General features: G+C 41.1%; 2 protein-coding genes across 7 annotated transcripts; one reads left to right on the top strand and one right to left on the bottom strand.

Annotated features, from left to right (window-relative positions):
- Positions 1–147,942: 147,942 nt before the first annotated feature.
- RAPGEF6 (Rap guanine nucleotide exchange factor 6) lies at positions 147,943–286,696 on the bottom strand. Of its 6 annotated transcripts, XM_079968085.1 has the most exons (31): positions 284,697–286,696; positions 261,031–261,101; positions 260,504–260,560; positions 258,775–258,858; positions 247,758–247,827; positions 241,702–241,845; positions 208,715–208,846; positions 202,175–202,355; positions 201,044–201,180; positions 199,741–199,899; positions 198,891–199,043; positions 198,363–198,527; positions 197,072–197,179; positions 196,264–196,467; positions 195,626–195,734; positions 192,432–192,675; positions 189,464–189,621; positions 187,991–188,005; positions 184,754–184,994; positions 182,771–183,154; positions 181,996–182,207; positions 179,690–179,813; positions 178,899–178,922; positions 173,378–173,598; positions 169,963–170,154; positions 169,021–169,155; positions 167,671–167,784; positions 162,823–163,051; positions 160,761–161,272; positions 154,005–154,316; positions 147,943–151,860 (listed from the first exon to the last, which is right to left on the bottom strand). In XM_079968085.1, exons 1-31 carry the CDS (start codon positions 284,763–284,765, stop codon positions 151,835–151,837), a joined length of 4,986 nt encoding a protein of 1,661 aa, XP_079824211.1. In that variant the 5' UTR covers positions 284,766–286,696; the 3' UTR covers positions 147,943–151,834. The 6 variants fall into 6 exon arrangements, with proteins under 6 accessions (XP_079824211.1, XP_079824215.1, XP_079824212.1 ...); XM_079968089.1 differs by lacking the exon at positions 154,005–154,316; XM_079968086.1 differs by lacking the exon at positions 187,991–188,005 and having other exon boundaries at positions 284,697–286,695.
- On the top strand, positions 170,742–171,243 carry LOC307211510 (small nuclear ribonucleoprotein F). Its single transcript, XM_079968176.1, has one exon. It carries the CDS (start codon positions 170,840–170,842, stop codon positions 171,098–171,100), a length of 261 nt encoding a protein of 86 aa, XP_079824302.1. The 5' UTR covers positions 170,742–170,839; the 3' UTR covers positions 171,101–171,243.
- Positions 286,697–288,358: the final 1,662 nt, after the last annotated feature.

The following is a 288,358-nucleotide window of genomic DNA, read 5'->3' as shown; positions in this document are numbered from 1 at the left end:
AGTATTTTAAAAATGTATGTGCCTAATGTCTTAATTACAGCATTTTTTGGACCATGTAAATCATGCCTATAGTAGCCTCATTAACCTCAGCTCTGGTCATTTAGAGCTCCTCTTCCTCTGTGCTGCTTTCTCTAATATGCATACAAGCAAGCTTGAGGGAAACAGTCAAAGGACAGGCTGGTAGAAGCAGATGGTTCAGTATTCACTGTCTCCCATACGGTGGTAAAGCCATTCAAGAGGAAATAATGCATTGAGTCAATGTGTTCAGGCTGAAATGAATGATGTCAAAAAATATCGGTGTAAAGCATAGTCAATTTTCATTCCAGTCGTAGAGATCAGAGTTTGGTTTTATACACACACACACACACACACACACACAAACATAAACATACACGTGTGCAAACTTTGCACACTGCCCCTGCCCCAAATGTCCTTGGCCACTTTGAGTAGGAAGGTCCAAAGGTGGATTCTACCTTCCACGTGATAAGGAATCCTGATAATGGAGGTTGTGGGAAGGTTTCTAAGTGCATTCAGCTATGGACTTGTGTACATATGTTGTTCTCATTGCATAATTAAGGGAGCAGATGGATCCTGGAATAAGTATCATGATACTCCTGGAAGGCAGGTTGAAGATAATGACTGGAAGATATTAGCTATTGCATACTTATCCTTTAAAAAAAAGAAAAGTTCAGATAGGACAATAAGAAGCTCAGGTATCAATACTCTGTGTTGCCAGTTGAAAGTAGAAGGGTTAGAGGAAACCTTTACCAGATTCTGTAGTGAGTCACTGCCAACCACTTGAGAAGTAGGTCTTACTCAGGAATCAGAATTGCTGGCAGGATCTATTCGATTCTGTAAGAAGTCAGATTTCCTTATGTTTAGTAGCCCAAGTCATACACTTTCCTACATTTCACATATATTTTAAATGAGTGGGAACATATCTCCTTTTGGGAGTACCTGGGTCAAGATAAATTTTTAAAAGGTGATACATTCAACCTTTTCCTTTTCTACCAGTCCAAGAAGTCAGACATTCATTCTTGTATTGTCTGTTCCATTTGTGACAATGACATTGGTGAACATGCAGAAGACATATCTGCCATTTCAAAAGTGATTCAGCCTTTTGCCAGCATTAGCCACAACTCAACTACTAAGATGAGATACTTTCTCATTCATTATTAATTTAAGCAGGTTATTGCAATTAGCAGTAATTCTCATGAGTAACTGCATTAAAAGGGAAACTACTCATAATCTAATGGGGCCCTGGACAGCATATAAAACTAATTTTCTGGAGGAAATGGAATGTCAATTCATATCCACCAGTTCTGGAGCCAACATTTCTGATGGTCACATGCTTTGGAAAGATGACAACATTGAAGCCACTGAATCATCCTCCAGTTTATGCCCAGAAGTGGACCAGAGGAAGAAGTTTCTCCCTCCCGCAAAGCCCCGCCCCAAGAAGCTAGCTGGCACAGTTGATTGGCTCCCTGAGTAAGGCCTGAGCACAGCTGGGTGGCACACAGCTCAGCAAGCCACCACCACAACAGGCACAAAAAGAGTGACTCAATAAATGGGGACCCAGAACATATATGAAAAGTATATTTTGTCTGCATGACAACACATTGCATCCAGTCATTCAATAAAATACACTAAAAGGCTTGTTTGTTTGCTTGTTTTTACACCCACACTATGGCCAGGAGTTTGTGTAGATGATACAACAGCAGAGGATATTGTTGAATTGCCAACAGTGAAATTATGAATGTAAGGACGGTTTGGTAGCCTCCTAACCATTGGATAGCAGAAGCAATAGCAAATCTCCTGATGACGCCACTTTCCATCAACCAAACAAATCCCTGGATCATCCCTGACTATGAACTATAGCACAATCACACTATCAGACTATATTGAACATACTGTTAAGAAACCCAAAGTGCTCTGCAACTCTCATGTTTAGGAAGACACAAAAAAAAGTCATATTTGTTTAAATTAAAACCCTGGTTATTTTGCAGTCTACCAATTGCCCTAGGAGGGCAGAAAGAATGAGTGCTTAATTGGCATTTAGAAAACCAACTGTACATGCTATGGCAATGCACCAAAACAGGTAGAAGATATGAGCCATGTGACAGTGAGTGGATTTTCCCACGACTCTCTGAAGATTTGCCCCCACCCTGTGTACCATCCCTCTTGAATTTTGGTTTTAACAAATTAAATTAAATTTATTTCTTAAATTAATTCTGGAATGGGGTGTGCATACTCTGTGCCACTGATATATTGTGTTTTATCGATATGTAAATGTACTCCTCCGGGACGCAGGTGGCGCTGTGGGTTAAAGCCTCAGCGCCTAGGACTTGCCGATCGAAAGGTCGGCGGTTCGAATCCCTGCGGCGGGGTGCGCTCCCGCTGCTCGGTCCCAGCGCCTGCCAACCTAGCAGTTCGAAAGCACCTCCGGGTGCAAGTAGATAAATAGGGACCGCTTACCAGCGGGAAGGTAAACGGCGTTTCCGTGTGCGGCTCTGGCTCGCCAGAGCAGCGATGTCACGCTGGCCACGTGACCCGGAAGTGTCTCCGGACAGCGCTGGCCCCTGGCCTCTTGAGTGAGATGGGCGCACAACCCCAGAGTCTGTCAAGACTGGCCCGTATGGGCAGGGGTACCTTTACCTTTACCTAAATGTACTCCTGTTCATTGGTAAAACACAACCCCCTAAATAGTCTTGATACAACTATAATAGATGCATCAAGATTCCCTTTTCTGGTGCTTTATCTGTGCACATGTGCAAGTTGGTAATGCAGAGAGAGAGTTAGAGACATTGATGTGCACACTTAAACTGTGTGTTTAAACTATGGAACTCACTCTTATAAGATATAGTGATGACCACCAACTTGAATGACTTTAAAGGAGGATCCATAAAGGGTAATGTAATGGTTCTAGGGGTTGCTCGTGCGTAAGTCGTCGCCACACCTGGCTGAGTTACCTGGGTGAACCCTATTCTGTCCGGACAGCCACTCACCTGTGGCTGTCTCAGTCGCTGGCAGAATCCGTCAGTGGGCGTTTCTTGAACTTCTTCCAGCAAAGAAGCTCTTTGATGCCTAGTCTCCGCCTACTCTCCCTGCGCAGAAGCCTTCTGCGCAGGGAGGGTGTGGGCAGCGGAGGACCCGTGCTCTTCCCGCTGGTCTCCGGCGAGGAGTCATGGAGCCACCTCGCCGATTCCCCCATCTGCCCACCTTCTCCACTGGTGCTACGCTGATTTCCTTCCCCAAAAGATGGGCTGCTTCTCTCCCTCCTGGGACGCTCTCCGTAATCCCTCTGGAGCCCTCCCTCTCCCTCTGGCTCCGATGGCAGTTCCCTGACAGGTAAGGATACCAGTAATCCACAGACCAATTTAACAGGGCCCATAAACAGCGTAAGAGGTAAGGAATGTAATAGATTGAAATAAGAACACAATATATTATTATAACAATAGTACATAGAAACACATGTGAAATAGGACAGGCACTGAGTGTGTGGGATGATGTGCATGGGGATATTGGGGTGAGTCTTGCATGCACACCCCTGTCTCTCATCCAGCAATGTAACATTTATGTGTTAGTCAGTTTGCCTGAAAACACCTTGAGTGTTGTACTGGGTATGAATTCAGATAATTATAAATGATTGATGGCTGAGATTTGGATATGGAACTCAGGTTTTGTAAATTTTAAAGCTCGCTATTGTACAGCAGAGAGGTTTCCCCCTTCTCCATACCTCTTATCTTTGTAGCCCAATCGTATCTGGCTGGCATTTTCTCTCATGGTGTGAAACCTATTGAACGATAATGACACAGTATAAATAGAATATTTTCCTTTAAAATCATATCCAAAGATGGGGAGGGGAAGCTTTTGTTCAACAACACACATTGTGTCCAATATGTTACCTTCAGCTACATCCAGTGGAAGCTTATTTTTCTCTGCTTTTCTACACGTCTGCCAAGACAAGTTTCTCTCGACACTGTTCTTCAGGAATCTTCATTGCCAGGCACTCGGGCAAATGTAATACATCAGCTCAAACACAACTACATCTGTGGGAGGCAGCACACCAGGAGCAGGTATGCATGCACCATTTATCCTCAGCTACTGTGAAGAAAAAACAGGAAGGGAGAAATACATTATTTTAGTTGATTTGTCAAGTGTGATCCCCCTCCAGCTTCTTTACCTTTCAGATCCTTTCTGGTGGGTTTTCTCTGGACCAATCATAGGTATACCCAACTCCCTGCCTGTGGAGCTCAGAAGGAAGAAAAGCGATTGCTTTGCAGGAAAAGGGGATCATTTGTTCTTTTGTTTGCTGTGGGAAAATAGGATGACTGAACTGCTGACCCTTTGATATCGGGACTGTGAGCAGAATTGGTTTTGTCATCTGACATTTGGGTGCCTGAACTTGGTTCATTTGAAAGGTGACAGAGTGACAGCTAGCAACTGTAAAAGAAAATGTATTGTCAAAATGGTTGCCCAAAACTTATGAATAGTGGTCAAACAGTCAATAGAAACTGCCTCTGTCTATTTAATTCATAGGGCTGTTACACACAGTTAAATCTATTGATTTCAGTGGACTTGAACGCATTTCACTGTGTTGGATCATGGAAACCTACTAAGGAGTAAAAACAAATCGTCACTCCAGAGTTTTGTTTGCATGCAAAGGACTCAGGTTCAGTTCCCAAGAATCTCCAGGTAGGGTTGGGTAATATCCCTGTCTGAATCTTTCTGGCCTCTCCAGACATCCTTTTTTATTGCACATTTATGGTGATTTGTGCTCATGATGCCATCGGGGCAATTATACACAGTCCTGCTTTCATTACTATTTGCAAATGTTTTGGGATGGTTATGGCTATGGTTTTTGTCCCTCCTGGGCAGCAATAATGTGGCAGCACTGGGGAAACATCACATAACTACAATAAAACAGAATAAATCTACCACCAATGAACTATTATTGTGTCAAGTACATATTGCAGAATATACCTTCAGTAAAACAGCAGTCTGAGGGCAGCAGGAGAGCAGGATAGAGAACCACCCAGTTCTGGTGATGGTGAGCTGCATACTAGGCAATTTCCACTATTTCTAGTGTGGGCAATTCTAGTTAATACTTCGTCAGTATTAACTGACAAAGACTTGTTCCTGGGTAGGACTTTGTATACTTGTGTATAAAGCATCCTTTCTCAACCTGGTGCCTTCCTGATGTTTTGGACTACAACTCCAGTCATCCCTTGCCTTTGGCCATGCTTGCTGTGGTTGTAGCGAGTTGTAGTTGAGGAAGTCTGATCTAAGGAACCAGGGATACACTGTTTTAAAACTGTGCCCCTCCAGCTGTTGCTGGACTACAACTCTCAACATGCTGGACCATACTAGCTGGGGCTGATAGAAGTCTGTATGCTACAACATCTGGAGAGCCACAGGTTTCCCATCCCCTGTTTTTAATGCCTGCTGGATTTTATGAACGCATATTGGTTTATCGATCCCTTCTGCTTTATGTTGTTGCTGTCACTTTTTGTAGCATAGCATGTCATTTCAACCTTCCAACAGTTTGACTTCATCCCCAAAGACTCACTCCTCCATTGTCTCCCAAGACAGATGGATGCCAAAAGGTAATTAAGCGATACATAAATATCTTAAAGAAATTTAAAAAATTCAAGGAAGAATGAAGGACATCTTCATAAAGCACATCATCTCAAGCTTTGTTTTGAATGAGTGAGTGGATAAACCAAGAGAAGGCACAAATTATTCAAATCTGCTTAATACATAGATTATGTCAGATCATATCTTCCAAAATGAATCGTATCAGGTCATATCTCTCATATATATTAGCCCATCTAACAGATGACTGTGACAAGATGTACTGTAACTATATATACACCAAGAATGCATTTTTATAATTATGTTGTCCAGATGATTGACTCAGCACTCCTTATGAAGAGGAATTGATTGTTAATCCACTCTGGAAATTGTAGCTCTGTGGGGGGCGGGGGGGGGATCTCCTAACAACTCTCAGTGCCCTTAACAAATTACAGCTCCTGGAATTCTTTAGGGGAAGCCATGACTTTTTAAACTGGTATCTATGGTGTGAATGTGGTCATAGAAACACAGCTCAGATACATTCCAGCATGGTCTGTCCACTGGTATGGGCCACAAGCAACAGAACAGCAATGAATACTATAAGTAAAAAAATGGAGATGTGTGGAAGCTAATGTAACAAATGTGTACACTGAAAAAATCTGAATGGCCTACTTGTGATATACAGTTCTGATCTGGAAGCACTCCTATTTACCTAGAAGTAAATCCCATGGAACTCAATGGAGTTTATATCTGAGCAGACATGTATAGCATTACACTATAAATAACTACCATTCTACTGCAAGTGCTTTTAGTATTCATTCGTTATTAAGTGTCAGAAGGTGATAAATACAAATGAAAACAACCACACTGCTGCAAATTCACCTGTGATATAACTCTATATGTGTTTATTTTTCACTTCTACAATACTGCTTCACCCCCTTTCCCGCCCCCATGGCTAAGCATTAGGCTGGTCCATGTCTTGATGGATTCAGTAACCAGAATTCCATTTTTGAATCAGTCAGGTGTTACACAAAAAAGGTGTCCCCATGAGTACAATGAGATTGAAAACCTTGACCTTTGGTTCCACTTTAGTAGAGCAAGTCACACTACATTGACTTGATGTATGAGCACAGATGAAGGAGCTAGGAAAAATAAGGAAATTTTAGTAGATATAAATAGGATTTACAACACTCTCATCTTTAGCAACCTGGATTTCTTTAGCTCATTGGTAATCCAGATAAATAAGGTGTTTAGATTAATCCAAAAATGTTCTTTTCTTTTACCTTGCTTAATTTATCATCATGCTCTCTACTCCTCCTCGGAAAAGGAGCCTTTTAAATGAAGTCATTGGAATCTATGGATTAAACCATTAAGCAGTTACCACTGTGAAGAACATATGGGGGGGGGGAGCCTCTGCAGCTGTACTTTAGAAGCCAAATTCAAGCAGTATTTTTTAATAGATGCACACAACGCACTATTTGTAGCAGCATTAAAAACCAAAATGGATTATTAAACAGCATTTTTGCATCTAGCACATGCATATCACTATAGATCACTGACTATAAATTAATTCTTCAGAGGAAAATTTAACCATTCAGAGTAACAGAATATGGTCTAATTAGTATGTAAATCCCTTAACAGCTTGGGACCAGTTTACCTATGGTATCTCCTTACCCCACATGTTCGCATTGAACCACTTCGATTGGTGGAATTGACACTACTGCAGGTGCCACATAATACCCGTTCTGCATTTGTAAGGACTCGGTTGTTTAGTGTGGCAGCCCTTACACTTTGGAACTCCCTGCCTTTGGATATTAACCAGGCACCTTCAGTGCCTGCTAAAAACATTTCTGTTCCAACAAGCCTCACCAGATCCTTAGGAAGTTGAGGCAATCTTAATTTGTTTTAGTATTTTAACTTTTGCTTGCTTTAAACTATGATTGTAATTTTATAATAGATTTTATTGTTTTATCTTCTTGTAAACTGCTTTGAGGTAAGGAATAAATCTTTGGGCACCTTGGTCCAAACGTGTATTCACACAAAATAATCAACTGTAAAGGAGATCAGCATTGCAGGTTCCCTTTCTCAGGCCTACTTATATGGCAGCAATGAATCACTACCAAAACAACTATTACTATTTTTATTTTTAATTTAAGACCCCTCTTTTGATAGAATCCTTTTATGTTAGTGGCCTTGATTGCCCCTTGAGGAAACCTCAGTTTTGGTGCCAATTTTTCCATCTGTTGGCTGGGTAAGAAACATTCAGCAGGAAATTTGTGCTGCAATTTGATTTCTGCCTGTGACCCACACTCCTTTTTCAAGATTCTACCTATAAAATGCTGCAAATTCCCTTTCCAAATGTCATTTGCAACCTGCTACATGCTGACTTGGGAACTCAAAGGTCTACGTGGGAAATAATAAGCACTAGCATAAGCAAATAGTTATTACAACTCAGCCCAGAACAAGCTTAAACAAATTATTTATCAGCACTGCAATTCACTCTAAGGTTGATGATTGCAATGTAAAGAAATTCAAGGAATTTTTCTATCTCTTCAGCTCTTTAGAGTCAAAGCTAACATGCAATTCCTCTCATGGAGGTATGATTTCATCCAGGGCCACCAACAGGAATTTACCTTTGGAGCTATGTGACCAAATTTCAAGTCCCTTAAGTCTTGAATACCTCTTGAGCCTGAACTGGACTTGGATCTGGCTGACTCTTAATGCATTGTGATGTATAATGTGTCTAGTTATTCCCCACCCATGTCATATCCAGCAGAGCTAAAGAATTGGTCTACAGAGAGCCTAGGGATGAGGAAGAACTTCAGTTCTGGTAACATTTAAAGGCAAACTGCGTCTCCACACTTTCTGAAACAACATGGGAATCAAAATGCAGATAGCATTGAAGATTCAACTTCTCTGAATTTTGCAATGCAGATCCCCAGTCAAGTAATGGGAACAAAAATGCATGTACAAGGATAAGATGTGCCTTGAAATACGTATATAGGTGAAAATAACACCCCCAAAATTATATTCAGCGAAACTGTTTTGTGAAACTGTGCATGTTAGACAAAACTTCACACTAAAGTTCTGATGAAGTTTCATGAGACCTTTTTTTAAAAAAAGAAATCCCTAAACTGATGTGGAAATGTGGAGAACTCAACTTAAAATTGGAAAACTGAAAAACTGAGAAAAATGGTGGCTCATCACAGACTACCCATTTCAGTACAGTCAGTGTTTGCAAAAGGCTTCTGCACATGGCTTTAGGATACCAGCAGCTGGTGCATGTATTGTACTTGGTATGGAGGACATGTGGGATGTGGGTGGCACATGGGACATGGGTGGCACTGTGGGTTAAACCACAGAGCCTAAGACTTGCCGATCAGAAGGTTGGTGTGCTCCCATTGCTCGGTCCCTGCTCCTGCCAACCTAGCAGTTCGAAAGCACATCAAAGTGCAAGTAGATAAATAGGTACTGCTCTAGCAGGAAACTAAACGGCATTTCTGTGCGCTGCTCTGGTTTGCCAGAAGCGGCTTAGTCATGCTGGCCACATGACCCGGAAGCTGTACACCAGCTCCCTCGGCCAATAAAGCGAGATGAGCGCCGCAACCCCAGAGTCGGTCACTCCCAAAAATATTGACTTGTTTCAAAATAATTATATACCGGTGTGGAATGGAATAACAAAAGACCTGGAAGTGTGGGGAAGGATGAAGTTATCTTTCTGGGGTAGAATTTCAACAATCAAGATGAGTGTGCTTCCAAAGATGTTATTTTTATTTCAGACTGTCCCAGTTATTAAGGGGGTAGTGATCTTTAAAGAGGGGCAAAGAACAATTTCAAGATATATCTGGCAGGGCAGGAAGCCGAGAATTCAATTTAAGTTATTAACAGATGTGAAAGAAAGAGGAGGCTTCGCTCTGCCAGACTTGAAATTATATTATGAAGCATCATGTCTTTGTTGGCTGAAAGAGTGGATAAAATTAGAAAACATAGAATTGTTAGATTTGGAAGGATTTGATAACAGATTTGGATGGCACGCATATTTATGGTGTGAGAAGAAGAAAAATCATAAAGGTTTTGAGAACCACATCTTCCGGAGATCTTTAATTGAAATATGGGATAGGTATAAAAACCTATTAGAACCAAGAGTCCCACACTGGTTATCTCCGTTAGAGGTTATGAGTGTAAAGAAAATCAATATGAGAGGTAGTTGGATTACATATGGTGAGTTGATAGTGAAAGAAGGAGGAAAATGGAAAATGAAACCTTATGAACAAGTAAAAAAGTATGTATATGATTGGTTGCATTATTTTCAAGTAAATGAAATGTTTAAAAAGGATCTTAGAGAGAATGGATATGTTGAAAAAGATTCAAAATTTCAAATAGAAATAATAAATAATGATTGTAAAATTTTATCAAAAATGTATAAAATGTTGTTGGGATGGCATACGAAGGACGAGGAAGTAAAGTCGGTTATGATACAATGGGCTAGAGATTTTGGATATAATATAAAACTAGATGATTGGGTAAAAGTATGGAAGGAAAATATAAAATTTACAGCATGTACTGCGTTAAAGGAAAATGTTATGAAAATGATATATAGATGGTATAATAATAATATCTTTATTGTAATTGCCCCCTCTCAGGGACAACGAAATTTACTATGAGGAGCAACCAGCCGCTGCGTCTACACGCGCCGCCATCTTTGTAAAACACAGTATATTACAGTATAAAACACGGTATATTACACCGGTCAAATTAGCAAAAATGTATAAAATCTGTAATAAGTGTTGGAAATGTAAAGAAAAAGAAGGGACATTCTACCATATGTGGTGGGAATGTAAGAAGGTGAAGGGTTTCTGGGAGATGATATATAATGAACTGAAAAAGATGTTGAAATATACATTTGTAAAGAAACCAGAAGCTCCTCTGTTAGGAATAGTAGGAAATGAAATAAATAGAAAGGACTGTAAACTTTTCCAATATGCAGTTACAGCAGCGAGAATATTAACAAAGATGGAAACAGGAGGAAGTACCGACCCTGGAAGAATGGAGAACGAAAATGATGGACTATGCAGAACTGGACAAATTAACTGGGAAGATTAGATATCAACGAGACCATAAGTTCATCAAGGACTGGGGAAAATTTGTAGAGTATCTGAAAAATATATGTGATGAACAGACAACGTTCGTGGGATTTCAAGAAGCTCTGTGAAATGTTGAGGAGTATTGTAAAAAAGAAAAATAAGATTGGGAAGGTATATAAAAAGGCAGTATTAAATTTAGGAAATGCGTAACTAAAATTTAACTACGAAGGATTGGCAGATAAGCTGAAGGAAGTCCATAATATATAATTTGTGATAAACCTTTGGTATGGTATCATATGTGTCAGAGCTGCCTCTAGGTCCCAGCTCACAGAGGACCAACGCTAGGCTGTAGTAATGTACAAAAGTCTTTATTGAAGTTCAGTTTCCATTTCAAAGCCACAGCGTGCAGCCCTACATCTTAAACCCTAGATCGGCGAAGTCCCGTCTGAGTCTCCTCCCCTATGACACCAGTTTAAGATCCTAGCCCTGCTCCACCTTTTACGCTGCTCTCTCCTCCTCTGGGTCCTCCTGCCCGCTGGGGCATTGCCCTTTCTGGACTCTTCTGACGCTGAGTCGCTTAGCTCCTCCCCCTCCCTCCGGCGGGCTTTAGGACCCGGTTCCCAATCCTCATTCTCTGCTGTCCCGCGCTCCTGTACATTTGAACTTGCCTCTCGCGCCAACCCAGTGACCTTTCTCCTAACCGTTACACTACTTCGGTCACTGCTTCCCTCTTCCGTGACACTGGCCGGATCTGACCTCTCCTCCGTTGTCCGACTTTCTGATGGAGGCGTGGTCAGCCCTGCCTTATCTTCTCTCCCTGGTGGGGAATGCACTGGCCCCGATCCTTGGGACTCTTCCCCCCCACTCTGCTCTGGTGGGGAAGCTGGTCCTGATTTCCAGCTACTGCTCTGGGAGTCTCTGCTGCCCCCTTGCTCCTGGGGCGTTCCCCTTGGGAACCCCCTACCCCTGGCCACTGGCGCCCCCTTCTGTGAATCTTCCGATTCGCTGGAGAGGCTCATGGAATCCCTCGGTCCACTGTCCTCTTCTCCTACGCTCCCCTCGGATTCTTCCCCTTCGCTCTCCATCTCCTCTCTTCCCTGTGCCTCTGCTCCTGAGCCCCTGACAATATGTATATTGTATTGAAAACTAATAAAAACTTTTATAAAAAAAAAAGAGTCGGTCACAACTGGACCTAATGGTCAGGGGTCCCTTTACTTTACTTTACCTTACTATGGAGGACATATCAACAAGAAAAGATTGACAAGGAATGGGGGGCAGGCAGAAATGCAGGCCCTTTGGAAAATCCTCTTTAGTGCTTGTGCTAAAAAACAGGGCTGGGTTAGTCTCCATTCTTGCACCATTGTACAGCCTATGAGAGCTGTCTGATTAACTAGGATCACCCAGGGCCAGAAACAAATGCTATGGATTGTTACAGAGAGCAGGAAAAAAGAGGCAAAGGTGGGGTCGGGGTTCAGAAAATGCACCCCAACTTCTCCTTTCATCTCAAAATCTACATGAAGTCTCTGCATTAGCCCACAGAGGTTAAATTTTCTAAGCAATAATAAAAGCAACAAGCAAAAACAAGGGGGAAATAGCAAGAGTTCTACCCTGCCTCAACGCTGTATGATGCTCATAAAAATCATTATCTGCATGAATGCTGATGGCAGTTAAATTGCATTTGCTGCTTAATTTATATATTGTTTTCCAATGCAAAGTTAAGTAATAGCTGATGAGGGTTTTTTTTTATATAAAGCAATGCAATAACAACTTAGTTCTTTCTAAACAACAATTTTGTAGTGTTTTTACCAAAAACATTTTTTTGGGGTGGGGTTGCATAGCATCTGGCCCTTGGTGGTGGTGGGACAAGTCGGTGTGCATATACATACAATACCAAGCAGTGCTGGTCGGGGTGTGTGGAGTCAGCAGGATTATATAAGCCTCTTCCGCCTCTAGACACATCTCTTTCTCTGCCATCTCAGCACCAGTTTCATCTGGTTTCTGTGAACCAGATTTGCACGGGAATGGGTTTCTTTCACCAGTTCTACACTCTTTACCTCTGGTAAAGACTGGGCGACATGTGCTGGTGGGAATAGGATAATCAGGTCCACTGGCCTGGTCACAGCAGCAGGTTTATAGGGGAAATAACAGAAACAAAACTTTGGGGGAAGTTCAAAACCATTAGTGGTGTATTAACCAAGCACACATAGATGGACACGAGGTTGAAAATGCCCTAAACGAAAAAGGCAATTTGAAAGTACTGTTACTTTCATTTAAGGAATGCTTACATGGTATTAAAAGAAGAAATTGATGTACAACATTCTCCTTTGTTCATGTTACTTTTTAAATGGAGAAAAGCGTATGCTCTTTTGTAAACAAAGAAGCAGGAAGTCCACTTCTCAAAATGCACATTGTTAAATTGTTTTGCTCTGAATAAGTATATATTAGTTGTGGGTAAGCTGCATATTAGATCAGAGATTATAATGAATTCCTCAAGCATCCCTTTGTGGGCCCAGCTCAACAACACATCTCTTTTGTGAATGTGCTCCACTGCTGCAGCAAGTGCACTAAATGAAATCCACGAATGGGCACAAATTCTTAAGGAAATCAGAATCATCATGAGTTGTTCACCAGTCCTAGACCAGTCCCAGACCCCAAATGGTGTCATCTTTCTATTTTATCAGAATTAATGTTCACCTCCCTTTAAAACCTTTGGTAATTTTCCTTTTAGTTGCAGCTAGACTTGTTGTGACACAAGGATGGAAGTCTGTTTCTGCTGTTCATGTGAACTGCTGGGAGAAGAAATCTTTGTTCTTAGCTATTTCAGAAAAATTAACCCATCATCTTAAGCTTTTGAAGGGGACTGCCAAAACAATGGACTTTGCTGCCACTTGGAGGACTTTTGTGAAGCACATGAACAAACATGTGAAGCCACTTATCCCAATGAAGGATGACTTCATTTGGCAATACCTATGATATTATTTTGTTTGACTAATTGGTCTGAATCATGCCCTGTTTCATCAACCGTGGTTAACATAACAATATTTCTCCTTTTCATGTATTGCCTTATGCCTCCCTCTCTGCTTTGTACTTGGTTTTATATGCGGCCATTCCAGTGTCTGTTGCCATTTTGTTTTTCTTTATCCTGCTTAGTGTTATGTTGTATTATGATTTATAATGTTGTTGTCCATTTTAAATCTTAATTGTAAAGGGTATTAAATAAAATTATTGCCTATGGTCAAAAAGGCTGGCTTTTTAACACAAAATTCTGGCAACTAACAGAAAGTTCTGTTTTTGTTTTTGTTTTCAAATGTCTAGATGGTTTTGTTTTGTTTCCTGTTAAGGAAGCTTTAGGTTAACAAAGCTAGTGGCAAAAGCAACAGTGTTTGGTTTGGATGTGCAAGGCAAGTCACCCTGGGCAAATGTTTATCTGCTTCACAAGGTTGCTAGGATAAAAGGAGACATGAATTTAGCGTTTCTGAACCCAATAAAAAAGTGCCACGGGAAATTACAAGAACTATTATCATTAAAGATTAGCTGGAGTTGTTGAGCAAAATACTCCTCTCGGAATGTATTTTAAAAGAGACCAGTGCAGCAGTTTGTAGAGAGCTAGGATAGGACTGAGGAGGCAAAGTCTCAAATCATCATCTAGAGCCTCTCCTCTTCCCCGAGGGGAGGTGTTGTGAGCAGGAATCGCTTCCTGCGCTCGCAGGGAGCGTGGCCAGGCCCCTGCGTCACTGGAGTCCTGTGCCCACATCATGCACCCTAGCCAGCCAATCCGGCGTGGATTAGCTGTTTAAAAACGGCCACGGGCACATGAGTGCTGCCTTCTTGTACTGTGATGGCCACTGGGGAAAATTGGGTAAATTTCTCAGCCTGACATACCTTCCAGGATTGTTGTGAGGATGTATTGAGGGAAGGAGAACAAAACTACCTTGACCTCCCTGGAAGAACGGTGAGACAACAATGTGATGGATAAATAGGTGGACTAAGCAATATTATGTTGCTTAACTACAAGAGTTTATTGGGCTCTATTCTCAGCAATGTGCCACTCTCATGCTAGGGTTGATTACCTATATTAGCAGTGTAGTACCCACTGAAAAGCTACTTGGCTTTGATGGGGCTATGTGCCAGATTTATAAACAATGAACTCAATGTTTTGGCAGGCTTTAACACTCCTGTGCTAGAGGTGCATTTACACCAGGGTGCTGCTGCAAGCACAGGGCATTTCATGTGACAAAAGAGAGCTGTAATGTTCTGTTGTGGTTGAGAGTCACCCTCTGAGACTGCTAAATACAGTCATACTTCTTGTTACGTTCAGTTCAGGTTACGTCTTTTAAGGTTGCGTCCCGCAGCAACCCGGAAGTACCGGAAAGGGTTACTTCCGGGTTTCGCCACTCGCACATGCGCAGATGCTCAAAATGATGTCATGCACATGCACAGAAGCGGCAAATCGCAACCCATGCACTCACAGACGCATAGACACGGGTTGCATTCTGCTCATATTGCGAACGGGGCTCCGGAACGGATCCCGTTCACAACCAGAGGTACCACTGTAACAAAGAATGCTTTACTTTGTTTCCAACATCTTATATCACTCTGTTATCACCAGCGCCAACTAGTGACATAAACTGTAACAACACATGCTTTGAAACTACCAAATCTCATACATTACAAGAATCATAGAATTGTAGAGTTGGAATTCTGAGGGTCATCTGGTCCAACCCCTGCAATGCAGGAATCTGAACTAAAGCATCCATGACAGATGGCCATCTAGCTTCTGCTTAAAAACCTCCAAAGAAGGAGAGCCCACAGTCTCCCAAGGGAGACCGTTCCACTGTCATACAACCCTTACTGTCAGAAAGTTCTTCCTGACATTTAGTCAGAATCTCCTTTCTTGTAACTTGAAATCATTGGTTTGAGTCCTACCCTCCAGAGCAGGAGAAAACAAGCTTTTTTCCCTCTTCCATATGACAGCCCTTTAGGTATTTGAAAGTGGCTTTCCTATCTCCTCTTTTCCAGGATAAACATACCTAATTCTCTCAACCTTTCCTCATAAGACTTGGTTTCCAGACCCGTGATCATCTTAGTTGCCCCTCCTCTGCACACACTCCAGCTTGTCAATATCCTTCTTAAATTGTGGTGCCCAGAACTGGACATAATACTCCAGGTATGTAGGCAGAATAGAGTAGCACTAGGAATTCTCTTCTATTGATGCAGCCTAGAATAGCATTAGCTTTTTTTGCTGCTGCATCACACTATTGACTCATGCTATGTTTGTGGTCTATTAAGACCCCTACATCCTTATCACATGACTCCTGTCTTACATTTGTACAGCTGGTTCTTCTTGCCGAAGTATGGAACTTTACATTTGTCCCTATTGAAATTAATTTAGTTAGTTTGGACCCAGTTCGCCAATCTGTTAAGGTAATCTTGAATCCCAATTCAGCCTTTTGCTGCATTAGCTACCCCTCCCCTCTTTGGTGTCACCTTTATGCACTGTGAGCCCTGTGGTTCACCTTTACAAATGTTACACAAAGTGCCACCTGCATAGTAGTGTTTTGATACACTATCACAGGGGTGGCCAACTCTCAAGAGACTGCGATCTACTTTCAGAATTAAAAACTGGCAGGCAGTGATCTACCCCTGTTTGGGAGGGGGGAGGGGGGTCAGCTCAAAGTTGTTGACCTTTTTTTAGGGATGGGGAAATAATGTTCTGTTTTGGGGGAGGTTAAAGGCAAGGGACAAAGAGGTGAAGATCTCTATGGATGAAAACAGCAGCACAGAGACAGTTCTGTCTTCCCTTCCAGAGATCAAACAGGAATGGAGGGTGGGGTGAGGGGGTGGGGCAGGAATCAGTTTTAGCAACGCTAAGGAAAGGGAGCCAGAGATCGACCGCGATCTACCAAAATCTCGCGGGGATGTACTAGTAGATTGCAATTGATCTTTTGGACATCCCTGCTATCACATTTGAATCAGGCCTGGGATTGGAATCCCCTTGGGAAGAGGTATCTATTTCCACTTTCCTCTTTATCCTATTTCAGGATAAAACTAATAAAACTAAAACCTTTGAACCTTGGGGATGCAGCTTGCTTTAGAGCTAACTAAATCAAATGAGTGAATCAGGAGGGCATTTCTGAGGGCACAGAAGCTCCTTTCATTGCTTTCTAAATGCCCTGCCTATGTTCCTGTCCCAACTTTTATTCCCTCGCCACCAGTAACTGTCGCATACTCTATTATTCTAAAAATAATGCAGTATAAATGTGAGACTAATCTTTTACCATAAAAGTGACAGAGAATATGATGAAGCTCTTACCCAGGCAATTTCACCTTAATTTCAAATAAAAACGAGACTTCCAGTTTGCCAGTAATTCAAACACTTTAAAAAATCCCATAGTCTGCCAACTTCACAGGCTCCAAAACCACCAGTTAAGAAACTGAGCTGATATACTTCTCTGTGTATCAAGGGCAGCACAGTCTCAGTCATGCATTCAGCAATTCTAGAGTGTTTGCCTAAATAAGGCCATCCACACTTTCTTATTCTACTTTATGTAGAAACGATATAAAATGACATGCAAAGTGATGTATATGCAGTATATTTTAGCCTTAATCTATACAGAGAATTGGGACGCGGGTGGCGCTGCGGGTTAAACCACAGAGCCTAGGACTTGCCGATCAGAAGGTCGGTGGTTCGAATCCCCGCTACCGGGTGAGCTCCCATTGCTTGGTCCCTCCTCCTGCCAACCTAGCAGTTCAAAAGCACGTCAAAGTGCAAGTAGGTAAATAGGTACCGCTCTGGTGGGAAGCTAAACGGCATTTCCGTGCGCTGCTCTGGTTCGCCAGAAGCGGCTTAGTCATGCTGGCCACATGACCCGGAAACTGTGCACCGGCTCCCTCAGCCAATAAAGTGAGATGAGCGCCACAACCCCAGAGTCGGCCACGACTGGACCTAATGGTCAGGGGTCCCTTTACCTTTCCCTTTTCACAGAGAATTATGCACGTGATGAGTATACAAAGCAATAATTAAATTACTTATTAGCTAGAAGAATTATTCTGACCTCAACCCATGTTAGAATGTTAGCTAAAATCATATCCAAGTCACACTTGCATGTAAAACAATCTGCAACTTTATTAGTAACTTGAATGCATCTCGAATGGCCAACAACTTGTAAAGTCTAATGACCGAAGAGCTGTAGAAGAAGGATCAATGGGTGGTTGAAACTGACTGGGATAAAAGGGCTGGTACGGATGAGAGGGAAAGATGGAAGGTCAGGCCCTCCAGGCTACAACTCAGAGAGGAGAGAACAAGGGGGATGCTTTTTGCTTCTGAGGACAAGGATTAGATATTCAGAAGAAGATTAGCTATTCTACATAGGAACAACCAGTCAATGCATGATAATAGATATTGAGGCTTGATTGGTCACTAACAGATCTACCAAGGGAGAATTAAGCCAGTTCTAAGTCTAGAGACTGGGACACGGGTGGCGCTGTGGGTAAAAGTCTCAGTGCCTAGGACTTGCCGATCGAAAGGTTGGTGGTTCAAATCCCTGCAGCGGGGTGCGCTCCCGTTGCTCGGTCCCAGCGCCTGCCAACCTAGCAGTTCGAAAGCACCCCCGGGTGCAAGTAGATAAATAGGGACCGCTTACTGGCGGGAAGGTAAACGGCGTTTCCGTGTGCTGCGCTGGCTCGCCAGGTGCAGCTGTGTCACGCTGGCCACATGACCCGGAAGTGTCTCCGGACAGCGCTGGCCCCCGGCCTCTTAAGTGAGATGGGCGCACAACCCTAGAGTCGGACACGACTGGCCCGTACGGGCAAGGGTAACTTTACCTTTAAGTTTAGAGACTAAGGAGCAATATAGCATATAACAAACTTCCCCGCTGGGGCATAACAAGTAGAGGGATGGATTTTAAAATCTAAGGGCTCATGTATATATTGTTAAAATAAATAATTTAATTTAATTTATGTCCTAATTTTTAAAACACACACATTTATTTAAATATTCAAAACTGTAACTTATTCTCTGCCACCCTAAACTCAAATATATCTGCAGATACTTTATTGCAATATACATTTCAACATTAGATTGCAAAGTAATAAACCACAAGACATCACCCCAAAGCCTGGATTTAGAGTTCTAGACCACTGAAATTGCAGCCCTGACCTCAACCTTGTCCTTAGTTCAGGTCTTCCTTTTTTGTCCCCTTCCAGAATACCACTATCAAGAGTTTCTGTTTATTTTTATTTATTTAGGTATATTGTGTCTGGATTTTGCTACCAGTATTTCTTTGTGTAAAAATGCTAGCGACTTATGGCACCTCAGCATCGTGAGAAACAGTCACTTCTAAAACAAAGGCTCAGATACAATGCATCTGGTTTATGGCCTGGAATTTCAAAACAAAACAAAGCAATGGTTGTTGTTGTTGAGACAGAATAACTGTAGCTGGTCATCTTTTCTACAAAAGAAAGCTTTTTGATTGCATTTAGTTGACTCATTGGATGTATAGAATCTAACACCTCTGGCTTTCATCACACTTAGGACAACTTCCAACACTTCTTATGTTCATCTTCACAAACTCCAAAAGAAATTGATTGGCACCAATCACATGCTGGTAGCACCAACAGGCTCCTGTGAAATCCTGCAGCAGCAATCTGTGTCATTATAGCACTCAAGCAGTCTTCATGCTGCACATCCAATAACGCTCTTTAACCCCCTGGTACACAGCTGACCTTCTGGCGTGAACTAAAGACTTTGCTAGGATTACTGTGGCCTCAGAGGTCTGTAATTTAATTAAGGCCATTCTTAATGTGACTTTAACCAAGCACAACATATCTAATTTACTTTTGAAAGAGGAAAGGAAAGGGAAAAGATCAGAAAACAAATTTTTTTGCACCTGGAGCTTTTTTTAAAAAAAAAAGCCATTCATGTAAAAACTGATTTGTCCATCATTGCTTTTGTGTTTGTTTGTTTGTGTGTGTGTGTGTGTGTGCGCGCGCGCCTGTATGCATGCATGCACATGCATTAGGTAGCATACATGCTGATGGAAGGAAATACCAAAAGAACTCTGTGGAAAACATTGATTTCTTATGTTTTTAAATGATTTGCATTTTTGTTAACAAGGTCTGGTGACCACACTATAATAAAATGTGTTGTGGGTTTGATGATTTGTAGTTAAAGAGATAGAGCTGTAAGTAAAGGTAAAAGGACCCCTGACCATTAGGTCAAGCCGTGGCCGACTCTGGGTTGTGGCACTCATCTCGCTTTACTGGCCGAGGGAGCCAGCGTACAGCTTCTGGGTCATGTGGCCAGCATGACTAAGCCTCTTCTAGCGAACCAGAGCAGTGCATGGAAATGCCGTTTACCTTCCCGCCAGAGCAGTACCTATTTATCTCCTTGCACTTTGAAGTGTTTTTGAATTGCTAGGTTGGCAGGAGCAGGAACCGAGCAACGGGAGCTCACCCCATAGCGGGGATTCAAACCACCGACCTTCTGATTGGCAAGTCCTAGGCTCTGTGGTTTAACCCACAGCGCCACCCACGTCCCTGGAGCTGTAAGTAGAAAACCCTTTTTTCTTTTCTTTTAGGTATGTTAAGACCTATAATAAATTAAGTCGTTTATGTATAATTGTTGTAAACTGCTTTGATATTATCTTTGGAATACATTGTTTATAAACAAACAAACAAACAAAACAAAACTTGGACTAATAGGTGCCGTTTTGTCCTTCCATAGGGAAAACCTCATTTTTCACTGGCAATTCCAATAGAAAGATCTCTGGCATGAGCATTTGGATTTACATAGATCTTTGCTTTCCACAAAGCTTCCCTGAGGTACAAAGCATTCCAAAGTAAATTGCTTGTTACGTTACGGAATGACTGGACTGATTGAAAAGTACACTCAGAATGCAGTGGGAAGAGAATAGAAGCTATACGCAAGCAGTAGAAGCAGAGAGTTGCTATAGGAAGCCTACCTAACACCCGCTTCTGGTAACATGGTCAGCCTGCTCAGAAGAGCAGATGGGACCTTCTATGGGCACCACTTCCTTGGAAGCAGCTGTGCTCTTAAATGGCAGGGCAAACAAACATAGTCAGTGGTACAGATCCATGACATCTCCATTCCTGTAGGGAGCTGAGCTGAGTGGGAATAAGTTCCCATATCTAGCACCTTGTAAAACAACAACAACAACAACCCCACCCAATTTAGCACTAGGCTGCATTCCACCAAATGTGTTTATAACATTACGAACTGCTTTGTCATTAACTGGTCACCTCTTGGGTACCGTGGGATGAGAGCATCTAATTCTGGGCTGGGCTGTGTTAGATGTCTCTTTAGTACATGTGGAGATATTCTCTGAGCAATGTTTTAAGCATTGCACATGGCGGCTAGTAGGGGAAGAAGGTGGTCATGGCAGCTAAGCAGGCACTAGAGCAAATTTCTAGCTATTGCTGTGAGATCTCCCAATTTTATTTCTTAATCTGGATTTATTTCTTAATCTGGATTTAAACGTGAGCATTCAAGATAGGGCAGGATACACATTCCAATTAAAAAAAAAAGGTAATTAATCAGCACATGAAAAGCCCTTCCTAATGGAATCATGGCTTTTAAAAAAGAGAAGCCATCCATTATATAATCCTCCTTCTTTCAGGCACTGTTTGCCATGTCAGTAATTCTGGATCCAGCCTCTGGGATCAGTGTATTTAAAATTCAGCCAGCCTTCTAATTTTAAAACGCTGTGTGTATCACCAACAACTTGACAAGAACCCTGCTTTTAACATCTGTTCCTACCAGCAAATGAGAGTGTTTCTCCCCCTTATTTAAGGAACTGAAAATAAATATAAAGCAATTACAAACCACTCACTCACAATGAATAATAGGTTTTTTCTTGTCAGCAAAATGATGTTCTGAAACAGAACCAGAGAAAGGGGAGGAGGAAGAGGAAATCTGGAATTTTCTAAATGTGTGACAGTTAAAAAAAGGCTGTAGCAAAAACAACTGGGACTAGAATAGGGCCCTTTCCACCAGCAAAGTCAGGTGTACTTGGGCCTATCACTATTCACTAATGGAAACATGTGCTATCTAAAGATTACAAACAGATGGGAATTGAATTAATGCCCTGCTTTGGTATTTTGCTAGACATTTGTTCCATTTGTTCCTCTTGAAAAATATGCTAATTTGGTTATCATGAAAACCAGGGGTTGCTGAAATGACTAAGGTGCACATTGTGCAGGCAGGCTGCCAGGCAAGCAATAAGCACACCTCATTGCATAGATCTTAGCTCTAAGCTCCGTCTTGGTTTCTTACACAGATGATATTTTGCATGACTCCACAGCACTGTCTATCTACTTCTGTTTCTCAGCTGCAAGTGTGTGTGATTTTAAAGGGACAGTGTTTGCATCTTCATATAATATTGTGAGTACCAGGTTACCTTCTTCTCCTTGTGATGGACAGACCATTGGGTCTTCATCATGGAGATCCTTAGCTAATCATGGCGGGGGGCGGGGACTGCTAATTGGGAGAGAGTGAGACAGTAAAGGAAATTTGGCAATTTAACTGGCAGAGAGGGCCTGGCTATAAAAATAGCTAGGTGTGCTTAGGGGGTTTGTCAGGCAGCATGAACCTATTTAATTTCCTCGAGTGGAGGAAAAGAACCTAGACATCAGCTAGAGGTGCTAGCTGAAGAGTCAAAGTATTTGAAGACGCAACAAAGCGAACTGGACTCCTTGGCTGGCTTTGAATAAACATTCACAAACTTTTTATTAATAATAATCAGCTAGATAGTTTGAGGATCTATACAACTTTGTAACATGCAGAAATCAGCATTCTCAGAGAAATCAAAGAATGGAACTGAGTGAAGTCGGAGGTTGGGGTGGGTGGGCTTTGTGTAGGAGGGTGGGGAAGGGAGGGAAAATGGGGGGAATAAGGATGACATGTTTCTGGATAATATGTTTTGTTTTAATTTTGAATAAAAAAAATAAAAAACAAAACAAAGTGGAGTGCCACATTGGTCTATCCAGCACAGTAATGTCTACATTGACTGCACAGCTCTCCAGGGGTTCAGTCAGGTGACATTCCCAGCCCTGTCTGGGAACCTAGAACCTTCTGCATGCAAAGTAGATGCTTGACCACTGAGCTACAGTCATAAGGATGCCATATATAGACCTCCATGCACTCATTATCTCCTCTTTTGAATGTCTGCGGAGGACTCGCCTTCACTTGAAATAAAGTCATTTGTCATTGAACTTGTTTGTGATTTGGTTGCAATCCATATAAAATCAGGTGTGCTTTTCTGTTCCTGTTTCAAGTCCCCTCAAAAAAGTGTCAACGGAAGTAGCAAAATGACTGACTGATGCACCCAATTCTTCTCCTGTTAAGATTTAGCCATAAACATCACCTAGCAATTACCATATGCCACTGTTTGACATGTAAGCTGGTTTTATTTTGTGTGCTTATTCTCTCCTGAAACACTCATTGCAGAGGATCTGAGAATGTGTTATACATAACCCAGGGAGAATGGTGGGCATTCATCTCAGCAGAAGTATTGTTTTCGCAAGCTTCTTACTCTGTCAGGACTGGCACCGATTTAAGTGAGCAGCATTGCATGATGCTTTCTGGTTTTGCAATGGCATAATGTGCACTGTGTCTAATATAACTCTAAACAAAAGTGCTTTCATTTATCAGTTGATGATTATATTTAAACTTGGCACATTGGGATGTGGTATGGGGTGGAAGCGGAAATTATGGTCCATCAAATCTTCCTACGCTGAATACACTAGGATATTTTAGCAGGCTCTATTTTTCTTTGCATTTTTGGGAAATGACAATTTAACCATTAGAAACCACCTCTTTAAATGCATACAAAAGTGTTTTCAATAGTCATCCTCTCTGGAGTGTTACAATTTTTCCGCTCATTCTTTCACTTATGATTCATTTTGATTCTTGACAACCTCTGATAATGTGACCCTAACAAAGTCATTCAACCTTATGCACCAAACTACCTGCAAATGGAAAGAGAAAAAAATGTCCCTGAATTGCCCTGTGTTAATATTTGGTGGCTACAATATATTGAAAGACAAAATAGGCTCACTGACATACCTCTTGAACTGAGCATCATGCAGAAACTAACATGACAATAGTCTGATCACAGGACATAACACTGGTATCAACAAGGAGTCAACCTCTATATGGGGAATTTTGAGGCTCAACATCTCTTTTCCTCAGTCAGTTCATTTCTACTATAGCTGCTTTTTTGATGGTGCTACTGCACTGACGTTTTAAAATCATTATTATTATTATATGGCAAGGAGCTACAGATTCATTAAAGTATTGGGTTTTTTTACATAGATTAACTCCATATATTTGTATGCATAGATAATCAAATAATAATATCATTTCTGAACAAATGTATTTAGAAATCACATATATGCACACCTATTTAATTTATTGTTGTCATAAAGGACAGAATTCAACTCTCAAGCAATTTTCAGACATGTTTGTTCTGATATATAGGATTATAAATTAGAGGTGTCGTGGCTACAAAAGCATTTTCTTGCTAGAGGGTATCCAAAGGATTCTATAGTCTCAACTCATTTTATAGAATCAGCAAAAATGAAGGTTCAGCATTAGGACAGCAACATTCTCCTTCAAGGGGGGAAACTGCACACAGTAGCCATACCTGTCTTTGGACTTTTCATCATGTCAGCTAGTCCTTGCAGAGGACCACATACAGAAAGTATATAGATATTATTATTATTATTATTATTATTATTATTATTATTTATTTGTACCCCGCCCATCTGGCTGGGTTTCCCCAGCCACTCTGGGCGGCTTCCATAGAAACCAAAAATACACTAAAATATCACAGATTAAAAACTTCCCTGAACAGGGCTGCCTTAAGATGTCTTCTGAATGTCAGGTAGTTATTTATCGCTTTGATATCTGATGGGAGGGCGTTCCACAGAGCGGGCGCCACTACCGAGAAGGCCCTCTGCCTGGTTCCCTGTAGCTTTGCTTCTCGCAATGAGGGAACCGCCAGAAGGCCCTCGGCGCTGGACCTCAGTGTCCGGGCAGAACGATGGGGTGGAAACGCTCCTTCAGGTATACTGGGCTGAGGCCGTTTAGGGCATTAAAGGTCAACACCAGCACTTTGAATTGTGCTCAGAAACGTACTGGGAGCCAATGTAGGTCTTTCAAGACCGGTGTTATGTGGTCTCGGCGGCCGCCCCCAGTCACCAGTCTAGCTGCCGCATTCCGGATTAGTTGTAGTTTCCGAGTCACCTTCAAAGGTAGCCCCACGTAGAGCGCATTGCAGTAGTCTAAGCAGGAGATAACTAAAGCATGCACCACTCTGGCGAGACAGTCCGCAGGCAGGTAGGGTCTCAGCCTGCGTACCAGGTGGAGTTGGTAGACAGCTGCCCTGGATACAGAATTGACCTGCGACTCCATGGACAGCTGTGAGTCCAAAATGACTCCCAGGCTGCGCACCTGGTCCTTCAGGGTCACCGTTACCCTATTCAGGACCAGGGTGTCCTCCACACCAGCCCGCCCCCTGTCCCCCAAATACAGTACTTCTGTCTTGTCAGGATTCAACTTCAATCCATTAGCCGCCATCCATCCTCCAACCGCCTCCAGGCACTCACACAGGACCTTCACCGCCTTCACTGGTTCTGATTTGAAAGAGAGGTAGAGCTGGGTATCATCTGCATATTGATGGACACCCAGTCCAAACCCCCTGATGATCTCTCCCAGCGGCTTCATATAGATGTTAAAAAGCATGGGGGAGGAGACGGAACCCTGAGGCATCCCACAAGTGAGGGCCCAGGGGTCTGAACACTCATCCCCCACCACCACTTTCTTAACACGGCCCAGGAGGAAGGAGCGGAACCACTGTATAACAGTGCCCCCAGCTCCCAGCCCCTCTAGACGGTCCAGAAGGATGTTATGGTCGATTGTATCAAAGGCTGCTGTCCCTAGCTCGCCAGAGATCATCAACCAGCGCGACCAAGGCAGTTTCAGTCCCATAATGAGGCCTGAATCCCGATTGGAAGGGATCCAAATGGTCCGCATCCTCCAGGCGTGCCTGGAGTTGTTCAGCAACCATGCGCTCAATCACCTTGCCCAAGAATGGAAGATTTGAGACTGGGCGATAGTTGGCCATACTGGCCGGGTCTAAAGATGGTTTTTTAAGAAGCGGTTTAATGACCGCCTCTTTCAGCGGATCTGGGAATGTTCCCTCACAGAGGCAAGAATTCACCACCCCGCAGAGCCCATCGCCCAGCCCTTCCCGGCTTGCTTTTATTAGCCAGGATGGGCAAGGATCAAGGAGACAGGTGGTTGGTTTCATGCGTCCAAGCAGCCTGTCCACATCCTCGGGGGTAAGGGATTGAAATTGATTCCATGCAACTTGACCAGACAGAGCTCTAGCACTCTCCCGCCCCCAACCCTGCTCCCACGGTGGTATCTAGCTCCTTCCGAATATGAGTGATTTTATCTGCAAAAAACTTTGCAAAATCGTTGCAGGAGATCTTGGGGTCTTTACAAGGCCCCAGTGGTAAAGGTAGTTCCGTTAAATTGTGAACCACCTGAAAGAGTCTCCTGCTACTATTTTCTGCAGATGCAATAGAGGCGGTGAAGAAAGTCTTCTTCGCAGTCGCTATCGCCACTTGGTAGGCTCGACGTTGAGCTCTAACCTGTGTCCGGCCAGATTCGGAGTGAGTTTTCTGCCACCGATGCTCTAGCCACCTCAACAATTGTTTCACTGCCCTCAGCTCCAAAGAAAACCACGGGGCTGTCCAGGCTCCATGCAATCGGAGAGGGCGCTTCGGAGCCAGACAGTCGATAGCCCTGGTTAACTCCGCATTCCAGCGGGCCACCAGGGAATCAGCTGAAAGGCCATCAACATGGGATAAAACATCCCCTACCACTCTCTGGAAACCATTTGGATCCATTAAGTGGCGGGGGCGGACCATCCGAATTGGTCCCACCTCCCTGCAGAGGTGAAGGGTCACGGAGAAGTCCAGTTGCACCAGGAAGTGATATGAGGCAAAACCTTTTAATATTGTGTAATGGATGGTGTAAATCAGTGGCGTAGCATGGGGGGTGCAGGGGGGGCCGGCCGCACTGGGCACAACCCGGGAGGGTTAGGGTTAGGGGGCGCAAATCCACAGGTTAGGGGGCGCCTTGCCCCGGGTGCTGACAACCCACGCTACGCCACTGGTGTAAATGGACTAAAATATCAGACAGGAACATTAGAAGAACCCATCTGCCCATCTAGTCCAGCACTCTGTTCTCACAGTGGACAACCAGATGCCCTTGGGAAGCCCCACAACAGGACATGAGTGCATTAACACTTTCCCCACCTGTGATTCCTGTGGTATTCAGAGACATAATGCCTCCAGCAATCAAGGTAGAACATAAACATCGGGGTTAATAGCCACTGATAGATTGACCGTCCATGAATTTGTCTTTTCCACAGTTTAATTATGCAGTGTGTGAAGAAGTACATTCTAGTGACGGACCAGAATGATTCCTATATTCATTCTTGACCTCACTGTCTACATTGATCGAGTCTTCCTTCTCACATGAACATCACCCTTGTGAGCACTGAATTTAAGACTGGAGAATTGAAGTTAAGATTGGGAAAATGAGAAACAGAGAAGAACCAAGACTGACAGATCAGCCCATCATACTAATGTGGATATTATTTTTCCTATTATCAAAGTTTTAAATAGATCTTGTTCTCCTTTTTCTATGGCAGTTTAAACAATTGCTTCCCCTTCCTATACTGTAGATTTTAATTTTTTTAAAAAAGTATTATATATGTAATTTCTTATTTGTAGTGCACTTGAATAAATGTTCTTCGAAATACGCTGAGCCAATAGCAGCTTTTTTGCATGCACTCTTGAGATTTCACCTCCTCCTGCACTCTTTCTCTTATTGGTACCTTTCCTTCCTTCATTTATTTGTTTTGCCACATTGAATTGTCACATGCATGCCACTGCTTGTATTAATACTGCTATCTGACACCATTAAGTCTTTTGCTGTGCTTAACTGTTAAACCATCATGGTTACTCTTCTGGAAGTTGCAAAAACTAGGCAAACAGTATTGGGAGAACTGTGATTTGCTGTGATTCTCTGTGGAGACACATATAGTCCTATAACAGATGTAGAATTCTGCAAACTCTCTGCTTTCATTAAGAACAAAAACAAATTTCTAGTCCTTCTGGCTTTGAAGAGATGCTTGTAAATCAATACGTGTTGAAATCTCAGAAGCCAGAAAGGTGGGAGGGCATTCTATTTATGCAAAATATTAAAAGGAATTGAGCCACTGATTATGCAAAATTAGAGAAATCATGCACTTCTGCTCATTTTGCAAAAAATATGTGGGTCATGTCATTCAGGTTTGTAAGTGCAAAATTCAGTTTGCTGGAAGAGATTGTTCTTTAGTGCAAAGTTTAGTTACCAGTGTGAAGTGATACTATCTCCTCACAAATTTCTTGGGTCTGTTGCTTTCTGTGTGGAGCTTGGCTTGGCTCACTTGCTTGAATCAATCAGTACAGTATTTGATCTTCAGATACTTATATGTTGTGCACCTATGGGCACAGGGTGAGTCATATGACATGAGCAGATCTGTAGCAAGTCACCAAAATGGGGTGGGGAAACCTATGACACTTAAAGTGGTATAACAGTGTGTTAAATGCATGGTGCAAATTTGGCCATATCTGTGGCTAAGCCACACCTGTGGCTAATAATAATAATAATAATAATAATAATAATAATAATAATTTATTATTTATATCCCGCCCATCTGGCTGGGCCTTCCCAGCCACTCTGGGCGGCTTCCATAAAAACCAAAAATACAGTAAAATCACACGTTAAAAACTTCCCTGAACAGGGCTGCCTTAAGATGTCTTCTGAATGTCAGGTAGTTGTTTATCGCTTTGACATCTGCTGGAAGGGCGTTCCACAGGGTGGGCGCCACTACCGAGAAGGCCCTCTGCCTGGTTCCCTGTAGCTTTGCTTCTCGCAATGAGGGAACCGCCAGAAGGCCCTCGGCGCTGGACCTCAGCGTCCGGGCAGAATGATGGGGGTGGAGACGCTCCTTCAGGTATACTGGACCGAGGCCGTTTAGGGCTTTAAAGGTCAGCACCAACACTTTGAATTGTGCTCGGAAACATACTGGGAGCCAATGTAGGTCTTTCAAGACCGGTGTTATATGGTCTCGGCGGCCGCTCCCAGTCACCAGTCTAGCTGCCGCATTCTGGATTAGTTGTAGTTTCCGAGTCACCTTCAAAGGTAGCCCCACGTAGAGTGCATTGCAGTAGTCCAAGTAGTGAAATTGCATTCCTCCCTCGCTCCTGCCCCCCGCCGCCATGGTAGTTGGTAGCTTTCATGCATATTTTGGATTATATGAACACTCCATCTGCCCAGGCCGTGCTTACAAGCTATCTGGTGTCAAGGGCCTGCCATGTGAGTAATTTGCAAGATCATCCCCACTGAAAAAGGGAGCAGGAAAGGTGTATATATAGCCATGAATACTGCCTGAACACATGTTGTATGGTAGGAAAGGTGCAAACATATAACTACACAGAGAAGGAAGCTCGTACCAATAAGTACGGTACATACGTAAGCTGGCAATTGGTCAATATTCCATCTCAATTATTTAGTGGCATCTGTTGAACTTGAGCGATCAGGCACTATTTTTATTAGGTTTGCCTCATTCACAAGGCAATTTCATATTAGAAAATATCCTGTAGGCTACTAGACTGAACAAAAGAGATGCCACCAGGCATCGCTCTCTGATATTAATAAGATGCACTTTTATAGTCACTCAGTGCTGCCAGATGCATTTTCAACACTTCTGGGCAAACCCAAAAACAGTGGCGGAAAGGTCTGTTGGGACGAAAAGCAGGAGGGCTACCTATTTGAAGCACACTTGCAAATCCTCCCGAAAAGCTTGATTTCCATGAAAACCAACTGTGATTCACACTGCCAAAGCTTTTTTACAAATGGGAAAGCTTTGTCTGAAAGTTAGCTCAGGCTTCTGGTGTCTAACATTATTGACATCAGGTATGTTGCAGTACTTCCCCCCCCCCCCTTTTTTAACAGAAGTAGATTTTTATGTGCATCAGATAAAGAAAAGCCATATAGGAATAGATAGAAAGAAGCCATACAATTGGATCTCTTGGGCTACACATGCACAAAAAGATAGCTTAGAAAACAAGCCATTCCAAAGAGGGGTATTTCCTCTCATTCAAGCCTCTCTGACAGGAGTTTAGAGGTGCTGTTCAAAGAAACCGACTACATAAAACACAAGTTTTCTTAAAGCCTGTTTTAAAAAAAACCCCACTGTGAACATGGGGTTCATCTTCCTAACTGTAAAATGTAATACATTTTGCATTTACTGTAAGTAACTTTTATTCCGTCTAGAATTTTGGCTGTTAGTAATGAAAGAAGCCTAGTGGATGTGAAATCTTTTCTTATTCATATAGAGTAATTGTTATTCTGGGACTGTTCACCAATGGGGCTGTGCAGTTCTCGCTTGTGGCTGCTTGACTGTGTAAAATATATTCATTCTCCTCCTCTCCCAGGGAATGGTTTGCCTCTCCTCCCCCTCTCACACACCGTAGGAAGGGGGTGGAAGGAATGAGTGTTTTTGAAGCGAAATAGATGCTTCTGCAATGAGGGCATATTTTGTCGCTAGGCAGCATAAAAACAGGAAACCCAACAGTTGTGCCATAATTCCATTGAAATCAATGGGACTTTAGTAATGTCTAACTTTCTCTGCATTCAAGCCTCTGATTCCAAACCCAGATATATCACCTCCTCCATGAATGTAATAAATTCACCCAAAGGTTTCTTTTAAATGTAGCGTAGTATATGAGAGTGCTTATTTATGACCATGTTTAGGGAGCTGCATCTAAAAACCCAACTGCATGGGCAAGGCTGATTGCACTGGACTGTGCCCTAGCACTGATGCCTTCAGAAGGACCCATGTAAAAGATAAAGGGCCCCCTGACAGTTAAGTCCAGTCACGAACGACTCTGGGGTTGTGGTGCTCATCTCGCTTTACAGGCCAAGGGAGCTGCCGTTTGTCCACAGACAGTTTTTCCGGGTCATGTGGCCAGCATGACTAAGCCGCTTCTGGCGCAACAGAACACTGACACCAGAGCAGCGCACAGAAATGCCGTTTACCTTCCCACCAGAGTGGTACCTATTAATCTACTAGCACTTTTGGTGTGCTTTCGAACTGCTAGGTTGGCAGGAGCAGGGACTGAGCAACGGGAGCTCACCCCATCGTGGGGATTTGACCCGCCGACCCTTTGATCGGCAAGCCCAAGGCTCAGTAGATCACAGCACCACCCGCATCCCTTAAAAGGAATATGAACTCATATGAAGAATCACTACAAATTCTTTCCATTCTTTGAAGCTTTAAAAGACTGCAATGAATCACACACATACATGCCCAAGGTGTTTTTATCTGGAAGCTGCCTAGAGTCCCATCAGGGGAGAAGGTGAAGTATAGATAAATATAGTAATAAAAATCAGAATAATAGATTTCATAGGGTTCCAGTCAACAATGTCCCTGATATTATTGAAGAACTGACATCAATTATCACCCTGTGAGCTTCAGGACATGGCGGTGGACTCATGTGCCTCAAGGTACCCACCAAAACAGAACCATCCAGACACTACAGTACTGCTTGGAAGTCTCACAAATCATCTGAAAGGCCACCCCACTTTTGGGATGGGATGCAAGTCTGCACATATTGGTGTAAGAACGTATTGCAAACGAAACTTAGTGATGCCAGTGAACTTTCAGAGCACTGATTAGCTCAAGCATGTGGCATTAGTGGCCTCATTTGGCTAAAGAGATCCATACATGGAAGTAGCTTTTTGTGTGCATACCTCTTGCATAATCAAAGATTGTGGCTCTAAATCTAATAATGCACATCAGAATGTGTCTTGTATTGGAGATTCAAATGCAGATGAGGCCATTTTGAAGAATCATTTTGAGAATTTTAGTGTGGGGCTAAAAACTCACTCATCTTCGTGGGGGAAATTTGGGTTTACAGGGTCCACAGAATGTTTATTTTCAGAAACCCCAGACTGACTTGGGAGATAGACTAAGCTATCCACAATTCATTTCAGTTTGTTCCAGAATCAGCCCAAGGCGAGCATGGGCAAGCTTGGCGATATCTACAATTAATACTGTGAGTCTTAATAAGTTGCTATTTTCAAATGGTCTTAGTTAATATGGTGCTTTGTATATAATTTACCAAGTGCTGTTATTCCCTCAAAAGCTTCACTTCTTGAGATTATTCATGCAATAATTTCAAGATTGAAATTCAGCCATATCCTACACTCCCTGAGTTTTTCCTCTCCGCAGTGCAATGTTGTGGGTTACCTTGTTTACTGAACCCTGCCTGGATCTGTGGTTGGTTGTTTTGCCACACACACATGAGCACACAAAGCAGGTCACTGCAAAACTGCCCAAAGCACATTTATCATTGGTATAGTGACCTGCTTTCTGTGGTGGTGGCTAAGCAAACAGAAAACGGATTTTCTGCAGATACACCATTCATCACAAACACAGTCACCCACCACTTCCACACAATGGTTTCTGTGAATTGCCCCCTTTGCTGTATGGGAATTTAAAGTCCAATACACCAGTGTGGAAAATAAGATCACTTTGGAGAAAGGAAAATAATACTGAAATGCTGTGCACACGCCATGCAGTGAGGAAATGGAGTGGGTCCCTGCTGCTGCTGCCGACGCCAAAGCCCTCTCTCCCCTAGTTTGTATGTAAACATTGTTATTCTGAAATATGTTCAGACCCTGAATTGGGACAAGAGGATAGGAAAGTGCTGTGAAGCGCAAACTGATGGTCTTGTCATCTCATTCATGGTACAAGTATGTTTTAATTATTTTGGATCCTTGGAGAAATTATCAGACTCAGCTGGAAATAAACAATTTGTACATTGGCCCAGCCAAGGCTCAATATTTTGTCCCATATTTAATATTATTGCAAATCATCATAAGGCCTTTCTCCCTCAACTACTCTCCCACTGGAGGGCGGGGGCAAAATTCACTTCTAATTGTCAGGTATAAATCAAGACTCTTAATTAGCCCTGTTAATAGTGTCCTTTCCCCATTCCAATCCTGCATAGACCCACAGAATTATGTACTGCCACTTCAACTGCAGCCCACAGGGACTTGAAACTATTCATGCAAGTCCATACCCAGGCAGGGGACGGAGGAGAGAGAAGGAACTTTGCATTAAAGATTTCCCCACCCCAGCCTGCAAATTCTTATTGTTCTATGTCCAAGAAACTCTATACCAGGAACTATCAGCAATTGAGGGTATGTTCTTTCATATGTGGTGGACCTGTAAAAGGGTAAAAGAGCACTGGGAAATACCGTATTTTTTGCACCATAACACTCACTTTTTTCCTCCTAGAAAGTAAGGGGAAATGTCTGTGCGTGTTATGGAGGGAATGCCTATGGGTGGCATGCCTACGGATTTTCCTCCTCTAAAAACTACGTGCATGTTATGGTCGGGTGCGTGTTATAGAGCAAAAAATACGGTAATTCATAATGAATTGAAATAAATGTTTAAAAGTACTTTTCAAAAAAACAAACAAACCAGAGTCCTTTTTGTTGGGGATGATTCCCAGGCGTCAAAAAAAGTTATCTATGTATGCCACTACTGCGCCCCGTATTTTGTTAGCCCCAAAATGGAAAATGAGCGAGGTCCCAACTAAAGAAGAATGGCAACTTAAACTGATGGAATATGCGCAGCTTGCGGACCTAACATATAGAATAAGAGAACAAGAAGAACATATGTTTAAAGAAGATTGGAAAATATTTACTGAATATATGGGGGGGGGATTGTGTACACCTGAAAACATTGGCAGCATTAAGATAAATTCAACAGTGTAAATAAGTTTTGATGGATGTAATAATGGAATACTAATTGGTTTAGTTTATGTAAAATGTGCAGGGATTTTACATGCAAAATGAACCGTGGAAAGAGAAGAAGGGGAGTCATTGGTATTTTAAGGTTGTCTAAATGAATATTCAAGGGACGCAGGTGGCGCTGTGGGTTAAAGCCTCAGCGCCTAGGACATGCCGATCGAAAGGTCGCGGTTCGAATCCCTGCGGCAGGGTGCGCTCCCGCTGCTCGGTCCCAGCGCCTGCCAACCTAGCAGTTCGAAAGCACCTCCGGGTGCAAGTAGGGACCGCTTACCAGCGGGAAGGTAAACGGCGTTTCCGTGTGCGGCTCTGGCTCGCCAGAGCAGTGATGTCACGCTGGCCACGTGACCCGGAAGTGTCTCCGGACAGCGCTGGCCCCTGGCCTCTTAAGTGAGATGGGCGCACAACCCCAGAGTCTGTCAAGACTGGCCCGTACGGGCAGGGGTACCTTTACCTTTACTTTAAATGAATATTCAGGATGCAGGTGGCGCTGTGGGTTAAACCACAGAGCCTAGGACTTGCCGATCAGAAGGTCGGCGGTTCAAATCCCCGCTACCGGGTGAGCTCCCGTTGCTCGGTCCCTGCTCCTGCCAACCTAGCAGTTCGAAAGCACGTCAAAGTGCAAGTAGATAAATAGGTACCACTCCTGTGGGAAGGTAAACGGCGTTTCCGTGCACTGCTCTGGTTCACCAGAAGTGGTTTAGTCATGCTGGCCACATGACCCGGAAGCTGTACGCCGGCTCCCTCGGCCAATAAAGCGAGATGAGCGCTGCAACCCAGAGTCGGCCATGACTGGACCTAATGGTCAGGGGTCCCTTTACCCTTTACCTTTAAATGAATATTCAGAAATGTAAAGCAGAAAATTTAATAAAAATTATATAACTATATCTATCTATCTATCTATCTATCTATCTATCTATCTATCTATCTATCTATGAACTACCAACTCTTTAGATATTGTCTTTGGATCTGCAGACCCATCTGGAGAGCATTTATCCACACTGCTTGAGTTTACATGAGTTGGCATTTTATTAGCAACTTTTAAAACATTGCAATTTGATGTTTAAAGTGGTATGTATCCATATGATACATCTGCACACTACCAAGGCAGCCATCATGATTTAAAAAATTTTAAATGCAAAAGCAAACAAATGGTATATTGCCATCACACCCAGGCACCCAAGAATTCTCCCCTCTTTCTATATATATATATTGCACCAATGAGGCCTCCTCACTGCTCAGTTACCTGATCTATTCGAAATCTTATATCTGTTCGCAATTCCTTGTATATGTATGCATATATATTGATTTGTAGATATGATGTGGAGTATTTACTGCCCCCCCCAAAAAAAATTATTGTGGATGCCTATGCAAGTAACCCCAGAGAGGCTGTCCCAATATTTCTCTCAGGCCACCCAGTTGATTGTATCCTTTGCAGTTAATGGCACAAGCTGGGTTTCTTTAGTATTTCATAGACACTAAAATTTGAATGGGAAATTATGCAGGAATGATAAAGAGAAAGCAAGATCCCTCACTTACCTTGTTATTTGCATATTTTTTTTTTCCTGTAATGGCAAAGTAACTTATGAAACATTGTCATAGGTTCCTCCTGGTCTCAACAGCTTCAGTAATTCAACAGTAGGGATGGGAGAGAAATTCAGTTTAGTTCACATTTTAAGGAAACTACCTAATTTGCACTTTCTGAAACAATACATGAACTGAAATGCAATCATCCTTTGAAATCCAGACATTTCTATTTTTTTCTATATACTTCTCTAGCCAAGTAACATTGACCCTGATGAAAAGGATCCTGGTGATTATTGTCAAGTATTACACCTCTCCCCCATCCCACTAGTGTAGGTTGTTTTTCCCAAAGTCTTTTTCTAATTAATACCTGCTCCAGAGATGATCATTATGAAAAAATATGGCTTTTCATCATGTTGCCTTGTAACCAAAACACAATTATCATGCACATTAAATACATGTTCTCATGAAATTCAGCCTTATGACCAAAAAACCCCCCCACCAAAAGCTCATTTAAATGAGCAGCGTGATTAAACAAAACCTTCATCACAACTTAGAGTGTGAATTTTCTAAAGCAGAAACTCCACTCATTAGTTTCAACATGAAAGGATGGCATCTCCTGCTTGATAACACGCAAGGGGGGTGGGGAATGATTCGCTCAAGTCTATAGATAGATGAGTTTAAAATCACAAAGAGTAAATCTTTTGTGCTTGGCTAGACAGAAACATTTTGATCAATAAGGTTGTGTCCTTGTTGATTATGTGCATCACTCATCCAGCTACATAATCTATCCTAGCCCCACTCCACTCATGTAGGAAGACAACTGGAAGGGAACAAAATGCAAATAGAAAGTCTACTCCCTTGCTAGATGCATCTCCACCTTCCATTTCACCCATTTAAACTAAGGAGTAATTCAAATGCTTACAAGCTTTAGTCGTTCTCTCTCTCTCTCTCTCTCTCTCTCCTATGTCTGAACTACCTCAGGTCTAAGACTTGCTATCTCTCTCTCTCTCTCTCTCTCTCTCTCTCTCTCTCTCTCTCCTATGTCTGAACTACCTCAGGTCTAAGACTTGCTCTTAATGAATACCTCATGTAATAAATAACTTAAGAAGTCAAAAATCTGTGTTGGATCGGGAACAGTTTTACAATAAAATTGTTTTATATAGGTTTATATTATCGGTGTTTTGATTCTTAAATTGCTTCTATGTTTTTTATAGGAAGGAAGCAATTCATGAATGGAATAAAATAAAATGTTATTATTTATCATATTCATTTTACCATTTATATACAATACATTATGTAATAATAACAATAGTTTATGATAGTCACAACCTGTTATCAAAATGTACTGGCCTGGGCAGTGGGGGGGAAGTTTGAAAACTTGACTTCTCTCAAAGATAGTAGATTTTGTGATGGAGTACAGCACCCCATTTGAAAACTAAAGCAGGTCAGTCATGTTAGCTGCCACTTTAGACATTTGAATTAGTGTTTTCTCCTCTATCTCTCCCTCCCTCTCTCTGTCTAGCTCTAGCTCTATCGCTATCTCTGTAAGTAATAAAAATAAAAGCCGGCAATGAATATTCAACCAAGTCAATATATCACAACATAGAAGGAATGTTGCTCTTGTGAGATAAATTCAGAATTTGATTGTGAAACATTGTGGGGTGGGGAATACTAATTGTATTTTGATGTTTGTTCATGTTCAGATCAACCAGGAGGAGCAGGCAGTTCCACACATACATGCCTGCCCTGCAGACCTCCCCTTTACTGACAAGCCCCTGACTCACAGATAGCCTGGGGAACAAGCCAACAAGCAATGCAGGGGCAGAGTCTTACGCTCTCCCATGTGATCTCCCCATGTGACCTGCTATTGGTTTCTCAGCACTGCCCACATAACTGATTATGCAAATGGCAGTGCACATGCTTCCGAGCTGTCCTACAGAAGAGCAGTAGCTGGGATTGGCACACAGGTGATCAACAAGTACTTGTGATAGCTGCCATGTGTTCTAGCCAGCTCTCTTGATATTGGAGCCATAGCTTTTAGTTGCTTTCCCTAAAATTTTTTCCCTTCCTTTCAAAAAAGAGGGGTGTATAAAAACTTCCTTTTAAAGGGATGGAGAATCAGGACAATCAAACCTACTGCCTTTTGTTGCTTCCTGCTATTGGTCCATTAGGGGTAGTGCAAGTTGCTGAAAGATGGATAGCATACAGTGAAAGTTTGAAGGGCATTTCTAAATCTAAATGCAAAGTGGTCATGTAAGGCAGAGAGGACATTCAGTGAGTTAAGAGGCACCACAGAGACTGCAGAAACTGAGGTTTGTCCATCCCGTTTTTACAGCAGACTTTTGCCAAGAAAATACATTATCCTTCTGTTTGCCTGCAGCATTGTATGATCCTAGCATTATTTCTTTCTAGCACACACACACCCCCTTTTGAAATAAGGCATGCAAGACATCCTGTGTTCGTCCCAACCATGGGAATGCCGTGTCCTTATCTGAACTCAAGGATAACTATTAGCTTCAGAGACCCTGTGATACTATCCTGTTTTGCCTCCATTCTCACTTCAATTAAAAGTTTCAAGGTTCTAATACACTTGGAGCCAGGCTTCAAACTCCTTAAATCAAGCAAGCAGAGCAAAATGCTGGAGGAAAAAAAACAGTTCTGTTCATCTTAAGGTTGCTGTGGGTTGTGACTTCCTAAATCCATTCCAATTTATGTAACTTATCTCTGGAGAGCATTGCTGCAGACTCCATGGCAGTACAGTGGTACCTCGTGTTAAGAACTTAATTCGTTCTGGAGGTCCATTCTTAACCTGAAACTGTTCTTAACCTGAGGTAGCACTTTAGCTAATGGGGCCTCCCACAGCCGCCGCACCACCGCCACGCGATTTCTGTTCTCCTCCTGAAGCAAAGTTATTAACCCGAGGTACTGTTTCTGGGTTAGCGGAGTCTGTAACCTGAAGCATCTGTAACCTGAAGCGTCTATAACTCAAGGTACCACTGTAGTGGCTGGAATTGTCAGACAAGGTTGTGGAGCTGTCCTCCCTGCACCACCATTCCTACTACAGCTTACCTGGTGAACACTGGATCAATGCAGGGGCAGGGCTTGTATCATGTCCTAATATGACTTTTGAGTCCCCATGCACAGTGTGAATATATTTAGGATGAGGTCTAACATTCTACAAGTGGATTCTTTTCCCTTCCTCGCTTTTGATCTGCTAGTGGATGAGCACAATTAGGTATCACTGTTAGATTTTATCTTGATAAATTCCATGCAGTCTAAGAAGAAAAAAGGTATACTAATCATGTTCTACAAATAACTTTTCTAAGGTCCCATCCAGATCCCTATTTATTATATCTCTCTTTTGGTGTTTCCATTTCCCCACACGCCGGGGTGGGGGAGCAGTAGCTAGGCACACAGTAATTAATTAACAAAATTATGCAGCGATGCATACAAATTACCAGAGGGCAAGATTACTCCCTCAAGACACCTAAGTATTAGACAGAGCTGTGTGATCAAAAGCAGTAAGCCACTGGGAACTTCATCCAAGACAATTATCCTATTTGTAAAAGATAACAATTTTGGTGACTCTGATCTGCTTTCCAGAAAAGTGAAGCAAAATAAACTGCATTCATTTGTGAAGCCTGGAGATCACAGAAATGTCAAGGATCACAAGATGTTCACAAGAACTTTATATTTCAAACACCCACCCTCAAGTAGGATTAAACGTTCTCTCCAGATGTTTGTGCAGCCCTTTTCGAGGGGGGGATCACACACCTTTCTTAGACTATCTATTCATTGGTATCCATTGCTACAGATAGTACATATGAAGCTTCCTTATAATCTGTTAAGACAACTGCTTTAACTAACTGACTGGCTGCAGCTCTCAAAAGCTTCAGACAGACATCTTTCCCAGCTAGAGTTGTAAGAAATTGAACCTAGGACTATTTGCATGTAAAATCACTGAGCTACATCCCTTCTGCCTTCCCTTAAAATTAGCTTTAGAAGTCCCCTTTATCCTGAAATGTATATCAAAAGGACACAAGTTGAAGATCTAGATCAGGCTTCCTCAACCTCGGCCCTCCAGATGTTTTTGGCCTACAGCTCCCATGATCCCTAGCTAGCAGGACCAGTGGTAAGGGATGATGGGAATTGTAGTCTCAAAACATCTGAAGTGCCGAGTTTGAGGAAGCCTGATCTAGAGTAAGGTAGCATCAGGAACACCACATTGCCATGCCAGAGAACTTGATAGGAGGGGGAAAGACCAGGTCAGGCCAAGATTTAAGCAGAGTGTGGCAGCCTAAGGTGCTGGAGGCAGGGCAGTGGAAATTTGTCAATAAGATCCTGAGCCAAAATCTAGTTCTTTAACTGCCACCAAAATCTCATCAATGTCAACAGCAGTCATATCTCCCCAACTCTTGCTGGAGGTGCTTAAGAAGTTGCTGCTCACTTCCTGGTTTTTCCTGCATTCCCTTGTCAGGCTTGACAGGAGGATATACTTGTACTGGGCCCCAGGTCAATAGGACACCCAGACTCTTAGCTTTCATTATTGTTTTTCTCAAAAAAAGGTACGGTAAGTCAGTCTAACATTGATAAGGAAAGTTAGAAAGCTAAATGTGGAGATGCTGTTCTGAGGCTTTGGTAGGCAGCAATGTTGCCGAGGACACTCAACCACTGTTGCTAAGCAATCAGAGAAAGGAATATGAAGCATTACCTATATCTTTCCTGCTGAAGAGTTTCACTATTTTGCAATAAAACCAGCTTACAGTGAGACGCTCCTGATCAGATACAGGACCAAAGTGAAAAATGTTGAAATTAATGAGGAATAGAGGAGAGGAGAGAAATGAATATTAAATGCATTAATGGGGCTCATCACTACAAGGACTCAGGTAAGGGGCTTTCCAGAGCTGCAGAAAAATCAGGAGAAGCTCGTTATTGTCCCCATTATGTTATTTCCTCCCCAAGTGTTCTGCATTTATAGCATAAAACACATTTAAATGGTTAAATGCCCAGAATTACTTAAACTGGAGTCTGGAGTCAGTTTCCTGCTTTTGATACTGTTGTGGCTGGCATTCATCAGGCAAGGCAACTCTTGGCCCAGTTTCTTCCACTACATGGAAGCCTGAGGAAGCCATGATGTCCCAAAGTGGTGGCATGTATCTGTGCCATGTTAATGGGGCAACCTTCACAAAAGCAAATGCAGATGGTTCAGAAATGCATGAAAGGCATTTCATACTTGTTTCCAGACTCTTTGGAAACAATTACAAAAATTAACTCCTGAACATTTCATGAATGTTACATCCTTTCCCATACATTGTGGGTGCATTTTCCTCAGCTGCTGGATATTGTGTGGTTTCAGTCTGACACATGTCATGCATGTCTTTCTTCAGTGGCTGAATTATTCCAACTTGAGAGGTAGGATGGAGGTAGTGATTTCTTTTGTTGAAAGTCAAACACCATTGTCAGCTGGCAAGCAGGCAAGCAGTCATACGAAAGCAAAAGTTCTAGTTACAGGTAGGTAGCAGTGTTGGTCTGCCATAGTCAAAACAAAATTTAAAAATTTCTTCCAGTAGCACCTTAGAGACCAACTAAGTTTGTTATTGGTATGAGCTTTCGTGTAGGTATCTGAAGAAGTGTGCATGCACATGAAAGCTCATACCAATAACAAACTTAGTTGGTCTCTAAGGTGCAACTGGAAGAAAGCAAAAGTAATAGTGTGCGTAAGCTTGCAAATCCCACTACTACTACTTATTTATTTAGGGCTTCTCCTCTGTCCTTGCAATGCCTGTACTTCACTCGGGGCAGATTATAGCAATTTAAGATGACAATGTCATAAAATAACATTAAATAAACAAGAAAAGCAGAGTCCACAAATAAAATATGGCCTTGATAGCAGATACAGAGCAGGCAAAAAGACTGCCAAAATAAAAAATGTATTTAGTGATTGATAAAAGACAAGTGAGGGGGGGGTCTTCTGTTTTTCATGGGGTAAGTTGTTCCACGATATTGGTGCAGCCACTAAGAATGCCCTGTTTGGTTGCCTGGGAAACAAACTGCCTTTCCCCCACCCCAATTCCCAAGCAGCCGTAAGAAAATACACATACACAAAACAATATAGTATAGAACAAACTAGAACAGAGAGAGAGAGAACATTTTGAAGTGGACCCCGGGTTCCTTGTAATTTCCAAGCAAATTTTAAGACAAACAATAGGATCATATATTCCTGGCTGATTATGCTAGATTCAGGCTCCCAATTCAGTTTGCGTTTACAGATGAATTTATCTAATTTGCACTTTCTGAAACAATATGCATACTGAATCACAGCTATCCTTCAAGATTTGCCTTTATCTAAATTTGGCAGTGTTGTTCTCCAGCCAAGTAATGTATACAAAATTGCATATTCTAGGGTAAAGTGTGCATACATATATTAGGGGGGATTGCTTTGCAAAAATGTGTATATATTAGGCAACATTGCATGCAGATGTGTATATCAGGAAAAATGTGTGGAAAAACACTGATAAATTTTCATGAACTGACCTGGACTCTGCAATCATCACCCAAGGCCCTTCTTTGTGTGCCTCCTCCATGAGAGGCCTGGAGGGTGGCAACAAAAGAACAGGCTTTTTCTGTGGTGGCTCCCCAATTGTGGAATGCTCTCCCCAGGGAGGCTTGCCTGACATCTTCATTACATATCTTTAGGTGCCCGGCAAAAAACATTCCTCTTCTCCAAGGCCTTTGGCTAAGTAATCAATCTATAATCTTTTAAACTGGGAGGGTATTACTTTTGTTTGTTACTAAGGTATGTTTTCTTGTGTTTTTATATTGTAAAGAGCCCTGTGATCCTCAGATGAAGGGTGGTAAAGAAACAACAACAAGCTGACATGGAGATGCAGAGAATAAAACGTAAGACAAGAAAAAAATATAACCTGAGAGAAATTAAAATTGACTTACCCATCCCTATATAAGTGTGTGTGTCTATATTACTGTGACTCAGAAGCACGGCTTTACATTTATCTAAGATAAGAGTCTGCGTATTCCATGTCTTTGCTCCTTTAGTGTTCTGACAGTGTTTTATCCAACCTCCTTTTTATGAAATGATTCAGTTCCCTCTGCTCTTAGTACTACATTCACTTACCATTAATTTTGCACAGCTTATACCTTTAGCCCTAATTCTGACCTTTAGCTCAGCAGAAATATGTCTTTTAGCTTTATAGTTTCCAGAGGCCTGATAAATTCCTGTTAAATTGAAAGGCTGTAGTTTGAAGTAAGAATGTCACAACAGGTTACTGAACCAGCTACTCTCCTTTTAGTACAACTCCTGAGAAGAGCGGCTTTGTCAGTTCTATTTTAGCTTGTCTGAATCAATAAAATAAAAAGGCCAATACATACACATCAGAGAAACACTTCCCCTTCTAATTACATGGAAATACAGCATCAAAGTGATGCTAGAAGACATGGGACTTTCATTCTGGCTTGCGGAATATGCTGAGACTAGAAGGACAGCAGAAATTGGGCAGCTTACAATGTATCAATTATAAAAATAGAAGTGGATCAAAGAGTCACCCATTCCATCCCCTGACCCAAGGGAAGAATTTCTACAGCATTATCCCACTTCCACAGAACAAATTAAAGCCAAAGAAATCACCCTACATATAACAGTTTGTTGAAAATTCCACCAGTTCAAAGCCGCTTACAAATAAGGAACAAGCATAAAATCAACAATGATTCAACCATTAAGACACAATTTATCAATCTAAAAGCAGCAGCACCAGCAATCAATATGTTAAGCAGCTGCAACGGTTTAAATGGGAAGTTTCCAATTGCTAGTGCAACACAAACAAATATAACTTAACCTTGGGGTCACAAATGTGGTGCCCATCACACAGTGGCTCCCTTGAGGACTTTCCCTGGACTGGTGGAGGTGGGTCCTCATTGGGCAGAAGTCAGGGAAGTCAGGTCTCCATCACTCTCCCTGCTGAGATCTACAAAGGCAAGACTGAAACTAAGGAGGATAAGGAAGCTGACTGTCAGTGGCCTCCCCTGGACTGGTTGTAAATGAGGAGGCAGAGAGGTGGCGTCAGGCCGAGGAAGTTCAAGTTCAGAGGAAAGCTGGCTTAAATGGGTACATCTTCAGGAGCTGGCAGGATGTCAGTGCCACTGACACATCTCTGATTTTAGCAATGAGGGTATTCCACAACACTGGTGCCCTCAGTGAAGAATCCCACCTCTGTGTTACCACAAACTGATCATCATCAGGTCCTAGCAAAATGAAGTAGGTTCCATTTGCTGATCTTAACACAGGGCAGTGGAGGGGGGAGATTTCCAGGTAACCTAGTCCAGAGTTGTTTATGACTTTATATGGAATACAGCAAATGGGAGGGCAGGCTGGGAGAGCTCTTTTCCACTTCTTCTTTCACTTCTATGTGCATTTCACAGCTCAAATCAGCTCCTGAGAAGTTGAACACAAACCAGAACAACCAAGCGGATAGAAAAGGAAAGTGGCGAATAAGAGGAAAAGCAGGGAAAGCTTGGAGATAAGGATGGGGGGAAATGGAGCAGCCATGGAGAAGAAGGTGCTTAGAGAAAGAGAAAGAGAGAAGACTGACACTGCTGCCCCACAGCATTTACTACCTGATACTCTCTCTCTAATGGCCTCAGTCTGCATGGTCAGTGAAATTCAGCTCCATTCTCCTCTGTATCCTACTCACATTTTCTGATGTGCATTTTAATATCTTAATCACTGTGTTGTTTAACTTTTGACATGCTTTTCACCACTCGACAGCTTCAAAAAAAATGCAGAGAGCACAACCAACCCTTGTATATGGTGTTTATTGAACTGACTAAGGCCTTCGACACTGTAAATCGTAAAATCAGATGCCCAGATAAATTTGTGAACATCATTCGGCTTCTCCAGGATAATATGACAGCAACAGTCGCAGATAACAATGGCTCTCAAAGTCAACCATTCACAGTGGGATCAGGTGTTAAACAGGGTTATGTTATTGCCCCAACTCTATTTATTATTTTCATTACCATGATCCTACATTTTATCGAAGGGAAACTCCCCACCAAAGTAGAAATCATATATCAAACAGATGGAAAGCTCTTTAATCTGAGTAGGTGGAAAGCAAAGAGTACAGTTACCATAACTTCCATCGCAGAGCTTCAGTATGCTGATGACAACGCAGTGTGTGCACACTCAGAAGATGACCTCCAAACCATCCTAAATATCTTCGCAGAAGCTTACGAAAAGCTTGGCGTATTGCTCAACATCCAAAAAACTAAAGTGCTGCACCAACAAGCACAAAACAACCCCTCTGCAGTGCCACAAATCCAACTCAATGGTGTAACATTGGAAAGTGTTGGTCACTTCTCCTACCTGGGCAGTTATCTTTCCACAAGGGCCGACATTGATGCCAAAATCCAGCATCGCCTGAGTTCTGGAAGTGCAGCTTTCTCCCAATTGAAGTGCAGAGTGTTTGAGGACTGGGACATTTGCAGGGAAACTCAAATGCTTTTTTACAAAGCTATTCTCCTACCAACCTTATTGTATGCTTGTGAAACATGGACCACTAATAAACGCCATCTCCAACTCCAGCAGCGGTGTCTCCAAAAAAATTTACACATCACTTGGGAAGACAGGTGAACTAATGCCAGTGTACTGGAAGAAGCAGTGTCAAAGCAATTTTTCTTCAACATCAACTTCATTGGACTGGTCATGTTGTTCGGATGCCTGATTATCACCTTCCAAAGCAACTACTCTATTCTGAATTTAAAAATGGAAAGCGTAATGCTGGTGGTCAACAAAAGAGGTTTAAAGACTCTCTCAAGGCACATCTTTAAAAATGTAGTGTATAAGCATAGACAATTGGGAAAACACTGGGCTGCGAGCGCTCCAATTGGAGAACAGCCTTTACCAAAGGTGTTATGGACTTTGAAGACGCTCAAACTCAGGACGAAAGGGAGAAACGTGCTAAGAGGAAGGCACATTCAGCAAACCCTCACTGTGATCAACTCCCACCCAAAAACCTATGTCCCCACTGTGGAAGGACGTGTAGATCCAGAATTGGCCTCGACAGTCACTTACAGACTCACTGTTAAGACTGTATCATGGAAGACAATCTTACTCAGCTACGAGTGATCACCAAAAAAGGAGAAGTATTTAACTTGCTATGCATGATATCTGTGCTTGTTGTGAAAGTGTGTCCCATGTGCCCCAAAACACAATTCTGTCCCCTGCCCATTGTGCTTCTAATGAAAAGCAAGAAAGCATCCTGCCCAGGTATCTTTCAGTCTTCCTACACTTTCAACAAATCACTTCAGAAGGGAAAGAAACAAAGATCAATATTAACAATAACACAGCCATGAATCACCATGTGCACAAACCATTGTGGTGAAGAACTCCACAGAGGGGAGTCATAAAACTGGGCTTTTCAGTCATGCTATTGCCGAGAGAGAGAGAGAGAGAGAGAGAGGAGAAAGGAAGGAATCAGGTTTGATAAAAAGTCCAATTAAATTGACACCTTGTCTGATCTTCTGAACACAAAATGCATTCAGCCCCTAAACCAATAACCTAAGATAATGTTGTCAGACAGATGGCAGCTGCTTCTACATATTTATTGTTTATGGACGCAAATTGGTGAAATGGAAACATATTTCAAAGGATACGACATTGGGATAATATTGTTTGAAGAAAAACACGTTCTCAGAGCATTTTCATCTACAAAGTCTGCTGAAAGGCTGCAGCAAGCATGATAGCCTGAGTGTATGTGGCTCAGTATAGGCCTTTCAAGTTCTGCCATCACACTATAGCTCCTAAGGCAGGGGATAGGGAACATCTGGCTCCACAGGCATTGCTGGAATCCAATTCCCACCAGCCAATGAAGGATGGCCAATCTTCAAGGATGACAAGAGTTAGTCCAGTAACACATGAAGGACTGCAGGTTTCTGCCCATGGGCCAGCTTGCATCCTACCCAGCCTGTGACCTGAGAGAATGTTTCCCATTCAAATTGTCCCTGAAAGAGCACTATATGTGGTTGCTTCTACCACCATTATTTTGACCTTCACAGAGCCCTCTCTGACACAGAAGTGAAGGGGGAAGCTGACAGCAAAGAAGGGAAAGAGAGTTCCAAAGGGGAGATGCCACCACACTAGAGGCCCAAGTCCTACATTGTGTGGAACGGATAAGATTGCATCTGCAGGAGGGCCTCACCTGCAGAGTGCAGTAATCAGCTGGGTATATAAGGAGTCATACGATATTTCATGTATCCTGGTCCCGGGCTGCATAGGGTTTTATGCAACAAAAGCAGCACCTTGAACTTAGCCCAGCAGCTGATTGTAGCCAGTGCAATTCCTTCAACAAGACGGGAACACATTTTGCGATATCCTGCCCTATTTTGTGCATACAAAGTATACTTCTCCTAAAGACAGAATGCAAATTATTTTAATATGCAGGCAAGCGGAAACATGAGGTGCCCTGATACAGCTTGTGTTAATATTCATATATCTTATGAACAAAGCTGTAGTGACCATGGTTTGAGGAAATGATTGTAGTCCAAATAAGCAAAACATGCAGATTCCTTAATTGAAAGTGTTCGTTCTTTGGGGTCAGAAGCCTTTATAAACCTAGCATCTGTTACTTTCTCTAGAATTGGAAATCAAGATCTAACACTGATGCCATTGCTGCCAGTTAACCATGTGCATTAGTGAAAGAAAGAAAGAAAGAAAGAAAGAAAGAAAGAAAGAAAGAAAGAAAGGACAACATCTCATGATACTCTATAGTTCAGTCATTTGCAATCTAGCCTTACAAGCAAACTTCATTGAACTAGTGTGGACCTCTCACCTTCACTGGAATGGTCAATACCAGTCATTGATTAATGTTTGTCAATAAAAAAGGAAAAGGAAAAAGAAGGTTCTTAGTCCCAGTGAAGGTTCACCTTCACTGGAATGGTCAGTAAAAAAAGGAAAAAGGAAAAGAAGGATCTTTTAATGTATGGAAACTGCAAACTGTATGAAAACTGCAGTCTAGAATGTAGTTTTCATCTCTGTTCTTCCCCCTGAACTTGGTATTGGTATGCACTACTATTTAGTATTCTGTTTGGAGCGACAGGCTTGCCTTCAATCCTCTCAGTTTGATGCAAACAAGCCCCACGTATTTTGGCTTCTACGTCTTGGAGAAATGTGACCCTTTAGGCTTTGCTGGAGCAGAAAAGCATAACAGCCAATGGTTGCCATTTAGGAATGCACAGATTTAACTTCATCCCTCTACAGAAGGAGCTCATCTCACACAAGTGCTCATTTCCTATCCTTATGGGAAGCAATTAGGTTTGTGTAGCAAAGTGATTTTCTTAATAGAAAATAAAAAAAAACCTCACAAAATTCTCCAGCACTACACCTGAAAAAAGAAGAAGTAGTAGTATAGCTGTTTCAAGGGCCAAATTCATTAGGTAGACGTAGTGAGGTGAGGTGAGAATATTTTTCAGAATAAGAATATTCTTGAGAATGAGAATATTCTTGAGAATATTCTCTGCTAGAAAATTCTCCAGAGAATATTCTCCACAAACTGTACACGCTAATGTAAGAACCAGTTTTACAACCCACATTTTAAAAATCTAGTAAATAATAAGTCAAGCTGTGATATTGCCAGTGTAAGTAATGAATAATATTTTTTTGTATCCAGTTACATTACTGGGCATTGTGTCATTCATCATTGGCAGTTCTGAAATGTGAGCTACAGGAAACATTTATTTTATTTTTTGTTTTTTGTTTTAAAAATGCTATTCATTTAATTTTATGAACATTTGAATTCATATGTATTTCAACTATATGTAATAGCCTTTTTTTCTATTTTGCTGTGGCCTTATTCTTAGCAATTCTACACCTTTGGCCATACAGTGTGATTTATTTATTTTTTACAAAAAGTAGCTTTAATGCTTTATAAAGTACCTAGGCCTAAACAATTATGTGTAACAGCATGGGAGGTGGCCTTAATTTAAACAGGTGATGTTTCTATATTTTTATTTAGTTCCAGTAACTGGTTTTTGCAGTGCCATCCAATGGTACAAGGATGACTGACATACTGAAATACATTATCATATAATGATAATACAGGTATATTTAATGTTAATGGCTTCTTTTTTATATGTATCCATATAGTTTTGTTTATCAAGCTGCGTTTTAGTCACCAAAACAGTTATTAAGTGTTAGAGCTATTAGAAGTACAACATAGCCTATTACTGAATTTACTTGTATCAAACCTTAACATGCCAATTGTGTTTTTTGACTTGTCCTATAACAGGTACATATTCTAATGGAAGAATAAAAGATGATTTAACTACTGAGTTTCCTTATACCAAACCTTAACATGACAATTACTGGTGTCATCACCTTTTAACTTTAAAATGGTTTAACTTTAACTATAAAACATGTTTTCAAGTTTGGTGCAAAAAATCAAAGAATATGAATTCACTGCATTGCCCCATTTAATTAAAGTATCTGTACAGTTTTTGGTTGCCACCTGAACAAGTTTACCCATGAATAAACATGTATATTAACTAATTATATCATTTTCAGTGCATTAAAATTATATCATTTTCAATGCATTAGAATGAATATTCTCCTATTTTAAATGAAAATTCTTTAATATTCTCATTAATTGAGAATATTCTCCAAAAGATTATTCTCGAGAATTTAACATCACTAGGTAGACGAATGTACAAATGCAGTTTGATGATTCTGGGGAATTATTGCTATTCCTAACATGGTTGCTATTCCACCTAACATGGATGAATAGAAGTGGGGGGAGACAACCCATAAATATTGCAATGAAATGATGCATACTGTACACTGTTAATGTCCCAGTTTAGATTCATTTGTGAATTTTTTTTTATATTTATTTGAAAATATCCAAGATTATGGGTGGAATTCAAAGCAGTGCTAAGTCTCTTGCTCCTTCAGTGCTTCTCCTGGTGTAGCAGAATGTTCTCCCATCTCCTCATGCACCACCTATGTCTCTGGAACAGATTTGGAAAGGGCAAGGCGGGAGAGGAGGGAAAGTCTCATTGCACAAGAAGAAGTCATTGCACTGACCAGATGCAATAGCAGAACACCACCTGGCTTAACCAAATAATTCCTTGCTTCTGACATAAATTTGAAATGGCCAAAAAGGGACTTGAACCCTGGGCCAGTCACTGCCTCTCAGCTTAACTTACCTTGCAGGATTGATGTGGGGATTAAATAAGGTAGAGAACCATGGATAATAATAATAATAATAATAATAATAATAATAATAATAATAATTTATTTATACCCTGCCCATCTGGCTGAGTTTTAAAAACAATACAGCATTAAAAATTAAAAACTTCCCTAAACAGGGCTGCCTTCAGATGTCTTTTAAAAAGAAGATAGCTGCTTATTTCCTTCACATCTGAAGGGAGGGCGTTCCACAGGGCGGGTGCCACTACAGAGAAGGCGCTCTGCCTGGTTCCCTGTAACTTCACTTCTCACAATGAGGGAACCACCAAAAGGCCTTCGGTGCTGGATCTCAGTGTCCGGGCTGAATGATAGGGGTGGAGATGCTCCTTCAGGTATACAGGACCGAGGCCGCTTAGGGCTTTAAAGGTCAGCACCAACACTTTGAATTGTGCTCGGAAACGTACTGGGAGCCAATGCAGATCTCTCAGGACCGGTGTTATGTGGTCCTGGCAGCCTCTCCCAGTCACCAGTCTAGTTGCCGCATTCTGGATTAATTGCAGTTTCCGGGTCACCTTCAAAGGTAGCCCCACGTAGAGCGCATTGCAGTAGTCTAAGCGGGAGATAACCAGAGCATGCACCACTCTGGCAAGACAGTCTGCGGGCAGGTAGGGTCTCAACCTGCGTACCAGATGGAGCTGGTAGACAGCCACCTTGGACACAGAATTAACCTAAGATGCTGCCCTGTGCTCCATGGAGGAAAAGGTGGGAGGTCCATGCACTAAATAATTCTTTTCTTGTGCTTTACAGGTCACAGCTCCACCCATTGCACACCACTCCCTTTATGCCTAGCGAGCAGTGGCTATCTTGAAAGAATGCAATCAACAGACACAAGAAAAAGACAAGCAGATTTTAACCTTGTTTGAGGAAAAGCATGTGTGGCCCTATTATAATCTGCACACCTTGAAACACATGTCCATACATCATATGTTGACTTGGCAACAAAGTTTCAGCAGAGACATAATGAAGTTTGCCACTACAACCCCTTCTTCTTGCAGTCTATTCTATTTTTATTAGGAGGGGCAGGACTTTTGTTGGGGGGGCAGAACCGATGTAATTGGTTAGTTAGTTATTTCTATTGTTTTACTTGATTTGGGGGGAGCTGCCCCCTGCCCCCCGCTTGGCTACGCCCATGAGCCTTTTCAACATTTTTCTTTTCTTCCCTCAAAGAACCACAAACAACTGGATGTCACATGTTTCATGTAAGCATCTGCACCAATTTTCAAAAGCCTCTTACTGAGCCTGGCTTCTTTATCCAGGGTATCTCTGTGTTTGTGCTTGTTCTCTTTGAAAGCAAATTTACTGCTGAGCTGAAGAGACTGAGAGCCATCAAGCTTAAGCAACACTTTCTATTTGTCAATGTCTTATCCTCTTACCTTTTGTCAGTAGCCAGTAACCCTCTCAGCTTTAGCAGTGATCATTACACTGGAGTGTAAAGATAACAAATATCCATCTATTAAATGTTTGACAGAATAAGAAGTTTTTATATACCTAGGAGAGGAACATGTTTCCAGCATTAAGGGTGAGGAAAATGCTGATTACAGGATTTTTTTTTCATATACTGGGAAGCACAATCGTTTAGTCCTTGATTTAAATGTCATCTGCTTCCAGAAGTCAATCCAAAGCATGAATGTGAGTCTATTAGCAAGGAGGGAACAGATAATCTCCACTGTAAATTCAGGCATCGAGACCATTTTTACCACAAACCTGCACCTCATGAGCTACCTAGGGAAGCATAGAAGTGGCACATTCTCCCCATGTGTGGATGGGTGGTACAGGTGATACATCATCTAGTGGTTTCAGGCCAACTGTATCAAGAAAAAGGTCACTTGTATATCCACCTAGACATTGCTAGCCCCAGTTCATTGCCAGTTCTGCCTGTTTGACAACAGTGCTTGCAAATCTTACAGAAAAAGCCAAGAGAATTATTCATCTCATAGGGGTTGTTCTGGCTCCAGTGACCTGCGGGTGTCTAAACTCCAATATATTCCCTCTGTAGTGCATGTAAATCATGTACTGGGTCATAATAAGCGTACTTGAATATTTTACCAAATATGCCTCTCTACTTCTTTGTGACTGGAAGGCAGTGCTGTTCCTTGTGCTAAGGCAGCCCATCCTCTGAGACTAAGGACAGATGCATCATCCCGTTCTCCTTCTTTGTCCATTCTGCATGCACTCAAGTCTGTTCCATCCCATGTTTTGTAAAAAAAAAAAAAAAAAAAAAATTAAGTACAGAAAATTTGCATTTAAATTCTGCATATTTTATATGCATTCTTCTCCTAAAATTTGCATTTTGTATGCTTTTCAAAGCATTCTGCTCTAAAATATACATATATTTGTAATGATTAATTTTATTTAGTAATACTTATATCCCATTTTATATCTTTTTTAAAAAATCAAAAGAGGTGTACAATATAAAATTATATTTTAAAAAGGCAATCAAGCACCATGAAACCATGAAACAATTATAAATATATCATCCATTCTGGCAGCTGTGTATGCAGGCAACATTACTGGTGTGGTTTTTTTTTATGTAAAATGCTCTTCCTTGTTAAAATTATATTGCTGCATTGCAAAATTTACTGAAGTGCATAATCTGATTGATTTACATAGATGGGAATGCAACTAAGTTGAGGGCCAGCACATTAGGTCTGTTTGCTTTAAAAGTGGAAGGAAATATATTTTTTTTCTGCATCCCTATCTGATGCAGCTGTTGAAAAGCTGGCTAGAGATGACTAAGAGAACAATCCAAAAGCCTTGTGCTGAACTGAATGGAGACATCCCTCTGCTCAGCCCTGCCAGTCTCTCACTGGCTACTAACTGCAGAGTAATGCCAGCATCCCTCAACTGGTGTGGAGCTCCTCCTTCCTCCCCACTAATGTGCAGACAGAAGTACTGCTGGTAGATAACGAGTGGAATGCCCTCAAGCGGCCATTAAGCTGGGGGGGGCAGGGTTAGGATTGCCAAAATCTCAAACAAGCACCACACAGAGAGCTAAGAGAAACACCATCCCGCCATACCCTCCAAGTGTCCCTATTTTCCAGGGACAGTCCCGGAATTACAGAAGCTGTTCCAGTTTTCGATTTGATCCCAGAATGTCCCAGTTTTGCCTTCCCTCCACACCTTAGAGAACAATAAAAAATGGTGGGTGGGTGCAAAAACAGAGTCCTGTTTATCCTGAAAATAAAATACACTGGTACCTCGGGTTATAGACGCTTCAGGTTACAGACGTTTCAGGTTACAGACTCCACTAACCCAGAAATAGTACCTTGGGTTAAGAACTTTGCTTCAGGATTAGAACAGAAATTGAGCGGCAGCGGGAGGCCCCATTAGCTAAAGTGGTGTTTCAGGTTAAGAACAGTTTCAGGTTAAGAACAGACCTCCAGAACGAATTTCCCAATAATCAAGGGGACAAAGATCTTCAGAGATTGGCAAAGAACGATCTCAAAATATATCTGGCAGGGCAAAAAGCCACGAATACAATTTAAACTACTAACTGATGCGAAAGAAAGAGGTGGCTTCGCCCTGCCGGACCTGAAACTTTATTATGAAGCATCTTGTCTCTGGTGGATAAAGGATTGGATAACACTATTTATGGGCAGGAAAGAAGAAAGCTCATAAAAGTTTTGCCAACCACATTTTCAGAGGTGCCCTTATAGAAATATGGGACAGGTACCAAAATATTTTGGAACCAAATGTACCACATTGGTTATCCCCACTAGAGGTCATGAGTGTTAAAAAGATAAACATGAGAGAGGATTGGATGACTTATGGAGATATTGTAATTAAAGAAGGGGGGAAATGGAAACTGAAGCCATATGAACAAGTTAAAAAATATGTATATGATTGGTTGCACTACTTCCAAACAAATGATATGTTTAAGAAGGATTGTAAAGAGAGGAAATATATTGAAGGAGAGTCTAGATTTCAGAAGGAAATAATTAATAATGACTATAAGGTATTGTCAAAAATGTACAAAATGTTACTGGAATGGCAAACAAAGGACGAAGAAGTTAAGTCAGTTATGATACACTGGGCCAGGGATTTTGGTTATAATATACAGTTAGCAGACTGGGAGAAGGTGTGGAAGGAAAATATGAAATTCACTGCATGCATGACGATAAAGGAAAATATTATGAAAATGGTATACAGATGGTATATCACTCCCATAAAATTAGCAAAAATGTATAAGACATGTAACAAATGTTGGAAGTGTAAAGAGAGGGAAGGGACATTTTACCATATGTGGTGGGAGTGTAAGAAAGTAAAAGGCTTCTGGGAAATGATATATAATGAGTTGAAAAGGATGTTTAAATACACGTTTGTGAAGAAACCAGAAGCTTTCTTGTTAGGAATTACAGGAAGAGAAATTAATAGAAGTGATTATAAACTTTTTCAATATGCAGTGACTGCGGCAAGAATTTTAATGGCTCAAAAATGGAAACAAGAAGAATTACCAACATTGGAAGAATGGAGACGGAAATTGATGGACTTTGCTGAACTAGACAAACTGACAGGAAAAATTAGATACCAGAAAGATCACAAGTTCACACAGGACTGGAGAAAGTTTACGATTTATCTGGAAAATATTTGTGATGAACAGACAACGCTAGTTGGATTTAAAGAGGCTTTGTGATGAGAAAGGGTATTGTGGGAGGGATAAGAGTTGTAAAGATTAATTAACTGGCAATACAACTATAAAGGAAATGTGAAATAAATATAAAATTATGAGGATTGTGGAGGGAGCGGGGGGAAGTCCAAAAGAATTTGGCATTATGGTTGATGTGAATGTGTTATTTAAATCTGTAAAAGAAAATTTTTCTAAAAAATTAATAAATAAATAAAAAAAAAGAACAGACCTCCAGAACGAATTAAGTTCTTAACCTGAGGTACCACTGTACCTACACCAAGCATGCCTCAGTGTCCAGGCTTCTCCAGCCTTTGGTTACTGTTGGCAGAAACCATCCCTCCTGGTTACTGTGGACAGCAAGAGAGTAGGCCACTGGGGCCACCTGCTCTCTTTTGCTGGCATCCTTTGCTTGCATTCTAAAGGGCACCTATGTCAGCTGGGTCAACCTACCTTTCCCTCCCACCACCATTGACCATGTCAATTTCCAATGAGGCTGGGCAAAGACCCAATAAACAGCCCAGTAGCTGACCAGATGGAGGAAGCCTTCGCTCTAGTCAACTCCAAGCCCTGCTCCCTCCACAGCTAACTAGTAATAGGTCATTCAGCCAAAGAGAGAAACACAGGGTCTGCTATGTGGTAGGCAGGTGGCTCAACTGCCAGACCCCTTCCCAACATCTCCCTCTCATCTCACAAGCCCAAGCAGCTTCATGCAAAACAGGGAGCCTAGCCTGAAAGCAGAAAGTCAAGTGCAACAATCTGACTACACACACAAAAATGCCATCCTCAGGACTTATAAAGCAAGACCCCATCATATTTCAGTGCCTAAACATTACGCAGCAATTAGGGCATCTAAAGGTTTTGAAGACTGTCTGTCCCTCCCAATTGCATTATAACAAGTACCTTTCTTGCATCTGGTATAAATCCAGCATGACCCTTATTAGTCCCAAGAGAACTTTTTCTTATTATGGAAAACATTCTGCATAACCCTTTGCCTTTGAATGTAAGATATGTTGCAACATCTATTTTAAGTACATTTGGTGAGAAGGGAGTTTTCAGCAAACAATGAAATGGAGTCACGTAAATGGTGTTATTAGTGCTGCAACACTCGGTCGCTACATGCTGGCCCATCCAAACCAGAGTTTACCACATTGGAGGAGTTTGTTTTTCCATGCAGGCTTGTTCCTAAAATTTGTCAGTATGGTAAACCTGAGTTGGAGAGGGATCATTTTATGCTGAGTGCATGTTTGGGTAGGGGACAAGAGTCAGTGATATATTAGTGGTATAATTAGAGATGGGAATGAGAGCAAAATACAGAAAGCAGCAGTTTCTCAAAGTCCATTAATCAACTAGATGCACCCACCTAGTCACATTCTAGAGTAGTTTGTAACATAAGAAAGTTTGCTTATTAGGCAGGTTCTCTCAGGTTTTCTCACAAGTCCCTCACCAACATCAAAAACAACAACATCAGGACAGTCAGTCAGTTATGGCTACCCTGAACTTTAGGGCATTGTCAAGGAATGCAACACAATTCTTCTGGTTTATTCAACACTAGGACGCATCATTTCCTACAGATAACTGACAGAACAAAACAAACAAACAAACAAACAAACAAACAAACAAACAAACAAAGGCTTAGATTCTCTTCATTTTATTGCCTTTATATTCCACCTTTCTTCCATGACAGAACCCAAGGTAGTATGATCAGAGTTCCTAAGTGGTCCACTCACCCCAGTCCAGGCACTGATCTGACCCAGACCTGCTTAGTTTCAGCAAAGTTGCTACATCATGCGCCTTCCACAACACACAATTTTAGCAATGCGGTCATTTCACTAGAAGAGATTTTGAAGTGTCAGTGTAACAGAATGCTACATCAGAGCCTGATATGTCAGAAGCTGTGCATTTGCACATTGCCACCTAATGCCTAGATGTCCAAACATGTAATTTACCAATAACCAGAACTAGACTATAAGCACCCACCCTTACAAAATATCTAGGGGGTTGCTTGTAGTTTTAGGTTTCTGGACTTCAGTAGAGATAAGTAAGAGTGCATTGTTGATGCTGCTAAATTTACATACCACTAACTGTCAAAATCAGCTTCCGAACAGTTAACAAAATATAAAAATCAATTACACAGCATTGTTAAACATGCAATAAAAATACACCATGAAAATACACCATGCTTAAAATGCACAGTAAAACAATCCCATTAAAATAACACAACGGGTAAAAGAGGAGATCCAGCTCAAGAAATCAAGAGAATGCCTATGGATATAGGCATGTCTTCAAAAGCTGTGGAACATCAGTATAGAAGGGGTCTCTGGTACATCAGCAAGGATGGAATTTCACAGCAGCAGAGCCACCAGCGACTATATGCTGACTACATGGTATGGAGCTATTTACAGAAAGCAACGTCCTACTGGACTTAGGTAACAAGCTGAGAGGCATTTATTTTGACCACACATTAAGTTATATTAAATCCATTCAACCTCTCTGATCTCACAAATGAACCAGATGTCACCCTGAGCATATGATTAATAGGGGGAATGCCAAAGCTTGATGGTAGAAAATATGCTTTGCATGCAGAAGGTCCCAGGTTCATCCATGTAAGGTTGGGAATATCTCCTTTCTTAGACACTGTAAAGTTGCCACTAGTCAGGGGAGGCAGTATTATGTTCCAGTGTCATATTCCATTGAATTGACTAGATATGAAAATTGCTCTTAATTGCCTTGCAACCATGTCAAGTTGCAGTATGGGTGGGTATAAATAAAATTATCTTTGGGCTTCTGTGGTTCTTGTGCAAGATGAACATTTTGGAGTGGAGACACCCTAAACCATACGTTAATTCACTCCTCCCTTTGGTAGCTTATGTTCAAATACAATATTAAAAATATATATCAAACGTATTTGCTTGCCAGCACAAAAGCTTTAAATCAAAGAGAATGCAGTTCACATTGTAACATTTCCTCATCCATTATATACAGCAGATGGTCCTCAGAGGCTCAGGGGGGTTTGCATGTGTGCATGCGTTTTAAGATAAAGAGCCTGGCTACTTCCATATAATAACTTTCTTTAATGGCTTGTTTTCTCTAAAAAGCAAATATAACATTTGGATAATGAATGCTACAGATTCCAAACTCAGCAAAACTGGAACAAAATGAATACCACAGCATTCTCCCTTTTATTTTAAAAAAGGTATTTTGAGAAATATTTTCTAACATAAAACTAATTGCAAATATAGAGAATCACATCAGTGCTCAATTTTAATAGTATGCACCCCAATACAGGAGCTTCATTTCACACAAATAAGCTTTAGTCTTCCCCCTCTGCTGTACTACCTTTTCTGATATATTTGCACAATGCGCTTCCATCCCCGCTGTTGAATAATAGGTGCAAGTAGAAAGATATAAAGTCTGTCTACCATGCAGCTTCAGTGTATATTATCTCAGCCAAACACAAGAAGGCCCCTGTTCCCTGATCTAGAGACATTTCATTTTGTGTTTGTACCTCATTTTTCCTCCAAAAAAAAAAGGACGTCTAAAGGGACCAACAAGAATATACCAATGCAGTATTCAAAAGCAACAAACCAAACAGGCCTGAAACTTACACTGAGTGTCCAGAGGTGCGGGTGCGGGCTTTGGATCTGGCAGAATCAACACCTCTCCTGATTTACCCCGACACATTCCCAGAATGCCTCTGTTGTAGGTTTGAACCATCATCAGAATGCTGATGGCATTGGTATGATGGTGGCAGAGCTTTCTGCCAGAGCTTTCTGCCACCATGCTGAGGAGGCACCTGAAGGCAGACCTTCCTCTCTTCCTGCAGAACAGGAGGTTCCCTGTATCCTATGAGCCCAGGGAATATAAGATTCTAGCCTAATCCAAATTTTATTATTTTTCTTTATTTATGGGGGTGTATATATGTTGATGTGTTGGGTGTACGTGCCACGGAAGCTCAGTCAAGCAGTTAAGTTCACCACAGAAGACATTCATTTAGCAGAATTATATTCACTAGGCTAACACCAACATATACCACAATACATACACTTCATTTTTAAAAGCTAACTGATGCAGAACTGTGGAGAATTGATGATGAGACCAGAGACACTGCAAGGAACCGAAAATGACAGATTTGACCACTGCTAGTCCTAGCTCAGGGCTTGCACATCTCTTCCCACCCAAGACTAGGAAACTGGGGCTAACTGGGGAACAATACAGCTCCCTCATGAAACATGTTGGGAGTAGAAGAGGAATGCACCAGAACAGCAAATGTTGAAGGGTCACTCGTTTATGGTTTCTTATATTATTGCTTTCGTCTTCTCATTCACTAGTCTTTATCTCCACAGAGAAAAGCATTTTGTTTATTTGTATGCAGTGTCTCAACACCCTCTCTTCCTCCTAAGAGACCTGCTGAACTACTAATTCTAATCGCACTGACTTATTTCTGTATCATCCTCTTCTATGACTCAGACTTCCCCTCCTGTCAGTCTGTCTGGCTCCTTTGCAAATGGGCTCCATGAGTGGCGGTTTCCCTGCCAAGTGCTCCTCGACTGCTGCATTTCAAATCTATACAAGTCAAGGCTACAGAGTGACTGAATTAAACATGCTTTGTTTGGGAAGGGATAGCTTTGGGATTTTGTTCATCTCACGGCTGTAAAGAGGAACCAGAGAAGCTTTTTAAAAAAGTGATTGCTTCATTGGTAAGTGTAATGGTTCTAGGGGTTGCTCGTGCGTAAACCGGTGCAACGCCTGGCTGGGTTGCCTGAGTGAACCTTTTCTGTCCGGACAGCCACTTGCCCGTGGCTGTCTCAATCGCTGGCAGAATCCGTCAGTGGGCGTTTCTTGAACTTCTTCCAGCAAAGAAGCTCTTTGACGCCTAGTCTCCTCCTACTCTCCCTGCGCAGAAGCCTTCTGCGCAAGGAGGGTGTAGGCAGCGGAGGACCCTTACTCTCACCGCTGGTCCCTGGCAAGGAGTCATGGGACCACCTCGCCGATTCCCCCATCTGCCCCCCTTCTCCACTGGTGCTACGCTGATTCTCTTCCCCAGAAGATGGGCTGCCTCTCCCCATCCCGGGACACTCTCTGGAATCCCTCCGGAGCCCGCTCTCTCCCTCCGGCCCTGATGGCAGTTCCCTGACAGTAAGCATTCTGATTCCTGCTTCTCTGACCTTTTTCTTTCCCAGCACTTAGTCTGAGATTCCAAAAGGACCATTGGCTTCTCAACAAAACGATGATTTTATTTGATTTTATTTGCCTAGATGCCTTAGAGCAAATTCAGAGCAGCATGAGAAATTTTGCACTCTGAATCTCTATCTTTTACCTTACATTGGGGATGGCATCAGGGCTCAGCATTGCTGGGTGCCTACCTATCTTCACTCAACAGGGGTGCTACACCAACTCCTGGAACCTTGTTTCTCTTGCTTCTCTTCCTTGCTACCATGGCCCTGTTGACTGGCCACTCTGAGCATGCAAGCAGTGAGAAGAGCAATGAGAAGTAGCCTCATAGGAAGCTGCCTTATACTGAGTCACACTGTTGGTCCATCTAGCTCAGTATTTACATTATCTGGTGGTGGCTCTCCAAAAATTTCAGACAGTGTTCTCTCCTAGTCCTACATAGAGATGCTGAGGATTGAACTTGGGAACTTTCACAGATGACCTGCCACTGAGCTACAGCTTTTCTCCTCTCCCTTCCTTGTCTGGTTCCACTGGGAGATGATGATGCAAATTAGGCCCAGAGGCAGAGGGCAAGTGAATTACCAGGAGGTAGACCCATTTAGAGAAAGGTGCCCCCTCAAGGGACATCTTGCTCAAGCCCCCTCCTCAAAGCTGAAATCAGCACTGATTTGCTTAGAAGTACATATATGGGCAAAAGCTCCATAATATTGAGCTTCATCACCCTAAGATATAGCTTCTGGCACTAATCCTGAGAAAAATATTTGCCCTGAAGTCCCAAAGTGACAGGTTAGTCATTACTAACTTACAGTTTTAATGGGCCTCAAAGAGCTCTTGACTTTAGCAGGATTGGTGTACAGTCATACCTCGGGTTAAATATGCTTCAGGTTGAACACTTTCAGGTTACACCCCGTGGTGACCCAGAAGTAACAGAACGCATTACTTCTGGGTTTTGCTGCTCGTGCATGCACAGACAGTCAAAATGACGTCATGCGCATGCACAGAAGCGGCGAATCGCGACCCGCGCAGGTGCAGGTTACGTTCGCTTCAGGATGTGAACGGGGATCTGGAACAGATCCCATTCATATCCAGAGGTACCACAGTACTTATACCAAAGCGTACATCAAAAACGCTTCTTCCTTTCCCCTACCCTGACTTCCAGCAGAAGGAAACTAAAATGTTAAGTGTTTCTATTCATGGTGCAAAGGCATCAAAGCCGATTTCAAATGGCAGGATGTATTAAACAGTAGACGATTGCAGACCAATATTACCGTACTGCCTTAGAATCCAAAATTCATAGACCCTTATCGGTGGGTATGGGTGGCATTCCCAGGAATGCTGTGGGTGTGCCTGTTGTTTCCCTGGTGGATTTGAATTTTCTTGTTATGTGCCATTCCCTTCCCTTCCTGGGCTGAGCATACACCAGATTTGCTGGCACACAACCAGTAGATCTCCAGGCCCAGCAAAATGAAAATATAGGATTGCTTATCTAGATATATAAGCAAATGCCAACTGGAGTAACTGCATGGATTTTAGCTGACTTAGATACAGAGACTTCCCATATTGTCTTCAAGTCCTTAACTCCCTGCAACCCCTGCTCAAATTATCAATGCCTTTTACTACCTCCAGTTGCTATTCAGAGTTAAGAATACTGAAAGATACTGCTAGGTGCTTATTCTTCTCAGGCTACATTGTGGAAAGTCTGATAAATATAAAATGAAGGCTTCTTCCCCACCCACACCCACCTTTCCCCGATGCCCACAGAGTTGCTCCTGAGCAAAACGCCTTAGCTCTGCTGCCACTCCAGTGTTACACAGCTTCCCTTTGGCTCTAAATGCCTGTTATGAGTGGGTAAATATCCATTTTAGCAGCAGATCTTGGAGCACCATTATTCTCTTCCTGTCTGTCTCATTGATTTTAGTCAGACTGGCTGCACCATTATTGTTTGCTCACCTTGTACTATTATAAAATTGGGATCTTATTGTTTCCCTGCCCTTTTCAAATGCAGCCTTATTCTTTTCCCATAGGTGATAATGCGCTAAGAGCAGCAAATTGATCCAACTTGATAATGCATTGTCCCCCATGAATTTTTATAGCAAAGCAGGTTATAAAGGCTCGATGAGCCAGAGTTCAAACCTTTGCAAAGCTGGCTCAGTGAGTCTAACAAATCTGCTAGGAACAACAAGCTATTATTTAAAACAGTGACGTTTGTCAGAACTTTGATGAACTGAAGAACAATAAAAATCATTCCATCTGCCATCAGCATCAGTCAGACCTATAATTTAGCTAGCTATGCTTTTTAAGGGTTTATTTTATCTGTGTTGTAATAATGATGGTTCTGCATATAGCTGGAGTTTTTAACTGGTTTGTGGATTTTATCGTTTTATTTGTATGCAGCTTGAAGAGTTCGTTGATCAAGCAGATTATGATCTTCTAAATAATGAAACAATTACAGGGGGAAAGCCCAATGTAAACTAGTGTCTAGTTCCCCTATCCAGGTCTCAGTGGTACAAACCACATCGGTTAAAATACACCCAATAGATGGATGTGCAAGCTTAGTTTTATGAACTATGGAATGTAAGAGAATTCAAGTAGTTTAACAGTTGCAGAGTTATCTGGCAGCCAAGTATCTATGTTTACAACAAGTTCCCTTTTACCATGCATGTTCATCAATATTAGATCAGCCCCATTACATTCAGTGGAACAACTTACAAGTACATTTGTTAGTCTTACAAGACTGGCAAGGAGAAAGGTATCATATAGATATGCATTTATTTAGTGAGAAATGTGTTATATACCTCTGATGTTAAGTTTTTTCCTGTTACATTCAACGTTGAGGTGCCCAGCATGCTACAAATAATCCAAAGATTTTATATAAAAATATTTGGGTATTTGTACAATACTCAGCAACTTGTCTGTTTTTCTGTTAGAATATCAGTAGGCGGTAGCATATTGATGGTATAATGTCACTGTGAACAAACAGGACTTCAAAAAGATATACTGAATGTATTTCTCCTTAAGGGAAATGTAAGACAATCATCCATTTCCACAACACTTTTCAGTAAGTACAGCTTCACTTTGGGGACATAGTCTTGATCATATCGAAGCATTCTACCCCATGCTGTTCGCTGACAGGTATGTGTATGCTTATGAATTCATCTTAAATTCTGGCATTGTAAAACAGACAGCGAATGTTAGCATAGCAACATCCATCTAATGAAAACTTCCTTTACATACTGTAGAACTGCAGATTTGTAGAGAAGGGGGGGGGGACATTTGGAACTAATGAACAAGCACAGCTGCTGGTTACATGGAAAAAGCTATTAGTCAAGAATCCATAATGTTTCCTTGCTAAAAGGATACATGAACTAAGAGTGCTGTAACTGAATGAACCTCTACTCATCATACAGCTGCGGAGAGGGAAAGAAGAGATGCAATGGTGATGCACAGCTCTGCAAAGAAAAAACTTATTCCTTTGCTCCAAAATGAAATCCATTATTGCTTCCTCACTGCAGGTCAGCTGCTTTGAGTGGCACTGCTGCATGACTGTTCACTGACAGCCACTGCATAGCATGAGGAACAGTGCAAGGGATTTGGCAAACAAGGAGGTGGAAGAGAGAGGGGAAACAGGGAATTTTCTATCACATCTTGGCCATGGGAGGATTCAGCTAAGTTGTTGCATGCACAAAATGAGGTCTGCTCGTGCAACAGGATTTCCTTCTCTCCTCCCATGCACCCTAAATCTTCTCTGGAGGATTGGGAGAACCACCATAACAGGTTTAGAGTGCGCACTGGGGGAGAGGGCCAAAAGTCTTGTTGCATGAGGAGACCTCACTCCATCCACTTAATGCTGAATTCCACCCCATGTATTTGGATTTGTATAATTTGTGTTATGAAGATAGTAACACGAGCCTACTGCAGAGGGATGTTGTAAACATCACTGAGGTAATGTCCAAAAAGTTTGGAGCACCCAAAATGTGTTTCATATAGAATTCCAACATTTGCTATTGTTTTTAGGATCTGTATTATTTTGCTTCAACTTTTCTGAGACCTATTTGAACTGTGTTGGTTATACAAATGGCAAAGCATTTTTTAAAAAATCTATAACCAAGGGAAAAAATCTTTGGCTATGGATGGTATGATTAGATAGACAGGGCCAATCAATCTCACCATACATTTTACATGCTCAACCCTTGATGAACATGTAATTTTTTTTCCTGTTATGACCAAATATTCCTTTCTATCAAATGCATAAGTTGATATAAGACTACAGTAGGTGTTGGTGAGGCATAAGGTTACAGGAACTGTGAGCAACCAAACAAGCTGTGATCAGAGCTTATAATTATAAACCATGACAACAAACACAAAGATGCTCATCGCTCCGTAATTACTTATTGTTTGAAGAAATTCTGTCCTTATAGAAGTCTAAGGAAGCCAGGCACATTAATCAAAGTATTTCTTTTAATATAAGTGATTTTCTTATTCATTCGCAAAATTTAATAAATAAAATACCTATTTATTTATCCTACTGTGCTCTGAAGTCCTGTCAGATAAGAAGCCATTGCACCAGTCATCCTGCTTGGAAAGAGAGGCAAGGGGAAGAATCCAAGCCTGGTGCACACAGCTCTCTCAAAACAACAGATCAGCAGTGTCACTGGTTGCCAGGTGGAGCTGTATTGGAACAGTATTCTTCAGCTGAACAAGGCAGAAGAAACATACAGGCAGTATCCAAACCCATATGAAAATCCCCATTCAAATCCAGATACACCGATTTCTACATGCTTACCCTCTCTGACTAAAGTCACATTCACACCACACATTTAAAGGACTATTATGCTACTCTGAACAGTCATGGGAGCTTTAGCTTGTTAAAGATGCTGAGAGTTGTTATTAGAAGTCCCCTATTTCCCTCACAGAGCTACAATTTCCAGAGTGGTTTAACAAACAAGTCCTCATCACAGGGAACTCTGGGAAATGATTTTTAAATAAACAGTGCAATTTATAAGTGACACTATTCCCAGAAGATCTATCTTACAGCCAGAACAAACGAAATTGCTGTCATAATGTAGTTAACAGCAATGTTTTTTAAATCCCATTACAAAATCACTGTGATCTTCTGGGAAGTCTACCATGATGAACTCAACGCAGCAAACTACGTCGCCTTTGTTCTGTAGTCTCTTATCCATACACCTCTGTCTACTTAGTCCCCACAGAATCAGCAGTTGTTATAATCTAATCCCCTGACTCAAGTATCTTTACATACACTGTGGGCAAGATGCTAAAATAAATGAATGCCCGAATTAGCACACTGGACTACTCTCCACCTGTTAATGATTTTAACTGCCAAGACTCACTTGAAGTCAGAAATTGATATATTTTCAGTTCAGGAAATATCTGAACGCTGTGCCAACTATAATTAAGATCTTTGTTAACTGTACACTCTTAGCTTCTTCTTTTAAAAAAAATTAATCATATTAATTGAGTTTTCAAATGCAAAGTAAACATACCATCAAATGCACAGAAAGCAATATTGACATGAAATACTTTAGCATACTTTCTTCTCTCTCTCTCTTTTGTTTTTTTTTGTTTGTTTGTTTGTTTGTTTGTTTGTTTTTTTTTTTTGCTCCAACAGATGAAAATTGTTCCTTCTCTCCTGCATATTCACTTTGTTGCATGACCTGCCTACAGTCTCAAAATGCGTCCTGCCACAACAATCCATAGGTCTCTGGAGGATTCCAACTGCTCTGTTCTCTGTTACAAGCGTAATAAAGTTATACCAAGTCTCTTCAAATTCTTCAGTGTTTGCTTATCCTTTAGGCCTTTTCTACTTCCACTGACAGCTTCTCCAAAAGTGTTATGTTCCAGACTTCCTGTCTCCATAACTCTAATGAAAGAATGAAAGATTTCCTCACCTTCACTGCTACCATAAAAAACACATTTGATCCTGTGCTATACTCTCCCCTTATATAAATGCCTTAATTTTAAAATATACATTAGATATTGAAAACCGAAAGGATCCCAGCCACCTCACCTCCCATCAGTATGTGCTTTTTTGGATTTCAAAATGCTTTGTGGTTCCATAAGCAAGATTCCTCTTCAACAGAAGCAGTAAACTCTGAGAGAGGTATATATCCAATTAACAATCAATTCTTAGGTTAACATGTTGCTTCAAGGGCTTTCTTTTTCAAGGGAAAATTGCAGCTTTTAATGACCATGTGCATAACAGATGCATTATTTGGAAATAGGGATATGGTATGATATTTTAACACTGAGTTTGGGCTTGTTTTGTAATCCTGAAGAAAATCCTGTACTATAGGTTAATATTGCCCCACAGTGAAGAATGAGTAAAAGAGCTGAGAGAGAGAGAGAGAGAGAGAGAGAGAGAGAGAGAATCTCACTTTTAAGTACCTTTTGAGTATTATTAGAGTTTGAGAAGGGAGTGGTAGTTTCACATCTGGAGTGCCACGGATTCCAAATCCCAGTGATAAACCATACTTTTTTGTTATGTGCAAACCATTCCACTAAATCACAAGCAATAAGCTTCCCATGTGCAGGAAGAGAAGTCATGTTTTAATTCAAACTGTATTATAGAAATTCTAAGTTGGCTCTCACCTAGAGACATCCTGAGGTATAATTAGAGGGTGTGATATTCTACATTATTTCCAAAAAGATGAAACATAAATTATATGTGTGTTTCATAAATCCTAGGCTAAGAGGACTATTAGACTCAAATCCCTAAGCAGCAATAGTTAATTGAATAGGCACCATAGGCTTATGACTAATTAAGCTGAAACTTTCCAGTTCACCATTCAAATGACACATTTTGCTTGAAAACACAATTTCTCAGATAACTTTTGGTTCTTAATGAAGGTAAAGTAGTCAGTAAGGGAATACCTTTCAACTGATTTTTGTATGTTAATTTTCTCAGAAGTACCTTGTTTAAATGATCTGTTCTTGCAAGATGATGGGATGATTTTGAAGGCTACTTGTCTGTGCTGCTATGCAGGTCTACTGCAGAAATCTGTGTGTGTGTGTTGTATCTTGGACAATAACAAATTGGAAGCTAGTTTAATTATATAATGTCCTGCTTTATCTTGTGGGTTCAGAGCAGTTTACAGCAGTTTTTCAAATCTGTCTCCAAGGGGCTCATGATTTAAAGAAATAAGGATTGTGCTAGAGGGGGCAAAGATTAATTATTTTAGTTAGGCACTTAACACTTGGTGGTGGTTTTTTCCAGTACATCTCTCTAAATACCTGTTACTGTGGAACATGGAGGGGCAAGGCTGTCAATGGCTTCTAGTCATGCTGGCTATATTCTGCCTCCACTGTTGCAGGCAGTTAACCTCTGAACCCCAGCTGCTAGGAATCAAGTGGGAAGAGGGCTGTTGGGATCAGACCCTGCTTGCTGGCTTCCCATAGGCATCTGCTTGGCCACTGTCAGAACAGGATGTTGGACTAGATGGGCCATTGGACTGATCCAGCAAGCTCTTCCTTTGTTCTTACTTGGTTGGCCACTTTGAAAACAGGATGGTAAACTAGATAGGCCCTTGGGCTGATGCAGCAGGATTCTGCTCAAGTTATTCATCATGTGATCTGAAGTAGTTCAGAAGGCTTCTAAGAAAGCCTGCATGGAGGATCTGGGGGCATGGCTTTCAGTAATATTTTTTCCCTAGCAGAAATTCCTGCTTTTTTTCCCATTCTCCAAGAAGGATGCATACATTTGTGCTACCTAGATCATCCCTTATGTAATCTAGCCAAACAGGAAATGAAAACAGTATTCACATTCAATATGAAAGAGAGATGATAGGAGAGAATCTTCAGCAATACAAATGAAAGAGCAGAAGTCCCTTCCTGTAATCTGACAGGTGTTAAGTTTGAGCTGCTTTTCAATGGGCAGCCAGTGGTTCAAAAGCCTGTCAGATTACTGCAAATCCCTTTCCAGACATACCATATAAGGTGATTAAAAGACGTTGGAAAAGACCTGAACATTATATCGCACTTTTATAATCCCGTGGCTTTACAATGTGGCCCAAAATTCAAAATTCAGTCCAACGTTCCTACATTATGCTGCTCCTGTGTGTGTTCAGCAGTTTTGTATGCATGCTGATTTGTACAGCTCAACTAATGTGTAAACAGACTGGACACTCATTGAAAGTTATATGTGAATAACTGTGCAAGTGTATAGCTCAATTATTTATGTACAGTACAGAGATTACACACTCATTGAATGTAACATGCAAGGCACCCCTATTTATTTCAGTGCTCAAGTATGCTTATGTCTGTGTTGAATGGCAGTGCTGTTGCTCATGAGGTTAAATTGGTGTGAGTGTAACTACAGTAAACAGCCAAAAATATAAACTAATAGTGCAATCCAATGTATGTCTGCTCTGAAGTAAATTCTATTGAATTTGATGAGATGTATTTTGAAGTAAGTGTAGCTAGGGTTGCTGCTTAAATCAAACATCTGAAATATATGTAAATCAATGGCTTTTTCACTGTGCTGCAGATCAGGGTTTATAGCCAACCATTTGGGAATGTACACTTGTATACCTGCAGACTTTGCCTTCACTTCCAATAGTAGATGTAGAAAACAGTTTCCTTTGATTGTAACTTGCACTTCTTGTATTTTAATCATACTAGTGAAAGAGCTTCACCTTTATTTTGCTTTCATTGAAGCACTATTTAAAATTAAAAACAAAAAGTTAATGACAATTGAAGAAGGCTGGGATCCACAAAGCTGAGTGGCTGCACAGGGACAAAAATACTGTCATTTAAGCAAATAGGTTGGGGCTTCAATTCTGTGCATACATACTGAGACGTAATTTCCCATTTATCTAGTAGAATTTACTTCCAAGTAACTGTGTACAGGTTTATAGGTCAAAATGCCTTAAAATTAATTGAATGTTTTGTGCAGTTTCCCCTAAACCTAAAAAAAAATGCCAAAAAAACCCTTAACTACCGGTAGTCAGTATTTGATTTTGATTTGCTATCACTATTTTTCTTGATAACTTCAATCCTGAGAATAATAACCATGTTGTCACCATTGGAGGTCACAATAATCTTTCATTCCTTGTGATATAGAAAATGTAACAGAAGCTATTTTGTGTGTGTATGTGTTTTCACTTTCAGAATGGTTGCTTTTTTGTCTAGAAACTGTGCTTGCCAGGAGGTTTGGAAGGCCACGGGAGGGATAACAGGTAAGTGTGGAAAATCTAGTTTGCTATGGGGAAAAGAACAATAGAACAAAACTATACTCCACTTTCCATCCATCCAGCAGAAAGGCCCTCCTCATCTTCTGTGCAATCAAGCACTGCAGTTGTTTATAGGGATGAATGGGACTCTGGTGTTATAAGGATGTTTCTTGATTTTAGTTAATTGATGTTAGAAATTTAATTCTATGTCATTGGTTTTATTTATATTATGGTGATGATTTAATTATAGTCTATACTGCTCTAAGCTTCCAAAGGGTGGAATAGCCTTTCTGATTGAAATCAATGTTACTTCTGAGTACACATGATAGATTTTCACTGTGGGAGCCCAGATTTATTACCTGAGGTAAATGTGCAGCTGGAAACCAAGGGGGTACAGCTACTGGGGGTTAGACCAGAAAAACATCTCATTGGGAAAAACTTACATGTCCTCTCTTCCAATGCCATGGATCTATCTGCTCAAAATGTCTCTGATGGAGGTGACGAAACTGGCAAAACCATAACAGGCTTTATTTATAGAATGTTTTACCCAGGGAAGTACACCTGGCACCATCAGTTTTTGCTTTTCAGTATCAAGCTAAAACATTTCTGTTACCCAGGACTTTTATTGGGAGGGTAGTGACTTACATTTTCTGGCCTTTTAGTTCTCATCTTTTGCGGGGGGCGGGGGGTTATAAACATTCCTTGGTGAGCACGTTTAAGTATTGTGTTGTATGGTTGTTTTATAAGGAGTCTTTATGTCTTATGCCATAAGTCACTTTGGGGCACTCTTGTGTGTATCACAAGCAACAAATAAATATAATAAATTTAAATATAACTTCTGCTGTTAAATATAACCACTGGAGAATGGTGTTTCTTCAGTATGCCTTAGGGAACAAAGAAACTTGTGACCTTTCCATAGTTGCCATATCTCATTAAACAATCAACAGAGGTGACAGGGCTGTTGGAATTTTGCACAGCTGTTCTTAAACATAGAATGAGTAGATTAGATTAGATTAGATTAGATTAGATTAGATTAGCTAAATTCTGTTTGTGTTGATGTATAGATATTAAATAATTTTTCACTATCCTACCTGCATTCCCATAGCAGTGTTGCAAGGGCATTTGATAGGGTTGAGTGGCTACAGAGTTTATGATCAGAATAATCTGTCAATTCACAAAAGAGAATGCATTCATTATCAAGGTTAATTGGGTTCCTAATTACTACCAGTTCAGACATCTGTGATCAGTTAATTCTTTTTTTCCTGAAAGACTGGACATAAGGTGGGCAGGAAGGAGCGTGTCCCTAGCTTGAATTAAAGAGAGCAGGGAGTAAAATTTTCACTGAATCCTTTTGTTTGTTTTGCAGTGATCATAGTGATTATATATATATATATATATATATATATATATATATATAATCACTATCTACCTCACCGTAATGTGAGCTTTCCATATAAATTAGACCTGAGAGCTGAAATGAAAGCCCTGTTGAGATGCTCTTGGAAAGCAATGCATTAATTTCAGTGTAAAACTATACCGATAGCAATGCTTGACTTACTCTTATAGTTGTTATATTTTAATGCAAAATGAGGAAGGGAGGAGGTAGTAAAATCCCCACAGGACAGATCTGGGCTGCAGTTCTATACATACTTATCTGGACGTAAGCCCCAGGCATGCATAAGATTGTGCTGTTTCTCTGATTCACTGTACATTTTCAGTCCAAACCTGTGCAGAATTAAGTGCACCTAAACCCATTGCTCTCATGAATTTAAGTGAGCCTGACTGTGTACTCTGTTGCATTAGGTGACATCCAGTGTTAGTCATTTTCAGAGTAGAGGGTCTGTTCTGAGTATTACTTAGTTGGATAACTTATCAGGAGCATATGATTTCCTGAAACTCCTTGTAGAGTTGATAACAAGCCCATGTTTGCCTTCGCATAATGTGCAAAATGGCCTAACATCTTAAATGTGGGATTTATTTAAGGCAAAGGTAAAGAAATGATACAGAATTTGCACCACCAGTATGGTATTGCAAACAACATGTTTGTAGGAGACAAAAATAAATGCTGGAGCTATTACAGGGCCTAATAATGTCATCTGCAACATCCAGAATTAATTCACCAGCACATCTTCCAAGGTGATACAGGACTTAATCTTCCAACAGTGTCATTCTGCATTCTACATAGGATAAACATGCTCACCTCTACACCAAAGAATGTTTTCAGAAATGGCATATATATATATATATATATATATATGTAAAGGTAAAGGTACCCCTGCCTGTACGGGCCAGTCTTGACAGACTCTGGGGTTGTGCGCCCATCTCACTTAAGAGGCCAGGGGCCAGCGCTGTCCGGAGACACTTCCGGGTCACGTGGCCAGCGTGACATTGCTGCTCTGGCGAGCCAGAGCCGCACACGGAAACGCCGTTTACCTTCCCGCTGGTAAGCGGTCCCTATTTATCTACTTGCACCCGGGGGTGCTTTCGAACTGCTAGGTTGGCAGGCGCTGGGACCGAGCAGCGGGAGCGCACCCCGCCATGGGGATTCGAACCGCCAACCTTTCAATCGGCAAGCCCTAGGCACTGAGGCTTTTACCCACAGCGCCACCCGGGTCCCATATATATATATATATATATATATATATATATATACCCAGTGGGGGAATATTTCAGCCTCTGAGGACACTCTGTAATTTACCTTAAGGTGGCCATGCTGGAACAAAGGCATTTCAAAGCAACTCTGCAATTATAAACTGCTGGTGTCCAATGGCACAACTGAGCTAAGACAGTATCACACTATCAATGTATTGACTGCTTTTATCAACAATTGTTAATCAGGCAAATATCCCTGTCACTATAATTTTTGCATTTCATTTCTCTCTGACCTCATTGTTTACAAACTCCTCACCCCAAATGATGTGCATGGGTGATACAGGATAATCATTCATGAAGTAGATGGTAGTTCACAAATGCTTTTACCACAATAATTGTGTTAGTCTTTCAGGTGCCACAAGATTCTTTGTTGTTTCCACTGCAACAAACTAACAGGTCTGTCTTTCTGAGAATAATAGAATTAATTACTTTTCTGCACCACACTGCCAAGTATGTGAATCCCCACAAAGAAAGGTTACTAAATATGGAAGTGCACTCTAAGTAGAATGTTCAGTCTTCATTTGGTTAATGAGGAATGAATTTTGGCCTTAATCTGTTTTTCCAGAGTATCACAGACTAATTTGATGAGATTTCTGTAAATGTAGTGCAAACTGAAATTAAAGCCTGTGCATGCTTACTCAGAAACAAGTTCTCTTGAGTTCAGTGGGGATTACTCCCAGGTTAATGTGCATATGATTGCAAGTTCATTTATGCTAGTTTTAGACATGATTAGCAATAGCTAGCCAACATAAAAGAATGATATGCTAATTCAGAATAACTAAACTCTTTAAAAAGTCATATTAACATTTATACTGTGTGCAATCCACTTATGGACAGCACAGAAAGCAAGAATGTCAATAAAAGTTTTCAAAAATTTAGTATAACCTAATAAGTTAAACGTTGGTATCATGTTAAAAGATTGCACTTAGTGACAGAGGGAAATTACAGAACCATTTAATAAAACTATTTTCAATGTTGGGTTATATAAATGGAATTCATAAATCTATTTTGGAAGAAAAACTGACTGGGGGAAAAACACTTCAACAGCTGTTGCTTAAATAAATCTACTATATATTTTGAAAAGTGGCTTGTTTGTCTGTTTGTTCTCTATACATTTGGACGCCTCTTGAGATATCATCACCAAATTTGGCATGGGGATTTCAGAGGTGGGAATGGGAACCTATGTCAATGTTTGGGTGCCAGGCACCATTTTGAATCAAGGAGACAGACAAAAAAATCAGCCCAACCAAGATTATGTACCTAGGTTATTGAATACCAGCTTTATTGTGATATTTTTTTAAAAGTCCCAAAGATGCACTCACTCCCTATATAGGAGACACATTTTAACACAGCTGTCAATGAGGACACTACTTCCATTTTAGGGTAGGCATTGAAATATGGGACACATATGGGTACACAATGCTGAAATGTAATTTCAAAGTCTAAATTATGGAAGACAGCTGCTGGATAGATACTAATGTCATAAAGAACAGATTTATCATTTTATAAATGCCTGCTTCACTGTGTCCATTGCCAAGTCTCACAATACTATCTGAAAGCCTCAAATCAAATTGCTTGGACATCCTATGGAAGCATCTCTTTTAAAGGTGCTGATTTGACTTCTCTGAAGTGGCTTTTTACTCTGGCCCTGCCTTGCATACAAAAGATTCCAGGATAGGCCAAGGGAGCTAAATCTGAGTGTAGAACAACTTCCTTCTGCTTATATTCTTATACAGGGTGAGTCTTTTAAAAGAGGCCCCATGGAACATGTGTACTCTGTATCCACGGGACCTCTTTTAAAGGACTCACCCTGTAGTTATGGCTCTCGATGAGAGGTGGGGAATCTTTTTCAGTCCAAGAGCCACATTCTAAGCTCCAGTGATGGATGTGGCCAGAGGCAAAATGACAGTGTGTGTGTGTGTGTGTGTGTGTGTGTGTGTGTGTGTCAAGCCTTTGTACATTCAAGTTCCACTAGAGTCAAAAGATTCTACACGCATACATACACATTCAGCTCTCCATCCAGTCAAGAAGGAAGCATTATCTCAACTCAGGGACAAATTCTGACCAGACAAAAAAACACTCAAGAAGAATGTGGCCTGAAGTTAGCCTGGGAAGAGTCCCAAGAATCAGGGATGGGACACAGAGAGCTGTGTTTACCTGCCAGACCTAAAATTCCCTGCTCCTGCTCTAGTTCTGTATATTTAGGAATTCACATTCCATTTCTGCAAGTTGGGGAATTGCACAGACCTCCCACATCTGCAAATGTTAACTTCAGTAAGTAATTTCTGGTTCAACATATGTGGCATATAAATAAGAAAGCCTAGGAACCCCTAGTAATGTCCAGAAAACTTCTACAGGATTTTGGATGGTAGTGTGATGCCTGTCTTTCCCTTTTTCTTTTGCTAGGATGGAAGTAAAACACCCTACTATGAAAGTGAACGTGCGGATATCATTAGGTGTATAAGTCTATATTTTAAAATGGTAAACGTTGCAAATTAACTGAGATACCTAGGACCCTTTGACTTAATTACTAACATTTCCATATGAGTTTAATCGAATTGGGTGCCTAAAACATTCTGAGTATCTAACTTTCTTTGGCACTTTCAAGAACCCAAAGGCTAATGAAACCCACATTCTGGCTGTTAGTATTTTAGTCATCATGAATAAAAGTGAGGCCAATAGGGTTAATTTAAATCTAGCTACATGGTAGTATGCTGATAAAGCAAGCCTTTTATTTGAGACCTATAAGCTGCCAAACTATTTACCTACCCAAAGTCTATAGCCTGGGGGAAAATACTGTACATGGCTCCCAAGGATGGAAGAAGAACACAAGAGGATTCGGCAACAAAGATTTATTTCATGTAAAATGTAAGAGGATATAATGGAAGTTTCACAATGCCCCTTTCATAGCATCCTAGTACACATTAGCTAGACTTTCTCTGCTTCAAGTTTCCTTTGACTATTGGTTATAACCTGCGAAATGTGGCTTTTTTATGATTAGAGCACTGTCATTTATAGGCCCAACTAAGGCTATTCATTTGGCCAAAAAAAAAAATTGTCAGGCAGAAGAGAATAATTTAGTTTCAGGAACAGTTCAGTCTTGTACATTTATGGAATTTATAAATTACTCCTGTGCAGTCAGCCAATCCAAATGTAGAATTATGTAGCCCTGATCTCTTACTTTCATCGTATGCCTTACATCCCAGAAAATTAAAAGTTTTAAAAGAAAGTACCCAGTCTGCAAAGTCTTTCAACAGAAGGTACTAGTAGGGGATTTCTCTTTGAGTCAAAAGATTTAATTCTTGAAGCCAAAATGGCAAAACATTCTATCACCCACACACAGAGACCCCACTTATCTTCAAGAGGAAACATTCTGTTTCCAGGTTTGAAATAAAAAGACGAATGCATGCCTTGAGATGGCTGTTAATGTTATATGCATGTTTGACAGTTTCAAATACAAGTATCAAAAAATAGGAATGATGATTCAGCCACTTGGGTTTAATGATTTATTGAGTTTTAGTCCAATCCTTAGAGAGCTGTCTGTGCGTATGCCTGTGTGTATCAGTACAACAAAAAATATATCCGACACATTTCCAAAACGAAAATTAAAGATGGCCAGATTGATCATAAAACTGGTTTGTGAGCAATAATTCATTTCAAGAATTAATCAACTATCGAATTCCCAAGGGAGATGAGTCCCCAGATGTAATTTTCCTTTCAGCAGTCAGGAGAGGGAGCTAGACAATATGCAGGCAGACATGGGGCTACCACTAATTTCTTCCACCTTTTTCTGGTAGCATCTACTCACGGACCCAGTTCACATGTAACACAATAACAAACCATGGCTTAGCATGGTTCAGGCTCCCAGAGAGATTGCTGCTGCTTTGCTCCTGCATGAGTCCTGCTACTGTTGTTGGGAGCTAAGCAAGGATAAGCTAAGCCTTACTTCCTTGTAGGCCCCCAGTGCTTTTATAGCTCCAGCATGTCTCTCATATTCAGAGCAACCTGGTGAGCCCCTCTCTGTTTCAAGGTGAAGAATCTTCTCATCAGTAGGCACATGTTTAAGTTCATTTATTGATACTCCTGTCAATAAGGCCACAACTGGAGTAGGCAGCCCCATATTTTATAATCTCTTGGTGGGGCAAAGTGCCATGATGGTAGTTCCCCAAGAAGAAAATTCCACAATGGGGATGCCGTCCCTAAAAAGGTCCTGTCCCAAGTCACTGCACTGCAAGCAGAATAATCAGCAGGCCCTCCCTGGCCAGTCTCAGACTATGAACTGGTTAGTACTGGGGTGTGCACTTTCTTAAGTGTTTAAGTCTTAAACCATTAGGGCAGGAATGGGTAGTCTCCAGCCTGCAGGTCAAATGCCTTTTCATGACACCCAAAGCCAGCTGCCTGAGGCAGTCACTTCATTCTACCCACTTAGCATGCCTGCTGCCTTGCAATTTGATTAATAGACACTAGTGTACATCTGGACGTTAGCTTTTTGTATTCATCACAGGAGTTTCATTTTTCATCAACTACCAACAGGAAGCTTGTTGTGTCCACAGAGTCATTCTTATCTATACTTTATAGAGAAAAGAAATCTCTGCATAGCTTTATTTTAAAGTGTCTCCACTATATCATTTTGTGTGCTTGTTATGATGAATTTTTCATTTATTTCATTTTGAAATATATACAGTGCTGCCAATGATAGCATGCCACGAAACTGGATGATTACATCTCAAGAGGGTGTTTAAAATTTCCCCTGCATATGTACGGTTTAATTCACTGATGGTAAAATACTGTTTAAGACAAAGGCAAAGGGGAAATGGATTAATAATTCTGGTATATCCATTATAGCACATTTTCTACTTGGAGAAGAGAAGGGGGTGGGACTCCCACAAAAGGTAGAGACTTAGATGGAAAAGGCAGATTTTGACCTAGTGAAATAGGGGTGGCTATTTAAGGAAAGTGATTTCATTACAGTTGCTATAGCAATCAGAGCTATTTGGCAAAAACTAATGAAAAGATTATGAAAGAATTAAGAAAAGGCCGAAAGAGGTCAAAGGCGCCATAGGAATTGAAAGCTTATGCATTTCTGAGCAGAATCTATCCGAAAGCACCCCATTTCCCCTGGAATATACTATATATATTCTGTCATCCACTCTGTTGCAATTGCAAAAAGATTATTAACCTCTCAAGTTATACTACAGTAGCAATCCTAAAATCACTTGCTAGGGAAGAAGCCCCGGTGAACTCAGTGGGGCATCCTTTTGAGCACTTTAAGCTGATCAACCCATTTTATTGTTGGCTGGCATTCTTCTGTCTCAGGAGACAATGGAGGAGTATGCCTTTGGCAGTGCAAACTGTTGGAAGGTTGCAATGCCTGCTGTGGAGAGACAGGTCTTGTTGCAGCTGGGGCAGATAAAGGCAACCGGTTCTGCTGCTGATCATGGTGTTTCTTCTCTCTGTGCTCCTCCCAGTGGTCATTCCTCCTCTGGTCGCTGCTATAGCTGCAGAAGTCGATTTTCAGCCTCTGTTCCTCCCCAACTGAATTGCTCCACCACTACCCCTGCTTCTCACTACCGCCCCACGTAAGCTTATAGTTGGTAGAAAGGGATTACCTTAGCCCCTTCTCCTTTCTTTTTTTACTGCACAGCTGTTCTGACTAGGAAGTTCAAAAGTTCAGTCAAAGAACTGACACTAAAGATTTGATGTTCCTCTGGAGACTAAAGCAGGAAATGAAACCAAATAAATGAGGGGAAATGTAGACATAAAATAAACTCTCTTGCCCTTATGAACAGCCAATATTTGGGAGGGGGAGTAAACCTAAAAACACAAATATCAGTAAAGCTGGCCGATAGGGTGGTGTTAAAGTGCTGGGAAAAGCGAGGAGGCTACACCACAGTGCAAACAAAGATCAGAAAGCTCTGGCTCTGTGTTTCTTTAAGGCTCAGGTGGAGAACTAGTGCACCCCCCCCCCATATGTTGCTGGACTACAGCTCCTATCATTCTGGGCCATTACTCATGTGGGCTGAGGCTGATGGGAGTTGAAGTCCAACAATATCTGGAAGCTGAACACTTACAGTGGTGCCCCGCAAGACGAATGCCTCGCAAGACAGAAAACTCGCTAGGCGAAAGAGTTTTCCGTTTTGGAGGTGCTTCGCAAAATGAATTTCCTATGGGCCTGCTTCGCAAGACGAAAATGTCTTGCGAGTTCCTGCGGGGTTTTTTTTCCTTCCCCTCCCCCTTTTTCTATGCCGATAAGCCGCTTATCCGCTTATCCGCTAAGCCGCTAAAAGCCGCTAAAAGCCTCTAAACCGCTAATAGTGCTAATCCGCTTTGCCGTCAATGGGCTTGCTTTGCAAGACAAAAAAACCGCTAAACGAAGAGAATCACGGAACGGATTCTTTTCGTCTTGCGAGGCACCACTGTAGATGCATTTTCAAATTCATTATAATTTAATTCTGCTCTTATTTGTGCATTTATTGTAAAAATGTGCTTCATTTATAAAAATGACCCCAATTGCAGTGGTTCTGGGCAAGGGAAGGTACAGGGGAGGGGGAGGGGGAGGGGCAAGCCAGGTAAGAGCCACACTAAACAGGCAATCAGTGATTGTGCCATGTGCCAACCCCTCCTCTTCTAAGTCATGTAACTTCATAGCTTCAGTGCAAACTGAAATCTGTTTTAAAAGGATTATGGTAGGGTGGGCAGCCATAGTCTTGCAAATATCCGGAGGTATATCATTGTAGAATGCCTTGAGTAATAAATGAGGTGGAGTGATTTAAGTTCTACAACTGTCTAACTAATACAGTGGTACCTTGGTTTACGAACCTAATCCGTTCTGGAAGTCCGTTCTTAAACCAAAGCATTCTTAACCAAGGCATGCTTTCCTATAGCAGTGGGGGATTCAATTTACAAATGGAACACACTCAACAGGAAGTGAAACATGTTCTTATTCCAAGGCAAAGTTCACAAACCAAAACACCTACTTCCGGGTTTGCAGCGTTCTTAATCCAAGTTGTTCATAAACTAAGCTGTTCTTAAACCAAGGTACCACTGTAAAACAAATTTCAATGGTTAGCTAGTTAGTTTATGTTACCTAATATATGTAATTGTTTAACAATGATTTGAAACCATTGAACTTTTGGACCTTTCTTATTATTTATAGTGTTCTGTGGCATTTGGAATGGTTTTATGTGTTTTATAATTCTATATTACATTGTTGTAACCTGCCCTTACAGCGAGGGTTAATAAATAAATCTATAAACAGAACAATATAAATAATGAGAAAGAGCCAAAAGTTCAGTGGTTTACATTGTTAAACAGTTGCAGATATTAAGTAACATCGAGTTCTTATTGTATTCAATAAAAGTGATTCAGCTTATTATGAATCTCTTTTGTCATCGTATTTCTTTGGAACGGATATACTGTGTTAACTGAGCCACTGAAGAAAACGCTGACATTTTTTCTATCCATTCTTTTCTAGATGATATCACTGATAGTCTCCAGGGGTGTGTTTTTGTTGTTGTTGTTGTTTGCAAACAAAATTCTGACCTGATCAAATAATTTGAGTTCTGATCTCCTGACTACATCTTAATTTCCAGATTCCTGAGACAGCCATGTTGGGCCTCTCCCTAGCCAAGCTATCAAATACTCTGAGCATCTTTAAAGATAAAAAGTGGGGAAATTGTCATTAGCAAGCTGAATGGCCTACTATATTATACTGAAGAATAACTCAGACATGAAACTTCTATTGAAATGACCAGGAGCAGGCACCCTCCTCAATGACTCACCCAGATATAATTAATTCCCTTGATGAAGAATTGCTGTGAACTTAGTTACAGTCAAGAAGGATTTGAAAATGAAAAAAGGCAAAAAGTTCAAAGAAGCTATTTTATGCATCTGAGCAGTCAGAAGAATCAAACGAGATTCAGTTACAGGGATAGTAAGCAAAAGGCAAGGAGGGTGCTAAATGCTTTGCAGCTTTGAAGATGGACTTGCCATTACAAATTCACATTCTGATCCTACTTTAAAAGATAATGTCATTCAAGTATAAATTGTGACCAGTGGCATGATGATCATTGAAAGAGCTGGCCCAGTACTAAGTGAAGGCATCCCTTTTACTGATTCCCTCAAAGTGAGTTGCATGTAATCTAACAATATTGCCCATTGGCCAGATAGATTCTCTTGTTGGTCACATGTACCTTAGCAAGATTTTTATGGCAAACTGAGCCAAAGCATGACATTTTCATTCTCCTTCACTTGATGTGATGAAACAGAGAGAGGGGACTTTAAAACTTGATGGACATGTCCAAAGATGCATACAGCCAGGTGAAAAAATGCCCATAGAAAACATTTTGAGAATTAACATTAAATATTATTGCTCATCTGTAGCATTTACATTATTTGATATATTTGATATATTATTTCTTTTTTAAAATAATCAATTAATGGAGAAGGAAAAAGCTTACATAATTATGAAGAAGAGAAGAAGAATTTGGATTTGATATCACGCCTTTCACTCCCCTTCAGGAGTCTCAAAGCGGCTAACATTCTCCTTTCCCTTCCTCCCCCACAACAAACACTCTGTGAGGTGAGTGGGGCTGAGAGACTTCAAAGAAGTGTGACTGGCCCAAGGTCACCCAGCAGCTGCATGTGGAGGAGCGGAGACTCGAACCCGGGTCCCCAGGTTGCGAGACTACCTGTTATGTACTGAAGTTCTCACCCTGGGCGCCAGCAGGGGGATACTGTAGATAGTTTTCACTCAGGTCCACGTCAGTTATTTTAGGCGGGAAACCCTGGGTTGTTGTTGCTACAATGTTGACAGCCGGCTGCCTATAAAAGCAGGCCGGCTGAGCTGTTTGCTGTTCAGTTCTGTCCAGCTTACAAATAAAGAGCTGCTCTGGAGAAATCGCTGTGTCGTCTGTTATGTTCGCCCACAACTTAACACTGGCGACGAGGATGGGATCGATGGACATCAGAGCACAGCCAGATGCAGCCACCTCTGAGCAGAGCTGAATCACTGAGCGAAATCACTGAACAGAACCAATTCAGAGCTGACTGTTCTGGCTAGAGCACGGTGTTCCATCCATCGCCCTTCACGCCGGCATCGGAATCATGGCTTCACTTGTGCCTCTACCGCCGTTTGCGCCAGCCTCTGAATCATGGGACTCCTACCTCGCTCGGTTCGACTGCTACCTCCAAGCCAACGAGCTGACGCAAGTATCTGTGGGCCTGAGGTGTTTGAGATGGCCTGAGCATTGGTTGCGCCTGAAGCAGTCCAGGCAACACTGTGGGACACGATCCAAGAGAAGCTCCGCAACCACTACGCACCAAAGCCGTCCAAGATTGCTGCCCGCCATGCGTTCTATCACTGGAACCAGGCAGAGGGGAGTCAATCAACAACTACACCACCGCCCTGCGACAGGCTGCAATGCACTGTGAGTTCCAAGACTTAGACGATGCCCTGATGGATCGAATCGTCTGCGGGGTCCGGGACATCCATCTGCAACGGCCTCTCCTCGCCATGCCAGACCTCACGCTACAGAAAGCCATTGAGGAGGCTGTGGGCTCAGAAGCTGCTGAACGCTCCACCCAGGAGATCCGCAAGTTCAGCAGCCCGCGTCTTGCTAGGAAGCCAGTTCCAGTGCATCATGAAGAGGCCAGCAGTGATGAGGCATCCTCCAGTGAAGACGATGACGTGCACCAGACAAAGCGGGAGCGCAGGAAGTTCCAACAGAAGTCCAAGGGCCAACCGGAATGTGCCGGCTGCGGAGGGAACCATTCCCGTGCCAAGTGTCGATTCAGAGACGCCATCTGTAGGAAGTGTTCCAGAAGGGGCCACATCGCTAAGGTCTGCCGATCGGCTCCGTCTGACACCCCCCCCTTCACTGACTCGCAAGTCCAAGTCTTCACTCCAGTCTGCCAAGGAAAGCTGTTTCGCTCTCGCCAACTGCCACTGCCCGTCTGGAACCACGATTGGCCAAACCGACTCACCTACGTGACGCAAGCTGAACGCCACGGTGCTCATTGAAGGAGCTCCATGTGACATGGAGATCGACACCGGGTCTGCCCTGTCCATCGTGTCTTGGAGCACCATCAAAAGACTGGTACCCAGAGTGTCCAAAAGGCAACTCGACTCTCACCGCGTATACCTGAGAGACTACCAGGGAAACGACATTCCCGTGGTAGGCATTGGCCGGTTCCGGACCACCTTCAAGGATTTTTCGGGCCTGCTCCGGTTGGTGGTGGTCGAAGGTCAGCGGCCAAGCCTCCTAGGGCTAGACTGGTTTGATGCCCTCAGCCTGAAAGTCACCAGCATCAACTGCATCTCTAATGCAGAGACTGAGGGTCCGGTCAAAGACTTTGCCGAGGTTTTTGACGGCACTTTGGGGCAATATACAGGTATGCCCATCTCCTTTAGCCTTGATCCACAAGTCGCCCCCATCAAGCTAAAGCCACGCCGGGTTCCCTTTGCTCTCAAGGCTAAGGTGGACGAACAACTGGACAAGCTGATCGCCCAAGGAGTTTTGGAGCCGGTTGACCACGCCAAACCCCCATCGTCACGCCTGTCAAGCCAGATGGGTCAGTGAGAATCTGCGCTGACTATAAGTGCACGATCAACAAGGCACTTCAGCAGCACACTTATCCAGTTCCTGTTGTCCAACACCTGCTGCATTCCCTGGGTGAGGGTAAGGTCTTCGCTAAGCTGGACCTTGCCCAAGCCTATCAACAACTGCCCGTCGATAATGCCACTGCTGAAGCCCAGACGATCATCACCCACCGAGGGGCATTCCGTTGCCGCCGGTTGCAGTTCGGGGTGAGTGTGGCTCCTGGCATCTTCCAAAGCCTTATGGAGCGTCTCCTGCAAGGGCTTCTGGGTGTGGTACCATATTTTGATGATGTCTTGGTGTCCGCAGACTCACACCAGCAGCTGTTCGAGTGCCTCCGTGCCGTGCTGACCAGGTTCCAAGAGGCCGGGCTCAAGGTAAAGAGGGAGAAGTGCCAGATCACCGTTCCACAGGTAGAGTTCCTGGGCTATCTTATCAACGCCTCCAGCCTTCACCCGACCACATCCAAGATCCGCGCTATCCAGCAGGCCCCCATCCCAAAGAACAAGACGGAGTTGCAGGCGTTCCTGGGGCTGCTGAACTTTTATAACATGTTCCTGCCCCACAAAGCCACGGTGGCTGAGCCTCTTCGCCGACTCCTCAGCACAAAAACGCCTTGGTCCTGGGGTCATCGGGAGACGGCGGCCTTCAACGCGGTCAAGGCTCTCCTTTCATCGGACCGTGTGCTGGTACAGTACAGTGAATCCAGGCCGCTGGTCCTTGCCTGCGACGCCTCACCTTTTGGCATCGGCGCTGTCCTTAGTCACCATTTTCCAGACGGAAGAGAAGCACCGCTCGCCTACTTTTCCAGGACGCTATCTCCGACGGAACGGAATTACAGCCAGCTCGACAAGGAGGCACTGGCACTTGTGGCTGGAGTGAAGAGGTTCCATGAATACCTCTATGGCAGGACTTTTGACCTCATCACTGACCACAAGCCGCTCCTGGGCCTCCTCGCCGGTGATCGTCCAACTCCACCGGTCCTCTCGCCACGCATGCTGCGATGGACTGTTTTCCTGGCTGCCTACCACTACCGGCTCGTCCATCGCCCGGGGAAATTGATGGGCCATGCCGACGCCCTCAGCCGTTGCCCTCTTCCAGCGTTTGTGGAAGACCCGGCTCCAGCTTCATTGCTCCTCCTGATTGAGGATCTTCCAGCAGCGCCTGTATCGGCTGCCACTGTGGCCTCCGCATCTGCCCAGGATCGCACCATCAGCCGGGTGCTCAACTGGGTGTGAAGGGGGTGGCCACAAGGGCCTTTTGCATCGGAGTTCCAGCCCTTCGCAACCAGACAACATGAACTCTCGGCTCATCGCTGCTGTCTGCTGTGGGGAGACCGCGTCGTGATTCCCCAGTGACTCCGTCAGCGTGTCCTGGAGGCTCTGCACGTTGGCCACCCGGGAATTGTCAAAATGAAGGCGTTGGCTCAGTGTTACGTCTGGTGGCCTAACATGGACGATGCCATCACTGCCTGGGTGTCCGTCTGTCAAGCGTGCCAAGAGTCGAGGCCTGCACCACCGACAGCTAAGGGACACACCTGGGAGACGCCAAAGACACCCTGGTCGAGGTGCACATCAATCTGGCTGGCCCCTTTCACGGCCGGACCTTTATGGTAGTGGTGGACGCCTATTCCAAATGGCTGGAGGTGGCCCTGATGCCCTCCACCACTCCCGAGGCCGTCATCCGGGTGCTGCGAGGCCTGTTTGCGACGCATGGGTGTCCTGATGTCCTTGTCTCTGACAACGGACCGCAGTTCACGTCAGGCACTTTTGAGTGGTATCTTTTGGGACTGGGCATCCGCCATGCCCTAACAGCACCCTTTCATCCATCCAGCAACGGGCAAGCGGAGAGAATGGTGCACTCGGCAAAAGAGGCACTGGCGCGCCTGGACCGGGGAGACTGGCACGAGCGGGTCGCCAAATACTTGTTCATGCAACACATCACCCCTCATGCGGCCACAGGGCGGAGTCCTGCTGAACTGCTTATGGGCCGCCACCTCAGGTCACCGCTCGACCGGCTGCACCCGGACTTTGCCGTGGGTGAACCCCCAGGCTGTGCCAATGAAACCTATTTATCTATTTGCACTTTGACATGCTTTCGAACTGCTAGGTTGGCAGGAGCTGGGACCGAGCAATGAGAGCTCACCCCGTCGCGGGGATTCAAACCGCCGACCTTCCAATCAGCAAGCCCTAGGCTCAGTGGTTTAGACCACAGCACCACCCACGTCCCATAAACTATGCTTTAGCATCATGCAAATGAACCTTCTGTGTTGTAATTTTGGCAAGGTGATCACAATATTCCAAGTTTCAAACATACCTTTGTACACGACTGGCTCCAGATTTTGACAACAAACTCAGGCCTCCAATTTTCTAGTGGGGGAAAAACAGGAAATATAAGTAATAATTAACTGCCAGCTCTGGGGATCATACAGATCTAAGAAGTGAGGGAGTGTGGTACGAGGGCATTATTTTCTGTAGTAAGTACACTAATTTCATGTCATCTGTGATCAAAGAGAAGTGCCACAAAGCCTTGCAAACAATGTTAATGTTGGGATGAGTGTGCATACCACAATAGAGACTCTGTCATTCATATGACTTTCAATTCAGTATAAAATTGTCATTTGTCTGTTTTAGCTCTAAGATTCTTAAAATTAAACAAAGGTTTCATCTCTGGTGTATGTGTATGTTAAAAGGTAAGTGTTTAAAATGAGATAATGAGAGCTAGAAGCATTTTGTATAAATTAAAGGTGGGTAGAATCTTTTTAAAAAATAATAGAAGTAGAGGCTTTGTTTAAACTGCTGCAGGCTTTTAGCATCTGCTACAATGCCTACCCTGCTTAATGGTTGCTTAATGGTTCACCAGAAAAAACAGGCAGATTAAGGCTGGGTAAAGAAGGGGAAGTCAAGTCACAGCACGTAAAGTGAGATCAAGAAATGTATGGCCAAAGGGTATTTTACACAGAAGGCAGACCAAACAGGATCTTGGATAGCTCCATTTGAGCGCTGCTGATTAAGCCACTTCCGGGCCTGCCCAGGAGGTGGGGTTGCGGGCGTCACGCCCACCCCACGTGAGCGGGGGCTGGCGCCAGCCCCCGCGAGAGCAGGGGAATCCTCGTCGGGCCGGCCCCCCCAGCCAGCCAATCAGCTGGTCGGCTGGGGGGCGTGGCTTCCACTATTTAGGGCCAGCGCGGAGGGGGCTCGCCCTCTTTTCGGCGAGGAAAGCCGTGGATCGGGCGGTGGTGCGTAGAGTGGCAGCCCTGGGGGGAAAGGTCATACGACACCCGGGCATTCGTTTCAATTGTGAGGCCCTCTACCGGTTTGATGGCGTGCATCTGTCTGATGCCGGAAACGATAGATGGCTGGAGGACATAGCTAAGGGGATAAGGGATTGGTTTCAGGCATGAGAGGATTGGCGGCGAGCATTTGCTCGTGTGGCGGTAGGCATTGGTAAGAAGGGGTTAAGACGATGTGTGGGGGTGGAGGAACGCCATCACCTCCCCCCAGCGAGCGAAGGGTGGTCCGTTAAAGGACCCCGGGGGGCGTGGCCCTGTCCGAAGCCTATGGAGGTGTGGGCCAAAGGCACGCCCCAGAGCGGTGACCCGGGGGAGCTCCTAGTCGACGTGCCTCGCGGGAGTCTCCCCCGATATAAGGTTAACCCTTCCCCGTGTCTCCAGCAAATGGGCTGGAGCCGGATAGCCGTTAGGACCAATGCCTATGCCAATGCCTCTCATTCCTGAATTCAATAAAGTTGTGGCCTAATTCGCCCAATTAACCTTACATACGGTGTCTTGTGTCTTTATTTATCCTGGTGGGGGCGGGAACTCGCCACGCAAAGCCACTTCCGGGCCTGCCCAGGAGGTGGGGTTGCGGGCGTCACGCCCACCCCACGTGAGCGGGGGCTGGCGCCAGCCCCCGCGAGAGCAGGGGAATCCTCGTCGGGCCGGCCCCCCCAGCCAGCCAATCAGCTGGTCGGCTGGGGGGCGTGGCTTCCACTATTTAGGGCCAGCGCGGAGGGGGCTCGCCCTCTTTTCGCTGGCTCGCCCCCACGTTTTTCCCACCCTCCCTCCCTTTATTCGGTTTTAGGCTCAGGCAGGTCTTGACATTGCTATGGACTTCGGTCTGTCGCCGCAAGGGGCATGGTAGGAATTTTTCCCAATTGGCAACTTCGGGCCTTTTGGTTTTTCGCCTACCTCGTAGCAACTCGTCACAACTTCTCGGCATTGGCGGTAGGCATTGGTAAGAAGGGGTTAAGACGATGTGTGGGGGTGGAGGAACGCCATCACCTCCCCCCAGCGAGCGAAGGGTGGTCCGTTAAAGGACCCCGGGGGGCGTGGCCCTGTCCGAAGCCTATGGAGGTGTGGGCCAAAGGCACGCCCCAGAGCGGTGACCCGGGGGAGCTCCTAGTCGACGTGCCTCGCGGGAGTCTCCCCCGATATAAGGTTAACCCTTCCCCGTGTCTCCAGCAAATGGGCTGGAGCCGGATAGCCGTTAGGACCAATGCCTATGCCAATGCCTCTCATTCCTGAATTCAATAAAGTTGTGGCCTAATTCGCCCAATTAACCTTACATACGGTGTCTTGTGTCTTTATTTATCCTGGTGGGGGCGGGAACTCGCCACGCAAAAGTGCTATCCTACCAAGAAAGCTGTTTGCCAGAAGGAAACTGAAACCAATTTAAGCCCTATGTACGCTAACAAGACCTGCAGTGTGATAACCACAGTAGTGGGTTGTTAAAAGGTTGTGCCTTTGTCCTCTACCAAAGAATGCCCTGAATAAACTACTGGTGGTTCTCGCCTTTGAGAAAAAGATCTGATCCTTATCTTCATCAGAGTTGTCTCCATGGTCTCAAGGATCTGAGACCATGATAAGGCCAGTGAAATCTTAGCGAAATTGTGAAAAGTGATCATTCCTACGCTCTTCACACACACTGAACTCATTCATAGGAGGGTTTTTGGTTGTAGTTTTCTTTGCAGTGGTTGCTGCTACACAAGGGAAACTGACAAAAAGACACCCCATCATGACTTCTTGTGTGAGGAGAAACAGATGCCTGCTTTTGAAGATGGGGTGTAAATAAATCTAAAAAGAGAAAAATGAAATATGGTAATAAAGGATAGGTTCTAATTTAATTCACCCTGATGTGCTGGAGAAGAATATCATTCCATTATCAATTAAAATCTCTTTCCTGGAGACCCAGTTAATGAGAAGACTCTCTGTCTTTAATGCTGCCAAAAAAAGATAAGTTTGCATTGATTGAATAGACTAGAGTTTCCTATTATGAATTCTTTTTTTCTCCCTTGAAAGGGTTCTCCCATTTGTCTTCCTTTCTATGCTAATAATAAAAGATATTAATGTTTATCTGGGGCAATAAACAGAGCCTTGTTAGTGTGTGATGCCAGGATCATCATGTAAGCCCAAGTGTTCATAGTAAGAAATCTTTTAAAGGCTGGCATGGAAAAATACAACTCTCTTAAGTGCTGTACTTCTTCACAATGAGGGGGAAAGTGATGCATAGTTGTCTTCAGATTGTTTTCCCCAAAACGGAACAGCTCTGCATTTCTCTGAGTGTTTGAGGGGATGCTGATCACCTTGTGTAAATCATTATGTGGCTGCATGAAAGGATGTGGGGAGGGGAGAGATTCTTTATATACTTTCCCCCTTGAAGTATCCTCTGTGCAGCAGAGCCACAACTTGAACTGTGTTTTCTGCACCCAGGATCATTAATTTTTTTACTTCTCTAGCTGCCAGCTCAATTAATGTATCAATCGGTATGGATTTCTCAGTGTAAGATCCGAATTCAGGAAAAGGAGGAGCTGTCTCATGCAAGACATAGTTGCTTTCTCGGCAATCTGACCTTGGAACATTTCTGTCCTTTGCTTCTAAATTCACAACAATTACCGTATTTTTCACTCTATAAGACGCACCAGGCCACAAGACGCACATAGTTTTGGGAGGAGGAAAACAAGAAATATTCTGAATCTCAGAAGCCAGAACAGCAAGAGGGATCGCTGCACAGTGAAAGCTGCGCTGTTCTGGCTTCTGGGATAGCTGTGCAGCCTGCATTCGCTCCATAAGACACACACACATTTCCCCTTACTTTTTATGAGGGAAAAAGTGAGTCTTATAGAGCAAAAAATACGGTAGTTCTTCTGGTGGAGTAAGATTCTGTATCGTTGACTCTCCTGCTTTTGCTTCATGCTGACAGAATTTATAGCATCAAGCTACACCTTAACTCTTCATCCAGCCAATTTTTTTTAAGTCCCTCTTTTATTCAGTTGTGTATTTTCATACTTTTCCTCAAGGGGGGGAGGGGAGATAAGCTACCTTTTTGCTTCAAGATAGTAAATAAGGAGTGTGTATAGTATGGCTTCTTGTTTCTGAAGGTTCTCCATTATTCATTTGTGATAAGGGATCTCCCTCTAGCTCAATTCAGAACTGGCTCAGGATTTACAAGACTTTTGTTGTGTGTTCAGAAAAGCCTTGTCTGCTTTCTGATAGTTCTCTCCAGGTTTGCATCATTGGTTGATGGTGCTACACATGTGCCCTGGGACTGCAGTCTGGTTTTCTCCTGTCTGACACCTACCTACCAGTTCTAGATCTATTGTAATATCAACCATAGCCACCCTGCCTTGCTACTAAGTCACACTTGTTAGTATAGTCTGGGCACATAGTTCATTCCCTTGACAAGAGTTTCATCAAAAGGATTCGTGTTGAATAACTTCAGTTCATACATCCACAATGTGATTGGCTTTGGCTGTCTGATCCACTCAACATTGCTAGTTCATACACAGATCTAAGTAACATTCCAAGCCAGAGAAGAACTTAGGTGGCGGTGGCAGTAGCGAGTGTTTGTTTTATAATGCAGCCAAGTATTATGAGGCTGTACAAGTTCATATATTGAACCAGGTGATTACAAATATTGGTGCCATTTGTTCTATCATTGGTGCTATTATTAACTGTATTATTCACTGGAAATGTCAGACAATATAGGAGGGGGTCTCTTCTAATGGAAGAGACTTCTTACTATTGCTATAAAAAAACAGGAGGTTGAAATAACATCTACCTATCCCTCAAACAAGGGTTGCACATGGCCTCTTCCAGCATGCTACTAGAAAACAGAAGAGAAAGAAGATGGCCTGCAGGCAGGCACAAGCCCTGGAATCAAAGGATTATCACCTTGGCTCAAGCAAAACAAGCACTTAATCTAGGGAATCTCTGGGCAACTATGGTGAGGTTTTCATTGTCTCCTGAGGGCTTCTGACGGTGTATTGCTGGCCTCTATGGAGTCCCCTCATGCATCAAACTCCATTGAACACATGGTCAAGAAGACTCCAAAGTTATTCCACACCCAAAGAATTCATTGTAGGTTCCCCAAAAGCTGGGTTTTATAAATTAATGAATTCCTCATGGGGGCCCAAGTGTCACTCCTCAACTTTCATCCCTTTGAGAATTTGCATAGCTTGTATTAGCTGTGGCAGCAAAAGGTACTGCCTTTGATTTCACAGATGCTGTAGCAATACGACTTCTGAAGGTGAGGAAGGACTTGGGCCTGTTCCAACTCAGACTTTTTTCTGCTTAGGAATTAATTGACTTTCTGTGACCAATAGGTCCATAGGATGCTGCATAAAAGGGTGACTGTCCGCCAGCGCTTGATAGGCTAGTCTTGAGTTAAGGTCAATTATTCCTACTTGTGAAACATTATGATAAGGGACCGGGAACATCAATATGCTTCTGCTGGTACGAATAATACATATTTGTTTAGTGAGAGGAGAGGAAGGGCATGAGAATGAAAGTCCACATTTAGGGAAATTCATTATAATAACAAATCAGGGAGTTTATTTATCCACATCCTCTTAAAAGAGAAGGATGCAGTCAATCATATTGATTATATTACCCAACTGAGAGGAAGAAATAACCCTGAATACAGAAACCTAATCACTACATTGTAATTTACTAAACAAAACTAATACCAAAAGAATTGTTTCTTCTGGTATATTTTATAGCAAGCGTCAACATTAAAGTGACTACAATTGCAATTCATATCAACAAATAAATAACTGGAAGCTAGCTGGAGCTTGCATAGCACAGAAGGATTATAAAAGTTTTCCTTTTCTCCTGAAGAAATACTGTAGTCAGTGTATTGGAACCTGCCTTATATTTAATCAGACCATCGGTTCTTAAAGCTCAGTCCTCAGTACTCACTACTACATTGAGTGGCAGCAGCTATGATTTCAGATAGTTGCTCCCTTGTGTAAAAGTAGTATTATAGCAGCTCACTACGTGTGTGTGTAAATGCATTTTTGCTCCAATTAAAAGATGGTGATAAAAATGCCATCCGCCATGAGAGTTATAGTGGATGTGTATCTTCAAATGCCACTCAGGTGAACTTCTCCATCCACAGCAGGTATGCCACACACCAGCTGACATGGATGGAACATAGAAGGATGTACACACAGAAAAAGTGCAATATTCTTGCTAGTGTGGAAAGTCTATTGCAATTCTACTTGTAGTTTACAAGAGAGGAGCAATGATTGGGGAGCACTAAGATCAGCCTCTCTGGAAGCAACCAAAGATAAAAGTGTTATGGCCAAAATTGGTATCAGAATGCAAGGCTGACAGCTTCAGCTTTATGTGCCCTCAGCTCCAGCTTCCATTACAACATCAAGGCTAACAGAAGGAAACAAGTAAAGGTAAAAATGTTTTGTGAAAGGAATACAGGCTTTAATGACAGATGTGTGAGCTGTGAAACATCACCCACAAAGGACAAATGAAGTTCAGGGAGTGCAATAAAAGATAAGATGAGTAAAAGTGGAAACTGTAAATAAGGCCAGCAAAAACATTAAGATAAATAATAAGCAGAATTTCTCATAAATAAAGAACAAGAAATCATGTGAAATGATGGAAGCTTCTAAAGAGACGACAATGAGAGGAATAATATATAGATGGGGAAAGGGAATAAGAAACATTTATCAGACCTTCCTGTTTGTTTCCCTTGATGATAATTGTATTTATCCTATGCCCATGGCCCATAACCTTGGAGTCCTATTTGATTCTAAGCTCTCCCGTAGGAATCATATTTATCAGGCAGTAAAATTGTCACAGAATCATTTAGGACTCGCTCCAGACTGTGACCTGTGCGTTCCTACCAAAGGCTGAAATTGTTGTGCTGCTGGCTTTTGCAATGTCTTCTGCAGGTTATTGTAACCAATTGTTTGCTAACTTCTTGGATATTAACTTGCCTGTCAAACTCAGCTGCCACAAATGCTTACTAAATGGTATATCCTCCAAGCAATGAAAAAGAGCGTTATGATAAATAATTTTCACAGTCTTTTCATACTATGCTGATCGAGGGTGCCCAGAGTTCAGCAAAATTCTTTCTTTTCCCTCCCTTCATCCCAAGCACTGCTAAGCTAGATGTGTACAATGAATTAGAAATGTGAGTATGCTTCTTAAAAACCTGAGATCAAGGTGACATTACCAGAGATGGACTGTAATTATGCAGGCAAGAAAGCAGACTTTTTCATTGCTCCTAGTTTAGAAATATTTTGTTACCTGATTTCAGAAATCAGAAAATCTGTGTTTTATTTTTTGTTGTACTCTCTCTCTCTCTCTCTCTCTCTCTCTCTCTCTCTCTCTCTCACACACACACACACACACACACACACACTTTGCAGTAGCCACCTAGAAAGGAAGAAATCATGCAATAGAAGATACAAAGATAATATTTGCAACTGAGGTTGCAGTCCTGTATGCACTTATCAGGGAGCAAATTCCATTGAAGTCAATAAGAGTTATGTTCCTAAGTAGACAAATAGAAGATTGCACTGTTAGATCCATATTCATTTATTCCTGTTTAACCTTGGTAGTTTAAATTTTTAAAGGAGTAAAATGTTTGCTGAACTGGGGTGCTTAACACACAGGAGGACTTGCAGCCATAGAGCCACATAAGACCACCCCTCTCAGCCTAATTTCAATAGCCCTTTCAAAATGTAGCAATCAGTTTTGACCCCTGGTGAAAGTGATTCAATGGCCTGCTAAGCTGGGAAGGGGGCAGAGAGAGAAAAGGGGTGATTCTGCCCACTTGTCTTCCAATGTACCAGCATGTGGCTTCCCATAAGCTACCTCTGAGGAAATGCAGGCCTTGACAGACACAATCTGTTTGCCACTACAAAATAAGCCCTTTTATTTTCTTTTGTTGACAGAAGTAAGAAACTGTGAAAGGCAGGATTTCTGAACAAACTAATATCACAATTTCTGCTTTGCTCAGCAAGTTCACCCTGCCAACTTTGTTCCTTTAGATAAATAGCTATCTCCAGACCAGGCTGGCATCAATTTGTGCATCAGCTACATCTGGCAATGTCTCTCCTGCAAATGATAAAAAAAGCTGATGTGGAGATATTAAAATGTTTAATTCAAGCAGCTGGGAATTTGCTATGTATCCCAAGCAGTTGCCCTTCTGCTGTATTGACATTCATGAGAACCTATTATTTTCATCATTGAAATTGTTGTCAAATGCAGGCAAAGTAATTCTATGAGGTGTCTGAAGAATTATTATTTTTGCCACTGACCCAGTTAAGGTATAATACTAAGCCAAATCGTGGGGTTTACTATACATGGGTTTCCAGAGAGGAGATTGTGCCTATTTTGCTTCTACTCCAGTCCTGCTGCCACACAGAGTTGAGCTACGTCAAACATGCTAAACCAACAACAAAAAGACCAAAGGAAGGTCAAAACTGACATGATATTGTCTCCCAGAGCCCACATGCATTTGCTTTAAGCCATGGTCTATTTTAGTGTTACATGTAAACTGAGCCTTTCAGGTGCCTCCCCCCCTTAATTCCTTGCAATTTACTGTTTCCACAGAGATTGACCTTTCCATTCTTTGATAGGATAAAACTATTGCTATGAGTTTGGGGTGTTAATATGCTAGACCCCTCTAATCCCTGGATCCAGCAAGTGTTAAAAGCTAATTGAGCCTTCTAATACCTGGAATAGCCAAAATAACTTCTTGGTGAGGTGATGGGGAATTAAGGGGCTCAGTGTGAGATGGCAAATGGGGGGGGCACCCCTAACAGGCAGAGCCAGACTTTCAGTAATGTTTCAGAGTGATGTGACCCAGAAGTAAAGCAGCAAGCTGGAGAGAGCCAGAGCAATGTTTGAGAGCAATGTTTGATTTCTGCAGCTATGGGAGAAACAAGACCCTTTTGAGGTGTTAATGCTGTGAACCCCTCCATCACAGGCTCAGGTTGTGTAAATAAACCATAAATCATAAAGACACCAAAATCTCCGCTGTGCCTCATTCCAAAAGAAAACATGAAACCTGGATAAACGCCTGGAACACCGGGAATTTCGCACCGCTCAGAGATTGGGGTGGTGTGCAACACTGTTATAATTCTGTCAAATATAATTGTAGACTTTAAATAGTTAGCAGACTCCAAAAGAAGTCTCTTTTCTATAGAAGTGCTAATTTTTCAGCAATTGAGAAATACTGTCACATAGATGTTTCAAACTTGCATGGCCTAAAGGAGCTATAAACATTCACTAACAAATACCTGCAGATAGAATGGTGATTACCCTAAATAGTCTTAGTTGTTGGAGGGAAGCCTTAATCTGGAAATTTGTCAGAGTGGACACAAAGTCTACTATTTTTGGTGTTCATCAATCACTCCAGCAGGCAGGGAAAGAAACTTTATCAAAACTAAACAAATGAAGGGCATGGTGTAATGGGCTCAGGTGGCACCGTGTCACGGGACACCCGGCATTGAAGTATCCATTTGTCAGCAAAGTCCGACATGCCAGAACCCAAACTCACCTTTTGTTTGAAGAGCTCTTGAAAGGAGGTCATGGCCCGGAAAAGGCTTGGGCTCCCTGTGGTGCCAAGTTCACTTTTGCTGTCCTAATTGAATTTTTGTGCTGAAAATAAATTTCCTTCATAAGAACAAGAAAAGGAGAGAACAAATCCTGGCTGCCTTCCATGTAGCTATAGCCATTTCAACATCATCCAGAGATTTAGAGATCCTAAAATGAATTATAAATGGGCCAATTTTGTTCTGCTTAATGGAGGACTATGTGCAATGCAGACTGGGGGATTTCTCTTGTGCTAGTTGGGACAATAGCCTTAAAACACTGCATGTTTTATAACAGAGACATAGTTGGAATAGTTCAAGATGACTTTTGCAGGTGGCCAACACTGTAAAAAGTCTGCCGGGTCCCTTCTCATTTATACTAAGCAGGACAAAGCAAAGCATTTCCACGGAAGTCTGTGGAGCACAAAATTAAAACCTGCATGGATGGGGAAATGATAAAACTAATACATAAAACATTACCATGTTCAGATCCCAGGTAATACTGAGTAATGGCAGATGTTACATTTTTAGAGTACTGGTGATGGCTTGTAAAAGGATTCTTTTTTAAAAAATCACTGCTTCATTAGTGTAATAGATCGGTGGAATGCTTCACTGTTTGGTCAATTCTTGGTAGCAACTGTCTTTATTACTCTGTAACTTTTAAGGCTGCAATCCTATACATACTAACCTGGGAGTAAGCTCCAGTGAAAGCAATGGGGGCCTTAATTTGGAACAGACAAGTATTGGATTACACTGTACATTGCACCAAACTGCAATGTAATTCCTGATAATAATGTACTGTTTCAAAAATCAAATTAAGCAAGAAATAAACAATTATTGTGAAAGTCTGCCTCCTTACTGACAGACCCTCTCAAGTGCTAAGATCGGCAGGGGGGCCATCATGGTAGCTTCTACACCTGCAGAGGCTCAGGGGGCTGGAGACCTAGAAGAGGGCATTCCCTATGGCAGCTCCAAGCTGTGGAACCCCCTCATCACAGACATGTGTCTGGCACTCTCATTATACAGCTTCTGGAGAATGCTGAAGACATACCTTTAACCCAGCTTTTGACACCTGAGGTGTATATTTTTAGGACCCACCTTGTTTTTATGATTGTAAGTTGTTTTAAACTGTTTCTAATGTTGTGTCCCTGTGACCTTAGGGTGAAGGGTGGGAATTAATTAATTCAGAATGCTTTGATGCTATAGAATGCTACCCTTCAATTAAATATTTTCAGGATGGTTTACAACAAAATTACCCCCAAAAAATGGAATAAACCATGAAACAACAATGAAAGAAAGCATTATAAAGGTACAACAGAAATAAAAAGCATATCTGTGATTAGTAGACTAGGAAAATAAAAAAGAATTTGCCCAGCATCAGGAGTGAAAATACAATCATATCTGAGGTAAAAACACACACCACATAATGGTGAATGTTCCAGTACGTTTTAACACAATCGTTCAGGGGAGATTCCTACAGGAATTTTGTTGTGACTTTCATATTTTTACCATATGTTTTTACCATATATTTAGGTTGTTGGAAGTATCCTGATGTAGTGAGATTTACTGTATTTTTCCATGTATAAGACTAGGTTTTTTTCCTAAAAAAATAATGTCCAAAATTTTTTGGGGGGGGTGTCTTATCCACGGATAGATCTCTCCCCATTTTCTTAAATCATAATCTCAAAAATAGGGGGTGTCTTATAGACAGAAAAATACAGTAATTTTTTCCACTAAGTTTTCAATATTTTCAAAAAATAAATATCCTTAGGATTGGCTGGCAAGCAAGCAAACAAGCACAAAAAACCCACTGTATTCCATGGGGATTACTCTCTAAGTTTAGGATTGCAGCTGCAGACAGCCTATTCCTCCTCAGACCCTGAGTGACTTATTCTATGCCCTGGGTTTTCTGAACAACAACCAAAAAAAAAAAAGCCTGAAAAAGACTGCCAAGCAAGTTCACAGGCCCCAAAAGGCTAATCTGATGGTAAGAATGCTAAGCTCAAATGCCCAAAGAATGCAAGGCCTCCTAAATTTGATCTGCCACATTAAAGCTTTCTGGACACACACATAATAAATCCACTGATGGGAAATGAGCTATATTTTACTATGTAAGCTTTACAGCCTTTTAAAAAGTGGAGGGGGGCAGATTCCACACACTTCTGCTCATGTTGCCTCCAGAGTGATTTCACCTCCACCTTGGTCTCCACAGCATATGGTCTGTTGCTGCTATTCCATTTCCAGTCCCTGTGAGAGCCATTTGAAACAGTGTGAAATAGCATGGTACATTTGAGTTTATGGCGTATTAAAGGACTACACTGAAAGGTAGCCCTGGCAATGAGGTGAGTTTTTTTATTGCCCCATTGCACTTTCCCCTGAACTGCCTTAAGTCAGGTCAGGTATTGGTCATTTCCAGTAACTTCTCTAAGGTCAAAAATGTATGTATTAATGGAGATACTTAAGAAACATTTACAGCAGCCAGACCTTTCTATGGCTTCGCATGGATCTCCTATGACAGGCTACTGTCAGAGTCATGCTGAGCAGAACAGTAATTTGAGTCTTGGGGAAATGAATGGCATTTATAGTTATGTAGCCTTCTGAAGGAAGGAATCTGGGAGCAGGGAAGGACAAAGGCGTAGAGAGCTGAAGCAGCTGGCATGCCATGGTCCAATGCTGTATGAACTATCTTCGAATCAATCACGATTTACAGGTGAAATGTACTGAAATTAGGAATCAGGTGGGTAGCCATGTTGGTCTGACACAGTCGAAATATATAAAAAAATAAAAAAATTGTCCAGTAGCACCTTAGAGAGAAACTAAGTTTGTTCTTGGTATAAGCTTCCATGTGCATGCACAGTTCTGTGTATCTGAAGAAGTATGCATGCACACGAAAGCTTTACCAAGAACAACCTTAGTTGGTCTCTAAGGTGCTACTGGACATTTTTTATATATATTAGAAATTAGGAATGGCTGTAAAGTCTCTGAGATCAGCCTTGAAAACTAGTTTTGGGCTCTCATCAAAGTTCACCTTAAAGGAAGGGCAAGATTTGAAAGCCCTAGCATTATTCTCCATCTTGGATTAAAATCTGAACCAGAGAAGAACTCCTGGCTTCTCCCCACAGTTCCCTGCCAGTCTCTAAAAGTCCTCCAATCCATATCCCATCTCACAAAACACCTCCTTCCCTTTGCTTACACTTCAAGTGAAAGAAGCATCCTAACAAGAGAATTAGCAATCTGCCAGGGCACATAATTAATGTTTGGTCTATTTAACAAAATTCATATCCTGACTCCCAAGGAAAGATATGCTTCCCCCTGAAATTCAGCCCCTCCTGGTGGGCTCCAATTTTGACTATGTTTTAAATATCTGGGTGTGCCTTTTTTCTGCCCTTGGGTTCCAAACAACGCCTTCAGCCCAGTTGGAAGGAAAGCATAAAAGCATTCCTTTTGATCGCAACCATGTTTTTGTGGCACTAGGGAGGTATGAAGGCTTGGCTCTCGAACTGTTGCTGGACCACGATTCCTATTATTCTTGACCATTGGTCATACTGACTTGGTTTGATGGAACTTTGAGTCCAACAACATGTGGAGAGCCATTCATGCAACAGCCATTTAGAAACTCAGCATATTCCTATGGCCTCTCAGTACTAGAAACCAACCAACTCATTCAGTGTATTTTTCGCTTCTGCAGTGTTACAAACAAAAAAATTAAATGGTCTCTAAGATATGGGGCTGTGGTAAAAGATGAAGAAGCTGCTGAAGAATCCCTTGGAATTAGCAAAAAACTAATCATCCTTCTGCAAGTCCACCACTTCACTTTAAGGGCTTAACTTTATGAGTAGCTGGAAATTCTGGGTCATGTTATAGCCACACAGCAAATGAGAAAAAGCCACAAACAACCCTTTCCTCCATGTTAATTCAGCAGATATACCGCCCACAGTTCTTCTCCAACCACAAGCATAACAAAAGTACTGTCTCAGCAGTAAGGTGGTGATTACATATTTTTATGAGGCTTGATGGCACATTAATTGATTTTATTGCAAATTATTGCATTTGCATAATGATGTGAAACAGAATTAAGATCATCATGCAGAAAGTTATAAAAGTTGGTGTTCAGGAAGGGAAAGGTCTGATTCAAAAGAAATCAAATTCAAAAGGTCCATTTTCTTGCTCACATTTTCCACTTGTTTTTCAGCCAGAATGTTTTCTTGCATCGTTCTCGGAGGAAGTTGATAGCAAATAATCCAAACATAGCATATATATGTACTGATGAATGACACCCATTAGCTAAGAATAGCTTTGGACTCTGAAACCTCTGATCTGCTTATTTGGATGAAGTGGCTGAAAAGTTCCCTTCCCCCACATTGAACTGTGATTGGCAATAAGATGATGTTGACAGCAAAAGGTATAACAACATTACTATGTGATAAATGATTTACTTGAAAAAATGCCACTGCCTTGATTCGCTCCACACTTGTGTATGCATACAGTAAAATAAGTGTGCAGACTTATTTTGAAAGATGTAATAGCCTTTTGCAGTTTTGACTGCATTTTCTGTTAACTCCACAGAAATATATTTTCTTAACCACAGGGAGTGGTTGGAGCAGAAGACTGCGACAACACCCCTGCTGGTAACCAATTCCTTATGCACAAACCTGCGGTGCATTCCTCTTGTTCCCTAAGGAATTGATGCATGAAACACAATGTGGGTACAACTGGAAGAAGAAAGACAACTATATTGACACTAGCAAAAGTAGTCTATTAGCTCCTTGTCATGTCCTGAAACAGTTCCCTCCTCGCAAACAAAATTTGAGTTTACGTACTTCTAACAATGAATCTTCAAACAGCTCCCTCAAGAACGAAGAGTATTGCTGGTGTGCTTTTCAAACTCTTTAAGGAAAATCCTATTAACCTGATTCTGCAAATCTGATCAGTGAATTAAGACTTAAGCAAGGTTTCCTCTGAAGGTACCTGGCAGGCAGAAGAGTCCGTGTGACTTAATGTAAATCTGGCCCTACACATTCAAATTCCTGCTCAGCCATAAAGCTTACTAGGTGTTCTTCAGCTCAGCTAACCAATCTTAACAGGGTTGTTGTGAGAATAAAGGCTGGCAGAACTATGTCGCTGAGCAATCTAGAAGAGGAGACCATTGCACTACCGTAGATTCTGGCGTATAAGACGACTTTTTAACCCCGGAAAAGAGGTTAAAAAGTCGGGGGCCGTCTTATACGCCGGGTATGGGCGGCACAGCACAGAGCTTGCCCACTGCTGCTGTGGCGGTGGGTCCGAAGCAGCAGCAGCCAGCGTCGGGTGCCGCGCCACGCTGTGCCGGGAGAAAGCCACCCGGCGCGGAGCCCGCCCACTGCTGCTTCAGAAGCAGCAGCGGGCGGCGGGCTCCGCTCTGCGCCAGGTGGTTTTCTCCAGGCGCAGAGCTGCCCAGCATATTAGGTGACTGGGCTTATAAGACGAACCCCCAAATTGCAGCTGCCAGTTTTGGGGGTCGTCTAATATGCCCAGTCACCTAATACACTGGAATCTACGGTATTTGTTTTAGAAGCAACTTGTTGAATCACAGAATCATAGAACTGTTACAACTGGAAGGAACCCCAAGGGCGATCGAATCCAGCAGCCTGCAATGCAGAAATCAAAACTAAGGCACTCACAACCATCCAGCCTCTGCTTAAAAACCTACAATGAAGGAGAGTCTACCAGACCTTCTGAGGGAGTAGGGAAAAGGGAATTCCAAACAGCAATAGGGCAATGCATTCATAATTCTGAGCAATTACTGCCCGCCCGCCCGCCCTCTCTCTCTCTCTCTCTCTCTCTCTCTCTCTCTCACACACACACACACACACACACACACACACACACTTTTATAGGCACTTCCACTCAAAAGGCAAGTTTTTGGGCCAGTATGAAATAGTACACAGGTGGAGGGCAGATGTTGGGTAATACATGTGTGTGTGTTTTAAAACTTCCAGTAGCAATTAATTTAAACCTGGAGCAAAGTGCTGTTACAGAGAGGGGCATCTATATGCACTAGAGAGAAATCTGATTAAGAAAATCAGTGGGTGCTGTTTTAGGAACAGTGTTGATGGCATGCTAAAGACTGCAAATGGAAGACTACTTCACACAGCTTTATATGCAACCAGTCATTTGTGCTTCCTGTCGCAACTGTGCCCCTGACATCCCATACTGAGAAGAGCGCCTCACCATGTTTTCACACCCAGAGAGACCCTTCCGTGAAGGTCAAGGTGATCAGTGCCTACCAGCCACAACGGCTCTGTTGTGCCTCAGCTGTCAGAGGGATAATGCCTCTGAATACCAGTTGCTGGGAGTCCCAAGTGGGCTGGCCCACAAGCACACTCAGGTGCTGCATTGCAGGGGCTTGGTCTAGATGACCCCTTCCAACTCTACAATGCTATGATTCTATGATCTGGTTGATCACTATGAGAACAGGATGCTAGGCATGATAGGCCTTTGGCCTGGTGTAACAAGGCTTTCCTTATGTTCTCTTTTTCTGGGCCTAGCTGCACTGCTTCACCAACAACCCTCACAGATATGCACCTCACTGATCTAGCCACTCACCACTTCTTCCCACCCCACACAGAACACTGGCTGTGGAACAACCACCCATCTTCTTGTGCCAACCTTATCTTCTCTTGTAGCAGCAGGCAATCAATTGCCGTGTCCCCATCACTCATCTGCAGTGGGAACAGCAGCATCCATTTCTGCTCACTTATAAAGGACTGGATTATAGAATGGCTAACCAAGCTATGGGGATTGTGCCAGGAGCCAGAGAGGGCTGGATGAAGGCTGGTTTAGGGCACTGGCTCTGCAGTGCCAAGCCAGCCAGCCAGCCAGCCAGCTGCTCCTGGTTCATATTCAAGTTGTTTTTCCTCTTGGTCGTTCCCTGTTCTTTTGAGAGCTGACAAAAAAATCCAGCTTTTTTTTCCAAGAAGGAGCAAAATGGTAATGCAATATTTGCAGGTGCAAATCACCTTAGCAATAAGTATAGATTTAACATGTGCAGCGATGTATCAGGCAATTGAGTCCTCTCCACTCCAGTACATCTGCACTATTACCTTTCTCCTCAGCACCATTTAGCAGTGTATTACATGTTTTTAAATTTCTACTAAAAAGCCTTTCGTCTTTTTTAAAAAAATATTTTAGTATATTTTGTATATTGCCTTGGGATATATGTAGATAGCAATTGTAGCCTCCAACCTATATTCCAAGGTGATGTAGAAAACGTAACAAAAATAGCTTAAGAACTAATTATACAACAGTACACACTTACACACACACACACAACCTCAGAAGATGAGTTTCAAAAAAAGGCAAAAAGCAAAAGGGACACCCATGGCAGAGACCTGCTCATGTAGCTGAGAAAGCTTATCAGAACAAAAAGATATTCAAAACAAAACTGCTACCAGAAAGTGCAGATAGTGAGTGCCTGTTGTATCTCAACAGGGATGCTGTTTCACAGAACAGGGGCAACCACACCGAAAGCCCTGCTCCAAGTTACTGCAGAGCAGGCTCCTAAGATCTTTGGAACTATCTGGAGTGACTCTCCTGCAGACTGGAGTTATCTTCAGGTTATATAAGGGATAGGACAATCTCTAAAGTAACCTAGTCCTGAACTGTTTAGAGTCTTATATGTTAGTACCAACACACTGAAATTGGCCAGGTAGCAGATTGGCAGCCAGTGCAAATCCTATAAGCAATACAACATTATTGAATGCAGACTGTGCAAAGGAAAGGAGAAGCAGATTTGTGTGGTCTCAACCACCCACCCACCATCATTTAATGCTCTTGTGGGACTGTCACTACTTTGCCACTACAGCAGTGCTCTTGCAGGGCTTTCTAGTGGTTTTCCAGCCTTTTGCTACAGTAAATAAATATTATTAAAAGCTTTAAATATTATTGAAAGCAGAAAACTGTTGAAAGTTCAACAGTTTCCTACTCTTAAACTTCATATAAAAGTACTCATATAACATATATAACAGTCCATCTCAAGGCAGTTTACAAATTAAAATGATAAAACAGTGGTAAAACAGAAAGCTCAAAATAATAAATATGAGATGCCACTGATAAATAACGTTTGGAATAGTATTTGTGCCACTGCTCTTTGAGGCCACCACTTCTGGAAGGACCCTTCATTCCCTGAGACAGTATTCTTCAGTCTTGAGATGGACAGGGACAATGGGAGCCGTATTCTGACACCAGGCTGAAGAAGACTGCCTTGGCGGTCCATTGTGAGGAGGAAGACCCTGGAGAGCTCACACTGCCATTGCTGATGTGGAAGAAAACAAGAGGAGGCAGAAGGTTGGTGTATACAGGTGATACGTGGAGTGGCAGCAGCTCTGCCTCAGCAGAATGGCTTGTGCCAGCCCTGTACATTGTGCCCACTAATGGGTACAGAACATAGTGGGAGGTGTGCACACAAAAGCATTCTACCCACCAAAATCAGTCATAGCTTACTGTGGAAGAGCAATGACTGAGTAGAGTAAGAAGCCAGTGATCTGTAACTATCCTCGTTAAGCCATGTTCTGGGCTTCATTGTAGTTGGAACAACGTTGATGCTACAGCAGGCATAGGCAAACTCAGCCTTCCAGATGTTTTGGGACTACAACTCCCATCATCCGTAGCTAACAGGACCATTGGTCAGGGATGATGAGAACTGTAGTCCCAAAACATCTGGAGGGCCAAGGAGTTTGCCTATGCCTGTGCTACAGTGTTAATGCCTTGGGACTTCCAACTCAGGCTTTTTTGGCGTTGAATGACCTGAGAGTGCTCTTGTGCTCAGGTCCTGCTTGCAGGTTTCCCACAGACATCTGGATGCCCACTGTGAGAACAGGATGCTGGACTAGATGTGTCCTTGGCCTGATCCAACGGCTTTATTTATGTTCTTATGATTTTGTACACGCCTCCCGATCCCACATAGTAAGAAACATCATTGTATCCCCTGCTTAGTTCCGACACTGCTGCTACTGATTCTGCCATGTAGCCACTTCTGGGGGGAACTCTTTCAGGTTTTGGTAGAAGGGAACTTACATTGCTCATGGGTGTATTAAACATTAAACTGTAAAATGCAGCTTATTTTAAGAGCATTTGTTATGGCTACTTTTATATCTCAAAATAGCCAGACAGACAGAGATAATCCCAAGGAATTATTGCATGACAAGCAGCATGCTGGGGAAATGACTCTTCTCCTCTTCTCCTTCTCTCCTGTGATGCCCCTGTCCTCTCTTATTTTGTTTGGGATTTCACTTCACCTGTAATAATTCGAGATCCTAGTGTAGGAGTGGAGAAGCTTTTTCAGATCAAGGGCCACATTTCCTTCTAGAAAGCCTTCTAGGGGCCATATGCCAGTGGGTGGGTGAAGCTAAGGCAAAAGTGGACAGAGCAATTAAAATTTACCCTTGTACAATAGGCTAGTTTCTACCCCCATCTCCCTCTCCACCCTCCACCCAGGCAAGGAAAGAAGCATTATCAGAGTTCAAGGACCCTTCCAGCCAGGTGAAAACATTCAAGGAGGGTGTGAAGCACTTCCAGTAAGGAACATGGTCTGGGGAGAGGAAATGAAGGCCAGATTCCCAAGGGTCAGGAAGCCTGGAGGACAACAGTCGGCCTCTCCATCCAGAGGACTAATCTACACTGGTGAGTTGTAACATTAGAAATGTGTTATAAAAATGTGACACCAAGAGGGCACTGTACAGCAATCTATCGCCAAAGGGAAATTACATTGGGAGCTATGTTTTAATAGTGTTTTACAGATCAGTATAGATCTAGCTCCAGTTCTAGTGACTTCCTTTCTTTGTAAGGAGGGCCAAAGGGGGAATTTCAGCGAGTGAGGTTTTCATGACAAGCTATCCCAACTGTTAAATGTGCAAGATCCCCGTCTCCTTTTGCACTTGCCTTCCCTGCTTCTTTGTGGCAGTGTGTATTGTCAGTTTATCCCCACCACCACCTTGGCATTCCTGCCTGAAGGCTTTTGTGCTGCTTGAAAGCCTACTGGCTTGACCCATTAACATAAAAATTGTGTCATCTGAACCATTCTGGGTCCTATGTGTACAGCTTGGTTATTATCTTGGCACCTGCAATTTATTTAGAGAGTGAACCCTAGCAGAACAATCAGCATCCTTAAATAATGTAAAACATTAATGGAGCATGATAATTTTAGGAGTGAATCATTACAGATTTCTGCTCCTCAAGAACTCATTATCAGCGCAGCTGATTAACATAAGAGCACTACATCCTTATTCTACAGGTCCCAGGTATTAATAATGATATATATTTGTTTAAAAAATAACCTTAAAGTACATTTGTAGAAACTATTGGTGTAATTTTAGTGAGAGAAATTGGTTACCCCCTTCAAAACACTTCCTCAAGAGTACATTCCATTGAAGTTAATGAGATCTGTTTAGGACTCGAGCTTTATTATGCAGTGCCTAATATAAATGGTTTCACATTTCCTACCACAGGAAAAAAAACACAAAGAACAGATTAGAACCTCAGCTAGTAAATAGGCATGCCATCATTAAGGCAGATTTCTATCTAAATATCAGTGTTTAAGCTGGAGAATAAGTAAATAATGAAAATGGGAACTCATCCAATTTTATTCTAAGTGAAACAAGAAAAGCCTATTCTCACTGAGAAGAAATATGAGACATGTAATAGCATTAATATTTTACACTGTATTTTCCTCACAGAAATTGTGGCAATGATGCACTCTCAAGCCCCTGGGTCTTTGCTGCTGGAGAGGGTTAAAATATGTTGGTGATGACCCTCTGCTGACAGGTGTGTATCTCTGTATCTCTCTCTCTCTCTCTCTCTCTCTCTCTCTCTCTGTGTGTGTGTGTGTGTGTGTGTGTGTGTGTGTCCCCACTTCTCTGGATCTTCTTCTTCTCCCCCACACCCACCTACGCAGAAGACCACTGCCGGCAGTCCTGTCATCAGCTGTGGAATGCTAAAAAATATTGTGTTTTGAGGCAGGGCACTAGTGGCTTTCAGTTCAAAGCCCCTGAAGATCCTAGAACCAGCACAGTTCAAAAAGGAGGAAATCATCCCAATCTTCTGCCCTGGCCAGCACAAGCCACCATGGTTCTGGATGCAACAGTTGCTCTCCAACCAGGGGTTAGGGTGGCCTGGCCCCTGTTCATCTTCTACTGAGAGAGGTGTTATGGATATAATATTGTTGACCCAAGGCAACAGCAGAGAACAATATCTAAGACTGATACTGGATCTCTTCAAAGAAACTTGGCCACAATAAGACCTCTTCGGGTATTAGTAATGTCTAACCATGAAGACATGTTTGCCACCACCACCCCTCCACATTATAATATCAATAGAAATGTGTTGCCTCAATTCTGCCCGATTACTACCACGAAGCAACTGCAGCACCAAACAGAGGGGAAAACAATTCTCCAAATTCAGCTGAGTCTTCCTACAGATCAGGAGGCCAAACGCAGTAGACAAAGCCCTAAAGGCAGACAGAGCCAGCAACTTACCCACTGCATCCCATGGGTTATGTACTTGAAATATACTCAGAGTCGAGAGTGGATTCCATGCTCTTTATTCAGCTCATAGTGAGGAGAAATGAAAGTTCCCCCAAAATATCTGCTTTATATACATTATTTACATTATGGGCCACACGTGATTGGCCAATTCCGGGGCTCTCCTGTAGGCCAATCAGGTTGCGGATTCACTTCCACCTGGAACTGTATTGGGTGGCTCCTGCAGACCAATCATACTGCTGCATTGTTCTAGAACCAATCAGACTGCTGCATTCTGAATCCTATTGTTCTAGGACCAATCAGACTGCTGCATTTTGGATCCTATTCAACTCAGTACATAACAGTACTGCAATGATTAAATTCTAAAGTGAGCTACATTGTACAAGAGGGCAACCAAGATGACCAAGGATCTGGAAACCAAGCACTATGAGGAAAGGTTTGGGGATCTGGGTCTGTTTAGCCTGGCAAATAGGAGACTGAGAGGAAGTATTATACACCTTCATATATCTTAAGGGCTGTCACCTGGAAGATGCAGCAAGCTTGTTGCCTCATGCTCTGGAGGGTAGAACTTGAACCAATGGATTCAAGTTACCAGAAAGGAGAATCCGACAAAACAGAAGGAAGAACTTTCTGACAACAAGAGCAGCTCAACAATGGAAGAGACTGCCTTCGGGAGGCTGTGGACTCTCCTTCCTTGTAGGAGTTTAGGCAGAGTTTGGATGATCATCTGTAATGAATGCCTTAGCTGAGATTCCTGATTTCAGGGGTTGGACTAGATAACCCTCGGGGTCCCTTCCAACTCTAAAACTTTATGATTCTATGTTTTTGAGAGCCGATCCCTAGATTTTTTTTTTCAAAGACTGTTTCCAGAGTCTAGAGAAAGGATAGAAAGAAGAAGACAGGAAGCTTGTGGCAGATAAACAAACCCTTAAACCCATACAATAAGTCAATGGTTTGTCTATTGTACACAAACACACTGAGTCTATGGCTTACTGTAAATCCCCATTATTATTATTCTTTTTCTTTGGTGATTACCCATAGTTGAGTAAGATTGTCTTCCATGATTACGGTCTTAGAGGTGTGTCTGTAAGTGACTGTGGAGGCCAGTTCTGGATCCATACATCCTTCCACAGTGGGGACATAGTTTTCCGGGTGGGAGCTGATCATGGTGAGGGTTTGCCAAACATGCCTTCCTCTTAGCACATTTCTCCCTTATTTGGAAGCTGAAAGAAGGGTTGCATAGCATCCATGCAAATATGTGCCCTGCTGTATGCTGTGATTTCACCTAGATGTAGGCTTATAGACAGCTGGTTTGGCAAAAAAGATTTTCACACAGTAGTGTTTCCTTTGTGCTCCTTTTCTGAAGTTTCCCGCAGTCATGGTTTGGCACAAAAATGACAGTTTGCACGCAGTTGCCAGGAGCTACACTGCCGGCATAGAAATCACTAAGCCCTGTGCTGTTGTCTCTGCGACCCATCAAAACAATAACTGAGCAAAAATAATTTCAGCTGCTAAGTATTCAGAGATTAGAAATCAAAAGACAGTCTTTGCATGACAAAGGGGAGCGCTGGAGTCAGAACGCCGCGCTATTGTACAACCCAAAGTTTGATTTGCCTTGACACTCTGAAGAGCAAAGGATAATTGTCATGCAGTTTTAATGCCAAAGTTACAAATAAGCTGCTATAACGATTTGCTGCTTTATTGAAAAGAAGATCTGGTATAATCTCTTGGAAAAGCACAGCAAGATGATTACTGATAGAGCTGGTCTTTAAGAAGAGATCACCCCATTGCTACAGAAATGTGACTACACATCTCAGGTAACAAGGCGCTTTCTATGGAGAAGGTAGTCAAAGATTTAAGCTAAGGCATGCAGAGCGTCTCTTGTCTCTTTGTGAGGGTGGAGAGGCTTAGAGTAAGGGGAGAAATCAGGTGTCACTGAAAGTCACAACATTATACCACATTGTTTGGAGCAACATATAAGAAAAGGGCTTTCACGGAGCCGGAAATTTCGCACGGGAAAGCTTTAAAGAATAAACAGCAGCTGTTTGCCATTATATAGTCCTCTCCTCCAAATTCTGCATGCTAAGCCAGCAGTCACTGCAGGTGACTCGTCTTAAAGCTGCAGATACATGCAGCAGCAGAGTCACTGTGGTCTGACCTCAATCTGTAGCTATTAAAGAGGTCAGCGATCAGTGCTAAATCTCTTCCTTTTTCCATGGCCACCTTACACAGAAACGTATAGACACCCACTAACAACAGAACTATTCAGGAAATTACTCAGGAGTTGTCCTGTTTATTAACTCACTCTGTCAAAACTTACAAATCCAAAATGGATAAATATGAGCATGGCTGGGGAAGCAGCAAGGTCTGCAAAGGTTTGTTTTTGTTTTTGTTTTTGTTTTTAAAAAAACTTAAGAAATTTTTTTGGAGACAAACCGTCCCCAAAAATAGCCACATAAACATGTTCAGGGGACATGGAATGCTGTCTGTCTATCTGGCTGTTGGGGTGGAATGATGGGTGGAATGCAGTATCCTAGAAAAAGGCATGGGACCTGGCTGGAACCATGAACAGAAGAACTCCACATGGCAACATTTTGCCACAGGTCCCACTAGTGGGAACTATGATCCAAGGGTGCTTTTTTAATTTTATTTTGACCAAGGGTGCTAGTCAACTAAGGTTTACTCAGAGTAGACCCACTGAACTTAATGGCCATGGTTAAGTTATGACCTTCCCTTTCAACAAAATAAAAAAATTCCTTCCAGTAGCACCTTAAAGACCAACTAAGTTAGTACTTGGTATGAGCTTTCGTGTGCATGCACACTTCTTCAGATACACTGAAACAGAAGTCACCAGACCCTTCTATATAGTGAGAAGGTGGGGAGGGGTATTACTCAGAAGGGTGGTGGGATTGGGTGATTGGCAGATAGCTGTGATGAGCCTGTTGACGACTCTTAACGACTGCAATAGGTCTTACAGGGGCCAGTAATGGTGTTGTCCGGGTGTATGTGGCAGCAAAGTTGGCATCTGGGTTTATTGCAGGCTCTGGTGCCAGTGTCCGTGTTAACTCTGGTTGTAGTATTATTGTGGGTTAGGAGTTGTTTAAGATTGGGTGGCTGTCTGTAGGCAATGAAAGGTCTTCCTCCCAGAGCTTGAGAAAGAGAACTGTCATTGTCCAGGAGAGGTTGTAGATCTCTGATGATGCGTTGTACTGTTTTAACTTGGGAGCTGTATGTGATGACTAGAGGTGTTCTGTTATTTTCTTTTTTGGGTCTGTCTTGCAGCAAGTTCTCTCTGGGTATCAGTCTGGCTCTCTTGATATGTTGTCTAACTTCATCTGCTGGGTATTTTAGTTCTAAAAAGGTTTGCTGTAGATCTCTTAGGTGAGAGTCTCTGTCTGTAGAATTGGAGCAGATGCGGCTGTAACGTAGTGCCTGGCTATATACAATGGACTGTTTGGTATGTTTGGGATGGTAGCTAGAGGCATGTAGATATGTTTGTCGGTCAGTTGGTTTACGGTATAAGGTGGTGTCTATGCGCCCATCCTGTATTTTTATAGTAGTGTCCAAAAAATGTATTTCTTGCATAGATTGATTCATTGTTAGGTTGATTGTGGGGTGAAAATCATTGAATTTCTGGTGGAAGGTGTCCAGGGTCTGTTGACCGTGTGTCCAGATGATAAAAATATCGTCAATGTATTGCAGGTACAAGAGAGGCTTGAGTGGGTAGGAGTTTAGGAAACGTTGTTCTAAATCTGCCATGAAGATGTTGGCATACTGTGGGGCCATGCGGGTGCCCATTGCTGTGCCACTGATCTGAAGGAACAGGTCATCACCGAATTTGAAGTTGTTGTGGGTAAGGACAAATTGGCAGAGTTTGGTAGCAAAGTCCGCTGTGGTTTTATCTGAAATGGTGGTTTTATCTGAAATGGTGTCCCTTTCAACAGTTCTACTCAAAGCAAAACTTTACCAAATACCAAGTCTGTCCTTTCTTCTGTACAAAATTGTGCATCTATGCTACATTTATGGCACCTTCATAGAATATGTTTAACAGAGATTTGTTTACTGCTGAATGGGAACAATCCAACCAAAATAAAGCATTTTCAAACCTCAGTGATGTACTTTCCAGCTGAAATCAATCTGTTCAGAAATTATGGTGCTTCCAAGGTGGCAATTATAGAGCTAGGACTAATGAGAGGAGATGCCTGGGGAGAGGGGTTGTGGTCTGGATATAGTCCAAGGGGCTGAGCAGAGAAGCTTGAGAAGCTACATTATGCCCCTTTCCAGCCTGAGTTTCTCCATCCTCACATTAAAAATCCTCACTTCAGGACACTACAAAAGTTGACAGCTATACAACAGCAGAGTTTTACCACAAAGCTTTCCAGATCATTGCTGGCATATTAATTTCTTCAAATCAGTGCTAACTTCGTTCCCCTTCCCACACCATTCTCCTGCCCAAGAATGCAGGTTTTTTTGTAATTTGATAGAAAGTGTTTACAAGCTGGGAAATAAATCAAGATCTTTCCATGAGCATGAAATACCTACTGCAGACAGCTTCTTAAACACTACCGTTGCGATACGTGGAAGCAAAACCATGAGATTTGTAATGACTGCAGCAATGCAGTTTTGAATCTTGGGTAATGGCTTCTTGATTGCACAGCACAGAGCTGACAAGAGCCTACAACAGCCCATTTAAGGCACACACTCACAAAGACATCCTATACGTACCAGCAACAAATGTGCAAACAGCATTATCCTAAGATGAAAACAAAACAGAGCAGTAAACAGTTCGCCCATGGCAATCAAATGCTCCTTCCATTGTACATAACGGGAGAGGAAATGATGCTTCATTTCCAAGTTTAATGCTTTTTCAGTGTGGCCATTGATCTTGCTCGTTCACAGAATAGGAGATGCAGCCTGCAAGTGGCGCTCAATTACACACCAAAGAGCAGATCGTTCCAATGGGTTCCCGCGTTCTGCAACAGAACTGCAAGTCCAGAAATATAATATAACATTATCAGCTATTTATACAGTACTGTCCTATGAGAAAGTCCCATTTTAATGCAACAGGAGTAAGGCTGCAGTCACAATGAAGCAATCCCCACTGAACTCAGCAGGACTTCCTTCTCCATTAACTTCTATAGGAATGCACTGTAAGTTTGGATTAAATAAACATACACACACACACACACACACACACACACACACACACACACTTTTCTGAGCAAGTGCTACTGAGCTAAATGGGGCTTGCTCCTTTTTAACCATTTTTTTAAAATTACCTTTTTAAACCAATGTTATTTTTTTATAAAAAAAAGAAATCTTCAGAGTACAACACAGAGATACAACCTTTAACTCTCCCTACACATATCACTCTGTGTTAACATTGCACCTCTTGCAGCCACGATGACTCAGGAGACTAGAATGCCTTTCAGATAGTTTGTGCTGGGTTGCAGCTTGTTGTGCATTTTAGACGGGGCCCAATAAATGAGACCACCTTAGGTATTTGAATCCTCTTAACTGCAGAAATTATATGCTGTCACATTCTTAATAGTCTTTCTGGGGGAAATGATGTTGTGAGCCTGAGATATTAAGCTCTTTTCAAAGTTGGCTTATGCCTGTGGGCCACATTCTTGTGCGCCTCCTCCATGAGAGGTTCAGAGGGTGGCAACATGAGAACAGGCCTTTTCTGCAGTGGCCCCCCGTTTGTGGAATGCTCTCCCAATGAAGATTTGGCTGGCGCCCTCATTATGCACCTTTAGGCATATGCACCTTTCCAGGAGAAAACGTCCCTTTTCAACCAGGCCTTTGGCTGATTTACACCCTTTTAAATGTGTTTGTGGGAGGTGGTGGTGAAGGGAAATTATTGGTTAGTCATTTTTAGTCTTTATTATTGTGCTGAATGGGGCTTAGTCCCAGACAGTTGTGGACAGGGTTTCACCCTTAAAATGCAATCCTATCTCCACCCACCTGGGAGCAAACCTCACTGAGCTCAATGAGTCTCACACCTGAGAAGGTATGTATGGGATTGTGCTGTCGAGCCTGTTATTAAAGTTTTATACACTTGTCTGCACTTTTCAGACTGACATTTTTACTCCTTAGAGCATCACACAGTAAGTTCTAAGTCAATATATGATCATAAATTACTCTTTCCCCATTATTCCTAGGTCACTAATGCAAGCTGACTGAGAATAATCTGAAGTAAAGCCTATGGTGCAGCATTGCATAACATGACTACTTCAACTATCTTACTGTTCTCAATAGTGATCTATTTCATTTTTCTCCTTAAAAAAAGGTAAAGGTACCCCTGCCCGTAATTTGAAGCACACATGCATCGCCATAGTTATGGATGTACTGACATCCCTGTATGTGATGATGGCAGAAACTCTTGCCCCACGGAAACTGCAGTCTAAATCTCACCATTGCGGCAGACAAGGAAGAATAAGGAGCAAAAGGGGTGGGGAGACAGGCAAAAAGGGAATTTATATATGAACAAATGCCCTTTGTATGGACATAGTTTCAGTAGGGTAAAGACAGAGGTTGCAATCCTGGGCACATTTACATGGGAGTAAGTATATCATTCAAATATTTCCTTTGCCTCCTCAGTGCATCTGACACCCACACATGCACATAGCTCAGTTAGCTAGAACATGGTGCTGATAATACCAAGGTCACAGATTTGATCTCTATATGGGACAACTGCATATTCCTGCATTGCAGGGGGGTTGAACTATATGATCCCCAGAGTCGCTTCCAACTCCATGAGATTTCTACATTGATCATAATGTCTGCCTAGGTACAAATGAAGTGGCAGGGTGTCAGCATCTATGTGATCAGTGCTCTCACTGGTGCATTTGCAGTGTTGTGACCTCACCACCACCTTCCCCTCTCCCACCCAGGAAGCTGCAGCAATGCCAGTGGAAGGAGGTCAGGAGAAGGCAAGTGCATCATTCCGCCGACAGTTACTGGACATATGTATGTCCATCTGAACACATGTAGTGTGGGGTTGCATGATGTATTCGATCCCATGTCGCAATGTACAGACTGTATGGTTCTGGCTCACGCACATGGGTCTCTGTGCGGAAGGTGTGATCAATGGACTGGTGCCAGGTGGATTATCTCCCCTCCCCTATCCAGGTGTTGATCATCAGAACATCTGCATGTCCATTATTTCATGTTCATAGGAATTTCACCACTCTCCGTATCTGAAACTTCATTCTTTCGGGAATTCAACAGAGGGGGGAAATCTTACCAAAATAAATAAGTCATTTATATGCAGGATTGCATAAACCCTCTCCACTTTCTCTCAATAGAAGTTTTCTTCCCCAGACACAGATGTCTTTATGTAACAGAACAGCAAATCACCACTAAAACCAATACACGGAGTAAAAGCCTTATCAAGTGATAGACAGATGATAGATTAGATAGATAGATAGATGATAGATAGATGATAGATGATAGATAGATAGATAGATAGATAGATAGATAGATAGATAGATATAGATAGATAGATGATAGATGATAGTAGCTAGCTAGCTAGATGATAGATAAGATAGATAGATGATAGATAGATAGATGATAGATAGATAGATGATAGATAGATAGATAGATGATAGATAGATAGATGATAGATAGATGATAGATAGATAGATGATAGATAGATAGATGATAGATAGATAGATGATAGATAGATGATAGATAGATAGATGATAGATAGATAGATGATAGATAGATAGATGATAGATAGATGATAGATAGATGATAGATAGATAGATGATAGATAGATAGATGATAGATAGATGATAGATAGATAGATAGATAGATAGATAGATAGATAGATATAGATATAGATAGATAGATGATAGATGATAGTAGCTAGCTAGCTAGATGATAGATAAGATAGATAGATGATAGATAGATAGATGATAGATAGATAGATGATAGATAGAGAGAGAGAGAGAGAGAGAGAGAGAATCTCATTTGATAAGAAACTATGGGACAGTCTAATCCAGGCTATTCCCATGTATTGTTGCTCAAGCAAACCCCTCTGAGTTCTCACTTCATCACAAATGAAAATGGCAAAAGTGTAAGATCAGCAGATCTATGGGAACTGGTTTCCCCACCTTCTGATTCAAGAACACTGGGTGCAAACGTTTCCTCACTTGGTTCTCACGTTGTCCCATCTGTGTCTTACAGTAGCCTGGTGGCTTGTGGCAGCTCCTGCTGGTGCCCTTCAGACACTGGGCTTCCTTGAGCTCAACTGAACCTCCCAACAATCTCTAGCTTCCTTGCAACAAGCTCTATTGTGATATTAGTGTTTGTTTATTTAAAAGATTTATAGCCTATTGTTCATAGATACCAGGACAGGATAAAACATAAAATAAATTACAAGGACCAAATCAATTAAACAAATGAATACATCAAAATTCAGACAGTCAGCTAAAAACAGTTGGGGAGAGTGCTGTGCCATGAACGTCTCCTGCTTTGTTTCTTTCCTCAACCGTTCTCCATCGATTTATAAGAAAATAGCTTATGTTCAAAAATTTTGGACTGAGGGAGTAAATGCCAGTGAAATTCTGGATACAGAGTGTTTGCTGTTTCTTGCCTGACTTTCAAGGTGGCCAAGGTGTGTTTGCTTGGATCTCTGCTTTCATTCTACAAATGATCCTTCCCATGGTCTACACTCTGCAGGATACCTGGCTGTCTGCATTTCCAAACAAAAAACAAAACCACCACACAACACCCTCATCTGGACTTTTATGTAAACATTGAAAGGTGAAGAGACTGCCTACTGGGTGCACTGTTCATTGGTTGGGGTTTTTTTCAGTGAAGTCAAAGAAATCAATGTGGAAAGACTGCAAAAGGAAGCACTTCCACTGAAAATAAAATCAGTGACCACACTCATCTCAGGCACTCACTCACTGGGCAGCTTCATGAGCTTCAGTTTCCTCTCAAGAGGAGGCAACTTGAGGTAACTCCATCCATGGAGCTTTTTCAGATCTGGAAGCACAAACTTCTGAGGACACTGCAGAGCACAGGAGAAATAATCAATGGAAATTGCAGTTCTTTCAGGGTTATACGGCCTTCCCCAATCTGATGCCATCCAGACGTTTTGAACTGCAGCTCATGCCAACCCTAGCCAGCATATCCAGTGATAAAGGATGAGAGGAACTGTAGCTGAAAATATCCTGAAGGCACCAGGTTGGGGAAGTCTGCTGCAATATAATATCTCCTGTCTATTCTGGTTATAGCAATATAGTAATAAAAGTGTGGGACGCAGGTGGCGCTGTGGGTTAAATCACAGAGCCTAGGACTTCCTGATCAAAACGTTGGTGGTTCGAATCCCCACAACGGGGTGAGCTCTTGTTGCTTTGTCCCAGCTCCTGCCAACCTAGCAGTTTGAAAGCACGTCAATGTGCAAGTAGATAAATAGGTACCACTCCAGCAGAAAGGTAAACGGCGTTTCCGTGCGCTGCTCTGGTTCGCCATGCTGGCCACATGACCCGGAAGCTGTCTGTGGACAAACGCCGGCTCCCTCGGCCAATAAAGCGAGATGAGTGCCGCAACCCCAAGGAGAAGCTTGTTTTTAGAGAAATGTTATGTGGCCTCTTAGACTTTACATAGCCTAAGGCCTCAGCATGCTTTTATCTGACCCTGCCTAACAACCTACAGTATCCTGAAGTAAAATGTGGGTGGGTGTTTGGAACCCTAAACAAAGGAAGGTAAACTGCAACATTTTGTTGCAGCTTCTATCAACTATCAGGGATGATTATAATGTTGACAGATCTAGAGGCAAAAACCTAGGCTATATGAAATGTGTTGAATGTTGAATTTGGTCATACCCTCCACTTCCCATCCAATTGTATATATAGTAACCCTGTGTAATGTTTTGCTTTTTAGTGAAACTTGAAGGCCGCCTGCTGCTGCTGTAGCCAATTAGGTCTCCATGCTACGTACTGGATTCCTTCCTTGTGTACATATTACAGGCTCATCCTTGTTTGCACATTTTATTAACTATTATATATAGCTCCATCCAGGAACATAGCGATTTGCAGAATAATAGAAGCAGAAACATGCAGGTCGTTTCCCCAAAGGAACTGGTCATCTAAATTCTGACAGCATCCCAGGAACAAGTTGCTGTGGGACATGTTTTTTTCCAGGACAGCTGACATCCATACTAAGGACTAAGGCTCCTTGACAAAATAACATTTGTCAGGGCTCCTGCGAAGGGAAGAAGTGCACCAGCCCGTATTATGATCTGAATTCAAGAAGGGCATTTGGGATAAAGGATGCTCAGCTTGCAACACATGTGAGCACTGCAGGCTGGAGAGGTTTGCATCCCAAGGCAAATGAGCACCAACTTTGGCAATTAGCTTTTATCCTAGCAGAGGAAGGTAGGCATGGCTAAAAATTTAAACTTGCACCAACCCCAGTATTTCTCTAGCTATATATATTCTCAGCCTGTACCAGTCCACTCAAAACGCAGGTGGAAATTCTAAGACAGCTTTCAGAACATTATTTCTGACACTTAATATTTCCATTTTATTTTTTTGCTCAGGGTGTGCATGTCACTGTCGGCAGGCATAAGCCAAGCACTGGCTGGCAGCAGGGAACTCCAGTGTCCTAATCAGAGGACTGACATAGAGGAGTCGTAAAGAATTCTGAAGGCGGAAACAACAAATGCTAAATGTGATTAGTTTTCTACTTCTGTAGCCTACATCCTCTGCTGAGGCAGATTTCAACATGCTTAATTTTCATTAATAAAATCAATATGTGCGCATACTTCTAAGTGATGCACGAGGTACCACTACAAATTAGGACTTTAAAAAAGTCACCCGTTATCTGCAATACTGTCAACAAAAATACATGCTTTGGAAGTTCGGTGTGCAGCTCTTGGCTTTAAATAAAGACAGAAGGATGGAAACCCGGTGGGAGATAGATAGATAGATAGATAGATAGATAGATAGATAGATAGATAGATATGTATATATATAAATTCAGAGTAGAACCTTTGATATAAATGAACCAAAGTTAGGGCTCATCCAGACTTCCTTTTCTGCCATGTTTTTAGCATGTTTCAAGCTGAAGTCAGCCCACCAGCCAGCGGATGTAATAAACCAATGATGTCTTCTACATACCTAAGCCTGCAAAAAGTAGGGGATTGTAAGGCACCTAGCAGGTCATAATATACCGTATGTCTAGTGTGCTGCATTAGGGTTGGCCTGTCACATATTGCACAGGCTTGGGTTTACAAGTTAGAATTATCACACATACTGTGCATAATTGAAGCCATACACCATGATCCACAGTGCTCTTGCCTTTTAACTGGACATATGGGTAGATGTACAATTTTAATTTTTGGTTGAAGCTATTGTCAAACTGGGCTGGCTACTCTGATGTAATTCTCCAGGCACTCCGAAATTTATTTACAGTTCCTGGTGGGCATGAGCCATGCATCTGGGTCATGAGGGACCATCGACAGTGACTCCCCCAAAGACTTCAGTGGACAGGCAGGGGTATAAGGGACTAGGCAGTCCTTGGCTCAAATTCTCACAAGACAAGAACATTGAATCTGGTCTGGTAGCCTTGCCCAGCTCTCTACCTCAGCACAGAATTTGAAGGCTGGTCTCCCTCCATCTAGCTTCGGAATCTGATCCATCACTTGGATCTTCTTCCAGTCGGTTTCACCCTTCAGGCACTAAGCAATGGAAATGAAGGTAGGATACCCGCAAGCAAAGCTTGCTAGGTAAAAGCGAAGCACTTAAAAAGACAGCAGCTCCTCTGTCAGCTAATCAAAATAAGGCTTGTAAAACCTGAGCTGCTGAGATCAACAGAGACTGCTGTACAAAGCCTGAAGAAGGCTGGGATTTGATCTTAAATTATAGCAGTACCAAAGCCTCATATTGCTTCTGTGTTTGACACATTACAAGGGCAGATGCCGAGATATCCAGGCTGGATTGATTACGGGTCAGGTAGTGGGTGAAGACTTTATGGTAAAATCCTTTCGCTGCCTTTTTCAAAGGCTGGCAGATACTTTCGCTGCTGTTTGTATTAAGCCACTTTAAAGTACGCCATGTCTCAGACTGCATTATCACATAGCAGGGAAATGTAACACACCTGCACACGTGTTTCCTGAAATAAGTGTTGGGTCAGAGATTTGCAAATGCCAAGTACAGTGAACATAGGGCCTCTACATCTGCCGATCTGGCCTCAGTGAAACAACATTTTAATCAAATCCTCACTACACCAATGGCCATCAGCTTGGAAGGCTTCAAAAGAGGACTGGGTTAATTCAAGGAGGATAATGCTATCAATAGCTACTTGCCATGATGGCTATATGCTCCACCTCCATGTTCAGAGGCAGGAGTGCTTCTGAATAACCAATTCCTGGAAGCCACAATAGGGAAGAGAATTCTTATGCTTGGGTCCAGGTTGCCATTTCCCCATGGGCATCTGCAGTGCTATTTTTCTAGAAAAAGAGATTCCAGAAGTCACCATGAACCATCATTCTCTTAGAATGGCAATGGCGCCCACCTGAAAGGTGCCAGAACTGAGTTCTGGCGATTTCTGGCTGAAAAACAGACTGGGCATCTGGTTGGCACTGTGAGAGCAGGATGCTATACTAGATGGGCCTTTGGCCTGCTTGTCTTATATTTTTATTTCTTCTTTGGAAGGAGGCTTGACTGTTGCTTAGTACTGTCAAGGGAAGCTCCCTAAGAAATAGTATAGAAAGTTGCCAGGTTAAAAAGGAAAAAAAAAGGAAAAGGAAAACTTCCATTATCACCTTTAATTAAGCAATAAATTCACCAGGGGGAATAGATCACTTGGCTTGCCTTAAATAAAAATACTGTAGGTTTAAATTTTCATTTCTTAAGAACGCCACAGGCAGTTACACTCACAGACATTATATTGAGACTGAATTATTGCCATCCACTATCCTATTGAGCTCCCCGGAGAAAGAATGTGTTACATCTCCTAAAGACCAGCCTGGTTATTACTGAGGAACTCTGGAATATCACAGCAGCTGGTTTCAAGAAAGCTACACAGGTTTGCTAGTTTTCGGCCACTCCAGCAAGCGGCTGACCTGCATTAGCAACCACTGACACTGACACACGAATGTCAGAACATTCCACTGTTTTGAATATGTGGACCTTCTAATGAGCTATGGGCAAGGTGAAATGCAGCTGCATCAAGACTGATCACAATGAATGGGAATAAGACCCTCAGCTATTTTCAAGTGGTTCAGAGGGGGTGTGGAGTTTGACAACCACTGATCTGGTGGTAATTCTCAGAACAGAGAGACATTTCTTGAAAAAAGAAGGAGGGGAGAAGACAATGGGAATATAGCTTTGTATATGAAGGGGGGATGATTTATTCTATTAATAATAACTTTAATATCTATATGAATGTATCTGAACTTTGCTTTATAAAGCGGATTGCAGATGCGCTCTAGGCAGCCTGAAGCCTGTCAACTAAATGTACTCAAACCACCAGCCATTAATTAGTGAGGACTGTTTCTTTTGTGTGCTATTTTTCAAGAAAGTGATGTTGCGTGTGTAGGTCCCCAGGCCACCCCTCAAATAACTTCACACATAACACGTGATTTTAGTTTTGGTTTTTGGGCACTATTTTGGCCACAACTTTATTAAAATACAAAATCAGTGAGTGGTTGTTTAGACATTGGTTATGACTATCTGTCCCCCCGCCTGGGACAGAACTGACATCCCGAGGTCCGATCGGTAGCCAGTAGAAGAGAAAGTCAAACTGGGGGTCATTTGAGCTAAGCGTCGGACCCACGCCGCTCACCCCAGCAGCTCCCCGAAAGCTTGCCTGCCCGGTCCTATAACAAGGATTCCCATAACAGGGATTGGGCGGCCCTGGTCCCATAACAGGGATTGGACGAAATCATGGCAAGCCCCAGGATTCCTTTAACGGAATTCCCTTCAGCGCAATAGGAGGGGCAGGCACCGCCTGAACCCCTCCACCACCAGCATATTATAACCAATGCCTAACCGCAACCTTACAAGTTGTGACGAATTGCTGAGTAGTAGGCAAAAACCAAATGGCACAGCCAATCACCAAATGGCAAAATTCCTACTAGGCCCCTGCTCCAAGGCAGACGACCCCATGACAGGCAAAGCAAGGTCAACCGGAAAGAGGGCGGGCGGGCGGGTGATCTGATGCACTCTGCAAAGAGAAAGAGAAACCAGAGTGCACCAATATTTAAAGACTATGGTCCCTCCCACCCAATTTGCAACATACAATTTGCCCCAGCAACCCGGTTACCCAATCATGATGCCAGGCAACAATTATTAACCTGCCTGGCAACAAGAAGCCTGGCCTGGTGGCCCACACCGCAACACGTGCTCTCATTTATTGGAGAACACGCTTTGTTATTTTGTAGCTATATATACTTTCTTTTCTTAGTCAAAAGGGGTACAAGCAGCAGAAGTCATTTGGTCTTTGCTAATAATGGAGTTTACTTTATGAAAAGCCTTGAGAAAACAACAAATTGAGAGATGCTCAATAGTCAACATAAAAGAAGATTGTGAGGGGGGGGGCTCATGCTGAGAGAGGAATAGAAACACAGTGCCATCTTTTGGCCTAACAAGAGGATTTTAAGCTGCGCATAGCTGGATAGGAACAATTAATTGCTTTCTCTCTTGCTGCAAACAAACGGCTGTGGAACTAAGGCAGTTTTGCACATCTTCAGTTGTACGCAATGTGGTGGTTGCTACACACCCCACCCCTCAAAAAAACCTGAAGGTATCTTAACATATGCCAACACTATAATATGCTTTCATGTATAGCAGCTCTGAAAAGTTGTCAGAGACCAGTCCAAAGGGCAAAACTAGCAGCTATTGCATTTTAGTGGAGAGGGGATACAAAGCCACTTTTAGTATTACCCACCAAAACTAGATTTATGAGTCTTCAAAGGAGCACCTGTTTTGGACCTCTTTCACTACTTCTTTAGAGCTCTGAGAAAGGGAAGAAGCTTCCTTCCACCAGCGGACAAGACCTCAGCAGGCACAGAAGATATGTGGTGGCTGTAGCACTGGACCTGTTGTGTTTATTTATTTCTTTGCTTTAATGTTTCAAGGCCGCCTATCATGGATCGCATGGATCACCCAAATGCAAACCAAACAACAACGGCACAATCATCCCAGTCCACGTGCTGCATTTAAACTGCAAGAAGTGGTGTGGGATGAACCCACAGCACAGCATTTCCATGTTGCTGCTGTAATGCCCAAAGGGCACCATATTGTTGCCTTATCCCCCATGATTTCAGAGAAGTAAAAGATGAAAGGGGCAGGAGGAGGAGCCACTGTTTGCGCACACTGACCTGTCCAACCTGCTCAGCCACCGCAGTGGAATTCCTACACCAGTAGTCTCTCACTTGCTGTAACAGAAGCTGATATTCCCTGACCGGAACTACAACAGATGAGAAGCTGCTGCATTGGAAAGAAGGCTGCCCCAAATGCAAGTAGGTACTAGAACCATGGAATCCAGCATCTGCGCATCCCCTAGGGTGGGGATGAGGAATTGTATGCCCAAGCCAGTTTATGCTGCAGATCCAATCCAAGAGTTGGGAATGCATGCAGACAGGGTGTGTTGAAAAGCTAACATCCAATGGTTCCACTCAGTGCAATTTTTTCGAGGAAAAGTGGTGATGGAACTCACTATGAACACTTCCCTTGTTCTCTTATAATGGCAATGGGGCCCACCTCAGAGGGGCTGGAACTGAGCTCCAGTGAGTTCCAGTTGGGGGGGGGGAGCCCTGGCTCCTCTGTTTCTGAAAGGAAAAAGGGGTCCAAATTGAATCCCTGGCAATCCATTTGGCTATTCCTTAAACTATTAAGAGGATAGCTAAAAAATAAGTTCCATTTAATGCAAATATTAAAAGGGGAAAGGTTGTCCAAAATGTCAACAATGGGCAATCATATGGCCACCCAAAGGAGACTAGAGAATATATTTTAAAAACATGCAAACAAGTGTAGCAGATGCTTTGCCTAAGGAAAAACGTAAGCTTGGGAGGAGAATTTTTGAGTGGAAACACAGTGGGAGAGTGTTGATTTTGTTTTTCTCGTATTGAGGCATCTAATCATAGCCTGCATTTTTATTAAGGCTTGATCAGGGCCTGTATTTTAAAATGAGCTTAAAGATTTTCAAATGTTCATGCCAGGCAGAAGACCAGCTGCCTAAGAACCTTGGCAAAATGTTTATTCTCCTGGACAAGGGGGCCCCCTGATTTATAGCAGAAAACAATTCTCAAAGTCAAAGGGAATTACAGGCTGACAGCCAAGGTTACACTGACCCTACATATTACAGAACATAAAAAAGCAGAGAAAAACATAATTAAGAGTGGGTAAATAGTAAAATAAAACCATGTGCCTCCCATTAAACTTGAGCCATATTTTCCTAAGGTTGAAAGGTCAAGAGCAGTGAAAAAGGCAACTGGCTTAGCTGGAGAAGAGAGGTTTTCTTTCTATCTTATTTTGAGGCTGGAAACTGTTCTTCCTTTTTTTACTTTGAAAAGGTTTATTCTTCTAAAAAGCTATCTATGTTATGTATTAAATATATTGGCTTAAATGTAATTATGCAAAGGAATTAGAAGCTAAGAAATGTTAAATCCTTATGCTAGATTCTTATTTCATATAGTTGGAAGAGATCACAGGGGCCATCAGCCACCAGCCCAGCCCCCCTGCCAAGCAGGAAACATCATTAGAGCACACATATGGTTATCTGTTTAAAGACCTTCAAGAGAAGGAGATCTTTCAATGATGATGTGAACACAAGATCCTTGACATCTGTTTAAGATAAAAATTTGAGATTAAACCATTTGTTTTGGAGGGCAATAGGGCGAGGTGAGCTGGTAATTAAGGTTCCTTGTTGAGACACATGTAAGATATATTACTACTTATTTGTCATTTATAGATAGAAGAATATATATCTTTTTGTTTCCCATAAAAGGACAAGAGGAAATGGGTGTATCTTTTGTGATTGGTTCTAGCAAACAGCCAATAGGAATTTCAACCAGGCTGATTGGACAGAGGCAGCCACAGGAGGAGCAAGGGGGCTGGATTAAGGAAATATAAGTGCTGGCCATAACGGCAGGAGGCCAGGCCAGAGCTTGGTAACCATATACCACTGTGCCTCATATTTATTTGTCTGTCAAATAAATTATTATTTTAATTTCTCTATTGCTGCGTTGAATATTTCATTCCAGCTAAGCGTTAACCACAAGCAGGGTGCTACAGTATGTTGCTTCTCTGCTCCACATTGCAGCTCAAACCTCATGTCTAGAGGACTAAATGTGTTTGGAATTGGGGGCAGGGAGGGACGCATCTTGCAGAATGGGATTAGGAGCAAAGAAGCAGCTGCAAGAAGAAGAGTTAAGCAACCCCTTGCTGCTTTTCTGCTTCAATTCCCCCTTGCAAAGCTGCATTTACTTAAACCAACAGGCTTTTGTTGTGCATGTTCCTGGACAACCTTCTTGCATGTAGACTCTGGGGCTCAGCACACATCTTTACAGTGCAATCCTATATGCAGAGGTAAGACCCATTGAATGCAATGAGGCTTACTCCCAGAGTCCAGAACTGCAGCCTAAGGCACCAAGCGCTTCTTATGTATAAAGGCAGGCATTCATTTTCTCTTATCTCAGAAAGTCTAAGCATTTTTCAACAAGGTAAAAATGAAACTAGAAAAAAACATTACTGCCTTGTCAGCGAAAAGCTTGTGGTTTTATTTCTTTTTTATTATTATTTAGGCCAAGTCCCTCACTTCTTTAATATTAAGATCAATAAGGTGTCATCCTTCCACTTTAAATGCATTCCTGTGTCTATGCTTTATACTCCTATGTGTTTTGGATCAATTCTTGCTTTGTCATTTCGCTTCACCTTTTCTTTCTTTTTTTAACCTTGCTGTGCTGCTGAAGAAAACAGAATGAACATCCTAAATAAATCCTTGTGTTGAAATTAGTGTGAAAGCGTCAGCGAACACAAAACTGAATGAAACTATCTTGGCTAGAATGTTCCATTAAGAATTCACAGGTAGATCATATGTTAAATGCAGTAGGAAAGATCATAAACTAAAGTTGCCTTCATTTTAACAAAGGTCAGACTAGAGAGAAAGGCGACCAGAAGTGCCAGCAAATCCACATTGAAAGGACTGCAAAGTGGAGCTGTATCCTTCTTAGGGCTACTGTTGCAGGAGGGCTCTGCCTCTGAGGAGTCTTGGTCTAGCACCATGACAATATCCGACTATCAACCCACTCCATGCAGACTTTGTTCCCCAAAAAGAAACTGCCAAAAGTCAGGGCCCATTCATAATATCACCAAGACTGCAGTGATCCCCTGAAATTGTTGTATTAGCAGACCATGTATTTGGCTAAAGCACATTTAAAGAACATTCTGCATTTTGCAGAAACATGCACCAAATTGAGAGGTACATTGAACTGAGTGATATGTTTCTTTTCTACAGCAAACCATCCCCAAAGCAGCTCACAATAAACATCAAAATTCAGAAAAATATTGAAAAAGAATGCATTACAAATCGACAAATTCAAATAAGGCAAAGTCAATAAACACACCGTAGCGTAAAGTCAATTATAAAGAAAAGATACAATCACACTTAACCAATACAAAGCAATTATAAAAGCATGATCAAAGTTAACAGTAAAAAAAAAATTTAAAAAATTAAATAGATACACAAGCTGTCGTTGCTAGAGCTGGTCTTCCTGCACTCCAAGGAGCTATTGAAGCCCAGTGTAAATTGGGTTTGGATCCTGGACCTGAGTTTTCTGTCATCTGGTAACAGCCATTACAGCAGGCTGCCTGACTGGGAGAGTTCGGTAGCAACACCATTCCATCAGCTCTGCTGAAAGACCAACTCTAACGGGCTGCTCCCATCTCTCAATTGCTTCCACATCAGCTGATAATTATAAGATTCCCTACTTTTCTTCAAAACTGGTGACCAACTCTGCTTCCCTACCAATCCCTTTTGCCTTTTGTGTCACATCTTTTAACCTATAAATCTTGGCAGGGGTTTTGGGAGCCTCTTCAGCAGAAGAGCAGGTTTAAAGTGCTCTAAAGAAACAGACAGGCAGACAGATAGACAAACTTCTCACTAGGCTGGATGGTTCAGAGCTGGATCTATCAACCATAACACAAACTGTCCTTTCCCAGAGTCCTTTGCACAGAACAAGAGTGTTGCGATTATTAATACTGCACAGTTTGAAGTGACTGGAAGCATTAAGAAATGACTTCTTTTGGAAGATATCATTGTCCAGGCCCATAAAAGTATCATTCAAACTTTTACTGGCAGAACTCTTCAACACAGAATAATCAAAGATACAACCTAAATGTCCATACAATGTATTGTGCTGTCCAGCACAGGCTCAGCATCTTAGAAAATATGAAATAATCCAAGCAGACCTATAAGCAAAGGTCTCTTTCTCTCTAACAGCCTGCATTCCCACTTCCACTGGCCTTAGGCTATTTACTGTCCCTTCAGGAGAGCTTCATTTACATCTTTACTCCTTGGAATTTGGGAGGGAAAGACTCAAAGGCAACTCCCTTGAAAATGGAGATCTGCAACCCAAAACCACTCATCACATGATCTAAGGTTACAACACTCAGGTGTTAGCTACCACAGAATAACAATCAGTTATTTAGTCATCAACTTAGCAAGAGCCCAAGAGTGTTCTCCTTTAGAAAACAACACTGGAAAAACCCCAATAACAGCAACCCTTCAGCAATACACATTTAGCCATTTTCCATTTTAAACCTTCATTAATACACATACATTTTTCATTTCTGTGTGAATTAAATCAGTTATACTTTACACAGAGCACTTGCAGGAAGCAAGGGTGTCTTTCTTTGTGGTAGAGATTCTGGAATGGTGAAAGAATCACAAGATAGACTTGAGCTACCTTCCCTAGCCTCCCCTGCAAAGCAATAATGACAAAATGCTGTTTAGTAGGCTCATAAGCCTCTAGACCCCAACCCATGTCCTGCTCCACTGATGTGTGTCTGTTGACAGCCCAGAAATCTGCTAACATGCCCATGCCTCTTTCACATCCCTACTAGGACTATTGCCATTCGTTTCAGCTGGCTATTCACAGTTTCTTTCTAGCTCATCAGAGAATGCAGGCAGTGACTTTTAATGATTGCCTTGCAGAACCTTTCCAAAAAGCTTAAAGCTTGGTTCCAAAAAGCATGATGAGTTGTTTATCACCTAGAACAAATCATAGGTGATAGAGCATCCCAGACAATTAAGAAGCTGAATTATTGACTTTAGATTTGACATCGGGAAGTCTATTAACTGCTCCTTTAGGCAATATGTATTTGACATTGCACTGGCACATTAAATCTCAGCAAAGCATCTGACCGGATGACAAAGTACAAAGGAACAGTCCCTGCAACGCTGCAGATATACCCTCCAGCTACAGGAATGAGACAAAGCCGCTTCTTGATTAGTCAGCACAGACAGCTTTACTAAAGGATGCAGGTACTCTCCCTAGGAAAAGAAAGGGTGTGGTATGTTGCAGACGGAAAATGCACAAAGGGAATGAAGTTTCATTTGAGTATGGTGCAAAGCATGGCTGCATTCCCTTTTTTACAACACAGTATTGTCCCTCCAGTATTTTGGTGGGGATGGATTTGCCCCTCCCGCACTCTGGGGCAGAATGAGGGCACAGATGGCATCAGGTGTCCCTGTACAAGGGTGCCCAGAAGAGGAAGCAGACATGGAGATATCTAATGCTAGCTCTGCCCATCCATAGCTGCTTCTTACCCTGTAGGCTACAGTGAAAGATTACACCAGGCTCCCTAAGGGGCTGAGTACAATTCTTTTGCTGGACTCAGTTCTTTTTTTGCATATTGCATGCTGTTTGCCATGTCACGGGTATTTTTTCATTCATTCATTTATTTAAAACCATTTCTAAGTCACTCAATATTTTAAAATCTCCAAGAGATATACAAAAATAAGATTAATAAAACACTATAATAAAAACAGTAAAACAGCATTACAGAAAATAGAGAAATAAGCAGGAACAGTACCTGGCACATGCATTCTTGTATAAATGGGTGGTATTCAGTGCTAATCCTCCTTAGAGTAGACCCATTGAAGTTAATAGACATAACTTAGGTTCTGATCTGGCAAAAACCCCTTCACTCACCTGCCAAAGGGCAGGACCTTCGCATGCATCAGGACATATGTGGGGCTCATCTGCGTGGCCTCTCAGGTCCCCTTGTGTGTGTGTTTTGTAAAATACATTGGCAGGGGCATCTGAACCTCCCTGATGGAATTCTGATCAAAAGCTGCTTAAACATGAATTCTGTAAAATTGTGTTTTTTATTCAATGAATAAGTCAAGTGATGAAGACTTCATGTATATTATAAATATTTATAATATACATATTCTATTATGTATTTTAAATACATTTAAAAGAAAGGAGAAGGCTTGATTGGTATGGAGAAATGTACTGCAGGATTTTCTGTTTTAGAACACTGAGAACACCATGGAACAATAACAAGTTTGGGACAAGTATTTGAAGCAGGGGGATAAAAACTGCAAACTCCCTCTTGCCACAAGAGTGGTTCTACGAAGAACATGTGCAGGCTGCTGCCTCTTACTTTTCCCGCTGCTTCTCCAATGTATCTTTTTTTTAAGGGGGATAGGAGGGGTGATGTGGGGTCAGTGGAGACTTGCACAAAGGGGAAATTGACTGATTGAGTATTCAAGTCAAACATGCAAGCCGCCCGACTGGTTTTTGGATTGAGCAAGTGGCTGCTCACCCATTCCTCGCATGAAAGACATACAGAATTTCAAATAACTCTCACGCTTTTTTGTCACACAGCCCACTGGCCATGCAGTCAGTGGAAGTGGTCACATACCTAGATGTGAATACATAGGCATCGCGTACACAAATGGGAACACTGACAGCTATATCGGTTCGTGCTCAGGGCCCCTTTGCAGTTCTACCAAACATGCAGCTGATGGGGATGTGGTTACCTGCAAGCGTGACCTACATATTTCCTAAATGGATGAGATGGGTGTTTGAAGACATCATAGCATCCTGTACTGAGGCAGCTAAGATCCTATCCTATGCACAATGAGCTAAAAAGTTGTTTTGTCCTTCTCTTCCTTGAGTATAACGTTCCTCTGGCACTAGAGTGAAGGAGCCACTCTGAAAACCTGAACAACATGATACTCTGAATCACCTCTTGCTGGCCACAGCTCTGAGTTCCTTAGAATGTGTGTGGGATACAAATTAATCAATCAATCATAATGAAAAACCCTTTCAAAACCAGGAAACTATGGCTGCCCCTTTCAGAACAAGCCAGGATCTTAAACCAACTTCAAACCAGACTAACAAACAAAACGTGAAAGTCTATTTGCATTCAGCATTAAGACTGTGCTCACCAAGCTCAAAGCACAAACTTGAAGGTCTAACTGTCAGAACAGCCTTGTGTCACTGCTGAATTATTCTGCAACAACCTGCAGAGATACATTTTTCTCTTTCCAAAGCAAGACCTTCTCCAGAATGTTTATCAGCAATCCAACTGGCATATGCTTGCATCTGTGTGCCAACTTGGCACACAATCTTGATGAGCACACACAGCAGGAGAAATGGTGTGTGCAAATAGCAAAGTGAATGGCTGTTGAGCAGCAGTCTGCATATGGAGGGATGGTATCCATGGTAGTTGTCTCAACTGCTCAGTCATGCTCTTGGTTTAATAGTGGACTACAAAGCTGTATGGCAGGGTGGTCTATATTGCTTGCTAAAAAGAACAAGCAGCCCCAAACCAAAAGCAACTACCGTAGGCTTGCCAACTTTGCTATTCAAAGGATGGTGTGTGTGTGTGTGTGTGTGTGTGTGTGTGTGTGTGTGTGGTGTGTAGTAGTGGCAGTAAGGGGCACTCATAAACTTTCCAAAAGGAAGCCAAACTTACTCGATTTTACTTTTACTCAACTCTTATTTCTGCTGTCATTTGTCTTTTGTAAAGGTAAAAAGGTAAAGGACCCCTGGATGGTTAAGTAAACTATGGGGAGCAGCGCTCATCTCGCTTCAGGCTGAGGGAGCTGGCATTTGTCCACAGACAGCTTTCTGGGTCATGTGGCCAGCATGACTAAACTGCTTCTGGCACAATGGAACACCATGACGGAAGCCAGAGCACATGGAAACACCATTTACCTTCCCGCCATAGCAGTACCTATTTATCTACTTGCACTGTAACTTCCATGCATTACTTGAGTCTAAGCTGTGAGAACAATCAAAATATGAGTGCCATGAACCCCTGGCCTACCTGTTAGCAAGACAACATGTCGAGTCCCCAGTCCAGGGTTAATCCATGTGTCCAAACTGAAGCAATCCTGTAAAGATCCTGCAGCTTCCATGAGGAGATCACTCAACATGGGCAGTTGAGCAGCATCTCATCTCTGCTGCCCTTGTGTACTCTTCATGCTGATTGCAGCACCTGGGCTTGATAAAGCATCTAACCCTCACCTGTTGCAAGTCTACTCCAGCTAAGGAATCAGAGCTAGTTAGCCCCACCTGGCCAGCTAGGGAGCTGTGTTGTGGTTCCTTGCTTGCCTCAGCCTCCTAAAGTTCCCCTCCCACTGGTCCCTATGTCTATATGTTTAAGTTTCAGGCAACTTTAAACAGTAATGGCTTCCCCCCAAGAATCCTAGGAATGGTAGCTTGTTAAGAGTGCTGAGAGCTGTTATGAGACTCCTTGCCCTTAACAGAGCTACAACTCTCAGAGTTGCTTACCAATTGAGCCATCTTCCCAGGGAAGTCTGGGAATTGTAGTCTCCTAGCAGCTCTCAGTCCCTGGAAAAGACCCTGATGTTGGGAAAGATTGAGGGCACAAGGAGAAGGGGACGGCAGGGACGAGATGGTTGGACAGTGTTCTCGAAGCTACCAGCATGAGTTTGACCAAACTGCTGGAGGCAGTGAAAGACAGGAGTGCCTGACGTGCTCTGGTCCATGGGGTCACGAAGAGTCGGACACGACTAAACAACTAAACAACAACAAGCAGCTCTCAGCACCCTTAACAAACTAGAGTCCCAAGGATTCTTGGGGGAAAGCCGTGACTACTTAAAGTGGTATGATATTGTTTTAAATGTATTGTGCTGATGGGACCTGTATCCCATTTTTTCAAACAAACCAGCTAAGAACACAGAAAAAGCATCCAAATTCAACACAAAAGGGAGAGTCCATCCATCAGACATTTAAAAAGAGATGAGAATATCAGTTCACAACTCACCAGTTCGTAATTTAAAGACGGATTTTTAATTTTTTAAAAAAGCTATTTAAAGACAAACCAGTATCATAATAGCAAAACAACACAAACATCAACTACAAGTGTAACAACCCCTGAAAATAATATTCTCAACCAGAAATCTGGCAAAAGGAGTGTGTCCTTTTCACTAGGGCTGTTCAAATTAAGGGAGTGGTAGAAATACCCCCCCCCCAAAAAAAAAACAACCCATGACCCTCCTCAGTGACATGGCAACTGACCTCCCCGTGACTTTGTGCCCACACTACCAAGGAAGAGGTCCAAGAGATATACTGGTTGAATTCTACAATTCTGGTGCAAAAGCCTCAGAAATGTGTATTGGGCATAGTAGCTATCCTTCCTGTTCATTATCTACAGCTATTTCAAGGCAGGGGAAGCTCCTTTTTCTTTCATTGTAGAAGATACCTGCTTCCCTTGAGCATCAATTATCATTTCTGCATCATGGGAAAGCACATTATTAAGCTGAGTGGCAATTCCAGAATGCTGTTTCCTAGGTCTGGGGAGTATTTTTAATTTAAAGACAGAAGATGGTACCATGGTTAATCATTTGAATTGGCTAATTTCTAACTGACCAGCTTTTCCAGCTACATAATACACAGGGAGATTCAAAAACAAAAAAGCCAGTTGTCAGATTTAATCACTGTAGTTGGTCCCCAAGTTATGATGGGGCAGGGGGAGAGCAGGGCCCCAAACCCATGGCTCCATCATGATGTCTTTTTCACAGTAGCCCAGAAAGAGCAGCAACATTATCCCTTGTCTACAATCTAAAAGAATTACTGTATTTTTTGCTCTATAAGACTCACTTTTTCCCTCCTAAAAAGTAAGGGGAAATGTGTGCGCGTCTTATGGAGCGAATGCAGGCTGCGCAGCTATCCCAGAAGCCAGAACAGCAAGAGGGATTGCTGCTTTCACTGCGCAGCGATCCCTCTTGCTGTTCTGGCTTCTGAGATTCAGAATATATTTTTTCTTGTTTTCCTCCTCCAAAAACTAGGTGCGTCTTGTGGTCTGGTGCGTTTTATAGAGCGAAAAATACGGTACTTGTCAAGGCATTTTTTTACATAGCCAACTGCAGTGAAATATTCTGCTTTGGGAGGGAGGGGTGAAAGTGGGGAAATACAAGCCCTCCTACTTCCACTTTCTCAGCTTCTGGCTTTGCCATTGTCTACAGCACAGCCGATTTATGCTTATATGCACAGATTCTCCTAACTTTGCACCATGCCACTGTTGTAATTTTGCCTTTTTGCCAGTTAGACCAAAGGTATCCAGCAATGGGGGGGGGGGGAGAGAATGATGACCAGAAATCAAGGACAAAGGAGAGAAGCCAAAATGATACCTTCCATCCCTTTCATCCCCTCTCCCTGCCATGTTGCCGGTTAATTGTTTGTGCCCTCTTCTGTTTTTTTGTTTTTAAAGAAGTTCCTTCAATAACATGCATCCTTGTTTAGAAGCTACGTCTTCCAATTACATGTAATTATGTTTTGCGGCTGCTGTAAATTGTTTGGGACGCGTAACTACATTTAATTAGTTTCTTCCACTGACAGTACCAAAGGTGAAGGACAAAAGTGCTGTTGAATAAACACTGGGAGTAGGGGGGGGGAGGCATTGAAGGAAGCAGGGAAGGAGATGAGGGACACAGAAGAGCAGCAGGGAATGTGGAAGAAGGAACATGGTGCCTGGAAGCTTCCAGGTGTCTTTGGACTTCAATTCCCATCAGCCCCAGTTGGCATGGTCAGTACTCAGTCCTCCATTGAGCGAGTAAATTGATTGGGTGCATTTTTCACCTCACCCTAAGGCTCTCAGTCCTGGGAGGTCAGTTAAGCTGATAGACATTTATTTGCCCAAGGTCACTCAGGAGCCTCTATGGCTGAAAGGGATTTGGACCCAACCATCAGGGTCTCTGTGTGGCTGCTCCAGATGGTCAGCCACTGTTGTAGCCTCTGCCTAGACCTTTTGGTATCACAAGACCTGGATTGACCCTATATAATCAGGCATTCCATAGAATTGTAGAATCCTAGAACTGTAGAATTGGAAAGGACCCTGAGAGTCATCTTGCATGTGACAACCCTTTAGATATTTGAAGGTGGCTATCCTCTCTCCTTTCAGTCTCCTCTTTTCTAGGCTAAACCTACCCAACTCCCTCAGCTATTCCTCATACGTTTTGGCTTCCAGCCTTATGCTTTACATTCCCCCTTCTTCCCCACCCCCAGCTCTGCCAATGTACAAATGTAGATTTCATTCTGCCTTGGATATCATATTACAAACATGCCTCCGCTGTCTTGATGTGAATGCCTTTGTACAGTTTCCAAGCTTGCCACATGGCACCATTGCTCAACACAAGCATTGCTTTCTAATAAACGAGCTTGAATATATAATAAACTTGATGACGCCTAACTGATAAGTCAATTATCTCACACACTCGACAACGATCCAAAGACAGATGCTTGAGTATGTAAAAGTATGTCCTGTAGTTGCAAACTGCAGATACAATTACAGCCTTCACTTTTACTGCTGCTCATAAATGTTAAATGCAACTCAGTCTACGTTTGAAATTCATTTATTCTCATTTATTCTCGTATCGCTGAAGCCCAAACGGACTTATGAAGTTGTCATCCTGGTAATTACTCCCCTGATGAATATACAGATATGAACAGAAACATTTGTTAAACTTGATTAACATTCCTCTTAGACCAAGGTGGGTGGCAGCAGGAGTGGGGGGGGGGGGGGAGACCTATATCACAGACTAGGGCAACCAAGGAAACAGAAAATATCTGCATCTGCAGTCTGAGGAAAAATTAGGGGGGGAAAGAGGCATAAATAAATATGCTATCAGCAATTAGTCTCAAAATGTGAAGCAAATATCCCTCAGGAAGGAATGGCCAATTGTCGGAAGCACAAAGTACTTTCCTCAAACTGTCTGAAAGTTTGGGGGGGCACCCCAATTCTACCTAATAACAGATGCTGCTATATCTTCTTCTCATCATTAATGGTTATTTCACAGGTTGTGACAATTCTGCCCAGAAGGCATTTGCTCTACAGAAATTAGCATGCAACCTACATGAGTGCTGGCATGTGTAACCATATGTGTATGTATGTATGTACAGGTACTGTTTGTATGTCTGTATACATGTATGACAAAATACAAGCATGACCAAAAAAAAATGCCTCTGCAGTTGCCTAACAAGACAACAGTTTGCTTGGCAAGAGAGGAATGCAGAGCTGTGAATCATTGGAAAGAAATATACTTACATAAAGAGGTGCTTTAACAGAAAGACGTGAGAACTGTAGCCTGGGTAGATTCTTGCAAATGGATCCTTACATAGTAGTTGTGGGCAGGGCCAGCACAAGTTATTTTGACACCTGAGGCAAACCACAAAGGAAACCCGTCACTAAGGAAGAAAGGGTGAGTGAAGATCAGGAATGAGGGAGAAATAAAGATCTACAATGGGAATGAAAGTAGAAAGAGACCAGGGACTCAGCTATACATCTGCAAATAAAATGTTTTAAGCGTGTTGTAAAGTGCATTATACAAATGTGACACTAGATGGTGATGTGAGCTATGGCAAATTCAATATATTTTTCAAAACGTTTTTTAAAAAGCATTTTCACAACTTTTTTTTTAATATGTGTCTAGATTCTACCCAGTAGTGCTTCCTAGTCATGGAGGATGCTGCTGCTGAGGAGGTGGCAGATTCAGCCTCCAAGGAACGTGCCACAGCTGTCACTGTCACCATGGCAACAGCAGAGGACGATGCCTTCCTAGTAGGCCGGATCTGCTGATCCTGTGGATCCTGCCACCTGAGGCAGTTGCCTCACATTGCCTCATGCATGGGCCAACTCTGGTTGTGGGATTGCTCCTCAATGTCTCAGGGCTCATACATTCACCAGGCCTCAGCAATGCCTACAAAAGTAGGGTGCACAGTTTTGTGGCGAATGTGGTTATAGGAGCATCTCCACCCCCATCGTTCAGCCCGGACACTGAGATCCAGCGCCGAGGGCCTTCTGGCAGTTCCCTCATTGCGAGAAATGAGGTTACAGGGAACCAGACAGAGGGCCTTCTCGGTAGTGGCGCCCGCCCTGTGGAACACCCTCCCTTCAGATGTGAAGGAAATAAGCAGCTATCCTATCTTCAAAAGACATCTGAAGGCAGCTCTGTTCAGGGAAGTTTTTAATATTTAATGTTGCATTGTTTTTAACACTTGATTGGAAGCTGCCCAGAGTGGCTGGGGAAACTCAGCCAGATGGGCGGGGTATAAATAATAAATTATTATTATTATTATTATTATTATTATTATTATTATTATTATAGCTACAAGTCTGATGATATAAAGACACGTTCAACCAAATGATAGAATTGTTGGAAACTTGAGTTCTGTCCATTTCCTCAACCAGCTTGGTTTGTACCTCAGAACAGAAAAGGGGGGTGCATGATGGTGGTTATACTTTTTGGAAAAGACAAGACAATAAGTCCATTCAGAAGGTTGGGTGCTCCCTGACCCACATTTACAAGACCTTATTAACAATGTGAACTGACTCGGTAACATGGAAAACAACCACAAACTACCCATATTCCCTCATTATTTGGGGTACTCACAGGGCTTATGCACACCTCTAACAAACACCTATTGATGAAACTATACTCTACATTTTTTTGGGGGGGGGGAATAAATACCAAAATATAACAGCAGTGTGCAAAACAAAAATACTGTAACACTTTAAAAAAAATCAATGTCTGTTTCAGCAATCACTTTTTTCAAACCACACAACCCAAGGTTGTCAGTTTATTCGTGAATGTGTTCTATACCGCAGAATTAACAAAAGAATTACCTCCACCTGCTTGCAGTTAAAGCATTAACCACACTTCAAGGTATGTCAGTGCTCTCCACTTCACACTAATGCACATTTGACAGGAAAGCAAAAGAAGGCAAAGGAGCTCCTTTAATCCAGGGTATTGTATGATACATCAAGCCTTTGGGCAGGCGGTGGGAGGCAGGGATAATTTTCAAAATTAATCTTGCCCAAGGCTCTTAGAAACCTTAATTCAGACTTTGATCCTCCTTAGATTGTATACAATTTCAGTTGAAGAAAATAAAAATGCCCACATTTGATGTTGGGATTGTTGGAAGGGATGTGTGATGGGAAGAATGACATCCACAGGCAGCCATTTTCTCCTCTCCCAACCTGCTCTGAAGCCTGATAAAAGCTGGTACTGATGCTGCTGCCTTGAAAACAATGCTGGCTGAGAGAGGATGGGTTAAGAGCTGGCTGAGAGAGGTTGTGTGTAAGAGAGATTTGAAGGTTGACAGCATAGTTATTTTACAGTACTGTTGCTTTAGTCGACCCTGGCCTGGTTTGCACATCATGCTAAGCCATGGTTTGTTTAGCTTAACATGATTCATTTTATCCTACAAACCCCCGCTCAGTAGCGTAAGCTGGGATGGATAGGAAAGCACCACGGTTAAAAGAACATTATACAACAATATTCCTGTTAACCTTATTACATTGTAGTGGCTGTTTATATGTGAATACTTGAAAAACATTATATATGCACAAACTGTAGTGTGGATGGGTGTTTTTAAAGTGAGCATTCACATAGATAAACCTGGCAAATTTAAACAAAATCCAACTGTTTATGGTAAAGCAATGCAATCCTAGGAGGGAAATCAATTGACACAATACCACCCATAGGAAAAGACTGTTGCCTGCAAGTTGTGGTATAAAGTTAATTAGCAGCTCCTGTACAAACACCTGATTTACTACTAAAAAAAATTAAAATTAATTTTAAAGAACCACCCCCACTTAGGCTAGGTGCATGTTTGGGGTGTTCATTGGTGCCTTGTAAAACTCTGCTCTTTCTTTTTCTTAACCCAAAGTTGCAGGGTAGGGTTATGGAATGGAGACTTAAGTCTTGAAACAAAACCAATGACTTTTTGCAACAGAGCGGTTCAACGAAGGAGCTTCATGACTCCAGAGAACATTCTGTGTTCGTTTAATGGGAAAGTGTGGGAAGCTCGTACCTCTTGTCTGCTGCAGAGATCGGCTGAAGAGCTCTGAGGAGATATCCCTGACCCATTTCTGCAGGTTGCTAATGGCAAGAAAGCTGCAAAGGGGGTTGGGAAATTTGGCAGGCAACATAAGTGTGTGGGGGGGGGGAACAAACCACAATTTTTAACAAAACAAGCCACAATTTGTTTCATCATCCTTGGAACAGCCCATCTTTTGTTTACAGTTTGTAAAACAAACCATGACTTACACAAACCATGGTTTAGGGTGACATGCAGACAAAGGCACTATGATTGTTTTTTGTAATGATTTTTATTGTGTTCCATTCTGAATTGTATTGCTGATCATTGCATGTAAAACATTGGGCAGAATCTTGTGGGAAAGCAGGAAAGCAATATAATAATAAACGAATGATAGACTCACCCTTGGAAGTGTGATTATGAATTGGACTGCTTCTTACCCCCACCACCAGTTTGATTTCTTGGAAGCAATACACGTTGCACAATCCCCGCTTGATAAATTGCACAAAAGAATGGACACCTAGAAAGGGAATTTGTAATGAGTGACCCACTGGAGATTTCTTAATATCCCATCCTCTTTGCCAAGTAATAGACTCCTCCAGCTGCCAACATCTGCTAAATTTATTTTGTGGCTTAAAAGGAGGATGATCTCCCATCACGGATTTACTTCTGGAGAGGTAATTCTCAACTTTTCTGGGATCACATAAAGCCGTAATATTCTTCCAGTGCATAAGTGGTTGCTAATTCTTCCTACTAAACAGAAAGAAAGAAAGAAAGAAAGAAAGAAAGAAAGAAAGAAAGAAAGAAAGAAAATTGATTGAAGCTCACTTCCCTGTTGAAAACTAGAAAATATTTTGGTTGACTGCTTCCAGTGAATGAAACTCAAGCTTAGGCTAACAGCCCATTTGTACTGTTGATGTTTGTCAGGAACTCGGGGCGGGGGGGGGGGGCGGGGGGGGGTTGTGCAAGATAAAACAGCAGCCATGCAATTAACAAAGTACCCTTTGCTCAAAACAGCCAAGGAAAAGCAATCAATTCCAAGTTTAGAACCAGATGGGGAAAATAGCTCCAGGAGAAAGGCCTGAATGGCTCCAGAATTACTACTGGGAAGATGATTTTTTTTTTTACTTTTGCAACACATTGGGAACAGAAACTGCAAGAAGAAAGAATACACAGCCGAGAACAATCACTAGAAGGAGAGCTTTTCTGCAGCTTTTGGACAAATCCCAGACCTGGTTCAGGTCTGGTTCAGGTTTTGCCCAGAGCGAGTTGAGGCAGCCCTGGATTATTCTGGGTTGGGTCTACCTGGAGCAATCTGGAGCTGCTGAACAGGAAATGCACAGGAAATCATATGTTTCATCAGTTGTAGTTGTGGGGAGAAGGAGATGCAGGCAGAGACTCTCACCTGTATGGAAATGGGCCCTGAACCAGATCTGTGGAGCCATGCACAGCCCTAAACAGATGAACAGCCTTGCAGTTTGGCACTCTTTGGAGGCAAGCAGCAAATACTCCTGGGCAAGCACTCAAGTGACAAGCTGCCCCTGAATGATGCATCTGTTAAGGACACGGCATGGGTTCAATTTCCCAGCATTTTGGAGCTTGAGTGGACACAAAAAGCCCTTAATATAATGTATTAAACTGAAAGTTTGTGTGTGTTAATTGAATAAATATCAATAGACAACTTTGAAGCCTTTGTTCTTACCATTCTTTATATTTGGACAGAACAAGCGTCTCCTGAGAACGCCTTTAAATAAAAGACTAAACTGGTCATCCTATGCTCCAGTGGTAAAGCTATGCACCGTGCTACCACTACACAGTGCATAATACAGCACAGAAACCGAGAACAGGACATCCTTTCTCTCTGCTCTCAATTGTTTAATAAACATTAGACTTTTAATACTAGATACGTGGATGCATAGCCACATACACCTAGTGGCTGCTCAGTGACCATGTGTGCACCACACATACACAGTGACTCATTTGTAGCCTCGTTTGGTCTAGTGGGCGCCCAGCCTAAGTGTCTGGCTCTTCATTCACGATGTGTGCCAGCTCAAGGGCCTTGCTGTCTGTGCTAGCCACTGACATGGGCCATGGAGGCCGCACACGTCACTCCATGTGCCCTCCCCTCCATGTCAAAGGTATACTGTCCCCTTTAATGCTAGGAGAGATGGACAGGTGGATTTGTGATGCATCTGTGCACTCTACCTTTCTCTAGCATAGAAGATGTACCAGCAGAGGGCAATGCGGCAGGCTGCCTTGCGAGTAATTTGCTTGCAAAACTGTACGACAGGACTCCAGCCACCTGCAAATCCAGCTGGTTTGGTAACCCTCCAGTTCTTCTCAAGTTTCAGTGAATAATTATACACTGTTGTCAAGCTTTTGGGACTTCAGCTGATCAGAACATTAGATTTTTAGAAGCGAAGGGAGATGAGACTACATCACCCTTTATATGAATGAGTAGATTTTAATGTCCATGTGTTTGTGGGAAACATTCCATGCATCTGATCCTAAGATGCCATAGATTTGTTTTGTTTTGTTTTGTTTAATAATAAAAAAATCACCATTAAATATATTCGGCACTCCTGTTAGCCTGAAAGATTGTGACTGGCCCAAAATGACACTTATTGAGCTGCAAAGCTGAACAGGGTTTTGGAGCCACCTTTCCCCATCCACTGCACTGCAACAACCACCTTAAGGAGTATTGTACATAGTACAAGTGCACAACTATGCAGGGATGGTGTCTGAAGTCTGTCACAAGTCTCAACCTTAACATTTATCCTGATGTGCATTTTGATCCCAGGACTAACCCTTGGCATCTTTAGGTGAGGCTTGGAGAGAGCCCCTACCAGGAACTCTGGGGAGCTGGTGCCAGCTGGTATGAACAAGACTGGCTCAGTATGAGGCAGCCTCCTGTGTTGTGGCCGCAATTGCAGCATCCTCCATCCCTGTGCGAAGGCAATAGCTATATGGATTCCTCACTCCCCACCCAACCCAGGCACCCCCATACAGTGGTACCTCAGGTTAAGAACTTAATTCGTTCTGGAGGTCTGTTCTTAACCTGAAACTGTTCTTGACCTGAAGCACCACTTAAGCTGATGGGGCCTCCTGCTGCCGCCGCGCCGCCACAGCCCGATTTCTGTTCTTATCCTGAAGCAAAGTTCTTAACCTGAAGCACTATTTCTGGGTTAGCGGAGTGTGTAACCCGAAGCGTATGTAATCCGAAGTACCACTGTACATCTGGCAACATTCAATCAACTGAAATCATTGTTTTCTTTTGATAAAAACAACTGAGGAACAAGTATTTTAGGCAACAATTAGCCACCACACTACTAAAGAATCTGCTCCATCAAGAAAATTAAGCGAAACCTGGTTTAGCTGCCATTGCATTAAAAAATGTCAATTTTAAAATTTGACATGAATAACTTATTTTCTTGGTGCAGTTTCCTTCACTTGAAGCTCCACAAATGCAACTCAGATACCAAGTGCAGGACGAGTAGTTAGCTGCATCTCAAGAAAATGAAAATAAAATAGAGTGGTTTGTTACAAGACTTCAGATCTTGCCTCGCACATTCATGTATGAAAAACCCATTTTCACAAAGAAGAAAAGTCCTCTCCTTAGGACAAACAAGCAAACAAACAAAATCCCCACAGGTATCTATTACATAAAACACACATCCTCCATGTAACTGAATTCTTTTCCTAGCCCCTTCTCCACTCTAAGGGGTAACCTAAAGCTATGCATCGCGATAAATAAATTACTGGCTGACAGCAAATTGAACGAGTTCCCCAAAGGTGTAAGGAAAATAGGCCATAGCAGGGGAGGGGGAGACTGCTTCGTGCGAAATGCATAATGGAGTGTGTTGACTTTCTGTTCTGCTTGACCGTGTGATTCTGTCATGGCGACCATGATGGATTGCGTGTGAGCTGTTCGCTCCCTATGGTATATGGTGAAAACCACCTGAGGGCAGAACTTGTATCGGAGACAAATATTTCCCCAAATTCTAGTGAAAAAGTCAAAGTAAATTTAGGAGACTGATGGTAGTAGAGAAGTAAAATGACCGACACACGACCATGTCAAAAAATGCCAATGTTACTACCCCTATCTACCGCGCTCCGTCCTACTTAACATCGCTTATGGCCGCGTCTCACCGATATGCCTTCATTAGAGCTAGGTTCAATGTCTTTCCAACAAATGTGCTGAGACATAGATTCACTAAGGGCCAAGTCCCTTCAATGTGTGCTTGTGAAATGAAAACATCGGAATCTCTACATCATGTTATGTTTATCTGCCCTTTGTACAGTTCAGCCCGTGCTAGTATACTAAACCCCATAATCCAGCCTATGGCTGACAAACCAGTAGACCTACAGCTTGCCTGGGTTCTTCAAGATGTGGATCCTTATATTACCCTACAGGTTGCTAAATTCCTAACAGCCGTCCTCTCATACAAGAGACGGAATGGAATGTTGGCTGATTATTGATAGTTGTAAGGGTTTTCTGTGGTGACAGCAGATGTTGATTTTGGTGTGGTGCCAGAATCTTAGTCTTAATCTTGAGCTTTTCTTGTGAATGGCTAATGTTTGTCCTTGTGAGCTGTGAACTGTGTTGTATTGCTTGTGGCTTGTACGAGTCCGCTGTTTTATTTGATTTGTTTTGTTGTGTTGTGTTGTGTTTCATGATGGGCGTAAAGCCGAATAAACATTTTGAAATGCCAATGTTACTACAGAACTCTGTCTTGCTATCAAAGGAAACTTCTGCAACCTCATTAAGTTCTACACAGGTGTCACTGGAGAAAGCTTCCGCCATGTTCTCTTCATACTGGACCCCTCTCTCCCAGGGCCAAGCTTCTGTTTGATGCTCCGACGGGTCCAAGAGCCCCTATGCCACCTTCCCAATCTCTTGCAGCTTTGGGAAAGAGGTGGGGGGCTCCAGCATCCTGTCAGAGGCCTGAGGCCTCCTTCCAAAAGCCCAGAAAGCTTCTCCCCAGCTTAGAGAGGGAGGCACAATGCTTATGCACACGACATCAGGACATCAGGACATGTCCTCACCACCCCTGCAATTGGTTTCGCAAGCTGGCACCTCTGGCCCCAACTGTTCCCCTATGAAAAATTTCATCACACACCACTGCTACCAACAACACCTGCCTTTGCTTCTGCTTCCATTTGGCAAAGCATTTTGCGTGGTCCCCATGCCCACCTCCCGGAGAATGTCTACAAAGAGAAATGTATGGATTTGGTTGATCTGGTAGGAGTATCCATTTTTCCCCATTTACAAAAGTGAGAACATTTTTTTTATTTTTTTAAAGGGGGGTAAATCTAAACAACGGGAGGGCTTTAAAATGTTATGGCTGTGATTTAATAGCATAAATAACTGTTGCCTGCAACCTGAGTTTAATAAGCCAGTGCTTCAGGGGCAAGTGCATAGCAATAAAATGGAAATAATGAGATTTGTGAAAAAAAGACAATATGTATAATGAGAATTCGTCAGTGAGGGGGATAGCTTGGGAAGGTAAATTGTCCCATTTTGTCGCATTTATATGAAGCTTTTAAAGAAGGCAAGAAGGGGAGAACCTTTGGGGTTTCAAGCACAGTGTGCCAACATTTTGAAGCCATTTTTTTACTACGGTATTTCACTTTAAAAATATGTTTTATCCCAATTATCCACTCAAAGCAACATTGGTTAAATAAGCTAGGGCTCTTCAAACTTTTAAAAAACAACAACAATGGAAGAAGATGCTAGTACCAAAACAACTCATTAAGCAGAAATCTCTTCTAATGAAATTGTTCCTTGTTAATTTGATTTTGTTCAATAAAATGCTCATTAATGCACACCTTCCAGTGGAATATAAATGGACCTGCTGATCGCACGCAGTGCAACACACACATGTTTAAATCAGTTTTCTTGGCAGAATAACCAGAAGTCCTTTCCCATTCATGTATTTTTCTACTTAAGGCAGCTATATATATAAGCATGGTTCACAACCAATAAAAAAGATGTGTATTTTTTACTTGGATGTCTCTACCCAAGCAGACAAAAGAAGTGGGTTCAGTGGGCTGCCACACACTGCAAAAGCATTGGTTCAGAATAACTTCCCAAATGATAGTACCTCATTATATGTGTCTAGCAGGGTGTTTTATCTTTTTTTATAATTGCTTTTCACTGGCTATAAGCTGCCTGGATAGCCTTTTGTCTCATAAATAAATATATTTCAGCAGGTGAATTCAGTTAGCAGGCATGAGAGACAGGGTCTTTACTTTGGTGGCCCCAGAAGTCCCTCCCCACAGAGTTGCATATGGTCGAACAGGGTCATTGTTTAAGCTGGCCTTAAACGTGTCTCATTTGGACATTTTCTGTTAATGGTTATTCTCTCTGAATTGGTTATTTTAGTACAGATGGTTTGGTTGGATGGGGTGTAATTTATATTGACGTTTGTAAACTAGGTTACCTGGCCCAAGTTTTTTAAATATTGTTTAAACTGCTGTTGTTGTTATGTTATATCTGTATATATGTTATATCTCGTGTGTGTGTGTGTGTGTGTGTGTGTGTGTGTGTGTGTTTAGGGGTACTCTCATTTTGACTCAAGACAAAAGCCTTTTTATAGTTAAAATCAGGGAAAATAAATACAGTAAATGGACCCAAAGATTAATGAAATTTTTAGGCGTATGCGTCCCCCTGCATTCCCCCATTAAAAAATCACTATATAAATATACTCTTTAATGGTGCTGTGATCCACTCTGGGTGGGTATGCCTAAAACAGTAGCATACAAATGATTTTATTTATTTGTGGGGCTTGCCTGGTGTTTTTACAGGAGTAAAATGCATCCTTTTATTTTAAATGCATCTCTGGGTCAATTTTTTCCCCAAAAATATAGTCCGCCCCCCCCCCCAAGGTCTGATGGACAGTGGACCAGCTCCCTGCTAAAAAATTTTGCTGACCCCTGTTCTAAACTAAGCCAAAGCCCCAATTGTTTTTCACGGAGGAGTTACTCCAGCCCCTTGATCATCTCAATTGCCCCTTTCTCCACCGCTCCACTCCAGAGAATGTATTTTGTTCTCAGGCTGAGAATTCAGGGCATATAAACACACAGACTTTCATGTAAGACAACATCTCTGCTTTCAAAGGGAGGGGGCGAGGAAGCACTATGAGGCCAAACAAGATGAAAAGAGAATTTACGCCCCGCTTTGGTTGATTAGACTTTTTAGATCAAGAGAAGTTCAGCGAATTAGTTCACCATTAGCCAAAATCAGGACATGAAAGATGCTGCCTGAGCCATTAGTTGACAAAGTAATCCCAATGAGCCATTAAATTGTTCCTTCCCTGTGAACTGTAGAGAGGAAAAACTGTTATACAACGCTTGAGGTTATTGACTAAATGGCAGCTACTTTAGCAACAGTCCATCTGCATATTGAATCGGTTGGAAAGAGAATGATTTAGGAAACTCTGAGCAGCTGCCCAATCTGGCTCTGTTGAAGAACTAAAAGTGCAGATCTTAGGCCTCGTATTAGGCCTGTCCACCACTGAAAGCTGGGCCGGATTCAACATAGTTGTACCATCTTATTAGCGCATAGGACATCCACAGGCACAATGACACTTCCTCTCTCTCTTCTCCATGAGAGTCCCCACAGATATGCTCTGTAGGGGTGGGGCAACTGCCAGAACCAATTTAGGGAGAGGGGCATGAGATGGGAATGAGAGAAGACGACCTTGCGCTAATGGAACACTGCACCAACATACAAGCTAATATTTAATGCTTTGGTTTTCAGCGAAAGGAGCCCAAAGTGGTTCCAGAACAATCCTAAATTAGGAGGATGCCAATGTTTCACCTCAGAGCTGCTGCTTCCATGCAAATTCCCCTCTGGGTCTAGTCACATAAGTGCCACCTGCTAACTATGTATTAACAAAATTTCACAGCACAAGGGCAGTTGAAGGAGAGATAACACATCCTGAATCAGTATTGGGCAAATGCAGATGTCCCGTCACTGCAGCTCTAAATACATGAAAACAAAAAGCAAAGGGGTGTGTGTGCTTTCTGATACTTCTGAACAAGTTCCGCCAAAAGTTCCCCCTCTTTTCTTTGAGCCCTACAAGACACGAAAGTACTTAGTGGAAGATTCTCTCTTAACATGGGATCAGCAAATCACAATATAGAGAAATGTACATAGATGTTAGTACTTTAACATAAGAAGAGTTTGGATTTGATATCCCGCTTTATCACTACCCAAAGGAGTCTCAAAGCGGCTAACACTCTCCTTTCCCTTCCTCCCCCACAACAAACACTCTGTGAGGTGAGTGAGTGAGGCTGAGAGACTTCGGAGAAGTGAGACTAGCCCAAGGTCACCCAGCAGCTGCATGTGGAGGAGCGGAGACGCGAACCTGGTTCAACAGATTACAAGTCTACCGCTCTTAACCACTACACCATGCTGGCTCTCATAAGTAGAGTTCTGAGGGGTCAGGACAAGAACCTACCTAGTCTAACAACCTCCTTCCCACAGCGGCCAAATAAATGCCTCTGGGAAGCCCAGAGCAGGACATGAGGACAATGGTCCATTCCCTGGGCTGAAAGGACTATGCTTTTGGTTTGCCAAATACAGTGCACATTTCAGCATCAAATTACACCTCCAGGACATTTTTCTTTGGCCAGTGCAAACTCACACTGTGAGAGCAAGACACATTATCCCAAAGGTTCAATCGCAACATTTGGGCTCAAGCGGCTACTAGCTTGGCACCATCTTAGGCAGCTATCTGATAACAAATCCCCTAGGTACATGGCAAGATACTTTAGAACTCCAGGTGCTGGAGACAAACTGGGAATGGCTGTAGCATTTGCGCTCTGCTTGCGAGAATCCCAAAGTATATGGCTGGGGGGTCTGCAGCCCTCTAGATGGTGATAAGAGTTAGACTCCAACTCCCATCAGCCCCAACCAGAATGGTCAGTGGTGATGGGAGTTATAGTCCAGCAACATCTGCAGGGCCTTGAGTTCTCTACCTCAGGCTCAGACATAGAATTAATCCAGGGCATCTGGGACAGAAATGGCAGCTGCTATGGAGGTAATTTTAATGAAATGCCAGCTGCCCACTGATCACTAAAAGCAGCTCTTCCACTGCCAGGAATAAGTTCCCTCGCCACGCCCTGAACCCTGTCAAAATTTCCACCCGCTAATAGAGTGGCAAAATGTGGGGCCATTTTAAAAGGTAAAGGTAAAGGTAAAGGTACCCCTGCCCGTACAGGCCAGTCTTGACAGACTCTGGGGTTGTGCGCCCATCTCACTTAAGAGGCCAGGGGCCAGCGCTGTCCGGAGACACTTCCGGGTCACATGGCCAGCGTGACATCGCTGCTCTGGCCAGAGCCAGAGCCAGAGCCAGAGCCGCACACAGAAACGCCGTTTACCTTCCCGCTGGTAAGCGGTCCCTATTTATCTACTTGCACCCGGAGGTGCTTTCGAACTGCTAGGTTGGCAGGCGCTGGGACCGAGCAGCGGGAGCGCACCCCGCCGCAGGGATTCGAACCGCCGACCTTTCGATCGGCAAGCCCTAGGCACTGAGGCTTTAACCCACAGCGCCACCTGCGTCCCGTGGGGCCATTTTAGCTCAGGCCTATTCCGTGTTTTGTTATGTACAACAGATGCTCCAAATTCTCGCCTATTGAATCAGGGGCTAAGGCTAAGAATCTTGTCAGATGCAGAAGGCTGCAGTGTATCCTTGTAGCTAGTTCAGGAATAAGGTTATGTTTTGACAAGTACTTGTCTAAAACGTATTGACCGTTCATGCTACTGCCATTCTTGCTACAGCCTTGATTAGTAAGTAGAGAAAACGACATACCATGCTGCCCTCTGGTGGCGTATAAATATTGCAGCAGCAAATAATTTTGTATCTTAGTTTTTATAAATTGGCACACATTGCGTGCTCTTTGTTATCGGGTTTAACCACAGAAGGTTGTAGTAAATGTTTTCTAGTCCAAATCTTCCATTTCAACATGCCAAATCTGGAAACTTCAGGTTACAAACAAAACGATAGAAATATTTTATAAAAATAATAATAATAATAAATTAATGAGTCAACAAGCACCCAAAACAACAATAGATTGAAGTAAATATTGCACAGATAAGTGACTACTTGTGGTTAAAGTAATTGCTTCAGGCTGATGGTGCTGAATGGTCAAAATATCCTTGTTTGCTAATATTAAAGTAGGCCCCTTTAAAGAAGGCTGTGATTCAACACACTTACCTGACTACGCTCTACTAAATGCAGTGGGACTTCAGTGCCAGCAAAGATGCACAGGGTTGCTCTCTATAATCACAATTTGACACAGGTGCTCCAGTTTAAAACTCACTGCTCTGGTCCAAACCAACAGGGTGGAAGGGGAAAAGATATTAGTGCTGTTCTGTGAACTCCTGCCCAAGCACTACCCAGAATACTTCTCCTACTGCTTCATGATATTGGGGTGGGGGGGGGGTTGTGATACAGTTTGAGAAACATGCCAGAAAAGAAAAGCTGTAGAATACAAGCTCAAATGGACTACGAAAAGGTTTTGAATAAGGAGCTTGTGAAAAGCCTTCTCTAGATCCAGGGTCACTTTTCTCATGTGGCACACCTCTGCTAGGGAAAGAAAAAGATAGCCCTTCTGTACATAGTGTTTTCCGCTACCTTTGCACCCAAGTTATTGCTTGCAATGAAGTTAAATATGCCCAAGACCATGTGGACTAGAGGAAGCAATTGCACATATTAAGGGTAGGGAACCCATGGCCCTCCAGATGTTGACAGACTCCAAATCCCATCAGCCCCAGCCAGTTTGGCCAATGGTCAAGTTGGAACTGTACTGCAGCAACATCTGAAAGTTCTCCACCCACTGTATTAAGTGCATAAAAAGAGAGATTTCCTCTATAAACACCCCAGCATTGATAATCAGTATCAGAGGTAGGCTGGACATGGTTTCGTGAGTGAGTGGATAAGTCCTGGGGTGGGAGCGAATATGAGGATAGAATGAAACCATTCACAATAATCCATATTAAGTAAGTCGTTTATTGATTCCAACAACATTAGTAGATTGGATATTAAACAGTACTTTTAAACATTCTCTTAACCAAAAATATAACAAATATTTACAATCACTCGGTAAAAATACAAAAAAAGCATACAGAGGCACTGTCTTTCTAAAAGACATAAGTGTAAGAGGTATCAAAAAATAGAAGACAAACATTGCTTGTTACAGAATACTTTACAATCACTGACTTGTGCAGTTTTACAATTGCTATCAGAATACCATTACAACTGTGCAGTTTTTGCCCATATGCTCACATATGCAAAAAGTCATTAATACCAAGCTAAACTGCATTCCATGTATATATATATAAAAATTAAAAGACAAGACAATGACAAAAAAGAGAGATGAACCAGAGCCAAATTTGTTTCCTACTCGATTTTTAAACTGTTGGCATTTAAAAAGCTTTCGTCAACAAGGGATCACCCCTATTTTCCCGATCAGGTTTGAAGGCAAGTAATATCCTCTTTAAAATTACATTTAATGTAATGCCAATTATATGGGACTTATAACTGTGCTGTTGCTGATAAGTGAATGGCTGAATGGGCCAGGTTTCTTTTTGTCCTGGTTTTACCTCCTCAGAGAAGCTAATAAAGAGGAGCAGCTCACCTCTTACTTCAAATCACAGTAGGATCAGGCCCTAAGAAGTGATTTCAAAAGCCTAAGTAAACAGCACCTCTACTAGTGTCTGTGCAAAGTCCTCTCATCTTTAGCATAGAAAGAATGACTCTTCAGGTGAGAACACAATGTTTTAGTTTACCTTAGGTTGACACTGTGTCTCAGGGTAAGCAGAGTGCATATAAACACATGGGCACCTTCAAAATTACAAAATTGGAAAACATCAGTACATCTAGTACACTTTTTCTACCCCAATATTATGCACATTTCCACAATGCAGTTCATCAACATTATAAGCCCAGCATCAAATAGCACTCAACGGGCAAGCTTAAAATGATGTACAGTTCACTGGTCTACTTACACGTGAGGAGGACTTTCCCCCTCCTTCTTACCCATGTCACAACATGGAGGCAAAAGTTGACATTGGTTCCATGTTTCAGATTTTCAAACTTTCCTGCTTTAAAGGACATATCCTGTTTGGTTTGAGACACGTTTCCTCACAATATATTGTAAAATAATAATAATAATAATAATAAAGGTTATGTGCAGAGAAGAGGCAGCCATTTCAAACACATGATCTTAGAAATTATATAGCAAGGGACAAAAGCACAGAACATGCCAACAATGTACTCATAAACATTAAGAATTAAAGTCATGTAAACAGCATAGAATAGGATTAAGAAAAGTTTTCATGTGAACTGGTTAAAAAAAGGTGATTCTGTCTCTTTGTATCCACCCATTTTGGCTAGTGTCCCTGATCAATGTGACCAGCTGATTAAAAGGGGGGCAGGAAGCAAACAAACAAATGAAGATCAGAGCAAGGACAGACTGAGGCAATTCACACTGTGCAAATCGGAAGCAGTCAAAAGAGTTCATTTACCCAGAGCATATTTACACTATATGGGCTCTATAGGACAACATGATTAACAAGATGTGCAGTGGCATGAACACCAATGTACTTTAAAAAAAAAAAAAGAGTATTACTGATGCTGTAGATACGGAAAAACCAAATTTAAGAGGGTGATTGTTATCAAATGGCTGGTTCGATGATCTTCAGACAAGGTGAGCAGACCTTGAGATTTGTCAATAATGTAAATGAAAGGAGTATCAGGATTATCAAATGGAGAAGGATTACCCTCAAGCAAGAAGGCCTTAATCCTTTAGTTTTGTTCCTGCAAGCTAAAACAGTATTTAAGGATACTGAGAAATTATATTATTGGCCCCAAAACATCAGTATTCCCTATTACGTTTGCAGTTATGTTAGCACTTATGCACCACTTGATACTTAAGATGAAAACAGAAGCTAAGGCTTGAGGTTTGCAAACTTTTTAATGGCAAGTATAGTTGCATCCTTAGCACTTTATGCATGTTATGCAGAGCTAGAGGCATTGAGGTTCTTCACTGCGGTCAGCTGTCTGAACAGGAAACCAGAAGTGTTAAACAGAATAGCAGCTTGCTCATTCTAGGGGGTGAAACTCGCCGTAGAAACTTCACCGTGGGTGGGATCCAGACTAAGTTAATCATGCCTAAGAGGACTTAAGCAGGCTTGGGGAAAGCTATGGTCCTCCCAAGGTCACTAGAATGCAACTCCTATGACCACAAGCCATGCTGGCTGAGGTTGGTGGGAACTGCAGTTCATTATCAGGAGAGCTATAAGGCTCCCCACCGCAGGACTAAGGAATGACTTAATCTGGATCCAACGCCGTTATCTAGCTGCGCAGGTGCTTATTCCCCACCTCTGCTATGGCACTCATGGATTGTGGCCTATGTACACTTTCCACCAAGACTATATCTTAAACAAGTCTCACTCAACAGATGAAGTTGCAATAATGTGGAATTCCTAGTGGGGTTTGTGCTAGAAAATGTCACTGTGGGTTGGTCTGTGCCTGCGTCAACATTGCCGTATATGCAGAAATCACGGCTGCCAACTTGAGTCAGGTTTTGATATTATTTCATTAAGGCCCATACAAGTTGATCGCTCCCATTAAGGCCCTGGAGGCAAAGAAAAGAGAGCAGACTGATTGCGCAGCTACTTTTCTCAGATACTTAAGGCTAGAGTATTAACATGTGATTAGCCAACTAAATGATGAATCAGAGAGCCTCTCCATCTCCTTCTATTATTTTCTGGTTTGTAATTCCATGTTACAAGGCATCAACGGAATACCTCAGCGGGCTGCCAGAAATGGCATAGGTTTATCCAAACACCCTCCGGTTCACTAGAACTGCCCTAAGTCAATATGGATCATGCATATAGAAGGCTTAGGGAGTTACATTTTGTTTTTTGGTACATGTGTTTGGATTCTGCATCTGCCTCAGACTCAAAAGAAAACGTGAAAGCTCAGTACAACTTGAACAGTAAAAAAATAAGTTACTCTGAGGCACCTTTAAAATTGACAAACATCTTCCTTCTAGCTAAGATTGTAAACATTTAAGGTACTAGGATTTACAGGTAAACCTGAAATATACATCCATTTATAATGTTTGACTGGGTAATTGCTAGAGGAAGAAAATAAATGCAGGGAACTCCAGTTCTTCTCCATGTACTCTGGTTGGCTAAGTAAAGCAAAGCTGCAACCTCAGCTTAGCCTAACTGTAAACAGTGACTTACTTTGTTCCTTAGCTTGTGTGTGTGTTCTACATATGCATGTACTTAGATAGATAGATATATCTTTCCACACACTCACACACACACACACACATGCAGACTATATTTAATACGGCCAGATGTCCGCATGTTTTGGAGGATGGTGCCTTGATAACAATTCCAAAGATTTGGTCACAGACAACACTGCCCCTCTCCTAACTTGGGTCATCAGAGCACCTCCAAAGCACAACAATAGAACTACTTTCAGGGTCCGTAAAAGGATGGGATGATGTGCCTGCAGTTGCCCTGGGTTTCAGAAGTGCTTCAAAGTCACTGAGCATCTTTGTAGCCCTGCACCGAAGCCTTGGACAAAGGGAAGGGCTTGATCCTGCAGTCACAGTAGGTTTCTGAGACACTTGAGAGAAAGTTAAAGAGTCCGGCTGCTTCCAAGTGCCTCCATATCCCAGAGCAACTGAAGGCACGAGTCCCCAGCTGTTTCTCATTCTAAACTAACCACAAATGTGCTCAGCATTGGAGATTAGTGAGCAGTATTTATGGGCTCCCATGGATGGTAATAAATTACACGCTACACTTTACAGGTTCGCTCTAAGAGTGGGTTATCTCATTTGTAAAGACCCTATACCTCAAGTATTCAAAAGGGTTTTGGGGGGGTGAGGATGTAGAATATGGAATAATCTGGACGCTGAAACACACTAAATTTAGTCCTGGCCACAAAGACAGAAAGATAAGCATACAGTAGTCTGCAGTGCAAATATTCAAAGTTATTGATGGCCACACATTTTGTGATGAGTTTTTGTTCCCGAAGACTGAAATTCTAAACACCTTCCCTCTTTTGTGTTTTTCTCTAAGACATTGTGGTTGCAAGGAAGCTGACAGTTCAAGTGCAGAGCTTAACCGGAGGCAAGCCTCACTGGGGTTTAGCCTCAAAGTCGTTTCCAGATATGAAGGCTCAGCCAGGATCATATGAGTTCAGTCTAGTGGAGAGTGTGTCACAGCAGCTACAGACCAAGTAACTGCATCCAGTTTTCAACTCTGGAACTGGGGGGGGGGGGAATGCTTCCAGGTAAATCTGAGGCCTGAGAATCAAGCACAGCATTGTGCATATATAGCTTTGTTTTTTTTAAAGAGAAGAACAAAAACCTAACGTTCCGTTCCAATTTCCAAGGTTCTCCTTGTAAGTTTTGAACACCTCAAGCTGAGCATCACTTGACGGGCACTTCTCCGGTGCAAACTGGATACAGCTCAAAAGTTCAGGACCTCGCAGCTTCTTCCATTTGTTGGCAAGGGAACTTGCACTGGACGGGTTCACGGGAGATTGCGCTGTAAATACAACGTAACACACACAGCATGATTCAATTCGACGGAAGGGCAAGAAATGGAATGCGGGAAAGAAAAGAACTGCAGGTACTTCCTTGTTCATTGGATAGCTGACGGCGGTCACATGTACTTCACCGGTTTTAAAATACAGGACCAACAGATGGCAGTGTTCCACTACACTATGCACATTAAAGCACACTCAATACACATGTCAGGGCTTGGCATCTTACAAGAGAGGTTTATGTGGCAATGTGTGTAAACCTCTAGCTGCACTCATGACATCCAGTTCCTCAGAAATCCACGGTGTTTTGCTAGCATAAAACATGTCATTAACACCAAGATAATTTGTTACCTTATTTTCTTTGTAAAAGCATTCACATTAGCCAACCAGAGCATTCTAATACACATATAAACAAACAAACAAACCAAAGCCTTATTATAAACTCCAAATTAATAAATTACTCTTCAGATTGCTGCAGATGTATCCTTGGTTTCTCTGAAGTGTTGCAGTTCCGTAAGCATGTAAAATAACATTCTTCAATTGAGAGCCGTAATGGTCACAAAGAAAATATCTGAGCAAAGTCTACCAAAAGCGTCTACAGATTTCCTGCAGAAGAATGTTTCCAAGTTGGCCCCACTTCGTTAAAAGGGAGGTCCTTCTGGATTCTGCTTTCTGCAATTCAGGGTCAGTATTCCTTAGAAATTGTTGTCTGTCTCTCTCAAGATATAAATAGTTTTCTTAGGCTATGAAGCTGATTGCAGTGAAGCAAAAGAAGTTCAAAATTAGGATCCAGATTAGGTCCGTCATATTATTCAGAAGACAAGCAAATGCAACATTTGAAGTCAATAGCAGCAAGCTGTCAGCTACAGCTAACAATATTGTACAATTCCTTCTTCCAATGTTACTGTGACTTGGGGCAATTTTCACAGGAAGCGCAAAGGCTAGACTGCTGAAACTTGTTCATCTTCTGTGAAGCAAGAGAAACACAGTAAACCATCTGTTCCATAAACATGCAACACATTTAGTCAATACACTGACCACACCCACTCTGAACGTGAAAGCTGCTCCCCACCGGGTTTCCCCGACTCAAAATCAAATGAGTGGCATGCATTTTCAAAGCATTCAAAATCCTCCCTTGCAGCCATCCTTAATGCTTTTGATCATGTGAACAAAAATGAAAAGAAACATGCTGTCAGCTTAAGCAAAATATTACATGTCCTTTCTGTCATGCAGTGATTTCTTTTTCTTTTTCTAAAAGGATTTGGGAAGCTGCGTATGCTAGACCTATGGAAACATCACTGCTTATCAGCCTTCTTCCCCACAGTAGCTTCCTTTACAATATGCTCTTCAGATAAGCTACAAGGCACACATGCTACTGCTTGAGCACACACTCAAAACTCTGCTTTGTGTGTGTGCTCAAGCAACGGAATGTGTGCATGGGATACTTTCAATCATAATACAAATTCAAAAGACGTCTGGAGACTAGGCACTTCATATGGGGGAAACAATGACCAATATGGGGAGTTTCAACATAAAGTTAAAAATCCCATTGTGTATGCCCAAGTCATGGGTAGATCTAACATAGGTATTTTGATCTCAGCCATAGTTTGGAAGGAGTCAGTTGACTGGGACTCATTTAATGAGGCACAGCATGGTGCAGTGATGACTGGATCCAAATTTCCCATCAGTCACTGACGCACACTCACTCTGAGCCTCATCTGGCTCACCTGGATAGGGAAAGAACTATACGGGCGGGATAAAATTATAATACAAAAATAAAATAATGGATTATTTTGAATTTGAAGCCAGGGAATGCATCCTAATGTGCTATTTTTAGAGCGCTTTAGTATCTGAGAGATCAGGAACATGATCCTACATTGCTATGTATATACACATACATTTCCTTCCTTTCACCCACCATCATTCCCCTTCTTCTGAAACACAGCACTGTGTGTATAGCACAACTAAGAGCTTTCTCAACTCAAGGGAGTATGTCAGACCAAATTTGTGCCAAATTTCTAATTTTGTAAAAGCACACTCAAAGAGGAATTTCAATTCATGCATTCAATTAAAAATGGGGGAGGGGATTGTGCCAAACAACCAAGAGTGGTGGGCAACAGAAAGTGGACAACAAATGGAATAAATTGCAAAATCAAAGTTGCCTGTTTTCATTAGGTAAAGTGGGGGGGGAGGGGAAGCAAGCAAAACCTTCACTTTAGACCCCTTTTAAATCTTCATGATTTGGGGAATTAAGCCCTTTAGGAGATGATTGTTGAGGTGTAAAAAGGTTGGGAAAGGGGTCAAGTGCAAAGTACCAGCGTGGTCCAATTAGTGGGTCCCTCTGGGCTCGATTGTGCCCACTAAGCAATTTCGTGAGGTTTGCAACTCTTGCTTGTAAATAATTGAAACTACAATTTAAAGTCTCAGCTGTTTTCAGTCTGATAGCATCCCCTTCAAAAACGTAAGGGTGGAAACTAATGGTCATTTAATGTGCAGCCACGACTTTAAACTGCACTTCGTTGCAGCTCCAGCTGCCTGGGCAGCCAGTAATATCTTGATTCAGGATATCTGTGACACTGAGCCTTATAGCCCCACAGAGCTGTACAGGAGGAAATGGCCAGCTTACTACATGACAGGAGCTTACAGATGGCCACCATGTGGCAGGGGCCCATCTGTTTCCCCCCCTAACCAAGACAGAAGTTGCCTGTATGCACTAGCAGTTTCGTAGACCTAGTTTGGTTTATTTCATTCCGAAACATCTTTCTGTTACGTACCAAAAAAAAATATTATAGGCTCTTTGGGAGAGTTTCATCTGCCTTTCAGGGACAAGAACTGTGGACCACTCTGTGCACCTGGCTTTATACTTGCATTTGTTGGGCACATGCTGGTTAATCATGAACACAGTGATTAATGTGCTGGATTTTTTAAAAGGTCGTTCATTTCACAGTATGCACTTGTAAAGCGTGTGCAATTGATTTAGAAGCGGAGGGGGGAAATCACTGAAGCACACTCAAGGTGATCCTTGTGAGGTCAGACAATTCGTGCATTGGCCACACTTACAAATCACACACCAATTTACTAAATAGCTGTCAAATTAGATCTTCAACATACCATCCTCTTCACTATTTGCGTCAGTCATATCTGCTAGCTTAGGATGGGACGGCTGTCGGCCATGCAACTGAGGCATCTTCTTTGGAAAACAAGCCACTGGTTCGCTACTCAGAGGAGTGGAGGAGAGCCTAGAGAGCTTGCTATGCAGCATCTTTGACCTCTGCACCGCCACACTATAGTCTGGAGGTTTTAGGTGTGGGTGGTGAGGTGATCCTTCCTTTAAGTCCGCTAAGGAAATCCCCATATATCCTGGCGGGGTGGGCGGTGGCTCCCTATACCTATTGTCTTCCTTAGGTGAGGTGACACAGTACACTGGCACAAGAAATAAGCAATGGAAATGTTAATGGAGAAAACAAATGAGAAGGGGAAAAGCATTTCTTTTTAAAAAAAACAGTGAAATGTTACAATGGCTAAACTGAAAACTGATAACAAAAAAATAAATGAAAGAATTGCTTGTTATAAAAGGCCACCGGCAGGATTTTAAACATTACGTACTGAAAAAGTCACAGTATAGAGAGGCAAGATTGCTAGATTCAAGCAGCTGAAGCGGTCCTTAAAGGCTCCCTGATCTCAACAGTTGGCAAACAGGCAGACAGCAATAGGCACTGTTATAAACCTGCACTTCAATTAATACATTTTATCTTGTAGCCTCCACAAACTCAAGTGAGAAAATCAAAAATCCCTAAAATGGGGTGGAGGGGGCGGGGCATTTTGAAAACAGAAAGAAAAAAGAAAAAACCAAGTCCAAAGAATTTTAGCAGGACCAGCAAAGCATTCATATACAGTGATATGTGAAAATAGAGGTTTTGATAAGATGTTTGCACGACATAAGTCTGTTTAGTTGCTTCTGGAAGTTATCTCTAACAGCCATGTGATTAATTTGCCTTCTTTGACCATAGCCATGCCGTATACAATGTCCCCAGCTTTCCAAATCTACTTTGCTAGAACATCTTTTGACAGCAGTTGGACCAACTCTCTAGCTAAAACATGTAAAATTAATTTGGAAGACTCTCACGTTCCTGATTTTTTCCCCAGCTACATCCTTGGAAATGTTCCTCTAAAATAATGACAAGGTGCCATCCACCAAACCCTTTGCATTGGGGCTATTCTTTAAAAATGCCCTAACCCATGGGTAGCAAACTAAGGCCCGGGAGCAGGAGCCAGCCCAATCGCCTTCTAAATCTGGCCCCCGGATGGTCTGGGAATCAGCGTGTTTTCACATGAGTAGAATGTGTCCTTTTATTGAAAATGCATCTCTGGGTTATTTGTGGGGCATAGGAATTTGTTATTTTTTTCTTCTTCTTCAAAATATAGTCCAGCCCCCCACAAGGTCTGGGGGACAGTGGACCGGCCCCCTGCTGAAAAAGTTTGCTGACCCCTGTGTGACCTTACACCTATGCTATTCATGAGCTCTGGTGCCATTCTTAATTCTATTTATATTAGGTGGAATAATTTATTTCAGTTGTGAAAATCTGGTTTGGAGACAATGGGCAGTATCCAACAAGCTTCTTCTATCGGTACTAGGATTTTTCCTTATACAACAAAACTTACCCTCTCTAATAGTCCCACACCCTCCCCAAATCCGCTCTGGAGAGTTGGAGAAAAACCCAGAACAGATTTAGAGGGCACATGGGGAGAGGAAAGTGGGGAGGGAGGGAGATCTGTTGCAAAAGCAAAATTCCTTGTGCTGATGGAACAAGTTAGTTGGATACTGCCCAATCCTATTTCAGAAAGGTTTATATTACACTCCTAACAATTAAGATAAGAGTATAACCTCTTTATTTAAGCATCACATTCCTAAATGCATTCTTTGTAATAATAGGATCCATTAACAGGGCAGAGGTAGCAGCTATATTGGCTTCAGGAAACAAAAGTTGCCTTGATTCTTGGCCCAATAGCTATTGGTGTAGAAGTATACAAGTGTTCTAAAGACACATAATTATTTACGGTACTTATAAAAATGTAACTAATTATGAACTGTGCAGAATATTTAAATATGCAGATCTTTTAGTAAAGAACCAAAAAAAAAAAAAACCCCCAATCTTTCGACACCTCAAATTCATGGTCCACTACTGGATTACAGACAGGGTATTTATTTTATTTTTTGTAATCCTAGGCTAGTTGATTACAACAATCTGAAATCTGCGGTATCTCGGTTTTCCAATGTCTCAGAAGCCGAATATTTCAGAAGCCGAATGCCAGAAACCTGGAAGGAAATGCTTCCGTTTTCAAATGCGTCTTGGAAGTCGAACGGCTTCCGCTGAGGTTTTTTTTCCAATTTTCTCCATTGCAATTGCAGCCAGCCCTTGGTGCCTCAGTTTTCAAACATTTCGGGAGTTGAACGGTCTTCCGGAATGGATTATGTTCAAAAACCGAGGTACCACTGTACTAGACAAAGCACTTTACACACACACACACACACACACACACACACACGTAACTTATCTGTAATACAAACATTCTTGACATTTCCAAACCTGAGAATTTACTTCATTTTTCCTATGTGAGTGAAATTTCCTGATTTATAATTTTCAAAACCTTTTATATTCTGGCACCCACAGATATATAAGAGAATCCTACAGCATTAATTTCAATTAATGTATATGTCACACTGCCAGCATTTTTGGCTATAAATGTAATTAAAATATCTACAATTCACCTTGACACTTGCCTTTGCTAGAATTATGTAAGTTTAGTTTGTGAAGCTTTTGTCTCTTGTCTTAAGACTACCCCATTCTCATCTTCAAATATGACTTTTCTTAATCCTAAAGTAGGTAACCAAGGTAGTCTAAGCCAGACAAATGGTGTTAACACTGGAATGCCAATGTTATCCAAATAAAGTTTCTTCTTCTTCTTCTTCGTATTATTATTATTATTATTATTATTATTATTATTATTTTCATTTCTATACCTCTTTATATTTTTAAGAGGGACTCTGCCAGTTAAGAAGCTGCATGTATCAATTCCACACACTCTTAAGCTGCAATTTTACGTGTTACATTCATTCAGTAATACCACTGGAAGGCCCTTTCTACAATTCAACACTAACAGCTCTTACATAGATTTCCTAAGGTATATTCCAATAGTTTACCACTGTTAGATCACTCTAAATGGTTAGCTTACTACTCTCCATCGACAGATTGGTACAGAGCTGTAGTCCTACCACTTGCTAGTGTGAAACCTTGAAGTAGTGGCAATGTAAGCACTGGAAAGGAACAAAAAAGGGCAGCTGAAGCCATGCATTTCCAGTCTCATCTGACACTTCTAAACTATGCCAAATTTCAACATTAAGTTTATTTACAGTGCCAAGGAACACAACTTGCAACCGGTTTTTCCCCCTCCAAGTTTCTATTCCAAAACAGCTGGCTTCTATAAATCAAGTGCAAAAGTGAAAACTAGATTATATACTGATAAACTAATATCATTTACAGACAATTGTTGTGATGCCCTTTTAGTTGCTAACAAATAAATGGCAAAATCAAACAAGGAGCAGGCTTTGGGGATATCCTTTGATAAAAGATAAAGATGGTCTAAGCTGAATAGCTCAGTCGGTAGAGCATGAGACTCTTAATCTCAGGGTTTTGAGTTGGAGCCTCATGTTGGGCAAGAAATTCCTGTATTGCAGGGGTTGGACTAGATGATCCCCAGGATCCCTTCCAGCCCTACAATTCTGTGATTCTGCAGTGTTTGCATGTCAGGTCTGTGGAAAAGCAGACAGCTGGCAAAATGCCAAGACTGATCAAGGTGGCAAGAACAGACAGGAACAATGAGAGGACGTTTCTCAGAGTAGAGAATGCTGGGCTTACATAGACTGGGTGTGTAACCCCTGCCCCACCCAAACATTCATTCGGCAATGTTGGTTTTGCCTTAGAGCTAGGCAGAGGATGAAATGTAATGCAAGCCCAAATTTTTTTTGGGGGGGTGATCTGAGGAGACGCAATTACCCTCTGATGAAAAAGCTATGCCCTTAGGACAAGGTTTATTAATTAGATTTCACTGGCATTTAACTTCCTGACAATTCCTCTTTGCAAAACTGTTTATTCCTGCTTTGATCTTGTTAGTTTTCCTTTAATTTTGAACTGTGGAAATCCTGTTTACACTGGCACTAATAAGAATGTGAATTAAAACTGTAATGGCATGGGGCAAAAGGACAAAATGGGCCAGCTACTAGAGAGGTGGTTCTCAGTTTGAAAATTGTGAATTCCCTTTCTTTGGTCTACAGACGTGCCATTTTCTTTCCTTCTCCTCTTTCTGCTTGCGCCATGTCACAAACCTTTCACAGATAGTCTCATTCCCTTTGTTTCCAATGTTCAGAGGTGAGTGTGGAGCCCTATGTAAGCCAAAATAGGACCATGCACACACAAGAAGAAGGGGCTAGCACAGGGGTCAGCAAACTTTTTCAGCAGGGGGCTGGTCCACTGTCCTTCAGACCTTGTGTGGGGCTGGACTATATTTTCGGGGTGGGGGGGAGAATGAATTCCTATGCCCCACAAATAACCCAGAGATGCATTTTAAATAAAAGCACATTCTACTCATGTAAAAACACACGGATTCCTGGACCGTCCGCAGGCCAGATTTAGAAGACGATTGGGCCAGATCCAGCCCCTGGGCCTTAGTTTGCCTACCCATGTGTTAGCAGGCATATGGGGAAGGTAATTTTCACAATTCCACCTGTTTAAGGAAGTTTTTAATGACTGATGTTTTAATGTATTTTTAATCTTTTGTTGGAAGCTGCCCAGAGTGGTTGGGAAAGCCCAGCCAAATGGACAGGGTAGAAATAATAAATTATTATTATTATTATTATTATTATTATTATTATTATTATTATTATTATTATTCCCCAGTGCCCTAAGATAATATACTCCAAGTGATTAGGAGACCCTCTGGAGGTGTCACTGGGATCTGTATAGGTAAAGAGGAACTGGCAAAAATTTCTTTCCTTCCTTCCTTCCTTGCTTCCACCAGCAGAAGCCTCTGTTGGATTGGAGTACCTCACATTGACAGAAGAGCAACCTAGGGTCCAAGCCAGGATGTCCCCACTTTATCCCCAAATATCACAAACAGCTGATCAGTGCACAGTGGTTGCACAAAAATAAAAACTGCAACAATACCCTCAAACCCACTACAACAACTTCCCTTGCAGGGCTTTCAAATATTATTTAAAAAACAGTCAGCTAAGGATTCCAAAAAGCATATTCCAGACATGCAGCCAACACCACGCCAAAATATCCAATGTCATAAAACACAACTTTCTTCCCGTATGGTCCTGTATTTCAGACCTGACTGAGGACAATAGTAGGAAGGTACTGGTAGCTGTACGTGAATGTGCACTGCTACCAGCAGCTGAGCATGTAAGGCAATCTATTGGGTGGAAGAGGATGCATATCTCACCCTCTTTCACAAGATGCCTGAGTGGACACTGATGTGGGTGTGAGATATGACGTAACATGGTACAGCTGAGGATGAGTTAAAGGGAGGAAAGAGGTAGTATAGCATCTAGGAGCAGAGATCACTGCACATTGGAAAGGGCAGGCAAGAGAGAGAAGTCCCCTGAGATAATGTATCCATATCCTTTTCTTCAATGCTGGAAGCAGCTTTCATATCTAAGACAATGTGGGATATATATATTTTTCAATAAAAGAATCACCACGATTTATGTATTCTCTTAACTGGTTTACAATCTGTGTACAATTACCGTATTTTTCACCCCATAGGGCGCACCTAGGTGTTTTTTTTTTTGGGGGGGGGAATAAAGAAAAAAAAATCCCCCCCTAGGTGCGGGGCTGGGGCAGGGGAAGCCCGAGCTTCCTCCGACCCCAGCCCCCAGAACAGGTTGCTATCCGCAAGCTGTGGGAGAGCTGCACAACTTTGCGCAGCTCTCCCACAGCTAGCGGAGAGCTTCCCGAAGCCCGAAGCCTGGGGCGTGCTGAGCTCAGCGCGCCCCAGGCGTCAGGATGCAGGCAGCTCTCCCACAGCTTGCGGAAAGCTTCCTGAAGCCTGGAGAGCGAGAGGGGTTGGTGCGCACCGACCCCTCTCGCTCTCCAGGCTTCAGCGGAAGCCTGCATTCGCCCCATAGGACGCACACACATTTCCCCTTCATTTTTGGAGGGGAAACAGTGTGTCCTATAGGGCGAAAAATACAGTATATTTTTATGCCATATTTCCCGACTTCACTAATACGACCTGATATGTCATTTTGGTATGAAATCTATTTGGTTTTGGCACAAAATACTTCCTGGGATACTCAGCATTTGGAGGATGGCCAAGCTGATGGCAATGCAAAATGACACCTGGGGAATATTTTCTTTCTGCCTTAAGGGAAAGGGGAGCAGGTAGGCAGGGCTGAATGGCTGGAAAAAGTATCGCAACTTGGACAATTTCTGCACCAACTTGGTCATCTCCCGTGTAATGCATGAGAGGGCTCAAGAAAGGAAAGCCCAAATTCTTAGTGGAAAACTGCAAAAAGAAATCTCAGGAAGGTTTTTTTGGAAAAGGTCACAGGGAAAATTTCCTCTGCTTGTTGCATAAGCCTGCTCCCCTCCCTGTAAGGCAATAAAAAGTTTGCTGTTCTGTTACTTTAAATCCCACCCCTACTCCCAAGGAGGTCTGGAAACACTTTGGGCCGTGGATTTATTTGATTGAAAACATGTGTACAAACTGGATTTTAACATGCAATCTGCTGATGTCATTTCTTAACAGCTTAATAACATAATACAGTGCAGCTGTGGGAGCTTCCACAGCCTTTGGGCGGCTTACCTATGAGGCCTCTCTCAGTACTGGAAGTGACAGTTTTGTATGTTGTATCGCCACCTGCTTTGGAGTCCAAAACTTCAGCTTGCTCTACTGCTAAGCTGTCAAGTCCTCGCCGCTTCACTGTCCCACAGTTTGCTTCATATGCATCTGACAGAGAACTCGATGAAGCCCAGCTCTGCCGGGATTGGTCAAAGTCCATGCCCGTTTTGGATTGCCTGCTGCTGTTTGAGTGGGCGTGGGGCTGCAAGTGAATCTCTTCAGGGCAGCTACTTGATGGTTCTACTTCAGCAATGGCCCTTTCTAAGTGAGCGTGGCGGTAAGAGTTTAAGAGGTCCCAGCCTTTCTGGTTCTGGATATTTTGGAAGTTATCATGAGAACTACTGGAGCAGGAGGTCCAGCTCCCACGACCACTATCTGCTGCTTCTATCGTGATGTGTTCGTGGGAAATCTCCTCCGTGCTCATGGAAGATGGGACAGGCAGGCCTCGGATCACGGGAGGCCTGGACAGTGGCCAACTGAAATCGAAGACCACAGCATTATAAAGGCAGCATGCAAGCAATTCAATGGCAACAAATGGTGACAATATCCAGGGTTGAAGACAGTCTGTAAAATGCTTGCTCACCTCTTTGCATCTGAGCACGTTGAGCAGAACTCTTGGAAATTTTCAAGGTATGAAATTAAGTTTAGAGTCCAGTTGGTTCAAAATATGACTGCTTTTGCCTTAACCATTGGTTGTGTCTATACAGTTGTACCTTGGATGTCAAATGCCTTGGCTCCCGAATGATCAAAACCCGGAAGTGAGTGTTCCGGTTTTCGAACTATTTCGGAAGCCCAAATGTCCAGCGTGGCTTTCAAGACAATCAGAAGCCGTGCCTTGGTTTTCAAATGGTTCCGGGAGTCAAACCTACTCTCGGAACACATTCTGTTCGAGAACCAAGGTACTACTGTACTGAAGACTTACCTATGTCTTATTATATCTAATACAATGCTATGGTAGGGTTATCCAATGTGGTGCCTTACAAATATTGTTGGACTCCCAACTCTCAACAGCCCCAGCCAATATAGGTACTGGGCAAGGATGATGGGAACTATAGTCTAATAACATTTGTAGGGCACCACATTGTCTACAACTGCATTACAATGTCTTTCCATTAGCCAACAGGCTCTGCCAACCGCAAATGTTGATTTCTATGGGTGGTAGTCAACTAATTGAAATTAACGTACCTAAGTTAGTCATGATCATTAATATTAGTGTGTCTACTATGAGGAAAGTTAGTTAAATACAACCCTATGATCTCCCTTCTTTCTTTCAACATCTTATATTTTCAATCTTTATGCAATTTCTTTTAACCTATGCTGACGTGGCAAATCATGTACTGAGACCAAGTGCTATTGCATTTCAAGAAACAGTTATTAAATGAATCAGTGATTAACTGAATATTGATTAGTGAACAGCAACATTAATTGAATCTACATGGGAAGATTTTATTTTTTTTCACAAAAGAAATAAATGTTGGTAAAAGTTCTACAGACCCTGGAGGCCTTAGTTATCATTGGTATTGTCCAGCCTTGCACTGACAGAATCCATCTTCTCTTCTGAGAGCGGCAACCAGGTTTCTGACCATTATGCCTTAGGCATAAGCCTGGAAGCACATTTCCCCTTGCTTAGCAGAGCTGTTAAAGCACTGTCACGAAACACCATGGTCACGCTGTACATTTGAACACGAACACATTTTAAATGGCAAATCTTTTCAGGGCTTTCCAGGATAACATCTTTGAACATTCAGTGCCTGGTGCTATACCAGAGGCAATTTATTTAAATCCTGCAGCTTTAATGCATTTTCTAGGATGTACATTAATACACCAATTTAAAGGCCTACCAATATAGGGAAAATCATAGCCTGTTTAAAATTCTAACTTTCCCGAGCAGGGAGCATACTTTGCTCTTTCTAAAAGTGGTTTTCAGCAGGCTAATAGCACCTGTAAGCATGATTACAGCATAGGCAGTAAATGGCTTGAACAGAAAATCCTTTTGCTACTCTCTCACATGTCAATCACTTCTTACCCAGGGCAAGGTTGGCTGTATTCAGAGGACGGATGAGGGTGCTCCTTCCTTTCAACTGTTCCTACTGAATCCACAACTACGACAGCCTGAGCCAGACATCTTTCATCCTGAAGGGCTGCAGACATGGAGTCAGCAGAGCAGTTGCTCACAATGCTGGACCGTGAAGAGATCTCGCTGTGGCTGGAATCTGAAAAATTCTCCGATTTTGCAGATGGTATCAGGGCATAGCCTAAGGAGGACATGGGAAGAAAGGATTCAACTTTTTTAAAGAGTTCAGACAGCTAATTTATGACACTGCTATGGTACCGTATTTTAAAGACAAGGATGCTTTCCACCACTTCTCTCTCCTCCCTTGTATGGCTTTTTAATTGTTCATTTTACGTTACTGAGCTGCCTTTTCATTCAAAAGAAGAGAATAAAAAATCAACTGTAGAGTGGAGCAACGCTTCACTAATTACTTTGAACATTTGTCACAAGGATACAATTCGCATGCTTTCCTTCAAATGGCTATAATATACAATGAAAACAGAGCAAAAAAACCAACAACACATGGGATTTGCAGATAAGGCTTCTTTGAAAGCTAAACATAAACCAGAATGTATTTTGTATAGTTAGGTTTTTACCTCTCTCTTCAGTACACTGTATTTTATTTTATCGCTATGGCTAGTAGCTGATGCAAATAAAGATTCCTCTGATTCTGAAGCTATACATAGGAAAAGTAATTTGCCAGTCAATAGCGATCAAGAATCTGCAACAATTTCACCCAAGATACACCCGCAAACAGTTTAAAGTAATTTTATGTTCATTTGCACTAACATTTCCCACCGCCATTAATGAAATCTAAGCTGTTCATAAATCTAGATTGAAACAGGCTATAGATACTGTGTTGACGGTTTGGCTTTAATTTACTTCAGTTAGGTTACGTAGGAAAAGTATTCATTAGAATAACAGTTCCAATTTTTGTTCTACCTGTTGTTCTGAAAAAATTGATACAGGTAACTAACAGAATTGTGAAGTTGGAAGATACACCAAAGGGCCATCTAGTCCCCTGGAATGCAGGAAGCACAGCTAAACCACCCCTGACCGATGGCCATCCAACCTCTGATTAAAAACCTTCAATGAAGGAGAGTCCACCACCTTCTAAGGGAGCCTATTCTACCATCAAACAGCTCTTACTACCAGGAAGCTCTTCCTGACGTTTAGTCAGACTCTCCTTCCTTGCAACTTGAATCCATCAGTTGAGGCTGTCCCCTCCAGAGCAGCAGAAAACAAGCTGGCCCCATCTTCCATGTGACAGGTATTTGAAAGTGGCCATCATATGGTACAGCTTGATTTTTCTCTGCAGCTGCTTAACGTTTGTGATTTCAACTTTACACAGTTGGAGGCCAGCTGGTTAAAATCACACAAATTATAAGCATGGAAGGCAGAGAGCTTAAAAGCTCTCTTTGCGCAGAGCTTTCCCAGTGTGGAAAGAACTGCTTTTCTAGGACTGCAGTTGAGAGTAAGCTGGCTAGGATCGCTAAAACCTCATTCACCCCAGGCAACTGTGGCAAATCCTTAGAAGGTGAACGTGCTGGTAATTTTCTTATCTGGCAATCTGAACAAAAAAAGTACCTGGGTTTGCTGGGTTGAGAGGCAATAAAAAACCCCAGAAGCAATGGGTTCACAAATTAATTCTAAAGCCTGTGGTTTGTTGCCTCTCCAGTGAAGTAAGGGCAGAAGCAGAGGATATCAGGTACAACTGAGCAGCATCCCATTAGCACACTGTTTATTCACTTTAGGCCATAGTTTGCTTTAAACTGTGGTTTAACTTTGGTGGAGAACCGGTCAAATATGAGCTTCAAGTAGAATTTTTATACCAATATTATTGCTAAGCCTTACTGGGCTGCACTGTCCAGTCCCGTATGTTCAGTTTAATGAGCATTACATTTCAAATGGATTTTTTAAAGATAAGATTCAGATTTAACGTAATACGAGATAACACGAGCTTCAGTACAAAGATGTCTGCAAATGTAACATAAAGGCTGGCAACATTAACCCTGCCACGTGGGAATCCCTTGCAGATGACCACAGTGCCTGGAGACAAGCTGTCAAGAATTCATAGCTGTGACCAGAGGAGAAATGACCAGTGGGAGGAGCGTAGAGAGAAAAAACACCATGGTGGATCTGCAGCAGCCTTTATCTGCTCCAGCTGCAGCAAAACATGTCTTTTCTGCATCTGTCTCTATAGGCACAGCAGGAGCTACAACTGTCCAACAACTTGACCTCAACCCCAAAGGTGCAGTCCTCCATTGTCTCCCGAGACAGATGGATGCCAGCAAAACAAAAACCGATACACATTTCATGCTTGTGAACTTCCTAGGCTGTGTAATATCATGCTGATGTTCAACTCTTACTGAAACCGTAAGCCCTGGTCCACAACTTAAGCGCTATGGCACTCAGTAAGTATATCAAAAATAGTGACAAGTCAAAACCTTTATCTTAACACTGCAAAAAAGAACTTTAAGGGCATCTATCTATCTATCTATCTATCTATCTATCTATCACATTTCGTTTGCTAACTGTAGTAAGTACTGGCAGCTCTGAAAATGCCTCCATTAAGTAAACCAGGAGACTTCCAGAGTGAAGCTGTAGAATCTGATGGGCCAATCAGACATGCAATTTTCCATTTGTCAGCTAAAAAAACAAGCAAACAAACTTGTCTGCAGGCGACTCTAGACAAAACCACCATCACTTATTCAATGGTTCAGAACACATGGTTACATGGTTTCTCACTGCTCCCAATCCTTGACAGGTCTTTTCTTTTTTTTAAGTATGTTCCTGCAATGCCTTAGCACTTTTCATGTTTCTATTTTTCTCCCTTATCTTCATCGGATATGGGCTTTTAAAGTAATTTACTGGTAAAAAGAAAGTAGGAAATTGGTCTCAATATATTGCTTATGATCCAGGAAAAATAAGCGCCGAGCTTCTCTTGCTGTAGGTGGTCATATATAGAACACCCAAATTTAAAAACTAGCTTGCTGTCTTGCTTATTTGAAAGGGAAATTCTCAGAATAATATGTATGTTATCTGTGCCCTTTTTAAATTGGGGGAAGAGAGTTTGAGTAACAGTTTGGGGGTCCATTATAAGCTGCTACTAAGAGAAAGAAACATTCCTTGTGTATGTGCATATAGGCTATGCATATGCCTCTGTGATACATGGCCAAGATTTATTAATGCATTTATTTTGAAAGGAGACACTCTTTGAACTGCTCCCCATGGAAAAAAACTGTGATTACCTCTATGAATTTATACAAAACACATGGAAATAATCCCAATTAATAAGCAAGCTGGCATTTTGGGATATAATATCCAGAAACTTTGAGGTATGCACAAATTTATAAATATTTTCATTAGCAGGAAGTAACCATGTGTGATATTTTATGAGATGATATATCTAATAGCTTAAATGTAAACACATACATTTTGCCTAAAAAATAACAATTCAAAATGCATCTACTCACAACATGTTAGGGAAAATCTGTGAAACATGTTAAGTATATAGTAAAAGCAGAAACCTCTTTATCATGAAAGCAGTTGGGAAGTTAAGTTAAAACCTTTGATTACATAAAACACTCACACCTGTATTTTTTTTTTTAAGTAAAATGAAACTGTAAATCCCAAAAGGGTACAAATTACACATAACTGAATAGTAGTGCACACTGATGTGATATGAATGATAATTGTAGATTGTGGCTACACAGTTCAAAGGCTATCCCTACAAAAGGACAAATACTGAGAACTGTTGTATATTTCAAACAGGCTGAGGTTTCTCCAAAAGAAAAATGAAAAAGGTACATACAAGCTTATGCACACTTTCTTGAAATAAGTGCCATGGTCCTTATGTATAGGTCAAGCTACAAGGGCTGATTCCTATATGCAAATCATGTGTGAAGCAATTACTCCACTACGGTTCTGTTTATCTCATCCACACCACTATATGAACTGTATGAATAGTAGGAAGTGCACACAGAGCTGCTTCACACAATTTGCTTGCCATGTATGTAACTGCGTATCATGCAGCAGCCCAACTGGAAATTGCATGTCGCCATGTATGTGGCAGGGGTCTAGAAAGCAAGATAATAAAGCATATTTTAAAAAGTATTTTGCTCCAGAAAGCATGACCCGTTAGTCACTTGCTGTATTCTCATCCTCTGTACAAAGCCTGCAGAACAAGGCTTAATCCGCTATTAAGCTGAGATACAAGTCTATTTCTAGTCATTTCTCAACCATCACCAACAGAAGAGGTTGGGTGGTCTTCTAAGAAGCTCCTAAAGGGAGTGTGGTCCTTTCAGCTTTAATACTGAAAATGTACAAGTAAAAATGAATTTCTTGCTAATATCGGCTTCCATGTCTGAAAAAACTCAAAATGGTGTCACACATACTTAACATATCTGAATAAATATTTACAGTATAAATACAGATTTAAGCCTGACACAGGCAGAATGGCATGTCACATAGTCTTCCTTCTCTTGTGCCTCAGCTGTGGACATAACCACATTAGAGAGCTACTGTTTCCATGGCTACTGGCTGTATGCAACACATTACTGTCTATGTCCTTTTGTTTCTCAGCTCTATTCCTTTCCTCCTGCATGCACTTTGCATCCATGTCACGGGCGACAGCTGATCTTTCCCTGGAGATACTCCTTTCCCTGAATCTTGCAAAGGGAGAGACCATTCTTTTCCTGGGCTTATACTGAAGCTCTGCCTTGTCTCTGGCATCCTCACTTTGCCTCTTTTCAGCACTGACTGATATTTCTGCTGTCCTGCTAGTCATCTGCTGGATTTTCTTTTGCAAATAAGCCCCACCTATTCCGTAGCTGCGCTGTCCACTGTTCTTGTTGCTTGCTTCGCTTGCAAGAGATGAGGACGAGCCAGAGAGGTTGATCTGGCTGCAGTGATCGGACCTCTGGGGATTACCAGCTACAAAGAAAGGAACACGCAAAGTAAATAATACACTGGCAGTAAAAGAAACACTCTTCTTGTTTTTTAATCTACGTAATGTTACACTTGGATGCAGCACAAAAGGAAACGTAAGCTGCAGTTAAGTAAAGAGGGGGAAATGATGTGCCTGTTTAATTAGTTAGAGAACAAGTAATCTAATTTTAGCTCTGCAATGAGATGTTAACAAATACAAAACGGGGCAGAGGCCACTTTTATCAAAACAAGGTTGTTCTTAAAGAAAACAACAACCCCTGAATGCGTATCCAACAACTGAAATCAAAGGAGACAAAGCAATCCTCATGGAGTCACATGGAAGTTAATGAAAGTCGCATGCTTATGTAGAAGAATTCTAGCAGGAGTAACTTTTGGCAATCCAACAAGAATAGTCAACTATCCAAAAATAAAAATAAAAAATGACACACATGGTTCTTTGAATTACTGTATATGAACCAGCCTGGACCCTGCAACCCGGACCTGGGCCTTGTGATCATCATCTGAGGCCCCTCTTTGTTTGCCCCCTCCACAAGAGGTGTGGAGGGTGGTGACACTGAGAATGGGCCTTTTCTGTGGTGGCTCCCTGCTTGTGGAATGCTCTTCCCAGGGAGGCTCACCTGGCGCCTTTGTTACATATCTTTAGGCATCAGGCAGAAATATTCCTCTTCCTACAGGCCTTTGGCGAATCACTCTATGGCCTTTTAAATAGTATATTAAATCAACACACATAAAAACACATCGTCCTACTTATAGCGGTTACATATCTCCCCCATACCCCGTCAGAGCTTTTCCTGATCCATAAGATCAGACCTTTATGTGCGTGATCCCCTGAATTTTTGTTTTAATTATTTTATACACTTTTACATGTTTTCATACAGCTGTTCTACTTGTTTTAGGTTGCATTTATAATTACATTATTTTTATATTTTATACCAATTAAGAGATTTGTAAAATATTAAGTGGTTTATAAATGCCTTTCAATAAATAAAATATAATAATATCCAATGTTAAAAACTTTCCTGAAAGGTTTCAGGCACAATGGTCTTTTCCATGAACACATGAAGTTTCTTTTCTTTTCCCCAGTGAATATGTTATGCCTTTTGTGAACACCCAAAGTCCATCTTTTGAGTTTACTGAGGAAAGGAAAGACAGATCCTGAGAAGAAAACTAAAATATAGTTAAGCTGAGACATATTAAGACTAAACTTGTGTCTACTCCTACCTTTGCGTGGGGAGTCCTGAGGAGAAGCAGGAGGACTGGAATGCAAAGAAGATGCCATAGATATACTGTCTTCTGCTTGTTTTTTACTGTTTGTTTCCTCAGACAAACTCATTGACTTCTGAGGAGAACCTGCACCTATGAGAGCAATCACAAAACAAGACAAATGCTTATACACACAATTCAAACTGAAGGTTCCTACAAAAGCATCTTTTATGGTCCAAAGGCAACTGAACTATGACCAAAATTATTCCTGGACTCCTTTGTGAAGGTTACTTTGTTGGAAGACAACTTTTAAAAGCCAGCAATGTTCAGCAGGCCCTCAAGTTATGTTGGGAGATGTTCATATATATATATAAAACACACTGACTCATACTGTCCCCAAACCTCAAAACAGAATTTTGAATCACCCCTTTCTTGTTTACATGAATTTGATAGAAGTTGCAAGACATTTAGCAGAAACAATTCACATTCTCAGTGTCCCTTTCCATGAAATGTAGGAGATTTGGAAACATTTGGTATGGCTTAATTTGTCTTTATGGAAAATTTGACTTCTCAAATCTCTATACAAATGTTATTTAATATATTTGCATTTTTCAAGAAGTAATATTCTCAAAGGAATATACAAACTACTTATCAACCATACAATAAAATACATTTTAAAACCATAAAAATATATCTTAACAATATTTCAAAACATTATCAAAATCAGGCTAAAATTAAGGATTTTGTTTGGAAAATTTAAACATAACCAATCTGCTGCTGAAACTGTGGGGTTTTATAATCTTGTATAGTGAAATATATACTAGGATATGACTATATCAAAATGGAAATGAAACTGACGTGCTGTAAGTATAGCTTAACATTAGCCTTGCAAAACCTTCTATCTGCCCATTTTATATAGTAATTTGATTTAAGAAGTGAATCCTGTAGATAAATACTCACTAAAAGTCACATGGTCCTTTGTTGGTGCTTTTTTCCTAATGGGGTACAAGTTAACAGCTGGAACCTGAAGGACTTGACTCATTCTGTTTTGCTGATGTAGATGAACTTTTGTAGTTTGGCCAACAGATCTCAGTGGCATGGGAGACATTTCTACAGCTTTTCCACCTCGTCTTTCACTTAGATTTTTCGTCACTGACATGGTGAAAAAGAGAAGTCATTTTTTCCCCTATAATCTGTTGCAATATTAATAAAAACCACAATTAAAATGGAATGTGTATTGAAACACTAGATGGCAAGCTGGTATTTTTGTATCCATAGTGTTATCTGTAAGGATTCTTATCCACTTGTTCTTTAGAAAGGTACTCCCAGTGTTCCACTAGGTGGCACACTTAACTCATGGAATAAACTATACTACTTCAATTTATCTGAAGATGCTCATCTATGTTGTAGCCTCATCTGCTGCTACTCCTGCACCCAGCACAAAAATGGTGCAACACATTACAGCTCTGACCTGTTTTGCAAGGTGAAATCATGCAGGATTTGTGACAATTCCCCCCCCCCCAAAAAAAGCCCTTTAAAAATGGAGAGAATCTGCTTTATGAATCAGCACTAAATGTTTTTGGTAGCTAAGTGTTATGCATTTCCACTGTGTTATGCATTTCCAGAGGGCAGATTTTCTAAACAGCTAAAATAACTGTTTATATATGAAACCCTGTTCCTGATTTCATAAAGAAAGTAAGCTTCTGTTTCAATGAGGGAAACATGCTTCCGTTAAGTTCAATGAAATATGTGCATTTGGAGAGCTTTGGCGGGCACACGTGCTGCCTGCGAGTAATTTTTTTGTTGCTGCAGCCACCCTTAGGTTGGTCTGGTTGCTATGAGTCTGCCTCTCAATCCAAAGCCCTTCCTAAACGGGCTGACTGGGAAGCCAGTGATGGTGAAGTTGAAGTGGGGGATGGAATACAAAGGCTACCTCGTCTCCGTCGATGGCTACATGAACATGCAGCTTGCAAATACAGAAGAATATATTGATGGTGCATTATCTGGACACCTTGGTGAAGTTCTGATAAGGTGCAATAATGTCCTTTATATAAGGGGTGTGGAAGAAGAAGAAGAAGATGGAGAAATGAGAGAATAACTATTTTGGGGGGAAAGTTGTTGTTGTTTTTTGACTGTGCTAAGAAATTTAGTTGTCCGGTTTTGTTTGCTTGCTTTTTTTGTCAAGTTTTGTCAAGTAACATTTTTTATGGCCAAACAATAAACATTGTCACTGAAGAAAAATTTTAAAAAAAGAAAGAAATATGTGCATTTGGTACTCTCCGACAGGATATACAGCTGAAAACCTCTATTGGGAAATAACTTCATGGTGCTTGCCTTTTACCCTCTGTGCACAATTAAATCACCTCTGAAGTTAAAAAGCAAAGAGCGCATTCAAACTTTATCTTTACATTTCTGTTAATTTACTGTTGGAGAGGATACAACATTTTGAGATGAAGCACAGAAGCATTTGTATACCTATATCTCAGACTACCCATCCAAAAATTCAGAGCACTCCAGATCAGAAAACTCTCAACAGCCAAGAAGGCAAAATCCTGGCACTAAGAAACTTTAATTCAGTAAGCTAAATCCCAGCAAAAATTAGGAAGTAGAGAGAAAGGGTTGGGAGCAAACGTTGGCAGGACCCACTTGCTCTCCCAAGGATACTGTCCACAACTCTGCTGCACTTTTAGCTCTCTCAAATCTGGTAAATCCCTGGCACACCTGTGAGAAGTCACAATAGCTCCTGGCCCAGTACTGCATGTTTTGTAGTATGCACCTCTCTGATTGGGAGCTGCTGTGAATACTCGAGCCACTTGCAGCACTACTGGTCATTGATGCATGGCAGTTCATGAAATCTTCAGGGATATATCTGGGGCTGGCTAGGGTTCAGCTTATTGGGTTTTGTGCATGTTGTGGATGAAGAAGGGAGGAAGAACATCAGCACAAATAAGTTTAGTTACAGTGATGATGAAGATTACTACAAAATACTGAAACTTTCAGGACTGCTTACAGTTAAAAAAATAAAACAATTGAACAACTAATAATTGAAAAAGCAGCAGAGTCTAGGAAGATAAGCAACATAGGAATGGAACTAAAAGTACTAGAAAAAACAAGGTCTTGTGATGTTAGAAAATGTACTAGGAGAATTCCATAAACAGTGTGCCATCACTGAAAAAGGACTTTCCTGGTTACCACCCAACAAACTGCCAAAGGCAGCTGTAATTTTTACAACCACTGGGCCAGACAGAACAGTTTGTCATCCCTCTTACTGACAATTTGGGGCCAAGGCTGATGAAGAGAAACTTGCCCAAGGTCACGTAGGGAACTTTTCCAAACTGGGAAGCCTAGCGAAAAGGAAGTGGCGAGGGAATGTCAGAAGAGTCAAATATCTCCAGAAAACTTGGAGGTTATTAAAAACCACATTAATAGAAGCTTAGGTATATTTACTGCAGATTACAAAAGGTGCCAGCAAATTTCATGAGAACATTAGTGTGGTTAATGAGCATGATCAGGTGCAAGAAGGCTCCTTTCAGAAAACAAAAGTCTTCCCAAATGGTAAGAACAAAAAGGCACACAAACACCCAGACACAAAAATAATGCAAACAGGCTGAGGATTGTTTACAACAGTCTTCCCCAACCTGGTGCCCTCCAGATGTTGACTATTAATTATGATTGCTTGCCAAAATTTAGATAACCTTAATAGTGCATTATATTTTGGAGTCTGTCTTAAGACGTTCGTTATTTCCTGAATAGCATAGGTCAGAGGTCTGTTTATAAACTCTTCCTCTGCAACAACCTCTGTTAATAGTCAAGGCATTCAAAAAGTGTCAGACCATCATGGTATGTCATTCTCCTCTCTACTATTTTCTCATTTCCCAATGAAATAAGTTCTTTACTTATGTCTTTCTAACTATTTGTCTGTGATAATATTTTATCCTTTCATTTTCTTATCGCTTACACTAGGCTTACCAATGCCATTTCTTAATTCTGTAAAGTGCTAACTTGGCAAAAAAAAAAAAAATACTGCAACATAGTATGGGATTTTTTGGCAGGCTAGTGATAGGTGCATAGATTAACAACTGAAGGTCAATGGTAAGACCTATAATTTCAAATTTGTGCAAACTCAGTCAAAACTCAAATTGACAAGATGCCAAATATTCATCAAGGGTTTTGAGGTTGTTGTGCTTTTGCAGTATCTGCTTTTAAATATATATTTAGCCTGCATTAAAACTATGCTTAAGAGAAAGCCCATAGAAATGCACATAATTATGTAACCATAGAAAATTAAGTCTAAAGAATGACACAAACATTCTTCCTAACTAACACCACAGGCTGTTCAAGCTCAATTGCCTTCCTAAAAGTTTGCTTTACTTACAAGTGCTATACGCAGGTTCACACTGAAGTGACATTATCTGGAACTTTTCTTCATCCGTTTCCACATTCAGATTGGAGAGGTATTGTTTGACTTTCCTGGCCATCTGAGCGTCCTCATACAATTTTTTTGCATTTAGAAGGGAGCTGCGCCGGGCACGCTTTTTGTGTGCGCCTCCTTGAACGTCCAACATGTTTGAGTTTGTGCTGCCCTGACTTAGTGATCTGCAAGAGAAGACATCAGGTAGTTAAGCTGAAGCCGCTTTAGTAGTGAGGAACCAAAGCAACAGACACCAAAGCACAAATACTCTTCCATCAAAAGCGCATGCTGATGTCAAGTTTTAAAAAAGGAGATGAATAGTGTTAACACAACATTTGTTCTAAAGCGATTTGCAAGACTACTGAGTTAATATGTCCAGAAGAGAATTATAAAACAAAAAGTGTGCAATGATCAGGAGCCAGGAAAATTTCTACGAAAGCTCCTCCTAACAGATGTAACTAAGGCTCTTCAGACTTACACCAAAAGCCCCAATACTGTGTTTGGGACAGAAGATAAATTTCTTAACAGTTCTGAATTCGGTGTTAATGCAATTTGGTCTCAGAAGATTAGAGCATGAGCAAAATGATGGTTGAAATAGCCCTTTCTTCTCTTTCTGAGCTGTTCAAAAGCTTGCAAAATTGGAGGGGAAATGTTTGCAGTAAAACAAAAATCATAATTCCATTGTATTAATAACTTCTGGTAGCAGTACTTTGCATAGGGGTAGGTGAGCTTCATTATTTTTACCATATTCCAAAAACTGGAATATCATCTAGTATTTATCAGAAAACAGCAATGTGTTCTCTGATAAACAAGGTGAGTCTGCCAAGAGAGATTAATGTAAGACTTTGCTGGGAGCTGCTATAATTTACTATTCTGCTTCTGAAATGGGAGCAACGACGACGGCTGTGATCAAGAGATTTGTGTGTGGAAGACCCAGGCACACTGTTAGATGTTTTTCTTTATGTTTTTATTCCAGCAGTCACTCTCTGAATAGCAAACTGCATTTTGAAGCACAGCAGTTCAGTGGGGGGGAAACTGCTGGACAGGATGTGGAAACAATGTCACCCAGCTGCATGCATAAGGTGGACTCTTTGAATAGTGATCAGCGCTTGGGAGAATTGGAACCTGGGATTCTAAAGATGATTATCTCCCGTGAAGACATGTAGTCTTCAACAACAACAACTATTACAAAATCCTTCTCATCACACCTGTAACAAAATTACTACCTTTGGACAGAAACAAGCTTTACTCTCATTGAACAAAGTGCCTTAATAGTTAAATGGAAAATAAGAATGATTGTCTTTAAAAGTGTGCGCCTTTCAAACTTGAAATTTTCTCCTGTTTTATTGTGAGACAGAAATGATAATTTGTTTGTGGCCATTTAAACAATTCTACGCATTATGCACTTAAACTGTGAGAGCTCTGATTCCTTCCATAATCTGTCCCTGAGCCATCTAACAAGCAGTCACAATGATCTGGAGAACTAGACAAATACCTTCCAATTCAGTACAGAGAGCTATTGCTGCTGGGTAAGAGGCAAGTAAGAAGGGAGCTGCTGTTATTTTTTAATTATTGTCATGAAAGTGTCTGAATTTTAAAAATTATGTGTCGATAAAAGCAGCATGTTCTGTAATATCAAATAGGAAGTAATTAGAAAGAAAGTAAAGACATATTTTCAAGCTGACACAGATATAAAAACTCCATATTCATGAGACCCAGAGATCTTCTGAGGAAGATACGCAGATCTGACGTTCTTTGGCTTTACTGTTGAGTCAGTAAAGCAAAAACCAGGAGAACAAAATGGAAAATGAGAGAACTTAAGTGAGTGTTTGGGTAAATTTCCAGAGATCCCTATACTGAATAATAGAAAAGGAGAAAGATTTAAGGCCTCTGTCTCACACCGCAACAGGAACAGGAAGGGGAAAGGAAGTGATGGAAGATTTCTAGTAAACAAAGCAGGGAGAAGCTGTGAAGAGAATAAGGAAATGGATGTGAGGGAAAGAACTTGTGAAATTTCTGGTTTTATCTTGGGAAAGCTTCTGACAAGTATAATCTAGTATATCAAGTAAGAAGGAACCTGTTTTTCCAATGAAAGCTACTAAAAATTCCATGTATATTCAGGCTTCTTCCCTGTCAGGGATTTTGCAGTTTTAATAACTTTGAGAGTATGTTTCAATTTCAAGGATGATCTAATTCCAGTATATGTCTCAAAAAGTACTTTGAACTGCAGGCTAATTGTATATATTTATTCTGACCGAATGGTATTTGGTACAAAAGTACTGCTATAGCAAAACAAAGTGGACCACCTATTTTTTATGAAACAAATTTTAAACTGTTAAACAAATTAGCTCAATATTTCAACAGGGGACACAGCCAAACAGAAAATGCTTTGAAATACATAAGCTTAACAACAGAAGCAGCAAGATTTCAAACAGCAATAAACATTAGAATATGAGTTCTGAGAAGTAGAAATGATATTGAAAGAACAAGGGACACACTGAGTCAAATAATACATATAAAGGAACAACAGGTTTAGATAACACATATTCACAACAGAATGAAGACTGATCACTGATTTGTTGACATCAGAGCAGCAACAGGCTCAGAATGTTGTACAGATTTAACATGGGAAAGTTTCGTAACTATAAACATTCACAAACCACAAGATGGAAATACAAGTTATGTAACCTGGTGACTTTGGTTTGTTATACACCATGCTTTTGGTGTTTTTTTAATCTTACTAACTTAAACATTTAAGTATCCTTTTTATTAAAGCATCATATTAACTCATGTTCCTTTAATTTTCCCAAGTAAAAGTTTAAATGCAAGCTATACAAGAAGGAAATGTATTTTTGTTCTTTACTGTCATCTGAATATGGAAAATCAAGAAGAGTGTTGGCTAAACTTTGGCCCACCAGCTACTGCTGCAGAACTACAACTCCCATGATCCCTGACTATAGACAGTATTGGCTACGGCTGATGGGAGCTGAAGTCCAACAATATCTGGAGGGTCAGAGGTTTCCCACCACTGATCTAGAAGAAACATCTATTCTTTGCCCTTCCCCCATTATTAACAATTGAAATCTCAATCTTGTCCATTCCAGAAATCAAAACTGAATTTTTGGAATGTTATAAAAGGGTGAAATAATCTATTAAGGGAAATAATTTCAAGTTCTTCTCTGCAGATTCCATATCTCAGGAATATGATCTCATTTAGTTACTGTTAAGTTTCCCCCTGTTTAGTAATAAGACAATGCAAAATTACTACCAAGACAGCATAGAAAACCATACACACATAATCACTCTGATCCAGTGCTATGGTCTGGGCACAGAAGTGCCAATATACCCATATATAGCTTAACTACTTGGAATGACTTCATATTCATTTAAACAGAAGCAGTCATTAAATGTGTGATACTCTGTGTGAATAGATTGATCCTCTGGATTTAAATTAACATGGACCCCATGAAACCCCAATATCAAAATGCATGCAAAACTTTGGACTGGAGCAATTAGGTCTAACTGCCCAATAGCATGAGCCTATGCATGTGTGCACACCTAAGTAGCTTATACATGTTGGCTGAAATTTTAGGCTGCATTATAGTGATCATCTTGGTCCCTTGCATACATTCAAGGAATGACTAGCACTTCTAATAAAATATGAAAAGAAAAGACACTGTAATTCTGAAGCAGGGGCTTTTAAATTTTGCCTTAATAAGGAGACAATGATTCAAGGTTCTCCATCCAGAATTGGAGCCATGTGTTGCCAAGATGCAAGAGAACACTATTGTGTTAAGGTAGCAAACAGGCCATAATATACTCTATATTATTTATTTTATTCCAACAATTTGAAAACCACTTAATCACAGTCATCTCTAAGTGGTGTACAGGAGACCCAATACAGTAAGACTAAAAATGAGTTAAAACTATAAAATCAGAATTCAATTAAAAAGTATGCTTGGATTTTTTAAACAGTCTTTTGTGGGTGCCAGAAGTTCAATAGGTAGGTAGTGGACTTGTCTGACCTCAACTAGCAGAGGGTTTTATGAAATTGGGCCCACAGTACTGAATGCATACTTCTTGGGGATCTGAGCCACGCAGTTTGAGCCACGGGAAACCAGTAACAGTGACTCCCACAAAGACCTCCAGCAGACATGGAAGGGGTCCAGCAGACCCTGAGGCTTCCCAGTCTCAAATTGCTAAGGGCCTTGTACATTAATACAAGAACCTTGAACGTGGCCTGGTGGCATCATTATCAGTCTAGCCACAGTATCCTAGAACAGCTGGAACCTCTGGACCAAACCCAAGGGTAGCCCCACATAGAAAGCATTGCAGTAATCAAGATTTGAGATTGCCAAAGAATGAATTTGGGGTCCAATTGGACACAGTAAACATGTGGGAATATAGCAAGTAAGCCGTGTTACTTATTGAAAAGACAGAAACAAACTGAAGCTCTTCTGTTTAACCAAATCCATGCAGACAAGAAGTAGAAAGGAGAGACCATTAAGTGGATTACTCATCACAAGGATTTGGTGTTTGTAAGATTGTTCTATCAAAATGGGGATTTGGTTGCTGTGTTCTAGTCATATGAATTTAGAACAGGACTTCCGGAAGACTTGTTGGAATTCCTGTGGGTGTCAGCAGGTCCTCTTCTGCAGTTGTGATGGCTGGACTGGTTGGCAATTCAGCCTACATTGGGGTGGTTAAACTGTGGCCCTCCAGATATTAACAGACAACAGCTACCATGACCCCTAACCTTTGGTCATACCGGTTGGAGCTGATAGAAGTTGGAGTCCAGCAATATCTGGAGGAACTCAAGTTAGCCACTCCTTTCTGACACAGAGGTCTCTAGTGCCAATGAGCACTGAGTAATAACAGGATACACAACTTCTAGAGAGATTGTTTCCAGAGTTTTGGGGACTGAGCCCTCTGACAAAAGACTCTTCGCTGGAGATCCATTCCTAGTATGCAGACTGCATGGATGCCTCTAGGTGCTGATGACAGAACTCTGTGGCTTCCAGGATCCTTCATACAAGTGGCTATCAAGCTGTTTCCCCTTCTTTTACAGCCCAAGGTAGTGACATTTTCAAGCAAATAGCTGGATTTTCTAAGTAAATCTATGATTTAGAACCATGGAATGCCTTCATGGTAGAGGCAGGGGAAGTTGGACATCCTTTAATAGACGTTTAATGTCAAAATTTTAAAGTTATGTTAACCTCAAGTGAAAAGGATAAGCTCACTATGACTTTGTTTTGTAAGAACAATAGAATAGCCCTCCCCACCCATGAGTGCATTCAGGTTTGTTAAGAATCCATGTTATCGTCGTGGGCCTGTTTTTCCTTAATTTTGGGAATAGTTAGAAACAACTGTTGCAGAGTTAATAAAATGCATGCTATTGTTCAGATGCATGCATTAATGAGGATGCAGCATGTTAAAATTGGCATAACTTTTTTTGAGTCTTAGTTGCATTAATCTCTACACTTACCCCAAACTCCTCCACCTCTTCTTCCTGTAAGCAAGAGCCATATACAATGAAGCATGTATTTAAAAAGAAAAGCAAAGGGGGAAAATCACAGTTGAGAGTCAGAAAGGAAGAGGATGTAGACAGGAAAAGAGAGAAATGAAAATTTCAATTAAGTAAAACAATTATCAAAACAGTGACACACATTTTTCAGTGGAATAGAGACAGAATTTGTTACTATGTGCAGTGAATACACAAGCACAGAGAACCAAAGGGTTGGGAGTTTAAAAGACCATGGATTTTGAAGGAAACCTCCACTTAGGTTGGCATGTGCTGTTTTTCACACATCACTCACTGCCTTTCGAACCTACAACCTGATCTCAAGGACACTACAAATTAATGATCTATTGTATCCTGGCACTGATCATATTACAACTGAATTTTTAATAAGAAGTTCCATTTTACTGGGTTACATTTTCAATGCCAATGATTACTCTGAATTGCCTAACCTCTTTGACTTAAGATATTCCTGTGTTTTTCCTATTATGATACTTTATCCTGGGTGAGATGGAAAGAGCCCTAAGCTATAAACTTCATATATTGAAATACGCCAAATGTTATTTAAAAACTTTTGTAAACCTTCACTTAAGCATTGCAATCAGCATTAATCTACATTTGTTTCATATTCACTTTCCCATGATAAATGTTAACAAACAATGAAATTAAACAAAAAACAAACATGTGAACATACACATATTGTTTCCTCCACACAAGAACACCTCCCTTCACCCAAATTTCCATTTTAAACGCCATACCTTTGTCTGAACATTACTGCAGGATCCATATTAGCAGAAGTCATTCTGATGACTTGACGAATCTCTTTGGCAATCATTCTGAGCTTCTCGAAATTTACCAAGCCATCCACCCTTGAATCATTTCCTATACAATTAAAATATGTGCAAGAAAACCTTAAGAGGGTTCACAACACTTCAGAGACTGACATGTTATTTCTCTCATATATCACAAGCCACCATCAGATGTCAAAGGTCTCAAATTCAAGTGTCGTTAAAACCACAAGAAGATGTAAGGTAGAGTATGGATGCCAGTCAAAATGCTAACTTTACCCTCACTCAGTTGTTTTTATAGTGGCAGCTGTCAGCAGAAAGAAAATGTTACAATTGGACTGTGTTCGCTTTGATTTTCCAATGATAAAAGGGTCGGGAAACTGATAGCAACAAGGTTATTGCCCTTTAAAAATTGGTTCTACCTCTTAATTTAGGGTGGAAAGAATTCATCTTCAACAGTTTTCAGTTCTTTCAGACACAGGAGCCAATGCTAAGCCAAATATGGGTATATACTGTTAATTTTTTACTGTTAATTTTCATTTTTCTCAGCTTTTTTGAGAGTTAGGGTGGCAGATGTAGGGAGGCAGGGCCCCTATACTGCAATAGCTATATAAAGTGGGGATATAAAGTGGGGATTTTGACATGTGTAGCTTGTTGATCGGGGTGATGTTGTACCTGCTGAATTTCCTTATTCACTGCAGCGATTAATAGTCAAACATCTGATGTTATAATGACATCAGGTGACTGTCAAGGTTAATATGTGGGTGAGGGAGGGGTCCAGTTTGCTAATGTATTTCCCACACAGAATGTGCTGGTGAAGCAGGATGTGACGGAAAAGTTTGTTTTGCTGGACAGTTTGGTAGGTTGGGATAGAGGTTGGGAGAATAGGGTGGGAGAGAGGGAGTGACAGGAGAGAAAGTTGGTTCTGGGTAGAAACATCCACTCTAAGGAATATATCAAAAGCTAGAGAAAGGAGTCTCTGAGCTTAGTGTGAAGGACAGTGTATGGTGTCCTGTAAGAGTAATTAGGCCAGGGATTAACTGGGAGGCTGAGGCTGAGCCAGAAGAAGTAGAAGCCGTGAGAATACAGTCTACTTAGAACTCATTCCAGTCAGGAGGGGAGAGATTCTTCTATAAAAAGGGAATATTCCCAAACCAGTTAAGAGGAATGTGGTGATCCTTTGGGTCTGTTACTTGGAGTACCTCAGGAGTAGGGTTGTCAAAGGGGTGTGTAAATGACAGAAAACACCACCTTGTTTAAGAACCAAAGTATTAAGCGGCAACAGCTGTGCAACAACTGAGAAAGAACTGAGTGAAACAGCATTATAATCTGAAGTATCTTATGTTTTACCCATTTTGTGACATAAACTTCCTTTGTTAAATAAAAGCTCTCTTGTTTATTTGATCAAATCCTGCCTGACACTCCAAATTATTAATTTTTTCCTCACACAAGTCCCCCACAAGATAATCTGGGATAGTTTGTAGGAATTGGTGGAATTGGTGTTCTGTGAGGTGGGTGCATTATATTTAAGTGAGGGCACGCCCGACGGCACCAGGGGGGAAAGTGCCATTGCGCCATCGCAAAGGACACAGCAGGACTGAACTTGCTGCTCAGCAGCTGACATCACTGAGTGATGTCAGCTGTTTGACACATGGGCATGGTTTAAGCAAAAGGGCATTATGGGCAAGTATTGACCCACAAACTGAAGGTTTCCCACCCCTGAATTCAATCAAACGCATCTACCCACCACCATTCTCTGTATTTACTTTGCTACCATCTGGTTTTAAATTGTCATGACCAAGAACCTGACATCTCTCACATTAATAACATGCTGTCAATCGGTGATATGTTCACTTGGCCAAGGTTTCAGTGACTCCTAGAGGACAGATTCTGTTGCATGCTTGCTACTAGAAATAATCAGCATTAGAAGCCAATAAAAAATAAGGAATTGCGGGCATTGTGTCTCATGAGGCTCTATAATAATAAACCTATCTAGACTCTGAGATCATCAAGATCATCATCTGAGGCCCTTCTTCATTTGCCTCCTCCAAGAGAAGTCCAGGGGTGGCAACATGAGAATGGGACTTTTCTGCAGTGGTTCCGCATTTGTGAAATGCTCTCCCTCTGCTTACAGTTTTCTATGTGCACCATAGTATATTTAATCTTAGCCCTAATCATGTCCTCTTTGGCAGCAAACCTCAGATCCCTTGGCGCAAACCAATGAAGTATTAATATGCAATTTAATAAGCTGGCTCATTACTTCTCTGTGGCATTACCTTCATGCATAAATGTAATATCCTTCTTGACAACAGGAAAAAGTGGAATAATTGGAGGCTGCATGCTCTGACTGCTAAGGATGTTGCGATACTTTGCCATGTTTCTAGATGGATCAAAAAGGTCTTGAAGATCTCGTAGGTGCTTTTCATACTTGCTTGGTAACTTTTCCCATGTACCCCTAAGTCGGGCTACTGGTGCCAGATTAAGACCACTGCAAGAAATAACTCTCACATTACCAGTTATCAAATAAAAACAAATTCATACACCCTATTCAAAAGAGGATGCTCCTGACCCACATTAATATCCCAGGCTATAGAAGGGACCCTCCTCCAAACCATAAACAAAAATATGGTGATACAAGTGAAATAGTGTGGATAAAAGAATGCTTTCTGAAGTGAAGGTTTCCATGAGGTTGGGTACAAAGTATGCTAGATTGCCCACATGAAAAATTAGTTGCCTGGTTATCTGGAACCTGGTTAATAAATTTTATTAATAATATTATATTCCTGCCATTAAAGATGTTATTGTACATTTAACTAAAATGCATGAAGAGTCCATGTCTATAAACAACACATTTCCACCTAATAACCCCAAAGAGTCATAAGTACATTCTTTTTCAGTAAACTTCTATCAGTATGTTACCTATTAAGTTACCAAGCACATCCCAGATCTGCCAATAACTATTCAAGTTCTGATATTAAGGCTATGATCAGGCACTTCATTTTAATTCTAGTTTTCTACTTCTCTGCTATCTATCAAAAGAGAATAACCTACCTTATAACAGCAAACATAGAGTTGAAATTCTTGCACTCTCGACAATGGAGAGCAATTTTTATGAAATGTTTTACGATCTTCATCCTTTTAAGCTGGTTTGGCTCTGATAAAATTTCTGTGGCAACCCAAAATGTCTCTTGATTCATAACATCCTCAAACTGCTTTAGATTAGCATTCCCCGTTTTAGATTCAAGTTTATATAGTTCATCAATATATTCAGTAGGTTCAATGTTCCGAAATAACTCAAAGTCTCTCATTGATAGCTGGGTAGCTACCTCAATGGTGCTCAGCTGTAAAAGGGAAATCTGGCTCTCTCTAAGCAATTCTTGAGCATCTTCATCTGAGCATAGAGTCTCAGTTTCCATATTATTTTTCAAGTAATACCTAAAAAGCATTGTTAGAGAAACAAACATTAAATGTCTTTTAATACAAATTCAGAAAAGGAGCAACATAGCTAAACATAGCTTCCCTGCAGTAGCAGAGGGCCTTCTTGCACCTCCCTGCGGCAACAGAGTGTGCCACCCTACCTCCCCGCCGTGGTGGAGGGTGTGCCACGCTTCCCCGCAGCAGCAGAGGGCCTTGACAAGGCTCCCCGCGGTGGTGGAGGGCCTTAAAATATAAGGAATTCAGTAGGGCTTGCTTGTGAGTAGAAACGCATTCACTTGCACTGCTTACCAAAAAACACCCTCCCCATCGTTCCCACATAGTACCCAAACTCCCATTTCAGCATAAAGATAGCCAGCTAAATCTTCTCCCCTCCATTACCCCCCCCCCACAAACACATACACAGAGAGAAGGACCCCCAAAAGCCCTCATCCTAGCAATGGTTCCCTTTTTATCAAAGTGAAGGAGGGAGGGCAAGCAAGCAAAAAGATAGTCTCCTTGAAATAATAATAAAAAACCTTCCTTTTTAATATAGATGAAAGCTATTTAGGGGAAACCAACAAACATAAACACCACCAGAAAATAAAATTAAAAATAAAAACTCTTTCCCCCATTTTTTCCCTGGCAGGGGTGAGTGTGAGGGAAGAAATAAGTGCTTTCTATTTCTTTGTTTGTGTTCTTTGTTTACTTTGCCGCTGGATCTTTGATTTTCTAGCTGTGTGAGGTTCATCCTGAATTGTTAGTAGGCTCTGCATAAGTAGCTGAACTGGTAAGAAGACAATAAGCCTTCACACAAACCAGCAAACTCTTTCAGTTTCACCAATATATTTCCACTTAAAGAGTTTGCTGGTTTGTGTGAGGGCTTATTGTCATTTCTTATTGGTTAGGAGGGAGGAGGGAGAGAACAAACAAAGGAGACAAGCTGCCTGCAATTTATCTGAAAACTATCTGTCGGGACGTGGGTGGCACTGTGGGTTAAACCACAGAGCCTAGGACTTGCCGATCAGAAGGTCGGCGGTTCGAATCCCCGTAATGGGGTGAGCTCCTCCCAACCTAGCAGTTCGAAAGCACTTCAAAGTGCAAGTAGATAAATAGGTACCACTCTGGCAGGAAGGTAAACGGCATTTCCATGCGCTGCTCTGGTTCGCCAGAAGCGGCTTAGTCATGCTGGCCACATTACCTGGAAATTGTACACCGGCTCCCTCGGCCAATAAAGCGAGATGAGCACCGCAACCCCAGAGTCGGTCATGACTGGACCTAATGGTCAGGGGTCCCTTTACCTTTTATCTGTAAAGTATTGGTTCAGCTGGGCTACCCCCTGGGAAGCTGTTAAGTTCCATCTTTTGTTCACCGGTATATTGCCTTGTTGAAACACTTATCACAATGTTATTTCAATACCAGTATTCAACAATATGGAGATTTATCACACAGCCTTAGCAGGGATTAAAACCCTGGTCTCTCAACACTAATCCAACCACTATACTCCACAGGCTCTTCTAACATTAGTGTTATGCTCATTGGAAGAGATTCCTCTTTTTATTTTATTTTTCTACCATTTTCTTACTTCTGTGCTTTACTTAAAGATGCAAGCATACCTACCTTCCATTCAGCTGAATCCGATCGGCTAACTTTGAGAACTGATCAGGAAGCCTTCTCTGTTTGATAACTCCTTCGGGACTCACAGAAACCTCACAGAGAGAATAGGTCTCTGAGCCTCCTGTCAAATTGAATTCGTGGACTGCATGGCTTACGACTTCTTTTGCTGTAGTGTCTTTGCTTATGATAATGTAACAGCTCTGTTGATCGGCTTTGAAAACTCTTATAACCTGATCTGGAATGTCTAGATTAAAAAAATTAGAAGTATACAGTTATTCCCTTAAAATGATGTTAAGTTTTTTTTAAATTATATAGCTTTGTTTTCTGTCACAATAAATAGCTGTTTCATGTAAGCATATGTGTACTATTGTTTGCTCAGCAAAAGCAATGAAAATTTACATTGCATGTATGTTATCTTTAAAATATATATATTATTTCTTTCTATAGCCACAAATTTATTTTTAAGGTTTTGATTCTCCCTGTGCCCACTGACCAAATAGGTAGCTCTTTGTTCTGGACCTTCAGCGTTACATAATGCTAACGTAATTTAGAAAATAACTGCACTTGACGATTGATGTGGATTATGACAAGTAGTAAGTGTATCATAAATCAATGAGGCTCTAAGCTTCAAGTTTAGTTTATTGATTCATTTTTCTTATAGACAATTTACTCTTTGTGAAGCTGAATTGGTTTGGAAAATTCAGCTGATAGAGTACAGAGTGCTATATAATTTAAATGACCATGTGCTTCTTTTCTTCATGTTGCCCTGTATCACCAAAGTCAATTAACAAACTTATAAAATGGGCTTTTCAGAAGAGAGCCAGATGTGACTCAATGTCAGACAGATCTGATTTTGACATGCAGATAAAACATGGCTCGTGGTGCAGGTGGTGGTAGAGAACCACGTGTAGAATCCCTGTTCTTGGAAAAACAAAACTAGCATAGCAAGAGAAGACAAGGACAACTCTCCTCTCTTTCCAAGGGCAAAAAAGTTTTATTTTTATTTTTTATTATTACATAGGACAAGCGGTTGTCAACCTGGTACCCTTCAAATGTTTTAGACTACAACTCCTATCAACTGGGGATGATAGGAGTTGTAGTCCACAAAATCTGGAGGACAACAGGCTGGCAAAGGTTGGCATAGGGCAACATTGAAATCTGCTATCTTCCACCTGCAATCTGAAATGGTACAGTATGAGAAAGACTCAACCACATGTTTTGGCTGCATGTCTGAATCAGACAGTTACACAAGTAATTAGTTCCCAACAGCTGGCATTCAAATTTGCTATAAAATCACAAGCCCTATAAATTCATCCTCTTTCTCTCTCTTGTTTGAAGTGTTCAACAAAAGCAGTATTTCTGAATCATTCTAATGATTTGAACTCAGTAGTATTTACATCCTTTTAATATCTATATGAAGCCGTTGGGAGAGATCATCAGGGGGTTTGGGCTGGGTGTTCATCAGTATGCAGATGACACCCAGCTCTACCTCTCCTTTAAATCAGAACCAGTGAAGGCAGTGAAGGTCCTGTGTGAGTGTCTGGAGGCTGTTGGAGGATGGATGGCGGCTAACAGATTGAGGCTGAATCCTGACAAGACAGAAGTACTGTTTTTGGGGGACAGGGGGCGGGCAGGTGTGGGGGATTCCCTGGTCCTGAATGGGGTAACTGTGCCCCTGAAGGACCAGGCACGCAGCCTGGGAGTCATTTTGGACTCACAGCTGTCCATGGAGGCACAGGTTAATTCTGTGTCCAAGGCAGCTGTCTACCAGCTCCACCTGGTACGCAGGCTAAGACCCTACCTGCCCGCGGACTGTCTTGCCAGAGTGGTGCATGCTCTAGTTATCTCCCGCTTGGACTACTGCAACACGCTCTACGTGGGGCTACCTTTGAAGGTGACCCAGAAACTGCAATTAATCCAGAATGCGGCAGCTAGACTGGTGACTGGGAGTGGCCGCCGGGACCACATAACACCGGTTCTGAGAGATCTGCATTGGCTCCCAGTACGTTTCCGAGCACAATTCAAAGTGTTGGTGCTGACCTTTAAAGCCCTAAACGGCCTCGGTCCTGTATACCTGAAGGAGCATCTCCACCCCCATCGTTCAGCCCGGACACTGAGATCCAGCGCCGAGGGCCTTCTGGCGGTTCCCTCATTGCGAGAAGTAAGGTTACAGGGAACCAGGCAGAGGGCCTTCTCAGTAGTGGCGCCTGCCCTGTGGAACGCCCTCCCAGCAGATGTCAAAGCAATAAACAACTATTTTACTTTTAAAAGACAACTGAAGGCAGCCCTCTTTAGGGAAGTTTTTAATGTCTGATGCTGTACTGTTTTTAATATTCAGTTGGAAGCCGCCCAGAGTGGCTGGGGAAACCCGGCCAGATGGGCAGGGTATAAATAATAAATTATTATTATTATTATTATTACATCCAAGAAGGCATGTATAGGATTGTGCTATAATTGTACTTTCACCACCCTAAAACTACCTTACTATAAGATAGCAAGTCCTGTAACCTTTTGCAACTGCCCCCCCTCCAAAACAACAAAACAAAACAAAAAACACCAAGGCTGAAAAACAGGAGTATAACTGCTACACCTTCTTCATTCCAAAGATACCTTAAGAAGGTGAAATTTTGAGTCTCCTAGGTCCTAGTCCAGCAATCTTACCACTAAGTCACAATGGCTCTAATGGAGTTATTTCTATCAAGCCTAACAGCAAAGATAGCATGGACAGGCATGGAGAACTTTTTTCAAAAAATCTGCAACAGTCACCCTTCCTCCACACAATTTTTGCACCTCCATGTAGGCCACGTACTTCATGTACTTTTGGTACTCCACTGAATTAATCTCTGTCCTGCATAGATGCATTTCTCAAAACGTGACTGTCATGACAAGGTAGGTATTTTATAGGAAAGTGCCATTATATTTATGAGAAACTTTAGGAACAAAAGTCAGCCACCTCTAACCCTCAAAGGAGCAATAATTTAGAGTATGTTGCAAGCTAATACTTGCACAGCGATCAAAGAATTATTACATAGTCTGACTCACACATATGTTGAAAGATTAGACACTGAAAGATTATAGACACTGAAACAAAACAGGTTCAGCTATACTTCTGAAAAATGGCTTCACCACTTTGACTGCTTAGAAAAATGTTACTATTTAAAGTAGAATTTCAAAAATACATTTTTAAGAAAACAAAGCACATTATAAAATCATCAGGTTGCCAGTGACTGGAATACTTACAGTAAAAACCAACCGCTGCAGGATAAAAAGAAGGGGGGAAAGTCAGGATCCAGACTTTACACTGACATCATTAGTCACACACTGTATATGTGTGGATATGAAAACAAGTTACTTTGATTTTCCTCTTATTACCAATAATCTGATTCCTTGTTACATCTGAGAAATATTAGCTAATCACAGCTAACATAATTGAAAAGAAATCTCTTCAAGTGTAAACAGAAGTTGCTACATAAACTGTTACATAAACATAAAGTTATGCCACAATGTGTTGTCAGAGTGCATAATTAAGCTAAAAATGTGATCTGGGTATAAAAACAAAGAAGAGTTTTTCTTGTTTTGTTTCTAAGAGGCCTAGGTGTGATTTAGATTACTGCAGTGAAAAAATGTGACGGTAGAAGAAGCACACTAAATTTTGTAAAGAGATTGACACAGTAAGGAACAAAGAGGTGTTTAGGTCAGCAATGATCATGGGTCAATAGCGTCTGGATATGCACACTGCCAATTAATTAACTTTGATAGGTGGAATCCAGTTGATATTTCTCCACAGATGGAAAGTACTATTGGTACCTATCTGAAGAGCGGTTTCCCACTGGCACTACAAGGTCATCAGGCTGAGCAACATCTCCCCCTGGTAGTTGAAGGCAGGACAAAACTTTTGGGAAGCACACAGCTCCCGTAATCCAGTTTGTAGACTTGCTTAGTTGTAAGCAAAAAATTACAAAAGGTAAATTTGGTGGCTTCCTCAATAGCACCTCATTTGTGTCAGAAAAGGTACCTCTGGGATGATATACTTGCTGGCAGAATAAAAGGTTTGGGGGCGTAGTCTTCCATTTTCTTAAAACACTTCAAACGGTATATGGTTAAAAATGTAGTAGCTATGAAAGCATGATGATAAATGCATTAACTTGCCCCATTAGAAACAAATCTGTACTGTGTAAAGCACTAATGAGCACAGGAAGCCTCTGTGAATATAGAAACCTATTGTTTTCTTCTTTGTTCTTTTCATTTATTCTTTTAACATTGCTTGACACGTATCTAGAATAATCTGGCAAATCCAAACTGTATAGATGTGTCAGGTGGCATAGCAGGGCTGTGTGGTGGAGCCATCGTCCCGACAGTGGCATTGTTGCTGCTGCTGCTTACAGGAACAGTGTAGAGGAGGGGAAGGGTAGTGATGAGGTTGGGGCTACATAGGTGTTTAGATGGGAATGCTGGATTTTCTGCACCCACAGAACCCTCCCTGCTGCCCCGCCCTTACTGCTGTTCCGCCCCAACCCATACTGGTAAGCAGCATCAGCAACACAGCTTTCAGAAGGCTGGCTCCAAAATACTAACCCAACAGCTCCTGAGGTGTGCATCAGAGTCACAAATTCTGGCAACTGCATTTAACTTGCCTCCATAAGTAGCCAACCACGTATTGGATTGTCAATGATGATTTACAAAAACATGGTGGGAAACTGAGGGTCTTTTTACCTGAAGGGTTAGAAAAATCCAACATGCTGGTTGTAGGCTGCAAGAGATCAGGACTGCTGGACGAGAGTGTGCCAGGAATAGGCATAATTGCCAAACTGTGTCTGCATTGCCTTGTCCCCACAATGCTGTCGTCCTGTGACTGGCTTACACTACCATCACTGCAAGGAAGTTTTAGAAGGTGTCAGTGTTTAAATGAAACAAAAGCATAGTTATTCTACACAAATGAAGCAAAACAAGGTATAATTTTCACTAACAATGGAAGCATGAGATCTTAAATAATAACCTGCTCTTCTTGTTGTTTACAGGCTGCTGCGTCTCTAAGGCTCAAGGTAAAACTGAACGGCTTACCGAAACCTCCTTTCAGAGTATGCACTGCACATCCATAGATTGAAGAGTGCAAGGCTGCTAATGCAGAAGGTTCTGTATCTTGGAAGCTGTTACAGCACTTGTACTAGTGCTCCTTTTAGCCTAACACTTCTCTTTCTCTGCAGCATCTGATTATCTGATGCATATTACCCCATGAAGGTCAAGAAGATGGCTATACTGTTGGTTTGTGTTTCTCCTATGCAGACTGATGAGCTTCAGGGCCTTGGTCTGTCCTTTACTAGTCTCCTGTTTGGCTTCCTCAGGAAGTGAATAATATCTGAAGTCCTCTCATCTCACAAGGAACTCCTTGTAAAAGGGGAGGGTGCCTTTTGGCCCACTGTGTTTTATTTGGCTCATTTCCATAATAAGGAAATTCACTGACGGAGGACAGATTCTCTCGTAAGTTCTTCACTGCTTCACAAGGCTCTGGAGAATCAATAGGCTTCAGAGTGAATGTCAGAATTCTGCAAGATGGCACCCATTCCACCAGCTCTGCTGAGAGACTGGCTTACTTTAGTCTTCCTCAGTGATGGACTGAATGGGGAACAATAAACTGAGGCTGAATTCTGATAAGATGGAAGTGCTGTGAGTGGGTGGTTCCCGTGTCTTTGAATAAGATGCAAGGCCTGTTCTGAGAGGGACTGCACTCTCAAAACAGATTCGTAACCTGGGAATACTCCTGGACTTGTTAGAGATCTCACTAGAGTCTCAAGTTGTTTCTTTGGTTAGGATTGCTTATGCTGAGCTTAGGCTGATTTACCAGCTATGACCATCCTTGGACTGATATAGTTGTCCATGATCTGGTGGTCTGCCTTCTGTATTACTATAATGTGATATATATGGGGCTATCCTTGAAGATGGTTCAGAGGCTGCAACTAGTACAGAATGAAATTGCTAAGCTGGTAAGTGGGGCAGCCTGATGGAACCATAGGTCTTGAGTCCTGAAGCTGCTGGCTGCCAGTGAGCTACTGGGCCTAATTCAATGTATAAGTATTGGCATACAAAACCCTAAGTGGATTAGAACCCAAGTTTCTAAAAGAGCATCTTCCCCTATATCACCCACCTCAGACTGTACCATCAGCAGGTGAGACTTTGTTGGTGCTGCCATTGGGGACTGCTCAGTTAGCACTGACCCATGGCAAGGCCTCCGCAGTGGTTTTCCCCCATTTGCAGAATGCCCTCTCTGATGAGGTGCATCTGTCCCCCTCATTATTAGTTTCACTATTTTTAAGTTTTATCTTTAGTTTTTGTAAATTAAAAAACAATGAACCATAATAACAATACGGTAACAGTAGCAACGTAAGAGCAGTGAGTACAAAAGTAAAAGATAAACTGTGTTCAGCACAGGTTAGTCCCAGTAATCATATTCTGAAAGGTCCAGTTTCAGCTAAGATGTTTTTAATGATATTGTAAGTAATGTGTTTGGTGACCTGGGCTCCTTTGGGAGGAAGAATGTGACATATATTGACTAAATTAATTAAATAAATAAAAACTGAAAGACCTTAACAAAAGTCAATATGGCTCTGCATAAGGGGAAGTATATGCATATTCCAATACGTGTGACTACACAGAGGCACAAGAGAGAAAACTATCTCATAATTAAACTTCACAATAATACAACTGTGGTTTTAGACTTACTTTTTTTGGTTCAAAAAGGTGCCAAAACCAAGGTCAATACATGAGATGTGCTACCAGGTAATAAAAGTATGTTTCCAGTAGGGACAAGTGAGTCTTTCATCCTATTTCTGCCTGTGTTTTTTTATTATAATTCTGTCAGTCACAATCCATTAATAGAGCAATGGAAAATAACTGAGGTCAAGAAACACCAAGCCACAGAGAGTAACTATTCACAGACTGATGTGCAAAAAGCTATAGAGAATGACTGCTGTTAGAAAAACTGTAGGTCTTAGTACTGTCTATAACTGATGGAGCTTTCTCTAGAAGCTCTATCTGACCCTCTAGTAATAGACTACTTCTTTTGAAACAGAGAATGCTTATTTAACTTGGTTTACAAAATGTTCCAGATACTAACAAAAAATAACAAGGAATAATGCAAGTAATAAAATTTAGATAGTTGGAAATTTTCCTAGACAAGAAAGACAAAAGGGATGTCGATGAAGGGATGCACAATCTAGGCAGCTCTGCGCGACCCTTCGGAGGCCGGCGCGGCTTGGCGCCGGGCTCCGGAGGGTCGCGCAGAGCTGCGTGGACCCCGGGAGGGCAGGCAGCTCTGCGCGACCCTCCGGAGGCCGACGCGGCTTCGCGCCGGGCTCCGGAGGGTTGCGCAGAGCTTCCTGAAGCCTGGAGAGCGAGAGCCTCTCGCTCCCCAGGCTTCAGCGAAAGCCTGTATTCGCCCCATAGGACGCACCCACATTTCCCCTTCATTTTTGGAGGGGAAAAAGTGCGTCCTATAGGGCGAAAAATACGGTACCACTTGCCTTCCCTAGTGCACCGAAGTAAAAGAGAGGGATTGTCACAGCCTGCAGCTTTAAAGGAGGGAAACTGCATTTCCACCAACAGAGAGCTGATATAGTCTTTTCTTGTCTAGTTATAGAAAAGGTTGTAGAAAAATCCTAGTTTATGAGAAAGTATTTTATCATACCTGAACAATTTCGGAGGTAAGATGCTGAATCGCGTCTTGTCTAAAATTTTCTTTATTCTGTTTCTTCCACCAGACACAGTGTTTGCTTTTATTTTCTTGTTTCCTTTTTCGCGTGGAAACATCTGTTCCACATCTCCAGGAATATCTGGGATGGAATAGCGATTATTTTTCTTTTCTGCAATTTTTGGAATATGAGGAACTCCATTCTTCTCCTGCCCTATCCTGCTAAGCAGCTCTTTGAACACTGTAGAAAAGAAAGTCAAAATGTTACACATTCATTCATCCAGTATTATTATTATTTATTATTATTAGGATTATGCTAAATCCTAAAAAGGAACATTTAAAAATGTGTTCCATTTTATCATAATTTTGCTTTTAAGGATCCAAATCTGCAGCAAATGGCCAAAATCCTAAAGCATATATATTTCCTTGAGAGAACACAGCTTAAGATGCACAAAAATGAAAGCGAATATTAGGATTCAAAACTCTAGAAGCTTTGGTGTGGGTCAAAGTCAGTTTTTTTTTTAAAAAAAGTTGTTTTATTGAAAACATAAATTTTCAATAGAGAAATATTATTTTAGTAGAAAAATGAAGTGGAGAAAAGGTGGAGAAAAGTCAAAAGAAAAGAAAAATGTGTTTGAAACTGTGGTACAATACATCATATGGTTATATAAGTAGTATGGTTATTCTAACAAGGATAAAATTATTAACAGGTTTTATAATTTCTATAAATGCATTCCTGATATCATCATATTTCTCCATACACAATCTACATCTAAAAGCTTTTAGACGTAGATGGGTCAATGTCAGTTTGAGGTATGTATGATGTGTAACAAATCAATGAATAGCCATCTCTAAGCTGAACCACCTGGGAGCCAGTCTGCATGTGGTGCCATGCTAAAATCTAGGCCAATCTGAAGAAGAGCAAATATCCCCCGGTAAACCTGGTTTGTAATTCTGTTGACCACTAAGGCAGCCTATCATATTTAGACAGAATCTGACCTTAGCTCCTCTGCTCTTCGCCCTTCCTTGTCTATTCCCCCGACTTAAGTAGCAAGGTTTGTTGCTGGTTTGGGTTGCTTCAACATAGTTTTCACAATGAATTCTCATACATGATAACTTCATTTTATCCTAAAAGACTATTCAATACAGTCCTAATCCAATATCTTTCTTCAAATATATTACTTATAACTAGTAATCAAATACTGGCCAGGATCCAAAGAGGTTTGAGAAAAAAGCAAAGACTGAACTTTCCATTCTGATTTGCGGTCTTTTGCACCTCACAGAATGCGGCTCTAGAATATCCTCAACCTTCAGGGATGATGTTTCAAAGAGTGTGCGAGAATGTGATGCAAAAGATCCCTTGGATCCCAGCCATTATTTCCTAAAAATTATTTTAGCATGAATACCAGAGTAAGAGCACACTACAGTAATATGAAAGATGTGGCTTAACTTATCTAAGAGGCTCCCTCTATTGTGCATCTGAGGTTGCAGAGTTAAGACTACATTTGCCATATAATTTATAGTTCAAATGCTTTTTCCCTGCTGCGAATGCTACAAGCAATTAAGTGTTGATCGTTCACGTTTTTGCTTTTTGGACAGCTCAAGCTATGTAAAATCAAGTTGTGCTATATGACATAGGTGTAGATTTGAATAAGAGATTAAAATATAGCAGTAGGGTCTGGGTGGTGCTTTGGATCATACAGAATATGGGGGAAAGAGTTAAACACAAATCCATTAAATCAGCAAATAAAACTCCTGCCAAGGACTTCAACAGACATTCATGAATTTTCATGAGCAACAAACAAGCGAAGCACCTTGAAGCTGTTACATCTGACAAAAGAAACTTGGAATCCATCAATAGAGGGATCTGTCTATCTACATAGCTGCACAATTGAAAAAATAAACTTAGACCAATTCATTTTGTAAAAACATCTCATATATCTCGTCTCACTATTGTTTCTACTCATTCAGGGGGTGTCAATATTTCACTGATTAGTCCTTCCCAGAGCAATTTCCAGCACCATATCCCATGCTACTGCGAAGGATACCCTGACTTACAGGAGTAGGTTTTCCAAATGCTGCAACAGAGGGGGCAGGAAGGACACAATGATCACGTCAACTATATTTCGCTATTACAATTTTTTCCCTTAAAGGTGGCTTGCACGTGACACATTTTGACTTCTATGTTGATATCAAACATATGAAAAGCATACAGTGGTACCTCGGGTACATATGCTTCAGGTTACAGACTCCGCTAACCCAGAAATAGTACCTCTGGTTAAGAACTTTACCTCAGGATGAGAATAGAAATTGCATGCTGGTGGCACGGCGGCAGCAGGAGGCTCCATTAGCTAAAGTGGTGCTTCAGGTTAAGAACAGTTTCAGGTTAAGAATGGACCTCCGGAATGAATTAAGTTCTTAACCCGAGGTACCACTGTACTTGGATAAAGATTGTGACAAAATAGAAGGGGAGAGAAGGGAGAATCAGGTCCAAAAGAAGCAGAAGTAATAGTTACCACTTTAGAGAGAAAATCAAACACCCTTAGGAAATTTTCTGTTGGACTAAAATGTGAAGCTTTACTGTATGGCCTGTCACCTCTAGATGTAGGTCATCACTTTTCAAGTGCCACAGTAGACAAAATTCAGGATTTTTTATAGACCTTTAAGATAAGGACAGTGTCCTAAAACTATAACTAGTCCTGTGCACCAAGAGTGATTTGAGCATACAGTAAACCTGCAATTTATGCAAGAGTTACGTTGTGGGGGTAACATAAAGGCAATATTGAGTACAGCCAAAGCACATTAGTTTCAAGGGCAAATGGGGCTGCTAAAGCTGTTTTTCACAGAGCCCTGCCCCCCTTTCCCTTTCCTTCCCCTCTCCTCTCCTTTTTTTGTCACACGCCTAATGCTGAATGCATACAAGTTAAATGCATGTAAATGGCAGGCTTACTGCATTTCTTAACCAGCACCTTCCTCCACCATCCCTTTGGTGTATAAAGGAAATTTAAAACTGGGTGGGTGGGAGCTTCAAAAGCAGCTTGGGAATGTAATGGGTGTCTATGCATGCAGTTCTTAAATTTTAAAGGAAATTACTTTCAAAAACCTCATGAACTTACTAAAACCTTCAAAGTAGTTCTTTGGCCAATATCTCTAAGCGATATCATTTATATGGCTTATACAACGGTACTCACCAAAAATATTTGTTTTTACAGTGATGGAAAGATGAGTATTGTTTCTCAAGATTTCAGTGGCTTTTGCAAATGTAATATTCTCAAAGTTTTGCCCATTTACTTCCATTACCTTTAAAATAATGCAGAAAAAGAGAATTTTGTTATAAAGAAAGATGGAGTATTACCAACACGGAATCTTAATCCACTTTTTTTGAAATTCAGCTCATTTCTAAAAATATGTTTTGAAACCAGCCTTATTTAATGCCTCACAAGTTTCAAAAGCAGCATTTTTACAAAACATCACGGCAGAAAGAATTGCTCCCCTGTTTAGACTGTTTACATATGTTTGTCTTTCACTTTCAATTGTAACATTTTCCTTTTGACTACCATAACCAATCCTGAGAATAATTTGGTTTTTCACAATATAAATTTCTCATCACGTTATGGAGGCAAAACTATTAATTTAGAAAACAGGTCAAACCATCATTAAACAAACCAAGGAACATGAGAGGGATGTGGTATGAAAAGTGTAGTTTTAGCCAAGATCTCTAAACCAGCCCATCACAACAAATATCTGAAATCAATTTCTTTGGTTGAATATACTTCACTTAACCAAAGCAGATATATGATTGTAAATAAGACACCGGGTTTTACTTTACCTGATCACCACGTTTAAGCCCAGCTTCTGCTGCTTTGCTTCCTGGTTCTACTGTCTCCACAAAAATACCAAAACATTTTTCACTTCCTCCAAGGAGGCTGAAGAAAAGTGGGGAGTCTCTAGAAGGCTTCTGCAATGTGATTTGTCTCCATTTTGCCTTGGCTGCACAGGCAATGTTTAGTAATCTGAGGTGCCCTTTCATTTTCTGTAAATTGTAAAACACATGAATATCTCCCATCTAGAATTAGGTGACACCAAATCATGTAATGGTAAAATTACACAGAACTACCTCACCACCTAATCACATCAACCCATTATTTGCCATAACTGTGACATGAAACAGCATTATCTGTATTATCTCTATAATAAAAAGCCCTTTGAAAGAAGTATGCAGTACTCAGTTAAAACCTTCTACAAATGGTTGCAGCATTCGAGGAACTTCAGTAATAGCTGCAAGGTAGATATAAGAATTAAGATATATTAAGAAAAAGTTAAATTATGATAAAAGTGTGTATTGGCAAGAAGTAATAGGAAACTGAAATAAGGAACAGATGGGAGGTCGGGTCTTTAGTGTTAAGACCAATTTATTTTTTATTGTTTGTTAAGAAAATTTGGTGTTTATTGTTATTCCTGTGTGTAATTCGGTATTTGTGTTTACTCTTTTTTCTTTTCTTGCTGTATCAATAAAAATCTAATAAATAAATAATTAAAACTTTAAAGAAAACCTTCTACAAATGTTTTTGCTATAGTAAGAGCTGCTTTTAAAAATGCATGATGCAGCACAAAACTCAATTTATTTAGGTTCCTACCGCATTTTCCAAGTTTTTTTCAAATTCTTCCAAAAAACGTGTCATGGCTGGATCTCCCTCAAAATCATTAAAATGGTTGTTCACCCACAATAGTACAACTCGGGTAACCTAAGAACAAGTACATATGTGAAGTTAATACAAGTTTTATTTGTAAGAGGAAATTAGGTTGCTATTCTTAATATAGTTTTGGCACTAACAACCAGTCAAGTAGCTTTTGTACCAACTATATACCTTTCCACTCTATGAGCCAATTTGTCTATGCTTTTATACATTTTTAAAAAAAATAAAATGACGATCTTTTTTACCATAGAGAACAGGCCTACAACTCAGCACCTGGAGTACTATCTCTCTTCCATGGTTTTCTTATGAATCAGTATTTCAAAGTTGCTACCCTTGCAAAATATTTGTCATTTGCAACGGCTGCTTCTATGAGACTTACACTAATAAAGGTAGAATTTCCATCTTCATTTTTTTGACAGAGGAGCCAATTGGGCTATAAAATTACTGCACAACTGGCAGTCTGTCAGATACCTTGTCAGTTTAAAACAAAAATGTTTTTCAAAGATATCTATCCAAGTTCTCTAACCACATAAAATGTTACTTCCTGTTCTGAGGGCAATGCCTTTATATGTGTAAACATATAATGGTATACAACTTCTGAGGTCCTACTAATTATGACTAATTCTTTTTTAGCGATAATTACTTTACTTGGGATATCTCTTAGCTGAAAATTAAAACAGTGACTGGTTCATGGGTGTGAATTGAAATACCTAGGCATAAAGATGAAGCAAGAATAAAAGTTCAAAATACAGCGGAAATATCTGAATCATAAATGAGTTTATTTCTCGCATGTTTTCCCCATCCCCCAGCTCTGGTATATGATGGCAGAGACTTTTATTAGGCAACAGCATGAAGAAAGTGGATAGAGAAGTTTTTCTCCCTCTGCCATAACACCTGAACCTGAATGTTGAAAGATTCAGGGTATTGAACATAGTTAAAATATGGAACTCACCCCCACGGGGGTGAGGCAGTAATAACCACCAACTTGGGGGCTTTAAAGAGGACTGGACAAATTCAAGGAGGAGGAGACTATCAATGGATACTAGCCGTAAGGGCTATGCTCTGCATCTGAACGCCAGTTGTGTGGGCTTCACACAAGCATCCAGTTGGCCACTGTAAGAACTTGATGCTGGCCTGGATAGGCCACTGACCTGATACAGCAGGCTCTTCTTATTACTAGTACAAGAAAATTACCAATCAGGGTTTGGTTATCTCTCATCTAGAAACTAACCTTGTCCCTGAGACTGTCTACTTGAAACCATTCCAACAGTTTATCCCCAACTTCCAGGGGGCTTGCCAAAAATGTTCTGTATGTTAAGAGAAAGTCTTCAATGTATGTTGGATCCACAATAGAATGTTCTTCTATTAAATGTGTAATCAGGCGTTCAGGTGTTGCCTTAAAAACAAGAGATGACAGTTGATAAAATAATTCCACAAAAACAACATACCATTTTGTAATATCACCACCAAGCCATATTCATAAATCCTATTCCTAACTTTCATCCTAGACACATATTTATTTTCATAATACTTCCTGAATACCAATACAGCATTACAACTCGGATCTATGTCTGTAAAGACTATATTGTTGAGTGATGTCTAATTGCCCAGAGGCATATTATTTCCATTATTTCTAATATATAGCCATTTGACTGCATAACAAGAGAACTTCTATGAAGATGTGAAACTAGATCACTTTGTTATGAAACTGAAATAATATAATAAAACAACTTCTTTGTAAGGTTATGTTTTTGATCACCTTAATGACAATGTGTCCTTTCCTGGTTCCACTGCGGTCCAGCTCTCTGTGCTCTTTCACCATAACAATTTCTCCTTCTTCTTCAACCTTGTGTGTATTTTTTTCAACATGGTTCAGAATTCTCCAATAATCCTGCTGGGCTATACATACAAACTATGCAAAATAACAGAGGGGTATAAATACACAAGCAAACCATTTTGTTTTTTTTAAATCCATCAGTCAAGCCTAGACACATATAACATAATTATGGCAAAATGTAATTAGAAATCAATCTGTTTCCATCTTGTTCAACCTCATAATTTATTTATTTTTGTAATACCTTCAGAGATTACTACAACTGATACATATAGATAAGAAGTCTAGAACTTGAATTCAAAAAGTAAAATTGTCCTGAGCCCATTTCAGCAGACTTTGATATATACCGTATTTTTTGCTCTATAAGACTCACTTTTTCCCTCCTAAAAAGTAAGGGGAAATGTGTGTGCGTCTTATGGAGCGAATGCAGGTTGTGCAGCTATCCCAGAAGCCAGAACAGCAAGAGAGATTGCTGCTTTCACTGTGCAGCGATCCCTCTTGCCGTTCTGGCTTCTGAGATTCAGAATATTTTGCTTCTTGTTTTCTTCCTCCAAAAACTAGGTGCATCTTGTGGTCTGGTGCGTCTTATAGAGCGAAAAATACGGTAAGTAGGGAAAGCGGTGGTTCCTGTTTGCTGAATAACCTATGCTATGAGCAAGAAAGCTGTAAGTGGTTACCATTAGCCAAAATTGCACTATTTTATTTCTGGAATGATTAATTAAATAGAATTTTTAATGAGAAAATGGAAGAATGTTTTACTATGAAGTTATCTTACCTGGCAGTCATCTACTTTGGTCCGAACTACACCATTCATATATTGCTTTTCCAGAGAGGGAGTAATTCCAAAACTATTTCCCATACAGAGACTTTCCGTTTTCCCATCTCGATGGCTGATTTCCACAGTGCCATTTAAAATAACATACCAAGAATCAAGCTAGAAAGAAAACCCAATAAAATTATCAGTTATCTTACGCATCCAACTGTATCAACAATAAGCTAAACAGAAGGCTCATTGGATGCTTAGTATGCCTCTGCAACAGCAATATAACTATTGGGGTAACAATAGGTAAAGGTAAAGGTACCCCTGCCCGTACGGGCCAGTCTTGACAGACTCTGGGGTTGTGCGCCCATCTCACTAAGAGGCCAGGGGCCAGCGCTGTCCGGAGACACTTCCGGGTCACGTGGCCAGCGTGACATCGCTGCTCTAGCCAGAGCCAGAGCCGCACATGGAAACGCCGTTTACCTTCCCGCCGGTAAGCGGTCCCTATTTATCTACTTGCACCCGGAGGTGCTTTCGAACTGCTAGGTTGGCAGGCGCTGGGACCGAGCAGCGGGAGCGCACCCCGCCGCAGGGATTCGAACCGCCGACCTTTCGATCGGCAAGTCCTAGGCGCTGAGGCTTTAACCTTTAGCGCCACCTGTGTCCCCTGGGGTAACAATAAAAATGATTAATTTAGTAGTAATGTTAACAACCGGTACCCATCTTCCATGACCAGATCAGGAAGAAACACAGAGATGAATGAGATATTCAGACAGAAATTAGGATTGTCATTCTAATGTAAGATTCAGGATGTGGTATTGTTGCTTGAGTTCAAAACATTCATCAGGTGCATTTGAGAAACTATGGCTTGGTTCGCATGGCGCATCTTAGTTATAAACTCATGGCTAGTGAGAAGAGAACTTAACCATGAGCCCAGATCCAAATCATTGTGATCCATGAATAAAAAAGACCAGGGAGGAATAAAACAGCCGCAATCACCTCTCTGGGAGCCCATGTTTGCACAGTTTCACTAAGCCATAGTTTGCGTTGCCGTGATGTACAAACCAGGCCTATATCTAAGGGATAGAAACATGGTTTGACATTTGAAATAAGCTAGCAGTAGGTGATAAAAAACCCCTGTGAAATGTTTTTGGAGCTTTTGATAATATGCAATGACACTGGGGAGTTATGCACTGCTACGTATGCTGTAAAACTGAAAACATTTCACCCTTATCTGCATGGTAAAAAATATATATACTTATAGGTGTTTGATGATCACATAGCAACATGATCATAGTATACATTATTCAATACTTACTTCTTGCCCATCATTAAGAATGATGGCTCCTGCTTGTTCTACAACTTCAAATATCATCACTGAGCAGAGTTCTCTCCTTACAGACATAGTCATGTTTGCAAATGCTGGAAGCTGGTGCATGAATTCCAGTAATTGTTCTATAAGAAAAAAAATAAGTATATGTTAGAAACAAAGCAAGGCAACATTTAGTTAAGCTTCACTATCATGCAGGTTGGTATTATTTAATATATCAAAAATGGATTTCAATCTGTATTTGTGTCACTCATCAATTTTAGTTAGTTAATAAGAGCGGTTACAATGAGTTGAAATCAAAGAGGACTTTCAGCATGCAAAGGCATCTTCTACTCCAAAATGGGACTTTTGAATGAGAAAAAGTGAAACTTATTATGAAAGCAGAAACATGAGAACTGCTATAAAGCTATTTTAGCATTATGCAAACTCTTGTGAAAGACTTTGCAAAACTATGCCAGCAATTATTGTTCTATTATTCATAGTTATTTGTATCCAACCCCATGTTTATAGTACACAAGGAGGAAAGTGAGTAAGAAATAGCAGTCCAGTGTTAGAATGGCCCAATCTGGACACTTGGAAGTGCAGCAAGAAGCTTGGGTCCTATATGCATAGGAATTGATAACATTTAGTGGGTGGTTGCTTCGCCTGCCCATACATTCACACACAATCTATATATTTTATGCAATATATGAAGTTAGCTATAGATAAAGATATAGGGAATGTGTGTAAATAGATAGGTGAGACCTGCAACAAAATGTTGCAATGTGAACTGCTTCAGTTCAGAGTTTTAGCCAGACACGCTCTCTTCAAGGATTCTCAGTTCCATTCTCTCCCTCTCCAAATGTCAACCAAAATGGCTGGGGCTCTTTTGTGCGAGGGGGTCATTCTTTTGCTTTGTTTTTAAATATACTTCTGCAAACCTTAGGGTTCTCCCAAGCCTGCTAGTATCTCTCTCATATGTGTCAATGGTGCTACTTTGGCTACATAAGGATTGGCACTCTGTGTGTGTCTGTAAAATACGCTACTATATCAGTTTGTCATTAACTTTCAAATTACTAGATTATTAGGGATAATCTGTTGAAACTATGTAGAAGTACTTTCTTTCTTTTTACGTCTCACCAATGTCATCATCTGTTTTGTCAGCAGGTTCCTTTTCAAGGCATTCCCGTACAACATCTCTCCCCAGCAGTGGATCTGAAGTTCTGTCAATGTCTTCATCTTCTTCTTCATCGTCTTCAGAATCAACTGGTGCTTCTGGGAGACCAGTTAGATCTACATCTCCCATCTCACTTTCGGTAGCCTGTACATAAAATCAATGCAAGTTCTTTAAGCTGCTAAAAATTAAGCCCATAAATTTTGACACAAATCTACTTAGTTCTGGTAACATCAACTACCGGCCAACTGAACAGCTTAGAAGAGCTCTGTGAATAGCCTCCAGCTGCCCTGTGGGCAAACAAGTTATACTCGTCACTAATGGACCGTTGTGATTTTTTTTTTTGGGGGGGGGGGAGTGGGATTGGGGATAATCAGTAGAGCATGGCTAGAATATTCACTTGCATAGGTATTTGTGAAATCCAGATGTTAAATTCCATCAATAACAAACACAGAAATTAACAGATTTTCAGGACCATAAAGCTGGTGCTGTCTGCAGCTGAAAGTAAGTCAGAACCCTATAACCAATTTAACATAAACAATAATATTATATCCTAAAGGGAAAAATTGTTAAGATGGCTAAAAGAGTGATTGTACATTTAAACAGAATGGTTTAAGCATTTATTATCTGCAACTAGGCCATGTCATATGATGCAGGTAGATTTAAACTCAAGCTAGGCAAGGTCAGCTAACCTCAGCAGATCCAGCTTGTTCTCTGAAAGGTTCAGAGTTTCTTTGAATATGTGGGGAACATAAAACTCAGCCCTTCAAGAGACTCTCAACAGTCTATCAAAGCAGCAGCTCATTTGATTCCTATATGGCTAACATATATAGAAAACTCCTGGCAAGTAAGGTCAAGTGGCAGTTTAAAAATAGAAAGATTTAGCATTTGTACAATCTAGCACTTTGTACAATGCAGCAGCATTTCCTTTTACAAAAGGTTTTGTCAAGCAGAATCACCGTTTATAGCTTGTATTTTTAAAATAATAATAATATTGTAATAAAGGTACAATTCAACTTATGGAACACTAAATCAGAAACCGTAAAAGCAACCAAAAGTTGAAAAGTAAATTCAGATAACATTAAAGATCATCTGAATAAGGTCTCTGTCAGCCCACTAGCCCCTCTTCAAAACTTGGCATCTCTTCTTACTTTGGAAAAGCCTCTATTTTCCCTCTGGAACTATTGCAAGATGCTCTTGCAAATAGCCTCAAGAAAAGGACATCCTTCTGATGGCACCACACCAGAAGAAGAAGAGTGGATTGGTAGGGTAAGAAGAGGGCTTTTTCCAACTCCATGGAGACACACACACAGTGAGAGCTCTGCTGAATATGAACTTGCATTTTTGGTGTTTCTCAGTGTCTGTTTCTGCATCTGTCAGAATGTATAGTGTGTGTGAGGGTCTGTATGTATGTTCTGGAGAGTATGTATGTATGTTTACACAGCAAAACATGTGTTAGCCACTTTGACCACAGCCATCACCAATATGAAGCCCTCAGGAGTTTGGCCAATTTTCAGCATGCTCATCAGCTCGGGGGGGGGGAGGAGAGCTACTCAAGGTCTAGATGAACAAACCATGTGGGTTGAGTGGGGGAAAGGGTTTAGTTCACTGCTAAGCATGGCCTTCGTAAAGGACAGTCAACATTTCTGGGAGAAGGAACTCAACTCATGATTTCTGTATATCTAGATCAGTTGTAGCAAACTTCTGGCCCATGGGCCTAATTAGTTAAAGCTGCATTCAATATATCTGCAGAGATAGCTCTGTCAGCACAAATATTTCTGCTTGCTCTTCCCCCTACCTGGTGTTTCCCTGCATCACCCCTCTCCTCTGCATGATGTTCTTAAGGGCTCTCCTGATTCTCCAAAGCAGATTTGGGGGTGGTGCAGGGAAACACCGGGTAGGGGGAAGAGAGGGAGGAAGTTGTGTTATGCTAGTGATAATTTCTTATATTGGCTTCTAGCAGACCCACAATGAATAAGACCCACAGAATTTATTTTAATTACTTAGGTAGTTTATTAACCTCTTGATCAAAGAGGTCTTCTCCAATTTGGCCCCGTTAGGCTCCCCCCATTTGGCCCACTTGGCTGCTTATTCCAAACCATGCCCACCAGTCCATCATATGACATCAGGAACAAGACAGGTAAAGACATCATTTCAAACTGTGCTGAATTCAAGCCACAACGGCAAAGGAATATTACCCTGCCACACCACTTTCAGGAGTGATATAACAGAATACCCTTGGGAGCTCCTGTTTGCTCTCATGTGTATCTGACCACTTTCAAACGCTGCTGACTGAGCACACTGAACTTCAAATTTCAAGTAATTTGAAGTAATCTGATGTTATATGTTCTCTGGTGATTGACAGGTGCCCTCCGCCCACCTGTCAAAGTGGTCTACAGCAGGTTGGCTACTTCTGGATTCAACTGTACAGCTGGATCTAATTCCCCATCCCTGATCTATATATTAAAGGAATAGTCTCTTCTTCAGAGAAAGAAGAAACATTCAGATAATATAAATGGATATTCAGGGATCCAGTCTTAGAGCATCAGTAGCATTGGAGCAAAGAAGATGGAGGCAACTAAGAGATCACTTGGAGTCCCAAGTACAATATTTATTTTAATATCTGTGGGAAAAGATACACAAAGGAATCTATTTACACCTATTTACACCACATCCTCTTTCAGTGTTCCACGAAACTTACATATTTTGGTCTAGTAATTTCATGATAGATAATTTTGATGCCGAATAAATGATCAAAGGATCAGAGTCTCAGATTCACACAAAGCAGTAGCTGCAGTGATCAGCATGGACAGAACAAATACTGTATTTGTCCCATTAGCAATGATGACATCCAGTTGCAGATCAATTTTGTTAACATATGGTTATAGGGCAAGTGCCCTAAGCAATTTAAAGAGGGCAAATAAATATGGAAACAAAGTGCTTACTACATGACAACAGAAAGAGATAAGTTACATGATTATCAACCTATACAGCAGATGGAAAGCAATAAAAACATTCCAGTTCTGCTGTTGTAAATATGAAATAGAAGGAAGACACATTGATTATGAGCTAAGAAAGTAAGAACGTTTTCTGAAACAGTACTGATATTTATTTAAAATGTTTGCTGCGAGGATTATGATGTCAAATTAACATTTGTAAAAGATCTCAACCCTACACATAATTTATTGTGTATGTAAAAACATTCACTCTGTGCCACATTCAGTTCAAGTAAGCAATGCATAGGTCAGTTTTTCCACATCTGAAAGTAAATCATAGACCCAAGAGATGTTACACCTTGGACTTTAAAACTGAGGTCCTGGATCTATTCAAAAGAGAGATATGTGGTTACATTCACGGACTTCTTTTCACAGTCAGCCTTAATAGCAGCTCGTGTAAGGTGACAGAACCCTTACTTTAACAGCTGATCCCCCAACCACACAGATTACATAAAGTGTCAACTTCAATACATACATTATCAAGGATATCAGATAAAAGTTATAATAATCGATGTGAATGTATGCATCCTGCATATGTAGACTTTGGAATGTTAGCACACAATCTTTAGAGACTATAGATGGACTTCTTGATATTCTGTAAGGTAAAGGTAAAGGTACCCCTGCCCATACGGGCCAGTCTTGACAGACTCTGGGGTTGTGCGCCCATCTCACTTAAGAGGCCAGGGGCCAGCGCTGTCCGGAGACACTTCCGGGTCACGTGGCCAGCGTGACATCGCTGCTCTGGCCAGAGCCCGAGCCAGAGCCGCACACGGAAACGCCATTTACCTTCCCGCTGGTAAGCGGTCCCTATTTATCTACTAGCACCCGGATATTCTGTAACACTCTGTTAATTGATTTTATGCACCTTTGGATGGAATAAGCCTCATTTAACATTACTTTTTAAAACTCAGTCTTATCATTGTGCAATCTACAGTAGAAGTAGTAGATGACAAAACAATTAAAGCATATCAATTATGCCAAGGTCATCCACTGTCACTTAATGTACTTTAGGGAACATTAATTATTAACCTATAGTGGATCAATGATGAATATAACCTCCAAGATGTATTTAGATACAGACTAAACAGAAGTGAAATAATTAAGTTGCTTTTTATAGAATCCAGCATATATCAAAGAAGTTGTGTGACTTACTCCACAATATTAATTTGGAAGAAGGGTGGAGCTAAATGTTAAATGCACATGTGCATAACAAGAACCAAACAGGAACAAGTGATTAGGAGCAAGAAGTAGCAAGGAGGAATAACATATCTTTCCTACATCTATTGCTTTCCCTACCCACCACTTTTCCTTAAACCTTGGCTAGATTGTGTTCAGACTAATAGAGAAATTACCCTGTAATTTATGAAAGACTCGTGATCTGCTGGATATTGTCTTAGCACCTAGTTCTATGCTTGTTTAAATCTAACCAATTATAGTAGACTTGCTGCTAGATAAGTATGCATAGGACTTCAGCCTTAATCAAGCCTCTTAACTTTGACAACTACTTTATTATATAAAAATAAAAATAATACAGCACATCCAAAAGGCCTCAGGGGAAACACAAATGGTAGGCAATTTGTTGCTCATCAGCTGGCCTTGTGAAAACTCTGGTTGGAAACTCTGGCCATTTTCTATCCACCACTACATGAATGTGGCTTGAAACATGGGACTGGAAATATTCCAGGGCATATCCCAAGCTATTCCATGACTTAGAAATGCATGAATTTGACATGTTTAACCCAGCTGTGCATTTTAAAGCTCACATACATAGACTCTTCTACAGTCTTTCCCACCATGAATGTCTAGAAGCTGATAGTCCGGGCAGGAAATTATTCTGGGCTTACTGAATGGCCGTAAGGTATAGATGTCTGGCTTTCTATATATTTGGAGCCACACATAGTTCACTTTTAAGCAGTTGTCTGAATCCACAGAGAGAATTAAGCAGGAACAGATATAGGAAAATATCTGCCTTACACAGAGTAAAACCGCTAGTCTATCTGGCTCAGCACTGTCTGCACTGACCGGCAGCACCTTTCCAGGGTTTAAAACAGGGATGTTTTCCAGATGAACTTGGAGATGCGGCAGGTTGAATCTGGGGCTTTTGTCATACAAAGCAATTGCTCTACCACTGAAATATGGCTCTCCTACTATATATTGTTGTCTGATTCTTGAATTCAAATAATCTTCCCTGTAGTCATAGCAATTTTGATCCAAATCTTTCACATTTTTTTTGTACTACAAGCTCTTTAGTGAGACACAAGTTTCATTATAAGGCAGTCTTAAGTTGCGTGTCAAGACCCCAAGGCCTCCCCCCTAAGTTGAATAAAATACACATGGGTTCAAATAGCCAAAAGCCACCACCACCCTCGGCCAACTGAAAGAAGAAGAAAAGGAAGCTGAAGAGTTTAGTAGGGTTCATGTCATTTGTTCCCCTAGCAATGCAGAAGCCTGAAGCTCTGTATAAAAAACTCTCAATAACGCAATGATACAAAGTGTGCCTACATCAAACTAGAAACACATACTGAAGTCTATTTATATTGTTTAAGCACTGTTTCCTTCCTATAGCACGAAGAGCTCTATATGCACATTTAATGAGACTAGTGTAAAATATAAAGGGTTGTATCCAACAAAGTTAGTGTAGAAGAATTGAACCTAGATCATTTAAGTTAGCCATTTTAATTTATTCCAGTGAGTCTACTCTGAATAGGCCTAATGTTGGAAGCAACCCAGCTTTTACCCAATCTATTATTGTCAATCAATTCACAATTAATTAATTAATTAAGCCAAACTCACTCTAATCTGCCATTTGCTTAAGTTGACTTCAACACACACATATCATTAAGAGCACTGCCCTTCTTTTCAGTTGCTGCTGAGCCTAGTGGCTGGGGGCTCAGGACACCAAAACACTTCTGATTGTATCCTAAATCTCAGTTGATACACTGCTTCTTTAGGCATCATGGGGGGGAAACCTCCACTGGTTACAATAGCCAGGTATCACCTGAATAACTACATATTATCACAAACACTGGTTTTATTATTATTTCAGTAAGATTTTAACTTGAAACAAATTACATCATTATCTTCCAAATCAAAACTTAATATTCCTTTGGTCTTACTGAACCCAACATATTACAGTGGTACCTCGGGTTACATACGCTTCAGGTTACATATGCTTCAGGTTACAGACTCCGCTAACCAAGAAATAGTATCTCGGGTTAAGAACTTTGCTTCAGGATGAGAACAGAAATTGTGCTCCGGCGGCACGGCAGCAGCAGGAGGCCCCATTAGCTAAAGTGGTGCTTCAGGTTAAGAAAAGTTTCAGGTCAAGTACAGACCTCGGAACGAATTAAGTACTTAACTTGAGGTACCACTGTATTTTGTTCATTGTGCTGTCAAATTTTAAAAGTATATGATAGCAATCTTATGCTTCTGCTAGCATACAGGGATTCAACCATTTAAGTCCTCCCTCTTTTTATGAAAACAGAATGTTAAAACAAATTTTGGACTTACTTGGTAGATGTCAGATAAACTGCTACTCCCAGAATCACTAGCAATGCTGCAACCAGACTGACTTGAGGGGACATGTGTCACCTGTGGATGTTGACCATCTGTGAGATGCATCTTGGTCAGGTCTGCAGGAAGCTGGAAGCAAAGTGTAATGTAAGGGAAGTTAAATAGGCTTTCAATTTCAAGCAATTCATGCTGTGTTTAACTTGATATAATTTAATGCTGACTGAGAAAATGCAATATACATTGGTTTTATTTTTTATTTGGTTGAAATATTGTCAGTTACCAACTACATATTAAGCCTTGTTGAGTTTAGGAAAACAACTTACAGTGAAAACTTGTGCATGTAAAAATTGCATTGGCTGCCAATTTGCTAAGTTCAAGGTGTTGGTTCAGGTGTACAAAGTCCTACACCTCTTGGGACCACAAAAGCTAAAAGAGCATCCTGCCCTCTACATACCCAATTGGTCACTGCTTTCTACAGATAAGGGTTTCCTGCACATCAAGAGATCTGTTCCATAAGATATAGAGATCTGTTCTTCAGTGTGGTGGCACCTAACCTTTGAAACTCATTCCTGTTATACGTCAAACAGGCACAGTCTCAATTGCCTTTTTTGGTGCCAATTAAAGACCTTCCTTTTTAAAACAAGCCTTTCAAAAGGAGATCAATATCCTAGGCTATACCTGTATTGAATAGGTAATGAATTTTACATATGAAATTGCTTAATTGTTTTTATATAATGGAATTGTTTTCATTGGCTATGTTTTTACTGTGAAATTGCTTTAAGATGTTTTATGGGAAAGTGTTTCATAAATTGGATCAAATAATAATAAATGCTTTGTATGCAAGTGGTTCCACATTCTAACCTAAGCACCTCCATTTTCCAGTGCTGGGAAACAATAATACTTCAGTAGCCTCTGCTGCCACATGCTTCTTTGCAAATACATTCTGCAAACATCTGTTACTATCATATTATGCAACAATTATTAGTACAGTGTGTTTGGCATAATACAAAAGTGTTAACACAATAAATATAAGGGAGGAACGACTACCTGAAATGATTATCTGTAATTTAATTACAATAATAAAATATTTAGTTCAGAAGCAGAATGACAACTATTAAGACGTCATGTTCATTTGAGCCTGTGCTCCAAATGTTGTAATACTGTTCCTAAAAATAGGAAGAAGAGACTCTTCAGTGGAAAGACTTAAAGCACACCTTGAGTTAACTCAATTTTAGCACATTTCAAAACAACCTGCTTAAAACTGTATTTCTTTTTTAAAAGAGAAAATCATAACTGTGAACAGAAGCAATGTGCTCAGATTGAGAATCTGCAAGAAGTATTTTTCTGAACACCTGCTAAAGAACAGCAGATGCGAAATAGTGAACATGTTCCAAGGACGTTAGGAAGTTTCCAGATTTGAATAGTAGTTTCAAAAGCCAGCTAACAGATTGGCCCGAATGTCAGGCTGCTTATATTAAAGAAAGAAAGCAAAGGGGGGGGGGAATAAATCCCCTGGCTGAGAATTAATTGGCTTTCTGTCAGCACATTAGATGAGATCCTGGCATATACTTGCATGACCTCTTTATGTAATCACAAAGGCAGCTCTGAAGCAAGACAACCTACATTTACTAAGTCCTAGGTATTCTGTTTGGTGTGTGTATGTGGAGGGGGAATACTAAATTCAGTAGCACCTGCATGTCTGCCATTCTAGAACATTGAAGGTGAGCAGACATAAATGCCCATTAGCCAACATCATCACATAGAGGACTTATTTTTAAATAAATATATCCATGACATATCTGCATGTATTTTATCTTATATTCTGCCTGTAAGATTTCCATAACAAGTTACAAAATAAAACATTAAATCAAATATCACGTCAACAATTATGCAGTGGCCATTAACCGAGATGCAAAAAAACTTAAGTTATTAAGGGGGGAGACACAAACTTTTAATCCAGTCCATGAATTCATGGCCAATTATTTTGGGGAGGGGGTTTCACGGTTAGGGCACCACCCAGAGAAAGCATTGTCCTAGATAGCCACGCCCTTTATCTTTGAAGGCAGTGATGTTCAAAGCAGAGGCTCCAAAGATCCTAACTGTTTGGAGGTTCATTGGAAGCAGACGGTACCAATATCCCAGACCATTTAGGGCAGCAGTGAGAAACCTGTGGTCTTCCAGATACTGTTGGACTACAACTCCTATCATCCCTGACCACTGTCCACGCTGGCTGGGACTGATGAGAGTTGGGAGTTCAGCAATGTTTGGAGGGCTGGTTTCTCATCCCTGATTTAGGGATTTAATTATGTACATAAAGGTAAAGGTAAAGGTAGCCCTGTCCGTATGGCCAGTTGTGTCAGACTCTAGGGTTGTGCGCCCATCTCACTTAAGAGGCCGGGGGCCAGCGCTGTCCAGAGACACTTCCGGGTCACGTGGCCAGGGTGACGAAGCTGCTCTGGCGAGCCAGCACCAGCGCAGCACACGGAAACGCCGTTTACCTTCCCGCTATAAAGCGGTACCTATTTATCTACTTGCACTTAGGGGTGCTTTCAAACTGCTAGGTGGGCAGGAGCTGGGACCGAAAGACGGGAGCTCACCCCGCCGCGGGGATTCGAACCGCCGGCCATGCGATCGGCAAGCCCTAGGCACTGAGGTTTTACCCACAGCGCCACCCGCGAACAAACCTAAAACCAGTACAGATGCTTAAATCACCAGATAAATATGGTAGCAACTATATTTTCAACCAGCTGCCAGTTTCCAAAGACAACCCATGTAAAATGTTATCATGGCATGATTCACCAAAGCAAGATCATGTTTCTTCGAAAAGGGCTAAAGCTGCAGTACCTATTGAAGTTGGTGAAAGTTGCCATGGATGTTATTTGGGCATCCATTAGCAAGGCTTTATTAAAAGTTAAAAGTTAAAGTAGTGGACTGGATTCTTCAGTGGAATGCAAATTCATTTAAGAAGTGGCTGAATCTCATTTGCATGGTCAACTATACCACATACTAACACCAGCACCATCTCTCTGGATGCTATTACAGTGAACCTAGAAATATTTGCTATTTTAAAGAAAATAAAATTCAGATGCAGTATACATTTACTGAATATCATTTTTAAAAGTTGGCTTTATATTTCTGACTGAGCGAATGAGTAGTTATCACTGTAAGCAGAGCTACATTTCCCTCAAGATAGAATCAGTATTTTATGTTCAGTTGACAAGTGAATCCAAAATTACTCCTCTTCTCTTTATAAACTAAAATAATTCAGATTGTAATAGATTCTGCTAGAAGCATATTGTCCCTCCTCTTTATAAATCAATAGTTGGCAACATCCATGCTGAACCGTGTGGTACCAAACAGAATTTGTATAGTGGGTGAAAGAGACTGAATGAGCTAATGTGAATTATTTTTAAGAAAACAGACTAATAAATCTCCAAAGCTGAAATGAGGTGCATGAATGCACAAAATACCTATTTGAGACAAGCAAGCTTTGTACTGCCTGCCATTTTTAACATAAATCTCTGCCTCTATTTTATATACATCACATTTATTATCCACACATATTGAGCTGCCTTACATACCTCACTATGTTGAACTGCACTGATATGATGAATTTGTAACATGATGGTAGCAGTTGTGAAAATGAAATGTAGGATAAGGTTTGAGCCATGTTTACTCAGTATAATATAACATATTTATTCAACTGTGAATGTTTCAAATGAGAGATTGTGTAAACCAAAGACATGTTTTCCAGGAGCAATTTGCCCTCTCCAGCCAGATCATTACCTGCATCAAGAATTCTTATAATAATGCTGCAAACATACAATTATTTGTTCAGCTGCCTGAACAACGAAATATTGTTCTACTGCCATCCCTACCACTAGAAACCTTGCATATCCTACTGTCCATTGCCTTCCCTAAAGCTGTATTTATTGCAGGAAAAGTACTTCTTTTTCCTAATACTGCATGCACAGAAGAAAGTTAAAACTCGAGGATTAGTGATTTTCTATATATATTCTGGCTACTCGACTCATTCTGGCTACTCTACTCTTCTTGGTTCTATGGCACATCCAAATGGACCTCATTTAAACAACTTCTCATGTTGCCTATATCTCTACTACTTGTTGCTCAGTCTGAAAGACTGTCTCCCCTACCTATTTTCCTCTAGCTTTCCTGCCCTGATCAGTATAAGAAACAAATCCTGAAATTACTCAAGAATACCAAGCCAACTCTTAGATCACTAAATTAGCTCTGCACTGGGCTACTTGCCAACCACATTTCTTTGGAATACAGTCACTTTTTGTTTTATTGGCTCCAGACTTCCTGCATCACACAGACTAATCTTTTCAAGAATATTTATTTGCACCTTATAACTGTGGGTTTACATGGGGACAATTGCTGCATAGATACCAAGTATACTTAGCAGGGGACAGGACCAAAACACAAATAGGTAGTTCCCACACATCTTGCTGCCAATGTCGATGTAGCCCAGTGAACAGTGACAGAGCTGCATTCAGTGACAGTTCAAGTCCCATTAACTCACCAGGTGATGCTGGGCAACCCCTACTTCAGCCTTTGCTCCCTACTGTATAATTGCCCTAGCTCACACGCTCATCATGCAAATAAAGTTGATGCGTATTGCCTAATACTATTATGCACTAATGGAAATGAAAAAATACTAAAATAAAACTACAGTGGTACCTCGGTTTAAGAACAGTCCTGTTTCCGAACGCCGCAAAACCGGAAGTAGTGTCCCGGTTTCCGAACATTACCTTGGTCTAAGAACGGAATCCGAACAATGGAAGGACACCGGCAGCGTGAGGCCTCATTAGGGAAAGCACACCTCAGTTTAAGAACAGTTTCGGTTTACGAACGGACTTCTGGAACGGATTAAGTTTGTAAACTGAGGTACCACTATATTAAGTTCTCACTATTCTGTAATGCCTGTTGTCTTTGGAGTTTTCTTGGCATGGATACTGGAGTGGCTTGCTGGTTCCTAATCCAGGTGGATCACATTTGGTCAAAACTCTCCACTATGACCTGTCCGTCTTGGGTGGCCCTGCACGGCATAGTTCATAGCTTCTCTGAGTTATTCAAGCCAGGAAATTGAATGCAGATTTCCGAAAAATAGCAAGGAGAGACAAGAGGGCCTTCTTAAAGGAGTAATGCAAAGAAATAGAGGAAATCAAGAGAATGGGGAAAAATTTAAAATTTAAAAGATGATGCTGTTAAGGTGCTACACTCAATATGGCAGCAAGTTTGGAAAACTCAGCAGTGGCCAGAGGATTGGAGAAGATCAGTCTACATCCCTATCCCAAAGAAGGGCAGTGCCAAAGAATGCTCCAACTACCGCACAATTGCACTCATTTTACACGCTAGCAAGGTTATGCTCAAAATTCTACAAGGCAGGCTTAAGCAGTATGTGGACATAGAACTCCCAGAAATGCAAGCTGGATTTCAAAGGGGCAGAGGAACCAGAGACCAAATGGCAAACATGTGCTGGATTATGGAGAAAGCTAGAGAGTTCCAGAAAGACATCTACTTCTGCTTCACTGACTATGCAAAAGCCTTTGACTGTGTCAATCACAGCAAACTATGGCAAGTTCTTAAAGAAATGGGAGTGCCTGATCACCTCATCTGTCTCCTGAGAAATCTCTATGTGGGACAAGAAGCTACAGTTAGAACTGGATATGGAACAACTGATTGGTTCAAAGTAGGGAAAGGAGTACGGCAAGGCTGTATATTGTCTCCCTGCTTATTTAACTTATATGCAGAACTCATCATGTGAAAGGCTGGGCTGGATGAATCCCAAGCCAGAATTAAGTTTGCCAGAAGAAATATCAACAACCTCAGATATGCAGATGACACAACCTTGATGGCAGAAAGTGAGGAGGAATTAAGGAACCTTTTAATGAGGGTGAAAGAGGAGAGTGCAAAATATGGTCTAAAGCTCAACATCAAAAAAACAAAGTTCATGGCCACTGGGCCCATCACCTCCTGGCAAATAGAAGGGGAAGAAATGGAGGCAGTGAGAGATTTTATTTTCTTGGGCTCCATGATCACTGCAGATGGTGATAGCAGTCATGAAATTAAAAGACGCCTGCTTCTTGGGAGAAAAGCAATGACAAACCTAGACAGCATCTTAAAAAGCAGAGACATCACCTTGCCAACAAAGGTCCGTAAAGTTAAAGCTATGGTTTTCCCAGTAGTGATGTATGGAAGTGAGAGCTGGACCATAAAGAAGGCTGATCGCCGAAGAATTGATGCTTTTGAATTATGGTCTGGAGGAGACTCTTGAGAGTCCCATGGACTGCAAGAAGATCAAACCTATCCATTCTTAAGGAAATCAGCCCTGAGTGCTCACTGGAAGAACAGATCCTGAAGTTGAGACTCCAATACTTCGGCCACCTCATGAGAAGAGAAGACTCCCTAGAAAAGACCCTGATGTTGCGAAAGATGGAGGGCACAAGGAGAAGGGGACAACAGAGGACGAGATGGTTGGGTAGTGTTCTCGAAGCTACCAGCATGAGTCTGACCAAACTGTGCGAGGCAGTGGAAGACAGAAGTGCCTGGCGTGCTCTGGTCCATGGGGTCACGAAGAGTCGGACACGACTAAACGACTAAGCAACAACAAGTTCTGTAATGCATATGCTTCCTAGATACCATATTTTTCCGTGTATAAGATGCCCCCATGTATAAGATGACCTCTATTTCTTTTCACCCAAAATTAAGAAACTAAGTTGTTTAGCTTCTTGGGGGGGGGGGGGGAGGTCACTTCTACCAATCACTCACCCGCTTGCCTGCCACTGCCGCTCGCACAACTTGCCACAGCCACCAATTGTCTGCCTGCTCACTGCCACCAACAGCCCACCCACCCACTTGTCGCAGCCGCCAATCACTTGCTTGCATTGCCATAGCCGCCAAATGCTGCCCAATTGCTGCAGCCACAGCCAATTGCCAGCAGGCCTTGCCGCAGCCACCAATCACCCACCCAATCGCCACTGCCAATCTCCTGCTTGTTGCTGCCATTAATTGCACATCCCCCCTCTGCATTCACTATCCATGTATTATAAGATGACACACAAATTTTTCCTAATTTTTTTAGCAAAAAGCATCATTTTATACATGGAAAAATGCAGTATTCTCCCATCTAGCTATTTACATTTAAGCCTTCTCAGCTGGGTGAATAGATTGCTGACATAGATATTGTTCATAACTAATCTGTTCTTTTTTGTTTTGTTTTGCAACTGTTTTTGTTATATTTTGTGCATTCTTTGGGATATATGTGGAAGATGATTAATAAATAACTGTTCTTATTGCACATGGACATTCACCAACTATCCTACTTTGTCAACTGTGTGAATTGATCTGGAAGATGCCAGGCTTATATCCATGTAACTAATAAAATAGTCATACAAAAATATGGACTGTTTATTTAATGAAAAGGCAGATTAGAATCAGACAACTGGCAGTGTTAAGGTGACAGGTTTCACATACAAAAACCACATTCTTTCATTTCATTTCAGCCTTGAATCACCACTACTGACCTTTTTAACAAGAGGAAATTAAAATGCAAGAGACCATGAAAGTGTGCTAATGTGCTGAGTGCCTGAATGCATTAAGAGTCAAGGCATTCAATGACGTTGCTCCCACAGCCACCTAATTATATTCTCTAGCCTAGATAGCGTTTCCTATCACACACAAATACTTCATTAACTAACCTATGATAGAATATCAGCAAGCTATATGTGCAAGCTATTTATCCATATGTTCTAGCTAAAAATACATCTATTCTTAGAAAGTCTGTCCTGATGGCACAGGACCTTTGGTTTGTGACACAGACCTAGAATATTAACTGTCTGACAGCAGTCTGGAAATTTGTTTTTCTAAGGGTGGCACACATGGCCCTTAGGATAGGAAAGCTGTCATTGTAGCCCATGTTCTAGGTTGACAGCTGAGGCATGGGGTAGGGAAACTAGGAAAAGAGACAAGCAGAGAACATGAATTATAATTCATTTCAGAATGGTAAAAAAGCAAACATATGTGATTCAAATGATAAAATTGTATATACTGATTTAACTTATGAAAAGTTTCAACAAGGGAATAAATATCTAAGGGTCAAAATCAGTCCCTTGAAGTGACCTCAGAAGCCAGTGCAGATGGAACAGAACTGGTGTTACAAGATCAGTTTGCCTTCAACCTTCAACAGTCAACAGTCTGGCAATCACATTCTGCACTACAGTGGTACCTCGGGTTACAGATGCTTCAGGTTACAGTCTCTGCTAACCCAGAAATAGTACCTCGGGTTAAGAACTTTGCTTCAGGATGAGAACAGAAATCGTGTAGTGGTGGCAACGGGAGGCCCCATTAGCTAAAGTGGTGTCTCAGGTTAAGAACAGTTTCATGTTAAGAACAGACCTCCAGAATGAATTAAATTCTTAACCCGAGGTGCCACTGTAATTGGAAGCTTCTGGGCTGTTTTCAAACACAGTCCCTTGTAAAATATTTCAGTAATTCAACCTGGATGATGATGAGGAGGAGGAGGATTATATGCTCTGGTAGTTGAATTTAGATCAGATATAAGGAATCTGTGATCTTCCAGATTTTATTGATGTACAATTCCCATCATCCCTGACTACTGGGCCAGGCTGGCTAGGACAGATGGGAGTTGGAATAATTCCATTGTTTAACCACTGGTACCATCTAGCTCAGTACTGTCTCTGCAACTACTCTCTAGGGTTTCAGGCAGGAATCTATCCTGGGCCTACCAAGAGACACTGGGATTGAAACTGGGACCTACTACATGCAAACCAATTTCTTTTACCACTGGACTATGCCTCTTCCCCCACAAAACATGGGCTGCTTCACCAATCTCCCTTTAAGGCAGGCTTCCTCAAACTCGGCTCTCCAGATGTTTTGAGACTATAGTTCCCATCATTCCTGACCACTGGTACTGCTAGCTAGGGATCATTGGAGTTGTAGGCCAAAAACATCTAGAGGGCCAAGTTTGAGGAAGCCTGCTTTAAGGAATTGATTGGAGAGACTGTAATCCCCACTTGATTTTCTATCTTTCACCATTTTGAAGCTTCCTTATTTTTTATTAGCCAAGAAACATGACAAAACATGACCATTTAAAATATACCTATCATTATAATTTATGTTGTATTGCTTTGTTCCATGTTTTCAGCATGTTTTTCTTAACATTTAATACACTGAATGCATTATGCCACCTATGTGACCAAGAACAAGGAGGCCTTTTTGAAGCCCCACAAGTAACCTACTTCATACTAAGGATTTGTTATGAGAATAACTCTTTTCAAGACATGTTTTCAGTAGCTTAAATGTTTATATTCTACCCCAAAATTACAATTTAAAACTAGTTTCCCTTATGTACAAAACCCAAACAATTCAAGCTTATGGGATATATTTTCACCTAGCTCCTTCCTCTATACAAATTTACTTTTTTTAAACTATCTGTTACAGAATTGTTACTAACATAGGCTGTTCTTAATATACAATTCTAAAATATCTGAATACCAGATATTAATGAATAATAACAAATCTTCTCCGCTAGAGCAGCTAACCTATGGCTCTCCATAAGTTGTTGTACCCCAACTACCATCAACCCCAATCAACATTTCCAGTTATCAGGAATGATGAGTACTGTAGGTCAGAAACATCTGGAGGCCACAATTTTGCTACCCCTCATTTGAACAATTCAGTGAATAACTGATTAAATGAAACTTTCAATAACTTAAGCAGCTAGTTTTCTGATATGGGGTCATAATCCTGAAACAGATGCATTTCGCTTTCAAAGACTAAAGCTGCATACTTTGTAGAAGAATTTGTATTGCATACTGGATAGAATTCTTCAGTATGGATTTCTGAAAAAGTGCCTTTAACATGCAGTAAAAATGGCACATTACCATAACTTCTGCCGCCCCACTGACTGAAGAGGGTCAGAAAACTTTCCAGAGCAGTTTCCCACCACTTTATGTAGGACAGAATTTAAAACTGATGAGTGTAATTTCCTGGGTCCTTTCCAACTGCATCCATCCATCTATCTATCTTGCTACTACATTGACAAATTTTCAGTAAAGATGCAGATGCAGAATATAGTGACAAATTCCATATTTTTGACAGCATATCAACAACAGCATTTGTAAAAATTGCAAACACCATCTTAAAAGAGACATTTTCCCTTTTCTCTTTGAAAGAAGGAAATCCCTGTTTCCAAGCTGCCTGCTACATGACATGCACATATAATATGCTTCTTCAAAATAAGCTATGAAATTTACTCCCACAAGATGAAATAACGGCCACTAATTTTGATGGCTTACAAGACATTTAGACCAATTCATGGTGAATAAGGCTATCCATTGCTGCTGGTCACAATAGCTATGCTCTATCTTCAGTGTCTGAGGCAGTATCCCTCTGAATACCAGTTGCTCACAAGTGCCAAGGAGAGGACAGTGCTGTTGCACTCTGCTCCTGCTTGTGGGCTTCACACTGGCAACTGTGAAACTATGATGCTGCTCTAGGTAGGCCTTTGGCCTGGCCCACCAGAGCTCATCTTACGTTTTCAACATAAAAACCAAGCAAGTATACTTCTTGCTTTATATTTAACCCACTTGCATTAATCAATTAAGTTAGTCATACCTCAGGTTAAAGACGCTTCAGATATCATTTTTTTGGGTTACAGACCTGCTGAAACCCGGAAGTACCAGAACGGGTTATTTCTGGGTTTCGGCAGAAGTGCCAAATTGCAACCCGCACGTGCGCAGACGCGCCGCTGTGGGTTGTGAATGCTGCGGGTTGCGAACGTGCATCCCGCACGGATCACATTCGCAACCCGAGCGTCCACTGTATCTTTAATTGACTAGCAGTCCTAATGTGTGCATTTTGTGAGTCAAAAGTCCAGCATTCTGAATGGGTGCTTAGGATATAACACCATTTACAGAAAAGACACATGAACTCTTTTTCAGTATCAGGACCTCTGAACCAATCAAAGCTTTTTCTGGGTACCATTCTACTCCAGAGACACAAACTAAAGCAAGAAACAGGCACAACTAAACTCCGCCCCCTCGTGGTAATAGACGTGTCCGATCGCCTCTTGTCAGGTGCTTGTGTGGGTACATCCTCCTCTTCTCCCAAATTGCTAGAGAGCAGCTGCCAATTGGCTATAAAAATAGTTAGGGCAGACTCATGTTTATCTATAACTTGGTAGCATCATTCAATTACTTCTCTGTACTTATATATTACAAATCACCAGTGTATGTATATCCAAAATGGCATAATTTTTCAAAGTTGCTACAAATGCAAGTATATTCCAAAAGTTCGCTCTCATAGGTTGCTGACATAAAACTAGGGATTCCACAAACCTACTGGAGCTTATACTTAAGAAAGAACTTGGGAGGCTCATGAAAGCCCACCTCAAAGTAAGCTACCCTACCTCATCACCAGTCCTGCAGCTGCCATCAAATCTCCAAAACACCCTCACTCTTTCCCTGGGAAGCAGCAAAAGCAATGGGGGAAGCACCCATATGGGTTTGCTCCTTTCTTTTCAGCACTCTGGCCAGTAGTTAGCATCCATTTAAGAAAAAAAGGTTCAGTTATAAAGTTTTCAATAAATTCCATTTTGTATATAGATTTTTTTACCTTTCGGAGAGTATCATAAGAATTACATGTTTATTATTATTTTTCTATGGTGCTTATTAGTTCTGTATCTTTATGGTCACTATTAATAAATGAATTTTGTGTACAGGTCCACTTGCTTAGCATTTGTATTTTGTACTATTTACTTATATGAAAGATGTTTCTTAATATGGGCACTGTAAACTTATTTACATAAATATCCCTGATCATGAATAAGAAGCTACACCCATGAGTGTACATCCATTCAGTTGGGAAATGAACATTAAGTAGCTGACTGCTAATTAAGTCAGCTTTCAACTTTTGAAAGGAAATGTAACTGCAATGTTCCTTGTTATCTACTGATGAAAGAGGGACAAGTTATACATATATGTATAGGATGGCTTTCATTGTTTTCAAATGAGCAACAAATTTTAATATTGACATTACACTCATGAAGGCAACTTGCGTTTTTTTAAAAATAAATTGTGCATACACTGAACGCTTATTAGTTTTGACAGATTGTTACGTATCGGTTTCCTAACTTTCATGATTAGCTTTACTAAATTAATCTCTGGGAGATATTTAAACAGGTAGTTTCTCCTTTCTAAAATTTCAATATTTAGTATGTTGAACAGTGTTGAACAGTGTGATTTAAAAGGCACATTTCATACCATTTAAGGAAGAGGACAACTAATATTATTAAATATATGTGTTTAACGTTATTGTTGGTAGTGAACTGCAATTTGAAATTTGAATTTCTTCAATATAACAGCCACAAAATAACTATTTTGACGCTATAATCATTACTCCTAATACAGTGGTATCTCAGGTTAAGTACTTAATTTGTTCTGGAGGTCCATTCTTAACCTGAAACTGTTCTTAACCTGAAGCACCACTAATGAGGCCTCCCGCTGCCGCCGCACCGCCAGAGCACGATTTCTGTTCTCATCCTGAAGCAAAGTTCTTAACCCGAGGTACTATTCCTGGGTTAGTGGAGTCTGTAACCTGAAGCGTATGTAACCTAAGGTACCACTGTATTAAAAGTGTCAGCATTATTATAGAGTTTGTTGCACACAAACTAATAATACCTCTACAAATTTGTAAAGCATAAGTGAAAGCCCAAGATCATAGATGCTTGGTGTACTTAAAGAGGGATGGAGTTCCAATGAACCAGTGCCACCAAATTGAAGGACCTGTTTCATGTACAGACAACCCAAGCAACCGAAACACAAGGTACTGTCGACAGAGCCCCTTCAGCACACCATAGTGATTGGACAGGGTTGTAGGGGGCAGAGATGTTCTTGCAGGTAGCCTAGTTCTGAGCTATATAGGGCCTTATATACCAACTTTAAAACCTTGAGCGTGGCTAAGTAGCATACTGGCAACCAGTACAATTCCTTAGGTCTGCTTCGCACACAAGTCTAGCTGTGGTTTGTGGTCCCAACTTAAGGACACCTCCACGTAAGCAGCACTGAAATAATTCATTCATGAAGATAACATCATAAGCACAACATTATCTTTGTTAATTTTCAATAGGTTGGCCGTCATATTAGTGGATAGCCTATTATCACCTAGGGAATTCACAGCTGAGATGGCATGTCAATTGAAGGCTTGAGGCTCACACTCCCAACCATCACTCTCAAACTGTATGAAAATACTTTTCTTTTAAAAATTAGCAACAAAGGTTTATTGGAGACTACATTGACAACAATGATTTATGTCAACAACAAAATTTTAAAACAAATTTGACCTGAAAATTTTCAGAATTTATTACATCGTATTTGCAGGAGGTGTATAAGGACTGAGATGATCTTTCAGGTCTCTTTCAAGTTATGCAAGTCTTAATGTGACAATAATCAGTGATTGTCCAATGTCCAAGTGTCCAAACTAACAATCTAGTCATATGTGTAAACACAAAGTTAGAGATTTATCAAGTGATTGTTTTCATTGTTTTATTCCTCAGTACAGTCGTACCTTAGAAGTTGAACAGAATCCGTTCTGGAAGTCCGTTCAACTTCCAAAATGTTCGGAAACAAAGCACACCATCGATTGGCTGCAGGAAGCTCTTGCAGCCAATCGGAAGCCATGGAAGTCCGGTCAGACATTTGGATTCCAAAAATGGTTTGCAAACCAGAACAGTGACTTCCAGGTTTGCAGCGTTTGGGAGCCAAAACGTTCAAGAACTAAGCTGTTTGAAAACCAAGGTACGACTGTATCCCCTGTCACAAATAAGCCTTCAAAGTCTTTCTTGGTACAAAGCATTTTATATAAATCAATACACACGTCTGACAATGAGCAACATATAAAAGAAAACAGAAGTTAAACATTCACAAGCAATAAAAACATTACCAATATTTTTTCCTTAAAAACTACAGAAGGATAAAATTAGTTATCTGATCAAGCTGGCTAAGTCCCTATTATTAAGCCTTGAAGGACAAAAATGCAATGTACCATTTCAGAATTAAGAAGAGTGAAAATGCCAGAGAATATAAAAGCATTTATGCTACATAATTTTCTACATCTGTCTTTGATTATAGCAACCTTACGGTAAGAGCTGTGAAAATTTGTTCCAGTAAGTGCCCAAGCATTTTTACCTATTTTAAACCACTTTAAACAATGCAAAGAAAATCAAAAGCAATAAAAACAGAGTGATTTATTTCAAGTTACTAGGAACTCTTGTTTTAAACAAGAAAATGAAATTTGTACTCAACTAAAACTGGTGACATCAATGGTCTGTGGGCACCAAATCATCTTTCTAAATGTTATACAGTGTGTTGAACAGAAGGAAAGCAAAATTAACAACAGACAAGTAGAAGGTACATGGTTGTCTTGGAAGGTGGGGTGCTTCCATTAAGAATCCCAACAAGGAACCAACTGAAGCAGTATAGATTAAGATTATAATCCTACACCCAAGGGATTCCCAAACTGTGGCCTGCAAACCATTCAGACGGTCTCTGTTATGTCTGTGGATTCATGGGTGAAGACAGCACACCCATCGTATTAAAAATATACATTGATTTTTAATTGTAATGTTACTGCTTCTTATATTCTATTTCTTACATTGTATCTTATTGTATTACAAATTTGAATTTGATACAATAATACATAAGAAATAAAAGCAGCAATAAGAATACAATTAAAAATCATACAGCATCTAGCACAGTACATTAAAATTGCTATAACAGTCTGGAAAAATCATGAAGTAGTTCACCAAGATCCTCAGCTATGTTCAAGTGGCCCAGGAGGGTGGGAGTTTTGCAACCACCATTACACTTCCTTACCAGGGAGTATGGTCTCCTGAAATTAATACGACTTTTTTCCAAGTAGACATGCACAGGATTGCACTTTCATCTACAGCAGTCAGGTTTAAATAGGCAACTTGTACATTATGTGATCAAATAATATTTTAACATAATAATATCACAACAAGAAGTCAATTCTAAATACTATTAAATTAGTGACAATTCTGAATGTAAGCATTCTAAATGTGATTTTTATGACAGAGGCTGCTTTTTAACCATAGGACAATATGCTTTACACACAAGTCAGACCATCGGTCCATTTAGAACAATATTGTCTACACTGACTGGAAGTGGCTCGCCAGAATCTGAGTCAAGAGCCTTTTCTACCCGGAGGCGCCAGGGGTTGAAGCTGGGACCTCCTGTGTGTAAAACATGGATTTTACCACTGAACAATGGCTCCACCTAATTTGATTCAAATTGAATCAGTTTGAATCCAACAACATCTGGAGAGCACCATTTTGGCTGCCGTTGATTTGCACAAACCACAATTTGCCTAGAAATTACAGCTTGAAATGGATTTTTCATTTAAGTTTGGAGGCAAGTTGCTTTTTGCCCATTTTGATCAGAAAGGAAAACTAGTTTGTCCCAAAGAGAGATGGAAGGAGGAGGAGATCAGGAGAAGAGAGTACACTTGTCCAATAGAAAACCAACAACAGATTGACTATTAGGTATGAGTCAGGCCTACTGTATTATTTATAATTTTTAACCTCAAGAGTCAAATATCTTACTTCACAATTGCTTTCCCATGTACAAGAAGTAGATCTTTTAACTCAATCAGCTTGTTAGGATGTCATGATTACATTATTAAGATCTCTGCATTAAATTAAAGGTTCGACTTCAAGTAAGTTCTTTCTAAAAAGAGACTTACTACAAATGGTATTATAAAAAGCAAATAGATTTTATTTTTATTTTTAAAATAAACTTTTATTTATGTAGATTTATGTTCCCACATCAATGTTATTTCTTATTGGTATTCTTAAAATGTATGGGAAAGTGGATCCCATCATGACCAGGTCAAGAAATTACACCCTTGCAAGGATGGACTAGTTGACATAACTCAGGGGTCTCCAATATGACATCCATAGGGTCACACGTGCCTATAGAGTGCTACCTTCATGCCACCAGAGTTCCTTGTGCACAAATGGCAGTTTCTCAACAGTTTCTCAGTTTGCAAATGTGCTCATGGGCCCAAAATGTTTTATGACTTAAAGAGTTTTATCCTGGGAAACTCTTAGGATAAATTGTTTCAGACAGACCAAATCCCTTCAATGTCTCACAGTGATACTTCAGTAACACGTGAAACATTTGATTTTAACAGATTAAAAACATAAAAGCAGTGCTGTACTCACTGTACTTACATTATTATAATACCTGCACTATTCATTCCATCAACACTTCTGCAGAGATCAAGATACCCTTACAAGTTGTATTTACATTATCTCAATTAGGTCTAAGCCCTTAGAAAATATACAGTTTCCAAGTAAGAAGCACAATTGAATATTTAAACATTATATACTATACTATACTTTAATTTGCTTCACACAGTCAAGGCTTTGGAAGGTAATGTATAGTTAAATAGATTATTTAAGTTGGGACAACCCATTCCTATTTCAAACTTATGGGGTGGGGTTTAACATTCCAGGGATGAAACAGACATTAAATGGCTTGAAATATAGGTAAAAAAAAATCTTTGGTCATCCATCAGTCACAACTTATGTAAACTGCTTTGTGAGGTCCGTCTGAAAAGCAAAATTTCTTAAATTAAATAAAATCCTACATGCCAATAAAAAAGTGATCATGTAAGCAGTAATATTTCTTAACAGTGGTACATTGATAAGAGGTGATAAGGAATTTTGAATGCCATACACAAACAACCCAAGAATGAACCTGGAAGTATTTTAGAATGTATGATGGGAAATGGCTAGAGGTATACAGTCAAACTCATATTTACTACATGATACATTTAGAAAAGCTTGACTAAGAGAAGAAAGGAGAAAACAGCACAACCAAAGAAAAGTAATGACCTACAACACATAGTTTAAGATTCCTAATTAACACAATCTTTTATTCATGGTTTCAGGCAATAAGGTATGTTTACCTGGCTCCCTCGGCCTATAAAGCAAAATGAGCGCCACAACCCCAGAGTTGTTCGCGACTGGACTTAACTGTCAGGGGTCCCTTTCCCTTTCCCTTTCCCTTTCCCTTTCCCTTTCCCTTTCCCTTGAATAAAGAAGCATCTAGTAGGCCTGGGGCAAAAATGGGAATACGGTTGAGGTGTTTCACAAAAACCTTTGACCACTCTGTAAAACATTTTGGTGATGGAGTGCTGTACAATGTGGCAAAAGTATCTGTCCACTCAAGAGTGAGGACAGGATGTATTGCCACCATTCTGACTCATTCACATCATCATTATGTAAGAACATAAGGAAGATCCTATTGGATCAGGCCAATGGTCCACCTAGTCCAGCATTACCTCCTTACAGTGGCCAAGCAGGACCAGAATGCAACAACACCCACTCCACTTGTGATTCCCAGCAACTGGTATTCAGTGTCACATTTTGTCTCTGACAGTAAAGGTAAAACATAGCCCTGAATCCATCTAATTCTCTTTTAAGCCATATTGGTGGCCACCACTACATCTTGTAAGAGCAAATTCTATATTTCTAACTGTCCGCTGTGTGTAGAAGTACTTCCTTTTGTCTTCTAACATTCAGCTTTACAGGAAGGCACAAGTTCCATTATTTCAAGGGGGGGTGGACTTCTCTATTCACTTTCATCACACTATGCTCTATCATTCCCCTTGTTCACATTTTTTCTAAATTAAAAATTCCCAAGTTGTAATCTTTCCTCATTGTGGTGTTGTTCCAGCCCTTGGCTCCCTTTGGTTGCCCTTTTTTCTTTTTTGCATCTTTCCCAGTCTAAAATATCATTATTTTAAAGTAAAGTAACAGAACTGTGAACAGAATAGTGAAATGTGACTGCCCACATGATCCCCAACATACTATCAAGGCAGGAGTTGGGAGCAAGTCGGCAATAACTCACAAGGTGTCCGTGAAGTTAACTATTCAAAGAAACAAGATAGTTCAGGCCTAGTGATCACAGCAAGTCTTCCAGTAGGTCTTGCCCCAATGATGCAGTTGTGAGGACTGAAGGTTCCTGCCTTCCCACCACTCTCTAAGGCTGTTCCTCCCCTTGGTCCTTCCCCAGGAAACTGAGGCTCCTTCGTCTTCTCTCTCTTTGCTCCACCCTCTTCATTCCTCTTCATGTTCTGGGAGACCAGGGAGGAGGGGAGCTGGCCACAGCAGGACGGGGAGACTCCCTAGCTTCTTCAGCGGCCTGCTTCCACTCTACTTCTTGGCCCCCCTCCTCACTAGCCTCCTCTTTTGCCTTCAATTCTGAACTGTTCCCTGTCACAGCCTCTTCCTCCTCACTAAACTCTGTTAATCCTTCAGCTTCAAACATCTCCTCCTCCCAGTCTGCTCCCTCTTCTCCCTTTAAGCACTCATCATCGTCCTACCACCAACCCCCTGGCTCTGAGTCTTCTTCCCTTGGGGCTTCCCCAGCTGGTGCCCCTCCCACTCCTCTGCATCCAGCCAGTCCATGACACATACCCAGTGAAAAGAAACACTCTTTTTTTAAAATTGTCCCAAATCAGTCACTGATCACTCCAAGTAAAGCCATAGCTTGCAAATCTGCTGGAACTGAAACTTAGCCACTTCAGCCATCTAGGCCTCCAGGGCAATGATGGATCAACAAACACCCACAAGATCCTTCTGAAACAGCACAACCCTATCCAGAACTGGTCATATCCCCACTTCTCCACCATAATAGCCACCTACACACAGAGACTCCATCTTGTCAGGATTTAGTATGCTACATTACTTCTCTAAGCTAGAAAACACATAGTGCTAAGAAAGCAGCACTCAAGTCTTCTAGACTCACAGGGTCACTGAACTTTGAATCCCAGGAAATGAAGGGCAGGGGCAGAAATGTTTTCCTAAGCAAGCATATTAGACAAGAAACTAGTTCCTGTCATGGGTGTCAATTTCACTATGCTGGCTGTATGTCTTCTCTCCTCTTTTCAGTCTCATATTGGGGGTGGGGGGGTGCACACCTGAGCATGTAGGTTGATATTGGGCACTGCCACAGCACAGCTGCCTTTCCTAGCTGAAGAAATACAGTGTTGTGATAGTTATTCAGGGTAGGGGGAAAGACAGGAAACAGAAGATGGATACAGGAGAATTCTAAGAACAGAGCATCCAGCCTGACAACAAAACAAGCCCAAAGTGGATATTCACCTTTTCAAATCACTTATTTGCAGGGCTGTTAAGAAAAATAGGTTCGAAAATTTGACCTCAAAACAATGAAGAGATAAATAAAGATGCCCTGAATATAAAAGCTGCTGGTTACATGAAACAGCCACCAACTTTTAAACAAACATTTGCTATCTTAAATCCTTACCAAGAACAATACTAAAGAGGGATGCTACCTATTCCTAGCACACAGCATGTTGAAATTGTAGAGACAAATGGGGGTGACACAATTTTTAGTTGATTTTTAGTTCTTCATTTTCAAAACATCAGCAAATTTTGTGTACTGTACATATTTATTATTACTATGTTCCATTATCATAATAATATCAAGAGGGAGAATACTAGACGAGCTTTCAAGCTCAGGAGCTCTATGAACTTTCCACCCACAAGTCAATTACTTCACTTCAGCCTTAACAACCAGAAAATAGCTTCTAGGACACTAAAGTTTGCTGTTGTGAAGAAGCAGTGAAACTTTCATGGAGGTATAACTTTTGTTTAAAAAGAAAGAGTAAGGATATCCAAAATATGTAGCTTTACAGATAATTGCTTCCTCTTGCAATGTCATATATGTTGCGAGAAATACAGCCATAAACAGTTGCATTGCAAACTGACTATCTTCACATACATAATGGTGTTACTTTGAAGACACGATCATTTCCTAATTACAAGCAAAATGAGGAAACCATAACCACAGCTTTCTGCGACTTTAGGTGACTGTTAAGGAGGCCAAAGAGCTCAAGCATTAATATATATCTTGTTAGATTTAAAGATTTCTCTTACACCAAACTGAAACATCCTAAGATTACCACAATAGTATTAGAGAGTTTCAAAACTAGAAAACAAACTGATTGTATGTTTAAACTTTAAAAAGTTCTTAAGTAATAGCTATTTTCAAATTATGTTCAGCTTGAGAAAAACCTACATATGAATTCTTACTTACTTTAGAGGCCCAAGGCTGCAGGCAGTTGGCGTAACAACGAACAAGAAAAGCCATTTCCTGGGTTGAAGGGAAAGTTTCCACTCACCAACAAGAAATTAAGATCCTTAGAAGTTTAGAAACCATAAGCCAAAGAAATGGATTTTCAGGCACAAAATCAAGTAGACTTTAATTTCACAGTGATTAATTAAAAATTAAATTCCTACTGTATCTCAGTGGCTTTCAGCGTTGCAAAAATTACTGCAAAAACAGTCCAATTTCGACAAGTACATAATTGCACATTCAAAATTTTCAGTGCTGCTTCTTATTCAAATACAAAGGTCAATAGATTTCCCCAGGCAGGAAATATACCTGAAACAGCTAGAATAAATTCTAGAAAGGTTTACAAGTTAAATGCAACAGTCTCTGGAAAGCTGAAAGCTGAATTCCTTTTAAGTATTTTCCCATTGCAAGGCACAGGTTAAAGCTGGTTAGTCTTCAGAGTCCGATTTCCTCATCTTCACATTTTATAATGCAGGTATAGTTTTGCAAAGATTCTTGTTAAAGCAGATCTCGGATGACTGTGGAATCCTTCATATTAAAGTTCCTTCTTTATACTCTTGCCCACCATGACAAGAGTAAATCCATTCTCAGCTAGTATCTTCAAGATATATAAATATACACAGTACTCTTAACAGGTTTGCACTACAGAATTGCTCAAAGCCTCTGCGATCAAAGCCATTTCCCTCCCAACCCCCTCCAATGCAGAGTTTAAAAATGCTGCAGTATAGCTTAGAATTCTAATGCACAGCCAGATACATGGTTAATCCAAACCCAGCATTTACCAATTAAAACATTTCTAATACATTGCAAAAGGCAACATCCACAGCAAGACTGAACGCTCGAGTCCTAATTCCTACTATCTTTGCTCGTTTCTCAGCAGCTCCCTCAGGAGAAGCTCTCATCGATTGGATGCTCCGCAGCAAGATGAAATATCTAATAAGGAGGGGAGAGAGTGGGAGGGGAATGGAGCTAAAAGGATGACATCACCTGTATAGAAAGCCTTTAGAAACTGCATTAGATCAATTGGCTACTGTATCTGCAGATGCAGCCAGAGCATCTTTATTGACCTAGTATAAACACACCTCTGTACAACAACAATTCAGCAAAACATACTCTATGTTACATTTCATATCACTCTGCTGATCTGACTGTGCACACAATTCCTTTGGGTGTTTTTCCTTTTTTTTAGCACTTACTCTTGAAATGTGTCTATCAGCTCACATTTTTTTCTAAGTAGCATTATGGACAAAGCATATTTCTTATCATTGTGATAAAATTTGGCACTGACAATTCCTTCATTATGACCTGCTGCTTATCATCTCCCTACAGATTCTGCCTATCCACACCCTCTCATAGCAAGGAATTTTATTGAAGAAACTAAACTTTCTCCAGTAATGTTGAAAGATAATTTTAATCACTAGTCAGGGTGACCATCTTACAATAGGTATACTACAAAAGGCAGACCAAATTTGCTTTTATGACCAAAGCGAAACACTTTGTGGTTGAAAATGGGTGTCATTCACCCACAAGTTTACATCAACCTGCAAGTTACATTTGATTTGTATCTTCCCAAAATATATTAGTTAAGAGCAGAACTCATCAAAGCTTGAACTGGCCAGAAATGGAAAAACAAAGATATACATGCAATTGAGATCTTGTGTAGAAACTGGGTTCTATATTCGAAGGCAGCAACTTGAAAATAACTTTTAAAACATAGGGTTGTATCCATCAGAAATCCTTCCATTCACAGGAGACCCTGTTTGATCCAGTGGAGGCTCCCCTATATGGGAGGAGGTGATTTTTCACTAATCACCTTGCCCTCTGTAGCCCCTTTAACTGGCTCCCAGATTTAATCCAGAGTATTAGGGAACCCACCAGCACAGCGTGGAATAAGGGCACGGGAGGAGAAAGAGGAAATTGCCTTCCTTTTGCTCTCCAAAGCCTCCTCTGGGTCTCAAAGAGCCTTCCATGAACAGAAGAACAGCACTGGATAAAACTGATGTGTACATAGAGTATGCTTTATTTAAATAATTTTCCTTTTTGTATGTTTATTTATTTTTAAAATATATTCAGTACTGCTTGAAAAATGAGAAAGTATTCCGCATTTAAACTAATTTTTTTGTTCACAATAAGGCAGCAGATGAGCAGCCCCTCTACTGTACCTACATCTTTTTAAATGATTCATGTTAACACTGCTCAAAAGTGAACAGGTATAAACCGCAAGTAAGAAACTAGGTTTCCAAAGAGTTCAACTTAAAAATAATTGTTTAGTGATGAAATGTAACTATACTAAAACAGGCTGTATCATATTAAGAGACATGCAGTTTATTTTTATTTTAAGAAAAGATGCCTGATTAACAACAAACATATTCTGTTGTACAGTTGAACTGTGTGTGTTAGTTTTGAAATTGCTGCATTGTGCATGAATTTACTCCACCAAAGATTTTTAAGTGAATGCAATATTTCACAACTACTGTAAACATAAGCTTAATAAGGGGATTTTCTCCCCTTCCTTTCTAGTTTCCCCTTTAAGTGAAGATGACATCATCCTTTTCCTTTTCCTACGAATCAGACTGCAGCTACTGCAACACCCTGGGGAATGTATCTCAGCCCCTACATGCAATCCTGCCAGCCTAACAGCTATGTGCAGGGTGAAAAACTGACCTAATTCTACGCTGGCACCCTTTTAAAAAGCAAAGTGTCTTTATGCCACTCTTACATAAATTCCTTAATAAATTATCTGTTGAAGACAAATGTCAAATGATCAAAATTCATTATCTGCAACAGAGGAAAATAACCAAGTAGGATTTTAAAATGAATGCAATCAGAGCTAAGGCTATATTAAATATGTATTTGTCTATAAATTATTTATTTCATTTTTTTAAAAAAGGCTATAAATGAAATAAAGTGACTTTTTTCTTTTATTAAACACTTTAAAATAATCCATCTACATACTGAAGTAGGAGAGAAAACCAACAGGGTGATGTGAATATGATGGAAAGAACACTGTATTTTTGTAATCTGAATACTGTTTGGAGGTTTATTATTGGACATTTTTTCAACATGACTAGAGGCCTGTTCTTTTTTTAGAAGATATACTTTAATCAATAATTATGCAAATTCCCCGGTGCACTACTACATGAAAAAGCAAGTGATAGGGAAATGCCAGTACAGTAGCTAGCAGGTTACTTCCAATGCAGTGTAAAGTAGTAGAGCGACTTCGGTAACCCACTGTACTCAGGAGTTGATAACTTGAAAATACCTTGGTAATTGGCAACAAAAGGCAATGTTAATCAGCAGTATTTTAATACATATTATATACATGGAGAAAGAGGGAGGGAGAGAATATGAATGAATTGTGATGGGTCCGCCTAACATTTTAGTGTTTCAACAGAAAAGTTTCAAGAGTTTAAAGTTACATACAAAAGTGTTTGAAATGTATTCCAAAACAGAAAGGACCAATGATGGAAATGAATATTGGCAGATGGAAAGGAATCTGAGAGAATCTTCATGCTGCACTGGCAAGCCTTGAGTGACTTCATATTGCTGGCAGATATCTCTCTCTCTCTCTCTCTCTCTCTCTCTCTCTCTCTCTCACACACACACACACACACACACACACACTCTCTCTCTCTCTCTCTCTCTCTCTCTCTCTCTCACACACACACACACACACACATTGCACTTAAATATCTTCCATAAATATTTTCAAGCAAGGTTAGATCTATACTTTGATTTTTAAAGATGATTTTATTCTTCAGTCTTTGCACAGGTGAGACATTAAAAACAGCCCCTATGAACTCCCCACATTTCCTCTTCCATAGTGACATTATGCTCTGACATTAAACAGCAAGTGTACAATAGTTTTCATTGCAGCTAAAATCCTATCAAAAGGCACAGAAAGATTCAACAGCCGTATGAAAATGTAAGCCATCCTAGGAGGGAGGGGGGAGAGCAGAGGAGAGGGGAGGGGAGGGGGAGAGAATGTAAGAGAGAGGCTGTCACTAGAACTAAAATGATGTAAGCTTCTAAAATTAGAATCAGCGATACAGAGGGAACAATAAAAAGGCACCACAGATTCAATTTCCCTATAGGCTTTGTAGCTACTTTTCTTCTCTAAGATAATGTGATATACATGAAAAGGTCATCTCCCATTTAGAGCTTTGACATTTATATTTTTAATAAAACTAATATGAAATTTATATGAATGGCTTAATTGTTGTTTCATGTCTATTTCAAATGTTAACTGTACCCATGTGTATACATGATCAACACGAAAAGTCCATCCCTGTGTAACTCTGCAAAGACAACACACATATTTGTATTTAGAGTTTCATTGACAATTACAATCAATCTGTTAATTAATGTTAAAATATTAAATCTCAGTGTGGAAGGACTGCCTCAACAGAATGCAACACAAGCAAGAGAACTATTAGGCATGGCGTGTGCACTGCATAAAGGGAATCAGTTATTATTTAGGGAATTGGTAGAGGGGTGACTGATAGCATAGACCCAAATCACATTTTCTCAATCCAAAGCTCTATCTCTTTCACAAAATCAGAGATGCTGTCTCAAATGTTTGGCTTAGGAAACAAACCACAAGTGAATCTATAGGCAGACATACACATTATTTTGTAATGCACAGGCAATCATTTCAAACTGCCTCCTTCTGATGTCTTCACCATGCTACTACCTTCAAGTGTAGAGTTTCTATTGTACTGCTTTCCATTTCGGCAGCTACGTGTCCATGTGATATGGAAAACTGACATAATCAGCCATACTATGTTATACTGATGATGGGAAGCAGACATATGGAGAAGTTAATTCAAGCAGTCTCTGCATGATAAAGGTTACATATAGATCGGCCAATGCCTTTTGGTGCATCCTTAGGCAGTCACACTGACTAGACTGGCATACACAAACTTCATGTGCCTGCATAAACAGTTCTCTTCAAACATGGTTGTTACAACTGCTGCTATTAGGAGGAATAGGTTTTCTCAAATCACATAGCAAACATAATTCCCCAAGCACTACTGCTAGGGAAACACAAATCATTTTTCTTAAAAGGATTGTACACCTATATTAAGAAATTCTGTAAGGATGCTGGAGCAGCTAGACTAGTATGACCAAGTGCAATCCATCAAAGCACAGCTACTCTGATGATGCAGGTGTCCAGGAATGCACACAAGCAGAGCTCTGCAAAAACATAGGCTTCCACATTTATTGCACCACATTTTTTTTGCTAATGCTAACTTCTGCATACGTATTGGAGCAGCACAAAATTAGAGATTGGACTTAAACTTCCACCAAACACAGGTCCCTATGAAATACTGGCTTCCCTGAACACCAGGAGTATGTAAAGCATCAATATGGAAGACCTTAACCTGTTACACACAGGGAGATCACAGGGTGTCTGGTCTGAACATGTCCTACTTTTCAGATCTAATTCTATCAGCTTCAGAAAACAATATCAGCTTGAAAACAGATATTTAAACTTCGGACAATCATATCTTTGTTTAACAAGCCAAAATACTGATAAGTATGTTTCCTGCATCCTATCCATTCTGAAGGAAATCAGCCCTGAGTGCTCACTGGAAGGACAGATCGTGAAGCTGAGGCTCCAATACTTTGGCCACCTCATGAGAAGAGAAGACTCCCTGGAAAAGACCCTGATGTTGGGAAAGATGGAGGGCACAAGGAGAAGGGGACGACAGAGGACGAGATGGTTGGATAGTGTTCTCGAAGCTACCAGCATGAGTTTGACCAAACTGCGGGAGGCAGTGGGAGGCCTGGCGTGCTCTGGTCCATGGGGTCACGAAGAGTCAGACACGACTAAACGACTAAACAACAACAACAAATGTTTCCTGCATAAGCAGTGCCTTCACTTTTCTCTTCATACAAGCAGTGATTAAACCAGACAGTCTCCAATTAATCACAGTTTTCCATTTCATCAGAACCAGAAAACTATGGTTACCAGGTTGCATACAAGTCAGGATCTTAAGCTACAGTTTGAAGATGGTTTAAGATTCTGACTTTTTCCATTGCCAATAACCATGGATTCCCAGTTTGGATGAAACAGAAGACTATGGTTTATTAGAGATTTCCTGCTTTAATAACAGCTCACATGTGTGGGCAAAAGGTCCATTTACATCTCTGCTAGTTAAACTGAGATGTGTTTATTTGAGGCAAACTATTCTGTTTCATCTGTGTGATATATCTCTGAATGACAGTTTCTATATTCTATATAGGGAACAAAAAGCTTTCCTGGCCTGTCTTGTAAAAGTGGATCTTATGGAGTCGGAAAGACTTTCATGACACAAATTCAGTAGAGGAAGCTTTTCCTAACATGAAGAAATCTGTGTTGAATTTCATGCCTGTGATAAACCTCTTTAAAAGGTTCAGGAATAAATTACACCAAAAGTGCCTAGATAAAATTATTCAGTAAATCATTTTAGAGATGGCTCAAGTAAGTGAACCAATCAGCATACAATTTCAAACACCTAAGGCAAGAGCATTTCAGTTGGTGGAACTTCACAGCAGTCATGTTCATAAGCAAAAATGAATGGAGATGTTGGGTGTGAACAAAACCCTCGCATGCTTTCCTTTGTGCAAGCAAACAAGGAAGTCTTCTATTAACATTACTTTCCCAGTTTGTCCCAACCAGGAAAGCACAGTTAATATTCATGCATGTTCTGAAGCTGCTAAGCCATTGTTTGAAGCTGATTTATATACTGTATCCTGGTTTTTCCAAAGCTGCTAACCAGAATTTCCCAGTTCAGAAGAAGACAGTGTATTGGAAGATGCCCTAGCATGTTTGCTTTTGCCAGCAAAGGGGCTGCACACATGGTCGAAACACTTGTTCCTATCTCAACTTATTAAACCAATATATGATTGTAAGTTGATACAAGTACTGTTAATTTAAAAACACTGCCCAGTGGAAACACATGATAGAAGACAATCTGAGAAAAATAGATCAAGAGACAACTAGCACCTGGCTTCCTGGACCTTATGTAATAACCTAGGAATCACTTTTTCAGTTGTTCAGCCCTGCTCCTGGCACCTGAACAGTGATGCCAAGAGCAGATTCTTACATCAAGGCTCTTAATCAGGGGTCTCATACAATCAAAGCCATGACGCTGACATCCATCAGCCAGTACCTGCATCTTTACCTGTCCAGCCACAATTTCCATTGACTCCATTCTTATAGGCTCATCTCAACACTTATGAGAGCTACAAACCTGCTGGTTTCCAGGAGCAGCTGGATGCACAAAATGGTCATACAATAAATGAGCATTTCTTCCTACAAATTGCACTTGCCCTCTGAAATTTTAAGTCTAAAAATGCAGCCAAAAGGGAAATTTGCATATACCATATACAGATGGCAATATATTCCGCTCATGCTCATGGAACCTTGGATCCAACGGCATTTGAATAAGGGTTACAAAGCAATTGAACGCCACAGTGTTCCCAAAGTCAAGGGTTAACAATATAAACTTCTAATACAAATATTTTCAAAATAGATAACGAAATGGCTATAAGCATTAGGATGCTTGTGAAGACAATCACCAAAGAAGATAATTTTAAAAGCAAATATATTGCTAACTCTTTCTGTGCTGAGAATGGATGAACATTAAGCCAAGAATTCTGGCTGCATTCCAATTGTGATACATACTTTGGCCGGAATCAAATAAATCTTTTGTTCCAATTAGTTATAGAAGCAATACTCTGCACTCAATATGCAGTCCTGGCATGCTTGCTCTTAAGAAGTTGAATGATTTGCAACTATTGATCACATTTCAGGAGCAGACAATCATGGACTGGTCCTTCCATCTTCCTTTCTCCACAAGTAATGTAAGCAGTGTGTAGAGACTAAACAACAAAAGAGATGGCAAAAACTAGACACAGCCACTTAATAGAATGGATGGGCTCCAACAGTATCTGTTTAATACTTTTTTAAAAGACGGGCCATAATTTGCCTATTCTAACATTCTCTTACAATGTCTCCAATAACCAAGCCACATACTTTTTCTAAATTAAAAATTAAGAAGCATTTCACTCTAACACTTATGCCCAGATGCAGCAGATGACCTTCTCTGAGGCCACAGAATTCTGACACTTCTGTGTCATGGGAGATCAGTCACTCCTAAATGAAAAGACACAGTAGAATCGGATGCCCTTGTAGGAGGCTGACTGGAAGGAAGCACATCCAGAGTCTCACAGGACATTTTAATTATTTAATATATTTATTACAGCATCACTAGTAATGCTCTACGAAGCCCAACTAGCATTGACAACACAGAGATAGTCTCTTCAGGAACCCATATATTCATGAGAACTGGGCCATTTTCTACATTCCTACATTTTCTAAATTACCATTAAAAGTTCAACTGCACTGGTTAGAACAGTACAAAGTGTAATATACTGACATTCTTCCTGGGAGAAACTTAGTTGCTATATTTTTCAAATTTTTAGATAAGCCAATAAATATATGCATAATACCCCAAAGTTCAGTGTTTTGTTCACTATATACAACAGAACAATCATTTAAAATTTCAGCCACTGCATAACTCCCTTAGTACTGTTGCCATTACACTACCTGGGCTAAGCCATGGTTTGACTTAGTGTTAGTCAGAGCTCAGATCATGGTTTGTCTCATTCTATGAGCTGAAACCAAGAGCCGGGGAAGACAAATCACAAGGCTGTGTTCAGAGACAACACTGAGCTAAACAATAAGGAGCACAGCAGCAGCAACACAACAATCTTCTCTCCAGAAACCCACATGTGTTTGATCATGCTAAGCTATAGTCTAGCTTAGCATTTCATGCCAAGTGGCCCACTAAATTAAGAATATACATTGAGTAACATTAGCCACATTTTAAAATTGAAAATATCATGTTAGTTTCTAAGAGGAAAAGGTGTGCACTATGATACTTTAGAGACAGAAATGAAAGCCTTAGGTCATAATAAATCAAAGCTGCATCAAAATAATTTGATGATGCATGCTTCCTTTAGATATAAAACTAGAACAAGAAATCAGAAGGGACAATTCCTTGTCACCTCACCAGGGAGTTTAGTTTGCCTGGTTCTTCATGCTGTTCTTTTGGATGCCATCTTAAGCCTGTTATGCTCCCTTTGAGTTACTAACCAGGCCTTCAGCCAGAGAAGCAGCTTCCTGTAACAGTTGACAACATCGCTTAACAGCACTCTATGACAGATATGACTATCAGTCTTCCACACATCTTGCTAAATGAGCCTGACTAAAGTTCAAGGAATTCCCCCACCAAAAAAAAACACCCCATCACAGAATTTTGCAGCATTCCTGTACAATACATTGCAATTCTCTGTATAAGCTCCAGACAAACATCTTTTTCCTGCAAGTACCAAGGTAGCAAATGAAGCAGTAAATTACATGTTCATAGATGGCATACAGAAGTAGCTTACTACTGTATCTAGACTGTTCAGGAAATTAATTCACCACAGTCACAGCTTCTTTCTGCTAACAAGGTTAACAATCATCTGACTGAAGCATTAATACAAACCACAAAATAAGAGACCAAACAACTGTCAGACATATTTGCTTAGCTCCCCTACCAAAAAACAAAACAAGAACAGAAGATAGACTGCTGAACTAACCAGTATCCACTGAAGTCCGTTCTGATTACATGTTTGAGCCCAGGTACATTCATGAGCAAAGAACATCAGATAACGAAGAGTAAGATGGATGAAAGGGACTTTGGAGAGCTAGCAAATGTTGTTTTTTAAAAAAGGAGACGAAGAGCTATTTTACTTTACCCAAGTCTTCATCTCACACAGATGAGAAGTGAGATACCAGCTCTTTTCAAGCGGTTAAACTGAGAGCAAGACATTCTAGGCAGATTGAAACAAACTGTCCGAAACTTCAGGGATGGGAAAATCAGAGAGCAGTTACTGAATTACTACAGTATTTCAAGATATCATAACAAACTACTTGAAGGTATGGTTCACAGTAGGAGTGGGGAAAACCTTTTTTTTTTTCATTGGGTCTGCATTCCCTCATGGGGAACCTTTCAACTAGTGGGTGCAACCAGAGGCAAAATATGTTTTGCATTGTAGGCTGCCTTTCAGCAAGAGAAACCATCTAGGCAAGTAAGAGGCTTTTTCACAGTACCATTCCAGCCAAGTCAAACCATTTGAGGAGTGGGGTCAATGGGAGACGTAAGACTAAAAATTGCAGTGACTGGTGCTTGAGGGCCAGCCATTATACCCTAAGTCTGAGATTCCCTATCCTATTCTTGGGTATCTTTTGTTAGGGTTGGATGAAGCTCACAATAATGTATCAATTTAACAGGAGATGAATGCATTAAAAAGATGAAAGTAAACTTACGAGAAATTAAAATTCTGGTATATAAAAGCTACTGGTCTAAACAGTACTTGAGCATAAAGGACATCTTGCTGGCTTCCCAGCAGGACAATTTGCAATGTATTTAATATGGGAACTGAAACCAGATAAGTCCTTGTTATGGAATGATTAGCATTTTCCAATGGCAAGTCCTTGCTAAATCAATTTTAAATTAATAAAAGAAAAATTCACATCCTGGATAAATGCATCCCACACAAAACTAGAGTTAGTTCCTTAGTAACAGGAAAAGAATCATCTGCTGGTTGTTCTCTCAGATGTCTGCAACAGTGGGGAGCTATTTACCGGGAAGGGGGAATCCTTCCCCATCACCACTGGGCTAAATAACTGCCCAACATAAAATGGAATAGTCTCAGGTGGAATATACAGAAGAGCCTCAACTTGACCAAAACTGCAAGATTCCCTCAATTACTGCAAAAAGGGAAATCTCATCTTTCTGCCTTGATTACATTAATCCAAATTTCAAATTCCCATAGCCTTATGCTTCACTGACTTCTTATGCTGACATTTTTTTAAACAAACAGGTAAATTATCCTGTGCCCCTAGATAGAAAGATACAGTACAAAACTGACTGATAAATAAAAGAGGGAAATGATCTGAAACAGCTATTACTTTACATATTGGGAAAATGAATACACAGCCTGTAAACATTAAATACATCCCAAGTACAAGAACATGTCAATCTGATTGAAGGATGTATTTAAGGATATTCATACATTCACTATCAAAAATAATCCAAGTATCACAGACAATTCCTAATTAGTATCACAATTACCATCTTTTCCTGCTTTTACAGTAACTCTTGTACAAGAGCATACGGCCAATATTCTGAAGTTAATTACTATATATTTTATATTAAAGGCAAATATGAAAACCTTTTTTTTTCCTTTTTCAGTGAAAATATGCCTGAAATATGCACTTCAATTCATTTAAAATTACCACAGTACTGTATTCACTACACCAATCTTTTTCAAGGATTATACATTTTAAACAAAAGAGTCTTGCCCTAGAACTCTCAAAACAAGCAACAAATTCTCCCTACCAGTCACAATTTATTATGTTACCATCTGAGTTACTTACTTTAATAATTACAATTACTTATTGTAATAATTTTTACCACTGATATCAAATAATTTTATGTCAGCATGCAAGTATGGAGTAAATCTCTATATGTCTACTCAAAAGAGTTCCATGGAACTTACTCCCAGAAAGAATAGGATTGCACTCAGAGAACATTTTTGATCTTACCGTTATCAAAACTGTAACAAAGATAAAACTCTGCCTAAAGGTGGGATCAATTAATGTGTGTGAGCATGCTTTTTTCCCATGGTTCTCTGAGCAGAACACAGCACATGAATATAAGAAGAGCCTGCTGGATCAGGCAAATGGACCATCTAAATCCAGCATCCTGTTCTCACAGTGGCCAACCAAATGCCTGTGGTAAGCTTGCAAGCAGGTCCCTTGGTCAGGAGAACTCTCCCCTCCTGCGGTTTCAAGCAAATGGTATCAACCAATATTGTTCTCTCCCTTCTCTGTCCTGTACTCAGCCCCAAAACACTGTCAAGAGTTTAGGATTGCTCTGTAACAGTGAAGCTACAGTGTGAGGCAAGGAATTCCCCAAGGGAGGCATCCACTCGCACAAGACAGCTCTTCCTGATTTGGGCTGATTCTACCCTATAGGCACACCAAGCAGCAGCCTGAGGCTTGTTTCCTACAGATCCCCTTCATTTACAGCCTGAACAAAATAGGGAAGAGGATGCAAATATGTCCATGTCTTCTTTTAAAAAATAAATAAATCCAAAATTGAAGCTTAAACTTTCTGAACAGTTGTCTGTGATCAATCTTTTGGTATTCAGAGTTAGGCTGACAAAAAGTGGATGAGAACCTAATCAAATTATACTTTCAATCAAAGTTTGTGCATGTGTGTGCTTTGGTTAGCAGCCCTAAACCTTTTGTAATGGAGATTGCTAAAAACCTAGAAAAAACTGAGATGATGCATAATAGAGTCCAACAAATAATTAATCATACTAAATATCTGGAGTTTTGGTAGCAGCTGGGCTACCAGAAAATGCATCTGAACACAACTCCAGTTGATCGGTCTCAGTCTAAACTTACCAAATGCGACCACAGAGTGATGTGGTCTGGAGTAGTCTTCACCAACGGATAGTACATTAACACAATCCTTAAAAGGCTACAACTGCATTACAGTCAACTCCTAAATAGCCATCTACAACTCTAAGTCCAACAAAATCACCTTTGTAAATTTTATCCACTTCTTCATCTCTGACTTCATCAATATTTCCCACAGAAAGAGCAAGCCTCAGCCAAACAGGTTGGAACATGGAAATAAGTACACTCACCGAAAGATAGCTGCTAACATCCACGTTATCTGTGATGGTCTGACGTTCTCCCCTCTGGTTAATCTTCCTAAACCTTCGTCGAGATTGTCGGAGGGGCACTTCCCTTTGCAGGATGTTGTCTTCATTCTCTTTCGAGTTATCCACCTGGAACACATGTTCAGGATCCTGATTAAACATCCAATTCTTCCATATCATTGAAAGTCTGTGTAATCTTAAAAAACTCATGAGAAAAAGCTCTACGTGAGCTAGTAACGTCTGGGGAAGTTTATCTGAAGGCAGCCTATTGCAAGATCCTGAAACTAGAGCTACACGTCTTCAACAGTGTTATTACAATGAGTTGGAAGGCCACAATTTCCTTCCCGGAAAGAGCTCCCCCCCCCAACTAAGCAAGACTACCTTACCAGCAATAAAAAAACTATTCATTGAACTCAGACGGTTTAAAATTAAAACAGTGGCATAGTCACAGGGTAAAAGTTGTCAGTTTGATAGTTAACATATTAAACTACAACCTCAACATACACAATTTGCTCTCTTCCACTCACCAATGTTCCAATACCTCAAAAACATGCAGCAAAACACTTTAAAAAAAAAAAAGTCCTGATGCTCCGTAGATCAGATTGTTAAAACCTTAGCTGCAGCTATAATGTGACAAGGCTAACTTTTTGAAACAACATTTTGAACCATATTACATAGTTCAGGCTGAAAGCTTACTGCCCTTCATGATCATTTATTCTATAAAAAGCAAGTCCTGTCTTCACATTTCCTTTTGAAATCTCAGCAGGAAACAACACAGACAGACACATATATACAAGAAACAAGTGGCAACAGTGTCTATTCAGGATTTCAACTGTATATTATATGTAAGTGTGTACCATGGGAAGAAATTGGTTTATCACTGCAACTGGCTGGGATGTAAAAAGAACTGAGAAATTAGCGAGGAACATTTGCACTTAAAACACTTATAGAAGGTTCATTTTCAAACTGGAAAAAGGTCTTACTATCCTTGTCTACCAACGCAAGTGATCCACTGCACTGAAAAACACACAACTCATACAGGTATCAATATTTGAAAGAATTAGATCATTCAGAAAGGGTGGAAGCCTATCAAGGTTGTGCACATTAAATTCCAATGGATTTAAAAGAAGATTAAAGCAGCTACTTAAACTTCTCTCATTGAAATCAATGGACCTTAAAGTATGGGTAGGCTGTACCAAAAAATATTTATAATAGTTATTTGAGGAACAATATATCTGAAGAAATGTAGCCGCCCAGAGTGGCTAGGGAAACCCAGCCAGATGGGTGGGGTATAAATAATAAAATTATTGTTTTAGATGTGTTTATGCAGTTATGAGAATATTTCTACATGGAATGTAGAAAATGATTACAAAAATTATATTCATTCCTAGTCACTGACATGATTCTTATTTGTTTTCTTCTGATTCTTATCTTTTTCAGCCATTTGTGCACCCAGCAAGCAAAGGCACTTGACTGTCTTCATATTTACAAATACTTTAGCTGTGATTTTGCACAGTATGATGATGTCATTATCTCATGCCAGAAGCTGTTCAGGTAGTGACGACTGAGTACAAAGTTTTTTAAAAAGCATGTAAGAGATTACAAAGTACAGGTTACTACACTTCATGGATCATACACAATACACATTACAACACACACACACTTTTTCAAGTCTATTATTCTTCAAGGCTGCTAGTATGTCCCTTTTTTGTGCTTATGATGCGATATAAGGCACAGACTGGCACTTGTGAAATGAGTTCATTATTTGTATATAGTATAGGTGCCACAGAGGCCTTCCCTGGCACCTGCAGGTTCTTAATCCCCTGCTGAAAATAAGCTTGAGAGAAGAATTCTATTGTAGCTAAAATAATAGGCTGTGGTGTATGGTAGGTTATTTGGGGGCAGGGATGCCCAAGACAGCGTCTCTGATTTGCATATGTCCCTGACAGCCAAAAAACTTGGCAACCACCAATATATCAAAACATTTTCTCCAAGCTCACTCTGTAGTTCACCAAATCTAGAATCCCCAAAACCACTTCTAGTACTTTACTATCTGAATAGGAAAGGTCATTGCCATGTAGCCCAAACCCTTTGAAAGACTAAAATATATTAAGTTCATAGGTTTTTCAGTGAGAACTGTGGACCCTCAGTACCTTCACAATCAAGCACTATTATTCTGTTCACAAGTGGAAATATATCATAGTTTTTTAGGAAATTATGGACCTATGCAAAGCAGTTTTCCAGTTGAAACAAGGTTTTTTTTATACACAACATAGGCTGAATACTATGAAAGCAAAAGGTTAAGTATGTTTGTTACCAGAAAGGCAAATACAATGAACTGCTGGCAGGAACTATAGTAACTACGCCCACCTGCTTCCTTCAGATATTGCCAGTACTATGCAGTTGAAAAATACAGTCAAAGGAACTGAGAAATCTCTATAAGAAACAGCTTTTGTTGACAATTTCTCTTGCTTTCTATACTACAATGCTTCTTGGGCACTGTAGATTTCCAATGCTTCTTAGGCAGAGTAACTTACAAATTTAACAAAAACTAACCAATAAAACATTCCATACAAGAAAGCTGAAATCATACAGCAGAATAAAGTAACGGTATAACATTTCTAAAAACAAAGACAGCAAAGGACATAGCAGTAGCCGCAATAATTATAAAAATGGGCCATTAGCAATGGCAACCAAATTCAAGGATATATGTACAGTGGTACCTCGGGTTACATACACTTCAGGTTACAGACTCCGCTAACCCAGAAATATTACCTTGGGTTAAGAACTTTGCTTCAGGATGAGAACAGAAATCATGCAGCGGTGGCGCAGTGGCAGCAGGAGGCCCCATTAGCTAAAGTGGTGCTTCAGGTTAAGAACAGTTTCAGGTTAAGAACAGACCTCCGGAACGAATTAAGTACTTAACCCGAGGTACCATTGTATTCAATTGCACTAGTTGCCTCAATAGGCATCCAGGTGGCAAAATGTGCTATGCAAAGTTGTAAGCCTAGATGGCAAAGCTCCACTGTTTAAGCCAAGGGTGGGCAACCTGTGGTGCTAGGTCTAATTTCATGCAGGTGATAAGCAAGTAAAAAAAAGGAGGGAAGAGGTGGCAGGGAGAAAAGAAAACAACTTGGCTTGGGCCCTGCCCACCACTGGCATGAAACCCACCCACCTTAAATCCAGTCCTTGAGAGAAAAAAGTTCCCCTCTCCAACCCCACCCTGCTTGAATCAAAGTCTGAAAGAGCCATGCATTCAGTCTGATAGGACAGTAGTGAGCCCAATGTGTCACCCAGTATTACTTTCCATTCCTCTTACTTTTAAGGCCAGAATGCATACAGAGAGCAAAAGAAATATTTTATTTATTTAGTGCATTTGTACCCCATAGGGACGCGAGTGGTGCTGTGGGTTAGACCACAGAGCCTAGGACTTGCCGATCAGAAGGTCGGCGGTTCGAATCCCCGCGACAGGGTGAGCTCCCGTTGTTCGGTCCCTGCTCCTGCCAACATAGCAGTTCGAAAGCATGTCAAAGTGCAAGTAGATAAATAGGTACCACTCCAGCGGGAAGGTAAACGGTGTTTCCGTGCACTGCTCTGGTTCGCCAGAAGCAGCTTAGTCATGCTGGCCACATGACCCGGAAGCTGTATGCCAGCTCCCTCGGCCAATAAAGCGAGATGAGCGCCGCAACCCCGGAGTCGGTCACAATTGGACCTAATGGTCAGGGGTCCCTTTACCTTTACCTTTTACCCCATACTTCAGACAAAAAAGGCTCTCAGAGTGGCTTGCAATACAATCAATTAAACCAAGACATTAATACTGTTCCCTGAGCACAACCGTTAGGGTAACCTTCTGTGCTACTTTCCCTGCCTTCTGAGGGCTGGGGGGTCAGGAGGATAGCAGTCTGCATTTTGCATCCTTCAGTGCTGCAAACAGAGCAACTACAAGTTGCTCCCCAAAAGAAACAAAGTGTTTGCGTATGACGATAGCAGAAGCCATCTGTGAGGAGTAATCAGAACGCCAGGTTGCCAAAGGAAAGCCACCATGACTTTTAATATGTCGGTATTAAAAAGTGATAGAAATAAAAACCCAATATAAGAAATGCATCCTATCTTCCCACTGTGCACAATTACTTTCAGAACAGAAAGGAGCACATTTCCAAGAGAGAACATCAAAATTTATGGGCTCATTCCTCTCCGTTACAGATGTAGACAAGAAATATATCCAAGAATCAAAAGGCTGGATCAAAGAGTAATACCAAAAAACCCCACAAATGACCAAAAAAATATGGTGACTGCTGTAACAGATTTGAGTTCAAGGAAGCAATGGCTTAAAGTGACCCATACAAAGGCAATATTCCATGTAAATGTCGCTAACAATACAGCCGCAGAAAAAATAAGGCGGTTGATATTTTCAGTAACATCTTACATGATCCAGCTTTAACCTAAACTTTCTGGCAACACACAAAAGGAGGCCAAAAAAAAGAAAATAATAGGTCATAGGTATATATCAAAGCTTCAGCACTGGGCAGTAAGCATTAAAACAACTTCAAAAGCTCAGGTTTCATAAGCCATATCTTAGGTTTTTAAAAATGAAAGGCTTTTTTTTTTAAGCAAAGCTCTTTATAAGATAGAGATTAAGATCCAGAGAAAGGAGGGTATTTTATTTCTGAACTGCTCTTACAGTTTAGCAGCTTAATCCATTTTTCTATATAGTACTGCAGATGGGAAGTTCCTGCCCACACTCAGTGAATGTGCTGTAGAATTCCATTTCAGTATCTTTTTAAATATTTCAAAGTGGTCAAGATGTCTTGCTTCAATTCCCAAGTTAAGTGTACACATGCATATATGCGCACACACATCTCTCAGCCTACACAAAGATATATGACATTTTACAAGTTCCAAAGCAAATAGAAGTTATGAAGTGCTAGGTGTGTCAGCCTCCACCAGCCTGGTACCCTTGACCTTGAGGTCATCTCTCACCACTGACCATGCTGACTCTGGTTGGAGGGCATCAGTTTGGGGGCGGCTGACATACATGTACTAATGAATAACAAAAACAGAATAAAATTAAATAACATCGGAAGTTAGATAAAGCAGAGGAACATTAGCTATCTGTTTATACTTGCAGGGGTCAGCAAACTTTTTCAGCCGGGGGCCAGTCCACTGTCCCTCAGACCTTGTGGGGGGCCGGACTATATGGGGGGGGATTGAATTCCTATGGCCCCACAAATAACCCAGAGATGCATTTTAAATAAAAGCATACATTCTATTCATGTAAAAACACCAGGCAGGCCCCACAAATAACCCAGAGATGCATTTTAAATAAAAGGACACATTCTAATGAAAAAACATGCTGATTCCCGAACTGTCCGCGGGCCGGATTCAGAAAGCGATTGGGCCTGATCCGGCCCCTGGGCCTTAGTTTGCCTACCCATAGTTTAGAGAAAAGAGAAAAGATATCAGAATACCTGTAGAACATAACAGGATTGTGGGCCAGTAGTGCCATATTCCAGCAAACACACAAACACTTTAGCTGAGTCATATTGAGCATGGTATCCATAATGATAGGGAAGCATTCATTAAAAAGATAACAGTCACTCTGTTCATACGTCACAGTAAGCCATAAATCTTGGGTTACCATGAATGAGCAGTGTGCTAAGTGCACACTATTAAATTACTCCCATTTCACTTTCTCCTTCTTGGTGCTGGCAGCAACAAACTAGCACTCCTAGTTTGTTTCTGCCAAACAAGCTGCCACCAGTAAGCCAAGAACAAACCTTGGTTTATTACCATAGGAGAGGAACACCCCACAGAGTAAGTCAAGACTCATGGGTTTGTTGCTCCTGTTTCCGGGTTTGTTGCGCCTGTTTCCGGAAAATGCAGAGCAAGACAGGAGTGCTTCAGCAATATGCACTAGCACACCACTCATTGATGGTAGCCATGATAAGATTTGTGATAGAATTCTCTAGAACTGCAGCCAAAGTGAACATGACTATTTCAAGGGGGACCATGCACACTGGTTTTTAAAAGTCTATCCTTACCACAATCATTTCAGAAGGCTCCAATACAATACACTCGCAACCTCGTTTTCCTCCAGACTGCTTGCCAAAGCTGAGAAGAAAAAAGAAGAAGGAAAGTATTATTACACATTAATAGTAAACCACAAAATCAAACAGAGTAGGGATGAATTATAGGAATACTAGTAACAGCACACTGTGAAACAGTATCTTTGATTGTATTTCATTGTATTAAAGGGACAATGTGTGTTTTTGATGCACCATCACATTATGCAGCTTGTTCAACCATTAGAGATTGTTGTGGCATAGAACTGAGCCACTCCCAAGTGAAAGATGTGAGAAGAGTATTGATGATTCTGTGGGGCATAAGTCCATTAGTTCTTCAGTGATGGAAAGACACTCTTATATGTATATGCTTGGCAGCAATCCTTGGTATGTGGGTTGTAATTATGTTGAGAGTGAGTGGCTTGCCCATGAGTGGCTGCTTGCTAGAGGTACCATATGAAGGAGTGAATGATCATAGTGGTTATGGGAACAGATAGTGAGAGTGTGGTTGGATGAGTGGCTACATGAACAGTGTGTTTTACGTTGGTCAGGGAGTCTACATTTTTCTGCCTTGTAATGCTTTGAGACTTTCCTGATATGGTTATTATGGATACTGTTCATGTATTTTTAATGTAAATAATTTTACATTGTTTTTATTGCTCTTATTGTGGGTATATATTATGCAAGTGTAGCTACTGTAACCCACTTCAAGATCTAAAGCTATCAAGTGGTCCATACAATGGTACCTCAGGTTACATATACTTCAGGTTACATACGCTTCAGGTTACAGACTCCGCTAACCCAGAAATAGTACCTCGGGTTAAGAACTTTGCTTCAGGATAAGAACAGAAATCATACTCCAGCAGCGCAGCAGCAGAGGGGGCCCCATTAGCTAAAGTGGTGCTTTGGGTTAAGAACAGTCACAGGTTAAGAACGGACCTCCGGAACAAATTAAGTACTTAACCCAAGGTACCACTGTACATGGAAACACAGTTGGATCGCAGCTGCTGCGCATTTAACTTGTAGGATCGCAGCTGCTGCGCATTTAACCCGAGGTACCACTGTACATGGAAACACAGTAGGATCGCAGCTGCTGCGCATTTAACTTAACACAGCTTTCTGCACTTGGTGGCAAACCAGCTGATATCACACAAACGCAAGGCAGAGAGCTAAACAGTTCTTTGCACACCAGGTTTTCCTGCAACGGAAAACACTTTTTAGCTCTCTGCCTTGCTTACTGTTCTGGGAAACTCTTGTGCCAAAAAGTAAGATTGTTCGCACAGTAGCTGTTCCTTGGAGTGGTTTTTGACACAATTTTGGCTTTATGCACTAACCGCTCCCCATTATCACCACCACTAGAACCTAACACCCACACAAGACACGACACGACTGTGATAACAACAACAACAACAACAACAACAACAACAACAACAACAACAACAACAACAACAACAACAAGCTGTTTATGGAGTACAGCTCCAGTGCATGCAAGGAGCCAAAGAACTGGAATAACTGCCTATATGGTATGATAAACACTGTGGTCACTACTAAACACAGCAGAACATCTTAGAGCAAGGGGAAATTCTCTAGTTGGACAGAAAAAACAGAAGTGTCCTTAGGAAATTTTGTTAGTTATCCCCCAGCTGAGGGAGGTGTGAAAGACTTAAAGCTACATTTGAATGTGTGAAGGTTTCCTGGCATATTATGTTTCTCTTTATGATCCCTGCTGATACAGTGTTTATTTTCTTCTCATAAAACACAAGTAATTATTTGCATGGATTTGTCAAACTGGCTTTCATCTACAATAATCAACATACCACAATCAACAGCTTGCTCTGTGTGATCACTTGAATCACATGGAACTAGATTTGGTCTCCTTATTGATGATGAAATTGAGAGCAAACATTTAACCGCATCTCCAAAAATGTGTGAAATACAGCACAAGGAAACCAGGTAAGCGTCAAAGACCTAAGTTAAACAGCGAAGATTTAAATATTTTGTTTGTCGTAATTCCCTTCCTTTTCTTGAAATTTTCATTATTTATTTAACTGAAAATACCCAATTAATCATTTGACATTTCAATATCAGGGTATTGAGAATGCATAATTGTTTGATTATTATGCGTATTACAGAACTTTGTGAGTTATTAAGAAAATCTTATTAGTTCCTAAATATTTCAAGTTCAACTAAGATCTCTTATTCAGGCCTTTTTTCTTTAAAATAGTGTTGTGTAGCCAACACACAACATATATACTCAGATAGTATGAAAATGGGTGTGATCAAGTCTCCATGCAGGGAAACAGTTTAAACTCCAGAATAATTTTTTATTTAAAAAAATTGCCAGAAAATACAGATGTGATTCATCAAGAACAGATGTTTCCTGAAGTTATTCTAAGAATGCCTTAGTTCTTTCAAAATGATAAGTTTTAATACTAAGAGTCATAGTGATAAAGAATTATGATCATGATCAGTAGGAGGCAGGAGCATTGTAATTAGAACTGTCAAATCTCTTTTTAACAATCTGTCACAGAACACAGAGCCCTCAAATGTGTTAACTGCACGAAACTTATAAATATGACTAAATGCACCTCTTTGTAATAAAGCACAGGAAGTGAGATTTATATTGAAATAAGCAGGTCAGAGTGGGGATCTCCAAAAGTTGAAATGGTGAAAGGACACAGAACTACATTTTATACAAGCAAAACTCAATGCCTTCTGGATTACTCATATGCAGGGGCAGCAGTGTACTTAATCCTTTTTACAAACACAAATTAATCTCTGCAGAAGGATAACTTCACCCAGTTTTTCCAGATTTCTTCTCATGTTGGCGTCTGGCTAGGAGATAGAAGTAGAAAACCAGCTTGGGTGGCAAGGATGTGCATTACAGAGGCAAGTAGGCAGTACCCAGGTTATACTGTACCATACACTACTCTTGTTGCCAAGGCAAGGGTTACAGAACGGAGCAGGCAGGAACGGAAAAAGTTCAGCATCCCCCACCTGGCAATTCTTGGGATCAAGCTACTCTGAACTCTGAAACTTACTTCTAACGAAACATGTATTGCAAACCTTCCATTAACAAGCTTCTACTGAACAATTCAGGTTTGCAAAAATTTTGCAGTGTATAAAATGCAATACTTAAAACCCACAGTAAAATATAGCAAAGCAGCAGCACACATAAGCAGCAACAAGTGGGATAAGTAAAAATGCCCCATCTCACCAAAAACCAGTGCAAAGAGTCTTGACTTGCTGTTAAAACGTATATAATATTGCGGGGGGGGGGGAGTGCCATAGCTCAGGGGCTACCACTGAAAAGGCAGCCTTGTTAAAGCTTTGTATCATACTGGACTAAACAATAAATATGTTTCAAATTGGACGATGTACAGAATTAATGAATCAAATCATAGGATATTTATTCTAGAAGCATATTTTCTGAAATTATCAGAAATAGTAATATATACCACATTAACGGTTATTAAAACATTTTATCATCTACTTGTGAGGGGTTTGCATTAAAAGTGTTGCAACAAGGGCTGGTACATATAGAATGTTCAAGGATAGTCATACTCTGAGTAGACCCAATGACATCAGTGGACAAGTAACTTGAGTCCATTAATTTAATTGGAAATACTCCAAAAATCATCTAAATGCAATATGGATGACAAAAACCTCAACTGAACCCACTGAAGGTCCCTGTCAGTCAGTGTAGACAATACTGACCCAGAGACAGCATACTCAGCTCTACTGAACAACTTCAACCTTCAAAAAAAAAATAGCAGTGCCTTCTTGTTTGAGTATTACAGCTCAGTCTGGTGTTTGCAGTTAAAAAAATGATCATTGGGAGCAATCTGGTAAGGAATCAAAAAGTTACTATACTAACATGAGCAAAGCTTTCTATTATCATAGAAGCTTTTTCAATTAGTACATGCTCTTGCTTCAGTGCATTATTGTGCTCTGTTCCCCTGACGCTTTAACCTTTCTTCTACTTCAAGAGAAATACTCACGCATATGTATGTGGAAGAAAAAATATTGCATGCATGCTGACACACTAAGCAGGATATATTTGTTAAGCTTAAACATTTTTTCTTTCCCTGCTGCCCTCCATGCCCTGCCAACTTAAAAGTTCCTTTTCTTGTGCTTGAGGAAATCTGTTTCTTATCCCCAGTCTCTGGGGTGCTACATACATCTTAAGAAATCACTCTTTTTTTAGGCTTTTCATTATTAGATTGCAGAAAAGGTTTCATACCTGAGAGTTATTATAATTTTTATGACCTTGAAGAAAAACTGCAGTATCTATAGCGCAAACATTTTACAGTTCCCACAAGAAGCAAAAGACAAAAGCCTCCATATTCCATTATTTACCCCTTCAAAAGGCTTAGGCTTCACATAAGTGACAACTATAGGAGATCTACAAGTAATGTCCATAAGGAAGTTCCATAAAATCAGCACTTAGTAGATCACACCCTACATTTCCATGTAGATCTAGGTTTGGGAAATCAACTAAGAGAGTCAATAGGACCACTGGATGGCAAGGAGGTCAAAACGAGACTGCAGAAAATAAATTATTTCCACCTGTCTTCACAATATAAGGCAACTTTCTGTGCCTGAACTACCTTTCACAGGAAGGTAGTCTTAGGAAGTGCGGTAAATGGTGGCAAAAAATGGCAATGTATCTCAATGAGAGGGTAAAAGAGGCAAGGGAAGGAACTTAGCTGAGGCAGTCCACTCTCAGTGAGCCTCCATGAAGTCAAGCAGCTACAAGTTGAGTGTGGAGCATCAAACATGTGGTGAGGCTCTACAGAGACTGAACAGTCTGAAGCAGCCTTTAAAATATTGCTAAACATAACTGCTTTAGTTTCATCAATTCTTAACTCTAGATTTTCTAGTTACAGATAGGTAGCCGTGTTGGTCTGCCATAGTCAAAACAAAATAAAAAAATTCCTTCCAGTAGCACCTTAAAGACCAACTAAGTTAGTTCTTGGTATGAGCTTTCGTATGCATGCACACTTCTTCAGATTCTGTGTATCTGAAGAAGTGTGCATGCACACGAAAGCTCATACCAATAACAAACTTAGTTGGTCTTTAAGGTGCTACTGGAAGGATTTTTTTTTATTTTGTCTAGATTTTCTGTTCATTCCTGATGTTATATTATTCTGTTTTAATGATGCATTTCATCTTATGGCAGTTTTTGTTGTTTGTATGTTTTTAATTTTGTTTGTTTTGATTTAGACAGCCAATCGATTTTTTTGTAGTTGTTATGCAGTATAAATAATATTAACAAAAGCACTTCAGTTCTTTTGACAAGATTGGTTTTCAAAAGCATATTTCTTGTCACAACCAGCACAAAAGGATTATATTAGACTCTTAAAATACTACAAGATACCTGAATCCAAAGGCATGGCTGGACAATTCAAACCAGTACAGCATATAAAACGAAACTTTTGTCTGTAGGACTCATTTTTAAAGGGAAAAACTGGTCTGTGCTTCATCACAATCTCTGAACTTAGAAGGTCTCAAACAGCAGATTGGGAGTTCTGCGGACTTCTAAGCTATGAGCACAGAGTAATGCTCAGCAATTCTATTAACAACTACAGTTTTATCTTTTGACTTAGCGGTTGCCTGGAACAAAATAATAAAAGCTGTAATTTATTTCAATTAAACAACATTAAATTTGCTTTAAATAACAGATAAAAACAAGAAAAAAGCACCAGAGAACAATTGAATCCACCACATGCAGTTAAATCACTGAGAAGGAATTCACAAAATGTTTATTACTCAGATTACATCCATCTTGTCACTAAAACTCCAGCTCCTGCCACGCATTGTTATGCAACAGCTATTCCTTCTATATTTGTATATCCCAGAATACAGGTACTCCTGCCAGAATTACAAAACTCAAGTTTGTTTTTTTTAAAAAAATGCCAAGCTACAATAGAAAACGATCAGGAAGTCCTTCTGAACTACATAATTTAATAAAACCACATCATTTTTCATTTATAATCTGCTACTCCAATAGTAAAACAATATACAATAGAAACGATTCCCAGCCAATTTCACAAACCGTATAAACTGGTATACACAAATAAATTCAGAACACAGCATTCTAACTTAGCTGATTAATGGATTGGGAAATAAAACTGATAAGCACCTTTGGCAGGTCTCAGACTGCTAATCCTACATTTTCCCACATTCAACTTTCCCTTATGAATGTGATTCTGTTGGGTGCAGTATCTTCAGTAGGACTGTGAATGCCGCAAGGAAGCATTCCTGCATATAATTTCCTAACTCCCAGACTGATGCCTGCATTCCCATATGAAAATGTGAAATCCACAAGATATACATTTGGTATCATAACTTTCCTCAAAAAATGAAAACACACCAAAATAATTAGTCTACAAGCAAACCAGACATTTCCAACAAATAATTCCTTGCTCCCTCATTTCAACAATTACCATTTGTGAGGTGGCTGGGTTTGTAAAAAAAAAAAAAAAAAAAAGTGACTATTTATAGTAAATATGAAATACTAAATATTTAATTTACTACTGAAAGAGAGATTCACAAGAGAGAAAAAACCAAGCATCTCTGTTCTATTTGAAGAACAAACACACACATGGAAAGAATTACTATCTCAGGATTTTTGGACCAATAAGGAAACTCATTATAAGACAGAGAGAAATTGAAGTTGAAAAGCAATTGTGTGCAATGGCTTTTTCCCACCTGCCAATTGGAACATTCCCTTTTCCCTGTGGCTCCCAGAGAACATTCCAAGACCTTTGTATATAAAAACCAGTGCTACCCCCAAATGGGCCCAAGGAGATTTTCAAGAGACTGATACACAAGAACTACATACCTCCTCAGCCACTAAGACAGTATGGATGCTGTCACCTTCTCACTAAAGAACTTCTCCCAAAATCATACAAAGGCATCCAAATTCCTTACAGACACAACCCTATCCAAATAAAAATATAAGAGTGCCCTCCATTTGTGCGCACATACCTCCATTTGCAAAAAAACTAAGCCTTGAGCAAGAATGATGGATCAGTTCTATCCTGGTTAAAAAAAGTGCAGACCTGAGGATCAAATAAGAGAGCTCCCAACTCGGGGGTGGGCTCTGATCCACTGGAGGAGGGTGTTGCACCACTTACAAGTGACCTTAACTAACATAGCTAGGGACAGCACTAGGGAGGAAAGGTGCACCTTGCTTATGAAAGGTAGCTCCAAATCTTCCTTAGGGAATTGCCTATCCTTCCTCGAGCCTGAACTGGTGGCAGGGAGTAAGCTAACGGTGCCCAAGGTGGGTGCATGGGGCACACTCTCGAGAAGGGTGGGGCCTGCCACAGCCAGGTGCCTCGTGCTCCGCAGCCTCTCTCTGCCCCTGGGTCAGGCTTGACTTGGGAGTGCAGCTGCAGCTGGTGGCATTGGGCTGTTGCATGAGGAAATTGTCTCTGCAGCTCCCTTGTACGCCAGGACCAGGCTCCGATGAGGGAGCCCATTGTGGGGGCGCCTGATCAGACCCCCTCAAAAATACATGCCATGGGCCATGGCTCCCAAAGCCCCCCATGCTATGCCACTGGACTAAACCTGTCTGAAATCTTCTAAGCTGTCCAGTGAATATCGCAGAGAACTCTGTCCCTACCTACAGCAAAGACCTATTTTTCCCCCTCTGCACCCCACACCCTGTTTGCTGCAAATGCCATCGTTGCTGGCCAAGGTTTTGGACTGCAGCCTTAGTTATGGATATAACATCCTTAAAGTTACGGTACACATTTAATGTAAACTAACTGTTGGAACATAGCCATATATCTAATCTAATATTAATAAATTTGTTTTCTATCTTTTAAATATGGATCTGCCTGTTTATCCAATGCCTGAAGCCGAATATCCTGCCCTGCTACTCTACTAGAACACCAAGGGGAAAGTTTTATTTAAGTTTTATAGTGATAGTGGAATTATAAAGGGATATCAGAACCACATAATCCATAGGTTAGCGGCATACTTCACATGTGGTGTCCCTGGAGTGAAATATAAAAACTTTTATTTTTCCACATTTAGTGGCAATCAGTGAGATACAAGCATCACATTATTTACAAAACTAGAAAGTCTGTAAACAATGTTCAAAATGAAATGGGGGAAAGTGCTATTAAAGAAAAGAACACAAGAAAATGGGTATCCTCCACTTTAGCAAAAATCCAGGCTCTAAGGTACATTTGCCTGAAAGTGAACACCTACACACGGGGGGGGGGGGGGGGAATTATGCTTCACTAAAAGCTTCCAGATAAAGTGGGAAGATACTTATGCAACTCCTTTACAGGAAAAGAACTAGTGCAGAAAAGAATACATAGCATATATCTGAAATGCTCCCACAATTATGTGTGAAGCTGTCATGCTGGCAACAAATGGCAACAGCAGCATCTCATTTAGTAGTGTTGGCTATTTAGCATAATAAAGTAGAAAATGGGCTTACATGGACATACTATGAATAAATTCTTCAATGTTTACCACACAGTATACTGAAGAAAGTATTAAAAGTAAACACTATTCCACCACAAGCTAGGTTTGTATGAACACACTTATCTTATGTTCAGATAGATGTGTCAAAAGAAAGAACAATACAAACACCACAGAACAAATTCAACAAATCAAGGATACTAAGAATTTTAGGAATCAATGAACAACCTTTATTCAAGTATACAGTGCTGCCCTTGCCATGAAGGCTCCTTAAAATTATTATGTTCAAGTACAGTCTGGTTGAAAATGAACCAACCCACTTCCTTTTCAACACCGCAATTCCAAGAACCATCTGTTAGGTATCTTTATTGGGTTTCTTCAAAGAATAACCTTCCTCAGTACAGTCACCCATTAAATGTAAGGAAAGTTTCACTCTAGGCCTAGGAGCAGCAATATCTATTATTTGCTACAGAAGCAAATGCCAGGATCCAAAGAGCCCTATATAAAACTGGAAATAACTTACGGTACAGTGAGTTTTTCTCATTTTCCTTTCCAACTGCAGCTCTGAATGCTGCATTGAATCCTGCTCAGTCTGGAGGGTTGGCCACTGTGAGAACAGGATGCTGAACTGGATGGGCCACTGGCCTGATCCAGCAGACAGTTCTTATTTTCTTATCTGGTCTCTTTTGGGTGAGCAGAGCAGAGGCACGAAAATATAGACAAAATGCCTGAAAGCGTTCACCTGTGATCTCAACCCCTTGCCCTTCTTGATTTGTGCATCTAGCAGAAGACCGACTTGGTGAGTTCTTCACTGTGGGAGGAAGTGGTATCAGCTACATTGAAGGACATGCTGGACCCAGAAGACTGGCCAGTAAGAGGACCCTCACAATTATTACAGAGAATAGTAATTACAGAGAACTTCAGAGAGTGGTGGCCATGCAAGTTTAAGAGTGCTTGGTGGAAGCTGATTATCTTGACCCATTTCAATTGGGCTTCAGGCCTTATTTTAGTATTGTAATTGCTTTCAATTACCTATGTGCAACCCTTTTGCTTCTCCTTGCTTCCTTGGCAGCTTTTCATTTCATCAGCTATGATATGGGCAGGCCCTGTGGTTTAGGGGTTGAGGGCATGATGTTTTGGTGGTTTCACTCCTATCTACAGGGCTAGTTTCTGAGAGTGACAGTGGGTCAAAGTATACAGAATGTGGTATTCTACTGTCACTTAAGGCCAAAGTGGCATGGATGATGTGGAGAGCCTTTTTTCAGCAACAGATGGTTTGTTATCTACCACCATTCCTGGACTGAGATAGCCTAGTCATGGTTATCCGTGCTCTAATAATCTCATGGCTAGACTACTGCAATTCACTCTGCCTGGGTCTGCTCTTGAAGACTGTTCAGAATGTGCACCAGATACAAAATGCAGCAACCAGAGTGTTGATGGGCTTTTGTGCACACAATCATGTGGCACTAGCTTTTAAAGATCTGTCAATACATCACTACTGTATTCAAGGTGTTAGTTTAAGATAAAGCCTTAAAGAGCTTGGGAAACTGTTACCTGAAGGGGCAACTCTTTTTGTAATGCCCCATCTAGAACAGCTGGGGAGCAGAAAGGTGGCTGGGAGGTATAACCCAGTTTGAGGCACATGCTATACTTTGTTTTTGTTCACTCTATTTATAATTTTATGATGATGAAACCTAGTTTGCTGACTCAATGAATTTTTATGCAATAATTTAATTGCTACAAAAAGCAGCTACCTGAAAAACTCTTGTGGACAGTTCAACACAGCCTGGGTGCTACTGCATCAGAACAGCTCTACTACTATCTGCCTTGTGATAAAGGATAAACAATGTGGTGCAATTCATGCTATATAGACAAGATAAATTCATATTCCCTAATAGGCAGAAGCTAATAATCATTTACTTCAATGTTCATAAGCAAACACAATTATCACTTCCAAAGATTAATGCTATCAAGGAAACCTAAATCAATTATTTTGAACGTGTATTCATTTATCTTGTCTAAGACATTATACAACTGGGGGGCGGGGCTATAAACTAGGAGCCCTGCTTTACATTTTCTACTCAGGCAGAGTAAGTGCCATACACACTGCTCAAGAGAAAAAGTCATGAATGGCGGCTAACGTGTCAAACTATGCAAAGGATTTATGCTTACCTTTAACACAAAGGAAACAGGGAGCCATGAACAGAGCTTGCTGGTAACAAACATTAGCTCCCATTCAGACTCCCCATGTCTGACTTTAAAGGCAGAAAAGGAGTGAACAATGAGTACTCTTGGCAGTTATCCTTGGGGAAAATTTAAAGATGGATGGACCAATCAGGAAGAGAAACGGGAGAAAAATGTAGAGTTTATGCCAATTATCCAAGTTCAGAAACAATATCTGAACAGGACGACGAAAGATTTACCATATAGCTTATCAAAATTAGGTATTACATACTTGAAAATCTAGTGTTATAAAATATGTATTTAACTAGGCATCCATTTTTATGGGTTTCCCCCCCTGTACTAAAGAAGATGCTAACTTCTTACATACCTGCAAGGTGGCAAAAACATGGAGTCCTTCATAAGCACAGATCCAGAAAGAAGAATATACCAGCATCTTGCAATAGTGTCTGAGCTAAAGAAAAGGAACAAGTATTAGCTACATCCTATCAGTGTGAAGTGCACTATATATCTAAAACATATAATCAAAGCTTTAAAAGCATGTCTTTCGCCATTCACTGCCCTATCAGGGCAAATTTCAAACATGAAAAGAAGAGCTTCTCAAATATATAACAAGTGGTGAAGCTCTTTAAACATGGGAGCTCTGTCCCAAGGTGTCAGTTTGTTTTTGGGGACAGGTCACAGAAGGTAAATAAATTTGAGAGCAGTGTAATTCCTTTGAATTCATAACTTGCTTGAGCCAAAGAAACAGTATACAAATAAAAAGGATTTGGTTCTGAACCTTCTGGTGACAGCTAAGGTAACAGTTGGGTCTTCCGGGCAGCTCTTAAAGAAAGGGCAGAAAGGTGGTGCAGCAAAGTGGCTACAAAACCAAGTATGAATCAGAAGTGTCTGGTTCAGATGTTGTATCTGCTATTAAATCAATAGGCAGCATTAGACAAGACACTCCCTCTGAGCCTCTAGGCCTCAGAATTTGAAATATGGGGGATAACACTTCTGATTTAGCTTACAGGTTGTTGTAAGGATTATAATGCATTGAAAGTACAGTGGTACCTCGGGTTAAGAACTTAATTCGTTCTGGAGGTCCGTTCTTAACCTGAAACTGTTCTTAACCTGAAGCACCACTTTAGCTAATGGGGCCTCCCGCTGCCGCCACGCCGCTAACGCGCTATTTCTGTTCTCATCCTGAAGCAAAGTTCTTAACCCGAGGTACTATTTCTGGGTTAGCAGAGTTTGTAACTTGAAGCATCTGTAACCCAAGGTAATAACAGTAATAATAATAATAATAATAAATTTTATTTATACCCCGCCCTCCCCAGCTAAGACCAGGCTCAGGGCGGCTAACAAAAAGTATAAAAGCAATTGATTAAAATACAACTCAGAAACAAGATTAAAGTACAACATTAAAATGCAGCCTTATTTCAGTGGAAACTCAAATCAAAAACCTTTGGGGGATGAAAACGTCAAATCTTCACCAAGGCCAACTGTACCACTGTATATGTAAACTTGAAAGTGCAACATAAATGTTGAGTATTACTATTTATAATTTACTAAATGACTATCAAATAGGACATGGTCCAGTCAACTGAAGGCACAGCATCTGTGTGAAGAATTCCATAATCTCAGTACACTTTTCCCTACCACATCCCACCCCACCAGCAGCAGCAAAAGGGAACATATGTGTTATTAGTAAGTATGTGTTACTAGGAAGCATAGCCTAGCAGCTTTCTACCTACCTTGCTTTTATCTAAGCATGAAGCAGAAAGGAGTGGAGTGGAAACGCAAGATGCTCTCACACCTCCTTTTTCCTTTAATGGCTTTGTGTACACACCCATGATCAGAGATAAATGGAGAGGAAAAGACAGGGCTCCATTGAGCCAATTGCAATCTCTTGAAATCTCATGCCCTAACTCTGCACATGTGATGTACTGAAATGTTTTCATATGACTTATGCCTAAACCATATAGAGTACGCAGCAAAAATATGGGACTATTGCACAAGAATGTGTTTTATGAGCTGTGTTAAAGAAATCTAAATAAATGTTGAACTGTCCTAGATGTATTAAATTTTCAATTTAGGTAATGATGAAGTGCACTTACCAAAACAAAACTTGATTTCCATCGTACCTTTTGTAACGTGCACTGGAAGTCATAATTCTGAGAAAAAGAAATTCAGTATCATTATGAAGCATGCTGATCATATTTTGGATAATTGTGCACTATTAATTGTATACAGTTCTCCTCTATGCAATACCAGTGCTCAAGGAGGTAATAAATTAATATTCCTGCTTTATCATTGAGGAATTAAAGCTAAGAGAATTCGGTGTGCTGATTTAAAACCAGATCCCCCAAGAATGAATACAATATTTAGAACCCCTGGACAAATTGTGATTATTATTTTCACATTACGATTTGTAGTCTTTTACTTTAACAACATGTCAGACTATATTTCACAATGCATCATACAAAAGGTTCCATGCAGAAAACAGAGCATACATGCTTTCTTACTTACAAAATCAGAAAGATTAATCTTACCTCAAAACAGTCAAGTATTGCAAGCCTGAATGCAAAGAATGCTCTCACCAGCATAGCCAAAATCACTTTTGCATTAGCCCAGCTGCTCTTACCTTAACTGATGCTCCCTGAGATGAGACAGTATGTCCATTCCATGAAGATAGTAGTAGATAGTATTTAATTCCTGAAAAGAATAAAATAAAATGTTATATTCAGCAACAGAATTTTGTGTAGTACATGAGTTAGTACAGTGTAATGGACAGGGTGCCAGTCTAGGGATAAAGAGGGAAGGAAAACCTAAAATTTTATCAACAGTATGCCGACACCAGGTTGAAACTGGTTGTTCAAGAGTGCCTTTGAGAAAGACTTCTGTTCAAAACATATCTTCTCAATTTTTTAGTGTTTTTGTGTACCTGAAGGTCTATTCCACTACAGGGCTCTGTTTATAGGAATGATGGGAAAGAGAAGTTTACAAGTGATGGAAAAAGGTGACTTAAGCCAGAATTAGATCATATACTTCACAATCCAAGGACAACAGAGCACAGGCTAAGGTAGGTTTTCACACTTGAACTTTGATTAAAATGTGGGCAGGGTGTGCCACTGGTAAGCCATAATGGTATACCATCAGAAATTTGTTTAATTTACATATTATTGTAAACCACCTTATAATAATTTTTTTCTAAAGGATATAATTCATTTTTTAAAATTTAAAATGTATTCAGTGGCATCAACATTGGCTTAATAACTTTTAGTTACATGGCAGACAGGAATACAAAGGATGTAACAAACACAAGAATGCTTCACCACTCATAAAACAAAGTCATGGCTCAGATCACCAAGGAAAAGTTACTGCTTAAAATGCCATTTATCTTCTGTTGGTGTTAGCAACTTGTCAGGGAGCTTATTAGTCAAAATGTGATTTAGAGCTCCAGTGGTGAATGGCTAAACACCTAAATCTCACGGGTTAGTCCTTTTCAGAATCTCTTTGTCAACTTGTTTTTCCTACCTAGAAATACTGCTGTCATAGAAAGATGTATTCACTTATGTTTTTAAATATACTGCATTAGCAAGTCTTCTCTGCAACTAGTCCATGAAGATAATTTGTCGCACTTTTAATGGGAACCTGGGACTTCAAATCTAGCAAATTGTAAGCATCCATGCCCTGTCATAGAAGCTATGAAAATTTATATGGCCAGCTCCAAGAGACAGACAGCAATTTAGGGCCAGGATACCCAAGGACTGTCTCCTGCCATACAATGTGTCTGTCTTTTAAGATTTCCCAGGGTAGCTCTATTGCCACCCCAAATCTGAGGTACATTTAGCAACAGCATGAAAGAGATGGCTTGGCCCAGATTGTTGAATTCACTGTCCCGATAGATCTGCCTGCCCTCCGTATTACATTTTTGTGGACTCCTCAATGCTTTTTCATTCTAACAAGTATTTCATTTAGCTGTTTAACTTCTAATTTAACTGGTATAAATTTCTGATTATAATCTACCATCCTGTCTCGTCTGATGGACTGACAATCTGTTGGTTTTGTCTTTCAAAATACTGATGATTAGTCACTTTTTGTGGGTGCTTTTTGTGGAAAATGTGGTATAAAATTTGACTTCAGTAAACAGAAATATTTCCTACCGAAGAAAATAGGAAAAACCACTGGGCCGGTAAGATACAATCTAAGTCAAATCCCTTATGAATACACAGTGGAGGTGAGGAACAGGTTTAAGGATTTAGATTTGGTGGACAGAGTGCCTGAAGAACTATGAATGGAGGCTCGTAACATTATACAGGAGGTAGCAACTAAAACCATCCCAATGAAAAGGAAATGCAAGAAAGCAAAGTGGCTGTCCAATGAGGCCTTACAAATAGCGGGGGAGAGAAGGCAAGCAAAATGCGAGGGTGATAGTGAAAGATACAGGAAACTGAATGCAGATTTCCAAAAAAATTGCAAGGAGAGACAAGAAGGCCTTCTTAAACGAGCAATGCAAAGAAATAGAGGAAAACAATAGAATGGGAAAAACCAGAGATCTGTTCAAGAAAATTGGAGATATGAAAGGAACATTTCGTACAAAGATTACCATAATAAAAGACAAAAGTGGAAAGGACCTAACAGAAGCAGAAGACATCAAGAAGAGGTGGCAAGAATACACAGAGGAATTATACCAGAAAGAAATGGATGTCTCATACACCCCAGGTAGTGTGATTCCTCACCTTGAGCCAGACATCCTGGAGAGTGAAGTCAAATGGGCCTTAGAAAGCACTGCTAATAACAAGGCCAGTGGAAGTGATGATATTCTAGCTGAACTATTTAAAATTTTAAACGATGATGCTGTCAAGGTGCTACATTCAATATGCCAGCAAATTTGGAAAACTCAGCAGTGGCCAGAGGATTGGAGAAGATCCAACATCCCTATCCCAAAGAAGGGCAGTGCCAAAGAATGCTCCAACTACCGCACAATTGCACTCATTTCACACGCTAGCAAGATTATGCTTAAAATTCTACAAGGCAGGCTTAAGCAGTATGTGGACCGAGAACTCCCAGAAGTGCAAGCTGGATTTCGAAGGGGCAGAGGAAAAAGAGACCAAATTGCAAACATGCGCTGGATTATGGAGAAAGCTAGAGAGTTCCAGAAAGACATCTACTTCTGCTTCATTGACTATGCAAAAGCCTTTGACTGTGTCGACCACAGCAAACTATGGCAAGTTCTTAAAGAAATGGGAGTGCCTGATCACCTCATCTATCTCCTGAGAAATCTCTATGTGGGACAAGAAGCTACAGTTAGAACTGGATATGGAACAACTGATTGGTTCAAAATTGGGAAAGGAGTACGGCAAGGCTGTATTTTGTCTCCCTGTTTATTTAACTTATATGCAGAATTCATCATGCAAAAGGCTGGGCTGGATGAATCCCAAGCCGGAATTAAGATTGCTGGAAGAAATATCAACAACCTCAGATATGCAGATGACACAACCTTGATGGCAGAAAGTGAGGAGGAATTAAAGAACCTTTTAATGAGGGTGAAAGAGGAGAGCGCAAAATATGGTCTGAAACTCAACATCAAAAAAACAAAGATCATGGCCACTGGGCCCATCACCTCCTGGCAAATAGAAGGGGAAGAAATGGAGGCAGTGAGAGATTTTACTTTTTTGGGCTCCATGATCACTGCAGATGGTGACAGCAGTCATGAAATTAAAAGACGCCTGCTCCTTGAGAGAAAGGCGACGGCAAACCTAGACAGCATCCTAAAAAGCAGAGACATCACCTTGCCAACAAAGGTCCGTATAGTCAAAGCCATGGTTTTCCCAGTAGTGATGTATGGAAGTGAGAGCTGGACCATCAAGAAGGCTGATCGCCAAAGAATTGATGGTTTTGAATTATGGTGCTGGAGGAGACTCTTGAGAGTCCCATGGACTGCAAGAAGATCAAACGTATCCATTCTGAAGGAAGTCAGCCCTGAGTGCTCACTGGAAGGGCAGATCGTGAAGTTGAGGCTCCAATACTTTGGCCACCTCATGAGAAGAGAAGACTCCCTGGAAAAGACCCTGATGTTGGGAAAGATGGAGGGCACAAGGAGAAGGGGACGACAGAAGACAAGATGGGTGGACGGTGTTCTCGAAGCTACAAACTTGAGCCTGACCAAACTGCGGGAGGCGGTGGAAGACAGGAGTGCCTGGCGTGCTCTGGTCCATGGGGTCACAAAGAGTCGGACACGACTAAACGACTAAACAACAACAACAAACAGAAACATTTTTTCCCATAGGAGTGCCATTGTCAGTGCCATAAGCTCACAATCTATAAGGTAAAGGTAAAGGTACCCCTGCCCGTACGGGCCAGTCTTGACAGACTCTGGGGTTGTGCGCCCATCTCACTTAAGAGGCCAGGGGCCAGCGCTGTCCGGAGACACTTCCGGGTCACGTGGCCAGCGTGACAAAGCTGCATCTGGCGAGCCACGGCCACACACGGAAACGCCGTTTACCTTCCCGCTGGTAAGCGGTCCCTATTTATCTACTTGCACCCGGAGGTGCTTTCGAACTGCTAGGTTGGCAGGCGCTGGGACCAAGCAGCGGGAGCGCACCCCGCCGCAGGGATTCGAACCGCCGACCTTTCAATCGGCAAGTCCTAGGCGCTGAGGCTTTAACCCACAGCGCCACCTGTGTCCCTCACAATCTATAAATATGAATAAATGTGTTTGTTGTTTTTTTTGGGACCTGATGTTCTAAATGACATTTTTCTTAGTTACATCTTCCATGCTAGAATTTCTCAGAAAAAGTACTGGGTGCCTAATTCAAAATTTGAGAGTGAAATTCCTTCTACCACAATCGAATAGCCCCCTTAGCGTTGCCAGGAAGCAACACTGCAGTGACAGCAGAAGCCACAACTCACAGAAATCCTGGAACTGTCTGGTTTGTAGATACAGAAACCCCAGACTGCCTGGCCACTTCCTCCTGCCAACAATGCACTGACTTAACCGTCTCAACAAGTCCTGTCCTGTGTGCAGTTTGGACCCAGTCTAACTTTCGCTTTGTCTTCCTTTCACTGCATCTACTACTTTTCTCATCTTTTCAAACCACTCAGTGGGTCCCACTTCCTTTCAACACTCTTTTCTCATTACCTATATCCATACTGCATTATTTCGCTCACCCCAAAACACAGCTTATAGAGCAGGGGTAGGCAACCTAAGGCCCGCGGGCCGGTTGTGGCCCAATCGCCTTCTCAATCCAGCCCGCGGACAGTCCAGGAATCAGCGTGTTTTGACATGAGTAGAATATGTCCTTTTATTTAAAATGCATCTCTGGGTTATTTGTGGGGCCTGCCTGGTGTTTTGACATGAGTAGAATGTGTGCTTTTATTTAAAATGCATCTCTGGGTTATTTGTGGGGCATAGGAATTTGTTCATTTTTTCCCAAAAAAATATAATCCGCCCCCCCAAGGTCTGAGGGACAGTGGACCGGCCCATGGCTGAAAAAGGTTGCTGACCCCTGTTATAGAGCTTTCTCATCTTAAGAACTGAAAAGTCTGTCCCTGAAAGCTCCCAGTCCCATGCTGTGGTTAAAATCTAGTCTCCTCTCCCTATGCTCTCTGCCCTTTTCCTCTTGCTCAACCTTCCCTCCTCACCTCACATTTCTCTTCTGCAGTCTGCTGCAGCCCTGCATCTAACAGGGCGCATGCCCTGAGCAGCAGATTGGGGGTGGCAAGCAGGGGTGCAGCATGGAAGAGAGGAGAAAAGCATGATGGCAGATCTCACCTAACCTCCCTGCCCCGTAGCTTGAGATAACCCTCTTCATCTCCACACTTCCCCTGTTGCTGCTGCCACGGGTATGGGCAGGACAGAAATGCTTTCTCCCCTTCACCATCATCTGCGCCATCACCACCCAGAAGGCTTGCCCCACTTCATGCCCCTAGACATCACTAAGAGAACGGGCTTCCTTCTCTCAGTGCCAGTGATGAGGCGGGGAGGCACACACAAACCCACAGGCTTCCTTTACTTGGTTATGGTGGGGTAGGGAATAAAGTCTTCAGCACCCTCCCACCCCGCTACTGAGAGAAGAAAGCCTGAATAGGATGGGGCACAAAGAGAAGAAAGACCAGAGTTTGAGAAGGAAGAATCAGTCACACACTGACCTGCCTAGGCTCAGCCAATCAGGTGGCAGTGGCTCAGCAGCAGGCACTTCCACCCAGGCCTAAGAGGGAGGGATCGCCTAACACCTGTTATTTCCTAACATCTTTCCTAGTTAATGCATAGTATACCTAAAACAAATTCATATACATACAAACAAGTATCACTGGTTTCAGAAGAATTCTATTCTAGTTAAACATGTTTAGGATCAGCCCAAAAAAGTGTTCCCTATTCCAGGGCACCAAATTATATGCACTGGAACTGTACTGCAAATAGTTATGCTACAAGAGTTGATGTTGCAAAGCAGCTAAGAAACTGAGCTATGCTTTGAATCAAACCTCTGCTCTAGTTTATAGATCATGCTAAGTCATCGTTAGTTAGTTGCTTCCAATGAATGAACAGATGACTCAGGCACTCTGCCCAGTCAGTCGCTTTTTGCTTCTAATCACTGCAAGCAGAAGCAATAAATAAGCCACGAAGCTTTGCTTGGCATTACATCTGAACCTGGATCATAGCTTGCTTCTCCTTAACAAGCCATGGTCAGCAACTGCTGTTTGTACTCCATACACAAGTTTATTAGACATTAATGTACTGCTTCAAACAAATTTTAAATTTTGTGCTATTTAAGCAGCATCTGCTTATTACCACAGTATTGTTCTACATCACTTTAGGATCTGATGACTGTTGCCCATAATTTCTCAGATTGTTTTAAAAACTAGTTCTAAAATATGACAATTCTATACATTTGAAGTACAAGATGAATTGTAGCTTGTGTGAGCCACCTAGTGGGAAGACCAAGCAACTTCATTCAACATTGACACTTGACAAAATGAAACCCTTAAAGAGCACTTTTTAAGAGAATGCCTCCATTAAACATATTAGAATGGTGTCAATCAGTTATGCTTGGGAATAAGAACTGTGAGAGAGTTGGATAAAAACCACTGAAAAAAGAGCATCAACACATACAATATACAGTGCAGATTTCCCCCCTTTGATAAATCCTTCTCCCCATCCATGCTGGTCACCATTCAGTCCTACCAGTCCACCACTGTGGATCACAGGAAATTACATCTGTTCAAATGGCCGCTCAGGCCATGAAGCTTTCTGTGTCTTGGGCAAGTCTTGCTGAGACTGCAATCCTATGCATGCATACTTTGGAGTAAGTATCACTGAAGGCTTTTCTGCCAGGTTCCATTCAGGTCATATATACAATTGTCGCAAAGAACACAGTCATACAGTAAATGTCTAAACCAGGGTGGTCCAACACATGGCCTGAAAGCCACAAGCAGCCCACAATGCCTTTTTTGGCAGCCCTCAACATTTGACATCCTTCCCAGCTGCCTTTCCAAAGCCCAGTGCTATGGGAAAGAGGCATGAGGGCTTTGACAGAATCCTAGAGTCCTTCTGCCTCCTTCCCAAAGCCTAGTTAGTACTTTCCTAGCTTTGAAAAGGAAATGGGGGAGGCTCTTGAACCCTTTCTTAGCCAGCTTTGGGTAGGAAGCAAGGGCTAAGGGGGCATTAAATTTTGGGCTTGCTTCCCCCCACCCACCCACACAAGGTAATGTGCGGCCCATGAGTTCTGTATCATAGTACTTTTGTGGCCCGCTTTGTATGAACCATACCACTATTTTTTTGTCTCAGTCTAACAATCCTCATGGGGTTTGAGATAATGCTATATACAACACCCTGAACTCCTTGCAGAAAATGCTGGATACAAACTATTGCAAACAAAACAAAATAATAAATTGCCGTTTTTACGTTTTGTGTTTTTTTCCACAGCAGTGCAGGAGCTGTCACATGATACTGAAGGAGGGAATATTGCATGAACCACCCATTAATCTCAAAGCCATACTGGGAAAAAAAAGTAAAACAATAAAAAGAAAAGAAAATTAAGTGATTCAAGCTGCTGAGGGTAGCTCTGAGGTACTTTATTAGGGCAACCATATCCAGGCTAACCATACTTAGTTCTGCTCTCAGTACAAGGATTAAGAGCCAGAGGGGGAAATGGGGGAATGTGTTAGAAGGCAACAAAAAGATGGAAGGGACAAAGCTCATTCTCTACAACACAGCTTTCAACTTCTTTTGAAGTTTCCACTGGCATAGGACTGGATCCAGACTCTGCCTTACATGAACAGAAGGACCCCTTATAATCCAGCAGAAGAATCCTGTTTTGTTTTCCCTCCTCCACTGCAGTTTCTTATAACACCCTCCTCCAGGTGTTTGAGAGGCATAGGAAAGTTGGCATAAAATCACCTCCCCTGCCACCTTTCTGTCAATGGGGCATGCTAACTGGAACTTCACTAAAGGAATGCTACTGCCAGCAAGAGCAAGCTCTGAATCCGACCCACTGAGCAGTACAGGCAGGTTTGTTTTTGCATTATTTGTTCGGATCTCAAGATTTCTATTTTGTACTGCAGGGTGCAGGGTCTACTGCAACCACAAAACAAACTCATTCTGAAGATTCTTCAACCAACTCCATACACAGAAGCTCATACTGACTTTTGGCTTGGTACCAGTTGTATGTGACATTCACAACGAGCACAGTATTTGCAACTAGCTTGACCCTGTAGCATCCTGGTGTACATCCCATGCCCTCAAGTTAGCTGAAGATTCCCTTTTGAGTTCCTGTAGATTGTACAGTCATTGTGGTTATTATTAGGTTTAGTAACTGTTGGAACTTTACCATGTTAAAAACTGGATTTTGCCATTTTTCATTGTTATCAGCACTAAACACTGCACTCCAAAAAGGGTGATATCCCCACCCCCACTTTCATTCCACTGTACTAGTTTTTGTAGATTCACATATCAGTTTGTGCCCTAAGCTGTAACTCCTGTATTCTCTCTCATGGATGCAGTTGTGCTTTAATGTCAATCATGAATTTTATTGGTGTTTCCTTAAGTCCCTATGTAACACAGGCCCCCATTCTTTCCCATGAATTGAAGGCTGAGAACATTCTTGTATCATTATTGTGAAATCTTTTTTGTTGTTGTTGTCTTGAATATGTTCACTGTACTTCCTCTGCTCCTTTGTCAATTTAGACAGCAAGCTCATGAAAATTGATTTACTTTGTGGCAATTCATGCATATTTTTCCTACTGCTGGCGTCTGACACAGCTCTCCCTTTGCATGCTATGGTGTACATCTGCAAGCCTCCAGAATATTTTAGTACAGTCTGTGTGGCAAAATTCTCAACTGCATCCTTATCTCTTTGTTGCATCATATCCACATTTTTGACAGTTAGCAGCAAGCATTTCTATTAGATCTTGAGATATCTCATAGGTTCTAGATCAGTGTTTCCCAACCTTAGGTCTCCAGCTGCTTTTGGACTACAACTCCCATCATCCCTAGCTTGCAGTACCAGTGGTCAGGGATGGTGGGAAATGTAGTCCGAAAACAGCTAGAGACCAAAGGTTGGGAAACACTGTTCTAGATAACTAGAAGTCTTTATAGTATTACACAGTCCTGCAGATTCAGTTTTTCCTTTATTTCTTTTGAGATTTATCGCAGGAGGATTCTGTACTTCCTAGTTTATTGCCTGGGATGTTTTCCTCTGCAATAATATATTTTAGGAACCTTCTCTTTCAATGGAAGTATAACCCCATCCACAACACGGCATCTGCTTAATTCTCACACCCGAGAACCACCAACCCACAGAACTTCCATCTTCTTGGGATTCAGCTTCAATTTATTACAGGAGGCACACTTGCCACTAGATTCCATGCCCTGCCTATATTCCTGATTTTTTGCCAGATACATTGATAAACTTTTATCATGAACATTGATAACACTTTATTAATAGTAATAATGCATCCCATTCTTAAAGATAAGCTCCAACAGCTCCTTCCACCTTACCCAGTTATGTGCTGTGTTTTCAGTTTCAAAGGTGACAAATCTTCTATATTGCTCTGTAAGGGTTATGAGATATCCCACTCTGAAATCAAATATGGTCTGCTGAACCTTTTAAAAGAATTAAGGCTCCACATTGGAGCTTGTTAAGCTCATCTTTCTTGTGTACTAATGAGGGATGCTGAACTTTGCCTGAGCCAAGAGATCAGGGGGAAGGGGAAAAGTCAAAAAGGTAAAATGAATAAATTAGTTAATTCACTATACACAAATTCAACACAGGGATTCTTACATAAATATTAATCAAAAGCCTCCAAATTGCTGAGCATCTCCACATTTGGATCTCAGCTATATGTAAGTGCCAACTTCTATGACTAGCTTTAACATACGAAAGCACATTATAGTATACAATAAAAATGCATTCACACATATTATACATAAACATATATGCAGAGAACATTCTTCATATCACTAGTGAGGAACCTCAGGCTAAAATGCTTCCTCATTTATTTCATCCACAATTCATCCCCTTACACAGAAGCATGAAGACTGAGGAAGCAATGACACTTCCAATGCAGGAAATCCAGAGCTAGCATATCCACAAAAACTGACTGCCCAGCTTCTTCCTGAAGAACGCCAAGCAGTCCTTTGAGTATTTACTTCTATCATTTGCAATTGTTCCAGTTGTATGCAAACCATGGTTTGACAAAATGACAAAATGTTGTCTTTTCTCAACCGAGATCATATGGAATGGAGGGTAGAGGGAAAGATCAGATGTTTCTCACTACTTGTTCACGTACACTGCACACCATGATTTGATACTGCATCTGAATCGTCACAAAGAGAAGATTCTCTCTCTTTTCACTAATTGCAGCCCTTATTCTGACAGGATGATTTGAGTCTTAGCTATAACTTAATGACAGAAAACTTCTCAGCAAACTACTGAACATTTAAATATACTGTAAAATAGTAATTGTTAAGATATTACAGTATTTAATCCTAAACATGCCTACAGAAACACGGTACTGTATAGCCTTTGGCATCTCCCACTAGCAGGTTTTACAGATACTGTACAGTATAATTACATGCTGTTGCTACTATATACCAGGTGTAAAATATAGGGCATATCTAGCCCTAGGTTTTGTCCATGGCCTTCAGCCTATGGTGCTGTGTGGGAATTTACCTAGCATAATTTTTTAAGAACAGGAGCCCAGGATAAGGTTTTTCGAGAATAAAAGCCTTGGGAGGGTTGATATGGCTTAAAGACCCTGCTTTGATTGTCCCTGGTCATTATAGACCTTTGGGCTCAGAAGAACTAGTGTGATTCTCGAAAACGGACATAACTTACCCAGTCTGTCCTTCAGAAAATTTGAAGATGCTATATACCCAGGTTATATCCAAAAGGAACCTTTATCAAAATACCCTTAGGCTGCAAACAATGAAAGGAAACAAGATTCCAAAAGGGCATTCAACCCATTTTGGAGGTAACTTCCACTCAAGCCAGGCAGCTGTGGGGAACCTTCAACTAAAGGTAAACCAGAGGAAGAGGAATTGAAGGGAGAGGCTGCTTGCCAAGACCATTTGCAGGTGTTAAACGTGGAAGGACATCTGTTTCCAATGTTTACTAGCACACTGGCATCAGCAAGACTGAGAGGATGCCAGCGCTACAGTCCTCAGGTGGAGGAAGAGGGAATTTCTGGTTATAGAAGGTGGGGTGTGTGGCTCTAATCTATTAGCAATCTAAATGATGCTGACGTATCATTTCAACTAGATAAAAGAGCATGTACGTTCCAAAACAATTCAACACGATTTAGAGGCAAAAAATATTTTAGGACTGTATGGAAAATCAGAAAGAATATAATGTTTTTAAGTGTTTACTTCCCCTTTGCTTAATTTGCAGAGGCTGGAACCTATCTGATTTCCTTTACTTCCTGCTGAGGCCCACTTCTAAAAATAGTTCTTAATATATTTTTTTGCTGGAAATGTAGTAACCACATTGAAGGCTATGAAAATAAGTTTACTTCAGCACTTCAGGACCCTGGTCATAACTACTCTAAGAAAGCAAACTGCTCTTCTTGTACTACCACATGTTCTGCATAGTTGCAAAGGGCTCCTAGTAAGCCCCTTGGTTGTACAAAATATTTAATATTCCTTGATTACATGATTAAAGTCATCCAGAGAAACCTGCAAAATGTTTTTCACTTAGAAATCAGATTTAGACAAGCAATTTATTAAGGAATATAAAACAGGCACAAAATTCTGCTTTAATTTTGCTTTTAAAAAACCCAGTAGTTGATAACAAGAAATAGAAACCTAAAGACATGCTGAAAACTTGCTTCCTTTAAGCAATAAGCTTGGGATTGCACTAGGCCTTATCTACTGCAGTTGCATCCATCTTTTGGAGTCAGGATGCAGGATGCAGGTAAAAGCCACATCAGTAATGTTTTTATTAAAAAAACACTACTGTGATTAAGTCACAATAAAAGCCTGCTGGACTAAGAAAGTTTTCAACTGATGCCAAACTCTGAGTCAATGTCATTCATATATCTCGGGGGGGGGGGGGTGTTCCATAGGCAGGGTGCCACTGAAGAGTAAGCAGTCTCACTGGTTGTCACAGTAATACCTCTTGGTGGGCCTCGCCCATCCATCCTATTACCAATTCTGTTTTAATCAATTTGGCATAACATAATGCCTCCAATTTCCCAATATGAGTTCGGGCCATTACCAAATGTGACATTTTCTTCATGACTTTTGTAACGTGTGTGTAGTTTGTCATGTTGACATGGCAATCTACAAGAGGTCTGAATCTCTTTGGGACCTTTGGACCAAAAATTATGGTATCTAACCAAACCATAGCAACAACAATAAAAACCAATATTTTTACAATGCAAACATTGAGAACAAACAGAAGAACCACTTGGCAACAAATGTTTAAAGTGGGGCACTGGTGGCAGTTTTTTCATACAGCCTGTTTGATTTCCGAAAAGGTCTGAAACAAGCTAAATCGTTTACTAATTATGTGTTATGTACTACAGAAGTTCCAAGTATTTTGCATGTCTTAAGCAGATTTAGTGCTTTAAATTGATCACCTTAATTGGAAGAAAGCATTTTGTTCAGAACCCTATCCAGAGAATTTTAAACTGAAACCTATGATGAGAGGCACATGTATACTTTCTGGCTGAGATTCTGGTCTTAATCCAGTCTGTTCCATAGAATTAAACCCTAAACCAGGGTTCACCAAACTTTTTCAGCAGGGGGCCGGTCCACTGTCCCTCAAACCTTGTGGGGGGCCGGACTATTTTTTGAAGAAAAAAAATGAACGAATTCCTATGCCCCACAAATAACCCAGAGATGCCTTAGTTTGCCTACCGATGCCCTAAACTATTTTCATTCTCAACAGCCTACTACTACTTTCACTTTAAGAAGGACAAAACAGCTTCCCCAGTACCACCTTAGATTTAGGCAGCTGGTTAGCACAGAACTGGCATAGTGTTAATAAATCCAGATTCCCTCATAAAAGGACTAAATTCTATCCCAGTTTATATGTGATTTTCTACAGACCACCAAAATCTATTATTTCTTTTTCTAAACTGGTAATGCTGTTTCACTGTAATAAGAACTCTCTCATGACTTTTTCAGAAGTGCTGATGAGTCTAACCAGCCTAACAAGCAGGTTCTTGCAAAAAGTGACTAGTTTTTAGGTACAAGGATGTATACGTAAAATGAGCCCAGCTCCAATTATCAGTTGTAGTACTGTGTTGTGTTCCCTACATATAAAAGTGGAATATTGTTTATTAAAAACCACCTAACCTTCACCAACAGATATTTGAAAACAGCTATTTTGTTTATAGCACAGATTCACAAAACGTTCCATAAAAGAGTAATGATTTTATTTTCATCCCTTACATCCTTAAAAAAAATCCTGACGGATAATTCTAAAAGCTTCTCTAAAGATACTCAATTCCTACTAATCAGGTTTTGACTGGAACACAAGTTACTTTTTCCAGTTAAAGACTCTGAACTACAAACCTACCCTACCCATCAGCCTCATAGCAAGAGATACCTAATTTAATAAATTGCCTGAGAAAAAAGACAGTGGGATATTAAGAAATATGGAATTAAAGTATTTTTTTAACTGTGCTGTAAGAAGGCAAGTGCAGTGTTCAACATCTTCTACATTTAATCTGTATCTCACTTTCCTACAGATGTGGATAATAAGCGCTCATTCAAGTACAGTTAGTAAAAATAAATAAATGTAAAATCGTAAACGTTAGAATTCCAAATTATTTTTTAAAAAATCAATCACAAAACTAAAATCATATTACACTGTCAATCCCCACAGGGCTATCAGAATAAAAGCCTACCAGCTTGGGTAAATGTTCTACAGTACCACTGCCACTGCTAAGAAAACCCTGCTAATTACTTTTGGATTGAAAGAGCTTTTGCTGTTCTCTCACAAAGGTAATGTCAGAAGGAGGCCTAAGTCCAGTCCTATGCTGTGATGTGCAGAAAATGAGCCACCAGGAAACCCCTCCTTCTGATCCTAAGAACTCACCCTCAGTTGGCATGGGTGAGCATACACATAGTATACTCAAAGCTATCTGCCCACAAAAGTTCCAGTTACAGATAGGTAGCCGTGTTGGTCTGCCATAGTCAAAACAAAAAAAATTCCTTCCAGTAGCACCTTAAAGACCAACTAAGTTAGTTCTTGATATGAGCTTTCATGTGCATGCATATATGTATATAGCCAGGCACTACGTTACAGCCGCATCTGTTCCAATTCTACAGACAGAGACTCTCACCTAAGAGATCTACAGCAAACCTTTTTAGAACTAAAATACCCAGCAGATGAAGTTAGACAACAGATCAACAGAGCCAGACTGATACCCAGAGAGAACTTGCTGCAAGACAGACCCCAAAAAGAAAATAACAGAACACCTCTAGTCATCACATACAGCTCCCAAGTTAAAACAGTACAACGCATCATCAGAGATCTACAACCTCTCCTGGACAATGACAGTTCTCTTTCTCAAGCTCTGGGAGGAAGACCTTTCATTGCCTACAGACAGCCACCCAATCTTAAACAACTCCTAACCCACAATAATACTACAACCAGACCTAACACGGACACTGGCACCAGAGCCTGCAATAAACCCAGATGCCAACTTTGCTGCCACATACACCCGGACAACACCATTACTGGCCCCAACAACATCACACATACCATCTCGGGACTATTTAATTGCTCATCGTCTAACATTGTGTATGCCATCAAATGCCAACAGTGTCCTTCAGCTCTCTATATTGGACAAACAGGCCAGACCTTACGCCAAAGAATAAACGGACATAAATCAGACATCAGGAATCACAAGACAGAGAAACCAGTAGGAGAACACTTCAATCTCCCAGGACATTCTATACAAGATCTCAAAGTAGCTGTTTTACTACAAAGGAATTTCAGAAATAGACTGGAAAGAGAAGCTGCTGAATTGCAACTTATCACCAAACTTAAAACCATGGAGAGTCCTGGTCTGAACAAAGACATTGGATTCTTATCTCATTATACATGACAAAGCCATTTTTCACCTTCTCACCCCTTGCTTTTTCCTGTAAGACCTATTGCAGTCGTTAAGAGTCGTCAACAGGCTCATCACAGCTATCTGCCAATCACCCATTCCCACCACCCTTCTGAGTAATACCCCTCCCCACCTTCTCACTATATAGAAGGGTCTGGAAACTTCTGTTTCAGCGTATCTGAAGAAGTGTGCATGCACACGAAAGCTCATACCAAGAACTAACTTAGTTGGTCTTTAAGGTGCTACTGGAAGGAATTTTTTTTTGTTTTGCCCACAAAAGAGAGAGTGACCAAAAATCTATACATGATGGCTTTTATTTATTACAATAATGTAGCAGGGCACTCTTCACAAATGAAGGGATAAATGGAAGTCAACAAATTTCAGCCTTGAATACCAAACCCTTATGTAAATACTACCCAATTGGAGACACAATTGAAAACAATAATGAGGACTAAAATGTGCTTTCAAAACCAAAGTTATATTTCTTTTAAACCAAAAGCTGAGAATTTCAGAAGTGGACCATCTGACAGTTCCCACCACACTAAGCACAAAACTATGTGCTTATAGACAACTACCAGCCCACAGTCTAATTATTTCAGTACAGGGTGGGGTGAGAATCAGTTCTACTTGTTATGAAGTCCCTGTTTCTCTGGGAAGTATACAGTGCCTTTGAGTCAGTTATTCAATATACAGTATTATAGGCAGAAGCAAAGCTTCTCTTACTTTAACAATCACTTATTTTCATAATACGATGACAATGTTTGTCACTAAGCTATGCTATAACTGGTCAACACCTCACTCCCCATTAGTCATTGGCTGACCTACTGAGCAATGATGCATCCTAAAGATTGCTTTAACTATGTAAAAAAGGTAAAGGTACCCCTGCCCGTACGGGCCAGTCTTGACAGACTCTGGGGTTGTGCGCCCATCTCACTTAAGAGGCCAGGGGCCAGCACTGTCCGGAGACACTTCCGGGTCACGTGGCCAGCGTGACATCGCTGCTCTGGCCAGAGCCAGAGCCAGAGCCGCACACGGAAACGCCATTTACCTTCCCGCTCAAATAGCTCCATCAAGACTATTAACTTCATAACACAGGGAAGTGTAATCATTAAAGCATCTTTAATTTTAAAGCTTTCTTTTTCATGACATATGGGATGAAGGATAGCAAAGCTCCATTATAAGCATATATTCCATATAGAAAATAGGTTCACGATAGCTACTGAAATGTACAAATACATATAGAACCCAAAACATCCGTCATACAGTTATGCAAAGGAAAGTCTTCCAAGGGATGTGCCCTATAATTCAGGACATCCTGACTCACTGGCTCAAATTTGCCAGCTGACTTTTATGACCTCTAGAACGGGAAGCCCTAACACAGGATTTGTCACAAACAAAACAGGATGCAAGTGATAAAATATACCATCATCCCTACCTCACAATTGAGAAGAAAAAAACTTTTATATTAAAGGAAGCCAAAATTCAACTGAACACATTTTCACGTTGATTTTTAACCACACATTTGTAAATGCTCAAAACTATTTGGGGAGATAGGTTTTTTTGGAAATAACAGATGATTTATTTTAAAAGTAAATTATAAAAGTTGCTTAATTAATATAGGTCATGGAGGGAAACAATTAGCTAAGACTAACTCTTTAGTGCACCTAAAAGATTTAAGCATGGAAATTATTGGACCCATGAAAAAAAAACCTCTACTTCAAAATACAAGTTATTTCTGGAAACAAGAAGCAGATGTTTTCCTCTGTTTGGCTCAGCTGTGCAACAGCACAACAGGCCTTTTGTTATGCTGTCAGCAAGAATTTTATTACAGCCTTTTTTACAGTGTTCATCACTAGGGAATCTGGGTGCGTGGTACACTTTGTATATTAAAGGAGAATTCATAATAATGGCATAAACAGAAAACAACAGTTGCAACCAGAGCAACTTTGTTAGTAGTCTTCCATGATTTTAAATAATGGCAGAAAGAGGGATTAGTCCTTCAAAAGAAAGAACCATGCAATAATCCACCAAAAAGGTATTTTAACAGGATGTGACAAAATAATTTCCAAAAAATCAGAAAAGCTGTAACTCTGCTTTTTTGCAACAGAAAAGTAATTTCAAAGACAGTGTGCAACCAAAAGAGAAAGCCTAGCTGACATGTATTTATGTTCCCCATTATCATCTACTGTATACAGTATTATTTGAAATAGTAAAATAAAATTACATATTTTTAGAAGAAAGTAGCAAACAGTGGGAAGAATTCAGTGTTGCACTATTCGGATAGTCCTCTCCATCTCCCCTCTCCTCCCCCTGCGTGTTATTTGGGGGGGTTGTCCCGACCCCTCAGATCTGAATTGGGAAGTGTGGGGAACACACAGGAGGAAGCCTCATTGCACTAGCAGGATTTGTTGCACTGGCTCCTGCTGGCACAACTGTTTAGCTGAATACAGCCCCGTGTTTGTTTTCAATTTGGTTTGTTGTAAATAAAGAGAAATGCATCCCATTACTTTTCCAGAGTTCTGTATCAGAAAATCCAAACCTCGGAACTCATCACTACAAAATTGAAGAAGCGAATACCCACTGATGCTTTTCTGTTGCGAAGGAAAATAAGGATGATCAATAAATACTTCTTAACATTCTATTTTTTTCTGGACACCTTCTTAATAAACATTAGTCATAATACACCAGAGTTAATTGTAAATGTGCATGCATTTTTTGTTAATTTTCATTTAATCAGTCCCAGTGCCAAATTAAGTACTACTTTTACAACTTCACCATGCTCAAGTAGTAGCACATATCTTGTCAACAAGGGTAGAAGGCACTCTACTGTAATACAAATTAATGAAAAAGTGTAAAATGCAGATTGTGTGTACGGAGGGGGTCTAGATTCTAGTTCTTCCTCACAGTTAGTATTATATGATCAGCATTATCAATGCCAACAGTGATGAAGGAGCCTCTCCTCTACATCTACATTTGGTGTACCCTGCAGACAGGGGAATCTAACAGTGCAATACTAGCCATATTTACTCTGAGGTATACAGAACTCACTCCCTAATAAGCATAGTTAGGATTGCTGTCCATGTCTCTTACAGCACAAGTCTATTCATCCACAGATATAAGCCATATTAAGTTTAATAGGACTAACTCCAGGGTAAGCGTGTAGAGGATCATAACCTGATCCTCTGCCCTCACAGAATAAATAAATCTCCTGCAGCATTTTGAATACTGTTAATATATTTGTATTGTAAAAAATATGTTATCAATCATTATATTAAACTGTGTATTATTTGAAAAAAACTGAGCCAAAAATAGCCCCAATGTTACCTGCCATTAGACCTGTTTTCATATTTTAGTGAAATACAGCGAAGTTGCAAGTAATTTCAGGCCCTGCTTTCCATGCTGCCAGTGTACTTTATGAATAAAAATATTTCAAAAGATTTTCTACAAAATTGGCCTCAAACAATAAAACATTGTCTTAAGTAGCCCAAAAATTTGCTGAGATTACAAGGTAGGCACTTCAAAGCACTTCAGTATAGGGACATATAGGCCTTCATTAGTTTAAGAACTTATCTACTATTACCCCCATCCCCCCAAAAATGCTCCAATGATATTTTAAAGATAAATATCACTCTTGCAGTAATTTCACACACATTCATGAAGTTTTCCATCTCTTTAAACATGAGCCAACATGTTAGCATATATGTTTTGCATATTGCACAGTTAAGAATTGGAACTCTACCAGAAAAACAAGAACTTACTCCTGAAGAAGAAAACATAATAATATGTAACACCTAGATGAATTTTAGTATCACACATTAAACCCTAAAGTAGACTAAACAATCATAATAGTTTCTATTTTAATAGGTTAAAACAAGGTTAACTTATACCAACAGCAGTGCTGCTACTAGTAATGCATCTATCACTGATAATTATCACCTTAATTTGGGTAGAGACCTATGCATGAATGTGTTTAATTTACCCAATAGATTTTATGATAGTTATTACAAATAAAATTCCTAACTACATAATTACAAAAGGGATAACTGAAATGTCACAGATATTATTCCTATTATTACACAATCTGTTATTATTTGAAGTTAAAACAGTGGTAAAACTTGCCAAGGTATCTACCTATTTATCTGGCTTGTTTGTTTTTTAATGTGCCAGTTTCCCACCTATCAACCACATAATGCTGAAGGGCAGAGGTAGCTCACATAGTGTCCTCCCAAAGTTGCTGGACTACAACTCCAATCATAAGAAAAACATGAGAAGAGCCGTGCTGGGCCAGGCCAGTGACCAAATAGCTGCCAAATCAACACACTCTTCCACCCAACCTCAGAGCTGGTGAAGGGACACAGATCACAACAAAGCTGTCAAGACAATCCTTACCCACCTTTACAGCTTCAAAGTTGGGAGAAAGGCTTGTTACATGTCAAAGCGCAGTGCCATACCCATCTTGTTAAATGTAACTGATCATAGAATCATAGAGTTGGAAGAGACCACAAGGGCCATCAAGTCCAACCCCCTGCCAAGCAGGAAACACCATCAGAGCACTCCTGACATATGGTTGTCAAGCCTCTGCTTAAAGACCTCCAAAGAAGGAGACTCCACCACACTCCTTGACAGCAAATTCCACTGTCGAACAGCTCTTACTGTCAGGAAGTTCTTCCTAATGCTTAGGTGGAATCTTTTTTCTTGTAGTTTGGAACCATTGCTCCGTGTCTGCTTCTCTGGAGCAGCAGAAAACAACCTTTCTCCCTCCTCTATGTGACATCCTTTTATATATTTGAACATGTTGAAAGCCAACTAACCATCTTTCAAATATTAATGTTAGTTTGACCTCAGAAGCATGCACTACCAATTCAGTTCTCTTACTCCAGGCAAACTATACACAGAATTACAATATATCATCAAAGAGGTCATAGTTTTAACTAAATATCCAATTTTATTGCTAAGAATGCTTACTGTAAGAATGCTTATTTTCTAAAGAAAAGAAAGAAATGATTTGCTTCCATTTTGCATGATAGCCCTAAGGTCTGTGTACTGGCCAAGATTCAAAGACCAAACTTCAAACTAAGGAACTGAGCACACCCCAAAGAATCTTCCTTTTTTTATTTGAATGGCAGACTCCCATTTCCTTTTTTCATCAGTTTCAAAAGAGGTTTTCCATGAGGTTTTCTATTTGAGAAACACAAGCCCAAACCTTCTTAGGAGTAGAAAACTGCCTATGTGTTTATTTGGATCTAAGCCACTCATTTGTAGCCCATATAATAAAAGCTTATGGGCCTTTGCATAACATTAAATACGTATGTTTTCCTTCTCTTCCCTCAGTGTAGCTGCAGTCTTCAATTAACTGTGGTTTATTGCTGTATCTGTGGCTAATATTTAACTATGGTTTACAGAAACAACCAGAATCATAGGACACAGTTTAAAGTTAGCTTGGTTGAATAAGCCATGGTTAAGACCAACTATGGCTTGTTGGGGTTTAGATGTAACAAGTAACTGCAAGAAGTTTAAAATGGAAGTAAAAGCTGCCCATTGCATCACTGCAGTCATAACAGAGAAAAAAAAGGAAATACCATAATCCATGAGCCAGAAGCTCATTCATCCAACACTAAATCATTTCCACATCACACTAAACCAAGTGCAACACAAACAAGCTAGAAGGAGTTGCAGTGAGCTTTGGGCTCACACATTCCCCAGACCCTTCCCATTCAACTAGGAGGAGTTCAGAAGATTTTGCTTCCACTTTCTTTTCAAAGTACCGGTAGCTTGTTTAATTGCTGCTGCAATATGAAATAGAAAACTTTTGCTTCTATTTTAAGAAAGTTAATTATTATGACTGAACCTGGAGAAACTATAAACACCCTAAACCAGGCATCCCCAAACTCGGCCCTCCAGCTGTTTTGGGACTACAACTCCCATCATCCCTAGCTAACAGGATCAGTGGTCAGAGATGATGGGAATTGCAGTCCCAAATAGCTGGAGGGCCAAGTTTGGGTATGCCTGACCTAAACCATGCTGTATTTACACACACACATATATATAACACAATAATAGAGCAAGCCAACTTCAAGTCATGGTTTACAATCCTGGCTTGCTCCCCTAAACCAGCATGAGTCAATATTGTGTCCTCCAGAGATTGTTCGACTACAATCCCATCATCTCTGCCTACTGGCTGGGACCAAATTGTAGTCCACAACATCTGGATGGCACCATTTTGGAAGAGATAAGAGACCAAGTACCGGTATTTCTCTCTGTCAGATGTTAGGCTCTATTTAGATATTTACTATTTTGATACTCATCCCACTGGTATACTTCTATATTCACAAAAGGAAAGCTCTATAAGAGAAGAGTCACTACTATATATGTAGCATATTTTCATTTCCACAGGTATGTGGTAGCTTATTGCCTAGTTGAGGGAGATATTGAATAAGGAAACTTGAACAGAAGATGCTGAAGGAACTTTTATTTATTAAATCTTTTGACTACATTTGGCAGTACACCATTGGTTTTATTTGTCTAAAAGCAGCAAATACAACAGTTCTTGTTATCAACCTACATAAAACCAAGCCTGAAATTCCTTTCAGGTCAATCAGCAAGGAGGAAGAAATGACTGAAAAATGGTCAAGCCTGAATTTTGATTATCACCAACAAGTTTACATATGTGAAGTTATCACTTTGCATTGGAATTACTTTAATTATTCCAACACAGACCTGAACGGAAGAATATATAGATTTATCATTTTATACCACCACTACATTTTAGCACTTAAGTACCTGAACTGTTTCTAGCTTCAAGTTACCACTTACTTAAATACAGAGTTTTAGTGATCTAAGTTTTGATTTAACAATGCATGTGTCCCCCCCAAACTACCCAAAAGTACAGTAGTTAGTGACCCCAAGGTTCATATTCACCCCCCAGATATCTGCAAACATCTTTTGCTTATCTTTTATGGAACAGTGCAAGCTTCTTTATTTCTAGCAGGTCTCTTCAGTTAGCTAACACCATTTTAGACAGATACAGCCTTTGGGTTTTCTGTTTTGGTTATAAACTTTCTTTTTTTAAAAAAAGAAGGAGGGATTGAATGGCAATCTCTGTAACTTGACTGCTGAATGCTCAAATCTTCAGCAAGAAACTAAACAACACTAGCATCAGAAGTACTGGATTAATAAGAATCCAGTTGCATCTGTTGCTACTATCCAAATGTGGTTAGCTCAATTTCCATCTCATCCCTTTAAAAGTAACAAGAAACAGTAAAGAAACATGCTCAGAACCTCATACTGGATAGAAATTAAAGATTATTCTTCTTAACCCTGACTATCCTTCAACTGAATTGGGAAAGAAGCATTTCCCATCAATTAGTTAAATATCCACTGGGATCCAAGTGCATTTATCAGGAAGTGGATACAACTGAAGGATGGCAAACCAGGGATAAGGACAAAATTAAAAACCAGAACAATTTAAAAAACAACAACCAGTCTACCCTACAATCAATGATTCTTCCAAGTATGGTCTCCAAAAAAGCCAGTTCAGGAAACATAAAATGAAGTAATGTGAAGCCTAGTTTCTTAGATCTGAATGTCAAAGTATTATAGAAAGACAAAATAGTGAGAAATGCACATGAGACTGATTAAGATTACTGGCAACGACTATTTTCTATGTCCTATTTCAACACATTTTCTAGAAGGCTCTTGTTCCAGGATTCTTTGCTAACCGAAGTAGCAACAGAGAACAGATGCTTCCCTGTCTCAAAAAGAGCCAACTGTAGCATGGTTATCTTCCCATAGTGCCCCCCTCTCTCAACCACATATAATCACAGCAAGTATGATTCAAAAGACTCCATTCAGAACTTTTAACAAAAACATTCCCAGGCTGGGAATAAAATACAACAGCCTAACAACAATGGCCTTACATAATTTACATTAAACCCCAAGTATTACTGGTTACAGGTTAAGAGTTTTAATTACCACATCAGTGCTAAAGCATAACTACACCACAACCCAATATCCACTACCCTAGGAATAAGTCCCATTAAACTCAATGGGACACTTCTGAGCAGACATGTGTACAACTACACATTAGATTTGCTAATTTCTACACACATGCTTTGTGAACAATTTATATGGGGATACAAAAAGGAATTTAAACTAGGTGTCTAGATACCCATTTTAATCTTGAAGAACTATATTTGAAAAATAGGTATCATTCAACTTTTACTGAGACACATCAGCATCATGCAGCCTAAATTACTGTGTTCCTGAGACTAAGAGATTATGGTCTTAAGCACCGTTACTCTTTAAAGTTCACAAAAGGCTACAGAAGGACTTTAAAGTGAAAAGGAGGGTATTCAACTCTCCTTTCTACAAATCTTGCAAAATTACCCAAAGTGTGTCACTGCATTTGTATGTATAAGGAATGATTTAACACAAAACTATTTCCTACATGAACTGTATTCCTGTGGAAGAAATATGTTGTTTGTCACTTCTTAGGAATGTACATATAGACATGTATTTCACCCATACTTATGTCACAATCATGAAAGAACAACCAATAGGCATTTCTACCAGTGTATCCCACACTGCAAAACAAACATGCGTGCTTTGTCACATGTGATGATACAATCCCAAAGTCCGTGAGCAGTCCTAGATGGAAGCAAAAGTAGCCTAGAGTGCTTATGTGAAGCAGCTCCAACATTTAGGCATAAAGATACCAAGTGAAAAGTTTACAGAATAACATACCTCTTGAGTTCTTTCTGATGGCTTTTTCCGCAGTGCTTGTTTAATCCTGGGATCCACAAGAGATGTCATCCTATTACTCTTGTTATCCAGTTGTCTTAGTTCACAAAAGGTTTTTTTCCCCCCAAGTCCAGCCAAACCCCCTTGTTACAACAATATTGGTCTGAAGAGGTTGTGGTGGGTTTTTTAAAGTAATTCCAGACAACGGGGAAATCTGAGGAACTGAAAGGTTTCACGAAGATCTCAGCACCTCCAATACATATTCCGCATCCCCACAGAGGTCCAACAGGGAAGAAAACATCCAGAGTTTCATCTCCTTCCAAGGTTTAGAAACTTTTTACAGCACGATCAAGGAATGAAAACAGTAGCCACACCGCTTCTTCTCTTCCAGCAGGGATCCTGGGAGCGGGATCCAAGAAAAGACCTCATAACGCCACAAGGTTCAAAGGAGGAAAATGTTTTGGAAAAGAGAAAGAGGGGAGTGTTTGTGGTTTCTGGAAGGAAAAAATGTTTGGAAGTCGGGTGGCCAAATTCTCCTCCAGAATCCGCGCCAAGGGAGAGACGCCGGAGGGGGGGGGGGAGGGTCAGATTAAGCACATGGAGGGCTCGGGAAACCTGGCGAGAGGGTCAGTGGGGTGGGGGGGGGGAGGGATGGCCGAATCCAGGTGTTGGGAGAGGAGAGGGGAGGCTCAGCCATGGGGAAGAGGGAGGGACGGAGCGGGGAAGGCGAGCCAACGGATTCCAGAAATATGGAGGGCGGGGATGGGGGGGGTGTTAAATCCGATGGTGAAATTTTAGGAGAAGGAATGGGAGGAGGGGAAAGGAGGTTGTGGCTGGGACTCCGCTCGTACAAACGGAAGCTTCGCTGCGACTTGCTAATTTGGGGCGGAGAGTGAAATGGGGGGGGGGGGAGAGAGAGTGAGAGAGAGAGGGGAAAAAGATGTGGGGCGGGGAGGAGAGACGCTGGCTGGCTGACCCGTGTGTGTGTGTGAAATTCTGTCACGCGGAGCAAGGAACTCCCGTGTCAGCGGGGCAACGGGGGGGGGGGGGGGAGAGAGAAAGTGTCCGTTGAGGCGACACAAACCGCTCTCCGTGGGGCGCGCAGGCACGTCGTCCGGCCGGGGGGTCCCGGGCTGGGTCCCCGTTCGCTCCCTTCCTCCCCTCAGCGGCGCGGTGCCCGCCCGGGGCTCCTCCAGGCTTCTCCCGCGGCTGCCCGACGGGCGCGCGGCGCAGGCGGCGGCTGCTTCATCCTCCCCAGGCGGAGGGAGTCCGCTCGTCCTTTCCCTCCTTCTCCTCCTCCTCCTCCTTCGGCTGGGGAGCGGGCGGGATACTTGCTGGGTTAGAAGTTACCGGCCAAAGTCTCCGGACTTTCTTCGGCCCGCCCGCTGCCTCTCGCTCACTCGTTCGCTCGCAGGGACGGGGCTGGCTTCGCGGTTCTCGTCCTCTCAGGGACTGCTCATCCTTTGCGCGGGCGGGGGATAAGGCGCACAAGTTCAACCGGCGACTCAAAACTTCCTCCGCTGCTTCTCCTTCTAGAGAAACAAAATGAGAGATAACCCACCGCCATTCGCCGAAATAAAAATTGGGGATAAAGGCATCCCTTCTCACACTCGCCACAAAAAACGCACCCGAGCCAGGGAGTTTTTCAGAAGCCGCGAAGGCGGGCGCCTTACACGGAGTATCAACTAGAGGAGGGAGGAGGTGGAGGAGGAGGAGTATAAGACTTTCGACTCCAGAATGGGCTGGTGGGAAAGGCGGGGCATGATCTAGACCCCGCCCACAACCATTTCTCCTTCGTGGAATGGAGAATCATAGAAACTGAAAGGCTAGAGTAACACCATAGAGTTGGGACGTTACACACACACACCGTGGTTTCCGGTTCCATTTAGAATGTGGTAGCCTCGTAATATGTCTGCGTGGAAGCGAGCGGAGCACAGCCGCGCCTGCACTTGGTTGACCGCTGCTTTTGACTGAGGGAGTGGTGGCGGTGACAGTTAACCAAGATAACTCTTGCTGCAGAGCGTTGATAACTCATTCATAGCAACACCGTTAGTTGAATTTAGTGCACTTGAAATACCATTATTATTGTTGTTGTATTTTTTAAAAAAATGTATATCGTCATAATACAAAACACCCACCTCAAAGTACAATATGGAGATACCCCCTAAGGCAGGCGTGGCAAACTTGGCCCTCCAGCTGTTTTGGGACTACAACTCCCATCATCCCTAGCTAACAGGACCAGTGGTCAGGGATGATGGGAATTGTAGTCCCAAAACAGCTGAAGGCCAAGTTTAGCCATGCCTGCCTAAGGCTATCTTGCAGGGTTGCTTTAAGCCACTACCTTGCTCCCTCAGTCCTCTTGTCTGTAATAAGGGAATCCCTTAAATATTATTGCAGTGCCTGGAGACAAATTGGTCTCTACAGCCACAGTAAGCACTGTAACCAGTGCTTTTTTTCTAAAATAAAAATTAGGGATACTCTTATTTTGACTCAAGAAAAGCACCATTGTATAGTTCAAATTGGAGAAAATAAATAAATGGACAAAAGTACAAAGATTCACGAAATGTTTAGGGGTATGCGTACCCCTGTGTCCCCCCAGAAAAAAATCACTGACTGTAACTCTCCAACCACTCCTGAAGGCACACTCCTCCATTCCCCACCCCACCCCCAAAACAGACGGATGCCAACAACAGCAGCAATATGGGGCTATTAACAGTGGCTGTGTGGCAGAGTTGCTGCAAACCATTATCAAAATGTGGGGGCACGTTGCAGGGTTATTGTAAGTAGCCTTTTTTCAGCACCATCCCTACCCCAAAAATGTAGCATAGGAACAATGGCATTGCTGGGATGTGGAGATGTGAACAGTGATAAACTTACTCCTCAACCTCTGAAATGTTCAAACAATAGTACGACAGTGTTGTGAAAATATGAGCAGTGGACTACAATGAAAGTTTGTTGTCATAAACTACTCTCAGCCGCAGCCTCCACCCTGCCTGCCCATCTCCAGCAAGGCAAGAAGGCAAGGATATTTCAAAGCTTATTTTTCTTGCGAAGCAGAAAGCATTTACAGAGCAACTATTGGTGCTAAAAGTAATGACAAAATCTGGTTGTCAAACTATCGTTGTAGTCTGTCTATGTTCTCTTATAACGGCAATGGCACCCACCCACCGGAGACATACTGGGACTGAGTTCCGACTGAAAAAGAGCCCTGCATGTATGGAACATGGTAGCATCATGATCAGCAGCCCACACTGGCCAACCCACCAGTGTGGAGTGTATTTTTGAAGTCTGGTACTGTAATAGATTGACCAGGCTCCTAAAAAATAGGTTGTTAGCACGGCTGAGGAACATTAGTTCAGTTCCTGAGTTTTAAGAGGTTGTATCATTATACAAGTAGTTCCAAGCAAAGAAAAGACATTTGGGAAAGATTGCTTGAGAAAAAGAAATACGAGTGCTACTTGCTTATTCTGGAATTAAGGAACACCATATCAGAATAATTTCTTACAGACTGAAAAGTAAGCATCCTCTGTAATACAATGGTACCTCAGTTTTTGTAAATCAACATTGACAAAAATTTCAGTTTTTGAACACTGTAAACCTGGAAGTAAATGCTTCGGTTTTCAAACACGCCTCAGAAGTCAAACATGCCATGTAGCATCTGCTGA

Source organism: Podarcis cretensis (assembly GCF_951804945.1).
Source record: "Podarcis cretensis genome assembly, chromosome: 2".
In the NCBI taxonomy this organism is placed as follows: Eukaryota; Metazoa; Chordata; class Lepidosauria; order Squamata; family Lacertidae; genus Podarcis; species Podarcis cretensis.
Note: the sequence above shows the minus strand (reverse complement) of the source record. Positions and strands in the feature narration are given on the sequence as shown.

Coding starts and splice junctions, on each gene's coding strand:
- RAPGEF6 (XM_079968085.1), bottom strand. CDS start 284,765: ATGACATCTCTTGTGGATCCCAGGATTAAACAAGCACTGCGGAAAAAG. Junction 202,356..208,714: donor GTTTATCTGACATCTACCAA/GTAAGTCCAAAA, acceptor TTTTATGTACAG/GCTACCGAAAGTGAGATGGG. Junction 163,052..167,670: donor ACAGCGCAGCTACGGAATAG/GTGGGGCTTATT, acceptor TGTCCTCCTTAG/GCTATGCCCTGATACCATCT.
- LOC307211510 (XM_079968176.1), top strand. CDS start 170,840: ATGAGTCTGCCTCTCAATCCAAAGCCCTTCCTAAACGGGCTGACTGGG.